General features: G+C 50.4%; 5 protein-coding genes across 15 annotated transcripts; 1 reads left to right on the top strand and 4 right to left on the bottom strand.

Moving 5' to 3' along the window:
* Nucleotides 1–7,751: 7,751 nt before the first annotated feature.
* EXOC3L4 (exocyst complex component 3 like 4) lies at nt 7,752–20,332 on the bottom strand. Of its 3 annotated transcripts, none has more exons than XM_045777197.2 (12): nt 20,204–20,332; nt 15,825–16,314; nt 14,655–15,318; nt 13,816–13,927; nt 13,423–13,545; nt 12,956–13,056; nt 12,649–12,729; nt 11,617–11,731; nt 10,970–11,089; nt 10,729–10,881; nt 9,955–10,076; nt 7,752–8,809 (listed from the first exon to the last, which is right to left on the bottom strand). In XM_045777197.2, the coding sequence occupies exons 2-12, from the start codon at nt 16,240–16,242 to the stop codon at nt 8,617–8,619; spliced, it is 2,202 nt and encodes a 733-aa protein (XP_045633153.1). In that variant the 5' UTR covers nt 16,243–16,314; nt 20,204–20,332; the 3' UTR covers nt 7,752–8,616. The 3 variants fall into 3 exon arrangements, with proteins under 3 accessions (XP_045633153.1, XP_087712365.1, XP_087712366.1); XM_087856239.1 differs by having other exon boundaries at nt 7,753–8,809; nt 15,825–16,258; XM_087856240.1 differs by lacking the exon at nt 7,752–8,809 and adding an exon at nt 9,607–9,841.
* A 4,561-nt stretch (nt 20,333–24,893) lies between these two features.
* Nucleotides 24,894–27,978, bottom strand: LBHD2 (LBH domain containing 2). Its single transcript, XM_087855940.1, has 3 exons — nt 27,910–27,978; nt 26,085–26,241; nt 24,894–24,988 (listed from the first exon to the last, which is right to left on the bottom strand). The coding sequence occupies exons 1-3, from the start codon at nt 27,976–27,978 to the stop codon at nt 24,894–24,896; spliced, it is 321 nt and encodes a 106-aa protein (XP_087712066.1).
* A 19,562-nt stretch (nt 27,979–47,540) lies between these two features.
* On the top strand, nt 47,541–149,785 carry CDC42BPB (CDC42 binding protein kinase beta). 4 transcript variants are annotated; one of them, XM_087856238.1, is made up of 37 exons: nt 47,541–47,989; nt 89,175–89,266; nt 96,094–96,177; nt 99,833–99,928; nt 104,379–104,527; nt 109,019–109,112; nt 110,683–110,883; nt 112,503–112,751; nt 114,585–114,664; nt 116,376–116,542; nt 116,626–116,745; nt 117,470–117,603; nt 119,057–119,299; nt 120,392–120,502; nt 121,982–122,226; nt 122,333–122,438; nt 122,822–122,946; nt 123,365–123,470; nt 125,227–125,375; nt 126,724–126,818; nt 128,369–128,448; nt 132,089–132,178; nt 132,528–132,605; nt 134,097–134,202; nt 135,123–135,259; nt 135,892–136,031; nt 137,243–137,324; nt 138,369–138,585; nt 138,782–138,844; nt 139,982–140,578; nt 143,282–143,379; nt 143,461–143,545; nt 143,640–143,757; nt 143,872–143,968; nt 144,427–144,532; nt 144,618–144,688; nt 149,513–149,785. In XM_087856238.1, exons 1-37 carry the CDS (start codon nt 47,815–47,817, stop codon nt 149,642–149,644), a joined length of 5,118 nt encoding a protein of 1,705 aa, XP_087712364.1. In that variant the 5' UTR covers nt 47,541–47,814; the 3' UTR covers nt 149,645–149,785. The 4 variants fall into 4 exon arrangements, 2 of the variants coding, with proteins under 2 accessions (XP_087712364.1, XP_045633136.2); XM_045777180.2 differs by having other exon boundaries at nt 47,545–47,989; nt 143,872–143,989; XR_015721898.1 differs by lacking the exons at nt 144,618–144,688; nt 149,513–149,785 and having other exon boundaries at nt 47,543–47,989; nt 139,982–140,394; nt 144,427–144,531.
* Nucleotides 149,786–153,486: 3,701 nt separating this feature from the next.
* On the bottom strand, nt 153,487–163,440 carry AMN (amnion associated transmembrane protein). The gene is made up of 12 exons (XM_045777208.2): nt 163,345–163,440; nt 162,512–162,630; nt 162,357–162,401; nt 155,911–155,998; nt 155,593–155,810; nt 155,319–155,456; nt 155,089–155,197; nt 154,900–154,976; nt 154,510–154,693; nt 154,248–154,437; nt 153,827–153,920; nt 153,487–153,725 (listed from the first exon to the last, which is right to left on the bottom strand). The coding sequence occupies exons 1-12, from the start codon at nt 163,385–163,387 to the stop codon at nt 153,645–153,647; spliced, it is 1,386 nt and encodes a 461-aa protein (XP_045633164.2). The 5' UTR covers nt 163,388–163,440; the 3' UTR covers nt 153,487–153,644.
* Nucleotides 163,441–169,648: 6,208 nt separating this feature from the next.
* TRAF3 (TNF receptor associated factor 3) lies at nt 169,649–278,945 on the bottom strand. 6 transcript variants are annotated; one of them, XM_087856236.1, is made up of 13 exons: nt 278,699–278,944; nt 253,074–253,236; nt 223,685–223,810; nt 201,630–201,891; nt 199,544–199,595; nt 196,902–197,006; nt 195,883–196,050; nt 190,033–190,113; nt 187,238–187,312; nt 185,521–185,613; nt 181,458–181,598; nt 176,428–176,602; nt 169,649–175,506 (listed from the first exon to the last, which is right to left on the bottom strand). In XM_087856236.1, the coding sequence occupies exons 4-13, from the start codon at nt 201,872–201,874 to the stop codon at nt 174,935–174,937; spliced, it is 1,707 nt and encodes a 568-aa protein (XP_087712362.1). In that variant the 5' UTR covers nt 201,875–201,891; nt 223,685–223,810; nt 253,074–253,236; nt 278,699–278,944; the 3' UTR covers nt 169,649–174,934. The 6 variants fall into 6 exon arrangements, with proteins under 6 accessions (XP_087712362.1, XP_087712360.1, XP_087712359.1 ...); XM_087856234.1 differs by lacking the exon at nt 278,699–278,944 and adding an exon at nt 272,871–273,004; XM_087856233.1 differs by lacking the exons at nt 223,685–223,810; nt 253,074–253,236 and adding an exon at nt 272,871–273,005 and having other exon boundaries at nt 278,699–278,945.
* Between the last annotated feature and the right edge of the window lie 4,373 nt (nt 278,946–283,318).

Raw genomic sequence — 283,318 nt, 5'->3', positions numbered from 1 at the left:
ACCTCGCTTGAAAGGGGAAAGTGGCTCAGAAGGGTGAAGCGACCTACAGCTCGCTGGAGGTCACACACCCCGCTGCAGGACTCCCACTGGAGCACTTTCCCTTTCTGGGACTGGGGTTGGGCCAGGACAGGCTTGGGCACACCAGGTCCAGACCCCAACAAGCACAGGCTTGATCTCAGTCAGTGCAGCCTTGTCCTTACTCAGTGTGGCCGTTTCTCTGGGTCTGTCGTGGGGTGGGGGAGGGGTTTTGCTGGTGAAGAGCAACCACCAGGACTCACCCCTTCCCTCCTTCTCATTTTAGGAATCCCTGCCCTCTGGAAAGAACCGTGTGTCCTTAAGGAATTTCCCAGCTGGGCACCAGCTTCCCTCTTACTCTATTGCCAGAACCCTGCTCCTCCAATGCCTTTGTTTGTCCCTACCCTTGGTCTCTCCCTTCCCGTGGATTCCCTGCTCCCCCTGTCAGCTGGGCACAGATCTCTGAGGCCTGGGAGTGGGGGGCTGGGGGGGCAGCTGGGAGTGCCCCTTGGGACTGAGAACTTCCTCTTCCTCCTTGGGAGTGGTAGGTAGTCAAGTGCCAGGTTTGGGCTTGGCCATAATCCTGTCCCTGGGGAGCCTTGTGGGGAGGAGGAAGGGGACGTCAGGAAGTGGCAGTAAGATGGATTCCATACTCTCTTTCCCTGAGTCCCTGGGGGAGGGGGTTGCGGGGTGACAGTTTTCAGATGAGCTCACAGAGCCACAGTGACCCAGGGTGGGAGGGTCACTGCATTTGCTCCCCAGTGAACAGATGGGGAGACTAAAGCCAGGTCCCCAAATTCATCCAGTGACATAGGGGCAATGAGGATGGGAAGCAAGGGGTCCTGGCTCATTGCCTCTGTAACTGCCTGCTGCGGCCTCATTGTGCAATCCCCACGCTTTCCAGCCAGGTCTCCTCTTCTCACCCCAAACGGATTGGGAAATCACTGGAGAATCTGAAGCTTTCTGAGTCATGGGGGTGTGTGGTGGTCAGGCCTGCAGATCCCACCATCCCCTTAGAGCCCAGGATTCTGATCAGCGGGGGCAGGAAGGACACTTCACAGGGCAGGTGCTGGGCAGCCGACCTTGTCCCCCGATGCCCAGGCTGCCTGGGCTCCCTCTCCATGGCCTCACCCTGAGCCACAGCCAGGAGTAGGGAAACGTTGCCTTCTCCTTTGGGCTTGCACCAGTCACTTCCCCTTTCCCTGAGTTAAGATAGGAGGGTCAGGGGTCAGCTCCATGGAGCCCCCAACACAAGGGAAATCCTCTGCAAACCAGGCTGCACAGAGGGCCAAGGCCTGGTAGCCAGCGGGGCAGGCGCTACCCTCACCCCTCGTGATAGAAGAGGAAATCATCCTCAAGAGGCCAGACGCTTCCAGAGGGAGCCAAAGGCCAGCCAAGAATTCCACCCCCAGCAGGAAATGAGCATCAGATGCTGGTTGGGAGTGTTCCTGGCCAGCTGCTGTCCCATTTGCCATCTCCCCAGGGAATGGGCAGAGGAGACCAAGCCACCTGGAAGAGAGGACAGCAGGCAGAAGCCGACTGGCAGCAGACCTCCCCAGGCCAGCCCCGAAGTCAAGTGTGCCCGCACTGGGCCCGGAGCAGTGGCCAGCTCCTCACAGGCAACCAGGGCCTCCGAAGCCCGGGACACATGTGCGAGGGCCTCCCTGCCCTCTGCTCAGACATCACAGTGGACTGGTTTTTTGAACTGTGATAAAATACACAGAACCAAATTTACCATATTGACCTTTTTAGGCATACAGCTCAGGGACATTCACGATATTACGCAACCATCCCCACGATCCGTCTCCAGAACATTTCTCACCTTGCAGGAATAAGACTCCGAACTTACTCAACTCTAATTCCCCTTTCCTTCCCCCCCAGCCCCTGGCAATCACTGTTGTACTTTCACTTTATAAATTTGACTATTCTAAGTAGCTCATAGAAGTGGAATCCTAACAGTATTAGTCCTTTTGTAACTGGCTTATTGCACTCAGCGTAATGCTCCCAAGGTCCATCCCTGTTATGGCAGGTGTCAGATTTTCCTTCCTTTCTAAGAGTGAATAATATTCCATTGTTTGTCTGTCAGTGGATACTGGGGTTGCTGCCACCTCTTGGCTCCTGTGAATAATGCTCTTTGAACATCGGTGAGCAAACACCTCTTTAAGACCCTGCTTTCAATTCTGTGGGGAGACAGCTGTCTTTGGTTGACCCCCGCAGGGGCCGCACTCTGTTCTAATGCTTTGCGTGCATTAACTGATTTTGTCAGACCATCTTAGGAATTGGGTGCTCCTTAAATCTCCCCTTTTCACAGATGAGGAAAACTGAGGCACGGAGAGGTTCAGTCGCGTGCCAGTCGGCATGGAGCTCGGGGCACCGTCAGTAAGCACCGCGCTATATTGCTTCTGCCCCAGTGACGATCAACGTCTGAAATGCAGCTTGATATACTTAAGTCAGACACAGAGCAGACCAGAGCAGAGAGCTTAGATGCAAAAACGGGAGGTGTTACTGCCCTCCACTTCTTTTTCGTCTTTGAAAAAAAAATATTCCCAGTCTCTTTGGTCAATGACTTGTTCCGTCAATTACTTGAGTCTTCACGTTCAGCCCGTGGGGCAGCAGGTGGGGCCCACTCCGGCTGCATCCCTCAGGCCTCAGAGAACAATACAGGGCGGTGTGCGTGTGAGTAGTGGCTCTCCCTGTTTTCTGTCTCTGGCTGCCCGAGAGCCTTGCTGGAGAACAGCTCCCGGAACAGGGGGACGCTGCAGGCAGAAGGAGGGGGCGGTTTGTGCAGGCATCAGCAGGTGCAAAGGCCTGGGAGGGCATTTCAAGGGCACGAGGGGCCTGTGGGTCACTGGGCCCGCTACGCCAGGAGGCTCTGGCCAGGGTGCCTTGGTCACGAGGGCAGTGTTGCCCATGGGGCGGGCTCCCCAGGACTGGGAGACGAGGGCATTCCAGGATATCACAGAGCCCTCCCCCATGGCCAGGCCCACTTCCCTCTGAGAGATGACTTGCACTTCCCACCGCCCCAAGCCGGGCCTGCTTCCTCCGGGGTCCCTCCTAGGGCCTTGTTTCCCGGGATGCCCCACTCTCCAGCTGCACTGGGCAGAACCGTTGTATCCCCTCGTGACAGATGAAGAAACTGAGTCTCAGAGTGGTAAGTGGACACAAAGTTTGAGGCCTTGAGGCTGTGTCCCTGCTGCCACCCGGCCTTCCCCAAAAGGGGAAGTCACTTGCTCTGGGGTATTTGAAGCCGCACCGGACCTCAGCCGGGGTCTGCTGACCTCCCCATGGACCACGGGATGGCCAGGACAGCTGACCAGGAACCTCCCTCACAGGGCATCCCTGCCCATGAGGGCGCTCACCACGGCATGTTTACCAACAGAGAGCGCCCCTCCCTTCAGCCACGCAGCTCCTCCCCTTCTCCCGAGGAAGCCAGGCCACCCAGTCCTGTCTGTGTCTGGCAGCTGGAGAACCTGAGGTGAGGGTAAGTGGCTTCTGCAAGAGTCCCAGGAGCCTGGCCCACCTCAAGCTGGGCGCCCTTCCAAGGAGCGTCGTGCAGGTGATGGTGCAAGGGGGCCAAGTTCAGCTCCCACCTCTTCAGGCCTGGGGCTGCCCTGGGGGTTTTCTCTTTGCGGCTTGATTTCCGGGAAAACGGCTGAGGAGCCTTGCTCTCCATCAGGCCCCACCCAATGACAGAGGCAAGTCTGTGACTTGGCAGGAGCTCCCTGGGAATCCCAGCATTGCGGGGGCTTGGCCAGGCCAGGAGGGGAACGAGGCTGCCCCCAAACCCCTCAGGGCCTGGATGTTGGGAACTCCTCCTCTGATAAGACAGGACACCCATCTGCTCTGGGCTTCTGGACTTTGGAGAAGGAAGGCGTCATGGTGGGGGCTGAGGCATGAAGACCACCTGGCCCCTGGGGAGTGCCATCAGCTGTGTTTTTAGACCCGGGGCTCCATCCCTCAGGCCTCGATCTTCTTTCTTGGAAATGGAGGTGGCACAGGCTTGGGAAGTTGCAGGAAAGGGTTACAGGAAATGGTGCTCTTACAAAACAATAATGCCCCTCTGGGGGGGGAGGGCCAACTCTTCCCCAGGCCCTCAGCCAGCACCACATTGCATTTTCTCACGGAATGCTCTCCATTTTACACCTGGAGATAGAGCCCAGAGAGGCAGAGTAACTTGCCCAAAATCACACCGCTAGGAAGGCGTAGAGCTGGGGTCCCAGCCCAGAGGTGTCTAGATCCAGAAGATGATTCTTAACCCCTGCACCGAATCCACGGGAAGGAGGAAAGCCATAAGTCTGTGAGCACACACAGCTTGCCCCAGAAACAGCAGGACTTCCCATGACATTCCTCTTTCCCAAGATCCCGAGATTCCATCACTTGAGGGTTCTATCGGTGTAAGAGCATTGGGGTTCTTCATCATTTGCTTTCACGGGGCTCAAGAAGGACGGCCCCGTTCCCCCAACCCAACCACCTCGGGCAAAAGCAGGTGCTTCACCAGTGCCTGACACTTCGTTGTTCACGAATATTCCTTGGATGAGCATTGCTTCTTACCCTGTAAGGGGCCCTGGCTGCTTCTGGGGAAGGACACGAGGGATGGAAATGAGGAGGCATCTCCCCTTATAACCTTTTTGCACTTTTAAAATTCTGTGCCGTGTGATGGTGTCGCTATCCAAAACATTGTGAGGGTTAAACACCGAAAACATCTAAAAACTACATTTTAAAGGCCACTAAGGTGGGGAGTTATGTGTGCAGACACAGTATGGGAATCCCTGCAAGGAGGAAAGTCTTTGAAATGTCTACTCCAGGCCCCATGGGTCCCAGGAGAGGAGCGGACCCAGGGGTGGGTTTGACTTATCCAGGGTTCATCACCTCCAACCATTTCACCAGAGGAGGGGGCCCAGGGAGGCCAGGCCGAGACCCTGGCAGCACTCACCCATGGGAGCTCCCGGCCCCCAGCACATCTTCTCTCCAAGGAGGGCCTGCACCGCCTGGGGGGAGGGTGCGGGTGCTGATTCCCCCAGACCCAAGGCCTGTCTCACCAGAACTCCGCGCAGGCCCACTGCCCAGCACTCCACGTGGACTGGCTGGAGAAGGGCCGACAGAGCTGGGAGAGGGGCCCCTCCAGCCTGCTGAGTTCCCGAAGGGAACTTGTGGTAGCAAAGGAAGGAAATGAGATGGGGATGGGGGTGACCCTGGGAACGCTGCAGCGTCCTCCCCTCCCCTCCCCTCCCCTGCAGAGGGGGGGACCTGAAAGGACCACATCCTGGCCAATGAGGATGCTGACCCCACGAGGTGTGGGGCCGGGAAGGAAGGGGCTGGGGTCGCCAGGCAAGCAAGGAAGAGGGAGAGACTGTGCAGGCACAGAGAGGACACGCTGAGGGGGGAGCCGGGCCCAAGCACCAGGGGACCAGCAAGGAGAGGTACCCACAGAGGCACAAGTCCCAGGTTGAGCCAGGACTAGGTTCCTAGGTGACACTCAGGTCCCCTCCCGACACCCCAGGACTGTCTTTGGGCTGGCAGAAGGACTGGCAAGCCACAGCTTGGACCTGAGCCCTCTGCCTTGGGCAGGATGCCCCTCTGCGCTTTCTCACTGCCCTCCCCAGGCTGGGCTACAGTCCCAAAAACTGCTCAGAGGGGGCCTTGTTTTCCCCACAGGCTCAGGGCCAGGGACCAGAAGCAACCCCCAGTCCATGAAAGAGCCCCAGGAAGTGTGGGCATTGAGGAAGGCAAGCTGAACTGGAGAGGAAAGAGCAGGGAGCTACGCGGGAGAACGCGGGTAGCCAGGCGGAGACGAGACCAGGGATCAGCTGGTAAGGCCCAGGACCCAAATAGGATGTCCTGCTCCACTAGGGGAATGCAGACACTGGGCACGGCCCCTGCATCCGCAGGCCCACTGCAGGAACACACATGCACACATGCTTCCTTATCGGCCAGACAACCTGGCCCACAAGTCCGGAAGCTGCCCTCTGAGGGCCTGCCCCTCCCCCACGCTTGGCCTGGACAACAGGATGGCCAAGGAAATACGCTAGACTCGTGGCAAGGCCTCCTAGGACCTGGTGGGCAGGGAGAACGGGAGGGTCAGGGGCAGGATGGTCAATGGCCAGAGTCCGGCTCCCTTGGTCTGGCCCACCTCTGGGCCCCAGCTTTCCTGACTCCGCCCCCACAGGGCCTGCTGTTCGGCTTCCCGCTCATCCCCACTTAGCCTCGGGAAGCCAGCCCCAGTGTCCAGACCCTGCTAGGCTCACAGGAACACACACGAGGCGCACATACGTGCCTGGGCATGAAGGTTCCGGCCAGGAAAACCTGACTTCCTGTCTCCAGGCCCAGACACGCTCAGGAAGATGGCCCTGGGTCTCCGAATGGACCTTTCCCCTGAGGCAGGAAGCTTCTGTCAGAGAGAGGCTCCCTAGCTTCGGCGCCTCTCCCCAGCCTTCTCCTGGGCAGCCTCCCCTGACCCCACCGACCTCAGGCTTCACTACCCGTCAGAGCCCCCCACTCCTGCATGGGGGACTGCTTAGCTTCTCTTTGCAGACTATGGTCTGGCCAGACCCTGGGCACATGGGGTTACAGGAGGGCCAGGGGTCTGAATTTCAGGCTGGCTTATACTTCAGCCTCCTATGCGTGGGGAGCACAGACAGCACCCCATTTCACGGCTAGGGAAACAGAGGCACAGGGAAGTAAAGGAATTTGCCTGCTGTCTCCTGGCTGGGACTGAACCCCTCCCCACCTCTGCAGCCTGTCTTGGAAACCCAGCCCCAGGACCCTCAGCCTCCAGCCAAGGGGCTCAGGCAGAGCCAGGCCTGTTAGGGTCAGGGTCAGGGCCAGGGGCTGCAGCAGGAGACATCCACGAGGGGATGGGGGCTCCAACACGGAGTATGGGCTCCCTAGGGAGAACCTGGCCAGGGTCTGATCCAGCCCTCCTACACCCACCCCACCCAGGCAGCGCCCCTCTGACACCTCCCTTCCCCCTGGTTGTGAGGGTCTCAGGCTACCTGTGCTGGGGCCTGGCGGGCAGCAACCTCCACCCTCTGTGGGCCTCAGTTTCCCCACAGCGGAAAGACACGATGACCAAGGCTTGTCAGCGGCAGTGCTGGGACAAGTTCTGCTCCCCCACCCCCACCCCTCACCCCAGGCCGGGGCCCGTGAACTGAACCGCAACCTCTCCAGTCCTGCCCCGCCCACCCCACCCCACTGGGTTCCCTGCTTAGGGAGGTCTGGACACCCCCTCAGCCTCCTCCCTCCCCACCCCTGACCCCCAGCCCCCTTGTGTTCATGGAGGGGGCTGCCCCTAGTACCTGCTTCCTCTCCCTTCAGGACCCCGACTACACTCAGATCTGGCTCTATCCTCCAGCCCTGGCATATGGGCTGTGGAAGACCTGCCCGAGCACTGCCCCTGGCCGTTTGAGGTGTGGGGAGGTGGGCCCAGGGGGAGGCGGGACAGTCCTAACCCCCCCATCCTGGGCCTGCGGGCTGTTTGGACCATCGCCCCATGCTCAGGAGACTCAACTTCATTGGGTTCTTAGAACCTTGGCCCACCTGCAGTCACTTGCCCCCCACCACTGCCGTGGTCAAGGTCAGGCTCAGAGTGACGGTGGTCTGCCGCAGAAGGGTGGTGGGAAGGCACTCCCGGCTGCCTGTCTCAGTGTCCCCCCACCATCTCAATGCTCAGGCTCCCTGGCAAGCTAGAGGCTGCCCAGGCAAGTGAGTTTCCCTGTAGCCTTGCCAGGAGGCGGGAGTCAAATCCCAGTGCCAGCCTCCTGGGAGAGAAGGGGGGCGGGGAGGGGTAACAGGTGCACACCGGAGCAATCTCTTTGCAACCCTGCCTGCAGAGCTGAGACCAGCAGGATCAGCAGCCCCCACACATACTCCATCGGTGACACTTGCCCTGCTGGGAAGTCCCTCTCACATCTAACCCAAATACTTCAGGCTGCAGAACTGCCTTGGCCTTTTCTTGTCTCCCAGGAGCCCAGGCCTGTTTAGAACAGGACAGAACAATGCCCACCCCTGCTGGGTGAGGTTCATTTGCACATGAGGCCAGGATCCCAGGGTCAAAGACTGTTTTCTCTGCAGCCACAGACACAGGCCTTCCCAGCTCTGGACCTGCCTCAGTCTCCCCATTTGTACAATGGGCAGGAAAGGGCCATCAACCAAATGGAGTCACCACAGAACCTTCCATCCTGACCCCTTGCTCCATGGGAACCCACACCTTCTGCTCCCACCAACTCGGGCCCGCCCTTCTTTAGGGAGGCACCATTTAATTCACCTTTATTTTAAAAATAAATACTCGGTTCTTCACATTCAGACTGGGGGTGGTGCCGGACAGTTAGGCAGGGAGGCCTTCCCTGGTGGGCAGTACCGAGAGGAACCTCCGCCGCCCCGAACACTCCCCCACAAATGCCTGAAATGCCTCTTTTCTTCTGCGGGTGAGCAGCTGGCCTGGCTGAGCACGGAGAGCCCTTACGGGCGGGCTTCAGGTTGGGGCAGGGCTGAGCGTGCCTCTCTGGGCTCCCAGCTTGGGGCTTCATGCCCAGGTGACAGCGCTGGCCCTCCAGCTAGTGCAGCCCCCACCTGAGGCCCACCGCACCCCCAGACCCAGGAGCATTAGATGCAGGTCAGCAGCACATCCACGGAGGTAGGCACCTCGATCTCTTCGAAGAGCACGTGGCCCCCAGCAGCCCCAGAGCCCGCTGCCTTGGCCGCTGCCCGCAGCAGGTCCCGCGCGTGCTGCAGGAGTCGCTGGTTCCGCCGGTGGCCCAGCCGGCGAAGCGCCAAGATGGCCCGCACATGGTCCCGCCTACAAAGACACGCCCCGCGCTGCAGGCCCAACAGCCCCGGTGGCAGTCCCAACCCTGAGTGAGGGGAACCCCTGGGCTCAAGTACAGGGGCACCCAGCATTCCTGCAGCCTGGCCTGAGAAAGGCCAAGAATGACCGAGGCCAGGGGGAGCAGTGCCCCTGGACAGGGTGGCTGGGGCTCCAAGGGTGCTGAGCTGGGTGGGGAGGGGAAGGGGCATGCCCATCAGGGAAAACAGTCTAAGCTGAGGTTCAAGCAACAGTGGAAGAGTGAGCGAAGGAGTGACACGGCCTCAAGGGGAGCAGGTCCAGGCCAGGAGCTGTCCCAGGCCTCTTCCCTGAAGCACTGTGCGGGGAGCCACAGGCAGGCGGCAGGGAGAGAGGAGGCTGCCATGGCCCAGCAGCATCTGGAGCGTAGGGGAACCCCAGGCACCAGGGGGGAACCCCCTGCACCATGAGGGGGTAGTCGTTTCCAGCCAAAGGCAGAGACAGTCCGGGCTGGTGAAAAGAGCTTTCCTGAGGGGGGCTCTCTGTGGCCTCCCCATCGTGGAATCTCCAAGGCTACGGAAAGATTCGGGCTGGAATTTCCACGGAATCGATGACTCACCATTCCCCCCCAACACACACCCCGGGATCAAAGCCTCCTTCCTCCTGGCCGGGTGTCAGGAGTCTCTGGGCTCCCAGTAGGGCTTTCTCACAGAGGGGACCACGCCTCCCCTTCAGACTGGCGGATGGGTACTTGTCTCCATGGTCTGATGCCCAAGGAGGGGCCCAGACCCCAGCCATCCCCCCCCCCCCCGGCTCGAGGGGCCTCCTCACCCCTCCGCACTGAAGAAAAATGGCCAAGAATAGCTTCTGAAGGAGGGGCAGCCCCTGCTCCTTGCTCCTCTGGCCCGCCCCTGCCCGGGGCCATGGTCCCCAGTTCCCTACGCACCTGCACATAGTAGCCTGCAGGGGGCGCCCACCCCACCTGCTCAGCAGCTCCCCTCTGCACCAGAACCATCTGTGCCTCCCCGTGGTTCATCACCTGCCCACCTGGAGCCACAGGGACCCTCTGAAGGCACCAATCCCCCGACTCCCCCCTCTGCCCCCAGGGCCTGGCGGCGTTCCGTCCTCGCGCCCAGTGAGGGAGCAGGTGGGTAACGGACCTGATGTCAGGGTAGCTCCCGATGAGTGTCTCCAGGTGCCTCCGGATGTCCTCCTTGTAAGTCTCGCCCAGTATGTCAGCCACACACGGGATAGCCTGGTCCAGCCACGTGGCCTCAGAGCCCTGCGGAGATACGGAAACAAGTGCCACCTCCCCTGGGAGCCTCCTTGCCTCCCGTGCCTGCAACTTCTCCACTAGGGCACCGCAAGCCACCACTCCTCCCCCACCCAGTCGCAGCCCCCACCGTGTCCCCGCTGTGACTGCCTCCTGCATGTGTGGTGGAAGGGGACTCAGGCATCAGCGTTGTGGACTCAGCCACAGCCCAATATTCATCTTCCCTTCCCACAATACAGTGCAGAGATGTCTTCCCATCTCTGCTCAGATGGGTAAACTGAGACTCCAGCCCGGAAGTACTGCCCGGAATCCTACAGCAGGTGGGGGACCAAGAGCCCAGATAAGGGCTGTGTGTGTGTATAGAGGAAGTGCCTCAGCTCCAAAGGCTGGGTCGGGGTGCTGGAAAAGCCCCCCAGGGGCCCGCCCCTTCCCTCCTCACCCCACCAACCCTATGCAAATATATGGAGATGGCCTCCACCTGGCCTCACCACGCTCTGCCAGAACTCCCAATCCCCCTCCTGGTTGATGGAGAGCGAGGAGAACCACTTCTGGCAAAGCCCACCCTGCGGGGGCGCTTACAGAGGCCACTAAAACGAGAATGGGGGTGCCGGTGGAGGCCCTAGAGGAGGCGAGCACGGGGGCCCTCAGTTGATGCTCCTACCAAGCCCTGGAAAGTGTCACCAATGGCCTGGGCGTCGAGGCCCATCTTCTGGGAGCTGGTCATGCGCTCCTCACCGCGGAACCGCTCACGCGGCCTCAACACCTGGGCCAGGTATTCACGGACCACGTACCGGTGCACCTCCTGCAGGGTCTCCTGGGCGGTCAGACAGCAGGGTCAGGGTCCAAGCTGGTGGCCCCAGCCCAGGGCGCGTTTCCACCAGAGCCCTGTGCCCCTGAGATACCTGCGCCCGCAGTGGGGCCACGTGCTCCAGATGGCGGGCGAAGGCCACCACCTTGTCCATGAGGGGCTGCAGCACGTCCTGTGTCAGCCAGGCCTTGGTGCACAGGACCCTGAAAAGCGGCTGGGAGCAGAGGGGGACAGGAGTCTTCCAACTGCATCCTCCACCCCCCCAGACCCTCTCCTTAGAGCCCAGTGCCTGGCTCCCCACAGGGGCGTTTTGGGCCAAGGGACACCCTGTCCCCAGGAAGAAATTCTGGAGGGGCTGACTCCCTTCTGAAGTCACCCTGGTAACATCTCCTCTCTTGGCCATGAACGTCACTAGGCCTTTGGCAGGAATGCCTCCTCCAGGCCCTGAGCTCCAGTGGACAGGGTTTGAGTTTGAGCCTCTAGGTGGGCCTTGCTTAGGGGAGCCTGGGGAGGCCTTGAGGGGCTGGGTGAGGGGCCTGGTTCCTCCTCCGAGAGGTGGAGACTGAAGTAAGGAGGCGTCTCCTGACCTCACTGCTCAGCTCAGGTCCCTTGCCCGCCCCCCAATGTACCACCCCTGAAGCTACTCAGGGGGACATGTGAATGCTCTGAACTGGCCCCCGGGCTCCAGGGCACAGGGAGCACCTGCTGGGTGTGGAAAGTGGGGAGACAAGTCCCACTCACTTGCACATCACACTGCAGGCCCTGGAGCAGCCGCTTCTGGAAGGTATAGGTGGCAGCCGCTAGAGGTTTCTCCAGCTCTTCAAAGGTTCCTGGGAACCTGGCCAGAAGACTGGTCCTGGGGAGGGGGGAAGGGCCAGGACAGGGGAGGAAGTGGGTGAGGAGCAGCAGGCTGTGGAAGGAGTTCCTGCATGCAGCCATGGAGGCTAGGTGCCATGGCAACTCCATTCGCTTAGACTAGAATGTGAGGGGCGGCCCCCAGGGCTGCATGGGGTAATAACCCTGAAGATGAAATGATCCTTCTAAGGCGCTGAGTCCCCACGCAGCCCTCGGGAGCAGGTGCTCCAATCTCTGTTTCACAGATGACAAAAGGAGGCACAGAAAAGGGAAGTGACTTATCTCAACGCACACCGCACACCGACAGCAGGTGGCAGAGCTGGGATGCGACCCCAGCCGGGGTGGCTCAACGTCCACGCCCACAGCCGCTGGTGCATCCACATGTGGGGGACACTGAAGCTGGTCCTGGTGTTGAAGGCACAGAAGGGGGGGCAGCCACTGCCAGCAGAAAGGGGGGCCTCTGCCTTCTGGGGGCAGAGGGACCCAGGTGCCACCCCCAAGGTAGTGGGCAGGGCGGACGGAGTGTCAGGGAGGGCTTCCTGGAGAAGGGAGTGTCCCCGAGAAGGAAGATAGCTAACTTGGATGAAGGGAGGAGAGAAAGGAGCCCAAGGGTTAGGGTTCGGGTTCGGGTTCGGGTTAGGCTGGAACTTCTCAGCCTCTGCTGAGTGTTGAATCTCCCTGCATCCCTTCCAGGAACTCAGCTCTGAAGGGCGGAGGGAGGACCTCACAGCGGGGGTGGGAGCGGAGAGGGGGGCCATCCATGGAGGCCTTCTGGGAAGTGGCCCCAACACCACCGCTGGGTCTGGATTCTTCTCCCATGCTTGCTGCCCCAGCGGGAGCCTGCTACGCCCAGGTTCCCCGAGCTCGCGCGCCCCCTGCTGGCCACGCCGGGCACCTCCCCTGCAGCCGGAGACCCACCTGAGCTCCTCATAGGCGTTGATATTGGCGCCCAGATAAGGTTCGTTCACCGCCTTCGACTCTAGAAAAGCCTTTTCAAACCTGGGGGCGAAGTATGCAGAGACCTTAGGGACCTTACTGGTGGTGCTATGACCTGGGGTCAGCCCTCTGCTCAGGTCCCCACCCAGACCCCCAGGCCTTCTAACGAGGCTCCTCCCTCTCACCTGTCCCGGGTCTCAGACTCAGAGCAAACAGGCTGGGCCCTCCCCTGGGGACAACGGCCTTGGCCACTCCACCCACCCCTCCCCGGGGGTACACGTGCCCTCACCTGGGCAGGAAGAGGCCTAGCGCCCGCGTGCAGATGCGCAGGGTGGTGGCCTCCAGTTCCGCGGAGATGGCACCGGCCGCCTTCACGTGCTCAGCGACGAGCTGCAAGAAATGCCACCTCCTGAGCCCACGTCAGAGCCCAGATCCCGATGCCCCCTGTCCCCCACCTGTGACCCAGCGACGTCTCCAGCCTGCCCTGCTGTGTCTCACCATCTCAGCTACAGCTTCCAGCCGCTCCTCCCAACTCCCCACATCCACGGGCCACTGGCTAAGCTGGGTGCTGTGCCCCAGGGCTCCCAGGCTGGCATGTGACCCACGGTCCCTGATTCTACTCCAGGGGGGCCTCAGGCTCTTGGCTAATGGGGAAGGGAGGTTGGGACGGGACTGTATAGTACTGGGTGTCTTCACCTCGAGGGGGACCAAACACCACCAGAGGCCCAAATATACATCCCTCCTCCCAAGGCTCACCATGTGGACATCGATGGACAGCGGCGTGTGGTAGAGGCCCTGTAGCACATCGGGGGGCTTGGCGTCTGCCCAACGACTCTGCTCTAGCTGCAGGATGCTATCGAAGCAGCTTGTGATCTTGGCCTGTGAGAGGTGGGGAGAGGGGCACAGTGAGACCCTCCCAAGAAGGAGGTCCCAGTTCCCCTACCTCCTGAGCTCTGTCATGCACCCTCGGAGAAAAGCACCACCCTGCCGGGGCATAGGCCATGCCAAAGGCCGCAGGGTAAGAAGTGGCTCAGGCCTGAGCCAGGGCCACACACCCAGGGTGATTCCGGGCACCCTACCTTCCCACAGTGAGGCCGCCACATTCAACCCAGATCATGCCCCTCGGGCCTGGCCCTGCCCCGGCCTCACCTCTAGGAAGCTGGTGTAGTCATTCTGCAGGCGAGCCCACAAGGCAGGTGCCAGGAGTGGGGGTAGTGGCTCTGTGGACAGAGTCAGGTCTGGGGCTCCCAGGAAGTCAGGACTGGAAAGCAGGGTAGGGGCTGAGCTCCGATGCGCTAGTAGCTGCCCCAATTTCCCCCTGGCTAAAGCCTAACACCATCACAAAGCACCACACGGCACAGAGATGTGCCGCTTTCCAGCCCACACCAGGGAGGTCCAGAAGTGACGAACACCTGCCTGAGGCCACACAGCAAATTAATGAACCCAGGATTGTTTAGTCACCCTCTTCCCACCTGCTCTCTGGCCTTCAGAGCTGAGGAGTACCCAGCAGCAAAGGTAATCCACCCCACCACACCGCAGAGCTGGGGTGGGAGCTGGCAACAGGCCCTGCCCTGTACCTAGGTGCCCGTCCAAAGGGAAGAGTGGGGGTGAGATCCAACCTGTGCCCAGCGTCTGTGAGCCACAGCCGTGTCCTGCCTGGAGGGCTGCCCTTTTGTAAATGTGCACAGGCACCCTGCCGCCTAGCATAGGCCCTCTCCCTGGACTCCCCTCAGAGGCTTTCCTGCTCTCAGGCACGGGGGCACGCGTGGCCCTTTAAGAAAACCCTGGCGGGAGAGTACCATGGCCCAGAGCAAGAAGAAAGGAATGTCAAAGTCCCTTGGATCTCTGACGCCCAACACCAGCCCTCTCCCAGGGAAGAAAGAAGAAAGGTGCCCCTACTTCTCAGAGCCAGGCAGGCTCCCAAATGTCTCCGGGCGGGCAAGGCCAGCCCCTCCTGGCCCCTGGTGGTGGTCTGGTTGGGGCCTCACCTGCCGTAGACATTGGCCGCCCAGTCCAGCAGGACATAGAGCTGCTCGCAGCCCCGGGCGTCCTGGGCGAGCTCCTGGAGGCGCTGGGCCACCGCGCCGTGGAAGGCGCGCAGGTAGGCCTCCCACGCCGGGAAGCCGGCGGCCGAGTAAGCCGGCTGCACCTCCTGCCGCACCTTGTGCAGGTCGCTGCGCACCAAGCCGCCGAGCTCGGCCAGAAGCCGGGCCAGGCCCGACGCGCCCTCGGCCTCGGCCTCGGCTGCCCCCGGAGCCTCCCCAGCGCCCGCCTGCTGCACGCGCTCCTGCGCGCTCCGCCTCACCGCGTCCTCCCAGTGCTGGCGCCAGCGGCGCGGGGTGAGCAAGAAGTCGCCGTCGGCGGGGGGCGCTGGGTGCGCCTCCTCCTCCGCGCGCACCACGCGGCCCAGCTCCCCGAGCGCGGCCGCGTCCACGCCGTCGGGGCCCAGCGTTTCGCGCACGATGGCGCCGATCTCGGCCGCCAGCCCGTCATAGTGCAGACACAGGTCCATGGCGCGCCGCGCGAAGCCGGTGGGGTCCTTCTCGAAGGTGTGCGAGGCTTTCTCGGCCACCAGCCGCACCTCCAGCTGCCGCAGCTGTTGGAAGGCCGCCAGCAGGTGCCGCTCGGTGATGAGGTCGGCCACAGATTTGCCTTTTGCGAGGACAGGCGAGGAAGGCGGCCGTGAGGGGTACGGCCTCAGCGCCTTTGGGCCCAGCTCCCGTGTGTCCTGCCCTGGCAGCCCCCAGGACCTCCCCTGCGGGCTCATGGCTGCCCTGCACCCTCTGGGACCCTGGCACCTGAGAGGGCCAGGGCCTTGTCCGTCCCTCTGGTTTGGCCAGGAGCCAGGCTGTGGAAGGCTGTGGAGAGGTGAGGGTTCTGGAGTCGTACAGGTCTGGGTTCAAATCCCATTTCTCCACTTCCTGGCTGTGAGACTGGAGGCAAGTCACTTAACCTCTCCGAGCCTCGCTTTGCTGACTCACCTGTCTGAGCTGCCCAGTGGACGCTGCCCTGGTTGAAATGCTGGGAGAATGTAAAACACAATCGTGCAGGGCGGTGTCTGGGGGGCTGGGGAGGACAGCCTGTCAGGAAGCCCCCGCCCAGCTGCTCCCCCCTGGCCTCTTTTCCCCCATGCTCAGTACTGTTCGTGAAGCTCTCACCTGCCTCGGGTTCCAGTTCCTTACGCCCCACCCCAGCGGAGGACTGCCGGCTTCGACCATCCATGACCCTAGAGGGCACTTCTGGGCCATGGGTCACCCCTGGCACCTCAGTGGCATGGGACTGGTCAGCAGTGGAGCCATTATCCTTGGCCCGCCGTAAGGACCGGAACAGGAAGTGGGACCCGCGCTGGAACAGGCCCAGGTCCTCCTCGGGGACCTGGCCTGAGGGCCGCTGGCTTGTCCGGGAGAAGGCCCGCCGAAGGGTACCCAGGCCGGGCCGAGTGTCCTCGCGGTGGGTGCTGGCCGCACCCTCACTGCTTGCCCGCCAAGTACCCCGCACTGGTGGGGTCTGCAGCTTTGCAGGCTCCTCGGGGCTGTGTGGCTCCGGCCCAGAGGTCACTGTCCGTGCCAGTGACATCTTGGTAGCAGAAAAGCTGGAGATGAAAAGGAGGCTCGGGTGGCCTGGGGTGGGGGGCGGTGGTGGCCGGCCCTGGGGAATGGGCACAGAAACCCCGTGAGAACCCTGTGAGGCCTGACAGAGCCGTGGCTGGGCTTGGTCAGTGAAGCTTCTCCCAGGAGACGACCCCCAGGCCAGCACCAGGCAGCTGTGGCGGCCAGAGCTGTCTGTGGCAGGCTGCAGCTGGCACTGAGAGGCAGACAGCTGCTTCCTTCTGGAAAACTTCCCTGACACCACCTTCCCCAGAGTACCCCCCAGGTACCCACCTCCCTGCCTCTGCCAGGCAGACCCTCCCGTCAGAGCTGGAGAGGAGAGTTGAATTTGCAGGTTCTGGGGCACAGCCCAAGCCACAGCCTACAGTCCCCGGGGGTGGGCCCAGCAACCACATCCAGGATTTCCTGGACGTTAGGTCCTGAGGCCTAAAATGCCCACTCTCCCCCACCTCCTAGCCTTTACTGCTCTCCCCCCACCAAAGCCCTCAGCTCACCCCCATTCAGCCCATCGGGCCTAACTGCTTCTGCTCAAAGGGGAGCTCAGGGACCCCTGTAAGAGGCCACCTCCTTCTCTGGGTAGCTCAGAACTGGAGGGAGACGGGGTCAGGCCTGAGGTCTGTGGCCACCCCTGGCTGCCTCCAAGGCTTATCTGGCTATCCGGCCTTGCAGCACTGTAGGGGGAGTGCTGGGAGGGACCACAGGTCTATATTTGACCTGGGGCTGGAGGTCCCCAAGGCAGTACTCACCCATAGCTTCTCCTCCCCACCCAGCCCTGGTGTGCTCCAACCCCTCCCCTAGAGGGGTTGCCGAGGGGATCCCTAGGGCATAGGGGTGCAAAGCAGGCGCTGCCCCTGACCCACCCTGGGCTCCAGGCCCTCTCTGGGCTGTACCCACACTCCCTTCCAGCACAGCCTGGCCTGTGTTTGATTTTCTGGCTTTAGGTTACGCTGAGGTGGGAGAGAGGAGAGAGATCCCTCAGCCTGCCGGGACCTCCCACCCACCCCTCTGTGAGGGTGTTTCGGGGGCGGGTGGGCTGTCTTAGACCAGCAAGATCTTACTTTAGCCTTGGAGAAGCTGGCCAAAAGGAGGGCTGGACCTACTGAAGTCGCTGACCAACCAGAGGCCAGAGCCCCCAGCCCATCCCCAGGCTCCCCCACCCCTAGGACAAAGATCAGGCTGTCACCTGACCCTTGGGTGACATCGGGGAGGAACACCTCTCCCTAGGCCCCCATTTGCCTTGGGTGGGATAACACTGGGATGGGCAGGGCCCAGACCCTCACCCACCCCCAATGCCCTCTGGGGGTCAGACACGCAGGTGGTCAGTGGAGGCCTCCCTTCCTCTTCCCAGAGGCCTCCTAACAGCTGGAGAGAGGCCCTGCTGAGGGAGAGGCAGGCCCAGGTGATTGATGGGTTCTTATCAGCCCTGCCCAGGTCACAGGTCATCATCCTCTCCTGGGCATTGGGACTCGGGGACCCTGCCCCCACTCGGACTGACCCGCACATGCAGGGAACATTGGCCCAAGAGCTTTCCGCCCTCCCCACCCCCAACTCCCCTCTCCCTCGTGCCCCTCAGCAACCAGCGGAGTCCAGAGTCCGAGGTGCCTGGGCTCTGCACAGATTTGCTTGAAGCGCCCTCACCAGGGGCGTGTGGGGAAGGTCAAGTGGGCCCTGTCTCGGATGGGGAGAGCTCACACTTAGTAAGTACCTACTGTATGCCCAGCCCAGGCCTGGGACACATCAGAGCCCCATAACAACAAAGTTGTGGGGTGTCGCTTCATCTCATAGATGAGGAAACAGGCTCAGAAAAGAGGTAGGATCCTGCCTCCAGCCACACAGCTCGGGGTCAGGGAGCCTCGACCAACCCAGGCCTGTGCAGACCCAGGAGCAGAGGCTGGGTTCCCGCGTCTCCCAGCTCCAGTGAGCCAGGGTTGCTGCCCAAGGAACCCTTTCTCCTGGCCAAGGGGCCCACAGTGGGGGCAGTTCCCAGATGCCAGGAGGGGGGCCAAGATGCAGATTCTGGGGGAAGGAGGGGCAGCTGGCAGTTTGGGTCTTACGTGAGGCTACACAAACAGACGGCCCCCTAGCCTGCTCAACCACCCTCATCCAGAGCTGGACCTGCCCTGAAGGCCCGTTGAGGCCCCCGGCTGTTCTCCCTGCCCCCTTTGACCTTGCTCCCACAGTTCCCAAGCCATTATTGACCTTCCCATAGCACAAGTCAACCAGGTGATTCCCTTGCTTTAAACCCTTCCATGGCTCCCCAGAGTCTGGCACCCCAAGCCTTCCCATCCACAGAATTCCCTCCAGCCTCGCCTCTGGGCCCCCTTGACCTGCCCCCATCCAGCCTCCCGGGGCGCCTCTCTGGCTCTGGAATGTGCAGCCTCCCAGCTTCCTCTCAGGCTGCTCCCTCTCCCCGCCTCCCCATCTTTGCTAAGTCTGACCTGGATTTCAGGGCCCAGGGGTATGGGTGACCCCCCCGCCAAGGTGTCCTTGGGCTGTGCTGCTCGACTCTCCCTGTGGCCATGGGCTCTTCCTTACTGGCCCATCAGCTCGCTCCCCATCAGTCCAGAGCCAGCCTGGAGGAGGAGTGGACCATCAGGGTCAGGGTCGCCCCTCACCTGGGTTGGGCTGGTCAGGCACCACAGTGGTATCTGCTGGACTCGATGCCCTGCTGGCTCCACTGGCCACCCTGTACCTGTCTCCCCATCCCTGTGAGGACTCTCTCTGGCTCTTTCTCTCTCTGGCCCTCTGGCCACGTCGCCCTGAACGTTCAGAGACCCTGGCTGCCTCACCGGCGGCTCGGGACTAGTGTGTGTTCTTGCCATTCTAGTCAACATTTGAAGGATTAGTTAAGGCAATAAGACAAGAAAATAAATGAGGTTTCAATATTGGGAAGGACCTGGTGAGTCTGTCATTATTCTTAGATAATATGATCATTTGCTTAGAAAAGAGCTTTCCTGGGGCGCCTGGGTGGCACAGCGGTTAAGCGTCTGCCTTCGGCTCAGGGCGTGATCCTGGCGTTACAGGATCGAGCCCCACATCAGGCTCTTCCGCTATGAGCCTGCTTCTTCCTCTCCCACTCCCCCTGCTTGTGTTCCCTCTCTCGCTGACTGTCTCTATCTCTGTCGAATAAATAAATTAAATCTTTAAAAAAAAAAAAAGAAAAAGAAAAGAGCTTTCCTGTGTATTAGTAATCCTGTCGAAAAAGGTGCTCCTCTTCTCGGAAGTGACAGAACGGAAGACGCTCCGGACTGCCAGCACCCGCAGGAGACGCCGACTCCTCCACAGGGGGGCACTCGAGGCCCTTCCTCACCCCCCACACCCAGCTCCCCTCTCCTCCACCCCTCCACACAGGCTTTCTGCCAGCAGCCAGCCCCAGCGAGCCTCAACACTGAGCAGCCTTTCCGGGCCGCGGCATGCACCTCCCGCGCCAGGCCTGGCTCCAGCCCTGGGCACACCTTCTCCCGAGACTGAGGGGCATCTGTGCCTTGACCACGGGCCCCCCAGGGCGGGGAGTGGGCCTGACTCAGCCCCCAGCCAGGCCTGGCCAGTACGTGCCAGGTACCCCAGGGAAATAGATAAGCCATCTAATGTAGGGTAAGCCTGGGGGTGTGTTACCACCTTTGTGGGCCTTGCATTGACCTGAGTGTGTCTCCCTGTTCGTGTGCCTCAGAGGCCTGGGAGCGGCTCCGTCCGTGAGCCCGTGCGTGTCTGTCTGTGCCCGTGTGCACGTCTTTATGTCCACATAGCCACGTTCTGCGTGTTTGTGTATGCACACGGTGGTTTGAGCTGGTACTCTGGCCTTGGCTCGAGCTGAAGCCCTTGGTCCAGAAAGCCACTAGCAGAGCCGGAACTGTCCTCAGCCCCCTGAGTCCCCGCCCACCGCCCACAACATCCCCGCGGCCCTCCTGCTGCACCTGCACCAAACATACCTGCTGGGTGGGTAGAGCCCAGGGCCCCGGGCAGGACAGGGCTGCCAGGAGAAGCCAGCTGAGCCAGGCGCCCAGAGCTGGGCCTCGGTGGTGAGGCCTCTGGAGCAGCCAGAGTGAGTGACCAACAGCTGGGACTTCCCAGCCTGGTCTGCGCCGCTCTGGGCCCACCAGCCCCACCCCCCGCCCCACCCTCCACCCCCACTCCAGTTTCACTTTCAGAAGTGCTCCCACTCCCTTCCCATTCCAGAGACTATCGCTCCAACCTTTGATTCCTAGCAGTCTATGGCTCCGACTTCAGGGAGCACGGCAGGGGAGGGGCAGCCCTTCACAGCTCAAGGCAGTGGGGGAGGGACCCTGCAGGGACTGCAGTGGCCGCCAGCCCCTTCTGTGGTCACGCTGAGGCCAGAGGCCAGAGGCGCTGGCCTGCCGGGGGGGGGGGGGGGCGGGGAACACCCAGCTCACAGCACCCCAGCCCAGAAGAAGCCCTCTCTCCAGGGCCTGTGTGTCAAGCTCATCCTGAGAGCCCCTGCCTGGCACCGAGAGCCAGAAGCACAGAAACGTGGGCCCTGGGGCCCTGTGGGGGGAGAGCGGTTCAGGGAGGATGTCACAGTGATAGCCAAGGGAATGTCATAAGCACAGCCCATGCCAGAGGGCTTTAGGAGCTGGCGTGGGAGGGGTAAAGGAGAGGAGGGTTGCCCTCAGGGGTGAGGAGGAGGCGTTCTGGGCAGGGGTCACAAAGGTGTGGCTGGGGCCTGACCCTGAGGAGTCAAGAGCAAAGCCCTCCTCCACAGTGGGTCAGGCCGGAGATGATTTGTAGAGAGGGCCAAGACTTCCCAGAAGAGGCAGGCCCCACATCTTCACGGGGGGGATTCCGTTGCTGGCAACCTCGGAAAAAACTTAGGGAAAATCCAAGGAGGACTGATCCAGGCCTGTCGCAGGCAGGCTGGAGCCAGCGGGGCAGGGCCGGAGCAGGGCAGGTGCGGACAAGCTGGTGCCTTAGTGTCCAGGGACTGCCAGAACACAGTACCACTGGCTGGGGGGCTCAAACAATAAACAGACATTTATTTTCTCAAATTCTGGAGGCTGGAAATCTGAGATCCAGGTGCCTGCAGAGCTGGTTTCTCCTGAGACCTCTCTCCTGGGCGGATAGATGCCATCCACTCCCTGCGTACTCGCGCAGTCGCCCCTCCGTGCATGTCTCTGTGTGTGTCTCCTGCGCTTATGAGAACACCAGTCGTACAGGATTAGGACTCACCCTAATGGCCTCGTTTTAACTTCATCACCTTCTTAAAGGCCCTCTCTCCAAATATAGTCTCCTTCTGAGGTACTGCCGGGAGATACGAATTCAAGGTAAGAATTTTTTGAGGACAAAATCCAGCCCATAATAGATTGGAAGGCACCTGAGAGGCTGCAGCACCCCACTGCCATCTGTAGACAGGCCAGATTGGACCCAGAGATGCCAGCACCTCCTCCAGGAAGCCCTCTGGCTTCCCACTTGAGTCATTAGCCCCCTGAGCCCTGGGTACCCCTCTGTGAAATAGGGTCACAAGAGTCCCAGCTGAAGCCCTGAGGGCTGGAAGGGCCTTTCCCCCTAGCTCAGGCTGGTCTGCTTGCTGGCCTCCTGTCCCAATTGTCTCCAGCAGTCAGAAACCAAGAGATGGGAGGGGAATGCACAGCTCCAGAGACAGAAGGGACACCCCGCGGTGACTGCCCGGGGCTCTTCGGTGGGAGTCCCCGGGCCTCTGTGCACTCATTGCACTGGAACACCGACTCAGAGAGGCGTAGGAACCTGTTCAAGGCCACACAGCTGGTGAGACAGAGGCCAGGACTCCAGCTCCGGGTTCTGTCTCTGAGGGCTGGGTCTTTCTGTAGGACCTCCTTAGTCTGACCTTCCTGGTCTCGGTTCACAGGGCACGTCAGGGTCACCTCCTCTCAAGAGATGGTCCCTGGAAAGCCGATGGTGCCCAGGGCCTGGGGAGTTGCTCTCGGGCCTCTCCCCATGTCCCAGCTCTGCCCCACACCCACCCCAGCCTGTGTCCATTTTCGGCATGACACTGCTGGTTCTTCATCCTGCCTCCACGCCGTGGTTCCCCGACTGTCTCAGTAGAATCCCTGTGGAAAAGTCCCGGCCTTGTCTCAGAGGAGCCTGGGCTCTGACGGGACCGCACAGGACTGGTCTGGCCGAGGTCAGGAGAAGGCAGAGCAAGGGGGGGCAGGTGGGAGGGGGAGGCACAGCTGGGGACCTCAAGTAGAGGACAAGTCCAGTTGCCCCATGGGGAGCTGCGGGAGCTTGGGAGGGGCACTGGTGACGAGCGACTCTGCGCTTCAGGGAACTCCTCCAGAAAATGCAGGTGTTGTTGGCATCAAATGGGTCCCGGGCAGCAGAGCACCTGGCTCCCAGGTGGGGAAGGGCAGGAGGCAACTCTCACCACCAGATGCTCGCCCGTCCTGAGGTTCCTGGGAAGCCAGGCTGTCACACCCTGAATGCAGATGCCAGAGGTGGCAAATTTCACCCACACCGCGGCCAGAACCAAACACAGACCGGTCGGAGAGCAGGAAGCCTGGGCTCCAGCCTCTGCCCCTAACCGGCTTTGGGTGGGGGCAGGGGACGGCGCTTCTCTCTCCGAGGCTCATATTGCCAAGTCCATCTCCGACATGCAATAGGCAGTGACCCCAACCCATGCCAGAGGGATCCACAGGATGATTCCCAAGGCCCTTTCCCCAGGTGGCAGGCACCTGCGTGTGGGGGGTGGGGCCTCAGGGAATACGGGCGGGGCTACCGGGTGGACGGGGCTTCACTTTTGGCATCTCCCCCTACCGTTACCCCGTTACCCCGGGCACCAGCCCTCGCGAGTGATGGTGAGTGGGCTGGGGGCCAGTCTTCAAGGGACCAGGTCCTGCAGGCTAGGGGCCCGTGCTCGGTGGGGCAAACATGCTCTGTCCTGCCCCCAATGGACTGCTTTGGTGGGTCTGACTCCCCCACCCCTAGGCTCATAGGGCACGATGGGGTCCTGGGACCTCCAATTATGGGTCACCTCCACTCAAGGTCTGCTCTGGTAGATGAGCTCTAGGGCGGTATTGCGGGTACCACTCAGGCCTGGGTCTCAGGGGGACCTGGACTCTGCCCCAGCTCAGCTATTTGTCTGCTGTGGGACCTTGCGAAAGTCGTATATAAATGGGTGTAACACTGTGCCTGGGAGGGGCTATGATGAAATCTCAGTAAATGACACCCTGGCCCACCCCACATTCCGGACCAGAAATACGGAAATCACCCCTGTTTGCTCAAATCCCTCACCCCATGTCCCGTGTGTCAGTCAGCAAGTCCTGGCGTGCTTCCTGTGAAATGTCTGCCCGCTCCCATGTCCCTGTGGGACCACAGGAGGGCTGGAGGAGGAGGACAGGAAGGGCTTGGAAGGACAGTCCAATGCCTCTCCTAAGCTAGAGACCCAGGGGGACCACGGAGACATCTGGGACTGTGGACGTGGCCCATGGGGCCACGGGGTTAAAATTAAAACAGGCTGTCAGGCAAACTTCCACACCTCCGCCTCCCACCTCTCCTGCAATTGGGGGTGGGTTATTTTTAGAGGTTAGCAAGGCCTTCAGGAAAGAACAGAGGGGCCTGTGTCTCCCGCCTGCCCCTCCAAGCTCACCAGGGTCCTGTCCTATCCTGCCTGGGCCCGAGGACTTTGTCGAGCTAATATTTATGCAGGGCTGCCTCCTGCCAGGCCGTGAGCTTCCTCTGGCCTGGGTCAAGCTAGCCACGGGCAGGGGACCAGGATGGGAGGATGGGAGGGAGGGCGGCACACCTGAACCCAGGCAGTGATAGGGTTTCTGCTCCCCATGCTAACCCCAACCAGCCAGGAGGGCTCCCCTTGTACAGAGGGACAGAGCCAAGAGACAATGTCACTGGACCACATGGAGGGATAGGACCCTCACATGGACAGGAAGAGGTGCCTCCCCGCCCAGCCCCAGGGTTCCCGTCATAGCTGGGGCTGGGAGGAGCCGTGGGCACCTTGTCACACCTCAGTGTGTTCATCTGCAAAGTGGGACTTTTGCAAGGATTTAACGAGATCCAGCCTGGAATAGGACACCCCATCCCATGGACCATTCCTGTGCCCTATGCTCCCAGGGAGGAGGGGTGCGACAGGAAGGAATCTTGCCCTCGAAGTCCAGCCAGAGCTGGAGGCCCCAAGGAGAGGTGGGAGGGCCACCTGGAGGAAGGTGGCCTGCCTTGGGTGGTCCCGGCTGAGGCCAAGCAGAGCAGAAGGCCCCAGGCAGAGGCATCAGAGAAGCAAACCCTACAGCCCCTGGACGGCCCCACGCACCACCCCCTACTCCCAGTGTAGAACACCCGAGTGGTCACTCACTTGGCACTCTGGCCTGGTCAGCTTGGGCTCTGAGCCAAGGCCCTTGTCTGGAAGGCCATGGCAAAACCAAAACTGGCCCCAGCCCCTTGAGTCCCTAGCAAACGTGCTCACCAGCCACCAGGAAGGGCCTTTATTTCAAACCTCAGGACAAGGAGGGTGTGATCCAGACCCCGTGAGGAAGGAGGCGCTGGCCGGTTCTCCCCGCTCCAAGCGTCAGCCCAGCCACCCCGGAGCCAAGGCCCCTCAGCGGTCAGCGAGCAGGGGCAGGGTTTGCAGGGTACCCTCCCCCCCGCACCACAGAATCTGACAGTGTCCCTGTCCTCTCACTGCGAGGCCTGGGGGGCCTGGTCCTTGCAGCTGGCACGCTCACTGCCAGTGTCATCCAGAGCCTTCCCTGGTGCTTCCCTTGGTGAGGGGGCTGCAGAAACATAAAGGTCTCTGTGTCGGTGGGGCTGCATTTCTGATAGGCTTGCAAGGAAATGGGCAGTGGGGGGGGGGGTGCTTCAGCCGGGCAGGGCAGTCAAGACCCGGAGCAGGAGCACTCCCTCGCCTGGCACATCTCCCCAGAGCGAGGAGGTGGCAGATTGAGGGGAAGTCAGGGGCAGACCTGGAGACCCACCCCAGGGCCCAAGTTCCAGTGGTTACCCAAGGGGTGGTCTCTGGTGCCGCTCTGGGCCCTGGATGGAATCTGATGGAGGCTGAGGGGGCTTTGGGGAAAGGTGGAGGTTATGGCCCGGATAGGCCCCTTCTGGGCCCAAGCTGCTGGGGGCTGACATCTGAGGAGGGGGAGAGGGCAGGCAGGGTGCTAGGCAGCCCCGCCTGAGGCCAAATTCATTTCTTCTTCAAGGGAAAGACTCCCCAGGGCACGAAACTTCCCAGGGCACAGCTCACCCCTCACGTGCCCTGCACAGAGGCTCCCATCGTCCAGCCTGCTGTCTCTCCTGTGCCTCACACCTGGCCCCTGGAACACCCCTCTCCTGCCCACACATCCTTCTCCCCCCAGAAGCTTCCTTGGCTCTGGCAGCCCCTTGGCCTTCAGCCAGGCACCTACGGCCAGCACAGGAGCCTGAGCCCAGGCGGGCGAGTCTCCCCACCTCACGGGCACCCGAGCCAGGCCTGCTCAGCACCATCCCCTCACCTTCTTCAGGCCCGCTGAATGCACCCTTGCCCCAAAGGCAATGAATCAGGAGGGAGAGGAGAAGAGGAGCTGGACTGAATGGGAGCGCGTAGTCCCATGTCCAGCAGACCCTTACTGGGCGCCTTTCGCAGGCCAGGCCTGGGACCACCACAGCGGATGGGGTCCTCGGGTGCAGGTGGGAGGGGGAATTGGACAAAGAGAGGGTCAAGCCCAGGAGGCTCCCAGGGCCCCCGCGGAGGCTCAGAGAATGGGCAAATGGGGGCGATGGTGTGCACGGGCTGGAGGGGTGGAGGGCCCTGTTTGCAGGAGCAGGCAGGAGGAGCCCCTGCCTCTGACTCCTTTCTCTTGGCACCCCCACAGGCAGCCCCTCACTCACCAGCAGCGACCTGGCTCTGGGCTGACCCCCTCAGGGAGGCCTCTGGGGGCCAACGCAGCTCCCCACTCTCCACAGAGCCCACCTCACTGGACTCTACCACGATTGCGGGCAGCCACCGGCCCCGCCCAGGGCCCTTCTCCCGGGCACCTGCCGTGGCCTGCAGGGAGGGTGGGCAGCAGTCAGGGCGCGCCGAGCCCTGGGCTCCCTGCTCCCTCCCACCCTCCCACACCCATCCTGCAGTCTGTTCACTGGGAAGATCAGGGGCCCTCCCTGCCCAAGCTTCACGTGTGTGCACGTGTGTGTGCGTGCGTGTGCATGTATGTGTGCATGCGCATGTGTGTGTGGTTGTGCAGGTGCCGGCACCTCCCCCAGCCACCACTGGGGCTGGAACACTCAGCACCTGGGGCACCGAAGGATCCATCTGGGCTCAGCCCTTAGGCCCATTTCACAGACAGGAGACTGAGGCCAGAGAAGCCAAAGCCACATGGTGCGTGAGCCCAGGGCTTCTGTGCGTCCACAGCTGCCTCCTGTATCCTGCGCAGCCCCTTCCTGGGGTCTTCCCTGCAGGGCCCTTAGTCTCCTCCCCAGCTCAGAGGAGCTGGGAAGCTGTTACCATGGCAACCGGAGGTTCTCTGGGCTTGCTCTGGGCTCATTGTTCGGTGCCCACAAGAGCGTGAGGGGGCTGCCTCCCCAAGCCCTCCCGGTGCCCTCAGCATCTCCGCCTCCCATTCAAGGCCTTCCAAGGTAGAGGCCCGAGTTGCCCGGCTCCCGCACAGCCCTCTGGCTCTGATGCCACAGCTGCTGACACCCGCACTGTCCCTTGTCCCTCTGTCCCTCTGTCCCTCCGTGTCTTTGCTCCGGCAGGTCCCCCTTCCTGGAGCTCCCCAGCCCCCCAGTCTGATGTAGGAGAGTTGCTTGGTGCCTGGCTCCCTTCCTCCAATGGCCTGAGGGCCTTGAGGAAAGGCAGGCACGCGGCTGCAGGATTTTGCTACATGGCTCTGAACCACCACAGCCCAACCATCTGAACACGTGTTTAAATGCACATTCCCGGGCTCCAGCCCAGACTCTCTGGGTGGGGGGCCCAGGAATTGGCATTTTAACCGAGTACCGCAGGTGACCTCATGGGGCCGAGACATCTGTGGAATCAGAGGAACGGCAGAGCAGGGACCTGGCTGTGACCCAGCGACTGGACTGTCCCAGCTCCTCCCACTAGCATGGCCGGTCCTCCAGGAATCCCTCCCCCCCTGCTGTTCTTCCTATCCTCCAGAAGGCCCACTGACCCCTACCCGGGGTGCCCTTGGCCCAAAGTGTGCCACTGGGATGAGGGAAGTCCAGGCCAGCAGTGCTTGGAGGTCTAAGGCTTGGTGTCCATCCAGCCAGGGAGGCTGGCCCCGTGTGACTCTGGGTTGGTTCCCTTCTCTAGCCCCACTGCCTTCCAGCAGTGCCAACAATGACACTGTCCCAACTCTAGAACGCAGAACATCAAGACTGCACCCCTCGTGTGGGGATTTCACTTTTGGCTGAATCAACACAGCCTCCGAAAACTAGGGGACCAAGGCAGGGGACTCTGGCATTGCCTCACCCAGCAGAGAGCAAACTGCTTTGGGGACCAAACCCTAGAGTCCTCGAGGTCCAGGAGTGGTGCTGAGTGAGCCCGGGAGGCTCGGCCTTCAATTGCTTTATGCACCAGACTTCCAGAGAGGAGCAACCATCTCTCTCACACAGATGGGTAAACTGAGGTGTGCCTTAAATCATGGGCCAGGGCTTGAGACTGGCTTTCTCCTGTCCCCCATGGCTGGCAGACCCCAGGGCCCCAACTACATACCTTTCCTGCTGGGCCTCCAGCCTCCTCAGCTGGGCTTAGCTCTGGCATGGCAGGCCCGGGGGCGGTCATGCTGTTGTCACTGTCGGGGTGCGCAAAGACGGGGGAGAAATGAGGTGTCTGCCGTGGGATAAATACTGGAGTCCATTCTTCTCCTGGAAGCTTCCGACTGCTCCAGCCTACACCCACCCCACCCTGGGCCCATTGCCCCCTGCTTCAGCTGGACTTCTCGCACCACTGTTCCCTGCCCAAGCCCACCATTGGAGGGGAAACGAGACAGGCACCACCCAACATGCCCAGGGTTGTGGAGAGGCAGGGACAGAGCAGGAGAAGCCGACTTAGCCTTGAGACCCATGAAGGCTTCCTTGAAGAGGGTCAGATGATCTGAGGCCTGAGGGATGAGCAGGAGGCAGCCTGGCCAGTGGGGAGGAGAGAAGATGTTCTGAGACAGGGAACAGCTAGGCGGGGCACAGAGATCAGGTGACCCAAACGAGTTTCAGAGCCAGGAGGCTGGGAGCAGCAGGACTCAAGTTCAAGTCAGCCAGAGGCAAAGGTGGCCAGGTCCTCTCGGAGAACGGACACCCCATACCCATTCAGGGCCGGGCCCTCGATACCCACAGCCAAAAGGAAACCCGCATCCTGCCTGCACTTGGCCATGCTCACTCGGGCCAGCACAAGGGCAAGGGAGCCCAGCCAGAGATAGCACAGTAAGAGCTCTGGGAAGATAGGCACCAGCCTCAGACTCTCCACCTGTACTTGGCCAGAAGCAGAAATGGGGGGGGGGTGTCTGGCTGGGAGGCCACAGAGGGCTGCAGGCAAGGGGCAGGAGTGCTGGGAGGGAACTGGGAAGAGGGCCAGCAGCAAGCTGGGGGATGGGATACCTGTGAAGCCTTGCTGGTTGTGGAGGAGGGCTCCTGTGGGCACCCAGCAGAGGGGAGGGTTGCTATTCTGCGATATGAGCTTTCTTTTACTGGACACCCAGCTCAGTTTGGTTCAGGTCCCACTGAGACCCAGAGAGGCCTGGGAGGGGGCCATATGGCTCCACCCAATCCCAGAGCCCAAGAGAGCCAGCCCCTACCCTCCCTCTCCCAGCCTATGCTCCCACGTCAGTCCTTCCGCATGAGCTCCTCCTGGAATCCCATCCCTCAGCTGGAGCCCAGGGCAGCCAGGGCAGAGACCAAGAGACTGGACTCAGAGATCCGCACAGATTCGAGAAAGAGCTCAGAGGGAAGGCAGAAAAACCAGCTAGCCACAGAGACAAAGTAGAGGTGATAGGACTGGAGAGAGAAGAGGGAAACAGAGCCAGGGGGCCCATACAGATAGAGGAAGACAGACCGATGGACAGAGAAAGAGAGATGAGAGAGACAGATGACAGAGCTGTCATCTTGGGCCAAACCAGGGGCCAGGCAAGCAGACAGCAAGTCTCTACCAGCTGCCTCCCGGCTGTCCAGCGCCAGCTGCAGCATTCGCGCATCAAGGACTCCCAACACGCACACGGCCGCAGGCACCCAGGTGGGCAGGCCAGGTGTAGCTGCGCACAGCCCCCAGGAGCTCTGTTCTCGCCCAAAGCCCAGCATCCAGCAGCTGGGAGCTGAGCGCGGCCCCCACTCCTTCCTCTTTCCCGGGAGCGCTCCGACTCCAAAGCCCCCCAAACTCCCCCCCTTTCTCCCCTCCCAGCCAGGCGCACCAGGGCGAGGGCTGGGACTGGGGTGGGGAGGTGGCGCCCCCTGCGCCTCGCTCACACTCACCCTCCAGCGCTGGATGCTCGCGCCGGGTCTCCGGCTCCGCTCAGAGCTGCCAGCCTGGGTTTGCCCTCCCTGGCTCCCGCCCCCCTCCCGGGCACTCTCCGCCCACACGTGCGCACCGGCCCCTCATTCACACAGCGCGTCGACCGCATCCTCCCTCGGACAAAACCGCACCCCCCAGCACCTGATCCTGGTCACATGAGACCCCAAGCCTCAGGTTTGAGGTTCAGGAATTGGGGGGGGGTGAGAATTCAGTGGGGCCAGATACATGGAAAGAGGACACTCTGCAGTTTGAAGGAGTGAAGAGAAGAAAAACAAGTGGGATGGCCAACGTGGTGGGGGCGGGGGTGTGTCCCCGCACTGCTTCCCTCTCATCTTCACCCCCAATCCCACTCCCAAAAAGGAACTGAAGAGTCCTGGGACCGTTTCATTCAGCCGGGTGTACAGACCGGATGCCTGAGGCCGAGGTGCATAGCCTCTGAGCCACACAACTCCCCACCCTTCTTCCATCCAGCATCTAACACCCACCATCCCTTATCTAACAGCCTGCTTCTGGCCAGCATCCACAGTCCACCATTCAGCATCCTCTCATCCAACCATCAGCCACCATGCACGACCTGTTCGTGTATCTACCAACCAATCACCATCCAACCACCATCCCACATTCATTAACCATCCAACCCCAACTGCCACCCACGATCTAACCAGTATTCATCTCAGCCATGCACCAGTCTATTCGCCACTCACACCCACTATTTACCAAGCATCCATACACCACAAAAATACCCATCAGTTCAACATTAATTCACCATCCATCCATCCCACCTATCCACCCATCATTCACTGTCTAACAGCTTTCCATCAGTATTTAACAACTGTCTACCATTCATTTATCAATCCAGCATATGTCTGGTTGTCACTAATCAATCTATCATTTGTCTACTGCCCATTTATCTGGATTTATCCACTATGCATCCACTAGCCTCCATCTATCCAATCAGTCACAATTGGTCACATCTACAACTCAGTTACCAATCACCATCACTCCTCCATTCATATTTCTATGAACTACAACCCACCATCCATCCACTCACTCACTATCGACCATCCACCCAACTCCTATCCCTATCCACCACATATCTATCCATTCATTGTCCACCTCTCAAATCCTCTATCCAACATCCAGCCATAATTCACTATTCATCCAAAACCTATTCAGGTATCATCTACTATCCGTCTATATTCATCCATTCTAGAAAAATTTATTGAGTGCCTTCTGTGCGCCAACTATTATTCTAGGTGCTGGAGATAGAGTAGAGATAAAACAGTGAGCATTCAACCACGATAATCCATCCACCATTACAATCCACGGTCCATCCATTTATCATCTGTGCATCAGCTCCCACCCATTCACTATCCATTTTCATTCATTATCCATTCAACATCCATTTGCCATGTGTCCATCTTCCTCCATCTATACATTAAACCATGTATTTACCGTACAGCACTCCCCATCTACCATCCATCCACCATCTCTCCGCCATCTTCCCCTTCACCATTCACCTTTCATGCTTCCATTTTCTGAGATGTAGCCATCTGTCATTTAATTATCATCCATTCATCACCTAATCATCCATTCGGAATCCACCCATTCATTATCTTTCCATCACTCACCTTCCATCTACACTCCCACAGTACACAGACCACTTTCCATTGACCTAGCAACCATTCATTTGCCATCTATGCACCATTCAACCCCTTGTACACCATTCACGATCAATCCCTCCAACATACATCCATTCAGATTTATCTGCCATTTATCCATCCATTCTCTATGGATAGATCCATCACAATTATCCACTTACTTTTTATCCGCCACCCATCCATGCTTCCATAATTCATTCACCCACCTAGCATCCACTATCCACCACCTATTATCTGCAATTCACCCTCTATTTATAGATTCTCTCGGTATCCATCAGTCTATCAATTTAGTGTCCACATCCATCCACTCTCTATCAATCTATATTCTAGTTATCTGCCCATCACTTAACCAATTACTGTTACATAAATGCATCCACCATTCACCATCTTCTATCTATCCACCACCTAGTACCTCCCTCTACCACGCTTCTGATACTTATGCAACCGTTATCTATACACCCATCCACATCACACACACACACGTTCTACCATTGCATCCATCTTTCATCCATTAATTCACCTCTCCATCCAGTCATTCATCCCCTACCAACCATGCATTCACCTAGTGTTTCTCCCATCCATCATTCTGCCATGCATTCATCCATTATCCCTATATCCTTATGTTCCCCATACACATAAACTTCAGTTAACCTTTCTCAATTCTCTCTACCACTCATCTCCAGTATTCACTCACCCACCCATCTTCTCACGATTCTTTCACCCATTCACTCATAAACTAAACATTCATTAAAATATTAATATTAAACATAAATATTAAACACGTATTACTCAGCATTAGCGCTGGGTTCTAGGATCATTGAGATGAATAAGATCCCATCTAAATTCATGGTCTGATGAATTCACAATCTGATGATCCAAAAAGAAGAAATAAGTCAGACAGAGAAGTGTCATTGTAAAAATGTATGTTGTGTCTAAATCTTGGTGCCTCTGTCTTCTGGCCATTAGACAGCCAGAGCTCTGTGCACAAGTTTCCCAGGAGAAGGACCAGGAGGAGACATCGCAGCAGGATCGGCTGAGGCCTGAGCTGGCCATGGAGGCTGGAGTCTGGGAGACCTGATGATGTGGGTGCAAAGAGGTGTAAGACTGGAAGAAGAGGTTGGCAGAGGTCCTGGAAAGCTAGGACTACCCGGCTAGGGGATGGGTCCCTGATGATGGGTCCCTGACGACAACAGTGAGCTCTGGGAGGGTTTTAGGCAGGTAAGTACCCCAGTCAGCTAAGTTCTAAGCAAGTTACACATGTGCTTCTCCGCTGAAGAGCACCTGAAGCAGGGAACCAGAGGACAGGGTCCTGTGCCTTAGAGTCACACAGCAACGCCGGAGTGGTGCCTGTGGCTGCAAGTGTGCCATCCCTACACCCAGACACCCTGTGTCAGGAAAGTGTGTGCTGGCATGCTCCCAGTCATACCCCCACCCCCCAATGGCCGCTGTGCACTTGGGGCAGGACTTGCTCTCCCTGCCTGTTACGAGGGTGCTAGCTGTCACCTAGGGTGCTGGTTAGCATCCAAGGTGTTAGCTGACAAGGGCCTCATGGCTGTTGGGGAGGGCGGCCGAGAGGCTGCTCAGGAAGTGCTCAAGGCCCTGGAGACAAAGGCTCCGGTGGTGGAGCAGCAGTCTGGGGACCGGGAGTATCTGTAAAGACAGGCCTGGAGGCCCATCCCTGAGCTTGCAGAGTCAGCCGTGGGGCCCGTCTTCACCTCCAGCCTCCGACGGTGCGTCTCCCCCTCCTGCCTGGCCTCCACCATGGACCCTGCTCCACAGGAGACAGATCTGGAGTCAGAAGTTTCATGTCCTGGCCACGCCCAACCTTTGCTGTGGATCCTTGGGAGGCCCTGCCCCTTTCTGGACCTGTAGTCCCAAGCCATGTAGTAGGAAGATAGAGAGGACTAAGTGAAGAATAAGGACCAACCATCTCTGATGTTCCCGAGCTGATGGCCACGGTGAGACTAGAATCATCCCCTTAACCACCGCCTTACCACACACACCCTCCAAAGCTTGAATGGGGGTGAGGGCCGCCTGCCCCGCCTGGGGGTGCTCAGGGTGGGTGGAATCCTGGTTCTGGTCCAGGAAGGTTTGCTCTGCGCGCCCTCTTGCGGCCATTCTCGGGTAAAACACCCCAGACTCCCGGATGCCTGGCCACCGCAGAGTGGATAACACAGCAGCATTTGGGTGTTACTTTGAAACATTTAATATTTTGAAGCGTGGCAAGCGCACCATTGGCCTATGCTTTATCCTCACGTGCTGATCCTCTGTGAGAGGCAGGCCCAGGACTGAGCCTCTATGCCCTTGGTCCTGACGGTCCTGACTAAATCACCCCAGGCAAGAAGAGGACGCGCTAAGGGATAAATTGACCATCTCGAGATGGTTGAGGGAAGGTCTGGCTGGAGAAAACCTCCATCCCCTTCTATTGACTGTCTCATTTTGATAAATTATCCACCTGATTGGTTGACTGATAAAATGTCAGGACATTTCTCTCTAATGCAGATTTCAGAGTTTTTAAAATGCCATAATAAGAGAATCGCACTAACAGAGGCAGTCCCAGGGAGCGAGGTGGGCAGGCATAGTGCAAAGCACCCTTCCCAGGGTCTATAGTACCCATGAGCTGCCAGCGTTGCCATCAGCCACCACCACAGGCCTGCGGTGTGCCCTGGGGGGAGGGAGGGGTGCAGAGCGATCCCCAGGGGTGGGGGCAATCTGTCTTCCCTGGGAGGCTGGAGTAGGGATAGAAGGACCTGGGCCTGCCCTCCCTTGACCTGCACCGTGCAGGACTGAGCATGGGGTGGGGGGGGGCGTGTGAGGGAGTCGGGGTGAATGGGTACCCCAGACAGGTTGTCACTAGGGATGCCAGGCTCATGGCTTCTGCACTCCAGGGGTCTGGGTTTGGTGTTCATGGTGGGCTGTAGGGCTTCGTTCGAGCACCCCTCCCAGCGTGGGAGACTAAGGCCGCTAAGCATTCAGGGACCCCTGCAATGGTGGGCAAGGGGATGGCCATGCACAGACAGAGAGCCTGCGGGCGCCCATCCCTATGCCCCATTCCCCACGTCCCACTCCCCCACTCCCCGTGAAGGAGGGAAAAGCAGCCCATGGATGGCCCGGCCCGCCTGGGGGCCTCTCTGCCCTCGGATGGGCTCTGCCTGATGCCCCGCTCTCCCCTCGGATCAGGTGGCTCAGAGTCTGTCTTCTAGTCTCAGTTTCTCCAAGCCTTGTGCCTTCCCCTCCTCCCCGCTGGGGCGGGCGCAGATTCCGGGTTGCCCGGAGCCAGAGAGGATGGGGCTGATGTTCCTTCCGCACTCGGTGCTGCCGCCTACAGCCTCTACACCTGGCACATTGGGAAAAACTGGGCCTCGAAAGAGTGGGTCGGCGGGAGAATAGGAGACAAAGCCGTCCAGGCTCTGGGGCTGGCCCCCGCACGGTGCTGGCACACTGCGCACTGGAGGAGGAAGGGGCCTGCTCCCCATTTCACAGGCTGGGGGCACCCGCTGGTCCCCCGCACAGGGAGCTCCACTAGGGAGGCGAGGGGAGCAGGGGGGTTCAGGTTCAGCCCGGCCAGGTCTAGGGGACTCCGCGGGCCCATCCCAGGTCTGAGAGGAGGTGACAGTGCTTGATTTCTGACATGTGACCTTGGAAGGGGGGGATGGAAGCGAGAGAGGCAGCCCAAGCGTGGGGACTACAGCTAAGGCAGGTGAAGGTGGGGCTGCTGCTGGGACCCGAGGCTGGTCCCACTGCAAAGTTGACCCAGGCAGCAGGGAAGGAAGAGAGCTGTCCAAGGTCAGGCTGCCTGCCGAGGTCACAGGTGCAGACGTCATTCCACCTTCCTGGTCCTGCTTGCAGAGCGCAGGGCCCACCCCACTCGGGGCCCACCCACCCCTGGGGACAGTGCTGTCGCCAGCCCTTCCAGGTTCCTCACCCCAGAAGCTGAGGGTGGGCAGGACACCTGATGGTGGGGTGGGGGTGGGGGTCAGAGTTTTAATATCTAGAGCCTTCAGAGGTCTGCCCACTGCCAGGAGCAAAGGGCAGGACCCAGCTGGCCATCCCTGGAGATCCCAGGTCTCACCACATAGGGCCACCCACTCCCAGCCCACTAAGCCGCAGCTCCTGTTCACAGAGGAGGTGACAGATCCTTCCCCAGGTTGCATTGGTAAATGAGCAGTGCCTGCCATGAGCCACCTTTGTGTAACACATATGAAGTTGAAGATAGGTGCCCCTTTAACACACACGGACGTTTGTATAGCATAGCAATGTTCTGGAGTGATACACCGTAATTCCAGCCGAGCTTGCATAGCACTCTCCGTGTACAAGGCCCTGTCTGGCTGCTTTGCGTAGCTCATTTCATCATGGAATCCCTGGAAGGAGGGTATATTATTATCCCATTCTATGGAGGAGACCAAAGGCACAGAGAGGCTGAGAAATCTGCCCAGGGCTACAGACCTGAGTGAGAGGCAAGGCTGGGATTTGGAGGGGGCGCATGAGACTTGCTGCTCACCACGGGTTTGGGCTGCCGCTCTGGTGTACTGGGGCGCGAGGAGGTGGGGAGGCACACCTGTCGCGGTACCTCCACTTAACACTGGCCACACCCCAGCTGGGACGCGGCCAATCGGGTCGGTCCTCCAGCCGTCACCGCAGCCCTGGGGACAGGTACGGGCTCAGACACAGACGCCGAGAGGGAAGCGGCGTGTCCCAAGGCTCACAGCGTAGAACCGAGAGTGGGACTCTGTGTTCCTGGCCCCTCCTGCCTTGCAAGACCAGGCGCCGCAGGCAAGCCCTGGAGTCGTCCCTCTCCCCACGCCCCCGGGGCGCCGAGTCCCTGCGGACCGCCGGGTGTGGGGGCGGGGGAGACCTCCGACGGCTCAGAAACTGCCCACTCCCCGGCCGCCTCCCGTTAGCTCGATTCTTCGGGCCGGCGGGAGCTGGGCTTAATAGCCTCCACGTGAACCCTCGGCGCGCTGGGGGACAAAGCCGTGACCGCGGGCCCGGGGACAGGCCGGACCGGAGCCAAACGGCGCGGCGGGGGAAGGCGGGGGCAGCCCTTCCCTCCAGCCCCGCCTCCGGGGTTCAAGGCCTGGAGGCCGAGCAGGCTGAGAGGTAGGGCCTGGCACCCCCGATCCTGCCGGCTCCTGCGCGGGGAGCAGCGGGGGAGAACGCACGCCCGGGCGCGGGCACTCCCCTACCTCCCGCCGCCCCGGAACCCGGCCCCCGCAGCCCCAATCGGTCCTGCACCCCTCCCACCCAAGCGAGTCCTTCGGCGGCGCGGACCCCCGTTTCCTCCGGCGTCCGTTCACCAAACGCGCAGCGCTACCGCTGCCGCCCCAGGCGCGCCTCCGGAGCGCGAGCAGAGGTCCCCGACCCTGCGCCCCAGGGGCGTGCGCTCCGCGTCTGCGGGGGGGGGGGGGGGGAAGGGAGGGCGGGGAGGAAAGGCCGGGAGGCCCGGCGCGGGGGGCGGCCCAGGCAGCGGGCACTGCCGGGAGGGGCCTGGTCCCGAACTTCCCGACCCGCGCTGGGGGGCTCTGAGCTCGGCGGGGGCCGCGGGGCGGGTGAGATTTGTGCTAATAGCCATCCTCCTGACGGTAAAGGAGTTGGGAAGTGCCGAGTCCGCCCGCTCCGCACCTTACTCCGCTTAATCCGCACCAGGTGGGGAGCGTTACACCCCTTCAGCAGGTAAGGGCTAATTTGCTAATGGGTTTCGTGCTTCTCCTGGACTCAGTCAGATGAGGCAGTGGACTGCCCACGGGGTGTCCAAAGTAGGTGTCACCCTGAAGGGGACCCCACCCTGGGCTCCCTCCTCTGATGGGGGGGGGGGCGGTTAGTGCCATCACGGCCCAGAACAGAGGCCCTGGATGGAAACGGAATCAGTCCAGAACCACCCCTGGGCTGGTTCTGTTTTCAGCATGCGGCCGAATTACAGGGAGGCCCCTTTTCGGCGGGTTCTGGGTCAGTGAGTCTGACATGCGTTTCTAACAAGTTCCCGGGCCGATGCTGCTAGTTGGGTCTGGGGACCACACTTTGAGAACCACAAGGTGGAAGGGGCGGTTGGAGGGACAGGAATGTCCTCAGTCTGACCCTCCCAGGCCTCCAAGGTCCACATTCCAGGTAGGACACAGCGTTGCAGCCTGGGGACATCTCTATGCTCAGGGGCAACGCTCAGGCCTCTGCTGGCCACACAAGCCTGAGCACAGATAAGTAAGAGGCTACAAGGAAAGTGCTCGACAGAAGTCTCTGGGGTTATTCTTTTTTCCCAGGAGGGGACACCAGCCTGGTTTGAAAGGAGGCCCCTGCTGCTTTGGGAAAAGGCAGCACAGCATGCTGGGCCAGGGTGCCTGAGCGCAGAAGCAGGCTCTGCGGTTTCCCAGCAGCTGCTTCAACTTCCCCAGGCCTCGGTTTGCTCTTCTGAAACAGGGGCCATTCCTGTCCCTGCCTCACCGAGTTCTCAGCGGGCTGGTCTGCAAAGCACCGTGCACAGAGCACTTAGAGTGCTTGTCAGGGTTTGCTACGAAGCCTTGGTGTCCTCCCCCAAGCTGCCCCCAACACACATGCACTCTGGATGCCTCCTGCCTGACTCCTTGGTCCAGCCTGCACACGTGCTCCTTCCAGGCAGTGAGTGGTTCTCTCTGTATTGCTGGAGGCTCTGGAGCAGAAATCCTAGATCAGAGGCTCCAGAGGGCCCCATCTAAATCTGAGACAGTGGGGAGCCATGGAAGGCTTCTGAGCAGGAAGAGATGTGGTCAGAGCCAGCCTTTGGGAAGATGCCTCTGGCCGTGGTGGAAGGTGGGGGGAGATTGCCAGGCAGGGAGACCAGCAGAGCAGGGAGGAGGTGACGCGGGCTGTCTCGATCCCCACCTGGTCTCACCATCCAGCATCCTCACCGTCAGCAGCTACCGTCTGGAAGTACCACTGCAGGACTTCTGCACAGAAGGTGCCCAGTGTGACTGCAGGCCATGGCCATGACTCCAATGTCCCTCAGCCTCTGCAATGCAGGGCCCATGACCCTTTCAGATGAGGAGCTGCGGGTCACAGAGTTAGCCTGCTGCCTCTGGTCTGGTCCTCTCACCCAGCCTGCAGAGCATCCCGCATGGGCAGCTGCTGGGCATTGCTGGGTTCAGTGCTTGGGGATGGCAGGAACATTCCTGCAGGCAATGGGGCATCTCAGGCAAGGACAAGCATGGGGGCATTGGGAGGTCAAGGTTTGCAAACTCATAGTCCGGTCTGTGTCAAGATGCCAAGGAGACAAGAAGCAGCACACTCGAGAGAAGACTGTCTAGCCTTCCCTCCCTCCTTCCCTGCCCCCCCCCCCCCCGCCAGGCTCCCAGCCTCCTTCCTTCATGCACACATGTCTCCGTGGGCACTTTCTTTGTGTCTGATCCTGGCAGAGTACTGATTCATGCCCCTGACCTTCAAAGCCCTCCATGTTGTCAGCTGGGAGGTTGAGCGAGAGGAAGACAAACTCCCTTCAGAAAGAGTCGTGGCCCAGAGACTTGGGTGGCAGGAAACCTCAGGAACCACCACCAGGTTTACTGTGACCACAGGACCCAGGAGGCAACTGACAGGGAAAGTGGAGCCCCTGAGAAATCTGTATCGGCCAGGGCCCACCCTTCCCTGCCCCCATCCCTGCCGTCTCACGCTGGCCACCTTCTGTTCCCATTCTGTGCCTGTAGAGCCTCTCACAGCTGCCTCCTTCCTGCTCAGGGCTTAGCCGCAGTGGCGCTGCGGGACAGAGGCCTCCCTGGTCCCCCATCTCTGTAATGAAGGCACCCTCTCCTTCTCCATCATGTTGCTGTGTCTGCTTTCCTCGAAGTCCTGGCCACTCTCCAAAATTCTCTCTTTCTACCCCTCTGTGCCCTGGTCTGTGGTCTGTCCCCGACTAGAGTAGACAGTAGGCATCTATCCGGGCCACTGCTGTACCCTCCATACCTAGGGTCGTGCTGGCATGTGGCGGGCCTTCAGCAGGTTTGGGTTGGTTGAATGACCAGAACTCCATAATTTTTTTTAATGACTATGTGGATCATGATTGATCTATGTGTCTAGGGTTGGAAGTTCAGTTTTTCATTATTTAATTGCAGGTAACTGATAATGAATAGTACTGTACATATGACTGCCTCCGTCAGAGTCCCAGCGGGGGCCCATGGAAGCAGGGAAATCAAGGACAGCCAAAAAGTGGCCTATTTTCCAAGGTGTGGGCAGGGTCTGGGGCCACTCGGGAAATGTGGGCAAGCTCCCAGGGCTGGCAGTGGCAGGGAGCTTTTAGTACCTCTGGGTTCTCCAGGGGCAGCAGGAAGGAGGGGTGGCTGGAACTTGGGGATAGCTGCTTCAAGGAGAGGGGTCCCAGGCAGGCTGTGGCTGCAGCCACAAGGAATGGGGAGGAAGGGGATAGATAGCCATCTGACTCTGCCCCGAGCTCCCCATCCTATGGGTGCAGCCCACTGGGGGCGCAAAGCAGGCAGAGAAGGGTTGAGGGCACCTGAGAGGCAGAAGCACGCTGACCACCCTCATGTCCTTCAGCATCCACCCTGGTCCTATGCGGGAAACGTGTCCTCGGCTGATCATCCTGGGTGATGCCACCCTGGAGTGTGCCTTCCTGAGCCTAAGACACCGGGCATCAGCTGTGCTCTTCATAGAAGGGGGGAGGGAGACGGGCAAGCACGAGACAGTCCCCATGAGGTCTGTTTGCAAGAGCACCTGCCAAGGGGCACACTCTTCAGCCACAACTCCCTTCCCGTCCCCTCTGCAGGCCCCTCAGCAGCACTGTTTGTTAGTCTTGGTGGGGTGACCCAGGCTTTTGTTCCTTCAGGACCTGAGTCCTTTATGGCCCTGTCATGAATGAGCTCCCTTCCCTATCCCAGGAAGAATCTTTTTTTTTTTTTTAAAGATTTTATTTATTTATTTAACAGAGATAGCCAGCGAGAGAGGGAACACAAGCAGGGGGAGTGGGAGAGGAAGAAGCAGGCTCATAGTGGAGGAGCCTGATGTGGGGCTCGATCCCATACCACCGGGATCACGCCCTGAGCCGAAGGCAGGCGCTTAACCGCTGTGCCACCCAGGCGCCCCCCAGGAAGAATCTTTAAACACCACAGTGAAACCTCCGGGCTCTGGACGTCATCCCCCGCTCTGGCCCAGTGCGTGGAACCAATTCAGATTCCCTCTGACGCTTGGGTTCAATGTCCCAGGCCCGCAGTGATGGCTCCTCTGCCTGCTGGCATGAGGAACCCGAAATAGCCGGTGGGGGCAGGGGCAGCCTCAGCCTTAACTCACTGGAGGCATGACTGTTTCCTGATGAAGGCATTCCTCTCTTGGACACCAGCCCAAGGTCACAGGAAGGAAAGCAAAAATTCTTCCAGTGTGTTATTTGGTGTTATAGTGAGAGGGGACACTCCCACCTCCACTGCACGGCTCCTGGACCCTCGCATGTGGGCTGTGGAGGGAGGGCCCTGTATACCGCCTTGCGGGTCGAGGCACACACCAAAGTCTGGACCGCAGGGTTCAGGTTGTTGGCTCTCCTCCAGCACCATAACTAGTCTTCTGCAGACCATTCTGCTCTTCTCTGAAGCCAGCTCCTTCAGGGCGTCAGGGAACATGGTAAGTCCAGGGAATTTCATGGGCACGGGCTGTCTGTCTGCTGTGCTTCCTTCACCAGAAAATGAGACCTTCAGTCTAAGGCGATGTTGCTTGAGTTGCCATGGTGATGGATAAATTAAAACATTCCCCAAGTCTACAAATGGTAGTGCTGGCAGAAGTGATGCGGCTGGAAGGGCAAGTACAGACCTGAAGTATGCAAGAGCCAACCACTGCCCTTTTCATGATGATAGGGGTCCAACGTCATCAACCTGGCCACTAGGCAACTGCCTGGTCCCCCTGGGGAATGGTACCATATTAGGAGCTCACTGTGGGCCCCTAATGTTGACAAGGTGGGCGCTCAGCTGCAATGGAAGTCAAGTCAGCCTTAGTGAGGGAAGTCCACGTGGCTGAGCCCCCGCGTAGCCTCCATCCCTGCCTCCTCGGTCACTTGTACACGGGCCTGTTGAGAAATCCCCAGGAAAGGGGAGGAATGAGGCTGGTATCGTCAGAATGGGTCACTTTGTCCACTTGACCCCCAAGGGCCTCCTCTACAGTAGATGCCCTTTGATGAGCATTCTGTGCCCATCCTGAGCGATCCATCCACTTGCTCCTAGAAAACGTGTATTTTTTCCTAGTCTTTGATTGGCAGGGCAACCAGTTAGCCACTGCCCATGGATCAACATAGAATTTTTGCCTCCTGGGAGAATTTTTCTTCGCCACTGCCTTTCAGGGTTTCTCCTGAGTGTGTCTGTAAAGCAGCAGCCAACCTCCTCTGGCTAGACCCAGGCAGACCAATCTAAATCAGGCCCACACCTTTTCTACCCTTTTTTGATTGGTCACAGCCCTTCCCGTGAGGGTGTAGCTCTGGGTTAGGAAGAGTTGGTAAAACAGTAGGAGCAGATACCATGGAGGCTAAGCCACCTACTTACTCATAAACTTTACTCGTTCCTCCCAGGTCTCCTTGGGCTCAGTCTCATCTTATAATGGACTGCTGCGTGCACATAGAGTTTTATGATTTAGTGGATAAGATAATATCTATTTTGTAATGGACAGCTTGGGTTGCATAGTTTCTTGGTGTCCATGGCCAGGTGTTAAGTCTCTGCTAAGGTCCAGCAGCAAGCCAAGAGCTGTTTTTGAACTGGAGAAGAGCTTTTGGTAGAAGAAGGCATGGCCTTACTCCAAACCCCTGTGTGTATACACAGGGATTTTCCTACTGGGACTTGCCCCACCAAGAGTCTCTGCCACCCACACTCAAAACACAGGGTCTGCTGGGTCACAAGGCTCGGGTGGCAGGGTAGCTTGCATCAAAGCCTGGATCTGCTGGAAAGCTCATTTGTTCTCTGGATTCCACTCAAAATTGGCAGTCTTAGAGGGTACCCAGCAATGAGTCAGAGAAGCTCACCCAAGCAGTAAGTATGTCTATAGAATTCAACAAGGCCAATCAGGCACTGTGCCTCTTTCTTCATGATGGGCCTTCTTATCTCAAAACGTCTTTATTTTCACCTTCATTTTTTTTAAAGTTATTTTTGCTGGGTATATAATTCTAGGCTGGCAGGGTTTTTTTTTTTCTTTCAATACTTTTAAAGATGCTGTTCCAATGTCTTTTCATTTACATAATTTCCAATAAGAAATTTGCTGTCATCCAGGGGGCCTGGCTGGTGCAGTTGATTGGGCAGCTGAGTCTTGGTTTCAGCTTGGGTTGTGATCTCAGGGTCGGGAGATCAAGCCCCGTGTCAGGCTCTGCTCTCAGCGCTGAGTCTGCTTGAGTTTCTCTCTCCTGCCCCCTCTGCCCCTCCCCCCATCTCTCAAATAAATAAATCTTAAAAAAAAAAAAGAAATTTGATGTCATCTTTATTTTGTTCTGCTTGTTATATGTCTTTTCCCCTTCTGTTTCTTTTTTTAATGACTGGGTTTGGAATTCAATTATTATGTGGCCTTAGTCCCCCCCCCCCATGTTTCTTGTGTTCATTGAAATTCTTTAATTTGTGAGTTTATAGTTTTCACTGAATTTGGAAAAATTTAAGCCATTATTTTTCAAATATTATTTCTGTCCCTCCTCTTTCTTGTTCTTCTTCAGGACTCCAATTATCTGTATATTGGGCCATTTGACATTGTCCCACAGTTCACTCATGCTGTTTGTTTTTCTGGATTCTTTTTTCTTTTAAATAAGTTTTTATTTTTATTTTAAATAAGTTCTATTGCTATGCCTTCAAATTCACTAACCTTTCCCATGTAATGTCTAATTTGCCATTAATCCCATACCATGTGTTTTCAAGAAATTGTAGTTTTCATCCCTAGAAGTTCTAGTAGGGTTTTTAAAGAATGTCTTTTGTGATTCTATTAACTTTTTTTTTAAACATACGGAATATGGTTATAATAACTGTTTTTAATGTCCTTCTCTGCTAATTCTAACAATGTGTAAGTTCTGGGTTGGTTTATTTAATTGATTATTCTCCCCACTATGGGTTGTTTTTTTCTTGCCTGTTTGAATGTCTGGTCATCTTTGATTAGATGCCAGACAGTGTGATTTTATCTTTTTGGGTGCTGGATATTTTTGTGTTGCTATAAAATTTCTTGTGCTTTGTTCTGGGATGTGGTTAAATTGCTTCAAATCACTTTGATTTTTTTGGGTTTTGTTTGTATGATGTGAGGCAGAGCTGGAGCAGTGCTCAGTCTGGAGCTAATTCGCATTTCCAAGGCACAACTCTCTCAAGAATTCTACCCAATGCTGGTGAATTGTGAGGTTTCTCTAGTCTGGCTGGTGGAAAACAACACTATTCTCAATCTGTGTGAGTACCAGGCATCATTTTCTCTAATTTTCTTGAATGGTTCTCTCTGTAGCCTTGGGAAGTTCTCCCCCCACACTAGTGCTAGTTGATATGCTTCTGGATACGCACTCAGGGGGACCCTCTGCTGGTCTTCAGGGCTCTTTCTCTGTGCAGAGTTCAGGTGTAGAGGGGGTGGAAGGCAGAGAAATACAAGAACTGTCCAGCAAAGGAACAGTGAACTTTGTCCAGTGTACATGTAATACATTTATCAGAACAGTAAACTGAAATTTTGGGGGCTATCAAGAGACAACAAATGTAGAATTCCCAAATGAGGTATAAGATTACCATATGTAGCCTGTCAGTGGACATGCATGGGAACCCGGCCCACACTCTGGAATAAAAGGTGTGAGTATCTGATGATGCAGTCCTGCTGGGGCATGGAGCATGGTGCACTCTTTCCATGACCTGAAACCTAGTGAGGGGGGCTTCCCAGGGATTCCTCAGAGAACTTAAGATGTGGCCCTCCATTTAGGGGCATCGTGAACTGGGGATGGATTCCCAGCCAGGGAAGGAAGGCTCATGAGCTGCTTTGGAGGTGGAGCTGGGAGTGTGCTGCCATGCTGGGACCTGCCTGCTCCTGAGCATTTGTCAGAGCAAGGGATGCAACAGTGTTTCTTGGGGATGGATAGGAATCGCAGGAATGGGTCATCTTAGGTCCTGTCTAGTGGTACCCATAGACGGGCAGAGGGTCCCCTGCAGCCACCAGGGGGTGCACCCACCCAGCAAAACGACACATTGCTCAGGAGAAGGAGCAGGAGCCTGTGAATGAATATCCCCGGGCGCAAGGGGGTCAGCTTACGCTCTGCCAGACCAGAGGTGAGACTGTAGGCTCCCTCCTCCCTGGTAGTAGCCACAGGTGGGTGGAAGCAGGACCAGGCTAGCTGAGGCTCAGGAAGGAGCAAGGCAGGCACCAAGCACAGCCCCTGTCCCCAGTGCTTATCTCATGCCCCCCAAGTTGGGTGCGAGGGGAAGATGTGAAGTTAAATCAAGTTCTAAGGTGTCACTCTGCAGGCCGGGGTGTTCTGATTTCTGAACAGAGACACTTCAGCTTGAAGTTACCACAAGCTGTGCACATCGCAGGGTGTTGGGCACCAGGCTCTGCGTAGCCTGACTTGCCGTGCTGCACAGACCAGAAACCCACTGGAGCCCGAGTAGTTTATTGTAAGGATACTGCTATGGACTGAATATTATCCCCGAAACTTACATGCTGAAATCCTAACCCCCAATGTGATTTATTAGGAAGTAGGGCCTTAGGGAGGTGATTAGGTCTTGAGGGTTGAGCCCTCATTAATGGGATTACTGCCCTGTAGAAGGGCAAAGAACTACCTCTGTCCACCACGTGAGAATACAACAAGACAGCCCTCTATAAAGAGGAATAGAGCCCTCACTCAGAACCTGACCATGCTGGCACCCTGATCTTGGACTTCCAGCCTCCAGAACCATGAGAAATTAATTTCTGTCCATAAGCCACTCAGTCTATGGAATTTTGTTACAGCAGCCTAAAGTGATGAAGACATTTACAGAGGGACTTCATGGATGTCCGAAGACACTGGGATTCCCTGGTCTGGGGGAACCCAAGACCGCTCAATCCATCAGCTGGTCACAAAGTCTCTAGTTCTGAAAGGGTAACTGTAATGCATACCAGCTACCAATGTGAGCATTTACTAGGAGCCAGGCACCGTTCGAAGGGCTCAGTGGGTGTTCACTCATTTAGCCCTTTCAGCAACTCACTGAAAAACAGGGTAGGTCTTATAGTTATTCTCTTTTTACACCTGAGACTGAGGCACAGAAAGATTTCTAGTTTTCAGAGTAGTGGGCAAGACCCATTGGTACCCATGGTGCCAAGTACTGAGGGAGACTATAGGGTGAATTGGGACCTGACTCAGCCCAGCGAGTCAGGCAAGGCTGGCCTGAAGGGCAATGCTCAAACAGCTTTGGGTTGAGCAGACAAAATGAAGGTGGTCAGGGAAGGGCATCCGAGGTGGAGGTCTTGGCAAGTGCAAAGGCTGAGGCAGGAGGGAGCAGAAACAGTTGAGGAGCAGCAAGGAGGTCAGTGGAACTGGAGTTAGAGACTGGAGAGGGTAAGAGCAGGGCTGGAGGGTGGAGCAGGGCCTGGCGACAAGAGAATATATTGTCCAAATGGGGGCCCTGGGAGGATGGACATCGTTATACTTCCACTGGGACAAAGACAAAGAATGGGGACCGACCCAGACAAATTTCTACATCTCATCACCCTACTTAAAAGCCACAGTAAAGAGTTTGGTCTTTATCCTAAAACCAGTGGGAAATCTCTGGTTTTGAGCCAGGTGGTCTGCTCAGCCCCACCTCCTCCCTCTTAAAGTTGAGGTATCAGACACATACAGTGCACAAATATTCAGAGATCCGTGTTACAGATGGGTCTGGTCAAGACACAGAATATTCCTAGCCCCCAGTTCATAATCCCCCCCCCCCCGGAAGTAACCTCTACTCCGATCTCTAACACCAAGATTGTTTTTGCCTGCCTTTTAAACATTAAGGTATAACATATAAAGAGTACAGTCTGAAGAATGTTACTTATATGTACTCCTGCATAACCACCACCCAAATAAACTTATACAACACTCCAGCAGCCAGGAAGACTCCCTCCTACCCGTTTCCAATCAAGACTTTCTCCACAGCGGTAGCTCCTACTCTGATTTCTGTTTCCTTACGTTAGTTTTGCCACAGGCTCCTTCAGTTTTTCGTCCACAAATCTCTATCTGCTCTACCTCCTTGCCCCGGATCCACTGAAGCCCCCCACCGCACCCCCTTCCTCTGGTTCGGCTACCCAAGGCCCTGCACCCTCCGGCCCAGCTCTCAGTCACTCCCGTGTGGCCTCAGTGACATCCCAGGAGCTCCAGGCGGCCCCTGCTCTCCCGACGCCAAGGGTCTGTTTGGGTGGGGTGTTCTCCATCACCCTCCTTATCCCGCCACCCAAATAAACCAAAAATCTCACTGAAGCAGTGACTCGCTAGGCAAGCCCAGCCTGGAGGCTGCTTCCCAAAATCCCACCCCAAGACATGTGTTTGCTGTTGGAGCGAGCTGCACAGCGGAATCTGAAGTGGCCACTGCGGGGCACCCGGATTTTACCACGGGCTGGGTGGCACGCTGGGTAGCCGCTCTGCAGCGGCCCGCGCCCAGTCCGGGCCTCGGGCTCCCGTGCAAGTCCAGCCCAGCTTTCCAAACTTGCTCAGAGCTCGGACGCGCCCTGGTTTTAAACCAGGAGGTCAAAACACCCTCCCACCCACCACCGGCAAGCAGGGGGTTCCCTTCGGATCCCGAGGCGTGCGCGTGCGCGAGCTCGGGCCCCACACACCCAGGGTTGGTCCGCGAAGCGCTCGCGCACGCTGCCCGGGCGCCCTTTGCGCACGCGCGAGCGCGCAATCTCGGCCGCGCACTAGCCGCGCGCTCGCTCCGCCCCGCCCCCCGTCTCCAGGCCTTCCCAGCATCCCGGACTCCCTACGGCAAGCGGCGAGGTCCCATCCCGCCAGGAGCCGGGAGCCGGGAGCGCAGGGGCGGGGCGGCGCGCTGAGGTCAGCGCGGCGGCGGCCGGCCCCGTTTTGGTTGGCTGCGCCCGCGCTGGCCGCGCCCTGGTTGGCTGCGGGCCGCGGGGCTGGGCCGCCGGGTCGGGGCTGGGGTCGGGGCTCGGGCGCCGGCCGGGCTTGCGCTGCGCTCGGCTCCGCGCCGGTCCAGGTCGGCGGCTGGCGGCGAAGGCGGGGAGGGCGCGGCCGCGGGCGGGGCTGAAGGGCGCGCGGCGGGCGGCGGGGCGAGGCTAGGCGAGGGCGGGCCGCGCCGGGCGGGGCGGGCGGCGGCGCCGAGGGGAGGAGACCGGCCCATGGACCCGCGGGGCCCGGCGCCCCAGACGCTGCGCCGCCGGGACCGAGCCCAAGATGTCGGCCTAGGCCGGGGCGCGACGACGCGGACGGTGCGGCGACGAGGCGCCGCAGCTGCCGGGGCTCGCGGCCGCCGGGCCCCCGAGGGCTTGCCCTGACGGACTGGCCGAGCGGGCGGCGAGAGTCCGGGGCGTTGGGAGCGGGCCGCGCGACACCATGTCGGCCAAGGTGCGGCTTAAGAAGCTGGAGCAGCTGCTCCTGGACGGGCCCTGGCGCAACGAGAGCGCCCTGAGCGTGGAGACGCTGCTCGACGTGCTCGTCTGCCTGTACACCGAGTGCAGCCACTCGGCCCTGCGGCGCGACAAGTATGTGGCCGAGTTCCTCGAGTGGGGTAAGTGCGCGCGGGGCGCTGGCCTGCGCCTCCGCCCCCGGCCCTCTCCTCCTCCCCGCTCTCAGCCTTCTGCTCCTCCTGCCTCCCCGAGCCCCCAGACCCGCCGCCCCCTTCCTCTCGAGCCGCCCCTTGCGCCCTCGTCTCTTCGCGGCTCTGGGTCCCTCCCTGCCCTCCTCCTTGGTCCTGGCGCATCCGCGTTCGGCCGTCCCGCCCCCTCATCCTGCCCCTGGGAGCCACATCCTCCGTTCCCACCCCCACTCGCTCTCCGCCGCCGGCCATCGCCCGGGCCGCTTCCTAGATCCACCCTCCGAGTCTGGATATCATTTCCTGCAGCACTCCCCGGGAAATCCGCCCCCACCCCTGCCCCTGCCCCTCGCTCTGGGGTCCAGAGTCAGCGTCGAGGCCCCCCCGCACACCCTGCTGGCTTGTGGGGGCAGCCGCGTGCGATTTTTATATCTGCGCCCTCCACCGCCCGGTGGGCCTCCTATCTGCGTGTGCATTTCCGGGGAGCCCGGTTTTATCGGCCCCTCCTAGGTGACAGCCTGCTGCATCTCCTGGATGCCTAGGGCTTGAACACCCTTTACCGGAGCATCTCCAAGAAAGTTTTCAGGTTAAAAGCCTTATTTTGCAAGAGCAAATTGGTTCTTTTCATTGTGATTGCGCTAGATCCTTGTAATACGTTGGGGGCAGCTAGAACGGTCAGTATATGGGAAGCGTTTAAAAACTTTCTTCATCTGATCTTTGCATGCCTTCTCTAGTTTATTCAAGGATCCATAGCGCTCAAATCGTTGATCAACTAACGTATTTTGCTTTATTAGGACAAAAGCTTGATTAAGCCATTCGATGATCATTAGAATCCCGAAGACAGCTACACGTGTAAAGTGAAACCCTTTCGCTTCATCTCTGACATGGGCATCCTGTCCAGACCCTCAGACTCACCGGGAACGACCCAGTAGGAACATACAGTGCTTGTGTTCAGGCCAAACCTAAGAAAATCCCATCCTTGGGGCACATGCATCATTGGGCTAGGACTGTGCAGTTTGAACCAGTAATTTCTAATCTTTGGGGCTGATAAAGCTGATATTTACACGAAGAAAGAAATGTATTCTGAGGTGAGGCCTCCTACTCTGCCAAAAGGGTAACTGGGACTTGGGGTTTACTAATTAAAATTTAAATGGAAATATTCTTTAGGGGGTTTGTTTTTTGCTTTTTAGTGAAATGATGTTTTGTGAGAGCAGCAGGAGAAAGGAGGCCCAGAGCCCCAGGACAGCCCATTATGCTTTATTTCGGTGGGGACCACCGGACTTGGTTATATACAATGTCCGTAAAATGAGAGCGTTCACTTTCTGGGGTCCTTTATTGGTGATGTGATTTTCAACCAAATAATTAACTCACTTTCACACTTGCTTTGAAAGTGAGGTCGTTGGTGCTTGTTATATCTGAGCCTTCTGAATATTGTATTTACCTTTCCTTTAGCATTTGATGTTGAAATCCAGACAGTTCCACAATCAGGTTCAACTCCGTGCACAGTGTGTGGGTAGGAGCGTGACGGAAAGGAGAGGTGGAGGGAGGGTTGTTGTAGTGGTGAGGTGTGGCCCAGCTGGGCTCTGTGGGCTGAAGTCTGAGAGCAGGACACCCTGTATGTGGGTGGTTCTTGTGTAGCCCCCTCCCCAGCAGACTGTACAGGCCACTCTGCAGTGGTGGGCTTCACTGGAGAAGGCTCTTCTCAGCATGTGTGGAGGTCTTATTTTATGAGATATGCCCTTTCCAAATCGAAACAGAAGCTGTGTGCTATCACTTAGAAATATTTTCGAAATTGTATTGTGGCGTTTTGGAAATTATGATTACAAATGAGTCAGTTTGCACCGGAGTGTAAACCTTAAATTGCAGGGAAGAGAAATGGACTGAGGTTTAAGGTGGCATTTTAATGAAATACTAATACTACTTCTAAATACTAATAAGATAGGATGTAGTATTTAATCTCACGCATGTTAACCTGTACACTTGTAGCTCTGCAGGAGTGCGTTACTAATGAAGAGGTGTGTACAGTCATTATTTAGTGTTACTTAGAATGCCTGCGTATTACTAGTGGAAGGTGAAGGATGGTCCATCAGGTGGAATTGTGGAGCATTATCAGGTGCCCTGACTTCAAGTGGAATTACTTCTGCTCTGGAAACGTAGACATAAGCTGTCATCCTGGGGTTGCTAAGTCGTTCATTCACACTCTGCATGGTGTTTGAAGCCTGCAGTCTGTGGAGTCCTGTCATGCAGAGGGCCAGTCTCTCCCCACCTTCCACATCTTGGTAGGTGTCTAATTTAGGTAGAAATCTTGAAACTTAATGAAGAAATACAGCTATTCAGTTCAGATTTTGAGAGTTACTGAGAAATCTTTTAGGAAATTTGGAAAGTATAGGTAATAAAGTTTTTATTTATTTATTTATTTTATGGTTTATTATAACAACAGGTGATAATGAATTTCTTATTGGTTTCAGGGGTAGAATCCAGTGATTCATCAGTTGTATATAACCCCCAGTGCTCATTATACCACGTGCCCTCCTTAATTAAGCCCATCCCCCACTTACCCCATCCCCTACCCCATCCCCTACCCCCTCCCCTCCCCTCCAGCAACCCTCAGTTTGTTTCCTGTGATTAAGAGTCTCTTATGGTTTGCCTCCCTCTGTTTTCATCTTATTTTATTTGTCCTTCCCTTCCCCTATGTTCCATCTACTTTGTTTCTTAAATTCCACGTGAGTAAAATCATATGGTGTATTGTCTTTCTCTGAAGTTTTATTTTAAATTATTTTTAGTTTTTTAGAGAGTGCATGGGTGCAGAGCGAGAGAGAGAGAGAGAGAGAGAGAGAGAGAGAGAGAGCCTCAAGCAGTCTCCACACCCATTGCAGAGCCCGATGTGGGGCTCAGTCTCACGGCTCTGAGATAATGACCTGAGCTGAAATTGAGTCAGATGCTTAATTGACTGCATCACCCAGGTGCCCCGTTTTTAAGTTTTAAAAGAAGACTTTCTGGCTCTTATTCCCTTTTTGCCACAGTGGTTGCATGGGACAAGAGTCATCGGAGCCCAGCTTAAAGACCTTCATTTTAGGTCTTTCATTTTCCCTTGATTATGTTTATAGTTTGATTAGTTTCCTCTGTGAAATCCTGGACTTTAATTAAAAGTTGGAAATACCCTGCTTTGCATCTGTATTTCTTTAAGCTGTATTTTAATGCAAATTGATCCCATTCAAAGTAGAACACTTTGAAATTTCTACAAGTAAATAGTAACAAATACAAGTAAATGAGATGAATTTGCTATCTCTTATCTTTGTTACATAAAAATACTGTTACATGTGTTAAATTTTTTTTCAAGGCTTAAATATAATGGCTAGTGTTACAGTTGGATGGAGCTGATGTTTGAAGTCCCAGCCCATTGGCAGTGGGTGGATGACAGTGGCTCTGTACTCTGGCCCTGCATGGCCTGCGGACCAGGTGGGAAGCCTAGAGCTTGCAGCTGGTGGAGGCACGTCTTGGAGATGTGCACCTCAGTGTGGGCTTCCCCATTTGCAGTCCAGGGCACCTTCCTGTTTTTTTTTTTGTTTTTTTTTTTTTTAAGATTTTATTTATTTATTTGGCAGAGACAGCTAGAGAGGGAGCACAGCAGGGGGAGTGAGAGAAGTAGGCTCTTTGCTGAGCAGGGAGCCCGATGAGGGGCTTGATCCCAGGACCCTGGGATCATGACCTGAGCTGAAGGCAGACGCCCGACCACGGAGCCACCCGGGCACCCCCAGGGCACCTTCCTCTACTGTGCCACTGTACTTCAGGTATAAGGAATAGAATTAATCCTTTCTAGCACTCTTTACTCTCCTCATTTGTGATTTTACTTGTTACGAATGCAGCAGTACCTTCATCCATGTGAATTTTCGTAGCCGTTAGCCCGGGGACCTCAGCCCAGATGTGAGCCGGATGACTCTACCAAATTGAATACATTCAGGCTTAACTGGTGCGGAGATGCTGAGCATCTCACGATACATTTTGGTTTGATACATAACAGTTCTTCCAGATGGAATGTTTGTGTAACATGGGAATGGCTTAAACAGGTTTTTTGAATAAGATTTAAATTGGAGGGAAATACTGGAATTGCATAAGAAAAATTAAGTTAACATAATTTAGACTTGTAAGTAGCTATTTGAAATGCATGGTGAGGGGCGCCTGGGTGGCACAGCGGTTAGGCATCTGCCTTCGGCTCAGGGCGTGATCTCGGCGTTCTGGGATCGAGCCTCACATCAGGCTCCTCTGCTGTGAGCCTGCTTCTTCCTCTCCCACTCCCGCTGCTTGTGTTCCCTCTCTCGCTGGCTGTCTCTATCTCTGTCGAATAAATAAATAAAATCTTTAAAAAAAAATGAAATGCATGGTGATATTGACCATAGGGCATGTGATGGGACAGTTGAAACCATTAAACCTTAACAAGCCAGCCTAACCTTTTCTCTCCTAAAACCTCGTCTGTTGACATTTGGGTTTCAAAGTGAACAGCCGTTTCACTTCGTGTGTGACACGCTTAGTGTGTTAAATCTAGGCTTTAAATAACCAAGGTTGGTGCCGGAGTGAATTGGTTTCCAGCAGGATACCGCTGTGTGAGCCTCTTGAGAAGGGTTGTGACTTGCAGCCGGTCACGCTCCATGCGCGCTACTCAGGTGCCTGAGATAAAATCATCAGAATGCGACAGTGTGGATAGAGCTGGCTCCTTCTGCCTTTGCCCTGCCTCTGGTTGCAGAGCCTGGTGCCCTTAGAAATCTCCTGTCTGTGCTGACGTCGGTGATGCTGGACAAACACAGGAGCAAACAGGACTGTTAATTCCAAACTATATTAAGTACGGTGAAACTATTGAGTGCTTTTCTTGGTAAAGAGACAAAAAGTTTTTTTATGACTAAAAAGTAAAAGGATCTTGCCGGAGGAAACCAAATTGAGATTTTTACCTTTTTTTTTTTAAATCAAAAAGGAGATAAAATTAAGGTTTTGAAGTAGTTTTTTAAAAAAAACCATGAAAACCCTGTAATCACATCACCCTAACTTGTCCCCATAACACCTTTTAGTCCCTGTCCCAAGTTTAATTTTGGTTCTTAGCTTCTTAGAATGGTCAAGAATGACAGTGTTTAGGGTTATCTTAAACTTGGGTGAAAAGCTCACACAAATGCTCTCTTAATAAGGAAAATGGGTGAGAGGAAAAGAACACTTTCCTTAGATTTAAAACCAGAAGTGTTTTGACAACCTGAACTACATAAGGACTTAAAAATCTACCGGAGACAACTGTTTTTTGAAGACAGATAGATACTAACTATGAAATAAAGGTCATACTTTACAGCAGGATCTGAAGGATCTGATCTGTGCTTTAGGTTTTTGGTCAGTTTCATTGACGGGTAGGTAGCTGGCAACAAAATTGTTTTTAGATTAAAATTTTGCAGGGCGCCTGGGTGGCGCAGTTGTTAAGCGTCTGCCTTCCGCTAGGTCATGATCCCAGGGTCCTGGGATCGAGCCCCATGTCGGGCTCCCTGCTCAGCAGGAAGCCTGCTTCTTCCTCTCCCACTCCCCCTGCTTGTGTTCCCTCTCTCGCTGCCTCTCTCTCTGTCAAATAAATAAAATCTTAAAAAAAATTTTTTTTGCACAAAGGATCAATTATATAATAGAACTTCGGATTTTGTTATCTTTAGAAAAGAATTAGAAATTCAGAGAGAAATTTGAATTGGATCATGTTTCAGTCCAGTTCTGTCCTTGTATCGGAGCTGCCTTGGAGACCTGTGGAACTTACTCGGAGGTGACTTCAGATGTCACAGGGATGGCAATTTCTCTAGCCTCCACAATTACAGAGTCATAGGTTTGTGAATACTTTAGAAATTGGAGTGGCCATGTGGTCTGCGCTCCATCCCCATCCCCGCTCTCCCTTGGGTAAACCGGGCTCAGGACATTTTCCCTGATCTTTTCGGAGCCAGCAGCCTTCTAGCGGGGGTTTTCTTGTTCACCGGACTATGACCAACCTTGGGCTACCTTGTAGGCACCTGCTTTGAAATATCTGTTTTATTGTAACCTTTCCTTCCATTCCCATCATCACTGGCCTAGCTGAAGCTCTCAAGCCCGCAGACCTAAATGAATGCCTTTCTCAGTCTGAGATTTCAATACTTGTACCAGTCAGCCTTAGACACTGCTGTTCCTTTCATCACTCCCTCTTTCAAATACTTCATATTCTATTGCCTTTAATAAATCAGGTAAAACTGACCTAAAAAGACCCATATAATCTTAGTTTTAGAAGTTGAGATTAACAGCACTTCTAACCATACCCCGTGATTTTCTTCAAATATAATTTTACCTTTATTAAAGTTATGCATTTACTTAGTAACTCTGGGTTTTAACTTTCATAAGCAGCCATTTCTAACCCCTCTGTTTCTGTTTGATAATCATCCGTCTCAGGATCACATTCAGCTGCCAGTAGCACAACCAGCTAACAGCAACTTAACCAAAATCAGGGTGCCTTCTGTCTCCTGTGGGATTGGTGTGTGGGCAGGGCAGGGCTAGTAAACAGCTCATTCCAACAAGTCCTTGGGGACCTGGGCCCTTTCCTGCTCTTGGTCCAGCATCTGATGGTGGCTGTCCCCCCTGCATTCCAGGCAGCAGGGCAAAGGTGTATTACTGTGGAAGAGGGGAAGGATCTGGGATGTTGTGCTTATTTATCAGTTCTTGCCTCAAATTCCATGTTTCTATAAAGCATGCTTTATATTACTGATTTCTGATTTTTGTGTTTTAGACATTATCTGTTGACTTCTTACTGTGGAAGAGAAGCTTACAGAACTTTTATATACCTTCTCTGCCCACCTGTCATCTGTCTCCCTTTTTCCAAATATTGTTATGTAATAATTTGTGTTTAAATTGGTAGTGTTTATGTTGTTCTAGCTAGGTTAAATATCTTAACTAAGCCACACAGGATGCAGTTAGTTGCCTGTCTTTACTGAGACAGGGAATTATATCTGTGTTTATTGGAATGAGCTACGTTTCTTCCTCTAGCTTAGATGCCAGCGTACGGTGCTAAGTATAGTCCTTGGTTTGAAGCTGGAATATCTCAGCACTGTAACGCACCTTGAGCGCGCCCCGCCCAGCCTGTCACCTTCCACCCCTCGAAGCCTTTTCTGTTCCTGTTCTCATGGAGGCTGTTTGTGCTCTAGGCCCAGTGTGTAGCAGTATTCCTAGCATTTCTCTTCATTCCTTGTGGGAATTTTTTTGGTGTCTCTCTGTTGAATTCCCCTTTCTGGATTTTATGTCTTCTCCTTTTGGTACAGTGTGTCTTCTAGTGGCTTCCCGAGAAAGGGTTCATCAGAGATAAATTTTTGAGACCTACGGTGTCAGAAAATGCCTTTTCCTCCCTCACAGTTGAGTGACAGACTGCCTGGGTACTGGATTTAGGTCGGGAGTCATTTCCCCCGAAGTTTGAAGGTGTCGCTCTATCACTGTCCACCTTCCCTTGTTGGTATTGAGCAGCCAGACCCCACAGTGACCCCTAGGACTTTGTGTGACTTGTCTTATCTGGGAATTCTGTCTATTCCCAGCGTTCTTGGTGGGTCTCTCTGGTGGGGACACTGGGTCCTTCAGCTCTGGAAACTTTTCTATATTGTCTCTTGATGATCTCTTCCGTGGTTTCTCCACTGTAGCCTTCTTGAGCTCCTGTTGTTCAGTGGTTGGACCTTCTGGAGTGTTCTCCTAATTCCCTTTTCCTGCTTTTTTCTGTTCATTTAGCTGCTGCTTCTGAGTTTTCTGGAAGAGGTCCTCAACTGTATCTTCTAGTCCTTACACTGAATTTTTATTTCTGTTGTCATATCTTTCATTACTAAGTGTTTTTGTTCTCACCATTCCTTTTTATAACATCCTATTTTCGTTTCATGAAGACAATGCACTTTTTTTTTTTTAAAGATTTCATTTATTTGAGAGAGACCAAATGCCTGCACAAAAGCTGGGGGGAGGGGCAGAGGGAGAAGCAGATTCCCTGCCTGATGGAACCTGACGTGGGGCTCTATCCCAGGACTCCAGGATCACCACTGAGCCCAAGGCAGACATTCAACCAACTGAGCCACCCAGGCGCCCTGGCAATGTATTTCTTTAAAGATTTTTTAAAATTGATTTATTTATACACATTTATGTTATATAGACATTTTCTTTTGTTTTCTGTGTTGTCTCTCTCTTCTGAGTCCTTGTTCTCCTCTTTCCTGCTTTGGTCTTTGTCTTTGATGTCACAAGCATCTCTCCAGTTGTCTGCTGATTATTGGCTATCTTTTCATAATTGTGAGGGGGCTGATTAGAAACTCCCCATGTGCACGGACAAACTTTTAAGTGTTGAGTCTCACCGTTAGGAAATAGGATGGGGACCTGCCAATTTGAGGGCCACTACCAGAAATTGCTAAAGTAATTCCTTCTTTGGGCCTGTCAGTTTCCCCAGAGAGGGGTTTCTGGTGTCCTGCTTGGGCAGTGCGGAGTAGTGTGGGATAGGCTGGCTTTTGGGGAAGGTAGGGTAAGGTGGAGAGTTGATGGAAGAGGGAGGGAACAGAAGGAGGAGGGTGTCGCTGCTTCTCGTACAGATTCAAAGCCAGTCCTGTTTTCTCTCTGTTCACATTTAGACCCTCAGAGATGCCGGTGCTTCTGATCATTCCCGAGCCGCCTTACCCCTACCTCACACACAATAACTTTCGGTTTTCTAGCTTTGCTAAATTAATCATGGCTTGTGCATTGGCTTTTCCCACTGTGCAGAGTTATGCTGACATTTCTAGGCTGCTGTCATCTCTTGTCACTCGTTCAACAAGTATTTTTAAGGACTTTAAAAGTCCTAGGCACTGCAATGATGAACAGAATCCCTGTTCTCCTGGGGCTCATGTTATCCTTGAGGCTGTGTCCCATGGTAATCATAAGCTATCATTTTAGTAGCATTTTCAGATGGTGTAAGGCTAAGGCGGGTGTTCTGAAAGGTATCCTAGTTTTTTCATCACTGTGTGAAGTCGAAATAATTTCTATTTTCTTTGACTTGGTTGTATTGGCATTTCTATTCGTATGCTTACTCATGTATTAGAAAGCTTCCCCCAGTAAGTAGAAGGAAGACATGGGAAATAAGGACAAGTTTTTCTCTAGGAACTGCATCCTAGTGGAAGGGGGGTAGGAAAGGGATGTGAAGAAGGGGGAGTTATAGTATGGGTGCGCTGAAAAGGAAAAGGGGTTCCTGGAAAGTGCTTCTTCAGATGGCTGGGGAGCAGCTCCTCTAGTGTGGGCACAGGGCTGAAGCAGGGAGGGACCTCTGGAGACCCACAGTGTGGAGATGTTTGCAGTTGGGGGGGGGGTGTTTGTGACCCAGAGACCATGTGCATAAGCTTTGATCTTTCTTGAACTGACATGGAGCTGATTCTGTTTAAATTCTTGGTATGAAGGAAGGTATCACCAACTATTTATTTAGATATTTATTTGAGACAGAGCATGTGTGCGCCTGCGCCCCAGCGAGCACACAAGGTGGGGGGAGGGGCGGAAGAAGTAGCAGACTCCCCACTGAGCAGGGACCCTGACCAGGTGCTCTACCCCAGGACCCTGAGATCATGATCTAAGCTGAAGGCAAGTGCTTAACCAACTGAGCCACCCGTGCGCCCCAGGTATCACCAGTTTAAAATCAAGAACAGAAGAAGAAATGTTCTTGCCACTCATAATTTTCTAAAAACAAGTAACAGAAATGAAATCCAAAGGTAAATAGACCTCCCTTACCATGACACCCAAATTACATTTTAAGGCTGTTGCTCTGTTGTGTTTTACCCTTTTCATGTGAAAGAATTGAACTGAAATCATTGAATTTCTCTCATTTTGTTTAAAAAAATTAAAATCAGGGAGCTGAATTTATTTTAACTTATATGTTATTTTTAACAGGAAATAGTATTTATTTATTTTAGTTTAATTTTTTTTAAAGTAGGCTCCACACCCAATGTTGGGCTTGAACTGATGGCCCTGAGATCAAGAGTCACATGCTTTCACACTGAGACAGCCAGGCGCCGCCTGGAAATTGCATTTCTATTCTTCGCTATTGAGAAAGATGTTGATTTCATAATTAGTGGGTATACAGTAATCTTTTAAAAATAATTTTGCAGCTCTGTCGCAAATGGACCTGCTTCTTTTTTAACTGCAAGTATTTGAGATCAGATTGTTGAAAAGTCTTTTAAGTGTATTAACAAGTCACTCTTCTAATGTACCTTTAAAGTTAATGTGGGAAAATGTCAGTAAAGCACTGCTTTTGAATATGTGGGGTATATTGTCTCGCAGCAAATTGGGAAGTTACTGGGAGCGCTCTATTCCCAATTTCGTCAGTTAATTAAGGTATCAAGGATGGCATTTATATTAGACTGTATCAGGACAAGAAATGTTTCTGAAAACATCAGCATTATGGTTTTATGTAACCAAAGTGATAAGCCTGGGTATATATCCTTCTACAAATATTTAATTATTATTTTTTTTAAAGCAAGGTTTGCCTTTATGAAGTTTTGATAATCCTTGTGAAATAATACATGAAGAGGGTTACTGGAACAAAAACTGATGTCTATCAGCAGGATGAGAGAAACTTAAACTGCACGGCTGATTGAGTTTATTTTAGTGGGAAAGAAAGATTTCTCTGGCATTTACAGTTACCAGATAGTTTATTTACTTTCTTTTTCTTTCTTTTTTTGGTAATAGCGTTATTGAAATATAATTTGCACACAATTTACCTGTTCAAATTATACAGTCCAATAGCTTTAATATATTCATAGAGTTGTGTAACCATCTCCACTGTTGAATCACAAACATTTTCATCACCTCTGAAAGAAACCCTGTACCTTTTAGCCGTCAGCCCTAAGCAACCACTGATCTCGTCTCATTATATATTTGCCTGTTTTAGACATTTCCTGTGGTCTTTTGTGACTGGATCCTTTTCACTTAACATAATGTTTTCAAGGATATTCCTGTATTTTGTCTCTTTCAATTCCAAATAACACTCCATTACATAGATAGTTCACGTTTTGTTTATCCGTTCATCAGTTGATGAACATTTGGGTTGTTTCTACCTTTCAACTATTACGAAGAATGCTGCTGGGAACATTAATGTACCAGTTTTGGTGTGGACATGTGTTTTCGTTTCTCTTGGGTGTATACCCGGGAGTAGAATTGCTGGGTCATTCAGTAACTATGCTTAGTGTTTTGGGGAACTGCCAGACTTGTTTTCCATAGCAGCTGTACCAGTATACATTTCCACCAACAGCATGTAAGACTTCCAGTTTTTCCATAGCCTTGCCAACACTTGGTATTGTCTCTTTTATTCTAGCCATTCTAGTGAATGGTGTCTCATTTTAGTTTTGATTTACTTTCCTCTAAAGGCTCATAGTGTCGAACATCCTTTCTAGTGTTTATTGGTTATTTGTATATCTTCTTTGGAGAAATGTCTGTTCTTTTGCCCACTTTTAAATTGTGTTGTCTTTTTGTTGTTGAGTTGTAAGAGTTCTTTATATATTCTGGATATTAAACCGTTACCAAATGTATGATTTGCAAATATTTTCCTATATACTGTGGGTTGTCATTTCACATTCTTGATGGTTTCCTTGAAGCACAGAAGTTTTAAATTTTGATGAAGTTTATTAAATTTTGTTGACTTCGGTGTCCTATCTAAGAATCCATTGCCAAGTGGTGCCAGGGTGGCCCAGTCAGTGAAGCATTTGCCTTTGGTTCAGGTCATGATCTCAGGGTCCTGGGATCCAGCCCGGCCTCCTCCGGCTCCCTGCTCAGCAGGAAGTCTGCTTCTCTCTCTGCCCTTCCCCCTGCTTATGCTCACTCTTTCTCTCAAATAAATAAATAAATAAATAATGACTCCATTGCCAAATCCGAGGTCACAAAGATTTATACCCGTGTTTTCTTCTAAGGGTTTTATAGTTTCAGATCTTATATGTAGGTCTTTGATCCATTTGACTCAGTTTTTGTATATGGTATGAGATAGGGAACCACATTCATTTATCTTTCTTTTGCATGTGCATATCCTGTTATCCTAGCACCATTTATTGAAGGACTGTTCTTTTCCCATGAAATAATCTTGCATCCTTCTCAAAATCAGTTAATAAATGTATGGGTTTATTCTGGGCTCTCAGTTGTGTTCTTTTGAGATTTATGCCAGTCCTTATGCCAGTACCAATACTGTCTTGATTACTGTTGTTTTGTAGTAAGTTTAGAATTCAGGAAGTGCAAGTCCTCCAACTTTGTTCTTTTTCAAGGTGATTTTGGCTATTTTGAGTTTCTTGAATTTCAGTATGAATTTTAGGATCAGCTTGTCAGTTTCTATAAAGAAGCCATCTGGGATTCTGATAGAGATTGTGTTGGATCTGTAGGTGAATTTGGGGAGTATTGCTATTTTTTTATAATAATTTTTTATTATGTTAGTCACCATACAGTACATCCCTAGGGGGAGTATTGCTATTTTAACAATATTAAGTTTTCTGTCTGTGAACATAATGTCTTTCCACTTATTTAGAGCTTTAAAATTTTTTTTTCAAAAGTATTTGGTAGTTTTCAGAGCTTAATGTGTTTGTTTTTACTTTTTTATTGTGGCATAATACGTATATATAAAATTTGCCATTTTAACTTTATAAGTGTTTTTTCGGTTACATTAATTTATTTACAAAACACAGTATAACATTTGCAATTATTTTGTTAAATTATTCCTAAGATTTTTTTCACGCTATTGTAAATGGAATTTTTTTTTCTTTTTTTCTTTTTTTTTTTAAGATTTTATTTATTTATTTGATAGAGAGACAGCCAGCGAGAGAGGGAATGCAAGCAGGGGGAGTGGGAGAGGAAGAAGCAGGCTCCCAGTGGAGCAGGGAGCCCGATCCGGGGCTCCATCCCAGGACCCTAGAATCACGCCCTGGGCTGAAGGCAGACGCTTAATGACCGAGCCACCCAGGCACCCCTGGAATTGTTTTCTTAATCTCATTTTCAGATTGTTCATTGCAAATGTATACACATAACAATGGATTTTTTTAAAAATACTGATCTGGTATCTTGCAAAATTGCTGAACTCATTTATTAGTTCTAATAGTTTTTAGTGGATTCCTTAGGATTTTTATATGTAAAATTATATCACCTGTGGCGAGAAATAGTTTGCTTTTTCCTTTGCAGGCTGGATGTTCTTTTGTGGTGTTGCCTAATTGCCCTGGCTAGAACGTCCAGCGCAGTGTAGGGTAGAAGTGGCAAGAGAGCACATTCTTGTCTTATTCCTGATCTTGGGGATGAAGCATCTAAGTCTTTCACTATTAATGATGCTTGTAGCTGTGAATTTTCATAGATGCCCTTTATCAGGTTGAGGAAGTTTCCTTCTATTCCTAGTTTATTGAGTGTTTTTTCCTAAAAGGGTGTTGTGTTTTGTCAACTTTTTCTGGGTCCATTGAGATAATCATGTTGCTTTTGTTTTTTATTCTGTTGATATATGGTGTATTACATTAATTATTGTATGTTAAACTAACCTTACATTCCTGGGATAAATCCCACTTGGTCGTGGTGTACAATTCTTTTTCTGTGTTGGCTGGATTTGGTTTGCTAGTACTTTGTTGCGGATTTTTACATCAATATTTGTAAGAGATACCAGTTTGTGGTTTTTTCTTTCTTTGAATGTCTTTGTCTAGTTTTGATATCAGGGTTAATACTGGACTTATAAAATGAGTTAGAAGGTGTTCTGTCCTTTTTCTTTTTTTTTTTTTTAAGAGTTTGTGAAAAATTTGTATTTAAATATTTGATTTCGAGGAACTGCCAGATTCCCAGTTCACCTGGGAAGCTGTCTGGGCTTTTCTTTGGTTAGTTTTTGGGTTACTAATTCAACCCCTGTACTTGTACATCTGTTAACATTTTCTCTTTCTTCTTGAGTCAGTTTCATAATTTTTATCTTTTTTAGGAATTTGTCCATTTTATCTAGATTAATTTGTTGGCGTAGAGTCCATTCATAGTACTTCTTAATCCTTTCATTTCTGTAAGATCTGTAGGAATGTCTCCTCTTTCATTTCAATTTTAGCAGTTTGAGTCCCTCTTTTTTTCCCCGTTGGCCAACCTTAAAGATGGTTAAAATGGCAAGTTTAATGTTTTACCACAGTGAAAAAGTAACTGCAAGTAAAAGTAATTGAGATCCATCTATGCTGTTGAGTGTAACTGCTGTTCATTTTTTCTGCTCGCTGTACAGCGTTCCACTGTATTTGTGTGTCACCATTTGTGCACTCACTGAGTGGACATACGGGGTGGCCATTTTTGGGGCTGTTAATGAGGAGTTCTACCACAAATTGCTTTGGTTTTTAAATTCTCCAGAGAGTTTCTTTGACTGCAGTGCGTCTACATATCACTGGTCAGTTTTTCTTTAAAAATTCCTTCCCAGACATTTCTTGAGTTACTCCCCCATAACTTTGAATTCTGTCGTTGTTTGTGGAGGATGATTGTGGATGGTCCAAGTTACAGTTCTCTGTGATTTAGGATTGCCCCATGTACCATGTATTAAAAATATCAGAACATAAATCAGAAAACTTACATTAGGCCAGTGCTATTTTTATTTTAAATAGTTTTAAAATTACAAAAATAACATGTGCTCATGATTTAATAAATTGAAACAAAGCAGAAGGTATGCCATAGAAAGTAAAAATCTTTTTCCCCCTAATTGTATATAACTTTTTATTTCTTTTTTAATTTTAGAGTATATTCTAAACTTCTCATTAAAATTGAATATTGATTTGAAAGGCTTTTTAATATCAAAATATTTTCCTATTCATAGTTTTAAGTTTTTCATGAGAAGTTAATGTTGAAATATGGTTATTGCATGTATCAAGAGGGTTGTGATTTTTGCTTTTGATAGACTATTAATTTTATTGTTACGTATATTAATATACATAATGCTAAGGAATCATTCATGCATTCCCAGGATGAAGCACACTTGGCCATGGCATTTTTTCCCCCTAACTGCACAGTTGAGCCTGTTGTGTTCATGTTTGTTTATTAATTTTTAATTTATATTCCCAGCGGGGGGGGGTGTCTGTAGTTAGTGGACTTATATATAAAATCATTTAATTACTTTAATTTCCTTTTATCTGTGACATAATTTTCAAATTAATTTTCACCGAAGAGTAATTAGGGGGCACCTGGGTGGCTCAGTCGGTCAAGCATCTGACTCTTGGTTTCAGGTCAGGTCTCGATCTCAGGGTGGTGAGATCAAGCCCGTGTCAGGCTCCATGGTGAACACGGAGTCCACCTGAGATTCTTTCTCCATTTCTCTTCCTCCCCTTTGGCTCCCCCCCACACTCCCTCGTGCGCACTCTCTCTAAAATAAAATCTCTTAAGTGGTTAAAAAAAGTTAATTAGAATTATCAGTTTTATGGTGTCAAAGCTTGTAGCATGGATGTTATGTTCTGTGACTATAATGAAGTCTTCCTTGTTTGGTCTAAGTTGGTTGTAAGAATTGGAAATTAATAAATAGCGTTCATAATACAGGCATACCTTGTTGTATTGCGCTTCACAGATACTGCGTTTTTTACAAATTGAAGGTTTGTTGTAATCCTGCATCATGTAAGTCTGTCAGCACCATTTTTCCTATAGCATTTGCTCACTTCATGTCTGTGTCACATTTTGCTAATTCTTGCAATATTTCAAACTTTTTCATTATTATTATATTTGAGTTACTGCAATCTCATGATAAAACTTGAAAGGAGGAGGCCTGGCTTCTTGTGGGTGAGCAGAGACCGTGCGTTCTTGAGAGGCAGACCGCTCCTGGTGGAGATGCTGGGAACGCTGCTGGGATGGTAACGAAGGACCTAGACCCTCCCATGAACGGCGTCCAGAAAGCTGCAGCCGGTTTGAGAACACTGATCCCCATTTCGGAAGACGTTCTCCTGTGGCAAAAATGCTATCAACAGCATCGCCTGCTACAGAGAAATTGTTCATGAAAGGAAGAGCCCATCAGTGCAGCACATTTCCTTCTTGTCTTATTTTGAGACATTGCTATGGGCTCCCCTGCCTCCAGCGCCCACCACCCTGACCAGTCAGCTGCCAGCACCACGGGGGCCAGCCCTCCTGCAGCAAAGAGACTGTGATGGGCTGAGAGCCCTGATGACGGTGAGCGCTGTCAGCAATGAGGTATTTTTTTTTAAAAGACTTTATTTATTTGAGAGAGACAGAGCGCGTGCGCACAAGCAGGGGGAGCAGCGCAGGGAGAAGCAGACTCCCCGCTGAGTAGGGAGCCCAACGTGGGGCTCAATCCCAGGACCCTGAGATCACGACCTGAGCCCAAAGCAGACGCTTAACTGACTGAGCCACCCAGGCACCTCTCAATGAAGTATGTTTAATTAAGGTATGAACATTGACGTTTTAGACATAATGCTATTGCAAATATAATGGACTACGGTATAGTGTAAACAGAACTTTGGCATGCCCTGGGAACCCAGGAAGTTCATTTGACTCGTTTGTTGTGATGCTCACTTTATGGTGCTAGTCTGGAACCGAACCCACAGTGTCTCCAGGGTCTGCCCGTAATTATGGTTATGTAACTTTTATTCACTGTGAAACCGAGTTGTATGACTGGACCCAGAGAGGATGTGCCTATCTTGTGCCTTGAGCAGGAGAATCATCCAGATTTCAGTACCGAAGAGTTCCCTGCAATTTCTAACTTCCTGTGCTGCTTCTGGGTCATACTCAGCTGCCACTGTTTCTTATCTTCACATCACTATTCATTGGATTCTGGTTTTTTTGGTGATTTGTTAGAGTCTTTTCATAGCGAGGAGAGGATATGTGTTACATAATTATGTATATATGTATATGTGTGTATATATGTATGTGTATGTAACATTCCCCCCCTTATAGAGATCAAGGGTAGTAATCTTTACAAGCTATTGAATGTCTAAAAATGCCTTATTCACCACTCATTTTATTGGTGTTTGCTTCACTGAGTATGGAATTCTAGGTTCACAGTGTCTCCCTCTTGAAGAAGTTTCTGCTTCGTGATCATGGTGAGGTGGTGGGTGGCCATGAGTTCCTCTCTTTTTGAGGATATTACTTAGAATGTTTTAACGTTTTCTTCTCCGATTTTTCTGTTTCTTTTGAGACCAGTTCTTTGTTCACCTTGGAACTTTTCCTTCCAGTGATTTTTTCCTTCCAATACGGGTAGTCCTTGGATTTCCATTTGTCATGGATTATTTAGGAAATTTCCCAAAAATAATATAAAATTACTAGTCCCTATTGAATGGTGATATTTTTGAGTACTGCCAGATCCTTAGTTGATCAGATTTTATATTTTTTCTTCTTCAGTAGCATTTTCATCACAATTGGTTTGTAATATAAATAAAACTTCATTACCTCTAAGACTAAAAGCTTCAAAAATCTATGTCATTCATCACCACCTGTATCTGTTTTCTTATGGTTTATTTTTTACTTGCTGTAGTAATTCTTGTTGACTGTATTGCAAATTTAATGATGCTTAAAATATTATATATATACATATTTTAAAGTTTTAGTCTGCTGGAGACTTTTTTTTTTTTTAGATTTTATTTATTTTATTATTTATTTGACATAGAGAGAGGCAGTGAGAGAGGAAACAAAAGCAGGGGGAGTGGGAGAGGAAGAAGCAGGCTTCCAGCAGAGGAGCCTGATGCGGGGCTCAATCCCAGTACCCCGGGATCACGCCCTGAGCCGAAGGCAGACACTTAATGACTGAGCCACCCAGGTGCCCCTAAAATATTATATTTATAATCTGAGAAAAATATTTTGCAATAATGAACTTTAAATATTTTTAAAAATAAAGATCCGTATGGAGAAGTATACCTGTTTTTCACTTTCCATGAAGTGTTCTCCAGCACCACAGTTGAAAGGGAGTCTTTGGGTAAACATTTAGCAATAAGAGTATCTCAGTCCGCCTTTTGAAAGCAGAGTTCAGAGTAGTGTTGTGCCAGTATGACTCAGGTTCAGGAATACATTAGTATGCGGAATACTGAAACCATTAGTCATGTCAGCTCTGCAGAGTTTGTACAGAATTTTTACCAGCTCATAAAACTGTTTTATGACCAGAAGGAATGCCAGCAATAAAACAAACGAGGTCATAACAAACAAACTGGGTGTGTAGCTGATTTTCATGTCCGGATATGCTTCCAGTGAGGGGAACTCCTGTGTCCTTTGCAGCAAGAGCTGGTTGTGGTTTCAAGTCAGTCATTCTGGTTTGAGTATGTGTACAAGGAGACTAATTTTTCAAAACTGGCTAGCCTAGCGTCCCATGTCAAGCCTTCAACTGTCCTCTGTTTAGATAAGAAATAGCAGATGACCCCCTGTATGAAAATGTCATTCCTTTTTTGGAGTGGCTTGAATTTTTCATCTGTTGATATTCTTTATTTTCATAAATAGTATTAATAAAAGTGGTAGCAATTGGAAGTATTTCCTATGCAAATTTAGATCTCTTTTATTATAGGAAATTTCGGCCATTAAGAAGTAGAGAGTGGAATGATGAACCCCTGTGTCTGTCGCCCATATTCAACTGTTGTCAGATCGTGGTCAGTCTGCTTCATTTTTATCCCCCCATTCCCCAAAGAGCTTTATTTTGAGGCAAATCCAAGACATCTGTGGTCTCATTTGTAAATATTTCAGTATATACTTTAAGAAGATAAGGGCTTTCTTTAAAAACATAGTTGGGGCACCTGGGTGGCTTAGTCGTTAAGCAGAGTTAAGTGTCTGCCTTCAGCTCAGGTCATGATCCCAGGGTCCCAGGGTGCCCAGCGGGGAGCCTGCTTCTCCCTCTGCCTCTCTTAGTCTCTCAGATAAATAAATAAATAAAATCTTTAACAATAGTAATAATAAATTTTTAAAAACATAGCCATAGTGACATTACGACATTGAAAAGCTAACAGTAGATTTTTCAGTATCACCAAATACTCAGTCATGGTTTAAATTTCCTCTTTCTGTTGGTATTTTCAGTCGGCTTGTTCTGTAGCAGCCCCGACAAAGTCTGCACCCGGCGTTTGTATGGCGTGCCTCCTGAGTCTCTTAACCTGCAGGCTCTCTCCCCCACCCCCCCACTTTCAGTTCTTTTGTTGAAGTTCTTTGCCCCATCCTGCTCACACCATTTTAACTTCTTTTTAGTGTTTTCCTAGCTGGACAAATAAGGTTGGTGGCAAATCATTCTTACACTGTTGACCTAGTATATTTTGTGGAAAATAGAATTATTTGGGGTTAGGCAATTATTGTAAAAAATGAGATATTTCTTACTTTATTTCCAAATGTTTTGTTGTTGTTCGTGTGTTTGTGTGCGTTTTTACTGTTGTGAGGTGTGTTTTTCATCAGTGGCTAACTTGGCTTAGGATCCTGAGTGTGGGCTGGGTGTTGGGTCAGCTGTGACTGAGGTTGGTGGTTAATGTTCCAAGTGGTGATGCAGGGGCTGGATCATTTACTGCCTCCTCCTCCGAGGTCCTGTTGACGCGCTGTCTCCTGAGCGTGGCCATGGGGACCCGCCTTTCCTCCCCTACCCACGTGTCTGATTCACCCCCCCCCCCACGGCTTCCCCAGAGGGCATCTTAATGAACACTATGAACATTTAAAGAGTTGATTAATGTTTAGCTAAAATCCTTCCCTTTTCCCCATACTTTACATTGGCTTGTTCAGCTTTTTCCTATCAGTTTCTTAGCATGCTTTATAGTAGGGAAATTAACCCCCTTTTTATGTTTTTCTTTGTTTGCCTTTTGTTAGCACTTGCTGGTTTTATTCTGAGTTTATGACTGTAAGTTGAAATATAGGGTGCTGGGGCCTGAGCTCTCAAGTGCTGTCCTCCTTTGTAGCTGGATGTCCCCCCTTCCTGGGCTGGCTGGCCCCCTTTCCTTTGCTGGGTGTCCCCCACCTTCCTGTGCTGGATGTCTCTCCCTCCCCCATTCTGTGCCTGGTGGCCCCCCCTTCCTGTGCTGCATGTCGTTCCCCCCTTTCTGTGCTGGATGGTGGGGAGGGTAGTCTCTGTCACCGGTTTCCGACAGCCGCAGAGACAGACAAAATACTGTGTGGCCCCGGTTGCGAAGCAGGGCCTTTGGTTTTCATTGTGTCTGGACGCGTGAGAAGTCATGGGAGCACGTGGCCTTCCTCCCTCCCTCGCTGGGGTTGGCAGGTATCAGGCGGAAGTGCCCTAAGAGGCGAGGTCCGTGGTGGCAGGGAGAAGCCAGAGGCGCAGCCCGGGTGACTCAGGGCAGCACAGAGGGACCCTGCAGGACACGGTGTGAGGAGGCCTCTGTAGATGTGGTGGGGGGTTGGTGTTGGAGAAAGTGAGGAGTCTGAATGTCATAAGGCCTTTGGTTCTGTAACTGAACTTAAGAAAAGTTAGGTCATCCTCATCCGTGTCTGTGCTCTCCGGTATATCCAGCTCTTCGTTCCTTTAATCCAGCTCTGAAAGGTCGAGCCGGGTGGGCAGTCCTGCCAGGGAGGCCAGGGGCAAGGCTGTGCTTTTGAAGGGTTGGGGGAGGGAGGCGGTGGTCAAGAAGGCAAGAAGGCAAAGCAAGAAGGCAAGAGCTGAATGTGGGTGTATGTAAATATTCAGTTCACTCAGAAGCACCAGAGATTCTGGGAAAGTGTGATTTTTTTGTGTGTGTGATCAAATGTTATAATTCATTTTCACCAAAGGACTGGTGTAAGGAGAATGTGGTTTTGATGGATCTTTTAGCATGCACATGCAGACTGCACAAAGCTAGATGTCCTTTTCTGAAGTGTTAAACATTTGCCCACCTTCCAATAAAATTTTACTGATTTACGGCAGTCTCCTGTCACTTGCCGTCTTTTTAGTGTGTCTCATCTCTAGCCATCTAGTGGGAAGAGGACCGGCTTACCAATGGCTGGGTGAAACCAGAGTAATACTTTAAAAAGTCTTAGATAAAAACAGCTTCCTTACTCCCTATTAATTAATTTATTTGGGGACAGTGAGTTAAAGGTAAAAGATTCAGGAGAACATCTATCCTCCTTCTCCTAAGTGTCTTGATTATTTTCCTTTGTGTTGTTTTTCTTTTATGCTGTCATTTTTATATTACTGAAAAAGTATCAAACACAGAGGGTTTGTTTTCTTATTTAAAAACATACCTCAGAGATGCACAGGTTCAGTTGGGTAATATGACATACCATTTAATGTGGGTAGTGGGCAAATTTAATTTTTGACATTGAATCGATTTGCATTTCAAATGAGTGAAGCTGTTTTTATCACATCTAAAATATTACTGCTCCTCAAACAGTTTTTGTAAGCCTCTTTTTAGGAAAAAGAAAACTAGATTCTTTTACGTGTTTAGAAGCGTTTTGATAAGGCACTGTCTCCGCCTTAGCCCCGTTGGCCATTGCACCCCGGAGCGGGAGCCTCTTTGAGCTGAGGCAGGTGACAGCTGGTGGAAGGTGGCCGCTGGCCCTCCTGTTAGGGGGCGAGGCCAGGCGAAGAAGCTGGGAGGAAAGTGAGTGTATCACTCTGAAGCAGCCTGGTCGGTTCCTTCCTGTGGTTCAGAAGCAGTAGCCTTAAAGTCCATGACCTACTGGAGTGGCTGCAAGGGCTGCCCTTTCGAATCTTCCTTTCTGGCTTGTTTTCACGTCTGGCTGCTGGGGGCTGCACTCTGGTGTTCCTTTGTAGCCTCAGGTGTCTGGCAGAGGACTAGGTTCCAGAAGAGTCCTGTAATTTTTAAAAATATTGTATTTATTTGACAGAGCACAAGCCAGGGGGAGCTATAGGCAGAGGCAGACAGAGGCAGAGGGAGAAGCAGGCTTCCCACTGAGCAAGGAGTCGGATGCAGGACTCAATCCCAGGACCTTGGGATCATGACCTGAGCCAAAGGCAGACACTTAACCCACTGAGCCACCAGGCACCCTATATGGAAGGTTTAAATGGGACTCTCCTGGTCTCAGGGTGTGTGCTAGAGTTTTTTTGTTGGTTTTTTTTTATCCCTGTCATAAATTTGTTTTTCTAGTATTTTACAGTTGAGTGAGTTTGCATAACAGTCCTTTAATACAAGAATTCCATGTATTTGTATTCAGATTAAAGAGGCTGCTCCATATGTAAAGGTCATGAGTGTGCAATATAGCGAAGGGCTTAGATGACATTGAAATAGGGTGGGCCTGTGAGGTCAGGGGCTCTATTAGAGCCCTCTGCTAAGTGCTAGTGAAAGAAAGGAATGACAGAAATGGCCGGAAGGACTGGAGCAGCTGGCAGGCCGTGCAGTAGTGGCAGTTTCTGGCTCATGGCGACAAGGGAGGGAAGGCTTGTGTCCGTGGGGAGCACCAGAGGTGTGCTGTCCACACCTCCTGAGCACAGACTGTGTTTCTGTGAGAAAAAGAATCAGAGTGGGAAGGGGAGCAGTGAGTCTTACAGTGATGAACAGGTGATCATAATGCGATTCTAGTGGCTCTGTGTATTTTTTTTTTTTTTAAGATTTTATTTGTTTCTTTGACAGAGAGAGAGAGCACAAGCAGGGAAAGCAGCAGGCAGAGGGGGAGGGAAAAGTAGGCTCCCTACTGAGCAGGGAGCCCAATGCAGGGCTCGATCCCAGGACTCCTGATCATGACCTAACCCAAAGGCCGACCTCAACCAACTGAGCCACCAGGCGCCCCAGGCTCTGTGTATTGATACAGTAGCATTGTGCTTGCTCATGGCTTATGTCCACGGTCTCGCTTAACCCTTCCAGTAACCCTCAATACAGGGTTACCCCGAATTTACTGAAGAGGAGACTGGAGCTCAGATGAAGTAGCTTGTGATACCAGTGGGGTGGCCGAGTCCAGCTCATGTGTCTGCTCTCAGCTGCTGTGTCTGCTGCTTCATTCCAGTAATTTCTTTAAATATTCTTAATACCTTTTGAATAAATGAATGAATGAATCATGTACCCTTGCAGGCTCCATTGTGACCTCCCCTCCCCCAGTGTATAACCCCTTCTTCCAGTAGTAAGCACTGTTGTGAGCCATGTCACAGATTAGTCATGCCTGTTTTTAAGTGATCTTAATATCACGGAATTGTACAACAGTTACCACTCTCTAGTTCTAGGACATTTTCACCACCCCTAAAAGAAACCCTATACCCATTAGTAGTCCCCATTTCCCTTCCCCTAACCCCTGGCGTCCTGCTCTGTCTCTGTGGATTTCTTATAAATGGTCGTACGCTGTGTGGTGCTCTGTGGCTCCTTTCATTTAGCACAGTGTTCGTAAGCTCTGTGCATGTTGTACATGTGTCCGTATTTTCCTTTTATGACTGAGTAATATTTCATTGTGTGGGTAGACCACATTTGGTTTATCCATGCATCAGGTGATAGACAGTTGGGCTGTATCTTGTTTTTGGCTACTCTGGATAATGCTGTGAATATTTGTGTGCAAGTTTTTATATAGACATGTTTTCATTTCTGTCGAGTATGCACCTAGCAGTGGAATTTCTGAGTTTTGGGGTAGCTCCATGTTTGGCATTTTGAGGAACTACTAAACTGTTTTCCACCTACATTGTTGTACGGTCCTGCTAACGGTGTATGGAGGTTCTCGGTTTTCCACCTCCTTGCCATCACCTGTTATGATTTGTCTTATTTTATTCTGGCCATCCTGGTGGGTGCATTTCTCTGATGCTGGTGTTGAGTATCTTTTCACGTGTCTGTTGGCCATCTATATGTCTTCTTTGGAGAAATGTCTTTTCACATCCTTTGGCCATTTTTAAATTGGATGATTAAAATAAATTGGGTGATTTGTCTTTTTTTTCTTTTTGAGAGAGAGAGAGAGTGGGAGGGGGTGCAGGGGAGAGGAGCAGAGGAAGAGGGAGAGAGATAATCTCAAAGGGAGAGGGAGAGAGAATCTCAGGCAGGTTCCATACCCAGTGCAGAGCCTCACGGGGCTTGATCTCATAACCCTGAGATCATGACCTGAGTGGAAATCAAAGCTGGATGCCCAACTGACTGAGCCCGCCAGGCGTCCTGATTTGTCTTTTCATTAGTGAGTTGTCTGTGGAGTGCCTGGGTGGCTCAGGCGGTTAAGCCTCTGACTTCAGCTGAGGTCATGATCTCAGGGTCGTGGGATCACTGGGCTCCCTGATCAGGGGGACGTCTGTTTGTCCCTCTCCCTCTCTCTCTGCCCCTCCCCCTGCTTGTGCTTACACGTGCTTGAGCTCGCTCTCTCTCTTGAATAAATAAAATCTTAAAAAAAAATAAAAAGCAGTTATTAGTGAATTGTCTTTTGGTATATTTTGGATACAAGTTCCTTATCAGATTTATGAATTAGTGCATATTTGCAGATTTGCATGTATTTTTTCCATTCTGTAGTTTGTCATTTCATTTTCGTTGGTGTCCTTGGAAGTGCAAACATTTTTAGTTTTGATGAAGTTCAATTTATTTTTAAAATTTTTCTTATGTTTTTGGTTTCATATTTAAGAAACTGTTGTGTAGGGGCGTCTGGGTGGCACAGCAGTTAGGCGTCTGCCTTCGGCTCAGGGCGTGATCCCGGCGATCTGGGATCGAGCCCCACATCAGGCTCTTCTGCTGTGAGCCTGCTTCTTCCTCTCCCACTCCCCCTGCTTGTGTTCCCTCTCTCACTGGCTGTCTCTATCTCTGTCAAATAAATAAAATCTTAAAAAAAAAAAAAAAAAAAGAAACTGTTGTGTAATCCAGGGTCACAAAGATTTATACCTATGCTTTCTTCAAGAGTTAAAGTTTTAGCTCTTACTTTTAGGTCTTTGATTCTTTCTGAGTTACTTTTTGTATTTGGTGTGAGGTAGGGGCTCATATTTATTCCTTTGCATGTGGGTATCCAGTTGTCTTAGCACCATTAGTCTCACTTCCTCATCGCATTCTTGTGGGGCTGTGTCTGTTTCTGAGCTTCTGACAGTGGAATCATGTTATAGTATGCATCTGCTCTCTTCAGCTTCACACTTGAGATTAATCAGTGTTGTGTGTAGACGCAGTTCATTCTTTCGATGTGTGGTGTTCCATTGCACGGATACTGCACATTATTTATCCATTCTCCTCTTAGTGTGCATTTGCGTTGTTACCGGTTTATGATGGGTTGACTAAAGCTGCCATGAACACTCCTGTATCTTTTTGGTAGACATACCTGGGTTGTCAGGGTACACGTATGTCAGCTTGGGAGATACAAACATGAATGCGGGAACAGAAGGGTGATAAATAATCTGTTTAGAGGAGCATGAAAGAATTGTTTACTTTGGTTCCAGATTTTAAAGAATTTGAATGATATACTTCCTGTAACCAAAATGTACTGGCTACCACTGACTGTTTGTTCCACAGAAGGTGTACTAATCACGAAAGCAGAAGCAGCTATGATTTTACTGTGCGGCATGAAAGCCAGACTGCTCTGAATTTGTAGCGGAGGCGCCCACAGAAAATCTGATTGCACATGGCCGACTGGATGCCAGAACAATAAGAAAAATGAGTGCAGTTTTTTCTCTCATTTTAAAATTGGAAATTTTAATGTTGTAAGAAATATGAAGAATTATACATGTGAGAAATAAAGATAAGAGTTAAAGTACCAGACATTTATACGAACGTGGACTTTGTGTTTTCCTAGTTTACTTCTCTGTCAAAAGCAGGTCATAATCTCTGTCCCGCAGGTTTTAGACATTGTTTTGCGACCTCCCTGACCCATGTGTAGATGTTCAGAGAGTGGTAGCTGCCATTCGCAATGGGATGGATTTAATATTTTATCAAATATTCAGGGTGGAAGAAGGAGTGAAAGACAAATGTACTCAGCCAGTTTCCTACCTTCTCATGCCTCTTAATGCCATGACTGTGGCGTAAATTTGAGTGGATTGTAACATAAGGTTGGTGGATATTATTTGGTTGCTCAAAGTTCCCCCAAATTACTGATTACTGAAATTCAGTCACCTTTTTTTAATGTGTTGATTTGCCAATGGAGGCTTTGCAGACTTCCACCTTCTGATTTTACTTCCCCCTACTCCCTTCTCTGACCCGAGAGCCGGAACCAGGAGCCGCAGGTTAGGACTCACTCTGCCCCAGGACTCCAGTCTCAGTCACACAGAAGCGTTGTCAACACGCCCCATTCTTGGGGGGAAGAGATGTAGACAGTTCCCGGCCTTGCTGTCCTGCCCGGCTTCCTGCCCCACTGGTCAACAGCCCAGCTGTGAGCGTACCACAGGCATTTCGTGTCTGGTCGGGATGGCTCTGGCTTTGTGCTGGGCAGCGGGAAGGAGGCCATCTTTGACTTGCCATCCTGCCGTGGGGACTGTTTCCCACGGTCCTCGTCCTGAGCACTCCCAGGGAGGCCCGGTCTTGGTGCTGGGTGTGAAGGCTCTCCCCCCGCTGACCTGGGGGCACCCTTTGTAGCCAGAGAATGCCCAGCACTGTGCGCTCGTGGCCTGCTTTTTGTTTTTAACTAAATAGGATGCTAAAGGTAAACTTCGTCCGTCACTGAGATTCCTGGATATCTAGTTAACGCAGTAAGGCTGAGATGACAAAACCATCTCTGGGGCGGCTGTGATGCCGTATCGCTGGACTAAAGGGCTGCACTGATGGCAGGTGCTCTCAAGTACCTCGGTTTGGCACACTGGGGAATCTGTGTATTATCAAAAAAAAAAAAATGTGTGTGTGTGTGTCATCCCAGCAGTTTACTCGATAAAGCAGTATGTGTTGTGCTCTTTATATTTTACCAAATATATATATTTTTTATTTTTTATGTATTTTTTACCAAAATTAGTTTTTTTTTTTAAATTTTTTTAAATAATTTTTTTTAAAGATTTTATTTGTTTATTTGACAGAGAGACAGCCAGCGAGAGAGGGAACACAGGCAGAGGGAGTGGGAGAGGAAGAAGCAGGCTCCCAGAGGAGGAGCCTGATGTGGGGCTCGATCCCAGGGTCCTGGGATCATGCCCTGAGCCGAAGGCAGACACTTAAGGACTGAGCCACCCAGGCGACCCTAAATAATTTTTAATATATATTTTACCAAAATTAGTTTTTTACTCAAAATTCAGTAGAGAAAGATCAGGGAAAACTAAAGAAAAAAAAAAACTTTTGAATAAAATCATTAATTTCTACCCAAAAAAACCCAAAACAAAATCCAAAGAGCTAGTGCGGGTGAGCAGGCCCCTCCCAGGAGACACCGCTGAGGCGCCAGGCAGAGTCACAGAAATACCGAGTGTCCTTAACGTCCAGTGTAAGGAGGTGGCTGTACTCTGTGGATTGCTTATTGAAGCTTGGGACATTGACTCGATGAGCTTGGATTTATGGTTCACTGTTAGCATCTAAACTGGTGAAAATGAACTGTTTGCTTATAACTTCTGTGATGTCAGTTATGCAGATGCCTTCCCGTCCCCACCGCCCAGCTCGATGAGGTTCATTGATCGGCATGATGTGAGCTTGGTTTTGGAATGGATCACCTTTAACCTCTGTTCCAAGATGAATGGTTTTGTTTTTGTGTTTACAGAACATTTGTTGAGAATGACTTCACTCATCTAACCTGTGCGCTTTTGTTTACCAGTAGAGTCTTGAGAGTGACGTGTTCTCCCTGTGTTCACTGCCTCTTCTCCCATTCTCAGGCTCGCTTGAATCAGACTTTTGTTCCTCACTACTCCCCGAAAGTTGCTTCTGTGTCAGGGTCACCTGTGGTCTCTCCGTGGCAAAAACCAGTGCTCAATCCTCAGCCCCCACTGCCTTCTGGACGCACAGTTCTCGAGCACTGTGCAGCTTCCTTCTCTTCCCCTCAGCCTCCCAACAGCGAAGGGGGCCCGCCTGTGGTCCCCCCTGTATCTCTGCTAACCCCCAGGGATCTCATCCGTGCTGGTGACTGATGCTAGCTGTATACGAGGACCCACACTCAGCCTGAGCCCAGGCTCCGATATCCAGCTGCCTTCCGACAGGCCAGTGCCGCTCACCCGCGGTCCGCTCCCTCCACGCCTGCCCATCTCACTCACTGACAGCTCCGTCGTCCCTGGCGCGTAGGCCAGCACCCTGGGTAATTCTCACTCGGCACATCCAGTCCTGCAGGAAGTCCTGTGCGCTCCACCTTCAAAATCCAGTCAGAACCTGACCCCACCACTCCGCCGGCTTCTGTCCAGGCTGCTGGCGCTGTAGAAACGACTCTCCTCCCTTACTCTACAACATTTCCCGGTTTCCCTGCTTTTTCTCCTTTTATCTGAAGATGATTATCTTCTGTATAACCGACTCATTCCTCACACGTATGAGGAAGGTAGGGACTTTGTTCACAGATCTACCCATACTGCCTAGGATAGTTCCTGGAAAACAGCAGATGCTTAATAAGTATTTGTTTCATTGATTCTGATCAATTTTAGAACCTGTAAATAAAACCTTTCGGTTAGTTATTGGTGAGGTAGTAGTCACTCCATTAGGGACAACAAGCGTTTTCGTACAATATTGTAGTTTACGAAATGCTTTTTTTTTTTTTTAAAGATTTTTTTTATTTTAGAGATAGAGATAGCAAGAGAGAGCATGAGCAGGGAGGAGAGGGAGAAGCAGGTTCCCCATGGAGCAGGGAGCCCGACTTGGGAGTCGATCCCTGGGCCCCAGGATCATGACCTGAGCTGAAGGCAGACACTTTACCAACTGAGCACCCAGGTGTCCCTCGAAATGCTTTCACGTGCTGTCTTGTGTAGTCATTTACTCAGTCAACAAACTTCAGTCAGCATAACGTCCCCCGGTACAGAATCCTGGGGTCCTCGCTGTGCCCTTCCAGGTGAGAGGAAGATGCTAGTTAGGTCTGTGTTCATGTTGGCCCGTCCCACCTGCTCAGCCCCTGCATGGAACTTACACGACACCCTTGCCCTGCTTCTGTCCTCTCAGACGGAGAGAGAGCGTCCCCGTCTCCGTACGTCTGCTCACACTGCTCCTGTTTACAGGTGTGCACACACAGACAGTCTTGTGTCTAACACAGAAGCAGGACTTCAAGGTTGATTTAGCTTTTACTCATTTTCCCTTCTTCCTCTCTCTTCTGCGTCCCCCTTCAAAGAAAATATTGTAATGTTCCCTCCCTTGCACCCTCACAGCTGGTTTCTTTTCTCTTTCACCCACACAGCTTGTTCCTTAAAATTCTTTGTAGCTCTCACCTTGCTTGTGCATGTGCTGTGTTCAGTGCGTTCCTGTCCCTGCTCTCTGCTAAGCCAAGAGGACTCGATGTCAGGGTGGCCTCCCCTAGGTGTTCCCAGTCAGGCTTTCCCTAGGACATAGGGTTTGGATTGAATTTGGACCAGAGGCCTGCGTTCCTTGCATCTGGCAGGGCGTGTCTGAGATGGCTGAGAAGCAGGCCCTTCCGCTGGATCGAGCACTCCAGGACAAAGCCAGAGGGTCACCATGAGGTGATGCTGTTTACGACAAAGGTGCCTGTGTGCAGGCATGGTCCACGTGGTTGTGGCGGGGGACTGGCAGCCAGCCTCCACTTCTGTCTGCTCACATAGCTGGGCCTTTTTGAATTCACCCTCCTGGGGAGTAACTCCAGATGTTAAAGCAAAATATCTTCAGATCTGTGGCGTTTGAAGAGCAGTACAGGTGAAGGAGGGGTGTGGAGGACGGCTCAAAGATGGCTGAAAGGCCCTGGGGGATGCACAGTGCTGAAGGGATGAGGAGCTGTGCTTGATCCTGGTGCGAAGGAGAAGCAGTTTATAAATTGTTTCACTCGGCGATTGGGTGGTTCTTCATCCGTAAGCATGTCAGTGAAAGAAACGACAAGTCCTGCATTAAATTGTGATTTTTCTGACTTAAACTTTGGGGTCGGGGACTTTAGAGGGGAACAGAAACCTGAAACATGTCTTCTCTCCGCCTCTGCGAACATTAGTCCCAGAGCCCAAAGGTCACTTAGCCCCTGAGGGAGGGCGTGGGAAGGGCCCTCCAGATCACGCCTCGGCTCCATTATCTAAGACTGCCGAGGGGTGAGACAGCACCCCACCAGGACTCAGACACCCGACCCCAGTGCCCTGAAGAGACACAGACTGTGGACATCGCATCAGCCTTGGGTTCAAGCTCTGCAGCCGGGGGCACAGATCTGGGGTTTCTTTCCTTATAAAAGGGGACAGTGCTCCCAACCTCACAGGATTGCTGGGTGTGGGTGGGCAGCAGTAAGGCATTTGGTGCAGATGCAGGGCCTGCCGTTTGTGGTTTGGCCTTTGCAGGTAAAATCCTCCTCGTCTCCCCCATTTGAGCAGGTCCAGGAGCCACTGGCCGGTTGCAGCCCCGACGTGGAAGCTGTGTGCATGGGCTGCCCTCCGCCCTCCCCAGAGCAGAGCACCACCCTCCGGGGCTGTGGGGGCCCCTTTTCTAGCCCTCGGTTAGAGGCTACCTAGTGGCGATTACTGAGTGCCACCTGGGTGTTATCCGAGTGTGATCTGCCTGGTGAAACGTGTTCCTAACAGCTACACCTTCCTGGTTGGTGGTTCAGCTGGATACTAGGGTAATTTTGGTGATAGAGCTGGTTTACTTACGGCTCGATGTGACATCTGAGGAACACTCATGTCTTTGATGAGAGAACACTGCCACCCAGAAGCTGGGGCTGCTGTTCCAGGAGGATGTACTGTGTGCCACACACAGAGCTCAGTGCTGGGGCTGAGGGGTTCGGACAGAATGCAGCATTCCCACTCACTTGTTGGGTGAGCACTGTTATTCTCAGCAGGCGAGGAGACAGCCTTCGAAGAGCCGAGTAAATCTGCCAGGTCCACGCCCAGCGATGCTGCGGTTTAATGTCTGGCCCCGGGTTGTTTGCCCGGCCGTGAGGATGTGCCTTCTGCTCAGTGATGGAATGGTGACCTCGGGGGGATTCTCTCCCACCCCCGCCCCCTGCCATCTGATAACCAGCAGGTGTTCTGTAGATTTTCCTGTTTCTTAAATTTAGAATGTACACATTCGGCATGCTTCCAGTGACTCACGGGAGAAATGGCCTGAAACTGGCTTTCTCGCTGGCGTAAGCACCAAAGCATCATGCAGTCTTCTCTTTGTGCCTTTGGTGCATTTGCGTGACTTGTGTATATGCCTCAGTTGGCTCTGTTCCATGTCGTTCTGTCGTACACTTGGGTTTGTTTTTTTTTTAACTTAAACATATATTTATATTCACCTCTGCAGGGAAGTTGGTTTTACAAGACAGACGTACGTTGCGAATTTCACTCACTTTGCATAATTTCTTTGTTTTGACAGAGGAATCCCAAAGGACAGTGCCCCAGCGGTTTGTGGGGGAGACTTGCTGTTTTGGAATTGGGGCCTCCCTCGCTGGGCTGCGCTTTCAGGTAGAGAGGACAGACACTTCTAAGTGATACACAGCAGTGAGGCAATAGGATTTTATTTCGTTAATTTACAGAGCAAGATGGACAAGTGACAGTGATTTGAGAAAAGCAATCAGTCAGCCGTCGAGTGGATGCGAAGAGGAAGGGATGCGTGGCTGAGCCTGAGTGCGTCCCGAAACCAGGTCTGAGCAAGGTTAGCCCAGGTGGGGCGAGCTGGCCTTCGTGTGAGAGCAGGCTGTCAGAATGAGACCTTTCCTGGTTTATTGTTGACTCAGTGCAGCCTCCCCACCCTTTCCCCCACCCTAGCTTCTCCGATTTTTCCTGACTCAGTCTCTACCTTACTTGCCTTCTGAGTCAGAGCAGTGTGAAAGGGCTTCCCTTTCAGTTCTCTAAAACCTGAAATTGCATTAAAATTTAATGTTTGTTTACTTTACAACAGTATAGTTCCTGATTATCAGCCTGTGTGGTCGAGTCCAAATTTAGAGAACTTTATTTGGGAGTCGATAGGGCTTCTTGGAAGATTCAGAACTGGTGATTTATAACAAGACGGATTTGTGACAGACTCCCTATGGAGGAAAGTGTTCTGTCATTTAACAGAAGTGGTTATTAAAACAAATCCCATTTGATGTGAGTTAAGCACGTTTTTCAAAAACTTTACGATGGGCGTGGATCTTCTGTAGGTGTATCAGTCTGAACTGTGAGGATGAATTTGAAGCAGTTTGGGAACTGGAACTCTAAGCTGGTACTTGTAGGAAAGTGTCAGCTTTCCCTGCCACTTGCTAGATGACATGCCGACTGTCTCCATCCTGCCCTGCTCTCCAGTTCTCAGTGTGTGCTCGTCGGAGTCGGGCATGCCCTGCCCGCTTTAGTGTTCTGCTGTGGACACACTCCTGGTCCTTGGGCTGCTGTCCGGGCCGCTTCTCCTCAGCAGACACCAGGTCCCTAGTCCACCGGCATGTTCCTGGCCTTCCACCTTGGGGCTTCCAGTGCCCTCTGGGCTCCTCCCCTGTACCCAGCCAGCTGGGGGGTTGCTGCTCTGTCCTGTGGCCTCTGGATGGGACCACAGCTGCAGCTGGCAGCTGCCAGGGGAGGACTTTTAGGAGCAGAGCACCCCACTGTGGAGTGGAGCTGACTCCTGGTCCCTTGGCCTTTGGGGCCCCTGTTTCTTTGGTAGTAAATGTAGTATTTGGACTGGATAATCTGTAACATTTCCATTTCCAAATATATGACCAGTGAGTGGCTGAGGCTGGAGCAGCAGAGAGAGTGGGTGACAGGGGTGCAGTGCAGGTCGAGTCCAGGGGGAGGCCAGGGTGCGTGCTGGGAAGGGACAGAGTGGGACTTCCCGTCTGCCTTCCTGTGGGCTGCTACCCTGTGACACAGTCCTCTTTCCTCTGACTGTCTCTCCCTGGGCACTCCTTTCAGCCACTCTGATCTTATTTCCTCTCTGGCTAAACACACCAACGAGGAGGGAGGGGGCATCATTTTCTCATTTCACAATGATTTTCTGTCAGTTTCAGCCAAGGATCCTCCCTCCGCCCCCGGTTCTTCCTGGCAAAGTGTTTCCTGTTTAAAGGGAACACTGGACTCCAGTTTTTCCTTACTGTTGGGATCTCCTGTTGGCCAGTGGGTTGCCCGCGATGGATTGATTAATTCATTGCCTAATTCAAGGCATCAAGAGAAGTTCTACTGGGGACAATCTTGGGTTGTGGAAGAATGAAGAGATTAGGGGAAAAAATCTAATAAACATTTGGCTCTCTAAGGGCTAAAGCTTTATTCAGTCTTTTTTGGTGGAAAGTACCCCAGGTTGTTAAGTATTTTTACCTTGGGAACTCTGCCTGGCCATCCTGTAGAGGAAGTAACCTTTCCTGATGGCGCATCATGCCGCGGTCCCTCAGTCAGCTGCGTTCCCATCCTTGCGCTAGGAGCCTGGGGAGCAGGTGTTAACAGGGTGGAGGTAGCCCTGCTTCCTGGGCCTCCTAGTCCAGTGGGGAAGATGGCAGCGAGCAGGTACCGCTCTGAGGCCTACTTCTGAGGGGACTCACAGGCACCTGACCTGGCCAGTTGGCTGGAGTTGGGGGTCACCTCCCCTTCTGCCTCAGGGATCCCAGGGATGAGCAGGAGCTGGCGGGGGTGAGAGGGCTGCCCCGGGCAGAGGTTCTGCTTAGGAAGACCCAGGGTTGACTGAGGGCCTGAGTAACAGAAGACCCCAGATAATGCGGGATCGAGGGGAACACAGGGGTGAAGCTGGGCGAGGCCGGAGTGGGAGCCAGGGGAGGCAGGAGGGCCTGCACATGCAGTAGGCTCTGTGAGCATGCACATTCTAGCCAAGAGCCATGGAAAGCTGTGGAGGAATCGTAAGTGGGGAAGCGATGTCATTACCTTAGCTCTGGCAAAGGCTGTGCCGTGGCCTTGTGGGACCAGAGCACTGGAGAGGCTGGAGAGTGGGCGCTCGGGGCACAGGCCGGCGAGCGATGAGGTCTGCGTCAGAGGGACGGGAAAAGGTGGCTTTGGGACCAAGGGGTTTGGGGTGGTGGGGAGCGGTCTGAGACGGTGCGCAGGCGCAGCTGCAGGGAGAGGTGTGTATGGTACACGACCCGGGGCGGAGCTAGACTCCCACAGGGGCCCGCTGTCAGCCTGGGCCCCGCTGCTCTGTCCTCAGCACGGTCTCCAGGTGCTGGCCCATCGGAGGCGCCCAGTGAGTACTTGCTGAGTTGGTACCTTTTTGTGTGTGTTCATGGGACGCGAAGGAGAGGCGACGTCACTCTTCACAAAATTTGTAACAGTTATCTATGTCGTACTTCAAAATCTACAAGTTCACCGTCACCGTGAAAACGAAACATTTTAAGTAGTACAGCTGATCTGTTTTCTTCAAGTTACGTAAGATGTCTGTCTTCTAGGAGAGCCTTGGTGTAAATGATACTGAAAACGAGTCCTTACTGGTGTTTCCATTGCTGTGGTTTTACTTTGCTTTTTGTGTATTTTGAGAATGTGACAAGCTGTGTCACGCCCCAGTGGATATAATTCATAAAATTCTGCCTGTAACATTCTGTTCTGAGAGCATCCCAATCCATCTGGATTAAGTCAGTAGGTAACGTTGGTAGACAGAAAAGGGTTTAAAAATGCCGGTGCCTTCCTTCCTCCCAGGGAGCTCTGTCTCCAGTTTCCTGGCAGTAGACTCTTCTCCCCTCCCGGCCTCACCACTCCTCCACCCCCATGGCAGCTGGTGCTTCCGAAGTGATGCTTTTTTGAAAGTATGAAACAGCAGTAGGATTTTACAAGGTTGGTCTCTTCGCTGTCTTGGGCTCCGCAGCGGAAACTGTGGAATACTTTGACTCCACCGCTCCATCGTTGCTCCCTCCCCCACCGAAGCCCGCTCATCCCTGGGTCTGTCTGCTGTGAGTCGGTGGCACCCATCCACGTGGACAGTCCCCCGAGTCTCCTCTGCTTCACCCCACATCGCAGATCATTGCACTTCGGGAGCCTAACCCGGGCGCGGCCTTTTCCTCCTTGTGTCCAGGGACCACGTCACTGTCATTGTCATTGTGGGCCTCGAAGCCACCGTTGCTGTCTCCTGTGGGGAGGCAGCATCCTCTGCTCTCTCTACTTCCACTCCTTCTCCCTACAGCCTGTTTTCCAGATCGTGAGAGAGAATCTTTAAAAAGATGTTTAAAAATTTTTTTGAAACATGTTCAAACTCAGAGAAAAGTTGCAAATAACAAGCAGTACACAGAAGTGCCCCCAACTCTTTGAGGGTGAGTTGCTCTTCCAAGCCCACGGAAGGGCCACCAGCCCGCTGATATTCCCCTCCGTGGCACCCGGGCCTGCACAGAGCCACACGCTGCCCCTCCTCGGCCTGGCCGGGCCCTTCAGTTCCCTTCCGTGTGAACTGTTCCTCAGTCTTGCCTTGACTTTCATTACCCTAAAATTTTTGAACATTGTGGGCTGCTTTGTAGAATGTTCCTTTAATTTAGGCTTACCTCCTGTTTCCTCATGATTAGATTCAGGTTATGTAACTTTGGCAGGAAAATACAGAAGCGACGCTGCCTTTCCTCACTATGCCCTGTTGGGTGACGGCACAATTGCACTTTGCCACATAATGGTGACCACGTTCACTTCACTGGCTTGACTTAGGTACGAATGTCTGCCAGACGTCACTGGAAAGCCACTTGTTTCCCTTTGGCACTGAGATCTGTTTCGTTTGGATGTGCTTTGAAACTATATAAGTATCTCATTTCTCATCAGAGTTTTTAGATTTATGAATATCAGTGTGGACTCCTGGCGTCCTGTTTCGTTTGCACAGCCTGCGACGGTCGGCGTCTGCTTTGATTAACCATTTCTCTTGGACCATGGCTTTCCTTTCTGGCACAAGGTGTCCCAGCCTGGGCTCTGGAGTGGCTCAAGGAGCCTGGATCTTCTGCAGGAGACCAGGCGCTCCATGTGCTTGTGGCTGGGGTGTTGCTGCCCCCAGGCCCTCTCTGTGGGTGGAGCGAGGTCGCAGTGGATGTACGCAGCCATTTATGTCTGTGTTTTGATAGCTCTGTACGTTGAAAATCAAGAGGTCACACTGATGCCTCCGATTCTAGTCCAGTACTGCACGATTCGTAACTTATTCACAGCTCCCTTCTCTGACGGTGAGGAACCAGGCTCCCCTTTCCTGAGTCTGTTTACTTATTTGATCCGTCCTCCTGTATAGAACAGATCTCCCCTCCCTGTTCACCCTGTTCGTTTCCCTGCAGGGACATCCTCCTGACCTCAGCATCTCCCCGGTTGGGCTCTGACCTGGCTCCCTGTTGTGCTCTGCCTAAAGGGTGCTAGTAGGAGACTAGAGGGGGCGGAAGAGGCAGAAGGGACTGGGGACTTCCTGCCTGCTCCTCTTCCCTTGAGTGGTGCCCTTGGGAACCCTTCTTTCTCCTGCCCAGAGTGCCTGCTAGCAGTAGGCTGCTGGTCCCAGGTGGGCCTTCTCCCACACTTGGGGAGACCCCAGCATCAGCTGGCCTTGGCTCCCTCGCAGCTCCCTGGCTCCCAGCCCATGGGATCCACCTTTCAGCTTAGAGACCCCAGTACCAGCGGTAGCAGCCCACCCTCAGCTCAACGGAGCCCTTTGCCGGGGTTTCCAAAATTCCAGCATCTTGCCTCGGTTCCCCTGATCCTTTGGGCAGTAGAGTTGCTTCCTGTGTCTTCTGTCTCTGTGGTAAGTTCCCTTCCTGTTTTTTAGTTACCTTGTTAACAGTTTTTTATGTTAGATTTTCTTATTCATATAACAGCGTGTTTTCTGTCTCTTGACTCTACAGTCCGGATGGCGGGTCACCCTGTTTTTGTATTGATACTGATTGACAGCCCATTTGAAATGTCACCCTTTCTGCTTTTCACCTGTTAAGTCCTGTCCGATCAGTGTGATTTCATGGCCCCTTACACCTGTGTGCTTATTAGCAGGGTGGTCTGCTGCTACCGTGTGATTCTCTATTCTGGTTTTAGTTAATGCAGTCTTAGTAATTTTTACACACCAGTGTCATATTTTTACTGTCCTCAGAACTGCTGGATATTGTTTCAAGTGTTCATCTCTGTTTCCATGGTTTTTCCCTTTTATCTGACTGGCCCTGATGAACCCGTGTCCATCCATTTCAGGGAAATCTGTGCAGAACTGTGTACAAGGCAAAAAAGGCAACAAAATTCTTCTATCAAAGAGTAGGAGGGGGCGCCTGGGTGGCTCAGTGGGCTAAGTGTCTGCCTTTGGCTCAGGTCACAATCCCCCGAAGCCCACGTCCATCTGCTTCTCCCTCTCCCCCCTACTCTCTCTCACTTACTCTCTCAAATAAGTAAATACAGTCTTTAAAAAAAAAAAGGAAACTTGATGAGGAAGGTAAGTAAGATGATTGATGTGGAAAGAGCAGAGACAGAGGGATTAGGGCATGTGGGTGGCAGCCTTGCCACGAGGCCCTTTCACCTACCTTGGTGTCATTGTTAGTGGGCCCCTGACGTGGGCAGGCAAGGTGTTTTGCCCATTTTATGGGTGAGGAAAGTTAATCACAGAGGACGACATGACTTCCCTAGGATGGCCGACTACCAGCTGGTGCACTTGGGGCCCGAGTCTCCTGGTGTGAGGAGTCTCCTGGTGCGAGGCCGAGGCCGGAGCTCTCCCCACCCCCGCAGACTGGGCCACTTATATACGCAGAGATGGTTGGAGGGGGGAGAGTAACCCTTCACGCTCCAGCAGCAGGCGCCAACAACAAAGGACAGGTTAATGACTTTGAAAAGCCATTTAGCAAAAAGCAGGATTGAATACCAGATCTGGAAAGAGTTGATAACTTTCTAAGCCTTCTTCTTCTTCTTTTTTTTTTTTTTTAAAGATTTTATTTAGTTATTTGACAGAGAGAGGCAGCCAGCAAGAGGGGGAGCACAGGCAGGGGGAGTGGGAGAGGAAGAAGCAGGCTCCCAGCGGAGGAGCCCGATGCGGGGCTCGATCCCAGGACTCTGGGATCACGACCTGAGTCGAAGGCAGACGCTTAACGACTGAGCCACCCAGGCGCCCATCTAAGCCTTAATAGTAAAGTGACAAAGGAGGAATGAATCAATTCGGTTTTATTAAAAATACTTTTATTAAAAGTAATAATTTCTATACAATAATATAATTAAGATGAAAAGCGGGAACATAATGGAGGTGTGGTATTTACAGGAATGAAGTCTGACAAAGAATAAAGCACCAGGCAGTTGGTTAACAAGATTAAGATGTGATTAGCAAGCAAATGGGATGAGTGGATCATCCGTGTAATAGGGCAAACAGCTGGCTTCGCTGGGCCTCAGAGAACTGTGGGTTTCAAAGGCAGGTGAGACATCCTCCTACGGTGTTGGGGCAGGAGTGGTGACTCAGGAGATAGTTTGGAGGCAGATTAGGAGCTGTAGAAAACAACAGTGTGCTTTGGAGAGTCCTGGAATTTCATCCTAAAAGTTATTTTAAAATAGTAAAACTTGTGTGCATGAAAATGTTCATCATGAAGTTACTCCCTGTAAGAAAATAGTTTCTATTTAATTATATTTATTTATTTGTCAGGGAGAGAGAGCACGAGCAGGGGGAGCTGGAGAGGAAGAGGGAGAAGCAGGTTCCCCGCAGAGCAAGGAGCCCCATGCGGGGCTCGATCCCAGGACCCCGAGATCATGACCTGAGCTGAAGGCAGATGCTTTACTGGCTAAGCCACCCAGGCATCCCAAGAAGATAATAGTTTTAAAAATGAAATGTTTAGGGGTGCCTAGGCAGCAGCTTAGTCAGTTAAGCGTCTGACTTCGGCTTGGTCGTGATCTCAGAGTCCTGGGATCGAGCCCCAGGTCACCGGGCACCGTGCTCAGCACTGAGTCAGCGTCTCCCTCTCCCTCTGCCCTTCCCAGTCTCGTGCATGCATACACTCTCTCTCTCAAATAAATAAAATCTTTTTGAAAATAATGAGGGGTGCCTGGGGGGCATGGTCGGTTAAGTGTCCAACTCTTGGTTTCAACTCAGGTTGTGATCTCAGAGTCGTGGGGTTGAGCCCGTGTCAGGCTCCGCGCTCAGCACAGAGTCTGCTTCGGATTCCCTCTCCCTCTGCCCCTCCTGCTCGTGTGCACTTTCTCTCCTCTCTCAAATAAATAAATCTTTAAAAAAAAAAAAATTTAACCTGTCTGTCCAACAGATGTACCATTTACAGTTGTTGGTGTGTCAACTTAGGAAATAGTATGCATCTGTTAAAATGATAATTGAGTACAGAGACATGAAATGTCCAAGAAAATAAAAGAATACAGAAGATATGAAACATGGACTGTGTCTACGAGCAAGATGGAATGGGGACATGGACAAATTAAAGTGACTCGTGGCATGATTCTGGGTGGAATTTTCTTTGATTTTCATGACTGTTGGTTTGTACAACAGGGGCTTCCACATTTGGTGAGTGGCCCGGGTATTTGTGGAAGAGTCCGGAGCGTTGCATTGTGCGTCTGCAGGCAGACGTCCTGCGGCGTGCGCTAGCCTGTGCCTGGTGGTGGAGTTTGTTCGTAGCTGGTCAGCGTGCTCTCCTTTCTGTAGCTCTCTCCTCTGGTGGTAAAACAGAACTGATCAGATTTGGGTTTTTTTCCTTTATTGTAGGAGGAATGGTACCATGTGGTTCCCCGAGAAGATACCAAGAGAGGTTGAGGTTTTTGGTGGCTTTTTGAAGTACATATTCCCATTTGGAGTTCTGGGAATGGTTATTTTGGGTGATATTTGAAAGAAATAAAGATGAGCCATGATGACCTTTCAAGTTGTAGGTCAAGGGTTTTCTTTAGCCTGGCCATTTTTTTTTTTTTTTTAAACCAGGCTCTATGTGTTCTGTTCCCCAATCTCTATGCCAATGGACATCTACACCAATAGTGGTAATAGTTCACTATCTGTAGGCACCGAGAACCTTCCGGTGCTCTGGCTTTTGTTACCGCCATCAGTGAACCATGGTGATCGAACCTTAGTGGTATCTATTAAGCCTCTAGTTAAAGAGGAAAACTGTAGCGTTAGATGAATAATATGGAGCTCAGTTAGAAGCCTAGAAAGTGTCAGATTGCAGGTTTTGTTTTGGCTTTTTTTGGAGATGATGGTAGGTGCAGGTGTAGTTGTAAGAAATAATACAGAAACAGCCCTTGTACACTTTGCCCAGTTTCCCCCAGTGGAAATGTTTCACAAAGCTAGTAGTGGAGAATTTGAAAAAAAGAACTGTATAGAATACAGGTTAGCATCAAATGGGGATTTAGGCCTGGAGGTGACTAATAAGAACAGGTGTGAGAGATGTGATTAACTAAATGGATGTCAGACCAAGGGCAGGACGGGTGGCGGTGGAGAGGGTGCTGCCCCTGGGGTGAACCGCGTGAATCTGTCCTTGTGCTGCCACTTGCTCTGTTCCTGGAAGCAAGTTACCCACACTCCGGAGTGGTTTCCATGAACTGGGGGGTGGTGTAACATAACTGAGCCCTCTTCTGCCCACAGTTCTGGAGGTCAGAAGTCCAAAGTCAAGGTGTGAGCAGGCTGTGCTCCCCTGGAGGCCCTTGGGAAGACTCCCTGTCTCTTCCAGCTTCTGGCGGCGGCAGCGTTCCTTGTCTTGTGACAGAATCGCTCCAGTTTCTGCCTCCATCTCCACGTGACTTTTTCTCTCTGCGTCCAAATTCCCTCATTTTAATAAGGACTCCAGTCCTACTGGATTTAGGGCCCATCTCATTCCTGTTTGTGACTTCACCTTAATTTGCAAAGACCCCACTTCCAAATAAGACCACGTTCCCAGGTTCTGGGTGGACACCATTGATTGGGGGGCGGGGCAGGGGGAGACATGACACTAATCAGCCCGGTACACTGTCCACAGAAACCTGGCTCAGTTTCCTCTTCCTAAAATTCAGAACATGTGAGTACCGTGGCAAGTGCTTCTCCCCATTTCTTACTGAGGTCACGGTTAGAGGTTCCACGCTATTAGCAAGGATGGTTACAATGTCCGGGAGCACTGCCCGCACTGTAAAGGTCGCCACCATTCTTGGAGAATGTCTCGTGTTTCCCCAGCTGCCCTGTGGCTGCACTGAGCTGACAGGTGGAGCCCAGCGCTCACTCACCTGGAGGATAGCTAGTTTTGTGGGCTGCAGTGGGCAGTCGCTGCGGGACAGCTGGGAATGGGCCCCACAGTTGCTTTCCCAGCGAGGTAGACCCTAGCTTTAGTGATTTTTACCGGGGGATCTTTGTGTGGCACTGTTTGTTAACAACAGAGAGTGATGTGTAGGCAGATGAGAAATACCTACATTAATTGAACATAAACACAGACTTTCCAAAACTTGCCAGATATTAAACATTTAAAAAGTAAATTTTTTCCTAAAAAAGCTGCGTGATTTAGTAGAATGCCCCCAGTCAATTGAATTTTTATGTAGTCTCAACTTTTTGAGTAAATTGTTGATTTCGCTTTTTTAAATTTGTAGCCAAACCATTTACACAACTGGTGAAGGAGATGCAACTTCATCGAGAAGACTTCGAAATAATTAAAGTGATCGGAAGAGGGGCTTTTGGAGAGGTAAGATCAACTGCACTGCGCTGACTGCCTGACGGCCAAAACAGCAACAGCTCCCATCCAGCATATTTAGGACCCCTTGCATTGCTCTGGGGAGGGGGTCATTATTGAGATGGTTGGGAGAGTGGTACTTGGTGGGCAGAGTCTAAAAGATAGAATTAAGAGAAAAGGAGAAACAGAAGCTTGTGACAGGTGAGTCGCCCTGAATATTGCTTTTTAGAGACAAGTCTATTAAAAATCCATTTGTTAATTGAAAAATGGCTCGGTGGTCCTTTTCTACAGAGTGCAAGGACGGCAAAGCAACAGCCCTTCTCCTCCTGGGCAGCTCGCCTGCCGTCAGTGCTCAGGCCGCTCACGAGCCCGGCTGCCCATGCTGGGGAGGGGGTCTGCGGCGCGCAGGGCCCTCCCAACCTCCGCTCGTCTCTGGCGTGCCGGCCTCACTGCCCTGGGCTGGACAGCCAAGCCCTGGAGGCCGTGGCCTCTGCCCCGAGTGCTGTTGTTGGTGTCGTGCCCCCGCCAGGGCTGAGGCTCAGGTTCCCGCAGCAGACCAGGGTCAGGTGGTTTTACAGTCAGTGCGGAAGAGCTGCACCTCTTAAACTTTGACATGGATTGACCCCTCTGCTTAGACTTTCCCTTTAGCTCTCCCGGGCTGGGGAAGCGCGTGTGTGTGTGTGCGCGCGCGCACGGAGGGGGTTCTGAGGAAAAATCCAGCGGTGACATGCTGTCCCACCATAGCAGCAGATGGGCTCTACCTGACAGCCCACCCGCCACGATGACAGTGCCACGAAATACGGTGTGGAGTTTGTTGGGCCAGGCATACGTTTTCCGTTGTGCACCGAGAAAGAGAGCAGAGCAGTGAGTTCACCAGGTAGCCTCTTGGCTCTGACATGTCTTCTCTGCGTGCTGAGTTGAAACAAGGCCTGTCATCTGTCTTAGGAAATATGTCAATAGTTTGGATGATTCTTCCGCTACAAGCACCTGATGGTGCGCCTACTTTATCAGCTTCAGTAGAATACACAGAAAGGAAGTACTCCTCCAAAAATGCTTTACAAATAGTCGAAGGAGAAAGCCCTGGTCTGCCTGAGCGAGTGTGGATGGTTGTCTGCCGTGCCCTTGTTTCTCCCTTGGAAACTGCTCTGGCCTCAGATCAGACCCCAGCCCCAGGTCCTCACACCTTGCTGTCCACCACCCCCACTGGCTTCACACCGCCTCTCCCTGGCCTGTCCCTAGGAGTATGTCTCAGCAAGCAGCAGCACCACAGGGAAAAAAGTGAGCTCTGCTCAGAAATAACACATCTTTGAGCTTAAGTAGGTTATGTGATGATGTAGGATCTGGTTTTGTTGTGTCGTGAGGAGAAAGAGAAGGCCTTTTGAAATTGACACCTGACTCAGGGCAGCGTATACTTTTGCTGATCATCTTCCTTGTACCACGACCTGGGCCAGGCTCTGGGTGCAGACACAAGCAAGGCCCAGGCCCTCACAGAGATCTGTGGCTACAGGCTGTAGCCATAGCAGAGGGTTCAGGAGGGGCAGGAAGACGCCCAAGGGCAGGAGAGAGAAAACGGAAGAACAGGAGACAGCAGTATTGTTCCCAAATACGTTAGTTAGTTTTAATGCCCTCCTCTGCCAGAGAACTTAATGCAAAACTCAGTTTTCTGAGTTTCAAAGAAGATGACCTGTATCACCTTTTAAGTTCTTCCCACACTAAGAGAAATCCACCCTTGCCCGGGCCTTTGCAAAGGCCTTGGATTCTCTGCCTTCCCTTTGCTCCTGTCCAGCCTTTAGCAGCCTGTGTAAGTCTCGCCCCCACCCTTGCGCCCCACCGCCGTGACTGGAATTTTGGATTCTTAATGGTGCTACCGTTACCTGGCACTCTGTGGTAATGAGGCATTATTGCCGTTGCCTCCCTAGGATATTCTTGTCATCACGTACCTGAAGTGTGCCCAATTTCAGTGCCAGTCAGTGCCGGTACTGAGCAGATCACAGAAATGAGGACTCTTACAATGTTGGGACCGTCTGTATGAAGAATATGTATGTTCTAACTGAGCTATTTTTTCCTAATGACATGCCAGGGGAGGGTAAGTGTCTGTGAGGGTCTGCAGTGGAGCCCGGGTATGTGGACCCATACCACTGAGACCACAGGACGTGCCGCTCAGGAGCCCCCTCCCAGAGAGTGATCAGTCCAGAACTCCCTCCACATCCCATGGCAGGAGCATATGAAACGTGGAGCTCAGAATTGCACCCACCCGCCACCACCACTCAGAGTTGAGAGAAACGTTTCTGGATGATTCTGTAAACAAGATTGGGAAAATTTGGGGTATTACCCTTTTCCTTGAGCACAATGGCTTTGGAAACACTTTCGGGATCGTGGGGACAGCTGGTCTGGGAAGTGCTTTCATCAGTGTGGGAGCACTGACACCTTCTAGCCCCCACCTGTATACCGCTCCACCAGAAAGATGACAGACTGAGACCTGTGGGCCCAGGGTGGCTTGTGCTGGAGCTGGACTTGAATCCCACCTGCCTGACCCAAAGCCCATGGGCTCAACCACTCAGCGCTGCTGTCTCTTATTCCCAGAATGACTTTTTAAAAAGAAACAAAGCTTTGAAAGCTTTGTTTAGAAACAATTTCAAAGTAACAGAACAGATGCATGAATAAAATGGTTCAAAGATCACCCTAGCCCTTTACCCAGATTGCCTTTTTTTAGTTAACATTTTGTCTCATTTGCTTTATCGTAGCGGCTATGCCCCCCCCCCCACCAGTGCGTATGTTAGTGTGTGATTCTTTCTGAAGGACAGAGAGTAATGTGCCTGCATCAAGCAAGGTGCTTCCCCTGATACTTCAGAGACTGTTTTCTCATGGGAGGTAGTCTTTTAAGTAGTCACAGTTCATGAATGTGCATTTTCCCTTAGCATACTTTTTGTCGGATCTGTCTTATACCAGTTTTGTCAGTTGACCAGTAACGTTCTCCACGGCCTTCTTTCTGGTCCCTCCAGACCAGACCTGGGCTGGCAGCAGGTGTCACACACAGATGGTCGTCAGGTCCCCACGCCCCCAAATCGTTTTCTAATGTTTTATAAAGTTATTATTTCAGTTTGTATTTCCTTATGGAAATGTCTGATTTTGGAGATACTTGTAGTACCATCATCACCTCATTTACACAGTTAAGACTGAGTTTTGGGCCAAGAAGAAGCTTCTGGTAAACTAAAGATTTTTACAAACTGTTTATTTTATAAGTTCTGCGATGGAGGAAGCTTGTGTAATATATGAGGTTTTTTTGTTTGTTTTTACATTTGTTTGACTCCTACATTTCACTTCTACATATTCCTGACTTGACAGGTGTTTTTCTGTGGACAGATACATTCTTTCTCCTTCTGGGTATTTATCAGATGCATTGGCGTGTTTCCTGGACATAGTCTGTGCCCTGGTGAGCCCTTCTGAAGAAGTAAGCTTCTGGTGAGCGTTCAGACTGCTCTGCATCTCGTTTTCAGCAAGATCTGGACTGTTCCTGAGGCTTGTAATCTTCCGAATTTCATTACTTTCCTCAAATGTTATCAGCTCCACCATTTCTTCCCAGTTAGACCACGTCTATAGTTAATCCTGTGCAGTGTTTTTCCTCCCTGTTTCGCCCACCTGGCAGCCACCACATTGTTCTCTGCATCTGTGCGTCTGTTTCTGTTTTGTTCTATTCTTTAGATTGTACATGTAAAGGAAATCATATGGTATTTGTCTTTCTGTGACCGACTGACTTCACTTAGCATAATACTCTCCAGCTCCATCCGTGTTGTTGCAAATGGCAAGACGTCATTCTTTATATGGCTGAGTAGTGTTACGTTGTGTATGTGCCATCCCTTCTTCATCCGTTCCTCTGTTGACGGACGCTTGGCTTATTTCCGTATCTTGGCTGTTATAATAAACATAGGAGCGCTTCTGTCTCTTAGAATTAGTGTTTTCATTTTCTTTGGATAAATACCCAGAAGTGGAATTGCTGGATTTGAATGGTAGTTATATTTTTTTTTTTTTTTTGAGGAACCTCCATACTGTTTTCCAGAGTGGCTGCACCAGTTTGCGTTCCCACCGACAGTGCACGAGGGTTCCCCGTCCTCCCACATCCTTGCTGACACTTATTTTTTCTTGTCTTTTTGATAATAACATTCTGACAGGTGTGAGGTGGTGTCTCATTGTGGTTTTGATTTGCATTTCTCTGATGATGAGTGATGTTGAGCCTCTTTTCATGTGTCTGTTGGCCAACTGAATGTCTTCCTTGGAGAAATGTCTGCTTCAGTTTTCTGGCTATTTTTTAAATTGGATTGTTTGGTTTTTTTATATTGAGTTGTGTATGATCATTATATATTTTAGATGTTAACCCCTTATGGGACATATCATTTGCAAATATCTTCTCCCATTCAGTAGGCTGCCTCTTTGTTTTGTTGATGGTTTCCTTCATTGTGCAGAAGCTTTTTGGTTTGATGTAGTCTTAATAGTTTTGTTTCCCTTACCTGGGGAGAGAGATCCAGAAAAATATTGCTAAGACTGATGTCCAAGAGATTACTGCCTATGTTTTCTTTTAGGATTTTTATGGTTTCAGGTGCTATATTTAAGTCTTTTTTTTTTTTTAAGATTTTATTTATTTATTTGCCAGAGATAGAGACAGCCAGCGAGAGAGGGAACACAAGCAGGGGGAGTGGGAGAGGAAGAAGCAGGCTCCCAGCCGAGGAGCCTGATGTGGGGCTTGATCCCATAACGCCGGGATCACGCCCTGAGCCGAAGGCAGACGCTTAACCGCTGTGCCACCCAGGCGCCCCTATATTTAAGTCTTTAATCCATTTCGAGTTTATTTTTGTGTTTGTGTATGGTGTAAGAAAATGGTCCAGTTTCATTCTTTTGAATGTGCCTGTCCAGTTTTCCCAGCACCATTTGTTGAATAGACGGTCTTTTCCTTATCGCTTATTCTTGCCTCCTTTGTCGAAGGTTAGTTAATTTTATAAGCATGAGTTTATCTCTGGACTCTTGTTTTGCTCCATTGGTCTGTGTGTCGTCTTTGTGCCAGGACGTGGTGTTTTGACCACTACAGCTTCGTAGGATAGTGTGAAATCAGGGCATGTGATGCCTCCAGCTTTGTTCTTTCTCAAGGTGGCTTTGGCTCTCAGGGGTCTTTGGTGTTCCACACAAATTTGAGGATTATTTGTTCTAATTCTGTGAAAAATACCATTGATATTTTGATACGGATTGCATTATAGTAGCTTTTCTTTTTTTAACACTAATAGTTCACCTATTGATTGTAGCTGGTTCCCAAGAAGAAATTGACACTCCTGATGAGATGACAGACCACATGCCCAGAGTTGTTGTTGTTAGACATGTTGGGGAGCTCACAGACCTTCTATTCAGACCCTCTCTGTTCTCTGTGCAGAGCTGTAGTGAGCTTGGTCAGTGAATCTAAGGCCATGGCTAAGACACAGCAACTTGAATAGGTGTGGTGTGCTGAGTGGGGCCACCACAGTGAGCGCCAGGCTGGCAGTGAGAGGGATGACCAAGGGAGGTGACCGGAGGACAGTGTCATTCCACAGGGTCCACACGGTGGGCAGAGGGAGCCTGGCTGCAAGTCACGTAGTGTGGGAGGCGCCCGCGACGCTCAGCAGGCTCTGGGGTTCCTTCAGGGTGTGTTTGTTGTGGACCCCCTGCTCCCCCCCCGCCCCGCCAGTCATCAGGCCCATGGAAGGTAACATTTAATTGTGACTGTCTTTATAAGGTAATGCTCACATGCATGCGTTCGAGGGTGAGCCTCTGCCACTTCTTAGCATGTTGTTTCAACCTCCCAGCCTCGGATTCCGTATCTGTAAAATGTGGCTGTAAACACAGCAGCCATGGAGGGTCGTGGTGAGGGTCACCCAAGACGGTGCAGGCAAATTACTCAGCACGGTCCAGCGTGGGGAGAGTGCCCAGGGCATGTGAGCTTGTATGCTTACTTTGATGGTGTTATTGTTTAGAAAGCCAGGAAGTAAATAATTCAGTTGATACGTGCTGTGTGGCTGCCTGCCTTGGCAGCGGAAAGGTACAGCCAATAGGTAAGCAGCTTACGGTTCTGTGATGGAGACTTAGTGATGCAAGAGCTCATCTGAGATTTGGTGGGGGTCAGGAAATCCAGTGGGACTTCTTGGAAGAGGTGGCATTTGAGTTGTACCTTGAAGAATGTGGCTGACAGCGAACATGCTGTGTGCCTAACACCATTCTGAGCACATTTAAGCATATTGGCTCATTTTATCCTCATAGCAGTCCTAAGTCAGTACTGCTATTACCCCTTTTCTAGTTGTAGAAACCCAAAGAAGAGAATTTGCCCAAGTCACACTCCAGAGCCCATGTGGGTACTCATCACCTCTTAAAGATCTCAGGGGCAAGAGCTGGCACATGCAGAGGCTGGCGGTGGGAGTGCGAGAGAGGAGTGAGCACTAGTGGGGCGGGTAGAAACACTTTGGGGACGGAGCCGTCGGACACGGGGAGGAAGACTTGGGAGTAGTGAGTGGATTTTTAAAGTTTTTCTGATGAGAATCCCAGGCATGCACCAAAGAAGACAGCGAACCCCCTGTGTGCACATGGCTTACCACGGGGGGTTTTGAGCTGAACGAGTGAGGTGCCAGGTGCAGCGTGGCTAACATCAAGTCTGATGCTTAAAAGGGCAAATCTTTGTTCACATAAAAAACTCTTCTTTCCTCAGCAGCTCATTTTCCAGCATTTCATTTCCCCCAGGCAATTAAGATTTCACTGTAGTTATATGACAAGGTGTGGCCTTTTGTTCCATTAACTACAGTTTTGTTAAACCCCTGTTTGTATTCCAGGTTGCTGTTGTCAAAATGAAGAACACTGAACGGATCTATGCCATGAAAATCCTCAACAAGTGGGAAATGCTTAAAAGAGCAGAGGTAAGTGCGAGTGATGACTAGTCAACAGGTGAACGGGGGCTTATGTGAGAGGAGAAGGGCCACGAAGCCACGTGGGGTCTGGACCACAGCCCTTCCAGATCTGGGCCTCCCTTCCTGACCAAACTGAACTGCTTTTTGTCGCCACGACGCCAGCGCCGTCCTGGCGCGCGCTCCGTTCTGCCCTGCTGTCCGCTGCACTGCGGAGCCCTTCCCCCGCGAGGGCTGTTTACTGCAAGGGCACATTAAAGCCATCACGGAAATTTTAGGCATTTATTGCAGTTATGCCTCATGCGCAAAAGGCATTATTGAATTTGGAGCCTACTTAAGTCCAGAAATGTCTTTGATACTCGCTCCTAGAAGGAGGATGGAGATCGTAAGTAGAAGTAGACGCTGACCGCTTGGCGGTTTCAGATGTGTTTTTCCTGAGCCCTGTGTCTGTGTCTGGGGTGGCTGTCTCACGCTCCCTGCCCCTGACGGAGACAGGTGAGGCTGCGGAGCGAGCCCGAGCTTTCCCCCGTGCTGTCCAGACTCGCCCCCTAGTCTGCCTCACCAGCCTGTGAGGCTGTGCTGCTCCGCTTCACGTCGGGGAGCCGAGCACCCTTCCTTTCCCGGGCTCCGTCATTTACGTGTGTCCTCTCGCCGGACTACCCCAGGCACAGTGCCCTCCGCGCACCTGTGGCAGAGGTCCAGCCTCGCCCGTTCCACCGTCCTCGCCACCCCTGCGGCGTCCCAGCTGTGAAGCAGGCTCACCCTGGGCCCGCACGCTCCTAGGATTGGCCGCCTCCTGCTTTGAGAACTCCTTCCCTGGTCCTGTCACTCTGAGCCTTCCTTGTAATTTAGGCGGCCCTTCCTCCTGCGTTCTGTGGTTCTTACCTGGGGCGATGGTGCCCCCTTGGGCAAATAGCAGCACACATGTTTATCCTGGTCCGATCACTCTCCTGAGCGCAGGGTGTCATTAACTAGGTGGGTGGGCGTTCTCACTCAGCATCTTGAGTTCATCATGTCTGCCATTGACAGCTTGTTCTGTCCCGTGTGTACCGCTCCTCTTTCCTGACGTGCGCCCAGCGCTAGGCCTCATGCCTAGATTGCTCCCTGAAAGCATCACCACTCGTGCAGTCACCTGGGTTCCAAATGGCGGTGGCCCGTGGCTCTGCCGTGGCCCCACTGGTCTCTACTCCTCACCCTCACGTTGTCTTCCTCATCTGGCACCCCAGCAGCCCTCGTGCGCGGCACCACTGGTGCTCTGGTCGTCACGGGAACATTGCCGAAGTGACTCTTCTGTGGGAACACAATAGGTAGTGTTACATAGAAGTTTGGGGGAAGAATCAGCATTTGGGGGACTAAATGCTAGTAGCAAATTCATTCAAGTTTACATTTTTATAGGAGAGAGAAGTCTCAAGATTAGGGAGGGGTGATTCTCACCCTTTCATACTAGTTAGTATTTACCCAAATGGCATGGTGAGTACATTTTAAAATTATGGAATTTTGAAACTTAAATCTGGTTAGAATCCTGTCTAATTGGCATACTCTGCAAAGCCCAAGAATTATTGTGATTATATATGATTTATGATGATAATTATGATGATTATCTCAGAATACATGTAATGGGATATATGTGTGTGTGATATGTATAAAAACATAATATTGATATAAAATGTTGGTTAAAATAATTCATTTTTTTATCTTATTTAAGCTTATTTTGAACATTAAATTTTATATTAACTTTTAAAAATCTTTAAAAGCATGTAGTCAACAAGAGAAGACAGAGAAGTTGCAAAGCCATGTGAATTCGTAACCTGTGGATCGTGCCGGGCTTTTAGCTCATCTGTTTTGCTCATTAAGAAAAAAAAAGTCCCAGGGCACCTGGGTGGCTCAGTTGTTAAGCGTCTGCCTTCGGCTCAGGGCCTGATCCCAGGGTCCTGGGATCAAGCCCCACGTAGGGCTCCCTGTTCAGCAGGAAGCCTGCTTCTCCCTCTCTCTCTGCTTGTGTTCCCTCTCTCACTGTGTCTCTGTCAAATAAAATCTTTAAAAAAAAAAAGAGGGGCGCCTGGGTGGCACAACGGTTAAGCGTCTGCCTTCGGCTCAGGGCGTGATCCCAGCATTGTGGGATCGAGCCCCACATCAGGCTCCTCTGCTATGAGCCTGCTTCTTCCTCTCCCACTCCCCCTGCTTGTGTTCTCTCTCTCGCTGGCTGTCTCTATCTCTGTCGAATAAATAAATAAAATCTTTAAAAAAATAAATAAATAAAATTAAAAAAAAGAGAAAGTCCTGAAAGTTTGCTCTCAAAACAAAACACAATTGCTGAATCATACGTATATTTCCTGTCTGTGGGTCACGGTGCTGCTGATCCTTGGGTTAAGAATGGCTTCCATTCTATGGGGCGCCTGGGTGGCACAGCGGTTAAGCGTCTGCCTTCAGCTCAGGGCGTGATCCCAGCGTTATGGGATCGAGCCCCACATCAGGCTCCTCCGCTATGAGCCTGCTTCTTCCTCTCCCACTCCCCCTGCTTGTGTTCCCTCTCTCGCTGGCTGTCTCTATCTCTGTCGAATAAATAAATAAAATCTTAAAAAAAAAAAAAAAAAATGGCTTCCATTCTAAATGTGGCTAGGTCAATGCTTGAGAACGTGGAACGTCTTATGGCCGCCCTGCACCAGGCCCTGTGGTCTCAGTGGCCACTGGCTGAGGGACCACGGTGGCTCTGGGACCACTGGTCTCTGTACGTCTGGACATTGTAAGCTGATTGCTGGCCCATTCGAATCATTTTCTCTGCTTTTAATTAGTAGAATTGAGGCACATGTACCTCAGTCATTTACTTTTGAAAGAAGAACTTCAGAAAGCAAGTGCAGAACAGAGAACTTGTAGGAAAAAAGTTGTACAGGCCACTGTGAGTCTCCTGAGAGAACGGGCAGAATTCTCCAGTGCCTGGCCGACAGGGCCCCTGTTAGTGCCACTCTGATTTTTGTGAAGCTTTGCAAGTTTCAGATATAAGGAGTTTAAATGCTCTGTGCTCAGTAAAGAGAACGCTTTGTTCTAATTGTGCCAGAGAGCCTGGGCATTTTAAATACAGGGGCCGCCTGTGCAGTGAAGCTCTTAAACCATGACAGCCTGAAAGCTAGCCTTTACCCACATGTGACAGGCCAGGTCTTCATAGCACCCCGTCAGGGTCATGTGTGTCCCGCCTCAGATCAGGAAGCAGCTGTGTGCCCCTCCTGCCCACCATGCGGTCTGTGACAGACGGGCAGACACGGGGTGGCCACACCATAGGCCATCAAGATGAAGCTGGCCTGGTCAGGAGAAGTCAGTCATTGCTGGGTGGGAGGGGCTGGCATCCATCGTCGAGCCAGGCGGAACGTCCCATGCTGGCTGGAGCAGTGGGCACGCAGTGGTGGTGGCGGAGGGAAGGGGACAAAGGCCCATCATGAGGAAGGAGTTCTCAGCAGCCCACAGTGCCCATGTGGGCAGGAGCGGGAACGAACCTGGAGGCGCTCGGCCTCTCAGCCCGTGCGGGTAAAGAACGACTGAGGAGCGGGTGGGAGCCGCCTGGGGGCGGGGTTCCTGCACTGTCTCCAGAGCTTGGGTCACAGCAGGGTCCCCTCTGTTTGGGACTGTACTTCTTAGATGGACACAGACCGACTCTCCCCCTGATTCCTTACAGACAGCTTGTTTCCGAGAAGAACGTGATGTGCTGGTGAACGGGGACTGCCAGTGGATCACGACGCTGCACTACGCCTTTCAGGACGAGAACTACCTGGTACGTGTGGGTCTCCAGCGGCTGAGGCTCTGTCGGACGGCGTGCGGCTCATTCCTGTTGTTGGTGCCTTTGTGCTGTTACTAGAAACTGAGTAAGACGGTTTGACATTGACGTCGTTTAAACGTATATAGGACCAGAGAAGACTTCGGGGTTTGTTTTAATGTAATCAGGTGGAGTTTTTTTTAAAAATAGACTCGTGAGATTGTATATTTCGTTTTTCTAATCACTCGATAACCTGATTATTTTCTTCACTGGGTTTGTTCCCTTTCTGTAAGCTGGGGTGTCACACACTTTCCATCTTGAGTCAATGTGTAAGAATGAGAGAGTGCTGCAGGGGCTCACAGGGTCAGCCCTTTATGCCAGGCGGCTGTTGCCACCTCTGTTGCTTGGCGACAGCCCGGACACTGAGCTGGTTTGCAGTCCTCCCGGGTGGATGAGCTAGGCTCTCTGAGGCCTTCTGACGTGGGTTTTTGGGGGACTCTTGGCATCTGTTTCTCCTGACTTGAGCTGGGATTTCAGTCTTGACCAGTCAGCCATGTGATTCACATGTGTGCCTGGACGTGAACATAGACACCTGGGAACACAGACACAACAGCTCATGAGTGAAGGGAAACCAAACCTTGGGTCTCAGGCACTTTGGATTCCTCAAGTGACTCTAGGTTCACCTAAACCTGACGTCCTCACGTGGAGCTCCAGGTGTCGGGCGAGCACAGACCTCAGAGAAGCTGGTCTCTGCCTCGCTCCTCTAGCCCGAGTGGCTCCAGCCGTGGCCGCAGGGCCTTTGAGGGTCAGCACAGCCTCAGGGCAGGGACCTCCTCGCTAGTGTGCTCTGTTTCCTATAGCAAGCCGAGCGGCGTAGGGTCTCTCCAGAACAGTCTCTTTCAAACATCAAAGAAGCCCCTTAGATTCAAATGCCCAGAATTAGGTAAAAAGGTTTATTATACCTTTTATTTAGAATTTAGAATAGGGGCGCCTGGGTGGCTCAGTGGTTGAGCATCCGACTCTTGGCTTTGTCTCAGGTCATGGTCTCAGGGTTGAGAGATCAAGCCCCGCATCGGGCTCTGTGCTCAGTGTGGAGTCTGCTTGGGATTCTTTCCCGCTTCCGCTGCATCCCCCCACCCCGGCCCCCTCTGCTAACTCACGCATGTGTGCTCTGTCTAAAATTAAAAAAATAAAAATTTAAAATATATATGCTTGTTACTGCAGAGGGGACCATTATGTTTACTGAGCAGAGGTGCATGGGTCACCTCAGTCCCATCTTCCCAGGGACCCCGTGGGTTAGGCATTCATGGTTGTCACCACTTTTTAAATGGGGCATCTGGAGCAGGAAGGGATGAAGTCATTTGCCCAGGGTTGTCACACAGATGCAGGGGCTGAGCAAGGACCACAGCCCGGCCTGTGGCAGGAAGTGGTGCGCAGTGCCCTTCGCCACAGACCGCAAGTCCTTACGCCCTGGGGCCCTCTCCGCGTAAATCCCCTTCAGAGGCGACCGGCTCCAGCCCATTTCCGATTTGAATAAGGCTTCCGAGTGGTCTAGGCACCATGGGTCTGTACAGAGGGAAAGCAGCGCGTCTTCCCTGAGATCACGGCACGTTGCAGTCTGAGATGTGAGGTATTACCAGACGTGTTCTGAGCGCGGCGGTCAGTTAGGCATTCCAGCCAAGAAGCCGTCTTCTTGAGTGTCTGTCGTTGCACAAATACAGGTACAGTGACAATTAGGGAGAAGGAGAGCAGGGACTCGGGCCTTCTTGGGTCCTTGTACTGGGGTTGGCAGACCAGGGTCTGGCTGCTGTCTCTGCCGCCCCCGCCTGGTGTGTTCAGCAAGTTCCTTCTCTCTGGGACAGTGGCGGTCAGCACCTTTGTGGGGCAGGTGCGAAGCAGGCCCAGCAAGCTCGGGGCCGAGCGCTGCGCGGGGCGGGCTGTGTTCGGTATCCCTCTTCGTGTGGATTCCTTGGGCTGCCCTCCTGAGCCAGTTCATGTTATGATTTGTCTTGTAGGTTTCTAAACTTCGCCTGCCATAAAAATTAAACCTGTTTCACCAGTAACTAAAAGGGCGTTGCCTTACCCACATAGAATCCTGTGTTACGTGACAGAGGAAATAATTGGTTTAGTTCTTATTCTAAAAGTGAGTTTCTGTGTGTCTGCCTTATAACCCCTTATAGTTTACTTTTTTTACAGATTCGTTTTCCAGGAGCCTATCAGTCACATTTAGCCCTGCTATACTACGTTTTTACTTTTATTTTTTTTAGATTTCTAGGCAGATGTGGAAACCGTTGAGTTTCAGCTAGAACGAACTTCACTGTTCGTTCACCTACCCCCTCACCCTGCGTGCGTCCGGCAGCAGGTGCTCTGGTCTTTGCCTCCAGATATCCATGATGATCCGTCCTCTCTGCCCTCCCCAGTGCTTGTCCTCCTCACCTTCTGCCTGGACCAGCCACATCATGGCCTCCCAGCCCCTCTCTTGCCCTGCTCTTGGCCCTCATCCTCTAGTCTCTTCTTCCTGGGCAGGCAGAGAAAGCTCATAGTAAATTAGATTGCAGCTTCCTAGCCCAGGACCTCCAAGCAGCTTCCCTGGCTCTTAGAGTGGGGCCTGGCCTCACCCCCACCCCTGCTCGCGCTCCAGCCATAGTCACTGTTCTCTCTTTCCCCCAATAGGCCACGTCCTTCTCTTTGCACATGTCCCTTTGTCTGGAACATGATCCCCGGCCCATGCCAAGGCCAGCTTCTGCCTGTCGCGTAGGCCCCAGACATCTGCCCGATGGTCCATGCAGCCTGGTCGTGCTCTAACATGGTGTGTGGTTCCGTTTTCTTCCGTGCTTAGCGCTCCCTGAGAGTACTGTGACTATCTCCATACTTACTTAGGGTCTCTGGCATTCCCCTCAACGTCAGCTCTGTGGAGGAGCACCCTTGCCTTAGAAGGGTGCCAAGGGCTCCTGGCTGAGAATGAGCAAATGAGAGTGAACGAGGGAAAGCACTAGCTCGGTGGATGCCTTCGAGGGTCTTCAGTGAAACAGGAGTTGTTGCGGATACGGGTGAGGGGGGACATGATTACACAGGACTCTCACTCTTGGACAGGCGGGCTGCAGTGCCGCGGTGCCGTGAGAGCAGGCAGAGAGGTGGGGTCAGCCGAGGTGAGTCTTGAGAGCGGTTTGTGAGGCAGGATGGGAGGTTGTCAGTACAAGTGCTTTTGAGAGCAGGGGCCTAGAGCGGAGGCTCCGCCCCTCAGAGGAGGCCAGCAGCGTGGTGGCTACTGTCTTCTCTCATGGGGCACCGAGGGCCATGTTTGCCATTGTGGGCCTGGGTCTGATTGCTTGTGTTCAGATCCTGGCTCTGTCACTTACTGGCTGGGTGACTTCGGGCGTGTCATCGAGCCTCACTTCCTCGCCTGTAAAGGGGATCATGCTCGTGCCTGTGGTGAGGGCTGCGGTGGGCATTCGCAGACATGACGGGCGTGAATCAGAGCCTGAACGCACAGAACATAGTAGCTGCCCCCTGAGTGGGAGCTCTTGCCGTTGTTAGGGTCTCAGTAAATACGAAGTGATTGTTCCTCTGGCTCGGTAACCAAGGTATTTCTCCTCTGCTGGTTAGTAGGTTAACTGTTCAGACGAGAGCAGCCGTCTCTTCAAAGGAAACTGGCTTCAAAGGAGGTGATTGCTCTGAGGTGGGGCCTGTCTGCTTCTCCAGCAGTCCCTGAGACGTGGTGACCCCAGCAGCTGCAACCCTGACTCTGTCTGTGACAGTCTCACCTGTCCTGGGCCTCCCTGACCTGTGAGATGCCCCATCAGGCATTAGAGCATTCAGGGTGCTGCGCCGAGAGGCTGTTCTCAGACAGAAGGCCGCCCTGCACCTCTTGTCCTGGGACGAGCCGGCTCTGAGGGGAGGCCTTGTCTCAGTCCCATTAGCAGGACACCGGCATCTGGATGTTTTTCTCTCATGGCTTTAATTTCTACATAAGCAGTAAATGTTCTGATTTTTCATAGGGTGTACTCACAAGTACCTACCTTTCAGCTTGTTCATGGGATCACCTTTCTAATAAGAGCTGCTGGTTTCATGTGATTTTAGATAACTCACCTCCCCTCTCCAGTCCAGTGTCCTCTTCCTGTGATGTAACGGCCTGTAGAATGATTTCAAACCCGGCAGAACTTGATCACGAATCGTGCTACTACTTTGGTTCTCTAGCTTTTATTGTGCCTTCTCCAGCATCAAGCCCTTTAGTCACTTTCTTCATAGGTTAAATGTACTATCTCTTGTGGTTCTCTGCCAAATGCCTAACTTGAAAGTACAGCAGTGTTAGGATACATCAAAGTGAGAAAGTCCTGGATGAGGTGGGAGCAAGCCATCGATCCAGCCTTGAAGAGCCAAAGAACTCCCAGTGGGAGTTTGGCCTTTAGCTGTCAGGCTTGGTGCTGACTAAATACTCTCTTCTCTCTCGTCTCTTCCCAATTTGTAGTACTTAGTCATGGATTACTATGTGGGTGGTGATTTACTGACCCTGCTCAGTAAATTTGAAGACAAGCTTCCAGAAGATATGGCAAGATTCTACATTGGCGAAATGGTGTTGGCCATCGATTCCATCCATCAGCTTCACTATGTGCACAGGTAATCACCTCTTACGTTTTACAGAAACTGCATTTGATGTGTTAAAATACCCTTTCAGGGTTTTCTGTGTCACAGACCCCAGGTTCCAGGCCCCCCAGAGAGGTCGTGCAGTTAGCAGTACTCACTCTGAGCTACCCCAGCGCCGGGCAGCAGGGGATCCCAGCGTTACTGTGACGATTATGATGCTCGAGTGCCGGTCACCTGAAGCCACCTTTGATATTTACCTGACGTTGGCTCACCCCTCCCCTGCTGATCCCTCCTCCCTAGGATGCCTGCCCCCTAGCTCGCGGGTTCCCTGCCTGTGCGTCCGCTTTCTCAGCAATGCCTTCTCTGTTCCGTGGCCTGCAACAAAACACAGAGGAAGATGAGGCTGAAGCGAGTGGCTCACACCCCAGCAGCCTGAGCGAGGGTGTGCCTGGCTCTCGAGGAGGAGTCGGTGTGGCTGGCTGCCTCTCGCTGTCCGGGCCCTTTGCTGGGCCCACTCCCTCTTGGGCGAGGGTGCCGCATCCGTCTCTTTCTCCCATTTAAGACCGCGAATCCGTGCTGGGGGGTTGTTTGTTTCGTGTTTATCAAAGTCAGATAGCTGTGTATGAGTCTCCTGCCCTGCCCAGATTCCACTGGCCACAGGTAGCTTGTCAACTTCCTTAACTGTGTCTTCTGGTATTTACCTCGTATTTCTAAATAACAGGCTTCTCTTGGTTTTCTCTTTCTTGCGGAGGAGGGAGAGTTAGATCACATCTATTAAAATGGAGGTTTACTTTTTACAGAAGTATCTCTCTCCCAGCCCTCTCCCACACACACTCTCCATCCTCCCCCTCCTGCACCTTCCCAATCCATAAATGGTAGTTTTGGTTAAATCGGTGTTTCGTGTTGGTAATAGAGTGCCTGTGTAAGTATTACACATGAACCTGGCAGTTACAGCATTTACACTTGTGTAACTTGTCTCCTCCAGAGTTAGTAGTGGCCCTGTTTTTTCACAAGTGTACTTTTCCGTGGTAACCATCACTAATTATCCCCAAACATCGTGACCAAAGTGTACAGCTCTGCACACACAGACGTTGCGGGTAGCCTTGGTCTGGTTTTTCTTGGAGCTGCCTCTTCCTTCCTTCCCGTTCCCTCCTGCCCTCGGTGCTCTCTGAGCCTACTGCTCTGCCCTCATTCTGAGAGTTCTTGCCCCCGGATGGGTTCCCTTCCCATCTCCCTGGGATTGGAGCCCTTGCTTTCTGAGTCACGCTTCCTCTTTCTTGGTTCATTCTTTCGATTTGGTAGCACATATTCTCTGTAATTTCTGGAAAAGGAGGCTCTTGAGATCTTTTTTTTTTTTTTTTTTTTTTTTTTTGGAGATCGGCATCTTAATTCCATCCACATGTGTGACTGGTGAATGATCCAGTATGGGATTTTAGATTGGAAATCACCTTCCTCTTAGGACTGTGAAGGCATCACTGTCCCGTGTTCGGAGTCTCAGGGCCGCCACGATCCCCTGGCCTTGCCGTGTGCTCGGCTGCCGCTCCGCCTGGGGCCCGGCCTGTGCGGCCCGTCAGATGTTCCGCGGCCAACTCAGCTCCCGCTCCCAGGGTAGCCACAGCACCCGATGTGAAGAGAACAGCCCATCAGGTCTGGCCATGATGTTACCTCACTGCTCAGTGGGGAAACTGAGACACGGGGGCCTGGGACAGCTTGCCTCCGGCCACATGTTCTGCCAGGGCACTGTGCCACAGAGTAAGCAGAGGGAGCTGCCCCCAAATAACTGTCACTTCTTTTAGGGCAATGAGGTTTTGGAAAGTGCATTTTCTCTTTTTTCATGGATTCCTTAATGTCGTTGTGCCTGGTTTTATAACAGTTCATTGTAGTTGTTTTCATCCTTTGATTTTATGTTCTGCCTTTCTGACAGACTGCGCCTGATTCATAGCAGACACAAATGTCTTTGCGTTTGTCACCGAGCTCCAGGGAAATTAATCTGACCACCTTATTAACAGTGTACTCTTTCCCTGTTTACCCTAATTAGAAAGCTTTCTCCCTGTTTTCTTAATTAGCTACGTAGAAGCTTCACTCTGTCGTTTAACCTCCAGGCATAGGAAGAGAATTAAATATGTAATTAGCACCCCCGTCAACTCAGGATTCAGACGTAGCACCTGAACGGCCCAGTCTAAAAACAAAGCTTTGCGTTTTTGGTAGTAAGTTCACAAAGTCAGGTTTTGTAGGAAGCCAGTCCTACCCCAGCCTCCGGTGGTGGACACAGTGTGAGTGGTTTGGTAGCACCAGAAAGAAGGGTGTTTTGTCAGCACGAGTGCTAGCCCTGCTGGATTTAACAGGCACGATGCACACCCTGTGCCACGGCCCCACGGCCTGTTTCTGTGGTTGCCTGTGGGCCGTGCTGACTTCAGGCAGTGCCCACCGCCCCACTGCTGGGCTTCTGTGACATGGGAAGCAGTGGGCGGCCGGCACCCGTCTTCTGAGAGGTCGGCCCCAGGTCCAGCAAAGGCAGAAACGAAGAGTCCCAGGTTCACAAAGCCTTGCTGTTGGAGGACATCACATCCCCAGAGAGAACAGAGAGTATGGCTCAGCAATGGAAGAAGGACGGTGCAGTTTTATGAGAAGGAGTATTCAGAGAAAAAAAAAAAGGTCTTGGAAAAGGAAAAGCTAGAAGAAAGAGCTGCATGGATGAGAACGCAGGATAGCGCAGAGGAAATCTGACCGAGATGGAGAGGTGGGGGGGGGGGCAGCTCTGCAGCGCCTCCCCAGGAATGGCTCTTATCTTGAAGAGACCCTCCCGTTGTCCCAAGAGCCGCTTACTTACTCACGTGTCTCTCTGCCCCAGTGGATGGAGAGAACAACCTCATCACGTCCGCAGTCCTCGTGTGGTTGGTCTGTTTTTGGACATTCTGTCCTGTCCCTTTGTCTGTCTCTCTGCACCAGAGCCCTGCTGCGTTAATCGTGGTGGCTAAGCCCGTGGAGGCCTGGTCGCCCCATCAGACCCCTTGCTTTCTCCTCATGGTTTTCCTGGCTGCCCTCACACAGTAACTGATCCCTGTGACCTTCAGTATCGACTTGTCTGGTCCCAAAAAACAGGACGTTGAAAAATGTTAAATGTGATGGGCCCATCAGTCTGTCAGTGCAGGTCCTTTTTTTACTTCTGGAAAGTTCTCTCGGGTTGTAGTTTCAAGTATTAGTTATGTTTTATTGTTTGTTTTTTTCAGGGACCCCATTACTTGTGTGCGGGGTCCTCTTAGCCTGTCTTCCACTTCACTCCAGCTGCTCGCTCTGACCCTGTTACCACTTTGTCTCCCTTTTATTCTTCTAGATCTTTCCCTCCCTTTCTTCAGTGCCTTTCATCAGATCTTTATTTAAATGTGTTCTCCTCTGGTCACCTTATAATCTAGTCACCATTTCTGATAAGATTTTGTCTTTTTCTTCTATTTCTCCCTGAGTTAAGTCAGCTCTCTTCATTTGTTCCTGTTTTTATCTGGTTCTGTTCTTAGTTTGTATTTTCCTGATTCGTTGAGGGTTTGTTTTCTTTCTCCTCTTCCTGTTTGTTTATTTCAGTTTGGAGTGCTGTGCTAGTTTTCTTTTGCTTTGTGGGTGTTTCATGGATAAGAATTGTCATCTTCTGCTCACTTTGGTTTGTGGGACTCGTCCCCGACATTGGGCGTAGCCAGTGCGCGTTTGTTCTCCCGGAGGCGTGGCATTCTGTCGTGTGGCACGACAGGCATCTACTCCTGGTGAGCGTCGGCCTGCCTTTACTCCTCAAGTTTGTGTTCCTTTCATGCCGTCCTGTCGTTTGAGCTTATTTTGCCAGGAGGGAGGGTTTGTGCTTTAGAAATAGTCTCCCAACCGGGCGCGCACGTTTGCCAGGACACAGAACAGCAGGTACGGCCGTGGGCTTACTCTCCTGACACAGGCGCTTACTGCTAGTAACTGGTCTTCAGTCCCTGGGTCTTTGTCCGGCAGATACAGTGTGGGGTACGCGGTGCCCTGTTGGCCTGCTGCGCTCCTGCCCCAGAGCCTCACCTGCCTCCTGCTCTCAGCCTGTCTCTGCTCAGCCACCATCTGCCTCGTTTTCAACTTCCTCACATTTCTTCCACAGCACTTACCACGTGTCGTACTCTGGTGCTGAAACCACATGCGTGTCTGTCCGGTCCCGTGTTCATTTTCTGTCACCTCGGCTGGTGGGAAGCTTCGTGAAGGCGGGAGCCGCGGGGTCTGGGTACTGTTGTAGACCTAGGGTCGAGCGCAGCACGTGGCATAAAGGAGACGCTTAGGAGACCTCGTCAGCCACGTGGTGGGAACAAGAGCGGGGTGTCACCCGACTGACTAGGGTTAAGCTCCCGCATAGGGGTGGTAGTGGTGATGACTGCCACTGCATGCCCGAGTAAAGCATCACGGGAGACATTTTCCAAGATCGTCACAGCTGGTACGCCACTCATTAAAGGCTTTGACCTGCCTAATGTGTAGCATGGAAATGGTTAACTCATTTATTTATTTTACTAACAGAGACATTAAACCTGACAATGTCCTTTTGGACGTGAATGGTCATATTCGCCTGGCTGACTTTGGATCATGCTTGAAGATGAATGACGATGGAACTGTAGGTATTTTGTTGGAGATTTTCCATTTGATTTGGGGTTTTGCTTGTAATTAGAAGGGACTTAAAATTTCAGTTTGAGACCCAGTTAAGAAACCAAGTTTATGAATGTAAATTAAAAAGATAAATCCATTTAGGTGACAGTTGAAATGTTCTACTTAAGTTTGAAACCTCTTTTTTGCTTTCTGTGTTTACGAAAGTCATGCGTATGCCTTCTCAACTGGGGGTGTTGTGAGGTTTTCTCACGTGGCTGGGCAGCTAAAGTCGTATCAGCACTGCAGTGGATGACAGGCGATGCTTGGGTCCTTTCTTAAAACCCCCTGTGCAGGCCGGTCAGGTGGACAGACGTTCACTCTAACTACCCCTTCCATTTCTGTCTGTGGGCAGCTAACGTCCTGTCAGTGAGGGGTTTTCTTTCGGACATTGTAGATCTGGAAGCAGGGGTCCATGATGGTAGACTTTTCTCTCTTTCCAACAAGCTGGTCTCTTATTTCTCCACATATTGATGAGTTGATATATTGGTGCTGTCATCAAATCCAGTCTTCCGATGATAAGAGCATGGCCTCAGACTGAGCTGGAGTGTTGGTTCGCTTTCTTACCCGCACATGTGGACACTCGTCCAGTGTCACCACCTCATGCTCCGGTCTTCCACTGTCTGCCTCAGAGCTTCTGCAGCTGGGTGGTCAAGCTGCGGAGCAGTGACTGGTCACGTGACAGAGGCAGACCTCCCTGCTGATTTAGTCTGACCTGGGGCACTGCTTGCACCCCATGGCCCTCTCCTCAGACACGACCCGAGGGCGAGTCAGGCCTTCCGTGATTCTTTCTCCCTCAGTCTTGTGGACTCTGTTCTCCATGTGCTCGAGACCAGTCTGATTTCTCAGCTGACTCACTCCCTCTTGCTTTCTTTGTGATGATTGCTACCCTCTCTGGCCACAGATTTCGGTAGAGATGTCACAGGCCTGTGCCTGCTAACATCAGTAGCCGAGGGACTGTTCTTTCCCCTGTAGGGACCTTAGCCTCCTGCTTCCCCATTTGGGGAATTCCAGCACCCAGCTAAGTGCCTGGACCTACTTCCCGATGTTCCCATTTGGGAGACTGACGGATAGGCTCTCGGTGAGCCGCCTTAGCATCTCTGGGAGCATATTGGAGTTCGGCGTCTTGGGCCCCACCCCACAATCTGTTCTACCAGAGCCCAGGTGGCCTGTGCGCCCACAGAGGTGGTGAAGGGTTAGCCTGAACACACGTGGCCCCAGGACCACACTTCAGGCAGTGATAGAGCATGTGGGACATGCCACCCTTTGAGGGACTGCAGTGCCCTTTGGGGGCTGAGGTGGGCCTTTGGCTTCTCTCGCATAGAGAGACCAGGTGTGCGAGACAGTCTCGTGCGTTCTGGAAAGTATGTAGTGTTGCAGGAGAACAGTTATTCGCATTGAACTTCAAATTAATAGGTTTTTAATCATGATCATGTGTCAGTTTTATTTCACAATGGTTTCGTTATTGTCCCTATTTTAGAGAAGGTAGTTAGGACTTTGACATGAGAGTTTTCCCCCCCAACACCACCCTCTCCCCTAAGGTCCAGTCCTCTGTGGCCGTGGGCACTCCTGACTACATCTCACCTGAGATCCTGCAGGCGATGGAGGACGGCATGGGCAAGTATGGCCCTGAGTGTGACTGGTGGTCGCTGGGCGTCTGCATGTACGAGATGCTGTACGGAGAAACGCCCTTCTATGCAGAGTCACTCGTGGAGACCTACGGAAAGATCATGAACCATGAAGTAAGACTCTGCATTTCCATGTCCTCTTGGTTGGAGTCCCGAGGCGCAGGCCTGGAGGTGGGAGGGCCGCTCGGAAGCTGTTAGCGTCTTTGGCGAAGAGGTGGTAGGGCTGGAGCAGGCTGCTGGCCGCCCAGACAGGAGCAGAGAGATTGTGGCAGTGGAGTTCGCACCGGCGTCCGACATAGGACGTGTGGGCATGAGGGGAGGAGAGCTTGCGGGTCAGCGCCCAGAAGCGTGCTGAGCGTGCGCGGCTCCTGGACGGCAGGGATAGGGAGCAGTTGGGCACTGCACCTGAGGGTCTGGATTCACCAGCTGTCGTGACGGGGCCACGCGCCTCGCATAGTGGCATCCTTCTGCCTCCCGGATCCTGTTCCTTTTCCCTTTCCCAGCTGTGTATTTTCCACTCCGACCTTGCCTCCGCTCTGCCTCTCCTCCATTTCTCATTTGCTTTACCACTTGCTCTTCTTCCTCGTGTTTCTGTCATCTGCTTCCCTCAGTCACGTATGTCTTCTCACGCCGCTCCCACCCTCTGCCAGTGTGCTCTCAGCGTCCTTCCACGCCTCTCCAAGGGTGCCCCCCTCCACTGACCCATCCTCGCCCTGTCCCTCACTAACTGCTCGAGTGGGCAGCAGATGGACATGAAAGTGGTGGGTGGTCTTCCCTTTAACTCCCAGTCAGAGCAAGCCATACTTGTAAAAAACACTTTTCCCGAAGTAGAAATAAATGTTTTCACTTATAAATTAATATATACTTACCATAAAAACGCCAGACAACACAAAAGGGCAGAGTGTACATAGTGGAAATCACCCCATCCACTTCTCCGTGATAAGTGCTGTTAAGGCGCCGATCGGGACTCTGTGAACCCTAAAGAGCCTGCTGGTACTGAGTGTGTGCGGTGCTCCCTCTCGGGCCTGGTCCAGCACTTTCTGTGCGCACACTCGCCTGATCCTCAGCGCAGCTCCGTGAGGCGGTGCTGCTGTCCCCAGTTCTAGATCACAGAGGTGGTGGGCCTGGGCCTCGGCGGGGGCGGGACGGGGGGATGTTGTTGGAATGAATGGCATCATGTCTCATAGAACCAGGTTGTTTTGTCCCTGTGTTTTTGTCATCCGTCTGTCCAGTGCATAGAACCAGACCGTTCTCTTGGCATGTGTGTGCCCTGTTTTTTAGCAAGTCTCTCTTTGATGGGCATTTAGGTAATTTCCAGTTTACTTGGTGAGAATATAATGCTGTTGGGAACATGTTAGATGTTCTCTCTGTGACTGTTTCTGTAGAATACGGTTTTCGGAGCGGAATTGCCATAGATCCTGGCAGAACGCCCTCTGAAAGAGCTGGGCCGTCCTTGGCCGCTTTGATGGCTGACGGTCTGTCGTTGTTGTAATTTACATGTAATGTGGTACCAAGTCTGCCACGCATAAAAGCAGCAAGACTAATGATTCTCCATCTGTCTTTCTGGAATTGGGTCTCACTGGCTGAGGCTTGCACTTCAGTTACCGTGAAGTTAGACACGACTGCTGCTTTGGAGCGATTGCCTCTGTTTTGTTTGCTGTAACGTCGGTAGAGCTTCGATTTTTTTGAGTTAAGTTTTCACCCCGAGTGCACCGACTTCCCCCACCCCCCAGGAGCGATTTCAGTTTCCGTCCCATGTCACCGACGTGTCTGAAGAAGCCAAAGACCTCATTCAGAGACTCATCTGCAGCAGAGAGCGCCGGCTGGGACAGAACGGGATAGAGGACTTCAAAAAGCACGCGTTCTTTGAAGGTCTGAATTGGGAAAACATACGGAACCTTGAAGCACCTTATATTCCTGATGTGAGCAGCCCTTCTGACACCTCCAACTTCGATGTGGATGACGATGTGCTGAGAAATATTGTAAGTGTCTGCGCGGTCTCGTCCTTATGTGGTGTCCCGGTGGGTCCGAATGCTGGCAGTGTTCTGTGGGAGGTGTTCTGTCAATATGGTGTATCTTAGGGCTGTGTTGTTTTTTAAAAATCTGGGACATCTTTTAGTCCAACCTTCAGTTTGGTCCTTAATGTCCTTTTGAACAAGTAAGGGTTACAGGCACACCTCATTGTACTGTGCATTGCAGATCCTGGATTTTTTACAGACTGAAGGGTTGCAGCACCCCTGCTTCCAGCACGTCTGTGGGCACCATTTTTCCAACCACATTTGCTCACTTCATGTCTCTGTGTCACATTCTGGTGATTCTCACCATATTTCAAACTTTTTCATTATTACTGTATTTGTTATGGTGATCCGTGACCAGTACTTACACCTGCTGAAAACTCGGGTGATGGTTAGCGTTTCTTAGCAGTAGAGTATTTTTAAATTAAGGTGTGTACTTCATTCTGCTATAATGCTGTCACACATCTAATAGACTGTTGTGTGGTGTGACCTCAACTTCTGCGTGCACTGGGAAACCACACAACACACTTTACTTGCTGTGTTGCAATACTCAGGTTTTTGTGCTGGTCTGGAACCAGACCTGCAATTTCTCCGAGGTATGCTTGTCCTCAGCAGGAGTAAAATTGAGTTAAATGGCTTTTCTCCTTTGGAACTCCTCAGACATACTTGTGCGGTATTTTCATGGTATTCAGCAGTGTCACCGATGCCACCATCTTGAAGCTTCGCCCCAGCCCTGTCACCACTTCCAGACTTAGAGGCCCTGAGCAGGCGAGGAGCCCGGCCTGCGCCGCTACCGTGGGCTTGCAAGCCTCTGGGGCTCCGGTCCCCATGCATGAGCATGTAGGCTTCCTGCTGTCACATGCTCTTGGTGTGTACACGTGTGTTTGTGTGGCAGGCGTTTGGGAGCAACAGTGACCGTGTGTGGTCCTCCCACCGACGTCACGGATCCCCCAGGTTGGGTCCTGGCTCTAGGGCCGCCCGGTGCTTGGCTGGTCCCACAGGGCCTCTGGTGCACGAGTCATCACCTTAAGCTTCAGAGAGTCGTGCTCAGAGGCTGTGAAGTTATTTTGACCTCCTCGAACCCAGCCTTTTTTAGTCCATACGTGTGACCTGGTTTGGGGATAGAGGGTCTGAGGGTCAACCAAGTAGAAGGAGGATCTTCTTGATTGCTCCCTAGAGAACTCCTCTTTCTCAAATAGGAGCTGAACTACAGACCACACAGAGAAAAGTAGTGTCCTGTGGAAAGGGTTTTCCTGGACTGCAAAGAAACTATTTCCACACTGACATTTCCCAGATGAATTATAAATTTGTTTCATGTTTGATAAAGAAGGATGCTGAAACTGAAAAATAAGAGTTTGTAACATATATGCCTAAAATACTCTAGCTTGGCTTTTAGGCCTCCCTCTGCCTTTGGGCTCTGTCTCTGCTGAGAGCCTGGGAGCCCCAGCCTCTGCCCCACGTCCTCCGGGGGCTGTGCCTCTGTGCCCTGTCTGCTTGCCCCCACTCAGGGCCATGTCAGGCCGTGAGCGGGGACGTCAGCAGGTTTGGTCTTTGGGCCTGCGACATTATCTGAAGCGGTGTGTTTGTCCTCTCTGCTGCATTGTGTTTGCAGCAGGCCGGAGAACCACAGATCTGCCCCTGCTGTGCTCCCTTACGGGAAACGCTGTGTCCTCCGTGTCCTAGAAAGCCACACAGTTCTCTCTTGTGCAGCCCTGGTTTCACCAATAGGTAACATTCTTTCCTCCTTCTTTTCCTTTGTTTGAACACCGATTTCATTTTGTTGTATGTGTTCTTATGCAGGAAATATTACCTCCTGGTTCTCATACAGGCTTCTCTGGGTTACATTTGCCGTTCATCGGTTTTACTTTCACAACGGAAAGGTAGGTGTAGATTTATCATTCCCCAGGCAGAGCCTTCCCTTGGACTAGAAGAGCAGTCTGGGGGGCTACTCCTGTGCGAGTTCGTGCCTACGTCAGTGTTGGGGGGGGGGGCGTGACCTTTAAAAGGGCCACCTGATGACTCAGCCGACTTCTTCCAAAGGGTGGTCTCTGTTAGATAGTCTTCTTTTCTAACAACCCTTTGGAAGTGTGAAACCCATCCTTATCTCATGGGGGGGCAGTTAGCTGACTTGTGACTCACAGGCCATCAGTGTTGGCAAGATTTGTTCTGAGAAGATGTCAGTGGCCGTGGCCAGTGGCCCCATTCCCCAGTCATGCCCAGCTTTCGTGAGGATTTTACTGTAGCTTCCACCGTGGGGCCGGAGCACAGGCCCAGATGTAATGGAAATCTGAAGAACTGGGAGCAGAAGCCCCATGTGTAGCTCCAGCCCCCGAGCACCGTGGGGTGCTCTGTCTTGAATGGGCCTCTTTGCCAAGCTGTCAGCAGCTTTTAAAGGAATTGGGCCAGGAGGAGGGGGGGAGGAGGAAAGGCGGGCAAAATGAAGCAGATGGAACTGCACAGCGCCTGAAGGAGGGCAACACAACTTGACTCCTGGCACCTTCCAGTAGCTCCTACCTGCATTGATGAGAATTCCTTCAGGAGAGGGCTGTTTCTGCTTGAGCTCCTAGAAGCTCCCTTGGTGTGAGGTGCCAGGGTTACGCAGCCCTTGAGCCAGAGTGACAGCTGAGGCCTTGTAGTCCACAGGAAGCCGCCCGAGATGCCGTGGGCATAATGACCTATTAACCGTTCATGCAGAGGTTCCTCATTTTTCTGGTCTGTTCTAGCTCAGTGGGTGCTTGTTAAACCTGGGGGTTCCAGGCCCACCTGCCAAGGCTCCAGTTTGGCGGGTCGGGCCCAGGGCCTTCCTTCTGGAACAGACTCTGCAGTGCTGGCCTGCACAGCATTCTCAGGCCACTGTGAAAAACACCAGCGAGGCCCTTCTGTGAATGTGTGTGTCCTGGTGCCTTTGCTGCACTCCGTATAGCAGGACTCAGGAGTCTCCCCGGCATCGTTGTCGTATTAAAAGCAAGAGAACTGAATAACTTGTGAACCAGTTCAGGAATTAAGCTCTGAGAGAGAGAAGCACTGTGGGCTTTAATCTGTGCGGGTGGCGTGCGCTGCAGGCCCGTCACGGAGGAGTAGCTGGGCCGCCCATGGTGCTGGAGTTGAGAGAACCACGCGGGTTGTTCGGTCTGCAGGGGACCATGAGCCCCGGAGGGTGGAGCGGCCCGTCCCCACAAATCCTCGGCCAGTCAGTGGCAGGAGGAGGGAAGCCCTCGGTGGCCTGGGAATGCAGGGCCGACCACTGTGGCCTCTGCCAGGCCCTCACGCCCAGATGCCCACACGATACCGTCTCCTGTTGCATTTCCGGTTGAGCGTAAGGCGTGCCGTAGGGATTACAGTCCCTCCTTTGCAGAGGTGTTTTCTTTGACCACCTTGGAGGGCACATCCTTGTCAGTCACCCCCTGCCTTCCCACCATTAGCCCTAAGGAAGATTCTTTTAAGTTCTGGCTCCATAAACAATAGTCTTTTCACAGACAATTTTGTTGGCTTCCTTAAAAGACGTGTGTTTTGTCCCGGGAAGTTTTAAAATACTGATGAACTCACTGTGGATTCTTAGTGGATGAGAAAACTCTGTTGCTTTACTTGCAGCTGCTTTTCTGACCGAGGCTCTCTGAAGAGCATAATGCAGTCCAGCACCTTAAGCAAAGACGAGGGTGTGCAGCGGGACCTGGAGAACAGCCTGCAGGTGGAAGCCTACGAGCGGCGGATCCGGAGGCTGGAGCAGGAGAAGCTGGAGCTGAGCCGGAAGCTGCAGGGTGAGGGCTCAGCTCGGCCTCCCACAGCCCCGGTCAGCCCGGCCTTGGTGCCAGCCTGCCTCACGCCCATCTCCCTCCCCTAGAGTCCACCCAGACCGTGCAGTCGCTGCATGGCTCTGCCCGCGCCCTGGGCGGCGCGGCCCGGGACAAGGAAATCAAAAAGCTCAATGAGGAGATCGAGCGTCTGAAGAATAAAATAGCAGGTAGGTGGTCTGTGTTCTTGGACATTGATCCCTTCAGAGAAATTGTTCGGTTGTTTTCATACGGTGGAAAAGGAGAAGAAAAGCTTTGGTCTCAGTGAACCTGTTTAAAGGTCTCTTCTGTCAGTTCAGTTGAGACGATCTCTCCACCTTAGCTTGGCCCCAATAATAGCATTTTATAGTTGCAGCTAGAGGCTGTTTCTAGCATTTCATCCACAAACTCTCAGAACATTTTACGTTTCTATGTCTTAATTTGCCTCTTTGTAGCCCTGAGGCAGAATCGCCACAGCTTATTTCTTCCTGAGGCTTCCCTCAGTGGCCTACTTTCCTCGGTATTTTAGTGCTGGCTTTGTCCTCCCCCCTCCATCTTCTGTGGTTCCTAGATTATCAAAGCTTCCTAAAGACTCAAGTCACTTTTGAGTCTTAACCCTCAACCTGACACGTGGGTCAGCCCGGCAGTTGACTCATCTCCAAACCTGTTCTTTCTCTCCATTTCCTGCCTGGAATCCCTCGGCTGCCCTGTGCTCGCTCGCACAAGTTAGCAGCCCCTGAGACGGGCGGCTGAGTGCCACCCCACGGCTCACAGCCCCCGGGGCAGAGCCGTTACCCAGATGGGCAGCTCACGTGTGTGAGGAAGTCAGAAAGCTTCTAAATGATAAAGAGTGTGAGGAATTATTAAATAATTCACTCTCAGGAAGTCAGATGGTCTGTTTTCTCTTTCACTCAGATTCAAACAGGCTTGAGAGGCAGCTGGAGGACACGGTGACCCTTCGCCAAGAGCACGAGGACTCCACACATCGGCTGAAAGGCCTGGAAAAGCAGTACCGCGTGGTGCGGCAGGAGAAGGAGGATTTTCACAAGGTAGTCAAGGGTGTGATTTGACGTGAGAAAGGTGTAAATCATTTTACAAGTTGTGAGGTTGAAGTCGTGCAGGGGTCTGAGACCTCTTCCAGGACCCTCGTGTGTGTCCTGGGCTGTGCCGTGTGCAGCCCCTGAGGGGCACGGACTGCCCGAGGATCCCGCCGGGCCGCTGGCCACTGTCTCCAGGGTGGCTGGCCATGACTTCGTGGTCCTCCTCCCGGTTCCTGACCACAAGCCTGCCTTGTGGGCCGTACCCCCTGGTGAAAGGAAGGCCTCGGCGATGCAGGGGGTCCCCATGTCTCAGCGTCCGCGGCAACCAACCCAGCTGGGTTCACACGCTCGTATCTGGAGCCAGAGTCCTCGCCCTCCCTGCTCCATCAGGCCCCCTGCAGCAGCCTCTGCCCCCCCCTTCTTTCAGAAGTGAGCTCTTCCTTACGACGGGGCACCACAAGAGAGACCATTTGTTAAAATTCGGGTGATTCCCCCCAATAGTCTTTCATAAATTTGATTTTCAGTAAAATATATCAAATTGCATGCTCACACGGTATGTTCATACCACAGGATCGTGTTTTCTGGAATACGTTCTTTAACTCACTTAAGTCATTAAACCTATGGTTTGTGATCCGTTCTCTAGAATGTGCAGGATTTCAAACCCAGATTGTTCAGTTCATGGTATCCGACCACAGCGCTTTGTCTGGAACTGCAGTGTGGGACAGGAGACCCCCTCCTTGCTCTAGCTACAGTAACACCCTGAGCCTGGCCCGCAGGGGCCTGGTGGAGCCAGTTCCCTCCCCGTGTGGGTGCCTCTGCACTAACCTGTTCATATCCGCTCCTTCCAGTCAGACACGTGCCACAGTGGCTCTGTCACCCAGGGGTTGAGGGATCGGCTGCAGGGAGGGGAGGCTGCCAGGGCAGCCAGTGGTGAGGCCATGTCACCCATGCAGCCAGAGGGACAACCACACCCATCTCTCTCTCTAGTGAGGGGTTAGCTAGCCTATAATCGTTATTATGATTCCTTACTTTGGTGGAAATCTTAAGGTTTTTCATAAGTAATATGTTCTTTCCTGGTTCTGCTGTTTAAAATACTGGATTAGTGACCATATTCCTACTTCATCTCCCTTTGTGATTGTGTGGATGACGTCGGGGAGAGGTTGAAACCGCTGAGCCAGACTTGGCACTGTGAGCTGGCCTTCAGGCTGGCTGGGAGAGCTTGGCTTCTGGTCACCGTGTTGTTGGGGGTCCTTCCTGGAGTGAGGTTGATGCTTAGCACCTCAGCTCAGGTGGGCTTCTTCCAGGCAGCTCACAGCTGTGCTGGGGCTGAGCAAAGGGCTTTTTCCAAGAAGGTGAGCTCTTGGATCTTGGCCGTGGTCTGTCGGTGGCATTTGCTGGGGAAGACTGAGCTTCTACATCTCTGTCAAGCAAATGTAAAACCTCTCTCGTTCTTTCTGTTCAGCAATTGGTTGAAGCTTCAGAGCGATTGAAATCCCAAGCCAGAGAACTCAAAGATGCCCACCAGCAGCGAAAGCTGGCCTTGCAGGAGTTCTCGGAGCTCAACGAGCGCATGGCAGAGCTCCGCTCCCAGAAGCAGAAGGTGTCCCGGCAGCTCCGCGACAAAGAGGAGGAGGTGGAGGTGGCCATGCAGAAGATCGACTCCATGCGGCAGGAAATGCGCAAGTCTGAGAAGTTCAGGAAAGAGGTAGCTTGTTAGCTGTTCCGGGGATTGTACTGTTTGGACCTTTGTATGATCTTAATAAAACATCTTGAGAACTCGGGCTAAATTACATAAATTACTTTAAAATATATTGAATTTTATGATAAACTAAGGAAGTTGGCCTGCCAAGTATTTATTTTATATTTCTTGGCCCTCGATACCTATTTGTGAAATTATTAAGAGATGTCTTAGGGTGCTGATTTTTAAAAATTCGCTTTTAAAGCAAATAGAGGATATTTCTGCCTAACAGGTGTAACGTAGACGTGTTGTGATGTGATTGACACAGCACAGCCTAAGTAGGCACGAGCTGCACGTCCGTGGTGGGTGGGGAGGAGTAGGAAGACCAGCCACACCTCACGTCAGCCCAGTGGCTCTGAAACTTTGCTTTTGGGACGGCTTTTTGCTCTTAAAGATTGTGAGACCCCCGAAGAGCTTTTGTTTGTGTCCGTTACAGCCCTTCACGTTTACCATGTTAGAAATTAAGACACTGTCTTCAGTTTAACAATAAACCCATTACATGTTAACGTAAGTAACATCTTTTATGAAAAGTAACTGCCTTCCCCCATGTAATGAGAAGAGTGGCATTTTTACATTTTTGTGCTTTTCTTAAATAACTAGCTTAATAAACACATAGGTTGTCATACCTATCTCTGCATTCAGTCTGTCATGTTACACTGTTCTGGATAAAGCGTTTGAAGAAAATCCAGGTAATTAGAAAAAGTAGGGCCTTTTATTCCCCCTGAAATGGCCTCAAGACCCGACTTTGAGAACTGGCTGCCCGAGATGCTCCAGGTGACGTTTGTCGTTTAATAGATGCGTTCGTGTTCTCCAGACGTCCGAAGTACTTGTTTCACCACTCAGCATCCTTTCTTGAAATTTAATGACAAATCATTGTTTAACTTAGAATTTAAACTTGTTTATTACTAACCAGTTGTCTTGAAGTGTGCTTCTCAGCCTTTAAGTGGGGGTGAAATCGGATGAGGGAAGGATTCAGAGGTCCTCGGGACTGCGCTGGCCGAGGGCCCCTGTTGGGAGGGCCGGCTTCATGCCAGTAAACTGCCGGCGTTCTTCTTGCAGCTGGAAGCTCGGCTGGAGGATGCTGTTGCCGAGGCCTCCAGGGAGCGCAAGCTTCGTGAACACAGCGAGAACTTCTCCAAGCAAGTGGAAAGTGAGCTTGAGGCCCTGAAGGTAGTGCCTGCCGGAGGCCAGACTGTCACCCTTACTGACTGTCGTGGTGGGCTTGTGGGGGAAGGGCAGGTGCAGACGAGACGCGGGTCGTGGAGAACATGCCTTTATGACAGCTTGTCACTTTTAACACCGAAGTTCCTTCATGTTTACCTTCTATAAAATGTCTCAGGTAGTTTATAGGAAGCCGTGGTAAACTAACACCTAATAACTGCCATTTATCTTGAGTTTCTTTTTATTATTTAAGATTTTATTTATTTGAGAGAGAGCAAAAACCTGTGCAGGCACGGGCAGGAGTGGGGAGGGGGAGGGGCAGAGGAGGAGGGAGAAGCAGGCTCCCCACTGAGCAGGGAGCCCGATGCAGGGCTCGATCCCAGGACCCTGGGATCATGACCTGAGCCAAAGGCAGACACTTCACTGACTGAGCCACCCAGGTGCCCTTATCTCGTGTTTCTAAATTCAGTGGAGTCCATTTCTGGAAATATTCCTTAAAGCCCATGTCCTGCCGCTGAAATTGAAGAGACAGGCTGGTGGCTGGGACGGGGCAGCCAGGTGCCTCAGGAGGGAGGGAGGGAGCAAGTGAGCAGAGAGGCGCTAGTGGCAGGAACAGGGGTGAGGAGGTGGTGGGTCTCCTTGTTCGTCTAGTGTGGTCTCAGGTGCACGAATCCCCATTTTGAGCCTTGGTTTCCTTGTCTGCGAAGTGGAGACGACGGGCCTCCTCTCTCCCCCGGCACATACTCCGAGGTGCCTGTTTTCTCCATCGTCCTTGCTGCACTCTGGTCTGGCCGGTGGCAGCCCCATAGGCCTAGACTTCTGCCCCTTGTGCCCGAGTGCCTTTCGCCATCCAGAGTGACAGTCCATGCTCCACACAGCAGCCAGAGCGAGCTTGTTGGTCGTAGTGGGAGCACGTCCTGTCCTTAGTGCCCACCAGCAGCTTCCCACAGCTCCGGAGTGATGGCGCCCCTCCTGTTACGCACACGGTGCACTCCCAGCTCAGCACCTTTGACTTGCTGCTCGTCACCTGACATGGCGCGTCATGTGTCACCACCTCTGCCCCCTTCTCTGACAGTCCGCTTCATGCCGCCCCCAGTCTTTGTTCGGTGCCTTGTGTTAGCGCCTTGTTGCTTATTACCGGTTTGTCATCGGTCTGTCCCCCTCTGCCGCACAAGAGCAGAGAGCTCGGTGTAACCGTGTTACCACAGAGGCACCTGACACATGATCAGCCCTCAAAAGAATATTGTTGCGGATGAACAAACAGTGGGAGGAGGCTTTGAAGACCGTGTCAGGGTGTAGAGACAGAGCTTCTGGGGTCTGGCAGATCGGGGTACGTCCCTTCAGCAGGGCAGATACTGTCGGCCCCTGGAATCAGCCTGACCAAGGCCAGATGCGTCAGGTGCAGCGCCTGTCGGGGGACGACGGGCCACGTGGCCATCGGGAAGACACGGAGCTCTGTGATTTACTTTATTTAACCTTTATCTTCAGATGAAGCAAGGAGGCCGGGGACCGGGGGCCACCTTAGAACATCAGCAGGAGATTTCCAAAATCAAATCTGAGCTTGAGAAGAAAGTCCTGTTTTATGAAGAGGAGTTGGTCAGGCGTGAGGCCTCCCATGTGCTGGAAGTCAAAAACGTGAAGAAGGAGGTGCACGATTCGGAGAGCCACCAGCTGGCCCTGCAGAAGGAAGTTCTTATGTTAAAAGACAAATTGGAGAAGTCAAAGCGAGAGCGGTACGTGTCTGCGTGCTCTTCAGTGCAGCAAGTGCGGGCTTGTGTCCCTGCCCCTGGGGGGCTGGCTCATGGGCTTCTGACTCCCTTCTCTCTCGTACCTTCCCAGGCACACGGAAATGGAGGAGGCGGTAGGCACAGTAAGAGATAAGTATGAGCGCGAGAGAGCCTTGCTGCTGGAGGAAAACAAGAAGCTCACGGCTGAGAACGAGAGGGTAATCTGCGCCCCCGCCTGCGGCCGCGATGTCCTCAGTCATGCATCCTGGGAGCTTACTGCTTACGGGAAGTCCTAGGTTTATCTTCTGAACGAGGTGTTTCACTGGGTTAAAAGCTGCCAATTACCTAAAACCACCAGCTCTTACCTCCTGGTCAGATTTGTATTGAGATGGGACGGAAGTTAGATACACTCGAGAAGTCTACATTGAAAACTAAGTTTGGAACAGTATCTCGTAACAAGGAAAGCTTTCAGACTCTTCAGAAGATCTTGGGCTGTAGAGATTCCCAGAGCATACAAAAGTTCAAAATCTTAAAAAAAAAAAAAAAAAAAATTTAAAGGGCACCAAATAACGAGTCGTGTGGTACAATTGTTTAATTTCAGCTTTGTTCCTTTGTGGATAAACTCACAGCTCAAAATAGACAGCTGGAGGATGAGCTGCAGGATCTGGCAGCCAAGAAGGAGTCGGTTGCCCACTGGGAAGCTCAGATTGCAGAGATCATTCAGTGGTATGTGTGTGCCACCCGCGGTTGTCCCCAGCCCTGCTTGTGCCCGTTGGGCTCTCCTCACCGATGGTTTCTCTGAGGCCTTGGCACAGGCCTCGCTGCTCTTTGCCCAAATTGCTAACGTCTGACGGCAGCAGTTCTGCCCAGTGGTCATCACATTGGACTGAAGGTGGAGAGACTGCACCGAGTCATTGACGGTGTGGGTCAGGCTTGCGTGCCCCCCGCGTTCTGGTGAGCGGGAGGCCGGGCCTCTGCACAGCACAGCAGGAAGGGACTGGGGCGGCTCTTGCTAGCGGAGGCATTCATCAGTCGTGGGCCAATGTTCTGGCTGATAGGACATGCTGTCACTCTGTCCTGTTCAAGGCAGGTACCTGTTCACGTTTTCAGCTCCTCTCACTCACGGGGTATGGTCCTCCTCTAGGGTCAGCGACGAGAAAGATGCCCGAGGTTATCTTCAGGCCCTTGCTTCGAAGATGACCGAAGAGCTCGAGACTCTGAGGAGCTCCAGTCTGGGGTCAAGAGCACTGGTAGGCTTTGTTCTGAGTTCTGCATTTTTATGGCAATAGAAGTCATTAATGGCTTTCTGTTGAGTGAGCGTGCAGCTCACTACCAGGCAGGTCACGTTGGTGATGTGGGACTTCTGTGTGGCCAGTGAAAGCTGCCGAGTTTGAGGAGCTCAGGGTCTGTGAGTTACCAGGAGATATAGCCTCTTCTGATACCGCACACTCACGCACAAGTAATCACTAAGTGCCAGGCTCCATGGAGGGATCCTCAGCAGGACGGGGCTGCTGCCCTCACAGAGATTGGTCTTGTTCATTCTGTCACCTGCCCGGGCAGTGGTCCGTGTGTTTTGAGTGCCGGGAGTGTGGCAAGCTCTGGTCTGAATGCAGCACCGTTTCCGCCCAGGCTCACTCCTGGGCACAGCCACACGCGTCCCTTCTACTCCCGTTGCCGTTTGTACGATACGTGTATATGTGTGTAAGTTACTGTGTGGGTAACATATACAAGTAACAAAGGTATAGTGAAACAGCTCTATTAGAATTTTATCTAGAACTTAATAAACCTAAATTTTCATCCCGTGTTTTGCTGGCTTGAAGGTATATTTACCCAAAAGGGGCAGCACCTTCGAATGTCATTAGCCACTCATCCCCTGTCACCCAAGCACCTGGTACATTCATACCATCTTATCAAAGAATACAACCATGTTCTTTGCTCCCTAATTGGAAAACATAGTCATTTTTAGATTTTAGATTTATAAAAACCAATTCAAATAATGAACAAGTATTTTTCATTTCCACATTTTCTTTTTTCTTCCTATCACGTTTCCATGGATACTTGCACTTACGAGCTGCACTGAATAAACTTAGTGCACAAACCTTATAAAAGGTGAAGGAATGCCGTCATAGGTCCTTTAACAAAAGGGGTTGATGGCGATTCTTGTTGCAGAACACTCCTATTGGAGGACTCACTGGATGAAAGTATATTTCTTTTCTGTCCCGAGAAGTGTATTGTTCACCTTTCGAGTGAGGAAATCGTGTAGGATGCAGTCATCTGAAGACTTGATGAGTTTTCTCTCATTTGCTGGATTCCATCATAGTCGTTAGCGTCTAGATGCAGCGGGGCTCTCTGTCCCTGCGCACCTGCACTGGGCTGTCTGTCTTCTCTGTGCTGTGTGGAAGGAAAAGGACAAATCCTGCGTTTAGTGAAAACTTTAAAAAGGTCTATGAAAGTGGTATCCCCGGACTTCTATCCGTCTTGAAAGCAGATGGCCTACGTCTGGCTCGGCAGGAGTAGGACACTGTCGTCAGGCTGGTTTCGCTCACAGTTACGTCATCCTTCTGGGCACTCCATCCTTCCTCCCTCCATTTGCTGTTGTAGTCTTCTTCCTAGGTAGGAATAACTGGTGAAGACTGACATAATTTCTCAGTGAGTGAAACAGTAGAATGTCTCAAGATAAAGGAAAAGTAAGACAGCTGAGACCCTTAGGTTTGTAAGAGAGTCTAATGGGCTCAAATAGAAATTACACTCGAGTTTCAGTTTTATTCTTTTAAAAAATAAGAAAAGGTACATCCAATTCTTTAGAAGATCTCTAAGTAAGAATAAAAGTCACGAAATGCCCAAACTAAAATTGGGTCTGGTGGACTTTGATAATATCTAATAGTATCAAATTAATAAGTATTTAAATATGATAATAAAAGTTTTAGAAAAAAGATGAAGTACTTGCCAGCATTTTGTTAAATAAATAAATAGCTTAACAGCGTATCTGCAATATTTCATCTGCAGGATCCCCTTTGGAAAGTTCGCCGGAGTCAGAAGCTGGACATGTCCGCGCGGCTAGAGCTGCAGTCTGCTCTTGAGGCAGAAATCCGGGCCAAACAGCTTGTTCAAGAGGAGCTGAGGAAAGTCAAAGACACGAATCTCTCCTTTGAAAGGTACGTGGTACTGTGGTCTGACAACCACGCAGGGGGCTGTGTGACCTTGGGCACGCCCCCACGCTGTGACATCAGTTGATGGAAGGACCTCTGAGCAGTGGGACATTTCGGGCACCTAGTCGGTGGTGGGTAAGAACCGATTGGACGAATGTGAAAATGCCCTTCACCTACTGCTGGAGAGTTATGCCAGTGTTTCCAAGGAAGAATGAGAGTGGTGTGAGTTCATCGTTCTGAAGGGCCGGCGTCTGTGTGTGTCAAGGGTGATGCTTGTCTTCCCAGTGCTGGGTGACAGGACGCGGCCACATGTCAGGTGGGCCCCTCCCTGGGCTTCTTGTTCACCTTAGTGTGCTGTTCAGTTCATCAGCCTTGAATTGTTCCTTTTAACCTAAAACTTACTTTAAAATACAGGTTGAAGACGGTGTGCCTATCTGAAAACCCTCTTCCAGCTTCATACAGCCGTAGGAGCAGCGTTTATGCACATGGCACATTCAGCCAGTGTGTTACCAGGGGCCACTGTCAGCAGATACTGCCTGACATGCTCAGGACACAGGCATGACCCGCTGCTTCATAAAACCAGGCCTCCCTACTTGTAGGAGTAGCTGCTGGTGTGGAAGGGGGGCAGGCTCCTCCCTGAAGGGGCCTGGGTGTCACGAGGGATGTCCCTGATGGGATTACTGAGTCACACATTTCTTTGGGGCTCAAAGAGTAATAATAGCTGCCATTTAAATATGTCCCTGGGAGGGCAGCAGCCCTGCAACTCCATTTTGCAGATGATGGGACAGGCAGAGGTGCGGTGGGTCAGCCAGCGTCCCCCCGCTAGTTCCGCACAGAACCCCCACTCGGCTGCTGGACTGTGCCGCGCACCTCCTGGCCAGACGTTAACCGCCTCGGCCTGACTGCTCTGTCGCCGTGTGACTGCATGGGAGCCCCAGGACCCCTGGTGCTCCGGCAGTGGTCGTGGTCTCAGGTGCAGCCCGCCATTTTACCAGCTATGGGAAAGACGTCTGGAGGTCGTGTGTCCTCGGAGGACAAAGGACACCTCTGGAAAGAGACTAAGAGTGTCAGAAACTCCATGACAGGCTCAAGAGATAGACCTGCAGTAACCATGATTCTTAAAATCTGTGTCTGTTTATAATTTGGAAGTATCTGTACTCTCCGTAACATGCTCAGCAGGCTCACCCAGGCCAAGAGTGGATCTGTGTTTCTGTTCAGAGAGCCTGCCATGTTCCGGCACTTTCCTAGGCCCTGGAGACGAGCCCCTGCCCTCACACTCTGACGCTTGCTGAGTCAACGTGTGGATGATCTATTCTCAATGTGCTTAAAGCCATTTATTTATTTTTTATTTTAGTAAACTAAAGGATTCCGAAGCCAAAAATAGAGAATTATTAGAAGAAATGGAAATTTTGAAGAAAAGGATGGAAGAAAAATTTAGAGCAGATACTGGTAAATTAAAATTACAAGCTTCTGAATTGTTTAAATACAAGCTTTTCTTTAACGACGTGGTTTTGTTTTAGATTTGTTTTTAGTCACATAAAGAAAGCCCTTAACACAATTTCAAAGCCAATAGTCTGAAATAGGGTACATTCAAAGATACCCTCCCTAAAGGTAACCTCGGGCTTTGGTTTATCCTTGCTGTTGAATCTTGGTGTACGCGGCAAATACATGTGTGTGTAAAGGCACGCATCCATATCGCCCTGGTTACGCAAGGCAGCCTGCTCTGGGCTCCATTCTGTGCACGGGTAGGGCCATGGCGTGCAGGGTGGTCCCAGGTCCCATCCCCTCATGGCTGCGCCACACCGCACTCTGCTGGGGGCTGCGGACGGTGCTGGGCTGTTCTCTTGCCGTCACAGAAAAGCCGTATGTGTGCGACGCTTCCTCTTTCTATGCAGGTGTTTTCGGGAGTGGGGTTGTCGGTTATAGGGTAAGCGTGCAGCCACTCATGCTAGCTGTTGCCGGACTTCGCCCTAGAGGCTCGCATGTGTGCCTCCCTGCCAGCATGCAGGCGAGGGCTCCCCCCCAGCCTCGCCCGCAGAGCGGCTGTACGTGCTGAAGAGGTGAGAAGTAGCATCGAAATAGAGTTCACTGGGGTTTCTCGTACCATGAGCAAGATCGAGCACCTTCGTGTATGTTTAAGGGCCATTTGTATTTCTTACTCCGCAATTTTTATATATCTGTATCTTTTGTCCATTTTTAAAAATTCGTGTGGTTTCTTCTAGAAGCTTTTCATATATCGAGGATTAGAGCCTTTCGTTTGTGATAGAAGTTGCAAAATATTTCCTGGTTTGTCTTTTGTCTTTTTTACTTTGCTTATGTTTGGGGGTTTTTTTTGGTTTTTCAGGGGGCTTGTTTTGTTTTGTTTTGTTTTTCTATGAAGCATGATGTTTTTTGGTGCTTTTTTATTTTTAATTTTTGTACATTAAATTTATCATTCTTTTTCCTTTTTTCGTGTCATAGGGAAATATTCCCAAATCCCCAGGTATTCCAAGTAATTCAGTCCTACTTTCAAGTGCTGGTATGGTCTCACTTGTTAAATTCAGATCACTGATCCACTTGGAATGGACTGTGATGTACATTGTGAGGGATTGATCCAGTTTGCTCTTTTTCCTGTGGCTGATTAGTTGCCTAATACCAGTTGCTGAAAAGCCCCTCCGTCCTGATTTCACATGTGACTCTTCCCACATGAGATTCCCCTGAGCACCTGAGTCTGTCTCTGCATTTTTCCTCCTTGCTCATTGTTGACTTGATCGTGTTTAAAGAGGCTTTGGGGAACCTGCTTTAATACCTGGTAGATCTCCTTTTCCAACCCTCTTTTAGAAGGATTTCTGAGACCGTCTTCCTTGGTGACCCTCCCAAACGAACGTGACCGGAACTGCATCAGACTTTTCAGTTAGCTTGTGGAGGGTTGACATCTTAATGACGTTGTGTCTTCCCATCTAAGCACAAGAGACCATCTTTTAAACCTGCCTTGACTGGTCTTTGTTTCTTTTTTACAGGACTCAAACTTCCAGATTTTCAGGATTCTATTTTTGAGTATTTCAACACTGCACCTCTTGCACACGATCTGACGTGTAGAGTAAGTAGTTATTTTTAAAAGTGACAAATGAACTGATGTTAATTCAGAACTAGTATGACATGCTCTGACCCCGCGTGGGGCCACCCACAGCCTCTAATAGCTTTCTCCCTCATGCGGACCTGTCACTGACCCGGGGTGTTCAGTGTATGAGGTTAGACACACGGAAGGTATTCGAACCGTTCGCAGAGAAGCGTCCTTAGACGAACTGGAAGTTGATTAAGAAAGTGCTCAGCATCTTCGGGGAAGAAATCTACCCTGCCTCTGGCTGTGTGCTGAGTATTTCACACAGTTTTTGTTTTTGTTTTTTGCTTTATCTATTTGTCAGCATAAGCAGGGGGAGCGGCAGGCAGAGGGAGAGGGAGAAGCAGACTCCCCGCTGAGCAGGGAGCCCGACGCGGGGCTCGATCCCAGGACCCTGAGGCCATGACCTGAGCCGAAGGCAGACGCGTAACCGACTGAGCCACCCGGGCGTCCTGTGGCAGTTTTGAAAATACAAATTCTCATACCGCAGCAAAGGAAGAATAAGCCAGTCTCATTATCCTTTCAGTGACTCCTGTATGGCTCTGAAGTTTGGTCTTAAGGATGGATGGAGGAAAGGTGGTTTATGAGGACAGTCCGGCCCCAGGTACCCCGTCGCTGGCCTGGTGGTGCAGTTCAGTGTGGCACCTCGGCTCTGAGAGTGGCCCCCACGGGAGTAGGTCAGGGCCACCTGGGGAAGTGGCTGTTGGCGCTGCGTGAGCCCCACTTCATCCCTGTATGCACTGCAGCCAGACCCAGGACAGCCTTTCCCTCTTGTTCCAAAATGCTAGGGGTGGATCCTTACTAACAACCCTTGAAACGAGCCAGAAAGTGAAAGTAATGAAAACAAATCTCATTAATGGGACTTTTGACAAAATGTCATTGTTTTTGTTGATTTCCAACTTTTTATTTAGAAAATTACAAGCCTGCAGGAAAGTTGAAAGAATAGTAGAGTAAACATACAGGTATCTGTCACCTGTGTGACCCCACGTACATGCACAGACATGCCCCCTAACACCTCAGGGTCTGTTTCCTGAGATCAGGGGTGTTCTCCTCACATAACCACACTGTCGCCAGCAGGTGGAGGATGATTCGCACTGATGCCGAAGCTGAGCACACTTTATGTTTCCCTTGTTGCCCCAGCAAAGTCCTTTACTGCTGGCTGGCTTCCTCTGGTCAGGCTCCAGCCAGAGCTCATAGGTTATAAGCTGGTATTTCTGTGGCCATAGCAGCTGTCCTACAGAAGGTCCTGATAGTTCGTTGTGACTAGAAGCGGGTCGAACGCAGTGGCACGGATTCTGCCCAGGAGACGTTGGGTACTCCCGCGTGTGTAGGGTTGGTGATGCCAGGCTTCGTCATCAGGGTGACGTGGTGTCCACCAGACCCCCCCCCCCTTCATAAGATGGGGCCTTTGGGATGGCTGCTGGCTGGCTGGCTGTCCGCTGGTGGGCTGGTGTCCGTCAGCAATCCTTGCCTGGGGTCAGTTACAAAACCAAGCAGGTTCTGGCTCCTACCTGCTTCTGTTCACCTGTCAAAATGATTTCTTATCAAATTGGAGTTGCTTGTCTTTTCCCTGAAGTCCTCGGTTTTAAGAAGCAAATAGCTTGGGGCGCCTGGGTGGCACAGCGGTTAAGCGTCTGCCTTCGGCTCAGGGCGTGATCCCGGCGTTATGGGATCGAGCCCCACATCAGGCTCCTCCGCTATGAGCCTGCTTCCTCTCCCACTCCCCCTGCTTGTGTTCCCTCTCTCACTGGCTGTCTCTATCTCTGTCAAATAAATAAAAATTCTTTAAAAAAAAAAAAAATGCTTTAAAAAAAAAAAAAAAAGAAGCAAATAGCTTTACCTGGTCCTCACAAGCCGGTTCCTTCAGAAACCTGCTGCCTCCTGAGTCCGGTGCCTCTCCCACTGTGGGAGCGCCAGGCACGTCCCGGCGGACCGAGGGCTGCTGTTGTCACTGGGTGGAGGTGGCCCAGACAGCTGCGGTGTTTCTGCACAATTAGGGCAAGAGGAGCGGTCACTGGGGAGGTGGTGTCGTCACAGAGCTTGACAGAGGACGGCGTATCCAGAGGCAGCCGGTGCTCCTGCAGTGTCTGTGTTTGGCCTTAGTCCGTCCTTCCCTCTGTGGTTTGAGGAACAGGACACTCATTGATGGAAAGGAAAAGTCCTTGGTTGGAGTCGGGGTTTGTCAGGAGGTGTTTCCAGACCTGAGGGTCTTCTTTTAGAAACTTCTACCCTGCTTTCTCTGTATAAACACGTCGTTAAATACTACAGTGTTGGCCATGGTGATGGGATCAGTGTATTCTGTGCAGGGTTTCATTGGGCAGGAAGTGATGGTTCTCGTTCCCCCATCTGTTGCAGTTAAGGCCTCTGCGTCCTCCCCACCTCTTCTGCCAGCCTCTAGGGAAGGAGTAAGTCACTGCCCGTGCTGGCCCCCTGCCGCCCTCCCTGTGTCCCTCGCAGCCCTCAGATGTGGACGGCTCCTCATCCTTAATTCCCGTCCTCGGACTCCCCAACCAAGGGAAACTAGCCAGGCCGTTACGTGGCTGCAGTTCAGTTACTTGGTGTTCTTTTACTCTTCATTTATCTAGAGACGGAACTCTAATCCACGTAACATACCTTACTTATGGGAGAGATTTGCTTAGTTTGTGCTTTGACGATTAGCTGATTGACGTAGCGTTTCCCTCGTGAATTTGTTAGCAGATTCCAGTACCGCAGTACACGGTTGTGTGTGCTCGTGTGCACACGCCTTCCCGTCTGAATTCGGCTCCTTATACAGGAGCCTCGTTAACTGCGACTTTTAGAAAGTGTTTCTCTGGTTTGCTTCATTGGGATTTCAATGTGGAACACGAGATAAAGCTGTAAACTGCTCCTGTAGGCACCTGCCAGCCACCTCGTTGTCCCGGTGCTAACGCTGAGCACATACCCCTAGTTTATGGACGTCTGTGCAAATAGTCACAGCCTTTCGTGGGGAAATAATAATTGCAGGAACGCTCAAAATGAGGTCCTTTTTAAGTGGTTTTAAAATGAGCTTCAAATTAGATTCAAAGCTTTAGCTTCAGTTTCACATTGTGAAATTAATTTGGGAATCTTGAGTTCTTAGAACAAAACATTGCCTGCCTGTGTTGTAAAACTTTCAGAGAAATTCTTTCTTCTGGGTCACAGGCCCCAGACTCCTCTTGATGTCAGAATTTCTTCTTGGCCCCTGAAATGAGGTTAAAAAGTATTTAACTCCTTTATCTTAACAATACCAGGTATAGATAAAGTCACTTCTGAACGAGACCAGTGGGTCCGGTTTTCAGTTCCTGCCCCTTAAATGAGGGGCGGCAGGGAGAACGGGCAGTCAGAGCTGCGGGTGGAGGGTGAGGCAGGTGGCCTCTGTCCTTTGGCGATGACTGTGACTTGTCAGACCGCACAGTCAGTCACCACGTCGGTCTTCGAATGCCAAGGGTAGTGGTCCTCGGGGAAGGCAGCGCAGCTGTGAGTGAAGTGGGCTCTGATGGGACGTGACGGGAGTACGGGCCTGGGTGGGACCATGGGTCCCCAGTGGTACAGACCGTGTAATCGGTCTGACTTCCGCGGAAGTTCTCTCCTTCCCACTATGTTTCTGGTTTTGTTTTCACAGAGCGGCTCAGCTGGGGAGCAAGAAACACAGGCTCCGAAGCCAGAGGTGTCCCCATCGGTTTCTGTGGCCGCAAGCACAGAACAGCAGGAAGTAAGCAGTGTTGCCCTGTTGTTCCCCTGTGAGCCCTTGGGTCCCCTCCCCACCCATGCCCTTGATGGGCAGAGGCTGCGCTCATGCCAGGGAGGCCCCCTCTCAGTCCTGCCTCACACCCTGTAGCAAGATCCTCTGCCAGCTGCCGAGCCCGGCTTGCGTCTCAGTTACTATTGTTAGTGTATCAGCTGGACCGGGGCTGCTCTGACAGATGTCTCAACAATGTAGGAAATTAAACATGCCGTTCATTATTAATCAGTTTTAGAGCGAAACGAATCCCAGGCAGGGTATGACATGTAAGAGCAGTAGAGAGCTCAGAGGATGTTCACCTGTCCCTGCTTGTCCCTAGGACATGGCTCGGGCCACGCAGAGGCCACCCACCATGCCGCTGCCCACCACACAGCCCCTCGCTCTGGCCGGACCAAAGGTAGGGCCTGGCTTTGCACTTGTGCCACCTTATCACTTTTAGAAGGTAACTTTGTATAAATAAGACTTATTATTTTTGTATGCACAGTGAGACTCTGGTGTCCTAGTAATGGTTTGCTGTGAGCAGTGTGTGGTCCGTGAAGTGTCAGGATCCTGTGTCTCTCTTTTTTTTTAAGAATTTATTTGAGAGAGTGTGTGCGAGGGAACACAAGCAGGGGGGAAAGACAGAGGGAGAAGCAGACTCCCCACTGAGCAGCAAGCCTGATGTGAGGCTCGATCCCAGGACCCTGGGACCATGATCTGAGCCGAAGGCAGACGCTTCACCCACTGAGCCACCCCGGTGCCCCTGACCCTGTGTCTCCTTAATTCAACCAGTGAATGACACGTGGTCGCATGTTAATTGCGAAATTTCAGAATTCAGTTTCCTCTTCTTCATCTCCCAGATCGTACTCCCTTCAGCAGTGACCACTCTGGTCACGTGTCCACTGCGGTCCTTCCAGCACTTCTGTCCATCTGCCCTTGGAACAGTAGAAGAACCATGTGGTTTGTGGAGGGGCGTTTCCCCCCCCAAGTAGGCGGAACAGCACCCAGAGTGCAGTCCTGTACCTCGTCTTTCCCAGAAGTGTGTGTGGAGAGCCGCGCACCAGCTCCCGGAGTTCTCGTTGTGAGGAGGCCCGAAATTTCCACATTAGCAAGTGTTTGGCTTGATGCACTTAGATGCTTCGTTCTCCGTTAACAAGGCATGGCCTCAGCCATAGACGGCAGGCCAGCTAGACACTGACTTTGTTAGGCTCTGGGCTTGGGTTCCTGTAGCGCCCGGAGGACTGCCCTCTGCATTTTGTGTTGCCCGTTCCTTTGCTTCTTACACATGGTCCCATAGAATTTGTGTCCCCGAGTAGTAATCCTTTCTTCTGCTGTGTCGGAGCTTTACACGCTCGCTGTCCCGTGTGTCTCCAGCTTGCTGCTCTGTTCAGCCTCAGTTCGTTCTGTCATGGATTGTGTCATAATGCGCCTGCCCTCCCGACAAGGGACGGCAGGTCCGTCCAGATCCTTGCTCTTAGGAACAGGGCTGCTGTTCGTTTCTTGCATGCCTCTGGGTCTCACGTGCAAATGCAGCCCTGCGTGGCAGCCCCTACCAAAATGTGGCCCCGTCAGTCCCCAGGAGCCTCCAGGAGGCGAGCCGCCTGCGCCAGAGCGTGTGTTGGCTGTGCCAGCGCGGCGCCCCCGCCCCGCCCCACCCCTGCTGTCTCTGGGCGCAGGAGCGCTCGCCAGAGGAGGCATGTGCTGACTTCTTTTCTGGCTCAAGCTCGGTAGCTGGGTGGTAAGCCCTACTCTTCGGTCAACACCGACCGGTAAGGAGCATACACGCATCAGAGTGAAACTGCACGTTCTCCGCCTCAGGGTCATCCCCAAGTTTATCAGTTTCATCACAAGCAGACTGATGGTCTCTGCTCAGAGCCTGGGTCTCACCTTCTCGGTGTTCTTCCTCCAGCCAAAAGCTCACCAGTTCAGCATCAAGTCCTTCTCCAGCCCCACACAGTGCAGCCACTGCACGTCCCTGATGGTGGGGCTGATCCGACAGGGCTACGCCTGCGAGGGTGAGTGGCGGGCGTGGGCCACGGGGGCCAGAGCAAGTGACTGGGGCTCACCGGGGGGGGGGGGGCAGTTACTCTAAAGTCAGATGGGGCTGGAATACAGAGCCAGTAGGGAGCTAGCGGAGGGCAGATTCTCTCTTCTTTAGTTTTATAAACGCTCGGTCGAGCTTTGAGAGACAACAGTCCCAACTCCTTTCTGCCGCGGGAGAGCACAGGGCCACAGGGTGACGCGGGTTTTCTGTGGGCTCTTGTTTACTGTGAAATGAAATGTCCGTGGTTCTTCTGGAAAGTCAGGAAGAGCAGAGACTAAACAGAACTTTACGCTCTTCCCCTGTCACGTCATCTGAGGGTAAGCACCGGTGTTTGTCTCTGCTGGCGGCGGCGTTGGCCTCGTAACCTCTGAGTGCACGGCTGCCCTGTGCCACACGCACGCTCGGCAACATGACCAATTCGGTGCAGTGTGATCGCTCGTCTCTCAGACGAGCAGCCAGCTGAAGTCACACACGAGGACAGGTGACAGCAGCTGGGCAACAGTGCTCTGCAAAAGCGGCTTTATGTGCTTCTGCCTGGTAGCAGAAACCTTTTCCTTCGTTCCCTGGCAGGCCTTCTGATCGGCTGCCAGGACCCCCCTCTGTCCTTGAAGCCGCTGCCCCGTCACATGCCTGCAGGTTGTTTCCTCTGCAGGCACTCTGGGGACAGAGCCATGGGGAGTGAGGCCCAGCTTCCTGGGGGAGCAGTACGCACAGTGCCAGAATCCCTGGGCTTTGTGGGAACTGTTCCAGAAACCGTGCGCTCCACTGCCTGTCCAGGCCGTTGCCCTGACGTGGGGATTACTGCGTGGCCGCATCTGTGGCATATACTCTCCCGCGGTTTCTGCTCTGGAGGAAGCAGGTTCTGATGGCGGTGCTCCTTCGCTTTTCCAGTGTGCTCATTTGCTTGCCATGTGTCCTGCAAAGAGAGCGCTCCCCAGGTGTGCCCCATCCCTCCTGAGCAGTCCAAGCGGCCTCTGGGCGTGGACGTGCAGAGGGGCATAGGAACAGCCTACAAGGGCTACGTCAAGGTAGGACGTGTGAAGGCCTGGGCGGGGGAGGGCACTTTGCATCAGCTCCACTCTCCCCGTCTTGGGCGTGATGACCCACAGTCACAGTACTGCTCTTGACAGCCGACCTTTGTTGCTTTGTCAAGTGACCTTTGTGCTGGTCCGGGGAGGCCTCCCCTCCTGGGCAGTAAGGCATTCAGGCCCGGGTTCTGGGGACCCCAGAAACATCCTCCGTCCTCCTGAGCCCCCCGTCCACCTTTCAGACACTTAAAGATAGGGTTCCAGAGCCGAGTGCTGTTTGATAACCAGTGTCCAGACAGCCTCAGAGCTACGGCGTTCCAAGATGCTCTGTGTGTGGTATGAACACACCTTTTTGCTGAGTTGCCCACTTTGTCCCCTGCATCATCTTATATCCTGTATGGACCCCTCCCCAGTCGTGCCCTGAGTCTTCCTGAGCCCAGACCCCGCTCTGGCCACCAGCCTGGGAGGGTCATGGGGGAGCTGTCCCTGGAGAAGTAGGCCAGCCACGCAGCAGCTGGAAGGAAACCCTTGGCAAAGAGGCTCCTGGGGCCCGGGGCCTGCACTTCCCGCTGCCTGGACGTGTTGCGGCTGGCCTTTCCGGTCCAGTGGAATGTGCTCACTGTTATCTGTAGGTCCCGAAGCCCACCGGGGTGAAGAAAGGATGGCAGCGGGCTTACGCAGTGGTCTGTGACTGCAAGCTGTTTCTGTATGACCTGCCCGAAGGAAAATCCACCCAGCCTGGTGTTGTCGCCAGCCAGGTCCTGGACCTCAGGTCTGTTCTGTGTGGAGTTCTGACCGACTTCTCTTTAGCCCAAAATGGGAATTTGTTGCCGGGTAATCTTTAACCTCATGTATACTTTCATATTCTTGGTCATCGTGGAGTTCTAAAAACAGGTGCTTGACGAGCGTGCTAGAAACTTCCCCGTGTGGGTATTTTTGCACTCAACAATTTGGCATATAGGTATTTAACATAAGACTACCTGCCCCAGGAACGGGTAGAAGATTTCCCAGAAACACACTGCCCGGCCTAAGGTGTCAGCACCTGCACATCCTCTCTGTGACAGAAATCTAGAGCCCAGGGCTCTGCCGCATGACACCTTCCCTTCCCTCGCATCTCTCATCACCTGCCTTCCTCGCATTTGAGAGACAGAGGTGGCAAAGCATCCCCTCTCCCTCCCGGCTTCTCTTAGGACTGGTGTCCAGCTCTGTGTTTCCCTATTTGTAAAATGGGCACGATGACATCATTAGGTCGGAGGTTTGTTGTGAAGATCAAAGCAGTTCCTAGAAGGCGCACGCTCAGCACAGGGCCTGGTGTCCCGTCTGCCCGTCGGTATCTGCCGTGGGCGAGGGCCCGGCACCTCAGTCTCCACACTGGTGCTTGGGGGCCACGGGCTGCACCAGGTGCCCCTGACGTCGGCTTCAGGGACAGACGTGTAGCTGAGTCACCTCCACAGCACCTCCCACTTCCACATCCCCAGGCAATCCTGCTTGTCCGTCAGTGGGCACAGGTGGGCCCTGGCCTGGTGGCCAAGAGCCCACAGGCAGGTAGCCCCAGGATGTGGTGTCAGGTGCAGCCCAGGATTTAGAGTGTCTGACGGGGCTTACACGGCTGTTTCCGCAGGTTGTGTCCTGTTCTTTAGAAGCCGTCACCAAGCGGCCACTTGATTGTAGCCAAGTACTGGCCAAATGAGCGATATGTTTGTGTCTGGAAGCGTATGGCACGACTAGAACCATGTGGCTCAGGGAAAGTGCTTTTAGTCTCACACGTCCCTCATCACTGAAACACCTGCAGGATTCTCGAGTCTGTGAGCTTTGTCAGCATAAGCGCTTTCTTATCCCGCTGGAGGCAAGGGGCCAACATTATATTCTAGAAAGTAGAGCCATGGAAGTATCCTTTCTCAGGAGATTGGTAGCACAGGGGGTGGGGGACAGTCCCGTGTGCATATTTTTTTCTGATGTTCCAAGTGTTCTGTTTCTTACCAGAGATGAGGAGTTCTCAGTGAGCTCAGTCCTGGCCTCAGACGTCATACATGCTTCCCGCCGAGACATCCCGTGTATCTTCAGGGTATGCTTCTTTGTTTCTTAGAGATGTTTCGTTCATCCTAAAAACGAAATCCTGTGGTTAAAATGGAACAGTTCTTGGGAGCATTTCACTGTGCGGTAGCAAGGGGCCAGCAGACCCGGAGTAGACCTTCTGTTCCTCCACCCCTGTCTTGCTCCAGATGCCTTCCCTTGTGTTGGGGTCCCTCCTGCCTGGGGTCCCGTCGCCCCCACGTCACCGGCACTGCCTTCCATCCTGCACCTCACGCAGTCTGTATGTGCATTCACAACGTGTCGGATGCTGGGAGCCGCCGCGTGGTCCTTTATGGATGGCATATGCCGCCTCGGCTCCCCTACCTGGGACTTACTGTCCTCAACTGGAGGAAACAGACGGAGTCAGTAGACGTTTCCCGGCAGCATTTTTGTTGGCCGAGATGGAGCGTCCCCCAGTGAGTTCATGTTAGATGGTGTGGCATTAGGAAGCCTCTGAGCGATTGCAGATTAAGGAAAGAATCACCCCCAGCACCTCCGTTCGGAGTTTTTATAAACACAGAAGAATTTTCACTGACCACAAAATGAAGTCCAAGAACCTCTTTTCCGACCTCACCTGTCCATTCAGAAACTGCCTCATACGTATGATACAGAAAATGGTCATCCCGTGTGCTTAAACGCTGACCGTTTTAGCAGCCAGCGCCTTCCGGGCTCCTGCTCCCTGCTCAGGGGATGCTCACGGGGAAGCGTGTGTGGGCAGAGCGTTTTTGTGGGAGATTCGGTTTTCCCTGTTTTTTGTTAATTATAGTAAGGTCATTCAAGAAACCCGTCGTAAGATGGGGTAACTCCATCACACTGTTGGCAAGAGCGAAATCCGACAGGGACGCCGGGCCCCTGTCTATGGCAGCAGAGCCCCTCACAGCCTCTGTGGGCACCCCAGAATCGGGACTCCGAGGTCGCCAAGTCAGAGTGCTGGGCCGCACACCCTCCAGCGTGAGGTGGTGGCCAGGCCAGGCTGTGGGCGTCTGTGTGCTGTGCTTTGGTTGTCTTATGGCTCTTTTCTTTGTCTGTCACGAAGGTGACAGCCTCTCTCTTAGGGACACCTTCTAAGACCAGCTCACTGCTCATTCTGACAGAAAATGAGAACGAGAAGAGGAAGTGGGTTGGTATTCTAGAAGGACTGCAGTCGATCCTCCACAAGAACCGCTTGAGGAACCAGGTCGTGCATGTCCCGCAGGAGGCCTACGACAGCACGCTGCCTCTCATCAAGGCCGTCCTGAGCGCCGCCGTCCTGGGTGCGTGCCTGGGGCCGCGTGGGGCCGCGCTCTCGAAGCGCGGAACAGCAGAGTGTTAGTGGGTGCTGTGGTCTCTGATCTGCCCTCCAGCAGACACGGCCACGTGTTGTCCATTGGAACCGAGTTCCTGCGTCTGCTTTGAGAAGCCAGTGGTGTGTGTCAGCAGTACTGACATTCATGTCTCCTGCCTTGACAGATGGAGACAGGATCGTGGTTGGCCTGGAAGAAGGGCTCTATGTGATAGAAGTGACCCGCGACGGTGAGTGCACAGGAGCTGCTCTCCGTCCTCCCCAGTCCGAGCAGATGGGTGTGGGATGAGTAGCAGGAACCCGCACGAGCCAAGATGCATTCAGAGATGTGTGAATTACGTAAACGAAGGGAAAGGCAAACAGCTGAGAAATGTTATTTGCAGCAGACAAGACAGATGTTCAGCAGATGTCTGGGGTGTCCACTGGTGCCTCAGTCAGGGCAGGGCCCTACCCACAGGCTCAGCAGAGCACAAGACCAGCCAGCACCACGGGTGGGTGCTCACTGAGCTCGTCAAGGAGAGGACTGAAGAGGGAGTTGGAGGCAGGGAGAGCCTCCTAGAAGGAGAATCATGTACTGAATTCCTCTGAGGCCTTACTGAAACTTTCCTTCCTCTGCTTCAAAGTTTGACATTTCCTTCTTCTGGCAAGAAAATGCAAAGTATCCCATGTCTCCCCTCTTCACCACCCTGTGTCTCAGGAGAGAAATGGAAGGAAACTAGAACCGGCCTGGGCCCTGGGCCATGCTCTCGGCACGTCCCCCAGAAATAAGGAGCTGCTCCATGGTGGGCAGCGTTCCCTTCCTGCTGAGCCCTGTGTGAATGCGTGTCACCTCCCGGGGTGGCCACTGCTGGCCCGCGTCCAGGGCTGTTGGTCCCTCAGGTTCCAGACCAAGGGCTCTGCTCAGAGAGCTCTTAGTGCAGCTCCTAAACCAGTTAGGGTATTGGGGATGTTGGGTTAAATTGGGGGCGGGTGCTTTCGGAGAGTTTATCTGAGGATCCAGTGAGGTTGAAGACAGACCTTTGTTCCCCAGATGCAACCCAAGGGTTCTTGTCTTCAGGGATGAACTGGAAAGAGGTCCAGATCCACCCCCCGAGGCCACAGTGCACTCAGCATCTTCCAGCCGGGGGTGGGGGGGCTGGTAGCACGGAGGCAGAGGGAGGAGTGTGAGAATGGTGGCCCCTGGGGGCTTCTGAAGGGGGACGCTGCCCTGGCGTCTGCAGGACAGTGAGGTTGGCAGGGGTGGAGGCACATCCTAGAGCGTGTTCTAGAGCTGGCTGGCGGGGAAGGGAGCCGATGGGGAGGTTCCTGGCGCACTTGGGCAGATGCCCGTGAGCCGCTGTGAGATGCTGCTGTTCCCGTTCCCGCAGTGATCGTCCGTGTTGCTGACTACAAGAAAGTCTACCAGATCGAGCTTGCGCCCAAAGAGAAAGTCGCCGTCCTCCTCTGCGGCCGGAACCACCACGTCCATCTCTGTCCGTGGTCTGCTTTCGATGGGGCAGAAAGTAATGTCGACATCAAGCTTCCAGAAACAAAAGGCTGCCAGCTCATAGCGACCGCGACACTGAAGAAGAGCTCCTCCACCTGCCTGTTTGCGGCTGTGAAACGGCTGGTCCTTTGCTATGAGGTCCAGAGAACTAGGCCTTTCCACAGGAAGGTCAATGAAATTGTGGCCCCTGGCGCTGTGCAGTGGATGGCCGCGCTCAAGGACAAGCTCTGTGTTGGCTACCCTTCTGGGTTCTCTCTGCTGAGCCCCCAGGGGGACGGGCAGGCTCTAACCCTGGTAAATCCCAATGACCCCTCGCTTACGTTCCTCTCACAGCAGTCTTTTGATGCCCTTTGTGCTGTGGAGCTCAAAAGCGAGGAGTACCTGCTTTGCTTCAGCCACATGGGACTGTACGTGGACCCACAAGGTCGGAGGTCACGCATGCAGGAGCTCATGTGGCCTGCGGCGCCTGTTGCCTGTAGTATGTATATGTTTTTCTGTTGCCATATCCCTGTTGCTGCTCTTCACCTCGACAGTCAGCATGCATTCTAGTTTGCTTTGGTTTGTGTCTCAGTTCCCTTAGCTGAGCGGTTAGGAGGTGCCGGAGAGGCGGGCCCCGTGCATTTCTTCAAGAGAAGGTGTGGTCCGCATCTCGGGCCAGCTGAGGGGGCGGGGGGCTTCCCTCTAGCGCCAGCCTCTCTCGGAGCACCAGGGCTTTGCAGGGGCCTCTCAGCTGAAGAACCCTGAAGGGCATGATTTATAAACTCACACGGTAATAAAAACAAGGTAAAGGGTTTTGGTAGCCAGAAAAAAAATTCAGCTTCAGTGTGCAGGTTAAAGTTCCTGCTGGGACAGACATGTCCCTGGAAATGCTGGGAGCCACGTCCCTTTGTTTGCCTAGTTTCAGTGGCTTTCTGTGGAAGGGGGTCCCTGGACAGGAGTCTCTAAGGCCTGAGCCTGATGAGCCAGAGCCCCGAGTCGGCTCCGTGGGGCACTTCCCACTGTCTGTTGCTCTTAGCAGACTCTACGCCTCAGATCACCTGCTCGGTGTCTCCCGAGTTAGAGAAACAGCAGGTTGGACAAAGAGCAGGGAGTGATGAGACAGGCCACAGGGTACACGCTGATGTTGAGCTGATGGGGGAGGAGGGGTGGGGTGGGAGGTGGGGGTGGTATTTTCCTTAATTATCTAAAACGGTGACATTTTGTGTGCCTTGTTGCTGGCCACACCAAGCTGGCAGGTACCCAAGGGTGTAGGAACTGGGACGTCAGGCCCTTGGGATCCGCCGGCGTTCGGCTCTCTGGGCCTCTGCATGTTCCTTCATTCGGTCAGCCCTCAGCCAGGGCAGCAGACAGGCGGGCAGGCAGGTGGTGGCAGGCCAGGTCCCTTCCTTGCTGTGTCCCATCCTCCTCATGGGCAGCCTGGACAGGAGAAGCCTCAGAGCCACATGGCAACCCTGCCTCTCACGGTCTTTTCCTTCTGAACCCTGAGTTTTTGAAAAGTTTATTGTGGAAAGGTCACTAAGCGTGATGTTTTTGGCATCCTGGCTGTGTGGCTGGCGCACACACCTAGTGCTCCTGTGTTGGCCTTTCCAGTTCTCACTACTCCCTTGTGGCCTTTTTGCTCCCTTGTGCACAGTACAGATGCCAGATCTGTTTTAGAGCTGGCGAAAAATAAGTCACTAACGTTCAGGCTGGAGAAGTAAAACTCTGTTGCCTCCTCGTTCTACACCCGTGCTGAGCGTTCACATGTGTGCTCACCTGTGCCCAGTCACATAGGAAGGCGCAGTCAGTCCCACCTGGCCAAGGAGGACAGAGGGCCGCGCATGCGGCACCCGGTGGAGCCGGCTCCAACGCCCATCTCTCAGGCTCCCCAGCCCGTCCTCTTGCTCCTGGTGTTGATGTTTTAACTTACAGTTTTCTTTAGACTGGACGCCTCAGTTGATCACTTTTATCAGCAAGCCACACACACACAGATCTCTCCTTGGCTCCTTGCAAAGGAAGCCCCACGTGTTCCCAAGTAAGAGGAGCTGCCCCAGGGGCCTCTGTGTGGAGAACGGTCCTCTGAAAGTTACTTCAGAAAGTTTTTCTGCATGTCACTTCTGTGACGGGCTGCTGGCTAGTTCCGGCCACTTGGCCACTTCCTAAACCCTGTTTCATTTTCCAGTGTGTATTCAAAAGAGGGGCCGAGCGTGCAGTCCATTGGGAAGTTGACGGCAACACATCAGGAGAAGCCTTTCAAAGGCTCATGTTCAGTTAGTGATGCAGGGTGCGAGGGAGTTTAACTCAGCCCTGGAAGGCCGGAGGACCGGGGCCGAGCCGTGCCGTCCGCGGGGCTCTGTGCTTCCGCAGCGTGGCGCTGGGGACGCCACTGCACACCTCGAACCTGCCTCGCCATCCCTGGCAGGCCCTCTCCTGCGGCCTGCTCTCCTTCCCCCGGTTCAGATAGTCTTACTGCAGTTCTAAAGGTGGGGACTGTCCCCTTAAACTTTGAGTGCCAGATGGGCCGGTCCTTGGTGTGTACCCGTGCCCACCTGGCAGGGTCCCATCACTGAGGACCAGGAGGGATCGGCCCCCCCTGCTGCAGGGCTCAGCACAGGAAGCTGGGTGCTGGCCCGGGTGTGTTCCCACCGGCCTAGCAGAGGGCTGCCCGTGAACACCCCAAGGCCCAGTCTGAGAGCCAGCCAGTGGGTGAGTGGCGGGGGGGGCGGGGACGACCAGCAGGACTGTGGCCCCAGAGCTAGGCAGCAGGTTTGTGTGGAGATTGTAAGTATTTACTCAGAAACCTGACTTTCTGGCATCTCTTAAAGGACTTTGCCTCAAAAACAACGCCCGGGCCCTGCCTGTTTCAGATGCATTGAGCCCGAAGCAGTTGTTTCTGCAGTAATGGTATAAGGAAGCTACGTGAAAGGCTAACTTTTTACACGACCGCTCCTCAGCGTCTGCCCTGTGGTATCTGAAGTGATGCTCAGTTACAGAGGGGCCGGGAAGGGTTCGAACGTGCGGGCTGTGTGTGAACTGGCAGCGAAGGTTCTTTCTCGAGCGGGCATGTGGAAGTCCCTGCCCTTTGAGCCGGTCGTGAGCCCTAGGCTGAGCGCGGCGTGGCCGTGGGTGGCCCCTGCTGGAGCGCCCCGGCGGTGGGGCCAGGCGCGCGGGTCGCTCACCTCCTTCGCCCCGTGTGCACTAGGTTGCAGCCCCTCCCACGTCACGGTGTACAGCGAGTACGGCGTGGACGTGTTCGACGTGCGCACCATGGAGTGGGTGCAGACCATCGGCCTGCGCAGGGTAAGGCCCGGGGCGGGGCGGGCGGGCCAGCCTCCTGCCGGGGCAGCCTCGCCACTACCCTCCCTCTCCGCCTCCCCACAGATCCGGCCGCTCAACGCCGACGGCACCCTCAACCTGCTCAGCTGCGAGCCGCCGCGCCTCATCTACTTCAAGAGCAAGTTCGCGGGTGAGAGCGGGCGGCGGACGGAGCGGGGCGGGGCCCGCGTGGCACCTGCGGGAGGGCCGCCCGGAGCCACAGGGGTCGTCCCTCGTTCCCACAGGGACAGCCCTCAACGTGCCCGACACCTCCGATAACAGCAGGAAGCAGATGCTCCGGACCAGGAGCAAGAGGCGCTTTGTCTTCAAAGTGCCGGAGGAGGAGAGGCTGCAGCAGCGGCGGTGAGCGCGCCGTCCCTGGCCCGGCGACCTCGCGGCGGCGGGGGGGGGGGGGGGGGGGGGGGGGGAGTGGGGGGGCATATTTGTGAATCTCAAAAAATCTTTCCTTTCCCTCAGAGAGATGCTCAGAGACCCAGAACTGAGATCCAAAATGATATCCAACCCAACCAACTTCAACCACGTGGCCCACATGGGCCCGGGTGATGGAATGCAGGTGCTCATGGACTTGCCTCTGGTGAGCTCGTGGGGCGGGGCCGGGGGGAGGGGGGGCGGCGCCTCCCTGCCCGAGCTGGCCCCGCGGCTGCTCCCAGGGGCTGCGTGTGGATGTGCGTGTCTCTGAATGCCAGGGCATTTACACTCGTTTGGGGTCCGTGACCATTTCAGGCTGGTAGTATTTTATGAGGAAACTAGCTGTCAAAAATGGTTTCCCAGGAACATTTTCCTACAAGCAGGTAGCATACTTCTTTACTTAAAAACATGAGCTAGGATTTGACTCGGTCTACAGTTGTCATTCTCAATTCTTAGCTCAAAATGGGCCTGGCACCACTGTGCAGAGAGTGAGGTCCCAGGACCCCAGCTGTGTTCTTTGGTGCCCCACCTGCTGGGCCAGGGGTCAGCCTGCTCTCCCAGCCTGGGCGCCCGAGCCCGCTCACTGCCCTTCTCTCCACCCAGAGCGCCGTGCCCCCCTCCCAGGAGGAAAGGCCTGGCCCTGCTCCGCCCGGCCTGTCCCGGCAGCCTCCCCCCAGGAACAAGCCCTACATCTCATGGCCCTCGTCAGGTATCAAGGGTGTCTGAGGGTGAGGGCCTGGCCTGCTGGGGTTCTGGACTCTTCTCCCTAAGATGGCGGCTCTCCTTTTCCATAGGTGGGTCAGAGCCCGGAGTGGCTGTGCCTCTTAGGAGTATGTCCGACCCCGACCAGGACTTTGACAAAGAGGTAAGACCTGCCTCGTTCCACAGACCCCCCCCGAGCGTCTGCAGCTCCTCACGTGGAGGAGAATCAGAGTGGTGACAGCGGCTTTGCCCCACCTGGAACAGCCGCGTGGGGCCCAGTGGCCCGGGAAAGAGGGGCAGGGGTACACCTGCGTCACCACTGCAGAACGAAGAGCAGCCTGGGGAGTGCGGACCTGAGTGCTTCTCACCAGCGCCTCTGGAGCTCCCCACTCCTGACATTTCAGGCTGTGCCACAGGAGGGCTCGGACGGCACGGGCTCTGTGACCGTGCGCCTGTTGGGAGAAAGACGTGGATTCCCATTTCCGGGTAATGGCCTGAGCAGCACCACGTTCCTCAATCAGACCAAGGCCTCTGGAGCCAGGCCTCCTTCCAGGCTCTGCTCCCGAGGGCCCGGGCCCTCCAGGAGCTGGTGGCAGCCCTGAGCATGGCGGGCGGGGGCCATAAGCCTCCTGGGCACTGATCGGTAGGGGCCGCCCTGCCGAACGACTGAGAAATGAAAGCCTTCCCAAGAAAAGCCCAGCCAGCTTCTCCTTTCTAGACTCCTCTGTGTGCTTGTGCGTATCCGGATGTAACATGCTGGTAGCTGCATGCGTTTTAACGCACAGGGGGCCTGGTGCATCTTGGAGAGCCTTCCATGTCAGTCTCTCCCCGTTCCTCTGATGGCCATTCAGGATCGGGGCGTGCGGGGCCAGTGCGGCTCGGGTGTTCTTTGGGCCTTCCGGACCCTGCCATGGTGGGCGCATCCTTGTGCACGCTGAGGCACGTGTCGGTGAGAGAGGGGAGTGGGGACAGTGCGGGAGCCCGTGCTCGCCAGCCTTTGTGCGCTCGGGAGCCCGACCCCCTGCCCTGTGGCCCCCCGAGAACTCTGCCTGGGGCGGCACGGGGAGGCAAACACAGGTCTTTCTGCACGTGTTGCTCAGTCTCCGAGGTCCACGGTCATTCCAAACGTGGGCCATTTCTTCCTCCGGGGTCCGGCTGCACACCTTCGTCCCCTCCTTCCCTGACTCCCAGAAGCTCTGTTCTCACTGTGAACACGATATGTGGCAGGTACTAATTCTCACGCAGCCCAGTCTGTCTTTTTCAGCTGAGGTAAACAGACGTTCTGTGTAGTCTCTTCAGGAGTTTGGCGAGGTTTCCTTTCTGTGTGTCACGCTTTCGCGACTGTGAGAAAGAGTGCCCTGACTCTGCATGTTTGTAGGCAAGGACCTGAGCTGACGTATTTCGGAAGTGGATGGCACCCTGGCCCCATGCCATTTATTTCTCTCCAACTTGAAATGTTGTCTGTTTTATATAAAGTTAAACTCCTTTATTTGTTTCTCTTTCTGAACAGTCCGTCTACCAATGGATGGATTCTTTTCCTCTATCAGTGCCGCCTGTAGCAGACTGGGCAAAGCAAATCTTTTTGTTCCTCCTTTGTAACAGTTTTTTAGTTTTTATTTTCTGCAAATAAATTTTATTTTTTCTAAGTGTATTATAAGTCACATCTACACCCAGTGTGGGACTCGAACCCATGACCCTGGGATCAAGAGTCACATGCTCTTCCCACTGAGCCAGCCAGGCACCCCACTCCAAACGAATTTTAAAACCAGCTTGTTGGCTTCACAGTAAAAAGGTAAAAATTGTGTTGAGCTTTTCATTGGGATTACATTGAATTTGTAGATTAATTTGGGGGATATTTGTCATCTTGACCTTTCCTATGTGGGAATATCGAGTGTCTCTCCGTTGATGGTTCCCCTCCTACAGGTAGTGCATGTGTGTGGTAAGTTATTCTTAGGAATTTGAAGGTTTTTATTGCCGCTGTGAATGGACTGTAATCTTCCATTACATATCTGGTGGTTATTGCTGGTGTCTGTACGAGCTGGCGACTTTGGACTGTTCAGTGTCCAGCCACTTTGCTGAATTCTGATTAGCACTCGTGTTTGGTTGATGGCCTTGGAGTTCTGTCTCTTTGACCCTGGGAGGGGGTGGGGTGGGGGTGCAGAGATGGGTGTTGCCTCAGCGCACTGGCCGGGGCTCCCGAGAGCAGAGGTGTGGCCCGGCGACGCCACAGGCTCTGTGCCCCCGCCCGGACTCCAGTAAGACTCATGCCACCTGTCCGTTCTGGCTAAGGACGTGGTTTTCTCCTCCTAACTCAGGAAGAGCTTTTTCGGTAAGGAAGGGGGGATGAACATTCATCAGATGCTTTCATCAGAGGTTCCCCGGTGACCACCTTCCTGGGATTTCTCTCCAGCCTGTTCGTGTCAGAGTGGCCTTGCCTCCTGAGAGGAACTCGTGCTGTTCTTATTTCAAATAGATGGAGTCTGGGATCATTGTGTGGACAGTGTTTGTCAGTGAAGTTCGTGTCCTGTGCTGTCCTTGGCCGCCTTTGTCCTCAGAGCTGTGCTAGCCTGAACTCGGACTGGCGAAGTTTGCATCTTGTAGTAGCCATAACATATCCATTTTCTTTCCTGGAAGGGTCATAGAATGCCCTTAAACCTGCCTAGGACTGACGGCTCTAGAGGTAGGCCTTGGTTTTTTCTCCTATTACCTTTTTTCCCCTCAGCTGTGTATTTTGAAAATCTCAGACCTTCAGAAAAGTTGGAAGATTACTAGTGTGAACATCCCATGTGAGCTTTATCTAACCTACTTCTCCCTGTTTGGTTTGTGGGGGAAACCCAGCAGAGAGGAAGGGGCAACATCACAACAGCCCCTGATCCAGTTCTCCGCGGATCTCCTGAGGGCGCAGGTGTCTCCTCCCCGATCGCAGGGCTCACGTCCTGCCTCGGCATCCTGCCAGGGACCGTCCGTGCCCAGGGCCCAGCTGTTCTGAAACCAGAATCTGGTTAAGGCTCACACATTGCACCCTGTCGTCCTGGGTCTGGTCTGGGTCCAGCCTTTCTCTCTCCAATGACATTAAATTTGTTATGAAAAGTACAGTTTTTGTGCAAAGTGTCCCTCCGTCGAGGCTCGTCTGAGCAGCGACAGACCTTCGTGCTGTCTCTGTGGATTTACCTGTCCCGGACATTCCATATGAACAGAGGCGGATACTGCGCGGCCTTTTGTGTCTGGCCTGTTTGACTTAGCCTCAGGTCTTCCAGGTTGATCCGCATTCTAGCAGGGGTCAGTAGGTCGTTCCCTTCTGTTGCCAAACATTCCACCGTAGGGACGTACCGCATTTGACGTCCTCGTGATCCCCTGGTGGGCGTGGGGGCTGGATCCAGCTCTGAGGACACGCACGCGTGCGCGCCCGCCTTCGCGGGGGCGCCTGTGCTCACAGCTGGGTACGTACGGAGCAGCGGAACAGGTTTAGCTGTTTGAGGAACCATCCAGCTGCTCTCCACGACAGCTGTGTCATTTCACGCCCGCCAGCGAAGTGTGAGGGTGACGACTTCTCCATCTTGTCAACGCTTACTCTTCCTTTCCTTGTTTTTGGTGGTGGTGGTGGTGGTTTCTGTAACCGCCACCGTGGGGGGTGTGAAGTTCCTGTACCGCACTGGGGCTTTGTTGGGCATTTCCCTGATGACTGGTGAGGTTAAGCATCGTTTTCCTGTGCTTGTTGGCTATTTCTGTACCTTCGGAGAAATGTCTAGTTGTTTGCCTATTTTTGTAAATTGAGTTGTCTTTTGTTACTGGGTTGATGAGTACATTATGTCGTCTGGATACTCGACCCTGAAGTGACGCGCAAATATTTTCTCCCACTCTGTGCGTTGTGTTTTCACCTTTGTCATCATTTCCTTTGATGCTTCTAATTTGGGTGATACCCAATTTTTTTTCTTTTGTTGGTTGTGCTTTTGAGGTCATATCTAAGAATTCATTGCTGAACCCAAAGTCATGAAGACTTGTTCCTGTTTTCTTCTAAGAGTCTTAAGGTTTTAGCCTTCATATGTAGGTCACTGGTCTGCTTTGAGTTATTTTAAGGTGGAGATCCGACTTCAGTCTTCTGCATGCCGGATGCCCAGCACTGCTTTCCCTCGTTGAACAGTCTTGGCACCCTTGTCAAAAACCAGCCGCCCGTGGTTGTACAGACTGACTTCTAGGCTCAGTTCTGTCCCACTGGTCTCTGTGGCGACGCACGCCATCCCGTTGGGGGTACTGCTGCCTTTTAGTACATTTTGAAGGAGTAGGTTTGGGAAGTGTGGATCCTCCCAGTTTTTTTCCTAGTATTGTCTTGACTATTCTGGGCCCCTTGCAATTCCATATGAATTTGAGGACTGCCACTTCGCATTTCTGGAAAAAGCGCCATTAGAATTTCAGTAGGGACGGCATCGAGTCTGTGGATGGCTTCGGGGGAGTATTGCCGTCTTAACGCTGTTGGATCCTTCTGTCCGTGAACGTGAGATGTTCCGTTTATTTAGGCCATCTTTAACTTCTGTCAGCAATGCTCTCTGGTGTCAGCGTGCAGGTGTTTCACGTCTTCGGTTAAATTGATTCCAGTGTGGCACGTCCAGCAGTGGTGAGAGCAGGCGTCCTCGTTTGTGCCTTGTCCTCGCGGGAGATTGCGGATTGCGCCATTCAGTATGAAGTGAGCTGTGGATGTTTCATCGACACCCCTTGTCATGAAAGAGCTCCCTGACTGGTGTCTTCACTGTCGAGTTGCTCGTTCTTCTTTGTAACTATAATTACTGAGTTATTTGTGGGCTTCGGGTTGGGCTTTCATTGGTGATCTCAAGGACCCTGTGAAATGCTCAGAGAGAGTGTCGTCATAACCAGACGGGAGACTGCAGCTGCCCCATCTTCCCCCCGAGATGCCGGCGTCTGGCTGGCAGCGTACCCCGCACAGGCCCAGGGCGGTTGGTTCTTATGCTCTCCCCCTCCTTTGTGTTAACAGCCTGACTCTGATTCGACCAAACACTCAACTCCATCGAACAGCTCCAACCCCAGCGGCCCCCCCAGCCCCAACTCACCGCACAGGAGCCAGCTCCCCCTTGAAGGCCTGGAGCAGCCAGCCTACGACGCCTGAAGCCACCGGCCTCCCGCCTCACCACCACGGGACGGGGAGCTGGGCGTGGCCTCCATTGCCAGTGCCAAGACGGAGCCGACCCCCAGTGTTGTCCAAGGAAATGCAGACTCAATTTGTAGATATGAAGAAAAGTCTTTATTATAATAACGATCAGTTTTATGCCGCATGGTTGGTGGTGGGCCAGATCGCTCACCCGCGCCGCCATGGGACAGCACTGTTCCGTGTGCACGTAAAGGACCAGCACCCAGCCTCCCCCGCCCGGAACCGGCTGCGAAGGCGCGTGGGGCCCTGCGGCCGCTGGCCTCCTCGCCAGCAAGCCCTGCACAGCTCTGCCGTGGCCTCCATGACAAGCCTGTTCCTTGAAACTTCCCTAGGACCTTAGGAGAATCGTAGGAAGTTGTGTTTCAGTCCCAGTGTCACTAGAATCTTAAAGACAGGAAAGCGGAGGTGAGTCGGTGGCCTTTCTATTCACTTAGCCATTACAGTCAGCTGCAGACCTCCTGCCGACCTTGCAGCCATGGCCAGAGGCCCCCGGTGAGCGACCCCTGCCCTGGGTCCCGTGTGTGTGTGCCCGGTCACAGCCATCAAGTGTCACCTGTCTCGCTACTGTGAAGTCCAAGCGCTGGCACAGCTGCAGCCGGGCCGGGGGCCTGCCAGGTGACAGGAGGCCGGCACCCCCGGAGCCCCGCCGCGGGCGCCAGGACGCCCTGCCCGCCCCGCCCCTGCATGGAGCCCTGTGATTAGTGCCCGTATGCATCACGTAGACTCGCCCGACACACTCCTGCACATTGGCTCTGCCCGTGGATTTACCCCCCCTTCCTTGCTGCTGTGTTGAGTAATCAGGTTTGTGGCCTGTCCGTGAAAGGCCTGGGATTAACCGGCCAGCAGACGTCGCTTGTCTTCGGCCCAGGACAGGCTCTCCCTGCTCTCCCGCTGGTCGACGTTCTTGGCGTCGCTGTTTAAGACGTGCACTTACCTTGAGTCGGCACTGAGTGACGTGGGCACCGCGGCCTGCCTGTGCGTGTCACACACCCAGCACCTGCTGCCCACACCCCCCCACCCCGGGCCTTCTGCTGGGGCTGGCACCTGCTGGGGGTTCTGGTTTTTACTTTTTTAATGTAAGTCTGAGTCTTTGTAATTATTGAATCGTGAGAACATTTTTGAACAATTTACCTGCCAATAAAGCAGAAGACAGCAGTTTTAAAGCTCTCAGTGGTTTGTCTGAATGTGATGACTTGTCACCTTGGTGTGTGTCTCCGTGGTGCCCTGTGCTGGAAGCTCCTCCTCGGAAGGCAGTGGGGAGCTGCCTTGTCTGCAGGCGCGGTCTTAGTCATCTGCTGGCCGGGGGGGGGGGGGCTGCAAAAAGCACCTGTCTCCACGTGGCAGGAGCTGGTTTCCAGAGTAGGAATCTGGCCCTCCAAGTCTATGATGGGGTTCCTCCTGGGGGGACACGCTGACAATGGTAGGCAGGGGTGGGCTTGGGCCACTGGGGGGAGAAAGGGGCCACCTGGCCGGGTGCTCCCGCCGGGCCTCCAGGTAGCCAGCCACAGCAGTTGGGTTGGAATTTCAACCTGAGAGAAGTAGGAGCCTTCAGGGGCCACGGGCAGGGCCAGGGGACACCCATGAGACCCTGCAAGGCCGAGCAAGAGCCCCAGGAGAGAAGCCGCAGAGGAGAGGTTCCCGTCTGTGCGTTTGCCTGGAGCAGCAGGGGGACCCTGTCCACCCAGTAGCACGGTGGCCCCTTAGCGGCCCTAGAGGACGACATGGGGCAGGCCAGAGTCATCAGGAGCCAAAGGAACCCCGGACGGAGCGGGCAACCGCCCCTGATGGCCTAATTTTACCCCAGACCCCAACATGTGCTTGGTAACACGCGGCACCTGCCTGAGCCGGTGCTGTGAGGCTACAAAGGACCGAGAGCAGCCCGCCCAGCCCGTGGTGGGGATGCTCGGGAGCTGTCTGCTGGGCGCCCCTCCGCCCGCTCGGCCGTGCGTGGCCCACATCCCGTCTGCTCCCCTCGCCCTGGCACGTCACGCCACCCCCGCCACAGGGCACAAATGGCAGTCCTCGCCCCTGTTCCTGAAAGGGCCCGGGGTGTCCGAGCAGCGGGGACCATGCAAGGCACAGGTGGAGCCTTTCAGAGACGCGAGTGAAATAGCTTTGGCTGTGAAAACAGAAAACTGACGGAGGAGCAGGGCCGGCTGGGGCGCTCAGCTGGTAGCGGGGGGTGCAGCGGCGGTCGGCTCCCCGCGAGGGTGGGGGCGAGCGCGAGGACCAGCGCAACAAAGCGCCGTCCACCGGCTGCCTGACAGTCTGAACGGCGCGCGCTCGGCCGCCTTGCAAAAGCCCAAGAGCCGGAGGAGCAGAAGCGTGTGGGGTTCACGCCGCGGAGGGGAGCGCAGCCCCAGCAGTGACGGGTCCACACCGTGCACGGAACTGACCGCCGGCACACACCCGCCGCACAGACGCCCCCGGGGCCCTGGCCCAACACCATCCCACCCACGCCGTCCCACCCACACTGTCCCATGCACACTGTCCCACTCAGTCCACGCACTGCCGCCGTCCCACGCACACTTCCGCACTGTCCCACTCAGTCCCACGCACTGCCCTACGCACTGCCGCCGTCCCACGCACAGTCCCACGCACTGTCCCACGCACAGCCGCCGTCCCACGCACACTGTCCTGCACAGTCCCACGCACAGCCGCCGTCCCACGCACTGCCCCACGCACAGCCGCCATCCCACGCGCTGTCCCACTCCCACGCACTGCCCCACGCACTGCCGCCGTCCCACGCACAGTCCCACGCACAGTGTCCCACAGTCCCACGCACAGCCGCCATCCCACGCACTGTCCCACTCAGTCCCACGCACAGTCCCACACACTGCGCCGTCCCACACAGTCCCACGCACAGTCCCACGCACACTGACCCACGCACTGTCCCACGCAGAGCCGTGTGAGGCGCCCCGGCCCCCACACCCCAGGGCAGAGCAGCCCTCAGAAGGGGGCGAGCCTTGCAGCGGTGGACACCGGACACCAACCCCCAAGGACACCCCGTCAGCCCCGAGCTCCCCCTCGGGGGGGGGGGGGCTCTAGCCGCCCTGCCGCCCAGTCAGGACAGCATCCGGGTCTCTGGTGGCCGCGCAGGTGCTCAGCCTGGGCTGGGCAGTGTGAGCCTGAGGAAAGGATGCAGAGTTCCCAGAGCCCACACAGCCGGTCAGCTCTCACTGCCCACCCGCCTGTCCTCCCACCCACGGCAAGAAGCCCGCTCTCCTAGACCAGCAGCAGCAGGACCTTCTTCTGGGAGCAGCCGGCCAATGAGAAACCGGCACCACCCTGAAGTCTCAGTTTCCCCCCATGGACTTTCATTCCAAACCGCCTCTCCCAACTCCCTCCTTTTTCTCTCTGATTCTATTCCTCTCCTGTGGTCTCCAGACTTGCCTGCCTATGGTTTAGCCATAGTCTGAACATCCCGCCGTGCAATTCCTCTGCCATTCCAGAATAAACCCGTTCTTCCGCTGAGATGACTGGCTGTTTTATTTGCAAGGTCGACAGCCTTTGGCATGATGTTGGGGGTGCCCTGGACAGCCAGCCTCACCAGGCGCCTCACGCCCGTGCTCCAGTCGCCTTCCCTTGCACCAGCGGCAGCCCCCTCCTTGTTCTGGGTGCAACTTTGCAGACTGCAATTTTCTGGTGGACCCGTTCTATAGGTAGTTCCCGGAGCTACCTTTGCGGATGGCCAGAAGGGAGGACTCGCAGGACCACCCCTCACCAATGGACGGACCGACGAGGGCACTCTCCGCGCTCAAGCAAAGGCATACGGGTGGGGGCACAGGAGACAACTGATAGCAGGTGCAGGAAACCTCTTTATTGGGCAAAGCCCTGTTTTAGGCCTGCGGGGGACAAGGAGTGTGGAGAAGGGGGCGGGGATCTCGCAAGGTCAAGGACCCGTACATTTCGCGGGGGCGGGAAGGCAGAAGTGAGAGTTGGCCAGTCACACGGCGGCTCAAGCCTCTGCCTCCGCGAAAAGCGGGTTCACGAAGTAGCTGCGGCTGGTGCTGCTGTTTTCCACCTTGGTCGCGGGAGGCTGCGGGGTGCGTAGAATCAAGGGGAGGGGGCGCAGAGTTAAGGGGCGTTGGCGCCCAGCACAGCCCCGGGGCAGACCGATACCCCCACCCGCCCCCTCACCGGCTCCGCGGAGCCCGCCACGTCGAACACGGGGTTGGAGAAGCCCAGGGGGTCCACGACGGGCGCGGGGGCCGCTTCGTCGCGCCTACTCCATCTGGAGAACAAGGACGCACGTGAGCCCTTGCAAGAAGACTTGCAGTGGCGGCTCCGCACACCTCCTGGTACCTGACCCTCCGCCACCGCGGCGTCTCCAGGCCGCCGGCCCCCGCGGACTCGCCCCGAAACCCCGCCCTGAGGCCCCGTCCCCGCGACCTGAGCCTCCACCCCGGGGCGGATGGGCCCCGCGGTCCCGCCCCGAGTACCTGAGGCCCCGCCCCATGACCCCGAGACCCGGCTGCCCGGGCCTCCGCCCCCCTGCAGATCCGCCCCGCGGCCCCACCGCCGCCCCCGAGCCCCCGACGCCGCAGCTCCGCCTGCGTACCTGAGCCTCGGAGCGCGGCGCAGCAGCAGCGCCCCCGCCACCAGCGCCAACAGCAACAGGAACAGCCCAGCCGTCACTCCGCCTGCCAGCTCCGCGCGCAAACCTGAACCGTCCAGCCCCTGCGCCGAGCCGTCCCCGACAGGCGCGCCCGACTCCCGGGCTGTAGCCGACAGGACCCCAAGGGCTTCACCTGCAAGGGCGCCGGCTCAGTCTCCCCCACGCGGGGCGGGGCAGGGACCGGGAAAAGCGCACCCGCGGTTACCGTGCTCGGCGACGTCCGCCAGGAGGGCACGGGCCAGCCGTCCCGCGCCGCCCGTCTCGGGCCCGGTCTCTGTCAGCACCACCTGAATCTCCGTGTCCGTGTCCGCCTCCGCGCCTGCGGTCCCGCGCGGCCGGGGCGGGCGCGGCACCTTGGACACGGCCACTTGCAGTCCCTGGTACTGGGGCTGGGGAGGGAGACAGGGTTGTCCCAGGGACTTCGCCCTCGGACCTGCGGGGGCGTTGGCGGCAGGGACGAATGGTGGGCAGGTGCGCAGAGAGTGACCGCGTCAGTGAGGCAAAGTAGGGTCCCGGGGTCCCTGCGGGGATGAAGGTCCCGGGCGGGGGCGGCGGGGCTGGTAGGGCTGGGGTGGGGGGCGCGCAGGCCCATTACCAGGAAGACTTGCAGCAGCCGCGCCCGGTACCGCTCAATGTCAAAGGTGGGGCCGTGGGTCAGCGACACGATGGCTCCTGCGACAGAAGGGTAGGGGTCGGCGCCGCGGGCCCAGGACCAACAGGGAAACAGGTCGAGCCCGCGTAGCTAGGCCGTCTCAGCACACACGTGCCGGGAGGGGGCGCTCACCGCAGAGGTCGCAGCACTGCCCCTCGGGCCGGAGGGCGTCATGGCAGGCGGCCGGGGGACAGCGACCGCCCAGGGGCTGGAGCAGGGCCTCGCAGATCCAGGGCAGCGCCTGCAGGAGGGAAGCGGCCGTCAGCACGGAGACGGTGCGGGCCGGACCGCGGCGGCAGAGGGCCGGCTCCAGGCCCCCACCCCGAGCGGGGCCCCCGCACCCCGCTGCGGGCCGCGCTCACCTCGGTGTTGCCGCAGACGCAGCCCGACGCGTCGGCGCAGCCCCCGGGGCCCACGCTCAGAGCCCCCGGCCCGTGGAAGCGCAGGCGGCCGGCGCGGGACGCCAGGAACGCAGCCAGGTCCTCGTCGCGCGTGAACGTCTGCGGGGGGCCGGGTCACGAGCGGAGCCAGCCCGAGGAGGGGACAGCCTCTGAGTGCTCGGAACTCACGTGTGGGGACTGCCCGGGCCGAGGCGCGGAGAGGAGGCCCGAGCCCCAGCCCCGCGCGCCAGCTCACCTGGCCCAGAGCCCGGACGCTGCGGACGCGCGCGGGGCGGGCGCCCGGGCCGAGGCCCACTCGAAAGGAGGCGTCGGACGGGAAGACGACGTCGTCGTGGCGGCAGGGCACGCGCTCGGCGTCCACGGAGAAGAGGCCGCGCGCCGCGTCCCCGGAGCGCCACAGGCGCGGGTCGTGCCACGAGAAGCGGTCGGGGTCGAGGAAGAGCGCGGGGGCGCCTGGGTGAGCGCGTGTCCCTGAGCTCCGCGGGCGGGGCGCCCCCCACCAGGCCCCGCCCGGACACGCCCCCCGGGCAGGCCCCGCCCCCGGGCCCCTCACCGGTCCCGCAGTCCGGGTCCCTGCCGGCGTCCGGGGCGCTGAAGCCGGCCCCCGAGGCCAGGACGAATTCCCCGTCCCGCGGCAGGAGCTGCGGAAAGCACAGGCGGAGGGGCGCCTCGCGGGGGGCCAGGGTGCCACAGGGTCCCGCCCCTGCCTCCGCGTTCCCGGGGAGGAGGGAGCGTAGGTCACCGAGCGGGAGGTGAGGTCAGGGGCTGGCGGCGCCTGGCCCCGGCTGAGGGTCAGAGAAGACGGAGGGAGCAGGACCGCAGGCCAAGGAGCCAGACCCAGCCTGAGACCTGGTGGTGTGAAGAGTTTGGGGCAAGGTGACACGAAGGTCATTGCCCTCTCCCGTCACCCCGAGAAACTGTACAAGCCAGGAACCCAAGCCGCGGGGCAGTGTGGAGGCAGCCCTGAACTGTGTGAGGGAGGGGGGCTGGTGGCAGGAAGGTACCGGCGCCTCAGAGTGGCCGCTGTCTCCCCTGCAGGCCTAGGCTCCGCCAGGGCAGCCCATTCACCACAAGTGGGGGGCCACAGCTCAGACCTCAGGTGTCAGAGGATCTGTGGCAGTGGGAAGGCCAGGTGAGGGAGGCCCGCGGCCCCTCCCTCCCCATCCCCTCTGAGCCCCAGGACTTTTGACCCTCAGGGTTGGGGTTGGAGATGAGGGCTGGGCCAGGGGAGCTGAGCTGCGCAGGGATCAGGAGGGGTTCCTCCTCATCTGGGGTAGTCCACACAGGGCCCAGCCTCAAGTCCTATCTTGCTTGTCCCCTACCTGAGCATGGGCCCTGACCAAGAGGCGACGCCTGGGGGGATGCGAGGTCACACCTGGGAGTGGAGCCCTGTGACCGCAAGGCAGGGCCACCCGCAGGTGCGGAGTGAGCCCTGGAGACAGATGGATATGCGCCTCAGGAACAGGGGAGGCCTTGGCAGGGCAAGGCTGACCAAGAACCCGTTTTTGGAAAGAACCAAAGGGGGTTGAATCACTATACTGTACCCGGAAAGTAATATAACACTGTATGTTTACACTGGAATTAAGATTTAAACTTAATAATAAAAAGAACCAAAGGGGGAAAATATAAATAAGTTCCAGAACACGGAATAATTGAAAGGAAGAGCACACTAGGTGAGATAAACACGCGGACTGGTCCAGCTGGAGAAGCCCCAGTGACGGGTGTTCCTGGGAAGGGACTCTGCGGGGCAGGATAGGGTGGAGCCCCCGAGAGGAGGGAGGATCAACACCGCAGTGCCAAAATGCAGATACAAAGGAGGGGGACGATATTGAAGAAGCAAGGAGGATGCGCTTTCCCGATTTGAAGAAAGCTGAGAAAGCTCAGATGGAAAGGCGTCACATGGCATGGGAAGCAAGGAAAATCACACCCAGACACGTGGCAGTGTGTGTAGAGACATCAGCGACACAGAGAACATTCTAAAAGCTTCAGAGAGAAAGAACAGATCACCCAGCAAAGACGAAAAAACTCAGAGGTCAGGTTTATCAGCAACAACAATGGATGCAAAAAGACAATGTAATAATAGTTTATGTATTAAAGGAAAAGAAGGTCCCATCTCCCATCTAGAATTTTCTACCCGGCCAATGGTCCATTCCAATGCAGGAGCATAATGGAAAGACTTCAGACAGCGGCAGAGACCTGCCCTGAAAACATAGTTGGAGGAAAAAGGAAAGAAATGGGAAGGAAACACACCAAAAGGACTTGTTTGTGGGAAGACACACACACTGAGAAGCTTAAGAAATAAAAAGGACTGCCAGACTTGAAAACCTGGATGAAATGTATCAATTTCTAGAAAAATTCAAAATGTCGGGGGCGCCTGGGTGGCTCAGTTGTTAAGCGTGTGTCTGCCTTCGGCTCAGGGCGCGATCCCAGAGTCCTGGGATCGAGCCCCGCATCAGGCTCCTCCGCTGGGAGCCTGCTTCTTCCTCTCCCACTCCCCCTGCTTGTGTTCCCTCTCTCGCTGGCTGTCTCTCTCTCTCTGTCAAATAAATAAATAAAATCTTAAAAAAAAAATTCAAAATGTCAAAATCGACACAAAAGCAATAGAGAACTTGCATAGACCAGCAAGCATTAAGGAAATTAAAATGTCAGTCGCTTTCTAGCACCAGTGTTTTCACACGTGAAGTACCCTACACTTTCAAGGAACAACTGATTTCTTGTCACAGAAGTCGTTCTGGGAAACAGAAAAAAGAGTGAAAATTGCCCAGGCCATTTCATGAGGCCTGTGGTAATCTTGATTCCAAAACCAGATGAAGAAAAAGTGTAGGTTTGTTCTACTTATAAATGTAGATGCAAAAAAAAAAAAAAAAAAAATCCTAAATAAAAGATCAGCTGACCAGGGGCACCTGGGTGGTACAGTCGGTTGTGTCCAGATCTTGGTTTTGGCTCAGGTCGTGATCTTGGGGTCGTGGGATCGGTGGTGACGGGCTCCGCACTCAGCAGGGAGTTGGCTTGGGATTCTCTCTCTCCCTCTGCCCCTCCCGCTCACACGCGCTCTCTCTAAAATAAATAAATAAATCTTTAAGATATATCTGTATTAGGTGACTAGCTCCAATAGTGTGTTTTAAAAATACATGGTGATCATGGGGTTCGGTCCCAGGACGGCTCTCATCCCCACTTCCCAGCAGTGCACATGATGGTGTCCCAGCAGACGGCGGTGAGCAGTTTGTGCCAACAAAACCGACTTGTCGGGGCAGAGGGAAGTCAGGAGTCTTGCAGAAAGGGCATGCTCCGACCCGCACCTACAGGAAGGTGCCAGGAGGCCATCGGTCTCGCAATGACAGTTCAGCCTCAGGAAACCTCATTAACAGGCTGAAAAGAGGGAGGGGGCAATCGTATCTCACTCGATGTAAAAAACCCAATAACAACAACAACAAAAATGCCAGAGAAGTCTAACAAATCTATTTATGATTTTGTAAGAAGCTGCTAGCAAGCTATAATAGAATTTCCACAATTCAATAAAGTTTATGTACCAAAACCCTACAGCAAACATTACACTCCATGGAGAGACGAGACATGCCTTCTCACTCACCCTGGAACAAGACACGGCTGCCCGCTTTTGTCACTTTTGTTTAACCTAGGGGAGGGGTCCTGGACAATGTTATTTTTTTTTAAGATTTATTTATTTATTTTATAGAGATAGAGAGTGGGGGAAGGGGCAGAGGGAGCGGGGAGAGAGAATCCCAAGCAGACTCCCCGCTGGGCATGGAGCCCAACACAGGGCTCGATCCCACAACCCTGAGATCATGACCTGAGCCGAAACCAAGAGTCGGACACTGAACCAACTGAGCCACCCAGGCGCCTCCTAGACAAAGCTATCTGGAAAGAAAAAGAAATAAAAGGAGTTAGGACTGGAAGGAAGGAGGAACAACTATCATCACTTATAAAAATAAACAATCAAAACATATAATTTTTAAAAATAGAGTACCGTTCCCAATACAAACCACGTTACAAAGTGTTTATGAATGGGCCGATCTCTACAAGACTCTGTGGGGACCCCTCGAAAACTCTAGTACCAAGTTTTATGATGGATGATGTGAAACATTTGCAGAGAAATTCGTGGCCTGTTGGTATAAATCGGGTGTTCATTCCCAAACCAAATTCCAGGGTTTTGTTGCAGCTGTTGCTATCTGATAAACCCACCCTCCCTTTCCTCTGCAACAATCCGATCGACAAAGAACTAGTTGGCCTCGTAGCAGAAGAGTGGACAGGGGAGTTGCCCCAGTGGGCATTCAGACCACCCACAGAGCCGCCGCGTGAGGACCGCGGGGTGCCGGCGGCCCAGGAACAGGCAAAGGGACAAGGGAGGACTCTGAGACCTCCCTGCAGCCAGGGCGGCTGAGCCACAAGGCCAAGGGGCGAGGCTGTGGCTTGGAGGAAGACGTCAGAAGTGGGGCTTATTCTAAGGAGAAGAATAAAGCTGGTTCCCTGGCTAGAGCCCCACTCCAGCGTGCACTCCTGATGGCAGGATAGACGAATGCTCGGCCATGGCCGTGACTCAGCAGCAGCCAAGGGAGTCTTAGAACACCGCAAAAACCGTACAAGGCAGTGGGTCTGGCATCGCAGATTACACTGAGGGCTGCTGTTTGGCGAAGGGCACCACAGGCAGAAAGGGCACAGTGAGAAGACGCTTGCCGTCTTGCAACGCAACCATGGATCGATGGACAAAAATTATGAGATTCCTCCAGACCAAGATAACTGGGTGAATAGAAATGGGAGGGGAGAGGGGGTTCAGGAAGGAGAAAATCCCAGGGAGGGAAGCTCCAAACCTGAGAGGGACAAATGAAAACACAGCGGCAGCTGCCCCTGTTTCCAGGGCCACATCTGGGCAGCCAGGTAATGCTGAGCAGCGGGGCTGGGAGGCAGTCTGGGGCAGCTCGGGGTCCATTCAGCCTGTTCCCGGGCCCCTGGACAGTTCCCACCTGGGTCTTCCAGTGGGGGTGGGAGGGTGGGGGGAAGCCCCCGAGCAGGAGGAAGAGAGGCAGCGGAAGTGAGGGGGTGCCTCACGGTCCCCCAGGAAAAGAGGCGGGACTCGGATTTGGACAGCTAGGGATGGAAAGAAGGGCCAGATAGAGAGACCTGTCAGGCGATGAATGGATGAATGAATGTCTAAGATCCTCAAACTCTGGGGCGCCTGGGTGGCACAGCGGTTAAGCGTCTGCCTTCGGCTCAGGGCGTGATCCCGGCGTTATGGGATCGAGCCCCACATCAGGCTCCTCTGCTATGAGCTTGCTTCTTCCTCTCCCACTCCCCCTGCTTGTGTTCCCTCTCTCGCTGGCTGTCTCTATCTCTGTCGAATAAATAAATAAAATCTTTAAAAAAAAAAAAAAGATCCTCAAACTCTTTCAAAGGAGATCATGAAAATGATCTGGAGAAGGGTCCCAGACCCCAGGCCCCCGCCCCGGCTGACCTCCTGCTCGAGGGTCCCACACCTGCTCTGGATGCTCCTCTTGGATGCCCCTCTCTTCCTGCTCCAGGCTGCTGCCTGCCTGGTCACCACAGTTAGGCACGGGCAGGGGGAGTGGGCGCTGGGTCCGGCTGCTCCCCCCATGCCTCCCCTGCTCCTTCACCTGGCTGCTGCCCCCTTCCACACCTTAGTCTTTGGGTTGGGCAGATGTGAAAGGGCATCCCAACCCCAGATCTGCGGACCGGGACCCCCAGTCTCTGCCCGATGCCCCCTCCCCAGGCAGGGACAGCTCTGGCTCACACGGAGGGGTAGGGCTCCCTTGCACTGATTTGTCCTGCCCCACAAGTGGCAGGGTCCCACCATGAATTGCCGCTTTGGGAAACCATCCATTAGCCAAGACAACTCAGGGAGTGGAAATAAGGCCTGGGGTCCTCAGATCTTGCATCTGAGCAAGAGATGGGGTGGGGCCAGGGCCACCCGATGCCTCCCCCAACTCACCTGCCCGCACAAAACCCAGTGGCCTCTAAATGAGGACCCCAGCCCTGGCACCCACACCCAGAGCCCCCCTCCCCCATCTCCACCCTTGCTCAGAGCCGGCAACCCTCCGACAGGACAGTGATCCAACCCAGAGGACAGAGGGCGCCGTGGAGCCTCTTAACTAGGAGGAGTCTCGGGAAAGGACACTTTAAATCAGGGAGCGGTGGCTCTTTCTGCAAAGGGCCGGACAGAAAATACGTTAAGATTTGAGGCCACACAGACTCCCTCATGTCCACTCAGCTCTGCCTGGTAGTGCGACGGTGGCCAGAGATGCTGGCACCCGAACGGGCGGGGCTGTGTGCTGATAAAACTTTACTTACCAACATTGAGGTTCGTGTTCTATATTTCCCGTGCCACAAAAGTCATCTTTTGGTTTTTTCCCCCCCCCAACTCTTTAAAAAATTGAAAACCATTCTCAGCTCCGGCCACACGGCTGCATTTGGGCAGTAAGGAGCTTGCTGACCCCGCCTTTCACAGACAGCCAGAGTCTTTCTCCCAGGCCTTAACACATCCCGAAAGCTCCAGGCAAGCAGGCGGCATCTCCCAAATTTACTGGCCACGGAACCTCTTCAACCCTCCTAATTCCCACCATTCTCTGGAACACTAGTGTCCTGCAAAGCAGTTTGAGAGAAAGACCCCGAGGTTTCTGATGGTACTGGGAAAAAGAAAGACTTTGAGGAGAAGAGTGGGGGAAGGATGTTTCCTGGAGCACACCTTAGAGAAGACAGGCTACTGGGGGGCTGGAGGCCAGAAGCAGAGGGCAGCCGGGACAGGAGGCACCTTCTGAACCCCTTTGCAAGGCTGGGGCACAGCCTGAGCTGGGGCCATAGGACCAGTGTCTGCCCTCCCGGATGGGTCCCACAACCTCGCAGAAGCCCCTCCAGAAGCCAAAGGCACAATGCCTGCACGGATGATCTCGAGGGAAGAAAGCGGCTTCCGGTGGGCCAGCGGGACCCCCAGCCCCCCTCCGACCCGAGTCTCAGCCGCAGCCCCCTCACCATGTCCGAGATGCTGTGACCTTCTCGCACCAGGACTGACACCATCTGCAGGAAGAAGTGGCCTTGGCTAGCGGACCCCCTCTGTCTCTCCCCGACCCCTGGCCACCCGAGTCCCCATCCCAAGCCCCCCGGGGAGGGGCGTGTGGTGAAGGCACCTTGTTTGCGGGGAACTTGACGGCGGCGCCCGCGCACGGGGTCCGGTTCTGGCTCCAGTTGGCGGCGGCTTCAAAGTCGGTGTTGGGGATCCAGAGTTTGTAGGCAGCCCGGGTCAGCGCTGGGGATGGGGATGACTGAGTTCATCCTGCTCAGACGCCCCCACTCCCAGGCAGAGGGAAGGTTGGTCCCACAGCCCGGGCGCAGATGGGGTAGCCAGGGCGGCCCAGACCCTGCGGGAGCCCCATCCCGGTGCTGACGAACTCCTACTGGATCTGCGGAGCCCGCTCCTATGTGCCCCCTCTAGGCCGCTCTCCAAGATCGCCTCCTCGCCCCGCCCCCAGTTTGCCCATCGATGAAGCAGAGGGCACGGCCAGGCAAGGACCGAGGGGCCGAGATGAAGGATAGCGGAGGCCTCTGCCAAGTAGAAGGGGCTGGAGGGCGGGCATTGACTGGGAGCTGTGTCCTGAGGGACCCGCGAGGGGCGTAAGAGAAGGGGGCGGGGCTTCAGTTTTCAAGGTCCCAGGCCTTGGGGGCACCGAGGACGCGCGCCGGCCGGGGTGCAAAGGGGGAGGGTCAGCACGCCCTCGGGGACGGGGAAACTGAGTCGCTGCTGTGGGCAGGGACTGGGGACAGTGCGCATCTCGCAAACCGACCACCGGCGCCCGAGGGCAGGGCGGGGCCCCGAAGCGGGAGGGGGGTCTGGCCGGGGTCCTAGACTCTACAAGGCCAGGGAGCCTCTCCAGCTCCCGCCGCCCGCCCGGGGAGAGCCGAGGCCCTCGGGGGCGTGTGCGGCCCGCAGCCTCCGGGCCCCACCAGGGCGACCCCAGCTTACCGCACAGCTGCAGCCACAGCAGGACCCGGCCCAGCGCGCCCATCCCGCCGCGCTCCCGCGTCGCCACCCGGAGACTTTGCCCCGCGGGACCCACCTGACCGGGCGGGGCGGGGCGGGACGGCCGGGCGGTTACACATTTACCCCCGGGGCCCCTCGAGGCGCCGGTCGGACTCGCTCCTTCCCCCACACTCAGCCCTCCCGGACCTGAGGACCTTGGGTGCCCAGGAAGAGGAGCTTGTCGCGACCCACCTGCTCCGGGACAAGGGTGTCTTGGGAGCCCGGGCTTGCTAAACCACCTCTGGTTTCCCTGCTGTCCCTGACCCTGTGCGGCTGGGGCTGCGCCTTCTCTGCCCACCTACTGGGGCTGGGTGTCCACCCTTCCATGCAGGGCCCTCCTGCCTCCTGGCCTGAAAGCACCGTGGATGCTGGCAGATGGGCTTTGCGGGGCAAGTGCCTGTGAACAAATGGGGAGCGGTTGGTAGCGGGTGCATGGTGAGTGGCGGAGGGTGCGTGCACTGGGTGGCCATGGAGGAGGAACGGAAGGGTGGGGGATGGTGAGTGACAGGAATGCACAGGAATTGAGGGGCAGTGGTTGGAGGATGAGTCTTGTGTGTTGGGTAGATGTTGCAAGGGTGTTGGGGAGTGGTGGGTGGATGGATGGATGGATGGAGGGGAGTGGATTGTGGAAGGAAGGCCAATGGATGGTGGATAGTGTTTGGGTGGGGAAGAATGGTAGACAAAAATGGTGCTTGGGTAAGTGGATGCGTGATGGGTGAAATATAAATCACAGATGTCGGATGGAGTTTGTGGAGATGAACGGTGGGTGAGAAAAGGTGGTTTCTGGCTGATGGCTGGCTGGTAGGTGAGACTGAAAGGTGGATGAGTGGATGAACAGGACTTAGATGGACCGAGTAGCAGGTTAGTAGAGGGCTGGCTGATGGGAAGATGAGAGCAGAGATCATAGCTGGATCAATGGATGGTTGGATGGATGGACAGGTGGACTGATTGTGTAGGGGGTGTCTGAGGCATGGAGCTGGGGTGGATGTTGGGGAGTGGCGGAGGATGGATTTGTGGGGGATGGGACGGTAGAGGGTAGGTGGGTGGGTGGACAGACTGGGCACAGTAAACTGGATGATGGGCAGTGGGTTATAGGTGGGGCAGGTGGTGAATTGATCATCAGGGGATAGGGTGACCCGTGGATGATGGCGCCTTCTCGGTTATGGTTGATGGCAAGGGGAGGAGTGGCGGGTGGGCCACTGTGTCCAGGACGAGCTGGTGAGGGGAGAATGACTGTGGAATGGGGGATGGAGGGCAGGTGATGGACATGGGCTTGGAGGTGGAGGACTGTGTGTACTACCCATACGAGGGGAAGGCCTTAGCCTTGGGGTTCCCTGGTGCCTTCCTCCCTCCTGCCCACCCTGCCCTCTCCTATATGCCCCCCCCCTCCTCTGCAGACCCCTGGAATTAGACTCTTCACTCTGACTGGTCTTTGGGTCTCCCCCATAGCCGGCATCTCATCCAAGGAGGATGCGACCTGCCACTGGGGCCATTCCGGCCTCTTCACGCACTGGGAAGGGGCAGGACTTCTCTGACTGGGATCAGGGAGGGAGCACGCCAGCTTGTGCCACCCTTCAGCCCAGTGGGATGCGGGCACCTGCTCTCAGGCGGGCAGTGGAGCCAGCCCTGCTGGAGGCGTCAGCCCCCAGCCCGGCCTGGGTCGGGGAGGGGGGTCTTCCTGGCCCTGGAATTTGGCCTTGTCTGCCTGTTCCTCTGCAGAAGCCTTGACCAGGAACAGAGGGGCTATTTGGAGGTCACATCTGTTTTGTCCCCTTGCCTTGCTCCTTGCTGGGAAGCAGGCAGTTCTGTGGCCTGGTGCTTCCTGGGACTCCAGCAGGGTGTCTGGCTCTGCTCCCCTCACCCGCTCCCACCACCCCACTTGTGGCTTTCAAGGCAGAGAGCTTGGGGGGCTCAGCGAACTTCACTCCCAGGGCCCAGAGCACTGTAGCCAAGCCTGAAAGTCCAGGCAGTTCTTCCCAAGGGTGGCGGCTCCTTTCTCTCAACTCAGAAAGTGGATTGCACTGAGGCCGAGGCCCAAGAGAGGCTCTAGAAGAGGGGTGGTCGGGACTTGGGGAAATGGAGCTTTCTGACCCACTTGGGCAGACCATTCCCAGAGATACCGTGCTGTCTGAACAGGGCAGCAAGGCTGCCTGGGCAGTCAGAGAAACCTTCCTGGAAGAGATGGCGTTAAAGTGGGGACTCAGAGGTCATGGCTGTAGCCGCCGTGTGGACAGTGGACTGGAGGTGGCAGAACAGGAAGAGCTGGGGCCGCTGGGCCGTGAGACATCGGCATCCATCTCCCCACCCTGCAGGGGATATCCTTGAGCAGCAGCTGGACACGGGCCCCCGGGTACGCATGTGGGCACACACTTTGGAATCGTTCAGGACCTCAGGTGGACGGAGGAGAAATGCAAAGCCCAGGGCGAGTTTCTTCCAGTAACCAGCCGCCTCAGGCGAGGTTGGGCTCCAAGGGCCGGCCAGCGCGTGGTCTCCGTGTCTGCCCGTGTGTCTCAGTCTCACTCTGTCTTGGCTTGACGGCCCCGCGGTGTTGGTTTCCCTCTGCGCGCGACCTTCTCCATGCGGCAGGAAAGATGGCCTGGGGGGAACTGAAGCCCACTCCTCCCTGACTAGGCCTAGCACGGGTTCCGGTTTCCAGAGCTGCACGAATCCCAGGGCACAGGGACACTGTGCTGTGCTGGGCCACCTCAGCCCTCCCCTGATGTGAGGGTGTGTGACAGCCCTGCCGCCTGCGGGGTGGGGAGGGTTCCCACCCAGACTTGCAGAGCTATTGGGAATCACTCCCTTACCACTCCCCCCCTTCTCTACAACTCTGTGGAAATGGATCCGGCCCCAAGAACATTTCCCCAGCTCCTTCACCCCATCTTTGTCCCTGATTTGCTGTGTGACCTTGGGTAGTCTCCTACACATCTCTGGGCCTTCTCCAGCGTGCATGATTCTCTTCCCACACGGGGAAAGAGGCGTGAGGTGGGGGCTGTGGGACGATGGGGTTGGAGCCCCTTTAAGACTCCAGTCTCTGCAGGAAGTCACCTCTCCAGAGAGGCCATCGTGGGCCTCCCCACCGTCAGCACCCTCCGCCATGTGCCCTGGGGCTGACTAGGTACTGCCTGGAGCACAGGGGCCACCCCAAAAATCTGTATGGAAGGAAGGGATGGCTGACACTGCCCACAGGCAGGCCCTGCAGCCCTGGAATAGTCCCCTCCCCTGAGCTGCGCCTTCCCTGCGCATGTCCCTGGGGCCAGGCCTGTAGCGGGGGGCTGGGAGCACGGCTGGGAGCACGGCCCTTCTGGGCTGGCTGTTGGCTGGGGAGGTGGAGGACGGACACACCACACCATTCTGAGCAGGGCTTGGAAGGAGCATGGATGGGGGAGCCAGAGTGTGCGGTGACTGCAAGGGAGCCACTGGGGCCAGGCGGCCAGGGCAGGCCTCTGTGAGGAGGTGCCATTGCAGACACCGCGTGACCCCCCGCACCCCAGCCGCAGGGGAGGGCCCAGCAGGCCAAGGTCAGCACCGAGTGTCTCCTGCCAGGCCGGTGGCCACCAGTGGCTGAGAGCATGTCCTCCCTGCCCCAAGAGCACTTTTCACAGGGGCCTCCCGCCACCCCAGAAGGCCTAACATGCTTTCCCATCCCCGCTGGGGCCTGCGCCCACTGCGGGCTCCTCGCTGCCCTGGGGCCTGGGGGAGGGGAGTAGCTGCGGGGGCCTCGGAGTTCCGCCCTCCTCCAAGGCCAGCCCTGAGGGTCGAGTGGCAGACCTGCTCTGCAGACCTTCCCTTCCCCTCGCTGCGGGGCCCTTTCACAGACCCCTCGGATTCAGGAGTTAGCTTCCACCGCGGTCCATTTTCAGGAAACCCACGCTTTACACCGAGCAGCCCCATCTGTAGGTCATCACCCATCTGGGGTGCCGGGAGCGTCCTGCAGGGTGAACCACAGTCACAGAAGACCAGCAGAGCGAAGGGAGGGCTCTCCAGACCTCGATGTTCTCACTTCAAAGAGACCCTCGGAGACTGGACGTGTCTGACCAAATGCAGTCGTGCGGTGGCCTCAGACATTTTTCCAGGTTTGGTCCCCGGCCCGTGTGGGATGGGCCAGCTTCCGCGCGGGGTAGTAGCACCAGGGGCCGGGAGCCAGCAGCGGGGCCGGGTTCCTGCACCCTTGCTCCGGGTGAGTTCCTAGTTCGTCCTCAGAAGTCCTGCTTGAAAGCGTTTGGAACACAGTGTCCCCAGAGCCGCGGGAGGCAGCGAGAGTCACAGTGCCCCGCCTGGCTGCCTCCCTCCCTGGTCCCCCAGCTCGCTGGGAGAGCCAGGCTGCCCCCAGTGCTGACACCAGGGACCCAGGCCAAGGCCGTGGCTGGTCTGACTGCCGCGCCGCCACGCTCAGTCCTGGGAGTGGTCCAGGCTTGGGTGGAGGAGCTGCTCCGAGCACCCTGTTTCTCATCGCACACGCCCTCCGCTGCTGGACAGCGGCCCAGATCTGCAGCCGCCTCTGCCCCCAGTCCCTTCGGGCGCCTCCGGCCGAGGTGCACCCACCAGGGGGCGCTCTTCTCCTGGGGTTTATGGCTCCCTTCCCTTCCTGAGCAACTCAGAAAAGAACTCCAGAAGGCTGACAGAAAAGCATCCAGTTTCTGAAATTCCGGCTGAGCGCAACCCCTCGGAAGGAGCTGGAAAACCCCAAGTCCACGTGGCTCTGTGGCTGCCCAGCCCACAGAGCTGTCCACGCTGCTGGTTCGGGCTGTCCTCAGGGGTTCTGGCTTCTGTGGCTGTGGGCCACCTGCAGTGTTGCTCAGCGGCCCTGGCGTGGTTGAGGCCACGGTGCAAGCCCAGGCCTGGGTGCCAGAGACGATGGAGCGCAAGGCTCTCACCACAGGGGTGGGTGGCCTTGGGAGCCTCTAGGCAGAGGGAGACGGTGCCCTTCTCTGGGTTCTGGGTGTGGGCACCTGCATTAGAAGAGCTGGGGGGCCCTGGGCTCCCCACTGTGTGCTTCACTGCAGGGCTGAGGGCATGGGGTGGGCAGGACTCTCTCGCGGGACCCCCAGCACCGGACAGCAGGAACTGTGTGGCCTAAGGGCCTGCGTAGGACTTCTGGACGGGTCCGCCCCTTCCTGCCGCCGTGGCGCTCTAGTGACCCAGTGGGGCTGCAGTGGCGACACCTGGAGGGGCAGGACCATGGGGGAGGGGCTGGCAGCTCCCATGGTTTTCACACCAGTGCTGGAAAGCAGGCTCCACACTGGGTAATTTGGGGTGCCCTCAACAGCTTCCTGCCCCTGGGCCTGGTCCACATAACTACCCAGAGACATGCTGAGCTGGGAGGGGTCATGCTGGCCCTCTACCCCCTAACACTCCTATGAGCAGCTGTTTAGAGCTGATTGTCTGGGGGCTCCTGGCGGGCTCGGTTGGAAGAGCATGCAACTCTTGATCTCAGGGTCGTGAGTTAGAGCCCCATGGTGGGCGAAGTGGTTACTGAAATAAATATTTAAAAAAAACCCTGGTTGCCTGGAGCCCTCACAAGATCAGCACTGAGCAGTTCTGTTCTTGTTTTTTTTCTAAGATTTATTTATTTAGGGGTGCCTAGTGGCAGTCAGTTAAGTGTCCGACTCTTGGTTTTGGTTCAGGTCATGATCTCAGGGTCATGAGATCGAGCGCCACATCGGGCTCCGCGCTGGGCACAGTCTCAAGCAGAGACTCCACTGACTGAGCCACCCAGGCGCCCTGGTACAGCTTTTTAATAACCACTTTTCAGAAAGGAGCTAGATGCTGTTCTTCCATTTGACAGATAAGGAACTGAGGCTCAAAGAGCCCAAAGCCCCCACGGCGGGTGAAGGCAGGCAGCTGGGTGGGTCCGGGGTCCGGGGCCCCTCCACCATGCCAGATGCCCCGGCATGGGCGTGGCGGGAGGGCGAGGGTTACCTCCCCTGCTCGGGACCAAGCCGCAGACTTGAGAGCACGGCTGCTGGGCACACCAGGCTCTGGGAGGCGCGGAGGTAAGAGCCCCACCGCAGGGTCTCCTGCAAACCGAGCGCGGGACCCCTTTTCCAAACACCGAGAGTTCTAAGACCGTGACAGCAGAGCACGAAGCCAAGCGTGGGCCCTTCTGAGCGTGGGGCTGTGTGGCCACGCAGGCCGCCGAGAAGGCCACATCGGAGGGGAGAGGCGGGGAGGCCCCTTGGGAGGGAAAAAAGGCCCAGGGCACTGCCAGGAGCCTGTGAGAGACGGCGGAAAAAGAAAGCCAGACTCCTTAGTCAGATTTATTTTCCTCTAATCAGACAGTTTAGCATTTCAAAGTTTTGCATTCTACACTCTTACAAACTTTAGTTATTAGCATCAGAAACACAAAAACATCGCAAGACCTCAAAACACAAATAAATACCAAATAAAACCACACACGATATACAGTAAACGAAAATATAAACCATAATAATGCTATCAGAAAATCAGACATGTTGTTAACTCACATTAACAACATGATTATTGCTGAGCAATAACTTATACTGTCTTTTGTTGTTTTTTCTTAGAAGAGCAGAAACACACAGGACGTGAGTCACTGGTCACAATCACCTGGAGTGTCAAGATGGGTCCTCACAACGAGCGGTTACTACAGACGGCAATTTTTAAAACAGGCAGATTAAAAATACAGAGTCAAATGAGAGATTGGCCTTCTTTGGTCTTTGTTTTTGGGTAATAGAACTGAACGAAGAGGTGTGCCATCAGAGAAAGAATGCAATTCTAAAAACCTGACACGATTGTCTGCATGGATTCACACACTTCCTTGATCACAGATGTTATTCTATAGGTAATTCTTGTAGAAATCCTTGGAAATAATGCCGGCTTTTGTGTTTACCAATTCACTCGTTTAGTTTGCTGTTGAAGGTTATCTGACTTGTCTACTAGGGGACTGAGTTATAACACCAACCACCACTGATGGCAGGAGTGGTACAGCCATCCTGGACTTGAGCCTCTTCTTCAGTGCAAGAGCTCACGAGAGACTCGAGGTGCAGCAGCAGCAGGAGAGATGAAATGCAAGCACTGCTAGGTACCGCTGGGGCCTCCCTGGACCGGACTAACCAGCTCCACTCAGGACACACCCTGGGACGCTCCCTTGCCCCGCGGGCCCTGGTCCCCCAGTGACAGCCTGCCCCACCCCGGGCAGACAGTAGTGATGACCAGGTCACCTGTCCACACGGGAGCCACACACAGACCTCATCTGCCTTAGACCCCAGTGGACATATTCTACTTTGGAGGAAATAAAACTGTTGAGATTTGCAAACTGAAGACAGAACGATGGTCTTGGGCTGAGAAGCAGATTTGGGTGATAGACCCCTCGTTCACCTCTCAAACGCACAAATGCAAAGGAGCTCCTGGAGCTCTCCCCAGCTCTCCCCCGCAGTCTGAGAAAGATCTGGACCAGAAGTGAGAACACAGTATTTTACAGCCCTGCTGACCACCTAGAGCAGAGGGACGCACTTCGGAGGGCTGAGGCTCGGGCAAGAGGCACCAGGAGTGTGACCTCCCGCCCCGCCCCTCAGACCGGCGGAGATGCCGGGAGCCGGTGCTGGTGGAGACGCCCCTCCGTCATGCAGAGTAAGAAGGAGGTGCACACCCCCCAGGGTGTGAATTGCAGAGGGGGTCCTGCCACTCTGCCCACCTCCCTTGGGCTGGCAGGAAAGAACCCACCACGGGACCCTGCCATGTTTAAGGGTCTCCCGGACACCCTTTCCTCTGCCGGCTGTGGCCCTCCAGCTGCAGGACACCAGGCCTGCCGTGGGTGATCACGACAATGCCTGCTGATGACAGCCGCAGGCCTCACGTGGGATGTGTGGTGAGGGACATGAGGACCCTGCCTCACCAAGGTGGGCCACAGTGGTATAGGGGAAGCCGCGGGGGTATCCGCGGTGCCAGAGAGCCCCCTGGAATCTGGCCGGCACGTGAAGGGCCCGGCGGAGGCAGCTGCCATGGAGGACAGGCTCTCCCGTGCTCCACAGCCCTCTGGGGTCACAAGACAAGGAAAAACTGCATCGTGCGGAAAGGAAAGGAGCATCTTGGCCAAGAGCTCCCTCACTCGGCCGGCTGCCTCGCAGACACTGCTCGGGGAACAGGCTGCGAATTGGGGCTAGGGCACTGGCCCTCACAGTGCCTCCTGTCCACCTGCACCAATCACTCCCAGAGGGGCAGTGCCTCCCTCTCGTCGGACAGGTCTTAGAATAATTTACGTGAATTCCTACGGTCTCCTCTTTGTTACCCGCGGACCCTGGAAACTGGAACACTCAACTTCTAAAAGAGGCCTAGGGGAACGGATTCCAGCTGCCAAGTGCTGCTGGGCCACGCAAAGACTCCCAGTGTCCTGGGAAAAGCCCCTCACTCATGCCAACCATGCCGCGTACCCCCAACCTGACGCCCACTCATCACAGACAAGCCCAGCCTCCGTGGTCGGCGCAGGGCTGAGCCAGAGTGCGTGTCAGCAGAGACAGGGAGTGGTCTTCGTGTCCAGTACGAGGTTGACAGGGAAGCCAACTGGCTCAACTCACGCACAAGACTTGGTGTTGGTTTCTCTAAACATCATTAACAGTTTTGTCTCATGGGGAATTTTGTCACTTTTAGGAAATAGGAAAAGTGCACCCAATATACACTGTGTGCGACATGTTTCGTTTGTGGCTGGGACCCTGTAAAGCCAGGAGGGCCGGCTGCTCTGGGGCCACAGCCCGAGGCCGGCCCTGGGCGCAAGCACCAGACCAGGGCACCGAGGAGTCAGGACGGAAGCCATGCCGGGTGTGCCCATCAGAGGCGGCTGCATTCCAGAAAGTCCCAAGTGCACAAGAGGGAAGGGGGCACAGTAGCTAAAAGGTGTACGACCCCCCATTATCACCGACTATTTTCAAGCCACAGGATGAAGCTTCTGCTGTGACCCATCCTCATTCCAGGGGATGGTGCCGGTCCCTGATGCCATGTCCTATGGGCTCCCTGGGAGAAGGCCAAAAGGGCCTGTCATCTCCCACCAGGAGCGTGTCTGGGAGGAGCTGCTGGGAAAGTCCCCCCACTAAGGGACGGGGGCTTCCAGAAGTGCTCCCAGGTGGCCCACCCCCAGCAGAATTCCAACCAGGAGAGGCAAAGTATTGTGTTTTTTTTTTTTTTTTTTTTTTTACCAGATCGAGATGTTGCTTATCTCAAATTTGTTAATATTGTCCATACTTTTAGTGAAGGGAAGTTACAGGCATGTCTCTGTAACCCCTGGCCCCAGGAAAGCCAACTGAGGCCAGGCAAGGACCACCTGGCGTCCTCTCCCCCCTGGGTGTCCGGGGTAGAACCAGGACAGGGTCTGGAGGAGGTCGGGGACAACTTCGAGGGGACAGGGGTCCCGCAGCACCTGCAGGACGTCCTTCGCTATGAACGGGGACACACGACTCCTCGTGGACAGGACCGAGGACACAGACTCGCCCTCAAAGCAATGGTGGGGGGGACAGGGCGGAGAAAATAAAAAAGACGACTACAACGAGCACTGAACTGCAAAAGGGCGTGGCGGGTGCTGGGAACCAAGGAGGCCACTTATGGAAGGGGACGGTGCGCTAGGAGGGCACTTCCAGCAGGCACTGGGGCGGAGGCACGCCCAGGGCAGATGGCAGCACCAGAGACACGGCGGGCCACCGGGCACCAGCCCAACCGTCCCCGCGCGACCACGGGGGAGCCCAGAGGCAGGCAGTCTGAGGTGCGCGGCCCAGCTGGCCAATCGTGGGCGCGTCTTTTGGACGAGCGGCACAGATGCGGTGGTTCACACACATTGGTTTTGCCTAAGAAGCACCCGTCACGTGTAGCACCCATCAGTGGTAAGAGCACCCATGGAGCGTGGTGCATAGCACAGGGGCACAGGGAGGCAGGGCTTCGGCTTCTAATCACAGTTGGACCATTGAGAGAAGGTAAACAGTGAGTTGAGAAGATGCCGTCTGGGCAGGCGCAGGCCGGGACGGTCCCGACACCACCCTTCCCGAGAGAACGGTGGTTCCGGGACCCTGTCGGTGAGCCTGGGCGGGCCCCCCGAGAGCGGCGGTCTCTGGAATGCTCAGAGGGTTCTGCTTCGTGGGGGGGTGGACTCCCACGACCCAGGTGGGGACCCGGAGAGGGGCCGTGGCTGCTCCCCTCCTGCCCCAGGGGTGGGACCACGCCCGTGCTGGGACTGGGTGGCTCACTTTTGGGGCCCAGAGACTTGGAATCTGTGATAAGTGAGCAGTGGGCGCTCCAGAAGCTGAAGCTGAGCCTGGCTTCCTCAGCAGGAACAGGGCTGTCTGAGGGCCTGGAAGAGGCAGAGAGCTAGTGGTCGAGAGGAACGTGGGGTTAAGCGGTCACTTCTGGAGTGACAGTGCACACAAAGCCGGGGTCGAGAAGCAGCAGGTCGCGTCTAAGGCACATGTACAGATGCCACCACCTCTACGCACAGATGCTGCCTTGGGAGATCGTTCCCAAGACGCAGCAACGTGACAGCACGAAGACACACCCCTGCCGCGGCCTCCTCCAGCACGAGCCGCCTGCCCACCCCCGGCGCCGGACGCGGAAGGTCGGAGCCGTCGGCAAGCGCGTCTGAACACGGGGCGGAACTGTAAGAGCCTACGGGATTTTGTTGAGAACTCCAAAGTTCAACGAACGCCCTATTTTAGGGTGAAAACAATTATAAATGTGAAACGATGCACAGCATCCATGAGCGGCCCCTCACAGTGACCTGGAAGTAGCGTCATCGACTACGACACGTACTGAAGGTTCACATTTCTAACGAGAAATAACAGCACAGTGGAGTTTCCTTCCTATCACAAGTGATAACCAGTGTTGGATAGTTTACATTTTCTTCCAAGAAGTATCAGTCTATCAACGTTTTAAAATAAAATGTTTGCAATAACAATTATCTTAGAACTTTAAATTAAAAAATGATCCTGAATTTAGACTTTCAAAAAAGACCTAGGTGTACTTCAGGGTCTTCTGACAAACAAATTATTAAAACAGAGACCAGATGAGGCCTTAAAAATAGACAATATACTATATTTGAAACAAGATTGCACTCTTGAATTTTAGAATATATCAGAATTGCATTATTATTTCATAAATTCTTCTTTTACTTAACATGCTGACATGTCCAGCTATCCCCAGGTGTGCGTGTGTGTGTGTGTGTGTGTGTGTGTGTTGTTTTTTTTTTTTTGGTGTTCAAGTTTAAGGAAGAAAAATCATGGTTCTTTTGTTTAGCATATATGTTTTCCACCTTAATTAACTAGATCTTTAAAAATGAAAATGAAAACCTTCTCTGACAGCAGTATTTATCACGTCGAAGGATAAATAATTCTTCAGAGTGGAGTGTTGCTAGTCTATTAGAAAACATGTCGGGTGTGTCCTCACGCGTGGCTCCTCCCGCCGGCCCGCGGCCACCTTCTGCTGCTTCCTCCGTTCCACAAGGTCCTTTTCTGAGCGCGAGGACCTCGGTGGAGACAGCCGGTTCAAACCCCCCAGAGGAGTTGCCTTCTGCTCAATCCACCTCCCCAGTGACTTGTCAGGGGTCGGGCAGATCCGAAGTATCCACTATGACTTTAATAAAAATGGTATCATCTTTAATATATGTCCCGTTTTCTAGCACGGTTTGGGCCACAAACACTGGGCAGCCAGAGGCAATATTCATCTCCCCGGTGGGCTTCTTGAAGCTGCTGCTGTTGGGGTCCGGCTTGAACGCATCTCCCAGGTGGCGCCGAGAGGACCCCTGATCCATCAGCATGAGCGTCACTTTCTGCTTGAACGGCCAAGGAAGCAGGGCGTCGTACTCTCCGCGCATGATGACAAAGAACAGCGACAAGTGCGTCCCCTTCCCCATGCCGTCCCCGTTCAGGTAGACCCTGGCACACATCTTATAGCCAAAATAGCCTGTGTAGAAAGGCTGGCTGTAAAGAGACAGCGTCTTCCCCATGACAGCTTCCTGCTTCCGCCGCTTATAATCTCGGATCTTCCAAATCAGCACGCCATTGTAGCTGGCGGTCTCCAGGACCTGGAAGCGCAGGTCCATGTCGGCTAGGCGGATGTCGTGGACGCTAAGCATCTGGTCATGCCGGCTCAGCTGGGACTCCAGCAAGCCTGCCGTGGGTGAGGAGAGACGGGGTGAAGGAGGCCCATGAGTGTCAGGAAGGCTGGAGGAGCCCATTCCCGCCAGCACCGGCACTAAACGAAATAGGCTTCTGGCTGGAGGACAAGCACCTATATGTGTCCTGAAACACAGGCCTCAGATCCCTGCCTCGTTGGTCCCCCAAACCCACGGTCACAGCCTGCTGGGAGGCAACACCTGGGGGACACAGGCCTATGTGTCACAAGGCACATCACTGCAGGGCCCTCCCTCCCACAAGGCACCCTCAGAGCCCCACTGGGGGCAGGGAAAGGCCACCCTCTTGCTCATGTCCCCCTGCCTTCCAGCCTGATGCTTGGAGTCACCTGTGCCCTGTGTGGCCTCACACCCAATGTTGGGGGAGGGAGGTGTTGCCATAACCTCAGTCCCTCTGCACCATTAATCCTTGTCATGCAAACATTCAGAATATTCATTCAGTCCCCCAAACAGCTGCTAGATAACAGAAACATACTGGCTGAGCACACCGCTGGGTCTTGTGCCTCACCTGCTTGTCACTTGTGTCCCTTGGGCCTTTATGAGCATGACCGGGAGCCTCTCCTCACCACCTCCCCCCTCAAACCAGCAACCCCTGCCCTCTGCCTCATGTCCAGCCTGTGCCCCTTCTCTACCACACTGGTGTCACACGGAGGGGGTGTGTTTAGGTGGGAAACATTTCTGTCCCTCACAAAGGCATCTCTGGCTGGAAAGTCATCACACTTCTGCATGAGTAATATCTCACTGGAAATCACTGCTCAAGGTGGTATGTGCCCAGCGTACCACCTACCCACCAGCTCAAGCCCCCAGACCTGGCCAGGCTGGCCAGGCTCCCAGGAATAGACCAAGATGCACGCTGACCATCCCAGACCCCCTCCCCGACCTCCCCACGCCGTCCTCACCTGTGTTCCGAGCCACCTGTCCTGCACTTTTGTCCACACTCTCCAGCTCCGTCACTCGGTTCTGGAGGGATTCCACGCTGCTCTTCATGCTGTCTGCTTCTTCCCAGTTCTGCCGGAAGGGGCGGATCTCTTTGTCCAGCTCTTTCAGTTTCTCCGCCTGACTGTCTATCACTCGCTTCCAAATCAAAGGCATCAGAAAGGGAAACCACGGTTAGAACTCTGCAGACGCCGTGCTCCCGCCATCAGACACCAGCTAGTTAGGAAGAGAAGCCAGCCCAGAGCCAGCCCCACGCCAGCTCTCACATGGGCATCTCACCAGGCGCCCAAATGCATCTCAGGGCACACAGGGACCACAGGTCCCTATCCCAGAGAAGGGGACCAAGGCACAGAGAAGCCTCACTCGCCAGCTCCAGGGCACGAAGCCCCACACCACTCTGTCCTAGAGTCTCAGGTTCAGGACCCTGGAGCCACACCCATCAGCTGTGGCAAGGTCTCCGTTTCCTAAAGGGCCAAGCCATGGACAGGGGCGGAACAATGTGGGTCTCCAAGGAGGCTGCCTGACCCAGGGCTGTAAGGGTCGCCCTGTCTCTGTGGCTGCAGGCAAGGCCCAAGAACCCTGCTGGGTTCCGAGAGAGAGCAGCCACCACCCTGCCACTTGTTCCGGAGACCTAGCATCTGCACAGGGCTGGCCAGGAAGAGCCCTGATGGCGTGTCTTCAGACCCTGGCTGAAACCGAGAGGCTGATGCCTAGGACAGGGGCTTGCTTCCCATCCATACGGTGCTCAGTGCCCTATGCCTGCTGGGCACAGAAACACTACTGACAAACACGTGACTACTGACAGCGAGGCTACATTTCAGGCTATCTTAATTTAAATAATTCAGAAAGCCCTTTCTTGCAGAAACACACAGACCATTTACAACAATTAGCAGAGGGATAAGACTCACTCCAGCTAGGGTGGCCGGCCTGTATTTAAGGACCGGCATGTCCACCTGTTGGATGAAGCTGGGATCTAAAGGGTTTTCACTTCTTTTTAAAGATTTTATTCATTTACTTCAGGTGGGGAGAAGGGCAGAGGGAGAGGGAGAAGCAGGCTCCTCTCTGAGCAGGGAGCCCGATGCGGGACTCGATCCCAGGACCCCGGGATCACGATCGGCGCTGAAGGCAGACGCGTCACCGGCTGAGCCACCCAGGTGCCCCAGGGTTTTCACTTCTAAAAAGGATTTGCATTTTTTTAAGTAAAGCTCAGGAAGGCTGGGTGGTTTGGCCCCAGTGAAGCCGCGAGTAACTGGGCCTTGTCTGAAGCTGCAGGCCGCACAGGGGAGAGCCCCAGGGCCTGCTGAGTTCACTTCTCCTTTCGGAAGCCTATTTTTAAACACTGAGTTTCAGCACCTTTGCTGGCTGTTAACAGCCACCACGGCACAAACATGGTAGGTCTGGGTTACTTTTTTGGGTTAGAAGTACGGTGTTATTCTTCCTCTTCTTTCCAAGAAAACCTGATAACAGCTAACATCGAAAAAGAAAAATGATTTCTGTAAAGAACACCTCTTCCCTCTTCTGTAAAGAACACTGATGTCACTGTTTAAATCCATGTGTCTGGAGGCATATTTAATTAGGTCACGAAGTCTGTGTTCTGGGGACAGGACTACTGACCTCACCAAACACCCAGGCCCATAATGTATTTCTGATGAGCAGGGCTGGCCGTGTACTCCACGGGCTAAGTGACAAGCTGAGCTGACGTGGATACCAGTGAGTTTAAGAGGGAGCTAAACGGGGGCGCGCCTGGGTGGCTCAGTCGTTAGGCGTCTGCCTTCGGCTCTGGTCATGATCCTAGCGTTCTGGGATCGAGCCCCGCATTGGGCTCCCTGCTCAGTGGGAAGCCTGCTTCTCCCTCTCCCACTCCCCCTGCTGATGTTCCCTCTCTCACTGTGCCTCTCTGTCAAATAAATAAATAAATAAAATCTTAAAAAAAAAAAAAAAAAGAGAGAGAGCTTAACGGAAACCTACGTCGTCAGTGGTGGGTCTGAGAGATGTCATTCTGTGGCCTGGTCGATGTCAAGAGAGCTGCACGGCGGCCCGGGACAAGCCACGCATCACCCCTCAACCTCCTGCCCGTGAGATAAAATGGGGGTGACAGAGATGCCTCCTCCCCAAGACCCGTGCTATGCACAGGGCAATGGGAGTGAAGGCACGTGTGCCCCGGGCCCAGCTCAGTGACACAGAGTCAGCACGTGGGGGTGGGGGCAGGAGGGAACACGTGCACACACTTGCACAGACGCACACATGCATGCACACGTGCACACACGTGCACACAGACAGGGCTCCACCAAGTCACTTAAAAGGAGCCCCCCCGCCACACAGCAAGGGACAATGTGGTAGTTTTAAGCACTCCTCTCCTTTGTATAAATGGTACAGACTCGAGGCAGAACACTGATCTCAATCAAACTTTCTCTGTAGAACACAGCAAACATGATCTCATTCCCGAAGAGTGGTCTACACTTAGCTGCTGTCATCTTCCTGTAAAAATAGATCTTAAATGCAGGTGTAGGATTGCATGAGAAAAAGAATCCAGGAGCTGAGAGACGGTACAGAGTGCAGGCTAGATAAATAAATCCTAATCAACAGATTTGCTGCCACGGCATCAATTCATCAGTGCCGGCACGGTGCACCTGAGGGCTTCAACACCATCTCTCTTCCGGTCACTTGCACTGGGACCTCTGTCCCAAACACTGTGCCAACGAGACTGTGCAGAGGGGCGCGGGGACCGGCGGGCAGCGCGCCGTGTGGCTTCAGTCCTGCACCCCGGACTGCAGAGCGACCAGCAACTCTAGTCTCTGCCAACAGCAGGGACACAGGGACTAAGCGGAAACATAGGTGGTCTTTTTTCATTAAGAAAAACAATTTCTTTAAAAAGTAAAATATTAAGAAACTGCCCTTCCTGGGCCAGCAAAAGCAAACACACTCTTAAATTCCACTCGCTGTGGCCAACTCTGACCGCATCCCTGTCCAGCATGTGCATCTGGGGCCCTCGGGAACTCCGCACTCCGTATGTGTTGCCACCATCTCTGGGATTTTAGGGTCTCCTGGAGAATCCGACAAGGAAGGAACTGATACAGAGGGTAACATGTCTGTCGTCACCGTGGTGGTCCGATGCACAGGGCTGGGGGAGCAGTGAGGAGGGCAGGGGGAAGGGAAGGCAACGGGAAGGGTTTCGGATGAGGAAGGATTAAAGAGGGGCACACGTGAGCCAGGCTCAGGGTGGAGAAAGCTCTGGAGGGACTGGAGAGAAGTGTCCCCGAGCCCAGCGTGCTTCACAGATGGCCAACGCCTCTGGGGGCCAGCCATGGAGGTCTTCCACCCACGTTCCCAGACTCTGTCCGTGGAGCCAGCCCCACGGTGAAGCACAGATAAGCTGCCACCTTTCCCGTCATACCGTCACCCAGACGGGTTCAGTCTACAGAAGCCGCAGGGCCGAGTGGGGCAGCATCCCAGTGCACTTGATGAGATCAGGGGTTGCACGTCCAGTGTGGTCTGAGCCCCTTTCTTTCAACATAGTCTGTTTCCCGCCATGCTTCTCTCTCCGTGGAGAAGAGCAGTGGTGAGTGGCTGCCCTCCTACCTAGGACCCATCAGAGGCACAAACTGTGTGGCTGCTCAGTCCCCATCGCTCTGGGTGCCAGCGACCTGGTTTCCCCCTTTCCTTCTGACTTACACACCTCAGTAGTTTATTCCATCACGGAAGTGTTCAAATATAAATCACACGTGGTGGAATGATTAAAATCTACTAAAAAGTAAATTAAAGTAAATTCAAATTTTTCACCCTGGGAGAAGGGGAAGTGGAGGATGCATGTAATGACATCAGAGGTTTCAGATAAGTTGGTCACGGAGATCCTAATTTTTCTGGTCATAAATGACGATGTATAAATGAACCTACTACTTTTTTATTCTTCTGTTGTTTATATTTGTAACAGATGGTTTTCTAGCATAGCTGAATTTCTGTCCTTTCCACACCCCTCTCAGAGCCCCAGGCCAGCAGTCACGTTGCTAAGAGCTCGGAGCTGAGTGGGGTATCCCAGACATTCCCACTGGCACGGGCCAGCAGGAGGCTTGCTGGTGTTTTATGCGATGTACTTTTTCTGGCTTGATTCAATACCAATGACTTGTACTTTTTCTATTTTTCAATCCACTATTTCATTACTGTTTTTCCTCGTCTCTGGACAACCACAAAGTTTTAACACAAATGAAATTAATAAATCTCTATGCAATCTGAGCCACTATGACTAATCTCTGATGTTAAAATGGGAGGGAAGGCTCTCAAAGACGCTGTGACTCTGAGCTCTTGGAAATATTTTCTTCCGGATAATTTAAGGAAACATGCCTAAGTAAAAGCACTAAAAAGCCATTTTGGAAACATAGTAGTGATTCTTCCACGGCTGTATGTGATACATGAGGGAATCCCTGCAACAGACACACACCACGAGGAAACTAAGGTGCAGGTAAGAGCTACAAGAATAATGTCCCAACAGGCACCTGTGTCGGTAACACGACATTTGAATCAAGCCTCTTTCCACAATCACCTTTTTTCAGAGCAGCAAAGGTCTGCGTGTTTGTCTGAGGTACATCTGGATCCCTATGGCGAGATAAAGTAGGGTATATGTGCCAGTAGAAAATTCAGAACAAAACAGACGGGCTTCACTTCACTTTAGGAAGTGAAACTTTACACATAAGTACTCCTGAACAATATGAAATCTTAAATAATAATCAAAACAGCTAATTTTTAAAAACACTGGCTTTAAGTCTTACTTCTCCAACAGTGAATCAAAGGCACAGCGGAGAGGGAGTGGACTTGCTCTCCAGGGAAAAGCGGGAAGAAACAGCCGCCTGGGTTTTTCTCAAGTTCACTTCAACAAGAGAAACAGGTCGTCTGTTTGACACAGGTCAGGGCTTTTGCTCCAACGGCTGAGAAAGTCTGGAAGGAGAACACAGACGTGCTCCCCCACACTCTGCCCCAGCCACAGCCTTAAGCTTCTTACCTGTAAATGAAGTATTTTGGATTCATTATTTCGGAGCATTTCCTTTTGTCTCTCAATTTCAATTTCAAAGCTACATATCTGATTGTGCAAACTTTGTATACTCTTGTTTTTCTCTACACTTTCATTCTGTAGCAGGGAAACCTGAAAGAGAAATTCTTCAATTAAGCAAACAAAAGTGGTTTTATTAATTAATAACAATTATAACAACAGTACTTGCATTTTCACAATATAGGCTCTCTACTTGCTCACTGGAAGAAGTTCCAGGGGGAAAAAATCCCTTCATACAGGAAATGGAAGTCCTGGTAACTTAACAGGAAATCTTACAGACTGCCTCCCAGTAGTTAACTAGCGTGAGGCAAAGTATAGCAGCCGACTGAATTTCAGAATGAATGGGACACACTTTCTAAAGTTTTTCTGAAAAGCAATAAATCTTTTACCAGAGCGGCTTTCAAACTTCGACCGGGAAGCATACTCTCATATCTCACCCCATGTGTACAGACGTGTGTGTGTGTGTGTGTGTGTGTGTACCTAAGAAACAGGCATCACAAAACCATCCTTGCCCTAGTCATTTCCATGTGTCCTGGTACTTTCTCTTTTATTCTAGTTTACTTTAAAAAGTACTAGTGGCAACCCACTAAATTATTTCACTTCCACCAGTGGTCCATATCCCGCACTTTGAAAAGCTCTCCCAACACAAGGGGAAAACACGGTGAGAATAAAAAGCTACGTATGTGCCTCACTTACTCCTTAGGGCCGACAACTAGCCCTGCCACGGAGACACGCAGCTGCAGAGACCGCCCACAAAACTCAACATTCACCTGCAACGCCACACCAGCCCCAGGAAGGGCCTGCTGGGGGAGCAGTTCGAAGCTCACCGCTGACCTTTTCAAAATCTCTTTCTGGAAAATAATTAGCTCCCAAGAACCCATTTACACTGGCCCTGGGTGGGGGGTGGTTTCGAGGGCATGTCTGACAAGGCTACCTTCTCATAAGACTTCTCTGTGGGGCACTCCGGCCCTCGGAAAGGGCCCTCTACCAACAGAGGTGTCTGTGCGCGGCCCTGGCTGCCGCCCCCACAGACAGGGGGGCTCCATGGTGGACGCTGTGATACCTCCACTCGGATGTGCCCCGAATACCAGCCAACACCTGACGTGACAGCCCAAGGACACCCCAGGACAGACCTGGGTGTGGTAAAGCACAGATTCCTGATGTCTCTGCAAAGAACCTGCCCAGAGACAGGCAATCAAGTGGCGCCTTTGGATACAGTCTGTTTTCTTTTAGAACAAATGGGTATTTACTAAGGAATACAAAACCTGCAATGTCTCATGGGCAAAAGAACATTCCACTTTCCTAGGATTTTACTCGGTGCCCGCGGACTTGCCTAGGATACACTGTCTCATGCCTCAGGACTCCTACGAGTGACGCGGACGGGCCACGTGCGCACCCTGCAGGCGGGTCTGCCTTCTCCAAAGTCACGGCTCATTCACTCCCATCTCTCAAGCTGGACACGATTCCTAGAGTCTAGTCTCACCCAAAAAAAAGCAATAGCCTGCATGCTCGCCAACCCTTTTGATTAAAAATCTCGGTAATATCTCCAAAAATAATGGCAGTTCTTTCCTGCAACGAAACAAGTGCCCTGAGGATAAGCAGAAGCATCTCACATTAATGAACGCACACCACGTCGTATTCAGCTCTTACTTTCTTAATTTAGGGACCTCCCTAACTTAAAATTTTATTTATCTATTTACTGACTTATTTATTCTAATCAAAGAATCCAACCCCGGGTACCTGCAGATCCCGGCTGTCACCCGTCTCGCAGGTGGACATGACAGGCGGGGAAAAGTCTAGCTGGCAGGTGTGTTTCCAAGAAGACAGCAGAGGAAAGACCCCGCCCTTCCCTGAGGCCCTCCTCACTGAGAACAACATTTACGCCAGCCTATTTCGGTGGGGCACTCCGTATTTCTCTGTAAGCTTTCCCAATACAGAAGAAGGGTGTTTTTAAGTCCTCGTTTTACAAAACAGTTTTTCCTTAATTTGACATGAATGTGATGGATCAGGGTTTTTGAACCAACTCAAACATTTTATTTTCCACTACACATGAACAAAATAACCTAAGAGATTCCAACTGAGTAATTCTATAATAAGAAATAAATTCCCATTTTAAGAAGAGTATCTCCATTCCTTATCTAGTCTTTGCCTCTGGGCCCAGTGAAGAGACAGACACCTTCCGGTAAACACGCACAACACCGCACGGCCCAGGCTCGGCTGACCTGAACGCCTGGGCGGGGGTCCATTCTGCTGGGCAGAGTCAGGGAGAGACTAAGAGGGCAAAGATTTCAAATCTGTCAGCTGCAACGCATGGCAACGCGTCCTGCCCTCGCGGGTGCTTGGCGTGGCCAATGATGGTTCCAACATGGGAGGTATTCGAGGGTGAGAAACAGCTGTGGGCTGTGCACAGGCATCTCCACAGACGCAAACCACTCACGTGGCGTGGAGCAAGCATGATGAAGCGGGGCGGGGAAAAGAACGCAACTGATGGGCTCAACCTCCGTACACGCCCGTGGGTGCTCAGCTCTGGGAGCGGACTTGGCCGCAGCGCCGCCTACACTGTCCCGCTGGACAGCCACACCCCTCAGAACCGCAGCCTGCGAGCTAACTAGTCCAGCTGGAACAGAACCCGTGCATTTGAAACGAAAGAAAGAACCTTTTACGTAAGTGAGAAACAGAGTATCGACGAGAGACAGAGAGCCCTGACATCTATGCCTATAATCTTTAAAAAGCAGAAACAGAACACATTCTTCAGAGGGGAAAAAAGACTTACGTAAACCATCGTTAACTCAGAGCGATAGTATGTGTTCACGGGGAAGTCACAAACGACTCTTCTCACACACACTTTACATCGCTGTTGAAGAGGACCCTCCCTCTGCCGGACTTGCGTGTGTATGTGCGACAAGCCAACGCTTCTGTCGCTTCTCATCTTCAGCATAAACATTTGTATTAAAAAACTACTTTATGTCAGAGTTCATACAAGTCTTTTGCTTAAGAATTTTAGACTTTTTCAAATACATTCACATTTTAAATTGGTCGGATTTCATACTGGGAACAAGGTATTCAAATCTCTACAAATCTTTAGAAAATAAACATCAATTCCACTGGCTGCTCTAATTCATCTTGGTACCCTCCTACTGCAAATTCTCAATAAATGTTTCCTGAATACTGAAATAAGTTTTTATTTTTGTATAGAAGCCACAATGAGAGATCCTGTTACAATTTCTTCTCTATCAATTCTTGGAGGTTTTCATGTTTTCCTCATGAATAGAGGGCCTGACCTAGTGAACACTGCGAACCGAGAACCCCCCCTGGGAAGAAATATTACATGGGGAAGGCACCTGCTAAAGAGCCCACAGCCCCCACAACTGAGGCCTCTTGAACAGAAGCCCATCTGGAGAACGAGTGCTCCCTGCACCAAACTTCCTACAAAGCGTCTGGTGAGGAAGTCAACAGTAACACCAGTGGGGGGGCAAGTCGCTCAGAAAAGACTAAGAACGGTGAAGCATTTAACACTGGTCACCTTCCAGAGTGGGTGTTGGCAGACTTCTACTGTAAAGAGCCAGAGAGTAAATATTTTGAGCTGTGAGGTCTGTACAGTTTCTGTCTCACTCCTAAACTCTGTAAAAGCAGCCGTGGACAATAGGGAAATGAATGAGCGTGGCTGCGTTCCAATAAAACTTTATTTACAACAAGACAAGGCTGATGGGGAGAGAAAGGGAGGTTTGGCAGTCCGACAATCCCTGTTCTACGTCAGTGCTAAGGTAACCACAATGTGATTAAAAAAAAAAAAAGGGCATCGCATGCTTGCTTGGCAATTAACAAACAAAGAATAAACACACACAAATGCCTTCATTTATGAGCTCAAGGTCATGTGAAAAGAAATTTACTTGACATTCTCTTTATACTGTTTCTTTTGTCCAAAACCATTAGTAACTATAAAAAAGATTTTCTTCTTTAAATAATTTGAAGAAATGATTAAAAGCCAACAAAAGCGGGAAGCAGTCCGGCATACCTTTTTCTCTAGAGAGTTACTCCACTCTTTCAGTAAGTTGACATGCTGCACCGCGGAGCTGGCCTCATGGGCCTTAATCTGCTGGTTTGTCCCCTGCGAGAACAGAGATGCAGTGCATTAAGCCGACCTCGCTCCATCACGGATTGCAGCCAGACTAACACAGGACCTAAAGCCCGCACTGAACACGAGGAAGGGAGCCCTATTCCTGTCAAGCTAGCGGGCGGTCTCCAAGCCTTCGGAGGGCCATGCTCAGCGGCCCCCACTCTACCGAGTGCAGGTGGGGAGGCTGGCAAGAAGAGCAGACGCCCTGCAGTTCTATAACGATCTCACGTTCATGCTCTTCGCTCCTCCAGCTTCTTACCAAGCGCCTTCCCATCTGCGTTTGTATTTGTCATATCAAGAAATTATATCTTAGACCACTCATTTGTTTCTTTACAACTTTTTTCATTAAAAATACAAATGGGAAATGTTCAGACACCTGCTGTTACAGCCAGACGGTGCTACACTAATCTAGGGGACGAACATGTAATCAAAGTGGGACTCTAAACAATTTTCTAGAATATTAACTTATTGGGGAAATACACAGTATTAGAAAACATATTGCTCCTCACTGTTCTAAGTATACTTGGAAAGTTACATACAAAACATAAACAATCTACAGAGTACGTAAGATGGAGACCATTTTAGAGTGAGTAATAAGCACATGAAATAGTACTTCGTATATTTAAGGAAATAGTCGGTATAGAAATATAATCTGTTTTGGTATTAGAAAATTAAGAAACCACAGAAAGCATTTTAATGATCTCCAAAACATATACTCTGTACATAGAATATTCATATATATATGTTGATATAAGTATTGCTATATATAAACATATATATATACATACACAGAATGAATGGTACTACATACGACATAACAGTGGTGAGGGCTCCGTCTCGTTAAGAGACAGAGACAAAGGGAGGGCTACAGTCATTCTCACTCTTAGGACTCTTCACTTTCTAAGAAAATACTGAGATGCCAGTATCTCTGTACTGATTTCATCATAATGTATTGATAGTACACAAAATTAAATATAAAATTCTTTAATTATAATATATACTGCCCTCTGGTTAGTTTTAAGTTTGAGATACACGTTTCAATGAAACTTAGTTCAAATTCAGTAGCAATCTCAGACGTGTTAAAAAAACAAAAACCCCCAGAAACAGGTTTTTCTCAGCACAAGTGTGGTGGTGACCGAGACACCATCTCCACACGGCTGTTCTGGGAGGGGTGGCATAGATACTATGAAATGCGTTTATGGACACACGAGTGTGGTCCTCACAGCTGTGTACTGATGCGTATACCGCCAGACCGTGTCTGGTTTGATATCCACTTACATTCAAGTACTGGCTCAAGTTCCGTAACAATCTCTCTAGAAACCCCCCCACGACGGTCAGTGCTGTCTCACTTCCTAGCTGGTTTTAGATGGAGTTGTTCTGCTAGCGTCCTGACTTCCTTCTCAGCACAGGTGTCCACCTGAAGTCTCAGAACCCCACAGGCACGGAGAGCGAGCACCCACGTCGGCTGCATGTGGCCTTCGCCACCCATGCAGCACGGTGACTCGGTTCCATGACAAAGACTACAAGTCCAGAACTTGCATGTTAAGATGTTAAGATAATAACTCTCTCATGGCAGAATGTCAGTGACTGGGAAGGACAAATGTTGGATACTGACCTGAAAAACGCAGCCATAGCGCTTAAAACTACAGGTGCTGGGGGCATTGACACACTCTGACAAGTGTGCACTCAACTGCAACGGGAAAGAGACGTGAGTTGTGGCACAAGCGTCTGCATGAAAATGTTCAAACATATTAAGGGCACAGAGAGCATCTGGTTTGTACTGTCACGAAGGGGGCTTATCAGCTACAGGTGTGTATATACCATCTGCTTCCTAGACTTAGATGCAGTAAATATACACTACTGTCACGTGTATACACATATATACGCCAATATACAGAAATACAGTTACTGTAACATTTCTTAAACCTGCAGTTTCTTTAGAACAAATTGTTCAAAATGTGACATGCCGTCTGCAGCGCCAGAATTTAAAAAAGAAAGGGAAAAAACGTAAACTGAAATGAACATTTAAAGACTATAAACAAAAATTGCATGAAACACAAAAAAGAGAAAGCATTCAGGATGTAACTGGGTCACACACCTCATATACAGTACACAAAAATAAATATATTTTTGAAGCAAGCTTACACGATGTACCATTACTCTCAATACTGAAGATAATGAGATGAGTTTTTCCTTCTTCTGAAAAGACTTTTTTTCCTCTCTGAGTGCCCATAAATTCATGTAGCTTCTCACAGATCGCTAAGGTCATTCTAACAACGTGAATCTTAATATTGTCACCTCTAATTGGCTGAAGAAAATTAGGAGAGATTGGGAGATGATAACTCCTTATACAAGGAAAAACCCCTTTGTTCAGCTTAAATGTCGGCAAATCGTCAAATAAAAACCCACTTATGATGCCCCCTCAAGAGAAAAGGGAATTGAAATGTCCACATTTTAAAGACATAGTGCTATTCATTAGGCTAATACAATTTAAGGACAGTTTCTTCTTTTATTGAAGAAATTCTCATCAGGAAACTCTAGCGATAGATCTTCTTTACAGAGAACAATTAGGCCCTGAATTAGGAAACGGGGTATCTGAGTGCACGGCAGAGCTGGTCCTGGGCATGTGTCTTCCTGTGTGCACATATACTCCCAGAGGCTCCTGGGCCTGTCCTCTGTCCACCAGGAGAAAGGGTCCTTGAGTCCTTCCCCTTTAGGTCAGTATTTAGGACAGGGAGGAGAGTGCGTCTGTGGCAAGAGCTGCAGAGAAGGGCCAATGTCACAGGGAGACTATGGGCCAACCTTTGCAGAAGGTCTCTGAGCCGGGGCAGAGCCATGGTGGTTACAGATCTAGCAGCCTAGCACACTCGACATTCCTCTGAGCCCAGCCAGAAAGCTCTGGCCTGCACCTGGAGGAAAGCGCCCAAAAGGCAGATTACGGGTGACTGGCAGAGAGACGTAGCATGAGACTGTGTGAGACTGTGCGTAGTAACATCAGCTTCAAAGCTTTAAGATCTTCTCTTTCAGTGCCAGTGCTATAATCATAAACCTATCCAGCCAACGCCTCCGGTATTAAAATCAGGGGTCTGATGTCATTTTCAGCGGGCCACTCTAAGTTCAGGGTCACACCTTCTCCTAAACTGGCTCATTATCATTCCTCTCAGAGCCTGTATCATCATTCCTCACAGGAGTTTTGGAATAGAGGCAAGAATAATTTACAGACCAATAGCATCGTTCACCAAGATAAATGCAGGTTTAAAGATTTTTAAAAGAAAAATAACTTAGAGGCAAATGGAGGTAGCTTCTGTCCCTAATTCAGGTAACCCTGAGTGAAAATTTTGGAAAGCGTATAAAACCCTGGTAATCATTTCAACACTGCAGACGCTTCATCCATTTGCTTCAGCAGAGGGACCGTCTAGTGGAGATCTATGTGCATCTCCCTGCCACTCCCAGAGGCCCAGTCCAGGTCTAGGGACCATGGCCACCTGGCAAGACCCTGCCCTGGCCGAGCAGAGTCACTTTCCTGGGAGGATGCACTCTGGGTAAGAGTGGCTCTGGGGGTCCTCTCTGTACTCCGTGTCTCTGGCTCCAGGCCCACACAGGTGCTCTTGCTCCGTGGGATGTGAGACACTGACCCTCACTTCCCCAATATCCAGGGTAAAATTCCAGGCCGTTGAAAAACGCTGAGGTGAGCAGCCTCCTCAGATGAGAGCACCCAGGCCCGAGGGACCTGCCAGGGGACCACGGGGCACAGGAGCCCCAGATGCTCCTGAAACAGCAACCCAAGGGGCTCCACATCAGGACCAGATGCCAAAACATTTAAGAATCTTTGGAATTTTTCCGTCTGGATACATCCTGATGAAATTAAGTTAATGTAAAATCTACCTGCCAAAGAAAGCATGACCAAGGGCAGTGTGAGACACATGAGCTCTGGGGGAGGCTGTACAGGCCCTGCTCACCGGCCCCTGAAATGTGGGAGCCACCTCTGGGCCCACCTGCTCCACAGCACCAACCCTGCACAGCGTACGTGGCCACAGGGGCCTGGGGGTGTCTGTAATGTCATTTATTGAGATAATCTTCCAGTAATTTCTATTTTATAGATTTAAAAAGAGCTTTTTTTAGAACCTAAGAAGTTATTACCTTTGCTTGCACTGTAAAGTAATTCCATTTTCTCAATTCTTAACCATATTTTGCTCTGAATTTAACCACTCTGTAGCATTTATTTGCTTGCTTCTGAAATTTCTGATGTCCCCAAATAGCGTGTGGTTCTCTGTTGTCTTTCTACCATACGCATCACTATCATGATCCATGAGAACCTTTCGCTTCAGCTACTGGGGAAGGATGGAATCTCTGGCATACTAGTCCTGAAGATGTCACTAACTCCTCCACAGGCCTGGCCATGCCCCTTACCTCACTCCTCAGAAGGGTCTGGACACTGCACTTATGGGGGCAGGACACCACCACACAGGGACACTCAGTGTCTTCATGTTTCTGGAGGAAAAAAGAAAGCGTTGTCAACTTTGAGATGTACAACCCATCTCCCTTCAGACCCCATCGGTATCTCCAATGTCACCACGAAGACCCAAAGGACACTCTGCTCACTGGCCTGGTTTCCTTGAGTTCTGGCACAGTCGGAGGAGTCCTCCTGCTCAAAGTTCGAAAGCCAAGAAGTAAGGGGTCTCAGGAGATCTACCCAGATCTGACAGGTGAGGGCCATTTGCGGGAGCACAATCACCTGGCAGTGGTGTCCCCACAGCAGTTTCCACCGGGAAGCACCCGTCTGTGCCGGCACTGCCCTGACACGTGAGCACAGGCAGACGTGGCCCTTGCTGCTGTCGCACTGCACCTAGGATTCAGACTTTGTTCGCTGGAGAAAAGGGTGGTTCTCCTTTGGCCTCTCAGGTTCGGGTCTGGAAATGATGCTTCCCCGATACCCGCAAATAGCATGAGTCACCGGGTATTTAAATTAGTGCCCTGGAACTTTACTAGATTACCTATAATGCATGGAAACTATCAACAAATTTTGATTTAGCCCCTCTTTGGATGGCATAAATTTCAACTCTGCAGAGCCTGGATGGCTGTTCAACCCATGCCATGGGCACCTGCTGGGCATCTGTTCAGTAGCAAAATTATGGCAAGAGCTGCCCACCAGGACATCAAATCCAAGAGCCCTGGAGAGCACCACCAGACACGTGACAAAGGGCCACGCGAGAGAGACTGATGCAGGCAGAATCAGACCTGTAACTGCCGGCCACACGACACAACCTGTGGGACAGGTTCCTGGAGGCCACATCACCAAGCAAGAGGGAAACTTGGTGCTGTTTTCCTCGTGACCCTGGGTACTTCAGATTCTCATCTGGTTTTTTAGATTAGGGCCTCCACAGTTATGCTGCTGTGATGTCGAACGATGGGGGTGGGAGAGCATGGGGGGCATAGCCGAGAACCTCAGTCCTACTAGGCAGGCTCAGCGTGGGCCAAGAGCAACAAGGGCCCAGGTGATGCCCCAGGTACTGCACTCAGCTTTCTTCAGCATGTTCTGAAGTCCCGTGTCTCTATGAGCACGCTGGGGTATGGTCTGCAGCGCAGAGATGGCTCTGCTCCTGGGCTTGGGCCTCAGAGGCCCCCAGAGCCCGCAGAGGACAAGTCCACAACTGCTCAGAGCTCAGTAGAAAGCACCTGACTGGACTGAGGCTGACCAGCAGGCCTCCCACAAGAGGCACCACATGGCGGGGGCACTGGCTTTCTATTCTGCCTGGCTGTGCTCAGAATCCCTGAGAGTTCCCAGGTGGCACCAAGTCAAGGCTTTGTCTTGCAGTGGGAAACCCTGGACAAATGGCTCCACCTCCCTGCCTCATCTATAAGTAGGAGGAGTGGCCGGACATCATAGGGGAGCTGTGAGGACCCTATCAGTCATGGGCCTGGAGAGGTAAGATGGCCTCCTCCCTGAACCGACCCTGGAACCCACCTCCATTTCCCCAGGCCAGGCATGCACCAGGTGCCGCGGCCGGCCCAATGAGAACAGCTCGCACACAGGTAAGCACCACTGTGGCAAGTGGAGACTGGGAGGCAACAGAGGGTGGCGGGGGGGAGTCTGGGAAGGGAGCTCCGAGGAGGACGTGGCAGTGGGTGGGGGCAGTGTTCCAGGACAGTGGGGCAGGGGAGGGTGGGACGAGAGACTGGGGCCGCATGCATCAGTATCCTCAAACGTGTGTCTCTCCAGATGTGTGCAAGCATACCAGAACAAGAAATTTCTAGAAGTAGGCTTTGTTGGGTATTGCAGGATCCAGGTAATGTAAATGGACTTTGACAGATATTGCCAAACTGCTCGCCAGTACACAAGCGCACTCCCATCATCGCAGGAACACATGCTCCTACATCCTTGTCAATTCCATCAGATTTTTCAATCTTTGATAATGTGACAGGTGGAAAAGTCAGTGAGTGTGATTTGCAATTATTTAATAATGTGTGGGTAAGTATATTTTGATATTTATAGTTAATCATTTATAGTTCCTGTGAATTGCCTTTTCATGGCTTTTGCCCACAGCAGTGGGCTGAATAGTGACCCCCAAAATTCATGTGTCTCTAGAACCTCAGAATATGACCTTATTTGGAAATCAGGTCTTTGCAGATGTCATCAGTGAAGATGAGGCCACAGTGTATTAGCATTAGGGTGGGCCCTGAATCCAACCATGGGTGCCCTTATGAGAGGGGAGGACATGCCCCAGAAGAAGGCATCTGAGCAGGGAGGCAGACGGCTGGCTGCCAGCCAAGGAATGCCAAGGACCACAGCCTCCAGAAGCTAGAAGGGGCAGGGAAGGGGTCTTTCCTGGAGCCTTCAGAGGGAGCACGGCCCTGGCAAGACCCTGGATTTGGATTTCTAGCCTCCAGAACTGTGAGAGAATACACTTCTGTTGTTCTAAGTCACCAACTTTGTGGTACTTTGTTAGAAAAGCCCCAGGAAAATAACCTACTGATACATAAGAATTCTCTCCATACCAGTAAGTTAGTTCTGTCTACCAAATTAAATATAACTCTGATAGGCACAGAATAGATGTAAGCCATGTGTGAGTCACGGAGCGTAAGTAAACGCTGGACACCCACCAAGGACAAGAACATAACTGACGACTTCCCGTTTACTTGTGTGTCCTTCTCCCATCTCCCTCCATATCCCCCAGGGAGGAACCCCTAATCAGAAAATCCGAATTTTGTGTTTCTACTTCCTTTGCTTAAAACTGTTACTTTACACATAAATGTGGGCCAGACAAAATACTGTTTTGATTGCTTTTGAATTTTATTAAAATGGCCTCTACCCTATGAGTCTTGTGAGCCCCGGCTGAGTGTCGTGCTTCTCAGGCTAACGCTTGTGTCGTGTGTAGCTGGGGTCCTCAATCTGCACTGCTGGACAGTACCGCTGTCCTGGAATTTCCCTGCCACGTCACATGCAGTCTGCTGTGTCCGCCACAACCAACGTGTCCCACCCCACCTGAAGGGACGCGTGGGCTTGCTCCCAGAGTTCTGTGGCTCGGTTACGCTGGGCCCTGTCTCCCGGTGTGGATGTGTGACAGTTTCTCTCAGTTAATTAGCCGAGTACAGGAATGTTCGACCTGATAAAACGTCGCCAAACTGCCCTCCACAGGGGCTGCACCTACACTGTATGTTCCCATTACAAGACACACATTTCCCCAGAAAGGAGATCTCTAGAATTCTGACATTCCACAAATTAACAGAACTGCTTAAGGAAACCAAATTCGACAGTTTCTAGACTAGATGTGATAGAGGGGATTCTCTCCTGGCACTTTAAATGATGCTGATCTACAGATTAAGAAAAAACAACTTGGAAACAGCTGAAGTAACATCAATTGCATGGTTTAAACGTAGGAAAGAAACTCTCATACGAGCTGCAACAGGCCAGGGCCTTGCTGCTTTATCAATCTGGATCTCAGTAACACTCGGTGCACTTGATGCCCTTCATAAAACACAGGAAATGTGGGGATATCAGGGTGACCTGGGCTGTAGATGTGCCTCTGAGATGCCTGCTCTTTCTAAAAATAAGCCCACGATAGGACAGGATGAGACTAAGCGTGCTCATAGCTGACAGGAGGAGACCCAGGAGCCCAATCCCAGGCGGGACAGGACAGGATCTCTCCTGACATGTAGCTGTCCTGCTGCTGTCAGGGAGGGGGTCACCACGGTGACCCGGGGCAGGTGAGGCCCGACGTTACTTTAAAACCAGTCTCTTTACAGCCTAGTCTGGAGTTCAGAGTCAGTTATTTATATTATGTGTCTAACTACAAAGAATCTACAATTATTTCTCAAATGAAATTAATTCCTGGATTCTATCCTGCAAATAAAGATAACTGGTTTTTGCAAGAAGCAAAGTATAACTTTGATAGCAACATACCAACATTGCAAAGGCTGCAGTATTACTCATTAAGTATATGTCTCATTCACCTGAATTGAGTTACTGAGGGAATTATTCAATTAGGCCCACACTATTTCTATTTTTCACAGTTCTTAAAAGTCCTTAATAACTGGAAATGTCTACAGAAATCATACAGGAAAAAGACTTCACAAGAGAAGAAAATCGCAGGCACAGGAAAGTTGTACAAAGGTAAACATATAGATTATGAAGTAGAGTACATTTCATTTCATACAGAAAAACAAAAACTTTCCCTAAATTTTGGTCAATAAATGCTCTAGAATATCCACCAGGAACCACCTGGGCCCCCACACCCTGGCTGCATGTCTCTAGTCCTCTCCCATCTTGGTCCCATCAGTCATGGTCCTGCCAAGTCCAGAGGTCATTCCCAGCAGCCCCCCAGCCTCCTAGCAACGTCTGCCTCTCCTGCCCACAGATATGCATTCTCCAGCTCCCTCTGCGTCTGGGGCAGCACTCTGCTGACCTTTCCGTACTGGCCACTCCTTTGCTAGATGACCTCACCCCTTAGCATTCATGTGCCACAGGCCTCTGTCCCCAAGGCTACACGGACCACCTAATTAAGATGCACCAGACGCCCAGACCACTGCCCTATTCTCCCCTCAAGCCTGCTGTGCTCCACTGAGCCCCACCTCAACAGAACACTCGGGTTCATCCAGCTGCTCTAGCTGTAGCCACCCGCATCAACCTTAACACGTATCCGTATTCGCGCCATGGGCTAGTCCCACTGCTTCCACCTTCCCAATGTCCCAGCGCAGCCGCTCCTCCTTCCCCTTCCTGCAGGCCAACACTGCCTTGCCTCCATATCTCCCTCTTACCCCACGTCCACCTGTCACACCTGCCAGAGTGCTGCAACTGATGGGGAACTCTGACATCACCCCCTTGCTCAAGGCTGCCCAGTGCCTGCCCCCATCCTCTCCCCTGCTACCCATCACCTCTGCACCAGGCATGGGAGCCATGCTGGTCTCTCACAACTCCTGAAATCCACCTGCCAAGTCAGCTCCATCTCAGCATCTCAGCTGTTCCCTCTGCTCGGGGCACTCTTCCCACACTGGTTCCTGACTGCCTTGCAGAAGACAGCCCTGATCACCCCTTTTCCCCATGATACCAGTGCATGCTTCTTCATAGTACAAATCACTGCCACATATTATGTTTGCCTGTTAATTACCTCTTCCCACTAGAAGGTGAGCGTCACCATGAACCCCCAGCTCCCAGAACAGTGCCCAGCACACAGCAGGTACTCAGGGAATATTTGTGCAAGAAATGGACAAACATTTGAGGGTGACTGTACTGTTGACTGTTTTCCAAGTCTGTCCTTCACCCCAACATCTCTAATGTACAGAAAACAGATCTGATTTCCAACACACACACGACATAGAACTGTGCCAAAATAATCAAGGTATGAAAAATGTGAAATTCTCATCTCTCTCCAAGACAGACAGCTGCACTTCGATGCTGCAAGATGAACTCCCTGTTAAAGCGATGATTACGTCCCAGAGCTGTTTAAAAGACTAAGCCATCCAATAAGACTTTGAGGACATTCCCTGGGACAAGAGAAATATTCTACCTTTTTTTGATAATTAGTCTTCATTTTTTTTTTTTGGCATCCCAAATGACAGTCAATCAAGGCAACAGGAAAATGTTAATTATACAAATCAAAATGGGCAAAACAAATAAAGCTTAACTCTGAATTAAAGCCAGATGAAAACTGCCATTTCCTCTCTTTCCTCTTTATTCCTGTTAGAACAGTGCTTTGAAATGCTCTTCTGTGATAAATCACATTTGGACGGAGCTGCAGGTAGGTGGGGGGGGGGGCAGCGCACCTGCAGCGTGATCATCGGGACCTGACTTTTGCAGTGGCTGCACGTGGCCTCCCGGTACTTGCAGGCCTTTTCCACGTGGTCACGCAGGTCTCTTCGCAACACTTTTTCTTTGCAGTCAGCGCGGACGCATGAAAGCTCTTCAAACTGGCAATCGTTCTTTAAATGCACCTGTGAAACAAACACTTCAAGGTTCTTAATTGGCAAAGAAATTCAATCTGAAATACCAGCTTCTAGCCTCTATGCAGCTAACTCCTCCAGAAAGGTTTCCGCCTGACGCTAGATCAGTTTTTCAGAGAAGGGTGACAAATGTACCGGGAGACAATGAATTTTGTATTCTATTTAGTGATTACTCAAACTGCACTGCTTGTGAAGGAGTAAAGCCAACTCTCCTTCCTGGGTAAACGAATGTTATCTGCTAAGGACTTTGTTTCACTCCAGTTCGAGTATCCTTCCAAGATAAAATAAGATGCTAAAAAAAAAGTAAGAAGTTATGTGGAATTTCATGGTTTAAAAAAATTTCATGGGGGAGGTTTTAACAGGCCTTCCAAAATTAAAATCCAGTTCAGATTTCTTTCCATTATAAATAGGGTGGGGATGTTTAAAAACCAGTTGGCAATTCTGCCAATGATGTCATAAAAATAACATTTTGTACCTAAGTGGCTTGGGTTGCTTTCATATTTGGTTGTATTTTGAAAATCAACATAACCATGGTCTTAGGGTACCATGTCATACTTACTGATCAGGGAGTTATATTTCTTTTTTTTTTTTAATTACGATTTATTTATTTGAGAGAGAGAGAAAGAGCAAGTGTGTGCGAGCAGGGGGAGGGGCAGAGGGAGAGAATGTCAAGTAGACTCCATGCTGAGCGTGGAGCCCGACTTGGGGCTCCATCTCCCCACCCTGAGACCATGAGCTGAGCTGAACTCGAGAGTCCAATGCCACACTGACTGAGATACCCAGGTGCCCCAAGGAGTTCCATTTCTTAATGTAAGCACGGAGCACGGCCCCCCAGGACTTACCAGCAGGTGCCCCAGTGTCAACTGCTCTGTGCAGCCCCCACCTTCATTCCTGCAGTAGATCTGAAGAGCAAGGATCTCTCTCTTGCAGCAATTATCCTTAAACACCTGAAATGGGAAGATGGTTATTTCAGAGGATTAATATTTCTTAATCTCCACATGCTGCTATTTCACACAAGGCAAAACCACTTAAAAAAAATCACGAAAGTATCTCTTAAGTGGACCTCAGAGAGCATTAAGGACCATCTTAATTTCTAATTTCTAAAGTAGGATGAAGGAGATGTCCCCACTAAGATTCACGATTTAAATAATACAACCTTCACTACCATCTTTTATTAGATAAGCTAAATGAAAACAAGTTATACCAAATAACTAAAGATCACTTTGGAGCACCCAAATACTCTGAATTAACTCTGACATAATCTCAAGGTGGCGATGCACCAGGACCAGGTTCATATTTGGACTCTAGAGACTTCCAGGAGCCAGCTCTGTGAGGGTGGCCATGGGTGCAATACGCTTACCAAGGCATAAGGGCAGAACCCACTATAACTCAATGTCTCTTTAGGTCGATTGCTAAAGAAATAGCAAAACTACTGTAAAAGATCCTATCTTGCAGATGGGTTGTAAAACATTTGCTTTAGCTCTTTCTACTAAGGTTATGTCCCTCATAACTCATTTTTCACCAGAAAGGAGGCAGTATTAGCCTGCTACTAAAAAAACCCTCTTTTAAATAAATACTGCAATGACTGAAGTTAATCCAATAATGAAAATCTTTCCCTTTGGGACGCCTGGGTGGCTCAGTTGGTGAAGCAGCTGCCTTCGGCTCAGGGCGTGATCCCAGGGTCCTGGGATCAAGCCCTGCGTCGGGCTCCCTGCTCTGCAGAGAGTCTGCTTCTCCCTCTGTCCCTTCCCCCCTCAAATAAATAAAATCTTTAAAAAAATTTTTTTTAATTAAAAAAAAGAAAATGTTTCCCTTTGAAAATGAAAACCTTTCTTTTTTAATTGTATTTTTCCCTTTAAAAACAAGCAGGTTCACTCCTAGCAACACAGTCTAGACCGTCTCCATCTTCAGGTGTTTCTAAGAAACTCCTAAATGTTAACACTTTATAACAGTGAAAAAAACAGACATGATCTTAATATGCCTTTCTCAACTCCACAGGCAAAGAAATAGAATCAACAGCTGTTAAGAGTTAAAAATAAAGTAATTTGGAGTCAAATCTAATCCTTCATAAACATGACCTTTTTAAGAACACATTAAAGTCACCAAACAGGTATTTTTAGCCAGTAGGAAATAAGCTTCCTTTTTGTGGTATTAAGTAGTTTCTTAAGTCACTTGAGTCTAACTTTATGGATACAAAACAAAGATTGGCAATGTCAAAACAGTGACAGTACAGAATTTTAGAGCTGAGATGATTCGCTGCAACTGTCCCATCGTACAGAAGAGGAGCCTGAGGCCCCACAGTGACCTGCACAAGGCAGATCTCGGTCTCCAAGCCCCATTTTCCCAAGAGGATCCAAGGCATTAGTCAGTGTCATTCACGATGCTCCAACAAATAGTGATTCTTCTTTAGTTACTAAAGCCACTGAGACACAGGGATAATGATTCTGAACAATGAGACACACGAAGTCCGTTGCTCGAACCTCTACCTCGATCACATGGGTCAGACACACATTAACACGTTGGTGGCCGTGCTAAGGTAAGGTAGCTGGGGGACTTGTTTTCTTAAAAACACCCCCCCCCTTTGACCGAGTGCAGTCCGCAGCAGCGGGTAAACACTGAGGAAGACACGGTACGTGGCCGTGGTGCCAGCTCCGTCTCTAAGCTGCTCAGAGGAGTTACACAAGGCGCCCTCGCTCTGGCAGTGGAGGGGCCTACCGCCTGGATCCGCAAATCCCTGCACTCACCTGGGCTGCCCTGACCACAAACCCGATCTGTAAAGTGCTCTGGACACAAAACCCCCAGAGCAAGAATTTTATTGTACAATTTAATGACCTACATTTAAAAAATTGTTAGGTTCATCAATCAAAATATTGGTACCACACATTTTTATTGATATTTTAAGTACTTTAAGAATGAATCATTTCAAACTAAAAGCGTGCCTAGCAGGGCTTGGCAATGCGTAGATGACCAGAGGCACCATTGGGGGGATCAGAGCCCCAGGAGGGAAGCTGGTGGGCGGCCCCCGAGGCCCTCTGAGCGTCTGCACTGACAGAGAGCTTTCACTGGCACACATAATCACGTGGCGGGGGGGAGGGTGGAAATCCCACATCCGCCTAATGACTGGGAGATGGTGCACAGGGGGCAGGCGGAGAGCAAATCCTGCTGAACTCCTGAGACCAGCCGATTCCCAGGTGTCTGGGGGAAAGGCCTGAGAGGATGGCGTGCATCTCCACACTTCACCCCTACACACCTCCCAGGGTCTCAGGAGGTGGTGCCACTACTGACACAGGCAAGGACACAGGTTCAGAGGGTGAAGCACCTGGCCAAGGTCACCCGGTTGAGCAGCTGTCCTGCCTCGACTCTGCAGCACCCGCGGTCAAGCCCCAAGACACATTCAGAGTGTGCCCAGAGCACTGGGTGCAAACCACGGGCCAAGTATGACCAAAGCACTTGACAAGGTGATTTATTAAAATCCCAAGAATACCTTATCTTTAATGATGCCTTCTTGACACGCAGTACATTTTGGGCTTGAGGAGCTGAGGGGAAAACACACCATAAAGACATTAGATAGAGCGGAAGTCCTGTTCTCACTTGAACCATTATGGTCAACCCGCTGTGTGAAGTTCACGGCAGCAACCAGAGCCCCAGGATGCCACGGAGAACTGGGTTCAAATAGGAAGCCACAGGAGAAAAGGGCTCAATGTTTTTATGGTAATTTTTCATAAGGAAGTTTTTAAGCAGCACAGCTTAGATCAGTCCCACTTGGAAAGCCCCTTTCAATTAAAAGTGAAATTTTATTTCAGAAACCAAAACTAGCTCTCGGTAGAGAAGCTCTGTGGTGTGAGCGTCCACAGTGTATTAGGAGGGCCTACAAGCAGTCTTGCTTTATAAGAACAGCCAGTACTTTCTCCATAAGTTATTTTCATTCATGATATAGTGAAAAGCCAATGCAATTCCACAGTTAACATGAGAATTTAACACTGACCCTGCCTAAGGAAACCACTCGTCCACCACATCATTCTCATCCCTAAACACAGGACAAGAGCCCCTGCTCCCAAGCTGCCCTTTTCTGGACTTGATTCTAACCCCATCTTGTGCCTGGAAACCACCTCCCAGAGATTAAAAATAAAACTAAGTTTGAGCCCTCTCTACTTCCACGGCTCCTGCCCTAGACAGCCAAGGACTCCAGGAGTCCAGGACAGGGAGTGTCAGTGGAGGATTCGGGGAAGAGGACACAGGGTTGGACACTGGAGCCCTGGGCAGAGTGGGGAGGCTCCACAAGCCTGGGAAGCCGGGCAGGAGAACTGAGGGTTGATGGGAGACAAAATTAATGTGTTTTTAAATAAAAGCTTTCATTTAGACTATACTAATATGAAGCTTGTGCTAAACTGCTTCAATCATATGAATCTTTTTACATTCTTAGACCCTAGGGCTGAGCAGCGTCTGGGTGGGACCCCCTGACACCAGAAAAACATGGAGCAGGAGGAGAGCCAGGGGCAGAAAAAGGAGGGAAACCAGAAGAGGAACAGCCCTCTGGATCCCCAGCTCTGGGGATCACCTCCCACCCCCACCCCACGGCCAGCAGCCCTCCCCCGGCCCAGAGCTGTAGTCCAGGTTTGTGTGGTAAGAAAAATCAGGTACTCTGAGTCTGCTCTGCCATCACTAAGCTTGACTCAAGAGTCATTTTAGTTACAAGCAGGGAAGCTGAGCTCACTGTTTGGGATAAGTGGATAAGACCACAGCCGGAAGTACCTAGGGGGAGGATGAGAGGGAGGGAGGGTGCCTGCAGTGCGGTTATCAAGGGCTGTGTCCTCAGTGGTGAATCAGGAAGAGAAGTGGGCAGCCTTCCCAGGCTCCTGTGCCCTGACATTGGGGACCAAGTCTGAGAGCATCCTGCTGTAACCCCCAGTGCCCAGCACCATGCCCAGAAAACACCTGGGGAGTGAACCAAGACGCTTTCTTGGACAGTGTGGTTTGTGCTGTGAAACTTCAGCATGCCTCCCGGACTCCATCTGTGACTCTAAACTGGCACCGATACTTAGCTGACGAGGGCTTCCAAGGGCTCAGTGTGTGCTTTCCTTCTGCTGGGGAAGCATGCACAGACTACATTCCTACCCAGGCTGGGACCTGTCCAGTCCTCCCTGCTGCCCCTGTCCTCAGCCTCTGCCCCCCAAGAGCACCCGCACTTTCAGGGCTCCTTTGTCACTTGCTGATGGGTGTGTCTCCTCCACAGAACCGGGAGCCACTAGAGCAACACAGACAGGGGACACCGTGGCACCAGGGCCAGACTGGTGAGCCCCATCGGGAAGTGCCAGGCACAGGAGTGACTTTCGGGAGGTGCTTGGCGGGGAGGAGACAGAAATCTGTGGGACAGGGCTGGGCAGCCCAGGTTGCGAGTCACAGAAGCCCTGGAAAATTCAGGCATGAGGCTCTCCTGAGTTTCCCTAAATGATTCACAGGCTAGGCTCTGAGAATTTTATTTGAGTTTCTTCAAAGCTTTTAACCTTTAGACTGTGAAGGGAAGCCGCAGGCGGGAGACTGGAGAAGTCGCAGGGCAGCAGGGGCCCTACCTCAGCAAGGCAGCCATGCAGGTCTCGCAGAACCGGTGTCCGCACTCTGTCTGCTTCGGGTTACACAGCACCAGGCGGCACTTCTCACACTTGTACTTGTCTTCCACGGTCTTCACAAACCTTTCTTTGTAACCTCCTTGTTCGGGGACGAAGACGGACGTCCCGGCGCCCCGGTCAGGGTGCAGCTTTAGCGGTGGGTTTGCCTGTAGGGTGCCGGGGGGGTCCATCTTTTTACTTGGCTCCATTTTAGGAAAGAGAAATTCTGTGGGGGGAAAATAACAGTATGAGTAACATGCTACTCCGTCGTCCTGTGCAAGGAGAAGAAACACAGCTTTGGGGATGGACAAGTGCCTGGGAGCTGTGGGGTTTTTTTAGTTTAAGTAACACGCAAGAACCCTCCTGACTTTAATACGCAATGGGAACCAGACATGAGCAAACATGCTTCTTTCCTTTCGACATCAGCCAAACATACTGTTAACGTTACTGTGCAAAAAACTTCTAAAAGGCGCTGGTCGTGTCATTAAGGTTCTTTGAAATACAGGTAATACTTGGCTGTAACTTAAAAATTCTATGCATCATTCTGATATTGTGGCCAAAGCAACAGTTGTTCCCAGCCAATTTTATTTCTTGGTTCTTTGCACTGCCGATGGCAGTCCCACGACGGGACTCAGGGGTGGCCTGCCATGTGCTGCGGGCATCGCTGCGGAGCCTGTGTCCGGAGCAGCGTCGCTCACTCCAACAACAGCAGGCACTGTTGAGTGGTGTCTGCAGACTCCTCGTGCAGTTTCTGTCCCCGCAGAGACCCCACGAACACCCACAGTGCTCCAATCCGGGTGCGCCATGACCGGCACCTGCTTTCTGCCCACGCGGCCGACCGCGCACCACAGAGCTTTGAGGTGCACTCACTGTCGTTCTACAGGCACTCTCAGGCCGGGGATGGAGCTGGCAGAGGGGATGCTGGGACTGAATGGGTCTCCTGTGCCCGTATGGGCAGGCTCTCCTACCGCACATGGTGACAAGTGCACAGATGGCTGGTTCCCACTTGCAAGTTCCCACCAACAGGCAAAACGAGCAGCCCCCAGACACGAGCCGCAGAGGTTCCAGCCTGCGCAGGCCTCCAGCTGCGGCATGCCGCAGCACAGCTGGCCAACCTGCAGAGGAATTTCTTCCAAAGCTCACCAGGTCTCTCAAAACTACACTGTGTTCTTGCTCAATCCATTTATTTCTGCTAATTACAAAAATTAGGGCCAAATTCCTTCTACTCACAAGTCCCCGGGCGTCTGTACCTCACCCCCTTCCCTTCTCTCCTTAGTGCAATGCTGCTGTGAGGCGGTGCAGGGGCCTGGCGGCTCACCTCGGGTTTGCTGGAACAGGAAGCAGACCCTCCCCCCAGGCACGGGATGCTGGGTGCAGAGCACACTCTCTAGAGCCTTGTTCCTCGCATTGCCTTGTTCTGCCTCCTTATGAAGCTGAAAGAATGAATGTTTCACGACTAGGGCCGACCAGAACGCCAGCAGCCTAACATCTGACAAATAAATGAACTGGTGTTCTAGCCACACTCAGGCTAGTTTTAATGAAATAGAACATCACTGTGGCAAAGAGTGGGAACCTCCTGTGAAATCCATTTATGAAAACAAAAAAAGCTTTCAAAATGACCTCAAAAGGCCAGCAGCCCTTTGCTCACCAATTTGTTGACCAGAATCCTGTTCATTATGATGCTAAGCCCGGTGCTTACTTTGCCTGTCAGAGAAAATGGGTGACCAGGCGCTGATCTGCTGCCAACTGCGTGTCAGCTCTGGCAACCTGTGACCCTCTCCCACTTTCCACGTTAGGCCCTTGCTTCTGCGGATGCTCTGGGTTCACCCCTCTCCTGGAATGCACCTCCCCACCTTGTCAAGGAGGCTCACCCTGGCCAACCCCACTTATGCGACCCCCCTTTGCCCTGTCTGTGCTTTTTCCGTGGCACTTTCCATGCTCTAACTCTGCATGCTTCTGTTAATTGTCTCCCTCCTTAGGCGGAATGTAAGCTCTCCGGAAACACGGGTTCTGTGGACAGACAAACCCCAGGTACCTAGAATACTGCCTGATGGGCAGAAGGTACCCAGTACACAGTTGCTGAGCTAACAGAGGGAAAGGTGAGGTCCGAGCCACTAACGCCATGCTGTGTTTCTATGACAACCGACTCTTCCAGGAAAAGAAAACTCTTCAGCTTTTAGATCTGGTCTTGGAGCTTCCAGCCTTGAAAACTCCTTCTTAGATTATAACCTACTGAGGACTTTGGTTCAGTATCTTGGCCAACAATGTGTGTTCAATAAATAGTTTTTAATGAGAAATATTTGATTCTCGGGGTGCCTGGGTGGCTCAGTCAGTTAAGCATCTGCCTTGGGCTCAGGTCATGATCCAGGAGTCCAAGGATCGAGCCCCACGTCGGGCTCCCCACTCAGTGGGGAGTCTGCTTCTCCCTTTGCCTCTCTGCACCGCTCGTGCTCCCTCTCTCTCTAATAAATAAATAACATCTTCAAAAAAAGAAATATTTGATTCTTTAAAGGTAAATTCCTACTTCAAACCTGAGAGACAATTAACTTTGGATCAAACTAATGATAAATAAATGTTCATTTACCTACAACATGTCATACTCTGTATAAACGAGTAAAGAATATACTTTGGGAGATTCTGTTTTTGTACGTTACTTAAGATAAGTGAACAGATGGAAATGTATCCCAGGCATATCAAAGAAAACATCATAGCAGCCCTGTCCTAAGGGTGGAGGACAGCCCATGGCCAGCAGGTCTGTCAGGACTTACCTGTAATACAGGGTGCTGACGTGGGCATCTCTGCAATGGGCCACTGGGGGCCTCTGACAATCCTACCCAGCATCCCTGCATCTCGTCCCACGCATGGCCCAGTCCTGATTTAGGCTGCAGGCTGGAGAATGAGCCTTTGGGGAAGGAGGGAAAGATGCCCTACAGTGCTTGGGTTACAGGAACCAGAGAAACACCAGACCTCCTCTACCTTATATTCACAAGGGAGGAAAAAGAAGCATAAGAAAATGGTCTAAACATGAAATGTCCAGAAGAGGCAAATCTAGAGAGACAGAAAGCAGATTCACGGCTGCCAGGGCTGGGGGAGGGTGAGCGTGTACTAATGCATACGTGGTTTCCCACTGAGGTGCTGGAGGTGTTCGGGAACTGGATAATGGGGATGGGTGCACAGCTCTGTGAATACACTACAACCCAATGAACCAGACACCTTAAAGAGGTGAATTTTATAGTACGAGAATTATATCTCAATTTAAAATCTAAGCAAAAAATATTACAAAATAACTGTTCCAAATGGCTCCACTGGGTTTGGTTAGTATGTGACTTTCACTACAGTGACATATACTCTACAGCGTAAGACGCTAACACTGAAACTGTATCTGCCCAGCGCTGCGGTCAGTGACAGACATGTGGGGGAGCACAGAAAGACATTCATTTATATTGTAATAGTACATTCCCTTGGAGAAGACAATAAACAACTAAAACATGGGGGTGTAAAGTGCAAAGAATAAGGACCAGATCCCCTGACTGCAAATACCCAGAGGCAGATGCTCTCTTCTGGAGTTCTGTGAGAGCGTAGCGACATCCAGAAATGGCCAATGCATGTAAAGAAAACATGTCTTTTTTTCTCCCTCCACACAAACTGTGTCACACATGCAAATTAATCAAGCTTCCTTTTGTTTTTTTTTTAATATTTTATTTTATTTTTATTTTTTTTAAGATTTTATTTATTTATTCGACAGAGATAGAGACAGCCAGTGAGAGACAGAACACAAGCAGGGGGAGTGGGAGAGGAAGAAGCAGACTCATAGCGGAGGAGCCTGATGTGGGGCTCGATCCCATAATGCCGGGATCACGCCCTGAGCTGAAGGCAGACGCTTAACCGCTGTGCCACCCAGGCGCCTCAACAGCTTCCTTTTGAAACCAACATTGTATTCTGGCCATTTTCCATATCAGCATATACAGATCTACTTTATTATTTTGAAGGGCTGCATACAGCACTCCATTGGATGGTTTACCATAATTTATATAACCAGTTCCACTAATGGAGAGACTCAGGCTGTTTCTGATGTTTTGTTTAAAAAAAAAAAAAAAGATTTATTTTTTTTTAGAGAGAGTGAGAGAAAGCGAACAGGACCGGCGGTGGGGGGGAGGGGCAGAGGGAGCAGGAGAATCCCAAGCAGACTCCCTGCTGAGCACAGAGCCTTAGGTAGGGCTAGATCTCATGACCCTGAGGTCATGACCTGAGCTGAAATCAAGAGTCAGACGCTCAACTGACTGAGCCACCCAGGAGCCCCTGATGTTTTGCTATTATGAACAATCTGCAGTGAAATTGCTGAACATCTATCTTTGCACATTTAGGCAACCATACAGCAACAGAACTGCTGGGTCCAAGGTGATGTGCATTTGACGGTACTGTAATCACTGCCAAACACTTCTAAAAGGTTGTACATTACATATTTCCTCCAATATTTACTAAACTATTAAACAAATATTATTTTAGAGGACAACAGCCCATTTCACTCAAATACTGACACTCCCCACTTTATTTCAGCCTCAACGGTGTTTCCTGAAGAGTGTTGCCTGCTACACCTTGTACAAACATCAGGGCTCTCAGCCTGGGAATGCCGGGGTGCATGCCCACCACCTTCTACATGGGTGGGAGCACCTTTCTCCAGGAAAGCAACTCTGCAAAGGTTTGCCAAACCAACCACATTTTATTTCAACAAATACAACTGGGCACCTACAACATATACAGCTCTGTGCCTCACACATCAGGCACACAGGGATGAAGGGGACTGTCCCCATCCTTAGAGAGCTTTGAGGGAGTCATGAGGAGGTGAGCACTCCAGGGTCAACAAACAGAAGATGTAAGAACAGGAGTTACAAAGGGCTGCAGATCTTCAGAAGAGAAAGAGATCACATTGGTTTTGGGGAGATCAGGGCTTCATGAGCTGGACTGGTGATATCGTTTCAATTCTAACAGAGGAGGGGCAACAGCAGACACAGCACTGTTAGGCGGTCATGGAGGGGAACCTGGTGTTAGGGGTTCTGGGGGAGGAACCAGCCAGGCAGGACATCTGGCACTGAGAGGCCTGGGTGGTAAGGCTGCCCCAGTGTCCTTCCCTGAGGTGGCTCCTTGGGCACAGCACTGATCCTCAGGGCCTCACTTCTCTTCACCTGAAAAGCAGATACCACCCCTAACTGTCCTAGCAGTATCAGGCATCACTGTAATAGTTCATGTTGAGTCCATCTGCAGACCCTGCAGCACTGAGTACAGAGAAGACACATCCTCCCGCCAGCAGCGGTCAGGGGTTCTAACAAGCATTGGGCTGTTTCCTCATCTTACTTAGACAGCCCCAAGCCTTGTTTTAAAAGCCCCTTCTCAGCAATATGACAAGAAAAAGAAATAAGAGGCATCCAGATTGGAAAGGAAGAAGTAAAACTACTTCTATTTTCAGATGACATCATCCTGCATATACAACTCACAAAGGAATCAACTAAAAACGAGTTGAACTAATAAACTTATTCAGCAAAGTTGCAGAATAAGAAATCAATTGTATTTTTATACACTAGCAATGAGCAATCCAAAAATGAAATTAAGAAAACAATCCACTTGTAATAGCATCAAAAAGAATATCCAGGGGGGCGCCTGGGTGGCACAGCGGTTAAGCGTCTGCCTTCAGCTCAGGGCGTGATCCCGGCGTTATGGGATCGAGCCCCACGTCAGGCTCCTCCGCTATGAGCCTGCTTCTTCCTCTCCCACTCCCCCTGCTTGTGTTCCCTCTCTCACTGGCTGTCTCTATCTCTGTCAAATAAATAAATAAAATCTTTAAAAAAAAAAAAAAAGAATATCCAGGAATACATGTAACCAAAGGAGGGCAACATATGTATACTGAACATTACGAACCACTGTTGAAAGACATCAAAGATGTAAATAAACGGGAAGCCATCCCACACTCATGCGCTAGAAGACTCGACACCTGTGAGATGGCGACACCACTCAAATGGATCCGATGCGTCTCAACCCCTATCACAATCCTTGCTGGTTCCTTTTGCAGAAATTAATAAGCGGAACCTAAAAGTCAGATGGAAATTCAGGGGACCCAGAATAGACAAAACAATCTCGAAAAGAACAGAGCTGGAAAACTCACACTTCCTTGTTCTGAAACTTACTACAAATTATTCAGGACTCTGTGGTACTGGCCTTAGACATACAGATCGATGAAAGAGAACTGAGAGTCCAGAAATAAACCCTCATGTTTATGGTCAACTGATTTCTGACACGAGTGCCAAGGTCTTTTCAACGGGGAAGAAACAGCACGCACTCAGTGCCAGCGACCTCACTACTGTTACCGAACAAAGAAGGCCCTCCTCCTGGGCGTTCTCTTTACAGCTCTTCAAGGGCTACACTGGCAGTTACCACCCAAGAGCTGCTTAGATATCCACGTCCTTCCCTCCCAGGTGAGCAACTCAGCATAGCTCCGGCACACAGAGTATTGTTTCAGGGAGGACGGCTGGGTGGGTTCTAAGACCTCCCTGGCTGGTATACTTTCTTTCTTCAAAAAAATGTATTGGGTGATATCTGACACATTAAAAAGATGATTATGTGCAGGGAGCACCTGGCTGAGTCAGTCAATAGTGCATGTGACTCTTAATCTCAGGGTTGTGAGTTCAAGCCCCAAGCTGGGTGTGGAGCCTACTTAAAAAAATAAAATAAAGATTATGTACAATACACAGGAAAGGCAAGAATACGACAAAAAGAACAGAGCCCCAGAATCCACCATGTGCTTAACGGCCACCACCTACCCGTGTGCTCCTTCCTCAGCTGTCGCCCTGCTTTCTCCAGAAGTAAATGTCAGCCTGAAATTTGCATCTAAAATTCTCTTGCTATCATATATATTTTTCTTCTTAAACAATATACTTCTTCCTTCTTTCATTTCATAGAATGCTATCACACCATATGTAGTCCTCTGCTGTCAGCACTGGAAGCTTCCAGTCATGTTTGCTGTGTGCAGTAGCTACACTTCATTCATTCTCACTGCTGCGTAATATTCCACAGGTGACCTAGCGATTTTCTGACCCATTGCCATCCTTGCTATTATGAAAACTGTGCTCTGAACATTCTGGCACAACTGTTCTGGGGCCCTCGTATAAGTTGTCTCTAGGGTCTGTGCTCTGGATCAGGGGATCAGGATTTAGCAAACTGAAGTCTGTGGGTCAAATCTAGCCATTGGCCAATTTTTGTTAGGTTACAGTTACCTATTGCCTATTTCTTTGAGCCAAGAATGCATTTTTAGATTTTTAAAGGGTTGAAAAAACAAATGAAACAAAGGCAACTATATGACAAGACGGTATGTGGCCCGCAAAGCCTAGAATATTTACCATCTTGCCTTTTACAGAAGCAGACTGCCAACCCCTGCCAGGGACTCTGCATCTGGAGTCCAGAGGAACTGCCAATCTGCAGCTTGTACGCATATCCAATTTACAAGCTAGGGCCAAACTGCTCTCCAAAGCAAAGCAACATCAGTGTTTCTGTCAATCCACATCCTCACCAACACTGGAAGTCTGACATCTTAGGTTCTGCCAACCTAGCAGGTACAACGGTCTCTGTTTCAGAGTAAGGACTCTGATTATTAAAAAGGTTTAGCATCTTTTTATACATTAACGGGCTCACAGGCCACTTATCCTTTTCCTTCCGTGAAATGCCTGATTGTGTCTCTCTGCCATGTTTTAATTGGGCTATTATCTTTTACAATACTGATTCGTGGGGGTTACCTACATATTCTGACTGTTAAACCTACACCTGTATTTGTCTCCCCCAGTCTGTGCATGGCTTTAACTTTCTTTATGTCTTTTAATGAAGAGAATTTCTTAATTTTAATGTAGTCGAATTTATCCATATCTTGGCCTTTTAAAAATTCAGATTATCTTACAGGTGGTGCTGATGAAAAAGGGACAACAGCATATATGAAACCAAAACAGAAAGCAACTCCAACTCTATTACAAAATTGTTTTCAAAAGAAGAATATCATGTTCAACTAAAACTAGCAAATAAGCCACTATGTCAAATAGACTCACATTGTTCAAGGAAAACATTCTTCCTAAACAAGAGCTATTCAAGTCAGAAATGACATGAACCCTGAGCAGGGCCCAGGGGGAAGGCCCATGACCTTCTGCATCAGAGAGATGGCTGATGTGGGCCTTAGCTGGCCCAGGGAAAGCAGGAGCTAGACACCTCAGCAGGTGCCAGGACTGGTGGATAGATGACTCTAGGTTTACTGATGATCCTAGATTCTACTAGCCATTAACTGTCACTATGAAGAGTCATTCTGATTTAAAGTGTGAAAATCATCTAATCACATCCTAAAACAACTAGGACAATAGGAAGGATATCTTTAAGTCTTAAAATAAGACAAATACCCACCTATTGTGTCCCAAGGAAAAGGGAATCTAGATTTGTAAAAACCACCATTGTAGGCAAATTTTTCATAATCAACTCGGAGGCCGACAATCATGAGCTTTCCTAAAGTTGGACAGTAATGTGGTGACCACCTTGGGGCCATCTACAAAGTCATGCAGATGGAGAAACCACGGAGGTGAACTCTACTTCAGGTTCCCTTCAATCTATATAAGAGGGAGGGTAGACACCTCAAGATCACCAAAGGAAGCAAAACTTCCATCTGCAGGACCAAGTTTTCCATAGTAACATGGGAGGACACAGTTTTGACCAGAATGCCCTCTAACCAACAGGCACAAAACAAATACAAAAAATAATTTATCTTTTATCTTGTTCACCTTCCTAAGCCACCTTAAATCCTTTCTGAAATCAGGTGTGGTCACATAAATTGGGCAAACTCAGAGTTGGTCACAACATTAAAAACAGACTAATGAGTGGTATCAGTGAAAATGGCTGAACAAGAAACTCCAAAAGTCTATCCTTCAATAAAAGCAGGGGAAAAAAAAAACTGGCCAAATCCATCAGACACAACTTCTTTGGGACCTTGGAAACTAAAACCTTGCAGCAATCAGAGGAACACTTAATCTTGAGAAACCAGGTGAATCTTGGTAAGAACAGTAAGTTCAGTGGCATTTTACCCAATCCTGAACCCATGCACCAGGAGAGTGGCCTGGACGATCACAGTCTGTGATCCTGGAACAGGTATTTGGCAGGAGGTGGAGGGGTAACGGGAGAAGAACAGACCTCATTTGCAAAGAATTTCAGTGGTCTGTTTTGACTTATCTAGAAGACCGTCTCAAAGCACTTGGCTTTACCTCAGTAAACTCAGAATTCTCCCAATGCTGAGGTGGCTACTGGTGGTGGTGGTAGGGGGGTGGTTACTGAAAACATTTGGGGGCTAAATTTATTAGTCACCACTGCCTGGAGCAATCAGTAATAACTGAGGGAAACAACAGATTAACCAAAATGTTGAGAAGAAAAGCTGGGGAAAAAGGGCTCTGACAAGCTCCAATGTGTTTCTGGGAATATAGAAGGCCACACAAATGCCCAGGGCTGTGTGCATGCTCAGGAAAGACCTGAGAAGACCCTAAGCCTCTGGCTGACCTTCAGGTTCTGCACAGAGGAAGTGAATGGTAAGTAAGAGTTGTCAACTGCCCAGCTGAGTGTTGAAAGCATACTCCAACACTCATAAAGACTCCATCTGAAGACTGGGAGATAATTTTAGTTATAGGCACTTAAGGAAATCTGTGTCCAATCACTAGCTGACTAGTAAGTACACTAATGGAACAGGGACTTCAATGACCACACATGATAAAGAATATAAACTTTACAAACTTAGCTCAAGAATTCATTACACAAACAACAACTATAACAACAAATCCTGGGGAGAAGGGAGAATCTAATTTCCAGATCTGCCACATTATAATATTAAAAATATTAAATTTTCAAAAAAATTTACAAAGCATGCAAAGAAACATGGAAGTATGGCCCATACACTGGGGGAAAAGAAAAAAATAGAAACTGTCCAGGAGGAAACCCAGACACTGGACTTATAAACACTTTAAATAAGCTATTTTACATGTATTCAAAAAGATAAAGGAAGCCATGTCCAAAGAATAAAAGAAACCATCAGAACAATGGCTCAGAGAACAGAGTATCAATAAAGAGAAAATTTTTAAAGGAACAAAATAGAAACTCTGGAGCTGGAAAGCACAATAACTGAAATGAAAAACTCACAACAGGAGCTAAACAGCAGAACTTAGCAGGCAGAAGAAAAAATCAGAGAACCTGAAGATGAGCCAACGGAGTTTAGCCAGTCTAAGTTATAGAAGGGAAAATAAAACAAAGAAAAATGAACAGAGGGGCACCTGGGTGGCACCGCGGTTAAGCATCTGCCTTCGGCTCAGGGCGTGATCCCGGCGTTATGGGATCGAGCCCCACATCAGGCTCCTCCGGCATGAGCCTGCTTCTTCCTCTCCCACTCCCCCTGCTTGTGTTCCCTCTCTCGCTGGCTATCTCTATCAAATAAATAAAATCTTTAAAAAAAAAAAAAAGAAAAAAAGAAAAATGAACAGAGCCTCAGAGACCTGTGGGGCATTATCAATCACACCAACATATACATTAGGGGAATTCCAGAAAGGAGAGGAGGGAGAGAAAGGGTTGGAAAGAATATTTGAAGAAATAGTGGCCAAAAACTTCCCATAGTTGATGAAAAATATTAATCTGCACATCCAGGAAGCTCAACACCATACAGGCTAAACTCAAAGAAATCCACACTAATATACATTGTAATCAAACTGTGGAAAAACAAAGAGAAAATTCTGAAAGCAGCTAGAGAGAAGCTACTCCACACATACAAGGATTTCCTTAATAAGAGTAACAGTTGGCACCTCGTCAGAAGTCATGGAGGACAGAAGACAACGGCATGACATGTTCAAAGGACTGAATGAAAAAAAAAATAACTAAAAGGCTATATCTAGCAAAAGTATTCTTCAAAAATGAAGGAGACTCTCAACAACAACAAAATACGAAAAGCTGAATCCGACAGCATATTAAAGGTATTATACACCATGACCTAGTGGGATTTATCCCAGGAAGACAAGAGTGGTTCAGTGTAAGAAAATCAATCAATGTAATATACCACATTAATAGAACAAGGGAGAAAAAGACACACTAATCTCAATTGATGTAGAAGAAAAATAGTTGACAAAAATCTAACACCCTTTCATTATAAAGATCCTCAGAGAACCAAGAAAAAAAGGGAACTACCTCAACAAGATGAAGGATATCTATAAAAAAACTCACACTTAATGGCAAAAGACTGAAAGCTTTCGCCCTAAGATCAGCAAGAACGGGAAGGATGTATGCTTTCACCATTGCTATTCAACATTATACTGGAAGCTCTAGCCAGAGCAAGAAAAAGAAGTAAAAGGCATCCAAATAAGAAAGAAGTAAAATAATTTCTATTTACAAATGACATGGTCCTACATATAGAAAATCCCAAAGAATTCAGAAGAAAAACAGCTAGAGCTAATAAAGGAATTCACCAAAGTTGCAGAGTACAGGATTAACACACAAACATCAGTTGTGTTTCTATACAACAGTAATAAACAATCCAAAAAGGACATTAAAAAGCAATTCCATTTACAATAGCATCCAAAAGAATAAAATACTAGGAATAAATTTAACCAAGGAGGTAAAAGATTTGTTCACTGAAAACTATAAAACAATTGCTGAGATTAAAGAAGACACAATTAAGCAGCAAGACATTTGTTAGCTCCAGAGCAAGTCTATGTACATGGATTAGCAGACTTAATATTGTTATAATGGCAATACTACCTCTTGGTTAATTTTATGTGTTAATGTGACTGGACCATGGGGTGCCTAGATATTTGGTCAAACATTATTTCTATGTGTTTCTGTAAGCATGCTGGATGAGATTAACATTTAAATTGGTAGACTGAGTAAAGCACACTATCCTCCCCAATATGGGTAGGCATCATCCAATCAGTCAAAGGCCTGAATAGAACAAAAAGGCTGACTCACCTCCAAGTAAGGAGGATTCTCTTTCTATCCGACCGCCTTCAAACTGAGACATGGGCTTTTTTCCTGCCTTTGGATCCGAACTGAAATATCAGCTCTTCTGGATTTTGACCCTGCCGGCCTTTGGACAGGAACTATACCATTGGCTCTTACGGTTTCAGGTCTTCAGATTCAGGCTGGAACTAAGCCATTGGCTCTCCTGGTTCTCCAGGTTGCCAACTAACCCTGCAGATCTTGGGACTTGCTTGCCTCCGTAACAGTGAGACCAATTCCTTATAATAAATATATCTTTCTACACATGCATGTGCACACGCATGTGTGCACACACACACAGGTTTTGTTTCTCTGGAGAACCCTAATACTCTACCCAAAGTGATCTAAAGATGCAATGCAATCCCTATCAAAGCTCTAATGGCCTTTCTCTGACAGAAATGAAAAATCTGATCCTCAAATTCATTTGGAATTGCAAGGGACTGCAAAGAGCCAAGACAACATTGAAAAACAAAAATGAAGTTGGAAGACTCACACCTCTCAAACTAACTACTTCAAAACCTACTACAAAACTACAGTAATCGTAACAGTATAATACTGGCATAAGGACAGACGTATAGACCAACGAAATACAACTGAGAGTCCAGAAATAAACCCGTATATCTATGGCTAAATGATTTTTGATAAAGATACTAAGACCATTTAGTGGTGGAAAAAAAAAGTCTCCGGGACAACTGGGTAACCACAGGCAGAAGAATGAACCTGGACCCTTATATCACTCTATATATATAAACTAGGATCAAATGGGATTACCAACTAAAATGTAAGAGAGAACACAAAAAACTCCTAGAAGAAAACACTGGGGCAAATATTCATAACCTTGGATTTGGCAAAGAATTCTTAGATATGACACCAAAGCACAAGCAACAGAAGAAAAAATAGATAAACTGGACTTCACCAAACTCGAAAACCTCTGCACATAGAACGGTGTTATCAAGAATATGAAAAGACGGGGTGCCTGGGTGGCTCAATCGGTTAAGCGGCTGCCTTTGGCTCAGGTCATGATCTCTGGGTCCTGGGAAGGAGACTGGCATTGGGCTCCCTACTCAGCAGGGAGTCTGCTTCCCCCTTCTTCTCCCCACCCCGGCTCATGCAGGTGTGCACGCTCTCTCTCTCTCTCTCAAATAAATGAATAAAATCTTAAAAAAAAAAAAAAAAGAATACAAAAAGACACAAAATGGGAGAAAATATCTGCTAACCACATATCTGATAAGGGTCTACTATTCTAAATACATAAAGAACACTTTCAAATCAACAACTAAAAGACAAACAACCCAACTGAAAAATGGGCAAAATATATGAATAAACATTTGTCCAAGGAAGATACAGAAATGCCCACAAGCACATGAAAAGATGCTCAACGTTATTAGTCACTAGGGAAATACACATAAGAACCACAATGAGTTACCACATCATACCAACCAGGATGGCTTTAATTCTTTTAAAAAGGTAAAATAGGGGCGCCTGGGTGGCACAGTGGTTAAGCGTCTGCCTTCGGCTCAGGGCGTGATCCCAGCATTGTGGGATCGAGCCCCACATCAGGCTCCTCTGCTATGAGCCTGCTTCTTCCTCTCCCACTCCCCCTGCTTGTGTTCCCTCTCTCGCTGGCTGTCTCTATCTCTGTCGAATAAATAAATAAAATCTTTAAAAAAAAAAAAAGGTAAAATAACTAGCATTGATGAGGATGTGGAAAAATTGGAACCTTCATACACTGCTGATGGAAACACAAAATGGTTCAGCTGCTGTGGAAAACAATCTGGTGGTTCCTCAAACGTTAAACATAGAATTACCATATGACCCAGTGATACCACTCTTAGGTACACCCAAAAGAAGTGAAAACAGGTACTCAAACACATGTACACTCATGCTCACAGCAGCACTATTCACAATACCCATAAGGTGGAAAAAACCAAAATGTCCATCAACAGATGAATGGAATAACAAAATGTGGGATCTCCATACAGTAGAATATTGTTCAGCTATAAAAAGAAACGAAGCAATGATACAGCCTATAACATGGATGAACCTGGAAAACGTTATGTTCAATGGAAGATATCAGAAACAAAAGATCACACAGTGTGTGATCCATTTATAGGAAATACAGAGAATAGGTGAATCCATAGAGAAACAAAGCAGACTGGTCGTTGCCAGGGGTTGAGGGAAGAGCAAGGGGCTAACTGCTTAATGGATATGGGGCTTCCTTTTGGGGTAATGAAGATGTTTTGGAGCCACACATCGGTTGTGGTTATACAACACTGAGAATGTACTAAATGGCATGAATTGTTCACTTTAAAATGGTTGGTTTTATGTTGTGTGAGTTTTATGTCAACTAGAAAAAATTAATGTTTAAAAAAAAGACTGACCCTCATGAGATATTACTTCACAGCCACTAGGAGGGCTATAATAAAAGAAAATGGAAAATTCCAAGTGTTGGTGAGGACATAAAAGAAACTGGAACCCCCGTATACCGCTGGAGGGAAAGCAAAATAGTGCTGGCACCGTGGCAAACAGTTTGTCAGTTCCTCAAAAAGTTAAACAGTCGCCATTTGACCCAGAAATTCTACTCCTATGTATATATCCAAGAGAATCAAAAACACATGTTTACACAAAGACTTGTACACGTATGCTCAGAGCAGCAATATTCATAATAAACAGAAAGTATTAATAGCCCAAGGGGGCCCAGAAAGAGAGGACCAGATAAACAAAATGTGGTCTATCCACACAATATACTATTATTTCACCATAAAAAGGAACGAAATACTGAGATGTGCTACAACAAGAATGAACCCTAAAAACATTGTGCTAAATAAGAGAAGTCGGAAACAAAAGGCCACATACCATATGATTCCATTTACATGAAATATCCAGAATAGGCAAACTGAGAGAAGGGAGATTAGTGGTTACCAGGCACTGGGGCAAAGGGAAAATAACGGGCAGTAACTTTTAGTGGTTACAGAGTTCTTTTTGGGAAGAATGAAAATATTCTGGAATTAGTGCTGGTATTTTAAAGCACTGTGAATATACTAAAAACCGTTGAACTATAAATGGTTTAAATAAATTTTTTTTCTTATTAAAAAATGTAATGTAGTATAACGTAATAACCACTCCTCAACAATCCCAAGCAGAAAAATAATAATAGCAGTAACGACATAAAAAAATGGCTAGCACATCTGAACCTGATGTAATACAATTCTGTCCATATTTAGATTCAAAGAATTTCACATCACTGTATGTATTTTAATAAAAAAATTAAAAGTTGAGGGGTGCCTGGGTGGCTCAGTCAGTTCAGTGTCTGACTCTTGATTTTGGCTCAGGTCATGATCTTAGGGTCCTGGGACCGAGCGCTGTGTTAGACTCTGCACTTGGCACAGAGTCTGCTTGAGATTCTCTCTCCCTCTGCCCCTTCCCCTGCTTGTGTGTGCTCTCCTTCTCTCTTTCAAAAAAAAATAAATCTTAAAAAAAATTAAAAGTTGAGAGGGGTAAAGATATTAGAAAGCACTGAAAAACTAACTTGAGCTAATAATGTTTTAAATCAAATAGAAATAAGAAGAAATAAGTGATCAAAGGACGAGTGCCAATGTCAACAGCACCCTGCTGAGTGCCCATGCACACGGTAAGTGGGCATCCACTGGAGCCGGCCAGGCTGGAACAACAGTATCTGGTGTAAGTATAGGTACAAAAGCTGATACCGTGTTCAAAGGCCTCCAAACTAAAAACCACTGTAAAAAGAAAGTTCCTACAAACATATTTACTGAAAATGCTAAATTTTTCCATTTGTGATGACAATTTTTTTTTTTTAAGATTTTTTTATTTATTTATTCGACAGAGACAGCCAGCGAGAGAGGGAACACAAGCAGGAGGAGTGGGAGAGGAAGAAGCAGGCTCATAGTGGAGGAGCCTGACGTGGGGCTCGATCCCAGAACGCCGGGATCACGCCCTGAGCCGAAGGCAGGCGCTTAACCGCTGTGCCACCCAGGCGCCCCGTGATGACAATTTCTAATCTGCAACTGCATCTGGACATCCACACCAAACTACAGACAGGCCAAGAATCCCACCATGTGCTCCACGCATAGGCTGAGCACCAGAAGTAGCAATGTTAGGAAAGTCACATATTTGGAACTTTCCAAAATATGTGATCATGAAAACCTCTGACTAGGTTTCTTGATTTAAATATACATATCTTTATTTCACTTGCTTATACATGGGTATAAAAATAGTTAAATTCTACCTTAGCTCTAAAGCTTAGATGTGACAATTATAGGTTAATTAAATCCTGTAATATTTCCAATAATTGTGTTGAAGAAAACTAATGCAAACTTAGTCCCATGTATTAAAGAGGTAGTGGAGGAAGGGCGACTCTCGGGCACAAGTGGACTAACGTTGGACAGGCCAGTCTAGGGAAGCAGCCTGGGGGTTACAACACCCAGAGTGGACACACGTGCCTCTGGTCAGCGTGCCAGGCCACGGAGTGATGAGAACCTGAGGCTACTGCTAACACCTTACCTTTTCAGCATCACATGTGGAAAGAGGATCTCTGCTTCCACACACATCAAGAAAGATGTTCTGCTGAACAGAAACCACAGATCCATGAAGCAAAGAGAGCACAATGGAGAGCACAATGGAAACTATAAGGTTGGGAAGGAACCTGACCGAGAAATGGCGCCGGGGGAGTCTGCACCCTGGGGAGCAGAAGAGGAGCCAAGTGCAGAAAGCACCGGGAAGCAGCAGCCTCGGCGGTGGTGGCCAGAGCCGCTCCAAGGACCAGGGCCTGCCCCAGCGCATGACCTTCTTGTTCTAGAACTCCCACTCTGCCATGTCCTCTGAGTAGAATTACTACTCTATTATTACATTATTTACTTCTGTTACAGGTTTAGGCATGAATTTATTACATTTTGAGGCCATATTTTTATCCAAATGCAAAAACTTCTATTTGAGAAAATCATCTTTTCACAAAATTTTGGTTTCTAGTCAGCTCCACAGGAAGCCCTCTCTCACAGCTGAGGCATATCCCTACTTAGGAATACAGCAAAGAGCTGGACTGGATGCCTCTGCCTTTCCTCTACGCCTTCACTACTCCAACGATTTATCTCCTACTTGTGATTTAAGTTGAGCCACATCTTCCTCGGAGATTGGAAATTGGAAACCAAAGCACATCTGCTGACAAAAGGGTGTTCCAAGAACTGGAAAGCCCGGGGAAAACCAAAAAAGGGAAGCATCAGATAAACAAAGAAAATGGCTCCTGCCAGCAAGAAAGTACTAAACACAACATGGATGTAGGAAAACGAGCTCGACATCAAGCCCAGCAGGGAAATTCGAAGTATCATCTAAGCAATGCCAATAAAAGGAGAAGAGAGAAAACCATAACAGACAGGTGTGCCCTGTTGATTAAAAAAAAAAAAAAGTTTTCTGGCAATCCGTGTTTACGCGAACATTTCAGCACAGGCTCTTTCCACGGTACCTGATGCCAAATGCTGTGCTGGCACAGAGGGCCTGTGGCTGACACACTGGTAAAGTAAAGAAGAGAGGACACTCGACTCTTCTCCAAACAAACAGGCAGATCATAATCACTTATGAAAAGCCTCACTTCAGAGAGAGAAAAAGAGAGAGACCGGGGGGTGGGGCGCTGAGGGCAGGACAGACAGCCGGCCACAGGCTCACAGCTGAAAAAGAACCAGCTTAAACCCCAGTGTAAAACTTGGTCTTCAATCCTTCAGGAAAACAATAGCTATGCGAGGCCCAGCACTGCCAATATCCCTTGATTTAGGGATTTTTTTAAAGCACTCATTCAACCCCAACTGTGCAAAGAAGCTGCACCTCTCCTGGCCCAGGGCCAGAGTCCCGGCGTCTGGGAGGGAGACAGGCTGAGGGACCAGTGCGCTTACAAGCCACAAAGAGCCACATCCAGGTGGACGCGGCCCTCGGGCTGAGCCCACGCAGAGGCAGCTGCACGCGTGTGATAAGCTTCATTTCCCCGGAGCATCAACTTTACTTGAAAATATGAGTGAAAAACATAAAACGTGGCCACATGAAGGACTGGATTACAATATTTAAATCAACTTTTAGAACAAAGCATGAGATTTCACAAAGCACTGGCTCTTATGTCAACGCACCCCATCTCTCGGGCAGCCTCCCCCATTTCCGCCGGTGGTTCAAAGGCAGCCCAGGGGCTGTTCAGGTGCCGACGTGGACCTTCTCCTCCGCACACTCATGCCGGCCAATCCCGAGGCCTCACGCAGCAGACCTGTGCCCACGAGCCTCTACTCTGAGCACTGCAGCACCGCGCTTCCTGAGCTCCCAGACCACCTCGCTCAGTCTGTCCTGCTACACAGGCCCCTCGTATTTAACGCAGCCAGCATGGACTTTGCCATTCTTGGTGCTTCCCACTCCTATCTGACACATCTCTGCCTCCGCCACCACAGCCTGCTCGTACCTCAGGGAGCGCCACCAGCCCCGAGCTGGCCGCCTCAGCAGAACCATCCCTGCCTCCCTGATTCCGACACCCATTTACTGACCGAGACCTGCTGGCTTCGACGCTCCCGGTCTAACTCCCTGGCACCACCACCTCTGTGGATACAGGGCGTATGTCTCTTTTTTTTTTAAGATTCTATTTTATTTTTTTAAGTAATGTCCAGACGCCACACGGGCTCAGAATCAAGGGCTGCACACTCCACCGACTGAGCCAGCCAGGAGCCCCAGGGTGCACATTCTGTTGCTACGGAAATGCTCTTAGATTCACTTCACTTACCTGCAGTCTGTCAGCTTAAATAACCTATCTTGAGCTTCTAGTCCCAACCTCACATTTTACACATAAGGAAAACCAGGCATAGACAACCAGTGTGCTTGCAGGGTCCCCAAATTACTAAGAAATCGGCAACTGATTAAAGCGCAAAACTGATGACATTCATACACAGGAGAAACATACATGGACTAAAGCCAACACACTTTGAAAAATAAGCTTTTTTCTGTAACACATCCAACATGATGGAATACTATACAGCTGTACAAAAAAGAATGAGGACAATCCCTGTATACCACATTGTGGGCCTCACGACGTGCTGTTTAAGTTTAAAAAACAAAAACAAGATGGAGGAAAGATGTATTGTATGCTACCAATTTCTAAGAAAGAGGACTGTGTGCACATACATACTTCTATTAAAAATAGATACGTTACCTATGGAGGAAGGAAGAAACAGGGTAAAAAGATTAGGCATGGAAGCCTGATTTCTGAAAATATTTAATCTTGATTTGGAAAAACGAAAATGTTTTATTTTTTATTTTTTTAAGGATTTTATTTGTTTGACAGAGAGAGACAGCCAGCGAGAGAGGGAACACAAGCAGGGGGAGTGGGAGAGGAAGAAGTAGGCTCCCAGCGGAGGAGCCTGATGTGGGGCTGGATCCTAGAACGCTGGGATCACGCCCTGAGCCGAAGGCAAACGCTTAACGACTGCGCCACCCAGTCGCCCCAGGAAAAATGAAAATGTTTTATAAACTTACAACAAAATTTTAAAAGAAGCTACTCCTTCAAATACAAATAAAAAACAAATATGACTGTGTAAACAAGTTGCTGGCACACAAAGGGGCTGGCTCAGTGAAATTAAAACTTAATTTAGCAAAACATCCCTAGGGATGTTTACTCTAAGGACAAAAAACCCTGCAGAAAACCCTAAACTGTTTTCACGAATCATATTGCTGGTTAATATGCTGGTATTGTTATTCTAAAACTATCACATAGATTTTATAGGATAAAACAAGTAGAGATGCTAATGTTGTTAGGAACCAAGGTTTTCAGCATTAGAGAAAAGAGACATAAACACAAGAAGTAAAAACCCAATAATACTAAATCTGAAATAAACATCAGTATGAACTCATGATATTTTCACTTAAAAAGCGTATTTGCCAGGCTGTCCGTCCAAAAGGCCTGGAAACAATAACCAGCCCTGTAGCAGTGAGTATCACCAGTGCCCAGAGTGTGGTTTCAAGATAACATTTTCTACAAAAGGGAACCAGAGCTGCTCGGAGAAAGAGGCAATGCCAGGTCTGGGGCAAAGAAGTTTAAAAGCAATCTGGAACATGTTACCACAGCAGAAAGCAAGGGAAGGAAAAGTGCAGGGCACATCAAACGACAAAGGAGCCCACTCAAACGAGGCTCCACTTGCCACAGTGGCTCAATGGCAGCATCGATAAGGACCTTAACTGCGAGGGATTAAAACATACCACAGAGATGGGGCGCCTGGGTGGCACAGCGGTTAAGCGTCTGCCTTCGGCTCAGGGCGTGATCCCAGCGTTATGGGATCGAGCCTCACATCAGGCTCTTCTGCTGTGAGCCTGCTTCTTCCTCTCCCACTCCCCCTGCTTGTGTTCCCTCTCTCGCTGGCTGTCTCTATCTCTGTCGAATAAATGAATAAAATCTTTAAAAAATAAAAAAAAAATAAAAAAAAAAATAAAACATACCACAGAGGTCTAAATTCATGAGTTTGTCACACTACTAAAAACAGTCATTGGTCACTTGGGGAGTGGCCGTAGAACCATCTCATTGTTTTGAGACCTGATAAAGAGAAACAACTGGCATTTATGCTCCCTTTCCTATTTGAACTGCCCCTCGAGGTAACCAAATACTTAGGGAGGGGAAGTTTCTATCTATCGAAGTATTTTAGCTACTCAAGGCAAAGTAAATGACAAAGCATGTAACACCATCATTTCACAACTTCCAGTGACTGAGGCCAGGCACCGAGCAGCACTGGCCCCGAGCCACGAAGACGCGGGCGTCCTGCTGAGGGCACACACCAGCCTCTGCAGGGCCTGCGCTCCAAGGCCCGGCGGGACGCGGGCAAGCCGCTGATCTACCCACCACGTCACAGGAGATGCAGAGGGCAGAAGAACACGCTCAGTGGAAAGGGCAGAAGTCAACACAGGGAAACATCTGACTACAAAGAAGCAACCCAGAAAATGCACAGAAGAAAAGGGGCAGGGAGGGGCCGTCGAGCGATGGAGCAGACCCAAGGGCCGCATCCGCTAGCTACCACTGTTGGAACCCTGCTCCACACAAACTGAAAAAACTCAGACGATGGGGCAAAACTGAGTGGTCCTGTGATTATGAATGATTTTTTTAAATAGCAGTTTTCTTGATACTTAAGAATTTATGAAAAATAGCTGTATATTAAATCTCACTTTGGATGCAAATATTTCAAACCCATTTTTTTTTAAAAGATTTTATTCATTTATGTGACAGAGAGACAGCCAGCAAGAGAGGGAACACAGCAGAGGAGTGGGAGAGGAAGAAGCAGGCTCCCAGCGGAGGAGCCCGATGTGGGACTCGATCCCAGAACACCGAGATCACACCCTGAGCCGAAGGCAGAGGCTTAACGACTGCGCTACCCAGGCGCCCCTCAAACCTATTTTATATTCATTTTACTGTTCTAACATATTAAAGAGTTCTTAATTTCAAGTATAAAGTGCCACTCGAAAACAAATTAGAGACTAAAAAACACAGGGCATTTTGTTTCCTTTCAAACTCCTAGAGAACGATGGTTACAGAGCAAACAGTTCAAGCATCAAAGACGCAATGCTGAGCTGAGTAGGTCTCCAGCCTGGGCCACTGGCGCCCTCACTGCAGTAAGCATCCTGCTGGGAAGGGCGCCCTATGAGGCAGAAACCCCTACCCCCGCCCTGGGTTTCAAACACATTCATCACTACTGGGCCATCAGGCTTAAGGTGGATTATTCTCAAAGTGTAACGTTGGTTCAAAAAAAATGAGAAATAAAAATAAGGTTAGACACACACCAAAATACGGTGCCACGTGTGCAAAAGATACTCAAATATATCTGTCACAGAGTGAAACTGCCTGCTAAAGCCAAAAATGAGTAAGTTCAGGATGTGTGTTAATCACTTTATTTTTATGAAAAGCAAACAAGATCCAGCTGCAATAAGAAATCTATACAAATGAAAAATTTCCAGTGACGTACCCGTGTGTCATATGCTGCAAGGAAAATACGGCAAAGCTCGGTCTGGGAGGAAGAGACTTCGGTAAAGAAAGAAGCGAAGCAGCGACAATCTTATCCTTCTTCAAAGAATGTAGTGAAGTCTCTTACCTGGGGAGTAAGAATAATACTCGGTCAACTCCACCGGGAACATTTTTAAAGATTTTAAAAATAGAATTTCAAAAATGTAAATTAAAAAAACATGATCAAGAAAGAAGTTTAAACATTTTAACCACTCTATAGAAACATGTGCTTTGGATTTTCCACATTTTTTGAGTTGGACACAAACTACAAAGTCTGGATATCTTCAGACTGTTTTAATTTTAAAATAACTTTTATCATGAATTATTGCACGCACACAAAAAGCACAGGCAACACGTATGTTCGGGACACAAACACTAGTCCAACTGCCATCCAGGCCAAGGAAGGAACAGAACACGGCTGAAACCCCAAAAAGGCTGGAGACCTCTCTCCCACCCCAAACCCCATCCTCTCCTGTGAGCGGCAACCGCCCTGCCCCCTACGGTTATCGCTCCTTAGTTCCTCCAGACGCACCGCCCGGTGGGCAGCACTGTACAGCTTATTTTTCCAACATGTGAACTTTGTATGCACAGGATTCTATTGTGTATATTCTTCTGTCTTGATTTTTTTTCACTCCACCTCTGCTGCTATACCTGCCATTGATTTTCATTGCTGAGTAGTATTCCACTGTGTAAATACACCATAATTCACTTCTCCAGTCCCCTGTCCCCTGGGTAGTTTCTGCTTTGGAGCAAAGACGCACTGCTAACATCTTCCTGGTGCAGCTATCTTCAGCATGTGAGCATGTATTTCTCTGGTGTACAGACTTCGAATGGGACTGCTGGTTACTGGATACGTTCATATTCACCTTTGCTACATAAAGCCAAACTATTTCCCAAAGCAGGTGTAACAATTTATATTCCCACCATAAGTGTATGAGAGAGAGTTTCTGGTGCTCAACTTCTTCAACAAGACTTGTCAGGCTTTTAATTCTTGCTAACTGAGTGTCTGTGTAGTGGTATCCTAAGAATTCTTTGTTACATAGTTTATAATTATTTTGAATAGGGGTGCCTGGGTGGCTCAGTCCATTAAGTGTCTGATTCTTCATTTCGGTTCAGGTTATGACCATGAGATAGAGCCTTGTTTTGAGCTATGTGCTGGGCGTGGAGCCTGCTCTAGATTCTCACTCTCCCTCCCCACCCTCGGTCTCTATCTCTTAAAAAAAAAAAAGAACTTTTTACATTTACATTTCTTACATTTGTAAGAATTTTACATCTGACAATTGCTGCAATGCAATTTTTTTAAAAAGTAGGCTTCAAATCCAGTGTGGAGCCCAACACAGGGCCTGAACTCAGGGCCCTGAGATCAACACCAGAGCTGAGATCAAGAGTCAGAAGCTTACCCAACCCAGCCACCCAGATACCCCTGCTGCAAAGCAAATTTAATTTTGCAATAAGCACCTGTTCGTTTTTCCAATGGTTACTGTGCTAAGATTTCTCATCAGGTTAATGAACTCCCTAATTTCAGTCCATCTGCTTCCAGAGTCACTGACTCCAGCCCCAGGCACAGGCGAGCACGTGTCAGTCAGGCCTGGCCGGGGAGAGCATCCTATTCCCTGGTCAGAGCTGCTTTCTCCCTGTGAACATACAGAGTCAAAATTAATGAAGTCTTTTCTTCCTCCTCTGGGACTACAAGAGATTCTCTTTTCCAGAGAACTTGAATATGTGGAAAGCAATTTGCCAACTAGGACTACCTATCCTGGACTTCGTGTGAGCAAGAAACGAACTTGTTTATAATAAGCTCTTTATTTTGTTACAGGACCTAGAGTTGCCCACCATATTATGTGAAATGACACTCTAGTCCTGCTTTTTGCCTTAAAGTACATTTTGTCTAACACTACACAATCTTGCTCTTGGTGTTTGCATAGTTTATTTTTGTCATCATTTCACTTTCAACATTTCTGAGTCCTTTTAGATGAATCTCTTGTAAACAACATATAGTTGGGATTTAAAAAAAAATCTCGGTTATCTTTGCCTTTTAAACGGAAAATTTACCCTGTTTACATTGGAAGCCATTCCGCATACGTAGATTTAGTTCTACTATTTACCAGAGGCTGTCTACCTCTTCAGGATTGCTGTCATTCCAATCCCAGTTTCCCGGTCATCTAGAAGCTACAGGTTTGGTTTTTATTCTTTTAATGATTACTTTAGAAATTACAACGTGCACGTTCTTCTCAAAGGCCACTGTATCTTTACCCTTCTCCTGGACAGCAAGGACTTTAAAATATCATCTCCATTCATCATATTTCCAGCTTATATCCTACCATTGTGTGTTTACACACGTGCACGTATTTTTGTCACCGTTTTTTGTAACATTCAATCATTTGGTTAGAGAGAGAATCCTTTCCTTTCTCGTACTGAAAGGTATCACTCCACGTGCTGTGTGGCTCTCCTTGCTGGCCTGAGAGGCTGCCTGCTGTTCCTTTGTATGTAGGTAATCATGTGCTTTTCGCTGCCACGCGGTTGGGTGTGGATTTCTTTTTACTTAGGATATCCTGTCAGTCATTTGTTGAACGTCTTAACACTGCCGTTTGGCTTCTTTTAACTTTCTAGAAAAATTTCAGCCATTATCTTTTCAAACACTGCTTCTGCACTGCCCCGCTCCTCTCCTTCCAGAACCCAATCAAATGTGTGTCAGTCACTACTTCCTGTGTCTCCTGCCTTCCCTTTGTGCTTCCCGCATTTCTATCTCTGTGCTTCTTATTTTTCTGTTTGATCTATTAAGATGGTGGATTACATGGATTGATTTTCCAGTGTTAAACCAATTTTTCATTTCTGAGATAAACCTCACTTGATCATTATGTAATATCCTTTTTATAGGTTTCTATACAGATTCTATTTGCTACAATATATGAAGATGTGTGTGTATGACAAACGCACTTGGTGGTTTTCCTTTATTGTAAAGTTTTTGTCTAGTCTTGCTTTCAGGGCAGTGCTGGCTCACAGAATGAGATAAGAAACACTCCCTCCTCTTCCATTTTCTAGAAAAGTTTTTGTCAGATTAGTATTCCTTCTTCTCTGTTTAATACAATTTACCACTTGGGTCTGGAGTTTTCTTTGAGGCAAGGATTTTTTTTTTTTAAGATTTTATTTAATTGAGAGAGGATATGAGAGAGAGCACGGGGGGGGGCAGACAGAGGGAGAAGCAGACTCCCCGCTGAGCAAGGAGCCCGATGAGGGGCTCAATCCCAGGACCCTGAGATCATGACCTGAGCCGAAGGCAGACGCTTAACTGAGCCACCTAGGCGCCCCAAAGGATTTTCATTACCAATTCAATTTCTTTACAGCGTACACAGAGTAATGATATTTCTTCTTGAGTGAGCTTTGATGGTTTGTGTTTTTCAAGGAATGTTTTCGTTTTATTTAAGTTGTCAAATTTATTGGCATAAAATTATTCACAATTTTACTCTCACTACCCTTTCAATGTCTGTAGGGTCTGTAGTGGTACCCTCTTTTACATCCCTGATATTGGCATTAATGTTTCCTTCTTTTCCCACTGATGACAGATTTTTCTGGATATAATTATCTTTAACTTACCACAATTTACCTGCAAATACTATTAGGCCACTTTAAGTATAGTGGTACCGTATTTCCATTTCTCCCCTTTGTGCTACTGTTTTCATCTATTTACCTCTACAAGTCTTATAAAGCCCATCATATATTGTTATTTTTGCCTTAAATAGCTCTTTTTTAAAAAAAAGCAATAAAAATGAGAATATTTATCCATCTATTGACCATTTCTGGTTCTTTTCACTCCTCTATGTAAAAATTTCCATCTGGTATCATTTCCTTCTACTGGAACTTCCTTTAAAAATTTCATGTAGTGTAGTTCTGCTGGCAATAAATTCTGTCAGCTTTTCTTGGCCTAGAAATTGTGATTTCACGTTTATTTCTGAAAGATATTTTCTCTGGGTACAGAATTCTGAACTAACAGGATTTTCTTTCAGTGCTTTAAACACGTCACTGTGTTGTCTTCTGGCTAGCACAAGCTTGGACCAGGCGTCAGCTGTCATTTCTGTCTTTGTTCCTCTGTAATGTCTTTTCTTCTTGCCTTTTTTTTTTTTTCCCCTCTTTAGCACTAGCATAATATCATTATGCAGTACACTGATATGGTTTTCTTTGTTTATTTTATTTGGGGTTTTTGAGCTCTGTGGTTTGTAGTTTTCATCAAATTTGGATATTTTTTTCAGCCATTATTTCTTCAAATGCTGTTTGCATTCCCTCCTCTTTTGGAACTGTAGTTACACGTATCTGAGAAGAGCTGATTTTGTCTCACAAGTTCCTAAATGCTCTGTTATTCTCTTCAGTCTTCTCTATTCTTTTTGCTGTATTTTGGATCATTTCTATTGCCATGTCTTGAAGTTCACTGACCTATTCTTCTGTAGTACCAACCTGCTGTTAATCTCTCTATTACATTTTTTATTTCAGATATTTTATTTTTCATCTAGAAGTTTTACTTGTCTTTTTTTGTATTTTTCATTTCGCTAATTATGTTCATTTTTCTCCACATTCTTGAACATGTGCGACTTATTTATAACAATTATTTTAATGTCCTTGTCTGTTATTTTGGGTCTGTTTCTATTGGTTGATTTTTCTCCTGATTAATATATTTTCTTGCTTCTTTGTATGGCTGGTGATTTTTATAAGATGCTGGACACTGAAATTTTTTTATGCTGTTGAGAACTGGATTTTATCATATCCTTTTAAATATAATTGGGGCTTGGGCACCAAGCCACCTGGGTGGCTCAGTCAGTTAAGTGGCAGACTCTTGATTTTGGCTCAATGATGATCTCAGGGTCTTGGGATCAAGCCTGGTGTCGGGCTCCGCGCTCAGTGGGGGATCTGCTTAAGATTGTCTCTCTCCTTCTTCCTCTGCCCCTCCCCCATGCACACTCTCTCTTATTCTGTCAATAAATAAATCTTTTAAAATAAATAAATAAATAAATAAATAAATAAATAAATAAATAAATAAATACAGGTGGGACTTTGTTCTGGGAACTGTTACTTGGAACCAGCCGGGCAGGTCCGCAATAGCCCATGTAGTCTAGAGCTAATCCAGCCCCATTACTGAGGTGAGGGGAGTCTACCTGATGCCCTAATTGGAAACGCTGCTCTGAACCCACCCTAACAAAGACTTAAAAACAAGCCTTAAAAGGACGTAACTGCTATTACCCTAGGTGGTGGGAACACAGACTATCTCAACCCTGTGTGATATCCACAAATTGTCCAGTCTACTCCTTTCTGGTGGTTCTTTTCCTGGCTTTGAGGTATTTCTCCTCATGTATCACTGGTCAGTATTCAGTCAAAATCTCAAGGGGGTCCTTTTGCAGATCGCTGGAGTTCTCTAAGTAGCCCCCTTCCTCTCCTATGCTTTACCCCCACCCCACCCAAATTCTAGCTGCTTTGTCCTCCCAAACACTGAGTATTTGTCACTTCAGTAAGGCCAGTGGGCTCTGGCTTCTCTCTCCTTGCCCTGCAGTGTGGAAACTGTCTCTCTAGGCCAAGATTTGCAAACTATGGCCTGGCGCCAAATCTAACCTACTACCAGTTTTTTTTAAATAAAGTTTTATTGGAATACATATACACCCATTCATTCACATACATAGTATGAAGGTGGACACAGAGTTGAGTATGTAGTTGTGACAGAGATCATATGGTCTGAAAAGCCTGAGATATTTACTGTCTGGCCCTTTACAGAAAAATTTCATTGACCCTGCTCTAGAGAATAGGCTGGAATAACCGTACAGCTCATTTCTTTTACATCAGGGAACACAGTCCTAACCTGTCTGCTGACCAAAGTCTAAAACTGTTATTTCATATATTTCGTCTGGTTTTCAAGTTAAGATGGCAGTCAGGTTTGGGCCTAGGGTCAGGTGAGTGAGGCACCTGCCTCAGGTACAAATTTTAGGGAGGAACAAATAACTCAGTAACAGAGATAAAAATAAAAATTAATGAAAAAAAATCCACGAGAAACAAAAATATTAAAATTTTAAATAAAGATAGTATCAGTAACCATGCTGAACTGAGCCATATTGGAGCTGTGGCAAAAGGGAAAATCATTAATTCTGCTCCTGTCTATATTTAAAATTTGATTTTTTTCATTATGGATCTATTTGCATCAGATTTGATTTTCTCAAAGCACTGTATTAAAATGCTTATTTTGGGGGCATCTGGGTAGCTCAGTTGGGCTTCTGACTCTTGATTTCAGTTCAGGTCATGATATCAGGGTCATGAAATCAAGCCCCACTTTGGGCTATGCACTCAGCAGGGAATCTGCTTGAGGATTCTCTCTCCTTCTACCCCTCCCCCCACTAAAATAAATAAAATCTTTAAATAAGTAAAAGAAAATTTTTTTAATATTTTATTTTTAAGTAATCTCTACACCCAACATGGGGCTCAAACTTACAACCCCGAGATCAAGAGTCACATGCTCTGGGGCGCCTGGCTGGCGCAGTCGTTAAGCGTCTGCCTTCGGCTCAGGGCGTGATCCCGGCATTATGGGATCAAGCCCCACATCGGGCTTCTCCGCTGGAAGCCTGCTTCTTCCTCTCTCACTCCCCCTGCTTGTGTTCCCTCTCTCGCTGGCTGTCTCTCTCTGTCAAATAAATAAAATCTTAAAAAAAAAAAAAAAAAAAGAGAGTCACCTGCTCTACTGACTGTGCCAGCGAGGCACCCCTAAAAAAAATATTAATCTCAATTATTGAGCCTTCTGGTGCCACCTTCAATTCTGCACCTGAGGCAAGTGCCTCACTTGCCTCATCTGGTCCAGGTGGAGAGTAAGTCTGGTCCCTGTTATTCAATCATGGCAGAAATGAAAGACTTAGGAGTAACTTTCTTACTAAGCACATCACACTAATATAACTACAAGAGTTTATCAGAACTGGAAAATTACATGTTTTCTTTCTCAGAGATATCTTAAAACAGAAAATGCTTCGATATGAAACCTTATGCTCTAATTCCTTCTATTTGCAATAAAGTATTTTTTTAAATATTTTATTTATTTGTCAGAGAGACAGAGTGTGCGTGAGCACAAGCAGGCAGCAGCAGGCAGAGGGAGAAGAAGGCTCCCCGCTGAGCTAGGAGCCTGATGCAGGACTCGATTCCAGGACCCTGGAACCATGACCTGAGCCCAAGGCAGACGCTTAACTGACTGAGCCACCTAGGCAACCCAATTTGCAACTAAGGTCTTATATGTACATATTCCCACACATATCCACTTTGTAGGCAGGGAAATACTACAAGAATATAAAAACTTTCTTATAATTGTGGCACCTGGCTGGCCCAGATGGTAGAACATGAGGCTCTTAATCTCAGGGTTGTGAGTTCAAGCCCCATGTTGGGTATGGAGCCTATTTAAAATAAAAAAATTTTGGGGGCGCCTGGGTGGCACGGCGGTTAAGCGTCTGCCTTCGGCTCAGGGCGTGATCCCGGCGTTATGGGATCGAGTCCCACATCAGGCTCCTCCACTATGAGCCTGCTTCTTCCTCTCCCACTCTCCCTGCTTGTGTTCCCTCTCTCGCTGGCTGTCTCTATCTCTGTCAAATAAATAAATAAAATCTTTAAAAAAAAAATTTTTTTAAATAAATTAATCAAAAAATTAAAACCTTTGTACAATTATTAAATAAATACACGCACACAAAGATATAACTGTAAAACAATACGGCAATTACACAAGGTCGGGGTGATACATTTGTATTATGGGGTATACGAGAAATAGCCATCAGCAGCAACTGCTACCAAGTCAATTTTCTAACTGGTGAAAGTAGGTGCCAAGGTTCTCAACACATCAGCTCAATTAAAAGCAAATCAAGCAACAAACTATCATTGCAGATTCTGCAGCATCACCACCCTGCTGGTGCGCCTCTCTAGTAAATGCAACAGGATAGCACTAGGCAAGCACAGGCAAAAGGACTCTCACAGTTGCGAGAATAAAAGAACTCCACCATAAGCCCATTTCTACGTATTCTGCGTCTACTTCATTTTCTAAAAGCACAAGTGCAGGAAAATGTTTTCAAATGTAATGACCAAAAAAAGCTTTTCCCTTAATTAAAAATTTTATGGTATTAAGTTTAGTGGAGAAACAGACTATGAAATTAAAAACTGTAAGTCAAACTCATGAAACTAATTAATTTAATAATCAGACACCGTTCGAGTTCATGAAGCATCCCCCCAAAATTCCCTCTTCCATCTGCTCCTTCTGACCTGGCCTTGGGTGTGAGTCTGCCCCACCCAGCCTGGCGCAGCAGGCCTGCCCTCCCCTGCCAAGACCCTGCCTCTGCATCACAGGGGTGGGCTTGTACGTGTGTTCCACAGTCCCGTTTCTCCTGTGCCTTGGCTCCTTCCCTCTCACTCCCTTCATGTCCTGCCAGACACTTCATCCTCAAAGACTCCAATCAAGTATCTTGACACCTACCATTTACATTCAACTCACAGTTTGTCATGAAACTTTAGGGCAGAGATCATGCTAAGTTTGTATCTGTAGCCTCCCTCCACCCCCAGCACCTAGCAAGATGGCAGGCACACTTGGCAGGCACCTACTTTCTACACAGTGAAACATCTCTAAGCGTCTTTCCGAGAACCCTCCCTTCCCAGCGGAAGTGACCTTCCTCAAGCCCTGATCTATACATACTGTAAGGACCGGTCATAACACAAGCCTACGCTGGCTTTGCTTCCTTCTCTCTCTTCCACCTTGACTGTGAGCTTTCTGAAAACAGAAAAGTGCTTTTCTTAAGTTTGTATCCTCAGCACTTAGAAATTATCTACCACACAGCAAACATTCAATACATATTAGTAGTTATTACATTATTCCTATAATTACTCATTTATTCTTTACAACTCTGTAAATATTCTCCTTTACCCCCCCTCCACCAGAGATGAGGAAAATGGAACAGAAAGACTCAGCAATCTCCCAACATTACCCATTAGCAAGCAACAGAGTGGTCTGCCTCTTGAGTCACATTTGTAACATCTATTAACAGATAGTGACTATATCAACAAAGGCACACTCGCTGACTCATGATGTCATAAGAATCAATAAAGATTAATGTTATAAAATCGGATTTGCCATTTGCACCTCTCAAATTATCTTTAAAAGGTTATCCAATGCTCCAAATCTCTTCTTCGAGTATTGCGGAACTAAGATAATGACACTTAGGAACTCGCCCAAAGTCAGAGTAGGCAGGACTGAAACCCTGGTCTCAAAGACCAGTGCTCCCTCCACGGTGACTTGACTGGCGTTCTCAACGGCTCAGACGTCTGTAAATTCAAATCCTAGATGAAGAGGCAAACTACATGCCTCAAAATTCCCAAAACATCAATAATGCCTAATACATTTGTCACTTTTGAAAACCAAGCACCTTTTTAAAATTGTTTTGAATTTCAGCATTGACATCCCTGAAGTTTATTTATTCCCTCAGGACTAGCATAGGACATTCATAACCAGAGGCACCAAAGACCGGGCCTCTGGCTGAACCAAGGCCATTTCTGACTTCAAGGAAAATATTGAGATCTTGGCGAGGCTAAAATAAATTTCTTGCATCACTTAACTAATTATTTGCTTGGTTTCTAGCTACTTTAAATATGAGAACTGACTAGAACTATTCAGATTACTTTTGAAAAGCATTATCCAAATGGATTTGAACAAGGAGGGAAAAAGCTAGTTAAGAGTGAAATGACTATCCCATGCTACTGGGTAATAGTTAAAATTATACTTGTGTGAAAAAAACATGTTTTGGAGCTGTAATGCAGTGGTGAGTTTGGTTTTGTTTTTGGCAATATGATAGGTTTCTCTGAAGTCTTGTCCAACTGAAATCATGGTCAAATATCCATTACCACTGCATACTTACTTTAGTCCTAAAATATGAAATGTCACATATATTTTTTACAGATAGACTCATGTTGAAAATCTGAGATGTCTAGTGTAGTATTTCTAGGATTTTTCTGAATCTAATACTCTCAGGCTACATAAACCCTCTAAAATAAATCGACTTCCTAATCAAATGTGATCCCATTAGCTAAAATTGCTGGACCCATCAGTATGAAGTTTCCTACATGACACCCAACGGATCACACTGTTTCAATGTAAGGCTGTACAAAAGTGTGACATCTTTCAGGTCACCCAGAAATTTTCATCTGATCGGTCTTTCAAATAAACCCTATTCTGCAATGTTTGCTTTTGCTTAATTAATATAGTTATGATTCACTGCAATCTACTCGGTGAATTTAAACAGAGATTTGTTATGCAACATCAAATCTCTTCGGTTCCCCCCAAATTAATCAATATTTTGAACATAAAATATTCTACTGTCAACATTTTATACAAAAAAAAAAGTCACATTAATACAATTTTCTACTGGAGTAATATGAAAATAAATCTAAATTTGTAGGTTAGATCAGTGCTGTTGACAGACTCCAGGACTGACTCATTAGCCAGAAGTGCCAGAGGGCAGGGAGCACCTGGCCACACTGTGGTCCCACAGCACCACGCCTTACACACAGCCCCTGGCGCTGTCCCAAATGGTCCAGCGGTTGGGACCAAAGCTTGTCTTGCCAGGTCCCCGTTTTCAGTCTCACAAGTGCCCAGTAAATAATTCTGAATGACAGCACCCTTCCCCAGTCTGCCACAATCATGAGGAAAATGAAAGAGCATTTCCTATAAATTAAAATATCAAAAACACTGAGGCTGGTTTTACTAGTTTCTCAAAACTACCTCATTTTTCTCAAAAATCTCTACACTTGAATTCAAAGGATGCATTAAAGTCTGCTAGCCTCACAATGTATTTGTTCACTTACAAGAAAAAGAACATGGAGAGCAAAAGAGGAAAGGGCCATTCAGGACATAAAGAGTCCTCTACTCTTGACTGTTTCCAGCTCCTCGGTGGATGGGAAAACACAAGTATTCAATAATTTGAAAAGATATTAAATTAGTAATGGAACAAAGATGTCTTGGTTGAATCAAGAAAAGAGTTGAAAGCTTCCAAGACAGTCCTGTAAAGGCCACAGAGCATCCCAGCCACCTCACAGGGGCCTCTGGTGTCCTGTGCACTTTCAACAGGCACTCCAGCGACGAGGATGGCCGGCACAATGCGGGCAGGAGGGGACAAGAAGGACAGGGGCCCTGAACACCGTCTACGGGAAAAGGGACACAGCACACGTAACTGTGTGTGCGCATACATGTGACGTGAAAACTACCAAGGAAGCACATGGTGAGCACTCCAGTGACGCCCGTTTAAGTGGGTGCAGGGAAGGCCTTCCTGGGGAGAGGACATTTAAGCCATAATCTGAAGGGTCAGCAGAAATTGACTATTTCTGTAATTCTCAGATTTAAAAAATATAAACATAGATAAATACAATAAGAAAAATCAAGTGTGTAAGAAGCGGCTCGGTATTGAGTATCAATTCAATATCTCATTTTATAGGTTACACAGGAAAAAAATTTTTAAAAATCCAACGGTAACAATCTTTTTGCTGTACTTCTGCTTGATATTAATTAGTATTAACTAGTGCATATACACGCATATATACATACACATGCACACTAATATATATCAAACACGAGGATATAAGTATATATATAACATAAATATAATCACATGGTACATTGATAAATATTAGTGATTGGTAAGTATGAATGAACTGAATGAATGGGTTTCTGGCCAGAGCTCGGAAAACACGTTAAAAAAATACACTTCTTGTCACATTTCTTTTGCAAGCAAGGAACTAAACCTCCAAGCAATTTACTTGCAGGCATTAAATTACATTTCAAAAATAGCTTTATTAAAGGGGGTACAGAGCTCTTTCTCAACAACTCATAATAGAAGCCTTCTTCTGAATTAATGTTATAAACAGAATTTTTAGATGAGCACAATCTGAACGTAGGCAATGAATTTGCTTTACTAGACTTGTAAGTTGTAATAAACAATACCACTCATAATGATGAATGATAAAGCCATCCAGCACTATTAGACATTTTCAAAATCCCAGGCAGAATAAAAAGGGAAACGATGTGCCAGGAATGGTGGGTTGGGAGTTAAGGCTCTAAACTGAGAAAAAGTCCTCTACTCTAGGCAACAAGACTCCAGGCTGGGGCTGGAGGAAGAAGGCAGAGCTGGCCAGGAACACATCCACCTGGGCTCTGGCACTGCCCTCTGAGCCCTGGGGCTGGGTTTCAAGGACACGGGGCTAGGGCAATGAGGAGAGACTGAACAAGAGTCTGTCTGGAGGTTTTAACATTTTACAGTTTGGATCTTCAATAGTCTAGAACACAGAAGAGATGGCAGACCTGAGCTCCACCCTGACCCTTTCTTTGCAGACTGTTTCAACTCCACCTGCTACGACAGAGACAGTTCAGTGCAATAGGGGAGTGACTCAGAAAATACAAGTCACCCGATTACGTAGATGTCTTATGGCTGAGCACAAGCTGCACATAAAAGGGGTGCTTACTCCAACCTGAGGGTCTGAACACCCTTGCAAAATAATCCTAATTAATGAATCTTCCTGAGAAATGCCATTTTGTAACATACACAGGGCTTCCCTAAGTGTGAAAATTTGTCATTTTTAATTGAATGTCCTTTTTTGACAAGTCAAGATACTATTCTCCTTCAATTAAAATAAATTTTTATTCTTCTAAGCTAAAGAACAATTTTAATTACACTGCTGAATTCATTTTTAGTGTATCACAGGCTTCTAACAGCAGTGCCTGATTCACTTACCCTAAATGAGAGCGTGCGCTCCCACATCTGACTGACACGGCGGCGTGCAGTTGACCAGCGCGCTAGTCTTCCCCCTGGGTTCTAGGGCTTCGCAACTGCCTGGGGAACGCAACACCAGGCCGTCCGCTAGGGCGCTTTCTCTAGAGACCCGATGAAGGCAGACTCTTAGGCAGGGCATCTGGGTTACAGGATTCCTCATATCAAGAAGAATGAGTATCCCCTAAGATCTGAAAGCAGAAATCTTTCTCTACCTGAAAGGTTACATCTAAGACTCTTTTGATGCAGCTCTTCATGAGAGAGGTCATTTAATTCTCTCTCATCTGAGGGTAACAACGCACGTGTCCTGGGCTCTTTATACGTCACCAAAGGGAAATGTCTAAAGCCTGCATTTTCAATCGCATTCTCACCATCGCGGACTGTCCTGTATTTTACCGTGTGTCTCCTGAGACAACAGGATCCGGATGCTGCTGGGCCCGCACTTGGCCTTATTCCTTTTCTGTCATCTTTGACCACCGTCCCCAAATCTGCAACAACCCTACCAGTTTTCAGGGGCTCCAAAGTTATCCACTTAATGGGTTTCTGTTATGTGCCGAGCCTGAGATCCAAAGTGAGAAATGTGCCTCCTACCCTCACAGCGATCAGCGTCGGGGGTGGGGGGGTGTACAGGCACCAAGTCCTGGAACGCCCTAGCTGCCTGTAACCTGAGTACAAGCAGCCTTACAAGCTGAACTTCTTATTATTTGTAATCAGTAAGGTGTAATGTGTAAGCTGGACCTAATATTACTATGTTGTTTTGCCTTAGTGAACATAGCACTGTGACCTTGATTTAATAGCTGGTGATTCAGTTCACCCCCCAGGACCACTGGGCACCTCGCTTCTCTGCAGAATACCACAGACAGGCAGAATGCAGCTGCAGAGCCAGGACCCACCTCCACACGCAGGCTGAGTGCTCTGGGGCTCAGGGCAGGATCTCTCATCACAGCATGAGGCCTGAGGGGCAGAGGACGTGCCCCTCAAGTCTCCAGCACACTGAGTAGAAGGCCGATGAAGGATGGTATAAAGAAGAAAGGGAAAGTAGGAACTTTTATAAATTAGAGAGTTCTATTCCTGTTAATTTGGAGTCCTTTTCTTGATAAAAAGAAAAGCAAAAAACAGTGAGAGCAAAACTCTCCTCTGTCAGGAAAGTTATCCTCAAGAAAACAGAAAGCCAGGAGCCAGGTCTCTGACCCTAGATCTGATCCTGACCTGCTGTGGGACCTTAACCAAGCGGCACAGCTTCCTTGGGCCTCAGTTTCCCCATCTGTAAAATACAGGGACTGAAGGAGATCAAGATTCTTAATGAAGGCCTGCAGGCGAGCTACCACAAAATGCCCACCGATGGGAGTCTGAAAGGCTGACTTTACCTACAGGTTTAAAATCCAAGCTGTATCATCTGAAGGATCTTTAATACAAAGCATGGACTCCACGTGAGTATGAATGTCCTCCCGAGCCTGACAGGGTCCCCTCCTGGGAGCAAGTGCCTCAGCAGCCACTGCCATCCCCGGGGCTGCCTCCTCAGGGCTGCCTCGGACCTCCTAGGCAAGCTTTGGGGGTGCCTTCTTCAAAATATTAGCAAACAGATATTCTAGTCCCATGCAATCAAGGTACCAATATGATTTAAATGCACAAGGGGAACTAGTTTTCAAAGAAACTACGCTACACATACTTCTACCCAACAGCAAACAATCCTCTGGTAATAAAGAGAACAGGCCTTCGTGCATTAGTTTCCCAAGTTTGGCATTTTGAGCATGGGTCTTTTTTTTTTTTTTAAGATTTTTTTATTTATTATTTATGTGACAGAGAGACATCCACCGAGAGAGGGAACACAGCAGGGGAGTGTGAGAGGAAGAAGCAGGCTCCCAGCAGAGGAGTCCGATGTGGGACTCGATCCCCAATGCCGGGATCACGCCCTGAGCCGAAGGCAGATGCTTAACGACTATGCTACCCAGGCGCCCCAAGCATGGGTCTTTCTAACCTGGGCCTCCCTCTCCAAAACCAACCATCATGGTATTCTAGAAATACAAATTAGGCAGGGCTGTCTCCCTAGAAGTCAGGCTCTCTCAGAGCCCTGGGCTGTGTTACTGGAAAGAAGCTGTCCAGACAGACAGCAAGTTCTGCCAGAACCACACCAGCACACGGGGTTGCAGCTATGCTCTGGGGTTGTCGAGGATTTCCAGCCCTCAGGAGGCGCAGACATGCCAGCCCATTCTACACCACCCACAGACTAAGGTGTCGGGACACGGCACAGCCAGGTTCGCTCCCCAGCCTGAAGCTGAAAACCAGCTCTTAACCATAGTCTGTTGCCAGGAACCAAGAGACCATGGCAGATGTTAGCAGAGGAAAAACTGAGCTGAACAGATAAGTGGTAAACGAAGAAAAAGGATGTGATACACACAGAAAGCTGAATTTATTTACACTAATCATGAATGCAGGCTCTCAGCTGGAACATCTCACTTAAAACGCCAGAAGGTTCAGTACCCATTCATAAGCTTTTCAGAATACATGCAGTTGCCATGGTAACCCTGACAGTATATTTCTTGGCACTGGACATATAAATTACCACCCATAATGCATTTAATACAGTTTGGGGGCCACCAATTCATAGACAAATGAATAAAACGGAGTGGTGACTCTCAGCCTCCCTCTTAGACAAACAAAGAGGAGCAGCTGGGGGTGGTATCCAACTCACCCCAGGGTAAGCACAGGGCTCCGCACATCCGAAAACGCTCATCTGAAGGCAAATAAGAACTAAGGAAATTAGATTTCCTCATCCACTGCCATATGGTTGAGATTTTGTGAAACAAAATGTTCCATGCCAGATTAATGACACTGCCATTGCTTAAGTAAAGAAGCAAATCCATTCTACCTGTGTCTACATCTCCGAGACTCAACCATGTTCAGTGAGTCAAAGAGCAAGCAGATCTCTTTAAAGAACAGCTTTAATAATTTATTTAGATGGCATTCGTCAACACTAAATAAGAAGACTGTTCAAACGTTCAAACTGTCCTATAATAAGAAATCAAAATTTTATTTCTTTGGTTCAGAAGAGATCAACTCAATCATAATTCTTCACCTGCACTAGGGACATTCATCAACACTTAAAATACATATTATGTATGATTTCTAAAGTCCTTACCTTCGCATCATCCACCATCTGAACACAGAGAAGAAAACAGAATTACCATGCACAAACCGCAAAGGCATCTCGAGTCTCACATCCCAGGAAGCCCACTGCATCAGTAACTTCACGGAGCTGCTGCAGGACATGCCTGCGCTAGCCACAACGTCTGCAAAATCACTCCCGCTCTCATCCCTGAACGGCGAAGTCCAGGGGAGTACGGCCTTCATGACCTCCTCCTTCAGACTGCAGGCCAAGTCAGTGGCTACAAACGGCAGCAAAAGACCTCACCACCAGTTGTTTCCATATGAACAGAGACTTTGGTGACCGCTGCATTGCAGTCTTTCTGAAAGCTACAAACCTCAGAAGCAAGAGCGCTGGAGAGAGACTCCCCCGGCACAGGAAGCTGCCTTTTGAATCACAAAGATTTTATAAGGATTTTTAAAAAAATGTTGCAAATACTTCAGTGGGGGGTGGCATTTCTAGATTTCCAACCTGTTTCCTAAAGGCTGACTGGTTTGTGGTTTTTACTGGAGGATGGTTTTGACAATTTGTCGTGCTAGGTAAGAATGCTAAAATGAATGAGACGTGCATGATGACACACCATCTTTAATGCTCAAGTACTCTCTGTGAGAATCCTGCACATCGGCCGCTTCACACAAGCTTCAAAGCCCCTGCCGAAAAGCTGCTGGGAATGAACCATGACTTTCATTCCAGAAAATGCAAGTACAGTAAGAACTTCTAGTTCCTCTGTGGGCAGCAATCACCTGGAACACCCAGCTACCTTCGCAGTATAGTAAAAACCATTACGTGATCAGAGCCCTTGAAATATTGAACCATTAACTATACAACCAAATTCAGAAAGAGACTTAAAATAGTAGCATGATTACTAAGTGACCTTTACTTTTCATTCATTCATTCAATATATTTAGCGAGCATTAACCAACCACCTGCTGTGTGTGGAATGGCATGCGTAAGGCAGAGCTCACCATCCTGGTGGCTACAGGCACTCCAGTGGGCAAGGCCGTTGGCAAACAAGTCCCTCCAAGCATGAGGACTTGCATGACGGAGGGGGCCAGCATGCAAGGGGGCAGACCCGGAGCTGGTCTGGGGAGCCAGGATAAGCTCTAGGAGGAAGGAATATTTACCGGGAGCTAAAGGATGTGCACTCAGCTGGAAAAAGGGAGAGATGAGGAGAAAGCATCCTCGATATGGCACATGTGTTCCTCACCGCGCTAGGGCCTCCTCAGCAAGGGTGTGTTCTGGAGCCCGTCGAGCCTTCACAGCAGCCCTGGGCAGGCACGGCCACCACCATGACTGACAGAGAGCTGAGAGTCCCGTACCCGAGGTGTAAGCGTGCCCCAGGCATGTGGTAGCCTAGCAGAGGTAACAATCTGAACCCTGCGGGGCGGCTCTGTACTGCGCTCACACCGCAGCGCCCTTCAGCAAAGAAGAGCCGGCTTCCAGAGATTCTGGGGACCACCTCCTGATGGGAAATACAAAGTGGCCTCGTTCAGCCTAAGTTGAGTGCCCAGCCTGGCACTGAACAGTACAGGTGAATGAACACACAGATTAAGGAACCTACTGGTCACCCCTCATTCTGGTAACAGAAATGAACTGTCGTCTCCCTGCAAACATGCTATTTCCTCTGCTGATGAGAAACCTCTGCTTCGCCTTCCTCTGTTTACCTAACCCCCCCTTCACACCTCTTCTCTCCCAGGTAGTCTTCACTGACTCCCTTCCCGCCCCTGGCAGCAAGGACCCTTCCTCTGGGCTCCCCTCACCCCTCGCAGGCAGCACACTACACAGAAGGATCCCCGCCGAAGCAGTCACTTGTGTAGCTGCCGGGCCTCACCGTGGCAGCCGGCGGTCTCAAGAGGGCTCGCCACAGTCAGCTGCCACCGCTCCTCGGGCAGAACTCGGGCCCTCTGTGGGACCACATCCTCCGCATCAGGCAGCTGAGGAGCCTGGGGCACGGGGGAGAGCCAGGATTCAAAGCCAGCGCCTAGGCTGCCAGCCCACACCTAACTCACTCCCTGACAGGCTGCTCTTCCAGGCGCCCCGCAGAGGTTCACCAACACAGCCTTTCCTCATGGGAGTGGGAGATCAGATTTACAGAAACACTGTACCCTTCCTACCGTACTCTCTCCCCAAAAAGCTGTGATAGGATTCAATGAATATCTTCGACCAAACCAGACGCACCTCATGTGTGGATTCCTGCCCGGCTGGATAATCGCACAGCATTAGGTGGACGATCTAAGGGGAAGGCGGGAGGCAGTGTGTGAGGAAATTTCTTTTTGCCATCATTGTGCTTTGTAGAGACTGACTAGTGATGTAACAGCCTCAGAGGAACTTTTATCAAATGCCTCTGGGCATATTCAGGTGCCAGTCTGGGCACCCCCACAGAAGACGGTCTGTAGAACTGTGCCTTTCAAATCAGGGATCAAGGTTGGTCCTCAGTGGCAGGCACACCCGCACCAGCCCAACAGCTGCTGTGGTGTAACAGGGCTGGTCCCCTACCGATCTGTCAGTCCAGTGATGCCGTGTCTGGCAGCAGGAATCCTGTGTTCTGGCCTGAGTGGGTTGTCCCAGGAAGGTCTGGAGGAACTAGTAGGGGTCTTACACCAAGACTCTTGCTTCTCCTGGAACAGATAATGCCTAGGACGGGGAGCCAATGCTGGCCCAGGTCTGAGACCCTTGTCCCACCCCCCAGCAATGAGAATTACTCTTGGGGTAGTGTGCACTGGTGGAGCGAGGCCCACGGGGGGACCTTTAGGGCCAGTGGTCGAGGTCAGAGGAAGGGGGTGATGAAAGAAGCATGGTACAGGACTATTCAAACCACTTTCCAGGCCAACCATCTAAAAACTAAGGACAGCAAGTTAATGGTCAGTACACAGAAACCAGGTCCAGTGACTGAGAGACCAGAGATCTCCACCTGCCCGTAGAATGGCCTCCTCTTATCTCCACTTTACAGATGAGGCAGCGAGGCAAAAACAGGAGGAATCTTTGTAAGTGCACCACTAGGTGTTAAAATAGTGCTGCTTGGCTGTTAGCTGTCTGGTTGCTTTGGACTTGGCATAACCCTCCTGGCCCAGGCATGTGGTCTCCCCATATCCTGCCGCCTCTCGGCTCACAGCATGAGGCAGAGCAGAAAGGGCACTGTCTCCTCCGACACTGACTGCTCCCAGCAATTGCTTGCTCTTTCTGAATCTGGGATTCCTGGTCTACAGGAAAGGAATAAGACCTAACCTTGCAGGGTGGATTTAGTTTTAAATTGATATAATACATGTGAAAGGTTCCCAAAGTACAAGCTTCTTAAAATGTAAGGCACAACTGTTACAAAATATAGCCACTATCTTCAAAGCACTCAATAATTTTCCAAGCTTACCTCAGTTTAAATACATGACATGAGGCCTGAAGGGTTCTCACCACTAACTGGAATGCCCATGGCAGAGCCTGCTCCTTTATCCAACAGCAGGAATGAAGTTCACAATCCAACCCGGGCAATCAGCTAGTACTGGTAATGTACACTTGCATGAACTTGATACAAATTATGGAGACATTCCTATAGGTCTCATTTGCACACCAAACAAAATGCTCAAGAGTATCACTACTACCTTAAGGTGTGGATTACTTCAAAAATAGGCAACCCAGTTACCAGAATTACCATGAAAAAAAAAAAGAAAGAAAGAAAAGAAAAGAAAAAGGAATGAGTGGCATACAGCCTGAAGGGAAAATACACAAATCATTCACTGTCACTCCCTGTGCTGCTGGGCTCAAAGAATAAAGGGCGTCCCAAGAAGAAGCAGAGAGAACACAGGAAAAATATAAAAAACAGATTTAGTTGGCTTGGATAAAGAACATACCTAACTATCTGCCCAAAATCTAAAAGGATACTCATCTGATAAGACCCAATGATGACCATCAGATGTAATCTGGTCTTAGGAAAACAAGGACACTGTAATTCTGGCTGTTTCTCCAGGCAAGAGGGGGCTCAGGGGTGTCCAGCCTGAAACAGGAGTCACCAGGTCACAACAAAGGTCTTAAGCCCAGTGACAACTGGCAAAGTCTCTTTACAAACATCAATGAAAACCTGAACAGCAGGTCAGAGAAGCATCAAGAGCTGATGCAAACGCCTGGGTATAAGCCTGAGAGAAATGAAAACACAGGTCCACACGAGAACTTGCATGCTCCAAGGAGCATTGTTCCTAACAGCCAAAAAGGGGATATAGCCCAAATGTCTACCAATGGGCTAATGGGTACGTAAAAACTGGTACACCCAGGGGCGCCTGGGGGGCTCAGTCAGCTAAGCGGCTGCCTTCGGCTCAGGTCACAATCCCAGGGTCCTGGAATCGAGTCCTGTGTTGCGCTCCTTGCTCAGCGGGGAGCCTGCTTCTCCCTCTGCCCCTCCCCCCAATTGTGCTCTCTCTTGCTATCTCTTTCTCTGTTAAATAAATAAAAAGTGTTTTTTTTAAAGTGGTACAGCCATACAACAAACTCTTATTCTTCAACAAAAAGGAACAACTTAGTGATCCATGCAACGCTATGGATGAATCTTAGAAACATGATGCTAAGTGAAAGAAGTCGGACACAAAACACCACATATTATGATTCCATTTACATGAAATGTCCAAAATAGGCCATGACTGCACAACTCTATGACTGTACTAAAAACCACTGAATTAGATGCTAAATCATACGCTAGACGACAATCTCATAGTTACTTTTTTGAAAAGCTGACATAATCATACCATCAGATAGTTAACATCCCTTTATGAGACACAGCTCACCATTTCAATTAAAGGAACAAACAAAAGGAATATGTTCATTATGCTCCTAAAAATGCATTATTTTGGGGGTGGCCCTTTCAAATAATTTTAAATAAGCTTCTCACTGTTCAAAACAATTCCTATTTTGGGTAACTTTTCTCCTCCAAATCTCAGAGTTCAACAATTTTCCAAGAAAAAAATCTGATTTTAACTTTAATGCAAAATATAAATGACACATATGTAAGTATGTGGCACTTTTAAACACGAGGGAGGAGTACCATTAGGGAAACTATCAACCCCACCATCACCACCAAAAAGTACTCATTTTCTTAGTTCTTTCTACCATGAAATAAATAAAAGCACTTGGGTTTTTAAGACCGAGACATATTTATAAGACTTGAAGTTAATACAAAGAAAACACATTCATTAACAACATAAAATTCACAAAAATGAAAATAAGCCTTTGTATAAAATGAACAACTAACTGATTTTAGAAAGACTACATCCTCAAAACCTAACCGAAGAGCCCCCAGCTTGTTTCCATTACTGTGTCCACCTCGGTTCTTGACAATCCAACCAACAGAAAGCAACGTGGTACCTCTCAGCACAATTTTGTCTTTGGCTAACACTGCCATTAAAACAATGTGTTTCTATTTTCCGCAGGAAGAGAATCATGTCTACTCACAATTTACAATGAGTCAACCAGTGTGTAAAATATTTTACATAATGGGAAAATTTATTGTGCCCCCAAAGTTCAGTGTGTTCTCATTAAGTTACCAGAAATTACAGATGTGAAGATACCTCTGTTAACCAAAATCAAGAAAAGAAACTACTTTAGATACGCACACATTTTCGGTTCGGCATATCTAATTCTTTTTATGCTACTGTATTTCAAATTACTCAGATTGATAAATTTGTAGTTTAAATACTGAATAAAGAAAATCTGCATGGTGACAACATAGGTAATCTTAAACTGGTTGTGACACGGCGTCACTTGCTACTACACAGCTCCGCAAATGTCAAAGCCTGGCTGGCAGAGCTGGCTTCGGTTTTTGTAAACACCCCTATGGTGAAATGGTTTTTCCAAAATTATGATACCATCTAAAGTGTTAATGGAGCCTTCCCATGTGCCTCATTGTGAATAAAAAACTTCTGTGGAAAATCTTATAGTGTTTGCATCCATTTCACATTTTCCCACATGTTACATTCTGTGTTTTTCTTAATAATCCCAGTGAAAGAAAATATTTAAGCAATTAAGACACATAAAGCTTTTCTATTACGACCTTTCAAAGACAACCCCACTCTTCTATAGTACTCTACAGGCTACACTTGGAAACTGGCACGTTTATACATTCCATACAGATGCAAACGTTTCACACTAACACACTCACTCTAAGAAATAATACCACCAGATATTTTTTACATTATAAGTTGGTCTCCAAGAAAGGGTAATTATAAAACACAAGAAGGAATCTCTTTTTAACTGTTAAATAAATTGTTTGCAAAGAAAAACCACAACTGTATGGGTGACGCCGCCTTGTCCTGTCACCATTACTCACTCATAAAACCCCCAGAATGTGTCTTGGAGCAAGTTTTGACAATACAAACTCTACTCTTGATGATCTTAAAATACATTGCAAAAGACAATCCTCACAAGTCCTTTTGAAAACCGTAGTATCTCTTATAAACGTTGAAAGACTGAAAGCGTGTCTCTAATTCAGTGTCATGGCTCATTAAATCTTAAGTCAAGTACCTTGGACAAAAATAATTCTAAGTTGAAAGAATAATCTTCAATATACATGCTCAGATGAGAGTTAATACATTCTACAGAATTCATCAAACACCACAAAAAAACTAGAAATAATACTAAGTGGCACCTGCTCCAGGAACAAACTACTTCACTCTACATCCTTTTAAACGCTTGAAACATTTGAGTATTGGCTCCTCATTTTCTAATAAAACAGAGCTGGCTTTCCTGCAGCCTGGCAATTAAACATTTTTTTCAAAATTCAAGTACCATTTCAGAAAGAAGGTAAAATTTTTTTAAATGGAAGATTTTTCTCTACATCAACAATGCATCTTAAAATAAACATTAAAATAAAGTTATACTCGTATTTTAAGTCAGGAGACATACATTAAATGCATCTAATGTTGAAAACTCCTGATCCAGCCAAGAGGGCAAAGTGTAGGACTGCAGAGAAGTCAGTCTCAGTGCTGAGGACCTCAAACCTGCCCCCTGGCTCAGCCTCTGTCTCTGGGCCCCACTCCCCGGCCAGTGAGGGAGACAAGGAACAAAGGGCGCCCCCCTCTGCACCTTCCCTGCATCTTGCACTCTACTCCTTGAATCCCTGTGGCCAGATCCAAGGGAACCTGATGAGGACAATCACGAACGGCCCCTTCCTACACCTGCCACCTCTTCTGTCCAAGCCCTGTGTGGCACGCCTGAAGCACCGAACACCTATACAGCACACTTCTCGAAAGCAAATGGGAGTGACAGAAACGCCCGAGCCCCCAAGCAGTGCCTTCTGTGTGTGTGTGCTCGACACTCCACGTACGGCGGTCGCCCACCCCACACAGGAGGGCAGCACTGTTTTCTTCCTCTGCGTGTACGGCACATGGCGTAATGCATGACAGACATTCACTAGAACAGGCCCACAATCCCTTATCTGTGATCCGGAAACCCCAAAAGCTCTGAAAACACAATCGTAACTCGTTGCGCAGCACGCCCAGATGTGATGTGAGGCCATCCAGAGTCTCTGTCGCACTTAGGGCAAATAGTCATGAACTTTGCTGCAAAAATCGGTTTGATTATAGGATGCTGTTTAGGGTGTTCTACAATATATGGCATATTCACTAATTCCATTCTAAAATCTCAAAAATTCCAAACTCCACAACAAGCCCTGGCTGAAACAGTGACACGTGAGCCCCTTTAACGGCAAGCTGGATTACAAGTCCCGATTCAGACATGTGTTCCTTCTACACGCTTTCTGAGCACGAGTGTGCCATACCCCTCACCGGGTGCTGGACACAGCAGGCTCAAAACAAGACCGTGGTCCTTGCCGTCATGGAGCCCACAGACTGGAGGGGAAGACCAAGAAGTAACAAAGGAGTGCTCCTGTCAGACTTGGTGGAGGGATAAAGACAACGAGGGTGCCTGTGTAGGGATTCAAAGAGGGGCCATGCAGAGCATGGTCAGGGAAGGCCTCCTGTCCAGTGACCTGAGGAAGCCAGCCTTTAGGAATGGAGAGTGCTGCAGGCAAAAGCAGGTATGCCTCTGCTCTCCCGATTCAGGACAGAATGAGGGAAGGAGCAGGGCCACACCACACAGGTGGGCCCACAGTGGTAGAACTGGGGAAGCCAAGGGCATGTGGCCTAGTCATGCAATAACCACCCATTGCAGATCGAGCTCCCCCCAGGTGCCAGCCATCTCATGTGTCAACATAAGAGGGGCCAGACCTCCGATTCTTCACACGCTGCCATCTCAAGAACTTAACTGTGGGGTAATTCAAATAGTTCACAGCACTCTCACTAAGAACGCTGAAGAACTGGGGCACCTGGGTGGCTCAGTCAGTTAAGTATCTGACTCGATTTTGGCTCAGGTCATGATCTCAGGGTCATGACACTGAGCCCCACATCAGGCCCTGCTCAGCAGGGAGCCTGCTTCTCCCTTTCCCTCTGCCTGCTGCTTCCCCTGCTTGTGTTCTCTCTCGGACAAATAAATACATAAAATCTTAAAAAAAAAAAAAAAAAAAAAGAATTCTCTCCCTCTGCCCCTCCCCCTCTTTCCCTCCCTTAAAAAAATAATAAAATAATAATAAATAAAAAGGTCATCCTTTATTAAAAAAAAAAGGTTGAAGAAGAACTTAAATGGGGGGGAGCAGGTATTAATCATACTAAAATTGATGGGAAAGAAAGCAGGCAAATGCAACAAAGAGGAAAGAAGCCGAATAACTTTTTTTAAAAAGATTTTATTATTTGACAGAGAAAGAGAGAGAGAGCGCACAAGCAGGGTGAGTGGGAGAGGGAAAAATGGACTCCCCGTTGAGCAGGGAGCCTGATGCAGGGCTCGATCCCAGGACCCTGAGATATGACCTGAGCCCAAGGCAGAGGCTTAAGGGACTGAGCCCCCCAGGTGCCCCTGCCAAGTAACTTTTAATCACTACTGATTGTTAAGTATCATAAAAGGCTGGCTAATAGCACTACACTCAGCTCACTCAAACCACCCTGTCAGAATTAAAAGATGTGCAGTGTGTTTGTTAAGTGTTTTGAGACAATAGAGAAAGGTTTGCTAAAATATTCTTGGAAGGTGTTGCCCTTCAGGGGCCCTGCCTTCTTCCACACCCTCTCCTCCAAAAGTGGAAAGGGCGGGAACGAGGGCACTCTACCTCCAGACACCCCACAGCCTACTGTGCCAGGCCTTCCCTGGTGCAGAATGAAGTGGCTTGCCAAGCAACAATTAAGAGGCACAAATGGAGGGATATTTGGAGCAGCTGCAAATGCTCTATTAAGGATAACAAAATGGGTAAGTCAATCTCAAACTCTTTAAGGTTAAATACTCACTTGGGTGAGATTTAACAACATAACAACAGAATACAATAATGAAGTGGCTTCTCAAACTTTTCCACCAAATATCCCCAAAGGCACAGGAGAGAGAACCCCAAGGGTGAGCACTTTGAAGTAACTCAATTTATATGAAGTCTTATGTTTGATATTAAAAATTCATGCAAATTTTGCATTTAACTCCCTAACAAATCCTACAACACCCCTTCCACCTTGTCACTTTCTGTTTCTTCGGAAACAGAGGTGATCTGAAATTTTCTCAATCTCTCACTGCTGAATGGAAAGCCTGCCAGTCTACTCTGCCTTCTCTCCTGATCCTAGGAGAGGAGGCCATCTCCACTCTGGGGCATGATCCTAGCCCCTCCCCTCTCAGACTCTCTCCAGGACGCTCCCACCAATGCACAGGGAAAGGGCAATCTGTCCCCAGCTCACCCATCCCCCATCATTCTTTCCATGTTAAAGTAAACTCTTTCAAGGAGTTGTCAATACACGCATCCCATTCTCCCCTGAAAATTTTCACCCACCAACCCAGCACAGCCTAGTGACACCTCTTATCAAAGTCCCCAAAGACCTCCATGTTCTCACTCAACCTGCTTGATGTTCAGGTAGCTTTTGTTAACTTCAAATAGGCATCGCCAGCTCCACCCCCCCTGTGATTTCCAGACTGGTATATCATAGTTACCAACTCAACATCTCCACTTGAGCACCCAAAAGGCATTTCAAACTTAACAGGTCTAACACTGAACTCTGGGTGCCCCTCCCTCTCTAATCCAGTCTGGCAATCCCTGGCTCAGTAAATGGTACCACACCATTGTTCTGGTCATGAAGACCTCCCCTTCCTCACATGCCCCACACCCAAGCCATCAGCAGAGACTGTCAGTTGCATCTTCAAAATGTATTCCAGGGGCGCCTGGGTGGCTCAGTCAGTTAAGCATCTACCTTCGGCTCACGTCATGACCCCAGGGTCCTGGGATTGAGGCTCACAATCGGGCTCCCTGCTCACTGGGGAGCCTGCTTCTCCCTCTCCCTCTGCCTGCTGCTCTGCCTGCTCATGCTCTCTCCCTTGGTCAAATCAATAAAATCTTTTTAAAAATGTATTCCAACTCAAACTACTTCTCACCACACTCTAGCTACATTGGCCTCCTTGCTGTTCCTAATAAAACACACCAAGCATATTCCCATATTAAGGTCTCTGTACTTCCTGATCCCTCTACCTAAAAACACTCTTCTCCCAGATCTAAACATGGCTCCCTTCCTTGCTTCTTTCTGTCCCTGCTCAAATGCAATGTGCTCAGAAAGCCTTCCTGACGACTCTATCAGGACTGTATTCCCACCACACTGTACCATAGGCTTGTTTCCTTGTCCTTCCCAACATGGCTCTTCAGTATTAACTGATATGGTTATTGGTTTACGGACTCTCCCCTCTCGCCTATTACAATATAGGCTGCATGAGGGCTAGAACTTGGACTCATTCAAGTTGTGTTCCCACTTCTTAGAACAGAACCTGACACAGTGGGAGAGGGGCTCAATCAGTACTTGTTGAGTCTATTTACAGTCTTATTTTGAAACATTATTATCTTTTAAAATATGGAAACATTCATTTACTTACTCAACTCTGTAACAGGAGAGTTTGCATGCATGCCCTAGGCTTAGAAGTAGCAAACACGTTTCCCAAGTCCTCCTGAACTCTGTCCTGGCAGCGTCACAGGAGTGCGCAGAGACCTGGCTACTAGGTCACTCACTGGAGCACCACGTAAAACAGAGAACACTGGAAACAATCTCAGTGTCCAACAACAGAGAAGTGAATCACGAAACTTTATGCCATGCTATTAAAAAATACTTCTGTTTAACACAAACATGAGAATCACATAATTTGAAATCTTCTTGTAGCCATGTTAAAAAAGGTAAATAGGTAAACTTATATTATTTAACCCAACATAAAATGTTGTAATTTTAATATGTAATCAACATAAAAAATTGTTTATGAGATCGTTTGTGTTCTTTTTTTCCATTCAAACTCTTCAAAACCAGGTGTCAGTTTATACTTACTGCACGTATCAACCTGGACTGGCCACGTGTCACATGCTCACTAGGGGCACGTAGCTCATGGCTACTGAACTGAACAGCACAATGACAGACTAAGAAAAGATTTTTGTAGTTTGCAAAAACTGACAACCTGATCCTTAAATGCACAAGGGAATGCAAGGGACTCAGAACAGACGAAACAATCTTGCAAAAGAACAAATTTAGAGGATTCACAGTTCCCAGTTTCAAAACTCACCACCAAGCTAAGTAGTCAAGACAGTACTGGCATAGTAAGGGTAGACATACAGATCAACACAACAGAACTCAGAGTCCAGAAATAAGCCCTTCCATTTGTGGCCAGTTAGTTTTTGACAAGGGTACCAAGACCATTCAATGGGGGAGAAGAGCAGTCTTTTTAGCTAATGGGCAACTGGGTATCCACACACAAAAGAGTGAAACTAGACCAAAATCACACACCACACACAAAGATTAACTCAAAATTAATCACAGGCTAAAGGTAAGAGCTAAAACTATAAAACTCTTAGAAGTAAGCAGGTGCATATCTTCCCGACCTTCGATTAGGCAGTGGTTTCTTAGATATGACACCAAAAGCAAAAGCAACTAAAGAAAAAAATAGATAACATGGACCTCACCAAAGTTAAAAAATTTTCTGCATCGAAGGTGACCATCAGGAAAGTGAAAAGATAACCCAAAGAATGTGAGAAAATATTTACAAGTCATATACTGATAAAGAAATTGTACATATGTAAAGAACTCTGATAACTCAGACCCAACTTTAAAAATGGGCAGAGGCGTCTGGGTGGCTCAGTCGTTAAGGATCTGCCTTCGGCTCAGGTCATGATCCCAGGGTCCTGGGATCGAGCCCCGCATCGTGCTCCCTGCTTAGCGGGAAGCCTGCTTCTCCCTCTCCCACTCCCCCCACTTGTGTTCCCTCTCTCGCTGCCTCTCTGTCAAATAAATAAAATCTTAAAAATAAATATAAAAAATAAAAAAATAAATAAAAATGGGCAAAGGGTATGAACAGACATTTTCCCAAGAAAGATACCTAAATGGTCAATAAGCAGATAAAAGGATGTTTAACATCATTAGTCATTATGGAGATACAAATCAAAACCACAATGAGAAACCACTTCACACCCACTAGGATGGCTGGAATAAAAACGATGGACAATAACAAGTGTTGGTGAAGATGTGAAGAAAGTGGAACTCTCACACAATGCTGATGGGAATGCAAAATTATCCCAGCTGCGTTGATAGTCTGGCAGTACCTCAAAATATTAAACATAGTTACCATATGACCACTTACATATATACAACAGATTAAAAAAAAAAAACAGGTTTTCACAAAAACTCTTACAGGAATTTTTACAATAGCATTATTTATAATATCCAAAAAGGGGAAACAACCCAATGTCCATCACCTGATTGATGTATAAACAAAATGTAGTCTATCCATTCAATGGAATATTATTTCTCTATAAAAAGAAATTACTGATACATGCTATGACATGAATGAGCCTTGAAAACGTTATGCTATGTGAATGAAATCACCTGCAAAAAACTGCATACTATATGATTCCATTTGTATGAATTTCCACAAATGGCAAATCAATAGAAACAGAAAATAATGACTGTCTAGGGTTGGGAGTGAGGAAGAATGGGAAGTGACAGCTAATGGGTACAAGGTTTCTTTCTGGGATGATGAAAATGTTCTAAAATTAGAAAGTGGTAAAGAGTGCAGAATTTTTTAATATACCAAAAATGGATTGTATACTTTAAAATGGTGAATATATGTGAATTTCTTCTCAATAAAGCTATTATTTTAAAAAGCAAATTATAAAATGGTATTATTTAGAATAAATCTACTTCTATAAAAAGAAAATATACATATGCCCTCAAAATGGCTTAGAAGAGCATATACAGCAGTGATCTAAATAGACAGGATTTTATTTATATTTTTTATCTTTTTAAATTTTTTTTTTACAGGAGATGGTCACAAATTACTAGACAACAGTAAGGTATTTTCAGGTATCATTCAATAATGCACTATACCGGGGCGCCTGGATGGCTCAGCTGTTAAGCGTCTGCCTTTGGCTCAGGGCGTGATCCTAGAGTCCTGGGATCGAGCCTCGCATCAGGCTCTCTGCTCAGCGGGCGACTGCTTCTTCCTCTCCCACTCCCCCAGTTTGTGTTCCCTCTCTCGCTGGCTGTCTCTCTGTCAAATAAATAAATAAAATCTTTAAAAAAATAATAATAATGCACTATACTTCCACCCAACTGTTTTCTCTAATCAGCTTTTTTTTTTTTTTTGATTCTGCATGTAAGAGAGATCATACACTATTTGTCTTTCTCTGTCTCCTTTACTTCTCATAACATAATGCCCTCAAGGACCCTCCATGTTGTGTCAAATGGCAAGATCTCACTCTTTTTGGGGCACCTGGGTAGCGCAGTCGTTAAAGCGTCTGCCTTCGGCTCAGGGCGTGATCCCGGCGTTCCGGGATCGAGTCCCACATCGGGCTCCTCTGCTTCTTCCTCTCTCACTCGCCTGCTGTGTTCCCTCTCTCGCTGGCTGTCTCTCTGTCACATAAATAAATAAAATCTTTAAAAAAAAAAAAAAGATCTCACTCTTTTTTTATGGCTGAAAAATGCCCCACTGTATGTGGACTGCTGGACCGTCTGGTAGTTCTAACTGAGGAGCAGCTCCACTGGTTTTCACAGTGGCTGTAACAATTCACATTCCTCCTGATGGTGGATAAGGGTTCTCTTTTCTCCACATCCTTGCCAACACTTATGATTTCTTATTTTTGATAATAACCACTCTATCTAAAGTGTGAGGTTTTATCTCATTGCAGTTTTGATTTGTGTTTCCCTAATGATTAATAAGACTGAACATCTTATGTTCAACATCAATCTGTACCTGTTGGCCATCTGTATGTCTTCTCTGGAAAAACAAAATCTATTCAGATCCTCTGTCCATTTTTAAATCTGATTGTTTGAGTTTGTTTTTGTTTTTTGCTACCGAGTTGTAGGAGTTATTTATATATTTTGGGTATTAGTCCCTTATCAGATACATGACTTGCAAATATTTCTCCCATTCAGTAGGTTGCCTTTTCATTTTGTTGATGATTTCTCCTTTGCTGTGAAGAAGCTTTTTTTTTTTTTAAGATTTTATTTCTTTGAGAGAGAGAGAGCACACAAGCAGGGGGAGTGGGAGAGGGAGAACAGGCTCCCCGCCGAGTAGGGAGACTGAGGTGGGGCTCGATCCCAGGACCCTGGGATCACGACCTGAGCCAAAGGCAGACACTCAACCAACTAAACCAAGGTGCCCCTTGTGCAGAAGCTTTTTGATGTGATATAGACCCACTTATTCACTTTTGCTTTTGTTGCTTTTGATTTTGGTGCCAGATTAAAAACTCATGACCAAGACCAACGTCAAGGAGTTTACTACTGCCTGTGTTTTTTTCTAGTTTTACGGTTTCAGGTCTTATGTTCAAGTCTTTAAACCATTTTGAGTTTTGCGTATGGTGTGAGATAGTGGTCCAGTATTCCCGGCACCATTTACTGAGAAGACTGTCCTTTGCCAATAGTATATTCTAGGCTCCTTTGTGGTAAATTAACCAACCATATATGTGTGGGTTTATTTCTGGGCTCTTTCTTCTGTTCCAATGATCTGCGTGTCTTTTTTTGGTGCTGGTATCATATTGTTTTAGTTACTACAGCTTTGTAGTATAATTTGAAGTACAGGGCCTCCAGTCTTGTTCTTTCTCAAGATTGCTTTGGCTATTCAGGGTTTTTTTTTTTTTGTTTTTTGTTTTTTTGGTAATCCCATGCAAATTTTAGAATTATTTCTTCTATTTCTTTGAAAAATGTCACTGGAATTTTGATAGGAAATGCAATGAATCTGCAGATTGCTTTGGGTACTTGGGACATTTTAACAATATTGATTCTTCCAATCCAAAGGCATGGAATATCTTTCCACTTGTTTATGCTGTCTTCAATTCTCTCATCAATGTCTTTTAGTTTTCAGTGTATAGGTCTTCCATCTTCTTGGTTAAACATTCCTAAGTATTGGGGTGCCTGGATGGCTCTGTCAGTTAAGCATCCGACTCTTGATTTTGGCTCATGTCATGATCTCAGGGTCTCAAGATCAAGTCCCATGTCAGGCTCTGCACTGGGTGTGGAACCTGCTTAAGATTCTCTCCTCTCCCTCTGCCCCTCCCCGCCACTCTCAAGCACATGTGTATGCTCGCGTTATCTCTTTACGATAAATAAATCTTAAAAAAACAAAACATTCCCAGGTATTTCATTCTTTTTGATGCAATTGCAAATGGGATCATTTTCTTTATTCCTCTGAGTTTGTTATTAGTGTCTACAAACACAACAGAATTTGTGTATTGATTTTGTATCCTGCAACTTTACTGAATTCGTTTATTAGTCCTAATAGTTTTTTGATGGGATTCTGTAGAGTTTTCTACGTATAATATCGTGTCATCAGCAGACAGTGTGCTGCCAGATTGTGTGGCCTGCTTCTCCCTCGCCCTCTACCACTCCCCCTGCTTGCACTCTCTCTCAAATAAATTCTTTTTTTTTTTTAAAGATTATTTATTTATTTATTTGACAGAGATAGAGACAGCCAGCGAGAGAGGGTACACAAGCAGGGGGAGTGGGAGAGGAAGAAGCAGGCTCCCAGCGGAGGAGCCCGACGTGGGACTCGAACCCGGAACGCAGGGATCACGCCCTGAGCTGAAGGCAGACGCCTAACGACTGCGCTACCCAGGTGCCCCTCTCAATTAAAAAAAAAAAAAAAAAGATGAGCTGTGATTGTTTCCTTCCCTTCCCCCACTCCTCACATACTCAGCCAACTCCCAGCCCTCCCCACCCCTTTATAGTACTTTTGTTATGCCCCTCACCCACCCCCCATGTCTTTTCTCACTTTGGCCCACCCACAGCAACACCCTCACCCTCAACCTTGCTGCCCTGAAAATCAAAATGTTATTGTTATCCTATAAAATACCAGCTCAAATTTTAGTTTTTGTAAAGCACTTCCTGACCCCTTAAGCCAAGAGTCAGCCAACCTTCTTCTATAAAGGGCCAGATGGTCTCTGTTGCATTTTCTTTTTTGCTTATTTTTACAACCCTTTAAAAACATAAAAAAACATTCTTAGACCTGTAGTTTGCCAACCTCTGCTTTCAAAACCATTACTCCCACGTTGTGATCTGATGTCCCATTCTATGACGCTTCTGCCTCTATTTCTGCCGTGATTACTAATACTATTACTCTACTACACCTGCTGCACTATTCTGCCTTATCTGACAGCTCATACTATCACATGCCTGTCCCTCTTCAAACTGCATGTTCTCTGCAGGCAAGAAAAACCTATTTCTATCCCTATGTCACCTACTATATAATACTAGTACATATAAAGTGCTCTGTCCACGAATCATTGAAACTGATTGCTTTATAAGTACAGTGTGTTACATTTTAAATTGCTTATTTAAGCATTTTCTATCACAAGTAGCTAAGAATTTGTTTTTGGTAAAGCAGACTTCTGATGAGCCACCTAAACACATGAAGACTGTCTGGAGTCAGATGGGTGAACCTTCTTGGTTTATTTTCAATTAGATGAACTTTTCAAGCCAAACTGAGGTTTCCCTTCAAAGACCTGTTCCCGTCTTTAAAACTCTATGATGTGAAAGATTTTATTATAGAACCTAAAAATAATCCTCACATGGTACAGATTCAGTTTCCAGGAGATCTGTAAGCTTAAAAAAACCCAATCTTATCAGAAAGCTCAAAACAATCAAAATTGAGACCAGGACTCAAAATTTTTCTAGAAATATCAATCAGCTGTTAAGAGGATGTATTTTCCCTCTTTAGGAAAATGTATTTTCAGTATTTCCAGCTTATTACTTCTTGTAAAATGGCTCTATGTCTGGACAAAGTCAGAAGTTTCTCTGTCACCAATCATCTTAAATAACTTTGTAGGCGTTTCCTTCTCTCAGAGGCCACCTGGGAACCCCTCTAACTCCTGACTGGTATGGGCCTTCTTTCATATTCATTTTCTATGTGGAAACTTAAGAATTCTCCAGCATCAGCCTGTGGCAAATAAGGAACAAGGCCAAACAGATTCTTTGTTCCCACTTCCTACATCCTGCTCATCCAAAAAACTGAGCCAAATAAATACACTATTATTCAATTATAAATACGTGGAGTATGTGTTCTTCCATATCTAACAAAACTTTTTGTCTCAGGCCTGTCTTAAGGACCAGCAGGGCAGAAAGGTCCCTGACTTCCTTGCACACCAGTATGCATGCTAGAATAATTGTGCCCGATTGGGAGCACTGGTTGTCCATTTCCTGTTTTGTAGTAAGAATGGCCTACCAACTCACCATGCTTTACTTTAAAAGCTTACTGACAAAATCAGTACACAGCTATCTTTCTGCACTCTGTGAAAACAGGGTGGAATATAAGCCAGCCATAGGGATCAGAGAACTCCCAGGAGGTGTGGTCACTGCCCCCTCCACACACACACCCCCTACTGCCTCTGCTTTTTTAATACTCCAAAAGGTGAGGAAAAAATAACTGACAGAAAAATCCCCTATGCAAAAACCCCAACTCTGCGGGAAGGAGGGTGGGTCCCTGTGAATCACCCACTCCTCCTCCACGTGAAATGCAGCCAGGTGAGTGATTTCTCAACTAAAGATGGCCAACATAAAAGGACTCAGCCCTGCAGGGACATCTGAGGACACCTGCAGAAAACAGGGCAACAGGAATCCAGAGTGGAGGGGCAGGAAGACAGGCTCCAGGCACCCCCCAACAGAGGAAGAGGAATGAACACACAGGCAGGGCAGGCCCTGGTCCAGAGAATGGACACAACCTCTGGGCAGGCAGGTTCTTTTCAGAAGAAGCCCACAGGGAGGTTAGAGCATCTGGAGCTCAGTGAGGAAGGGCTGTGCAGGGCCCAGTGAGGAGGGATGCTGTTTTTTCTGAGTGCAGTGGGAAGCCACTAGGGGGTTTTTGGTGAAGGGCAGGAAGCAACCTATATTGCTAAAAGACCTCGGTGGCAGCTATGTGGGGAAGGGCCTGAAGCAACCTGGGACAAGTGGAGAGACCAGTCAGGGGCCACTAACACAGGCAAGAAGCTTGGACCTGGCTGGACACCAGGGAGGTGCGAAAAAGTGGGACACAGGACTGAGTGCCACAGACAGAATAGGAAGCAAGGAGAGGGATCAAGGAATGCTCCCCAGTGTTCTCACTTAAGCAACTGGATATGGGTGGAAAGAATCAAGGGTTCAGAGTTCACTGGAGACAGGTTACATGACATCTAGGTGAAAGCAACAAATAGCATCAGTTGTGTCTGATGACTCCTGCTCAGGGCACACGGACGAAACACCCCTTCCTGCAAGGCTCTCAGCAGCAAGCTCCTCCAAGACCAGTACATCAAGTGCCCCACTCTCAACTCACCCCCTTCCCACCAACCCTGCCCTATTCTGGAACTAGCATCTGGACTTCCCTATCTGTTCTCAAGCCCTGCAATACTTTGTGATAATGGGAAGCTGCCTACATTGTTTCTTGTTGTGTCCCTGGCATTTAGCATGGTGTCTGGCACACAGACAATTAATAGCTTTTAAATAAATAGATGGGGCTAAAGTTCAAAGAGAATTATGGGTTAAAGACAAGCCCGGGGAACTTGGGAACCACAGCTGGAAAATTCTTTTATTTTTCTAATGGTACCTTCTCAAAAATTCCCATCCTGCTAACCAAAGTTTCAATGTAAATTATGGTATCTCAGGGAGAGTTTATCCAAACGGACTGATGGACATCTGGGCTTCTGTTGAAGGCACTGTGTCCTCCCAGTTCCCTCTGCTGACTTTCAAACTTCTAGTAGAACCTCACTATGTTAAAAAGATTTTTTTTGACTCCTTAAGATCTCATGTAATGACTAAAGATTGAATTTTTGTCGAAAGCACCTCACCTTGTAGAAATGTTAAATCTTAATAGTCATACACCTCCTAGAAATCAAGAAAAGAACATCTTTGACCAGGTTTCTCAACCTCAGCACTACTGCCATATTGGGCCAGATAATTCTTTGTCATGGGGGGTTGTCCTGAGCATTGTAGGATGTTTACAGCATCCCTGGCCTGCACTCACTAGATACCAGGAGCATTCCCCCCTCCACCCACCCACCTAAGCAAGTTTCTAGACATCGCCAAATGTCCCTTGGGAGAACAAAATTGCCCCCCCCCATTCAGAACAATTATCTAGAGACCAAGTGGTCTTTTCCTATTAACACAACCAAGGAAACAAGGAGCAAATTCTAAGTTTGAAATGCTCACTTAAAAACAACTGGCCCAAATTACATCCTCTAGTGAAACCGAAAGCAAAACAGGTACTTACACACACACACACACACACACACACACAAACCATTCTGGTAGGGTTCTGAACCATGACATCAAGAAGTGCTAACATTTCCTCTGGATAGAGTCTAAGTCTAAATGTGAGACTCTTTGGAAGGGCTGCCTCATGCACCGGGTGAGGGAACTCAATACCAGGCCTCTCCACCTCTACAGGACGAAGACCCTCCTAGTAAAATGCCTATACTGACCAAAGCCCTTTTAAGACACGCATGAAAACATGGCCTTAGAGAGTTGTTCTTACACGTGTAAGACCGGGCATAATCACGGAGGTGGCTGAATGCAGGCAGCTCCCTGGTACCTCCTCAGCCCTCCCTGCTCCTCAGCCGGGGGAGAGGCCAACAGAAACCTTGGGCAGTTATGGCTGCAGGCCCCAAAACGTCCCCGAGGAGGGCCTACCTGCTGTCCAGGGCCGAATCCCTGTTCAAAGTGCTGGCTTCCAGCACCACAGAATTCACGGACTAAGAGCAGTTACAGTGATACTTGGCCATTCTCTTCTACTTGTCATTGTTTTTATGCACACTGCTCTCTACAAACAACTTAATAAGTCTTACACTTGAAATCACTTGAGACATTTGTAGTATCAGATTCCCACAGCAGTTTACCACAGAGTTTGTGAGGTCGTAACTTTTCCCTCCCCGTCTCAGAGCATTCACACACACAGCAAGCATCCAGTGAGTCTCAGCCTTCCAAATGCCCCTTGATAGGACCGGTAATGATGGAATCCAGATCAAAATTTTTGAAAATAAGATCAAAACTAGTTTCCAGTTACCTAAATTATCTAAACCAAAAGGCACCAAATGTACATGTGGAGCAAATACACCGTACGGGCCGAAAAGGCCCTGAGGACAAGAAATTAAGGGATTCACGTTGCGTCAGTCTGGACACAGTCCGCTCTGCCCACAGAAGGTCAAAATCGCCTCTCGTGCTTCTCAGAGTGCAGCGGCACACGCCCATAAGGACAAGTCAGTCAGTGGCACATTATCTTGGCCCGAAGGTCAGTTTTGATAAACAGATTTTTAGAGGTTTATAACATCAGAACACATACTACACAGGGGCGCCTGGGTATTTCAGTCGGTGAAGCGTCTGCCTTCGGCTCAGGTCATGATCCCAGGGTCCTGGGATCGAGCCCCGAGTCTGGCTCCCTGCTGAGCAGGAACCATGCTTCTCCCTCTCCCATTCCCCCTGCTTGTGCTTCCTCTCTCGCTGTCTATCAGATAAATAAAACCTTAAAAAAAAACACATATTATATAACGAAATGTAAAATCCATACTAATTTCAGATAAAATAGACCACAAAAACCATGTGTTAAGAACAGGCTGCTTCAGAACACTGCAGCTTCGGCCCCGCAAAGGGGTACAAGTCACACTCCACTCTTCTGTCGCTAGGGGGCCTCCTAGCTAGAAGTTAGGGACTGCTGATAATTGTCCAACTGCGCACCAAAGCATATCAGAGAACCTAAGATTCTAAGCCTCCACAGAGAAAAAATAAGTGAAGGGGGAGGGAGGGAGTTATTTATAAAGGTATATAAGTAAAAATGTCTCTAAATTTTTAGCCAACTTTTTTCAGCCAACTTCACAGGGTCACCTCCTCCAAATCAAGGATTCTACCTGTGCACGTTTCTGTGATGCACATAGTGGTCATTGCACACTTATAAATGTCAGGAGAGAGGCTGAGAGAGGTCAGAGACTGCCCTGAGCCACCATGCTGTGCGAGGGCCACCTTCTCAGCCACCACACCCCGCTGTCCCCCCACCCCGAGGCTATACCATGGGGTGAAAGGCTGAGCACTAACATTCCAAGAGCCTATCATTCTAAAGCATAAGGGTCCTTCAAGCCCATAAGAATCCTACCTCTTCTGTAAAAGCTTGCCAGGAGGCCAGGCCTCTTGGCTTAAAATGTTATTCAATAGATTCTTTTTAAAAAACCTTCCACATTTTCTCTTTCTAGGACTAATTTCTAAGCTCTTGGTCAGCAGGGACCACATCAGATACACATTGCCATGACATCCCAGATACATGCAAAGAGGGGATGATGGATATCCAGTTGCAGATTCAATTTACTTACAATTTATGGAAAATACTGAATTATCTGAAGAATAAAGGCTGGTATGCCAAATATAAAGGTACTGGGAAAACAAAGAAACCAGAGGGGGAGTATAAACACATAAGCGGAGGGATTACGAGAGCATCGATACTGCATTTGTTGGATGGCTATCAACTGCCAGGAGTTTTATATACATACTGACACTTTAATACGATACATATGCCCTCTCTACAATCACCTATCAGCTGAATCTCCTCAGCTCCACAATCTCTTACCCAAAACCAAAGCCAGATGTGTTTCAGAGTTTAGAATTTTTGGGGTTTTAGAAAGGAAATACTGTGTGTGTATATATCATATCTTACATAATGTCACCAGTGAAGTCCGGGACAGGGCCCATAAGAAAACACAGTAATTAACAGTCTACAGCAAAATACAGGAATATTCATACTAAGAGGAATAGCGATTATACGTAACATCACATCACTTCAGCTCAGGTTTTGGCACCAAATATATAACAGTATCATTCCATTTCAGAGGCTCCGGAGCTTCACAATTGTGGCTGGGGAACTGGGTGCCTGCATTACTGTCCTTGTTTTACGTGCAGGGACCTGAGGCTCAGGAAGGACAAGTCACTTGCTCAAGTTAACACCAGCTGAGGAGGAGAGGCAGGATTTGCACCCTACTTCTCCCGCCCCAAGCCTGTACGGGGCTTCAGACCCGTAAAACCCTGAAACCTCCTCTAAGGTGCAGACTGGGAACCAGCAGGTCTGGGTGAGGGTGGGCTGGAGGGCACGGCTGCGGTCCTGCATTTTCAAGGCACCTGGAAAGGTGCTGCGATGGGATCATCCCCTGTGGGAGAAAGAAGTGTGCTCCTTCCACTAACCACAGGCTCTCAGCCCTGGCTCGGTGTCAGCACCCTCTCCAGACTCTTCAATGATAGCCATTAAATCTGATTTCTGGGGTCTTAACTGATTGAAATCATCTGAAGTGGGGGCTCCCAGATTTTGTGTTTTTTTCTAATAATTCTAATGTGCACCCAGGATTCAGAATCACTGACATGAAACCATTAGGAGAAAAGGAATCACTGATAAAGTCAGACTCTTGAGAAGGCAGCCTGCAAGCCCATCAGGACTTCTACTAGAGTCCCTGGATCCCATCAAAGGAGTCTGGGAGGCTTCCAGTCCTGACCAGGAACTCTTATTAAATTCCTTTGGGACAGAATACCCCAGCTATCCCAGGCTCTGCGGTCCTAAGCATTTTTCTCCTCCCTTGAAACCACTGAAATCCTAGACGTACCACACTAAAGGCAAAGTCCTCCAGGACAACCACACATCAGTGCGGAACCAGGAGGTACCGCTGCCTGCCAGCTGACAGAAACAACCATTTAGTAGAAGACTACGCAAGAGGAAGTTCTACCTCTTATGCCGTAGGTACACTATGGTTCAAACCATGAATGGAGTGGAATCTGCACAAACAAATCAAGTTGTGGATTTTAAATTATGCTCACTGAATCCTAAGATTGAAAGGGACACTAGTCATCGTGCAACCTGCTCCCCCCACTTGCAAACTCTGAAGCTACCCCCACAGATGTCTCCCAGCTTCCACTGAACACACCCATCCAGACTCAGAACAGGACTTCCACAATGCAAATCTGTCCCTTAACGCCACCTGAACTCAAATTTCCAAAATTCCGAATTAGCCAACGTCTTCACACCCAGTCTTGGGTCATTTCTGGTACAACACGTATGCGCTCCAGCCCAGCAAATCCCTAACGTCAGTTCTCTGGAGATGGTAAAATTCCTCATGGAAACTGGAGTCTGACCTATGTGTTCCCCTGCTAACTTACTCATCCTGTAACCTGTACTCCACTCCCCGCTTTTTGTTCTGTTGCTTTTTAGGCCATGCAGAGATCCTCGGGGCTGCCTTCTCAGTTTCCAAGGTGGGTGGCCGTCATCTAGATTTCAACAGGCCAGATGGCAGCCGCCTTGAGGCCACAACCCCCCCACCCAGGAGAGGTGGGACCTCCACCCCAAAGGGTCCAGAAAGCAGGGAATCAAACCAAAGACGTTCTTCTCAAGCCTTAAGATCTAATGGAACTTGCCTGGCTAAGTGTGGACGTGCTTGGGACCTGCCACCCTCTCCTTCTTTCCTATTTCTCCCGTTTAGAATGGGAGCAGCTATCCTATGCCTGCCCCACCATTATATTTTAGAAACTCCTAACTTATCTGGTTTCATAGGTTCACAGCTGGAGAGGAATTCTGCCTCAAATGAATCATACCTCGAGGCTTACCCACATCTGATTTAGATGATATTTAGATGAGACTTTGGACTTTAGAGGTTATATTAAGATTTTGGGGGCTATTGGGATGGAATGAATATATTTTGCATGTGAGAAGGACATGAATTTGTGGGGGTCGAGAGCAGAATACTCTGTATGGTCTGAATTATGGCCCCTCAAAATTTATATAGTGGCACTGTAGCTTCTCCTGTGATGGTATCTGGAGACAGGCCTGTGGCAGGTGATTGAGGGCCCTAATAAGAGACAGAAGAGAGCTTGCTTCCTGTCTCTCTCCCTCCACCATGTGAAGACACAGTTAAAAGGGGGCCATCTGCAAGCCAGGAAGAGAGCCCTCAACCGGAAACTGAGCTGGCTGGCACCTCAATCTTGGACCTTGAGCCTCCAGAACTGTGAGGAATAAATTCCTGTTGTGTAAGGCCCCCGGCCTCTGGTATTTTGTTAAGACGGCCTGTGCTGGTCAACACATGCCTCCTTCATAAAGCATAATGTTCTAGATTAAAGCGAGCAGTCTGAATATCTTGACAACACAGTATCTCACTTAGTATCCCATACGTATATACACCTAGCATGACTGGCATCCATGAAGTCTCTGTAAAAGTTTATGGCATTGAACTGAATTTGGTCAGTGTTCATCAAAATGTTGTTTTACCTTATATACTTAACAGAAACACACAGAAATATACTGTCCACCCAAACTTAGCCAGCACACAGTAGATAAATACATTCTGAAATACTGAATGCTTGGTGGATATATTGTCTAGCTTCTTTTTTCCAGGCTGAAAAATGCAAGTTCCTTTAAACTTAAATACCATTTTTCATTTTTCTCGTGAATTTTTTAAAGCTTATATTTTATTTTCACAACAACCATGGCACCATTGTCCCCATACACCATGAAAGCAGACAGGGGTTTCAAAGGTCACAAAGGGTCACAAAGACTGGTAGGGCCTAGCTTGTGGGACCCCAACTCCAACTTAAATCTTGTCCCTCCACCGAAGGGAGGTCACCAGCTCCTTTACTCAACCTTTCCAGCACCAACAAATACACTTCCATGCTTTCCACCATTATATATATTTTAGAAACTTTTACATTTGTAGTTTTACACTTAGAAGAACAGAATGTCAAAACTTGGGGTGGGTGGCTCAGTCGGTTAAGCATCTGCCTTGGGCTCAGGTCATGATCCTAGGATCCTGGGATGGAGCAAGCACTGAGTCAGTGGTGCTCAGTGGGGAGCCTGCTTCTCCCTCTCACTCTCCCTCTGTGCTCTCACTCTCTCTCTCAAATAAATAATTAAAATCTTCTAAAAAAAAGAAAATCAAAGCTTTAAAAGCCTTTTATCATACGCAGAATTGGGACCTCAATGAATATGCCTCACAGACAACTGTTTCAGGTTAAACCACACCTTCTATATTCCACTCCAAACAAAAGTTACTAAAATCTGATGCAGTTCCCGAGAACCCTAAGACAAAAAGAAAAGCAAGGGTAACTATCTTCATTCATCTTAGCACAAGGGAACACCTGTTTATATGAACCAGAGCAAAGAGGAGACCCTCAACATTATCAAATGTGTGAAATGCCACTGCCCTCCTGCCCCCATCCAACCACCCTCCCCAGTCCTCCAGTTTCATAACCCTTCCTCAGCCCCAATGTTGGTCACCTCCAGGCCACAGTCACCACATTATGGTGTAGAGAATCTGAAGGTGATGGTGAGTGAAAAAGGCAAGTGGGATCAAAAGAAGCATCCCCAAAGACCTACAGAGAGCAATTATTTTCTCCTTGATGCCAAAGGTCAGCACACTTACGTAATTCGTAAAAAGCCAGAATGAGAAATGGGCACGTGTGTGCATGAAACTTCAGTGCTGTAAAAGCCCTTGGACTGTCTAGACCACAGGCTCTTGACCTCAGGCATGACAGAAGAGGATTCAGGAACTCCCAGGACTCCCTGAAATTTCATGCACTAGTCAGGCACTCTGGTGTATCACCTGATCAGAGGTGGTTCTCTTCAATTATGCCTACTTTGAACAGGAGGTTAGATGACCAGGAGTGATGGGTATTTGGGAACAAAGGCACAGAATGCTTGGGAAGCAGAGGACTGGGCAGCTCACATGGTGGCTGGCCTCCTGGCCAAAGATGCTGGAATGGCAGCGCTGTATCCAGCGGGTCTCTCTGTGTGGGTGCAAGCAAAGGGTGCACAGGGAACACAGACAGAGCTCCTCCCCCTCTCCACCCTCATCAGTCCCCATACAGATGCAGATTTCTTGTTTCGTTATTTAAATCCACTCTCTCACTCCTCTATGACCTCATCACATTTGCTTGCTCAAAGAGTGTTGCAACAGTCAGCTGAGAAAGGCTGAGAAAGCAGGGTTTACAGAAAATGCGATTTCCATGTTACAACTAATGCGTACACACCTCTTCACATGCTGTCAAATTACCCCACACTTTTCTATATAAACAGCCATAACCTAATTCTAATAAGTCTCTAGGGGATTTACTAGAATGATCTAGGGTGAACACAGGAAATTTAGAATATGTAGGCTTACTAATTTTTTCTCGATGAAGCTTTTTTAAGAACAGATAGAAATATAAGCTTCAATTCCACAGTACTCTTCAAAATGAAAGTGAATTTTCAAATAATTTTTAAAATGAACTAACAGGAGGGGCACCTGGGTGGCTCAGTCAGTTAAGCATGGAACTCTTGATCTCAGCTCAAGTCTTGATCTCAGGGTCATGGGATCAAGTTCCACGCTGGGCTCCATGCTGGGCATGAAGCCTATTTAAAATTAAAAGAAATATTAAATAAAAAATAAAGGAACTAACAGGAAGGAAAATTTATAGACACGAATTTGTGCTTGAAAAAACTGACAAATAGATGATCAAGAATGCCTACTGATTAAGTAAATAAAACACACATTTTATTACCATTTTATGAATTACCATTTTATGAATGGGTGTATTCCAAAATTTTATTCATGAATTCTTGGTTCAGAACACAGAATGCATTTTCTCACAGAAAATTGATAACACACAACAGTTGGGGTTTCCATTTTAGCCGACAAAAGCCTGTCTTACAAAGTGTATATAACACACACTGCTGATAGCACTGGAATCGAACCACCACACATACGGTAGGTTAAAGAGGGCCACAAATTCCTTGACACTCCTTTCAACAAGAGCTAGGCAATGTGTCCCCTCTCCCTAAAACTAGTAGTACCTTGCAGGTTCTTTAACCAATAGAACATAGCAGGAATAATGCTGCACCCATCTGTCAGCCTCTGCTTCCTCTCCTAAAATACTCTCTGTAGGAATCCTACTCCACCCACCCTGGCAGAGAGGCCATCTGCAGACGGCCTGACAGTACAGGGAAAAGAACCACTAAGCCAGACCTTCCAACCATCCAGCCACGTTGGACCTCCAGACCAGACACCAGATGAATACCAGTGAGTACTTCGGTTAATGCCACACAGAGCAGAAGAATCACCCAACTGAACCCTGCCTGATCAACACACAGGACCATGAGCTCTAGTAATAGATTACTACTATTTTAGGTCACTGATGCTTAGGACAATTTGTTATTCAGCAATCATTATCTGGGATAATCTGTAGGTTTTTCAGAAAATGATAAGCACATCTTTCTCCTATCCTGGCATCAGGAATAGTGTCCCCCCCTCCATTCTCCACTGGTAGACACAGAGTTATCGTGGTAGTGTCAGCCAGGATTTTCCCAGAGATAGGCCATGAAGGGCAGTCTTGTGTTGGAAAGGTATGTGGCATGATCACCATCATCCTGTCTGCTTCAAAACCCTCTTAGAATTTTCTACACACTACTGAGGACAGGACAGTGTTCAATTTTCTGAAGAAACAGGACATCCAATCAAAATGCCGTTGGTACCCTGATACAAAAGCCAGACAAAGATACCACAAGAAAACTAAAAACCCATAACCCTTATGAACTTGAATGTAAAAATCTCAACAAAATATTAACAAATCAAATCCAACAAGACATTAAAAGGATGGTACACCCTGGCAAAGTGAGATTTATCCCAGAAAGCAAAGATGGTTCAACACACCAAAATCAATTAACAAATATACCACATTGATAGAATTAGGGGGAAAAAAACCACATGATCATATCAATAGACACACAGAAAGCATCTAACAAAACTCAACATCCTTTCATGATAAAACACTCAGCCAAGCAGGAATTGAAGGGAACTTCCTTAACATGATAAAGGGCATTTATCAAAAACAAACAAACAACCCACACCTAACTTCATAATCAATGGTGAAAGACTGCAAACTTTCCTCTAAGACCAGAAACAAGACAGGAATGTCTGCTTTCACTTCTGCTATTCAACATTTTAGAAGCCGTAGCCAGAGCAATTAGGCAAGAAAAAGAAAAAGGAAAAAAAAAAAAAAGCATCCAAATTGGAAAGAGATAAACTATCCCTATTTGCATATAGCATCATTATATATATAGAAAATCCCATAAAACCCCAGAAAAACTACTAGAGGTAATAACCAAATTCAGTGAAATCTGGGTATATTATTACCACACAAAAATCAGTTGTGTTTTTATACACTAGCAATGAATAATCTGGAAGAAAACTAAGGAAACAATTCCATGTAAAAAACATCCAAAAGAACAAAATATCTAGGAATAAATTTAACCAAGGAGGTGAAAGATTCATACCTTGACACTACAAAATCTTGCTAAAAGAAATTAAAGATGTAAATAAGTGGAAAGATGCCCCACGGTCGTGGATCCAAAGACTTAGCACTGTTAAAATGGCAATTTCCCAAAGCAGATTCAATGCAATCCTGATCAAACATTCCCATGACCTTTTTTTTGCAGAAAGAGAAAAACTGATCCTCGAATTAATATGAAGCTGTAAGAGGTCCCAAGTGGTCAAAGCAATATTGAAAAAGAAAAAGTTGAAAGACTCATACTTCTCTTACTACCTCAAAACTTCCTACAAAACTGCAGTAATTAAAACAGTGTGCCACTGGCATAAGAACAGACTTAAAGAGCAGGAGAACAGAACTGAGAGTCCAAAAAAAATAAATTCAAGCATCTATGGCCAACTGATTTCCAATAAGGGTGCCAAGACCATCCAATGGAGAAAGAATAGTCCCTTCAACAAATGGTGCTGGGACAAGTGCATAACCACATACAAAAGAATGAAGTGGAACTCCTAGCTCACTCCCTATACAAAAATTAACTCAAAATGGATCAAAGACTTAAATGTAAGAGCTAAAACTATAAAATACAGGGATAAATCTTCACAACCTCAGATGTGGCAACAGATTCTCTTCAGATTTGATACCAAAAGCACAAGCAACAAAAAGAAAAAATAAATAAATAAAACTTTATCAGAATTAAGAACTTCTGTGGGGCGCCTGGGTGGCACAGCAGTTAAGCGTCTGCCTTCGGCTCAGGGCGTGATCCCGGCGTTATGGGATTGAGCCCCACATCAGGCTCCTCCGCTATGAGCCTGCTTCTTCCTCTCCCACTCCCCCTGCTTGTGTTCCCTTTCTCGCTGGCTGTCTCTATCCTGTCGAATAAATAAATAAAATCTTAAAAAAAAAAAAAGAATTAAGAACTTTTGTGCATCAAAGGGCATTTATTAAGCATGTGAAAAAAACACCTACAGAATGGAAGAAAATATTTGTTAACCACATACTTAATAAGGGTTTAATATTTAAAATATATAAAGAACTCTTACAACTCAACAACAAAAAGATAAACAACCCAACTAAAACATGGGCAGAGGGTTTGAATGGACATCATTCCAAAAAAGACATACAATTAAAAGATGTTCAATATCACTGGCCATCAAGAAAATACAATATTATAATAAAAATACTACTTTACATCCACTAGAACAGCTTATGTACATATATACATGCATGCATACATAAATGTTTGTGAAGATGTACAGAAATTAGAACCTAGCACATTGCTTGTGGGAATAAGTTAAACACAGAATTACTGTATGACCCAGCAATTCCATTTCCTAGGTATTTCGCGGAAGATAAATGAAAACACACATCTACACAGAAACTTATGCACATTATTCATAATAGCCAAAAGGGGAAAACAATTCATTCATCAGTGGATGAATGGATAAGTAATTTGTGGTATACACACACACAATGGAATATTACTCAGCCATAAAAAGGAAAAAATACTTACACATGCTACAATTTAGCTGTACCTCAAAAACATTACACTAAGTGAAAGAAGCCAGATGTAAAAGGTCACATGTTGTATGATCCCTTTTATAAGAAATGTCCAGAAAAGGCAAATCCATAGAGACAGAAAGTAGATTAGAGGTTACCAGGGGTTGGGAGGAAGAGAGAATGGGGAATGATTACTTAATGGGTATAAGGGTTTTTTTAGGGGGTGACAAAAAAGTTTTGAAACTAGAGAAAGCTGGTGGTTGCACAACACTGTGTATATGCTAAATACGACTGAGCTGCACACTTAAGATGGTTAATTGCATGTTATGTGAATTTTGCCTCAATAAAAGAAAATGTGGTTAGATGACAGTATATGGATTCATCCATACAAATACTTGAGTACCTACCACACACCAGGCACTTCCCTGGTACGTGGGTTAAGATGATGAACAAAAATTTTCTGCTACAAATTTAAAAAGCAAGGTAAGAGACCAGAGAGTGACAGCATGGACTATTTTAATTAAGGTGTTCAGGGAAGACCTCCTGGAAGAAGTGACATTTGAACAAAGACTAGAATGAAGAATATTATTCTGCTAAATAAAAAAAGAAAATAATGTACTAAAACTAAAATATAAATTTTATCAAAAACCATCACATGCAAAAATTCCTTTTCTAAAAATCATTTTACTCTTTATCACAAATAATTTATTTATAGTCCAATAATATGCTGCTTCTACACTTCCTCGCAGGATAGCTTTCAGGGCCAAGCCATACTCCTAAGAGAGCCTGTCATTCACCCTGCTAACAAGGCATGTTTTCCCTTTAGGAAATCACTCAGGAAAGAGGGAGAGGAATTACCACTTACGATATCCTAGGTTCTCACATTCACTCATACTCTCACTTTTATTCCTCACAGCTACCTTTTCATCGATGAGAAAACTGAAGTTCAGAAAGGGTAAGTAACTTACCGCCATAGTTAGCTAAAGGAAGGAGCAGAATTCAATCAGGTCTGATATCAAACCCATACTCCTTCCATACATATTTGTCTCATTTTTACTGAGCATATCTTAGGCCAGACTGAAAATATGATGAAGTGACTGTGTCCTTGAGAAGCTTGTCATCTCAGCACTAGAGACCCATCCAAGATGCACCAGAACATTCCTCAACCTGAAAAAGGCAGAGCAGGGTCCGGAGATATGAGGTCTTTGCTATCCAATGCCAGGGCATGCAACCAAAAAGTCCAACTTATGTTAACAACTAAGGAATCTACCCTCTACCACTCCTGACCTTGCAGCCTCGGTGTCCAGCTGTGTGCCAGTATTCAAAGCCCTTCCTGGAGCTACCAGTGACTATGCAACAAGCCTCCTCACTTCAATCCAGCCATCACTGACCCCTCCTGGTTCTGTGTTCAAAACTGTACAGCGGTTCTAGCAGAAGAACCACATAAAATCTTCTCCAGAATAGTCAACAACATCACTTCCTTGCTAAATCTGGAGAAGGCTTCCTTGCCTTTAACTTATATTCCCATAAGTAATCTGTAGTTATAATTACATTTGAGATGAATGGGTAGAAATTTGACTGTGCTGGGCTGCAACCCTCATGCTCTCTACAGAATGACCAGGCCTCGGGGACCTGTTCACCACTAACAAGCTAATGTGTGTAAAACTCTATAAAGACATAATGACTAAATACTATCATTATTACTAGACTACCAGTTTAAATGTAAATTAAGAGAGGAAAAGGGGAAAGAAAACACATTAGTAAATCAGGTTTGGGACTGCTACTCAGCAAGATGTAAGCAACACCCGAACCACAAGGGTAAAGAACGTCTTAACTGAATTTGTTAAAGGATGTTGAACGCAATGTTGCTGCTATAAGAAAATAACTCAAAACAGAAAGAAGGAACAGAGGGAATACAGGCTAGAAAAATAAGTCAATATAGGCAAAGCAGATGTTAAAGAAAAGGCTGCGTATGAAAAACATGCTGGAGAAATACACAATTTCTTTAAAAAGCACTATATCGCAGCAAAACTAAAACACTAGAATCTGAAAGCAAAACTAAAAAGTCTAGAATGCAAACAAAATCCAAAACTGGATTAAAATTCAGCTTAAAATGACCACACGGCACAGTAATGAAAACACAAACTCTAGAGTCAAATGGGCCTACTGCTCTTCATTTTTCTCATCTGTAAAATGGGAATGAGTAACAAGTTGGGCCGGCACAGAGGTGGCCCCGAAGGCAGCTGGCTCCCCGCTCCTGAGCCCTCTCTCTGAAACACAGCCATGGGGAACAGCTTCAGACTCGTGGGCCCTCTGACGTGCGACTCTGCCAGCCAATGCGTCTCCTCCTCTTCTGCGACCTTGCTCATGCTTGTCCTCCCCAGAAAATACCTCCTAATCCCCCGGTCCAAATTACATGGCACCCCACACTCCCTCAGCACCTCTCTGCCATAACCCACAGGCCCTTCTGGCTCATCATCTTACAGAAGCTCCTTGAGGCTGGCCATCACACAGCATCTTACTTGACTATTTAGCTTTGACAGCTAGCATGGCTCCCGACTAACCTCTCAAAAAATGTGTGCTGATCAAATAATTCTCAATTATCCTAAGTTGGAATAGAGGCCAAGCAATTCCCTGGGGCAAATCTTGACAAGTGAAGAATATAAAGAAAAAACTCTAGTCTGGGTGAACAGTCCATGCTTTGCCATTACCTGACTTGGGACAGTTACTAACCCAAACACTCCAAGCCGCCCATATAAAAAGAGGGAATTCAACTGCAAAGTCTCCACGGTTCCTACCACAGGCAAGGTCATATTATGTTCATATTTTAAGATCTTAACATTCTTATTCTACTATATCTTGATTAGCTATTGTATTAGTTATTGTTATGAAAATCAACATCAGGGGCACCTGGGTGGCTCGGTCCATTAAGCATCTGACTCTTGATTTTGCCTCACTTCATGATCTCAGGGTCGTGAGATAGAGCTCTGCATCAGGCTCTGCATTGGGCGTCGAGCCTGCTGAAGATTCTCTCTCTCTCCCTCTCTAAAAAAAAAAAAAAAAATCAACATCAGTAGAATGCTTTATTGTCCATTTCACTTATAACAAGCACGTGATGTGATGTGTGTGGTGGTTTCTGCCCCATTTACAGATGGGGAAACCTATTCAGAGAGAACCAACAGCCTGCCCAAGTACAGAGGGCAGGATGGGCATTCAGATCCTCCCCTTCTCAAGCCGGGGAATGGACAGCTCCAGGGACACGTGGTAGGATGCCAAGGGAGCCCTTGGCGATCCTAGGGAGGCCAAAGACAAACAAAATGCATCTTTTGAAGAAGTAACTGTACTCAAAAATTTGGGAGACAAAGTGTGTTTATATTTTTAAAAAATCAGACGTATTATTGAGTACAATGTAAAATCTATATTAAAATTTAAGATAAAGGGACGGCTGGCTAGCACAATCATAGAACATGTGACTCTTGATCTTAGGGTTGTGGGCTCAAGCCCCACGCTGTGTGTAGAGATTACTTAAAAAATAAAAAATTAATCTTTTTAAAAAATTAAAGCTAAAACTTAACAGGCCTAGACTCCCATTAAGGGCTTGAGACATACTAAAGTCATGCCATGCTCTTCCTCACACAGAAAAGCCATCTGAAATCAGAACATTTAATTTGCCCTATAATAACATCTCAAACATCAGGCTGTATTAATCCAAAAAGGATAGAATTTAATTTCTAGAATAAAGTTGTGACTTCAGGGCATTACTGAGCAGGGAAAGACAAGAACTAGTTTCCCTGTTCTTCCTTTCTAAGTCATTAAAAGCACCCAGGGAAGTTACAATGTCAAATAAAGTCTCCCATCATTCAAGCCTCTTAGTGCAACAAACCAGGGAGCTAAGCCTGACGGAAGAGAGGGGTAGGCACAGGGGGGCACAGTCAAGGGATGCAGCTACGAGGCACACCCGACTGCAGGCATTATCAGCCAAACCACATGGAATTACTGTGTGGGCACCTGGCACATCTCTTCTCTTTCCCAAACTTGCAGTTCTGGACACAAACACTGACAGGAGAGGCCTAATGGGTACCTCATTACCTCTAGCATATGCAGGCCTCCTACTGGGCATTAACCTTCCGAAGTACAAAGCCAGTCTTTGAAAACCTTCACTATAATTATCATGACTCCTGGAGACTCATCTTTCACCACTCTGATACTACTACTGTCCTAAAGATTTTATTATCCTACTTGGTTAATCAATTTAACTTTTCTCTCCACTTAAGGAACCAAGTTTCCAATAAATATGCTTTCGGGTTCTGCCACACAGTCTGTGTTTAAATTGGAAAGGGAATCAGAATATCAGAACAGAGGGCCTGATATCTTTCTTGGTAGAATGGCCTCATAAAAAGTTACCCAATCACCTCCATTAAAAAAAAAACCAACGTAATTAAAATCAGCATAGGGGCGCCTGGGTGGCTCAGTCGTTAAGTGTCTGCCTTCGGCTCAGGGCGTGATCCCAGGGTCCTGCGATTGAGCCCCACATCCGGCTCCATGCTCCGCTGGGAGCCTGCTTCTTCCTCTCCCACTCCCCCTGCTTGTGTTCCCTCTCTCGCTGGCTGTCTCTCTCTCTGTCAAATAAATAAATAAAATCTAAAAAAAAAAAAAAAAAAAAGATGTTTAAAATAAATAAATAAATAAGATCAGCACAGAACAAGCCCTAGAAAAACGGAAATCATGAAATGAAACAACAGGACCCGATTTTTTTATTTCTTGAGAATTAAAGAGATTTAGGCCATTTCAGCACAGATGACAGGCAGTAGGTCGGGGGTGGGGCCGGACAGGTTCCTAAGGAATAGGTGCTTTTTATTAACATTGACACCCCTCCCCCACCACCACTTTTTGAGACTCTCCACCTACAATGAGAACAGCAGAGACGGCAGTGTGCTGCCAACCCACTGCTCTGCTCCCCAGTGCAGGCTGGGCCCTTCGCAGCGGCATACCGCCTGAGCCACTTGAGCTCCTGGTTAGGAGCTAGAGGATAGCACAGGAAACATGGCAACTGGAAATCCACTGGCCGGCAGAATCACCAGCACTGTGTCTGACTGGCAAGTGACAGGACAGCAACTTGTCAGATCTCATCTTACCAAAACACAGGGGGGTGGAGAGAAATCCTTTTCCTGCCATCCTAAGGGTCCTGCAAGAGGCCCAATGGCCTCCGTGATGCTGGGGCTCAACACCCGCCTCCCAGATGCCTTCCCCAACTACCCCCAGCCAGCCAAAAGCTTCCCCTTTCCTGAATTCCCACCATACTTCCAGTCTTTAACACAATCCACTAATTCACTTTAGCCTACATTTTATGACTACTTAGTTTTTTCCTGCTGGGTCTTCCCTCTCCAGCTGAGCGCCAGTTCCCAGAGGGCAGGGTGGTAAATTTCCACTTTTCCTCACTCTTCCTGCCACAAGCTTCAGTCCTGGTGCTGTCTTGGTCCAGTACCCGTGGTTTCAGGCATCTCCCTTCCCAGTGCACACGGGCAGACGTCTGGAGACCATGCCCTTAAAAGCAAGTGCTGTATCTTACTCATCCTAGCTGTGTAACAAGAACATTATGGGAACTCAAGGCACATTAATTGAACATAAAGTTAGATGAGAAAAAAAAAATCCCAACTCCCAGTTAATGATCCACTTATCTCAAGGAATATAGAATTCAGCGAGAGATTCCCACCTGATTTTTGGAGTTGTGAGAAATCGACAGTTAGCTATATTGATGACATCTTATGACCTACCAGCCTCAGCCCAAGGTAGTCTGCACAGCAAGACAAAAAATTTTACTACTTAATGATGAAAACCTCACTGCTCCTTCCTAGGTTGGTCAGTTCCCCACCCCCAACTCCTCCACAATAGTGTTGTGCAGAACACAGTCAATAAATGCTCTTTAAAATGAGAATGCTGTTTTGTATTTTTTAGTTAATCATGAATCATAGATACTACTCAAGCACACATAGTTTTCTTACATTTTTCCTTTCTGTTTAAAATTACATGTTCTTCTATGTCCGTTGGCTCCTTGGACCCAAAGCCTCTAGCTATGATGCAAGCAGCACCTCCCCCCATTCACCTCTACTGTCTACTGCCCTCCTGCCCACAGGCATCTGTCCTCTCCCCCTGGCTCTACTCCTCCCGCCCAGAACAAGCCTAAGCATCACCTCCACAGTTAGGCCTCGACTGCCTCTCTCTGGTCACCTTCCAGATCCACTGGCCTCACTTCCTTCTTTCTCACTCAGTAACTCTCTTCCCAGTTTCTGTCCACATGTGAAATCAATATTATGACTCTCCCCTACACTCCCCCTCCCCAAATAATATCTCCTTCTCTATGAACACTTGTTAAAAAAAAAAAAAAAAAAAAAAGCACACAAGGGGTCCTGACTCTATGGAATCAACACAGGGGGCCTTGGTCATAAGACGTCTCCTCTACCAAGTTAATAGGTCTTAAATTGACCATGGCAAGGAGACTCAGCTATTGCATAATACTTGATAGTTCAGCTCACTTGCTGTTTGGAGAGTCCTGCTATACGAAGATGAGAAAAGAGAGATGGACAAATTTAACGCAATTTCCTTTGTTTGCTTGAGCCAGCCCAGACTTGCAACACCACAGTGACAGTTTTATCTTTCTTGAAGTACAGCTTTAACATCACAGAGGACTTTAAGGGAGTGATAAATCATTCTCATCCTCAGTTCATTAGCATATCTATCCTGACAATACCCCAGAAAGGCCTTTCTCAGCTTTGCACCGTAAAAAAAAAATAAAGGGATTCCAGCCGGGGTGTTTACAGAATCAAAATCCCAAACACAGGGGAAAACAGCAAGAAGCAGCCCAGATGTTTCAGTTAAATGAAGGACTTTCCTCAAGGCATGAACAAGAGTAGGAATATTTTGATGGTATTAACAGAAACAACTGACCACTGCTATTGCCTGTTTCCAGCGGAATGTCTTTACACCCATCTCACTAAGTGAGGCCATCTTATTAATTCCAAAACGCACGAATAGAATCAAAAGGAAAATAATTGGTCTTCTTTCCCCTCACAGAAAAATTCACATGAATATCTTAAAAAAAAAAAAAAATGCTGGAATGCTCCCTGTCAGTTCTCTCTGCTTTCCTGGCTTCTGCATTGTGACAACTGGAACAGATGGCGTCTGGGTGAGACACCTTAACGTCTTAAACCTCATGCGTGACAGGGGCTGATTTTAACTAGTGATGCTGGAATCCCAGGTCTGTCAGGGTGACTGTCATGAGCATCTACTCACAAGGATTTCCAATCTTACATATTTTCCAGTTTCCATACCAATAAGGCTTATTTTGCTTGGATGCAGAATTTTGCATCTTTAGACTAATTCTAAATATATATCTATACAGTCACAAAGGGGTAAAAAGGCCAATATGCCCTTTCACTTGAAAATCAAACGGCTGTGCACTATTTTGCCAGACATCCCACACATGATGCAGTCTTTTTAACAGGCCATTTTCAAACATGGGAAAGACACGCGAAGATTTTAGCACCAACTGACGGTCTGCCTGGTCATTTTTTTAAATAAGATTTTTATAGATATATAGAAGATTACAGAATACGTGTCCAAAACCCTCACCCGTGTGTATTCACGGCAAATGCCAGGAAAAAAAAAATTATGGCTCCTCCTCAGTTGTATGCTGTGAATGTAAATTAAGAAGCAGTAAGGTAACGCTACTCAGTACAGCCTTTATGACTCCACAAAAAACAAATGAACACACACACGCGCGCGCGCGCACACACACACACACCGTATCTCCGTCTGAAATCTGATTCAGAGCTTAATAGGAAAAACGTGAAATAAAACTGTTTCCTTCAACGGTCCATTATCTGAAGGGTTCTTTAATTTCAAAGCACGTCCACGACAGTTCATCCATTTCCATTTTGTTCCTATGTTTTCAGATTAAGGGTAAAGAATGTTCCACACAGAATCCTCTCTACAGGTCCAAATATTAAATAGATGTTCCCAAATGGGGTGACAGTGTGAAAACGTGGCAAAGCGTACGTGAGCCATAGCCTGGCGCCTCGAGATGAAATTTTAAATACTGTGGCACGGATCATTTTCATTTTTTGCACCTCTGGGAGCCCAGCCTGACCTTTACTATTAATCAAAGGTGGATTGTGTACATTTTGCCCAAAGCTGGAGCCCAGTACCCGCCTGCCTTCGGGGCCACTGCAGCTCCCCGATTATGAATCAGTCAGAGGTTCATCTGCAGAGCAATGACTCAGTATAAACTTTTAAATAATGGCTTAAAAAAACCCACCCGCCGCCAGCCCAGGGGGAGCACGTCCGCGGATGCAGACCCCCGAGCCGGGCGGCCCTCCCACCGCGAAAACACACCGCCCCGCAGGAGATGCCGGCTCTCCCCACCCCGCGAGACTCACGCTTTCCAGAGGCCTCGGCACCCCGTTTCCTGAAAAGCTGCGGGCACCCCGGCCCGCGGGCCCGGGGCCCGGCCTCGAGGACAAAGTTTTCCGAAGTTGAGGCGCTCGGGGGGCGGGCGGGCCCGGGGGCGAGGCGGCGCCGCACCGGGCACTCGCAGCCGGGCGCCGGGCCTGCTCCGCCCCGGCCCCGCTCCGGCCCCGGGCCCACCGGCGCCGCCGCCGCCGCCGCCGCGGGCGCGGGAAGGAACCGCCGGGGATGGAGCCGCCCGCCGCCCGCCCCCCGCCGACGCCGCGGCCCCTTACCCCGCGGTCCGCCCCGCTCGGCCGGCTCAGGGGCGCCGGGCGCGTCCTCCGCCGCGGTCCGCAGCGTCCTGCTCCCCGGGCAGCCCCATGTCGGGGGGCGGGGAAGGGCCGGCGGCCGCCGCCGCCGCCGCCGGCTGGAAAGTCCCTGCTGGGCTGCAACCCCGGCTCGCGCACGCGGCGGCCGCGCCGCGCCGCGCTCCCTCGCGCCCTCACGCACCCTCTCACAGCACTTCCTCTCGCGCGCTGGAAATCCCCGCCGGCCGCCGGAGCGCGCCCCAGCGCGCGCCCGCCCCGCCCCCGCCGCCCGCGCGCGCGTGGGAGCGCAGGAGCCGGCGAGCGCGGCCAGCCCCACGCGCCCGCGGCCCGCGCGGCCCCGCTCCCCCCAGCGCGCGCGCCCGCGGCCCGTTGCTAAGGCCCGCCCGCCCCGCGCCCGCCCGCCGGCCTTAGCAACGGCGCCGCGGCGCGAGCTGGGGCGGCCCCCAACGCCCCCCGACGCGCCGACTGCCCCCTCGCTCTGCGCGGCCCCCGCCCCCGGCCGCCGCGCGCCCCCGCCGTCCCCCCTTTCCGGGTTTAAAAAAAAACCAAACGAAAAACAGCCACGCAGCGGCGTGTGGGCCCCAAAGGTGCAGGTTCTTCGGCGGCCCGGAGCGATGGCGTCACCCGGCTCACCCGCGCAGCCACGCTCACTCCCACAGACTGCACCCCTAGACACACGCTTACCGTCACGCACCCGCACCCGCACACTTGCTGACACAGGCTCACAGACACGCATTCCTAAACACGGTGCCACTCAGACACACACGCTCACTCACCTGAGCACAGACACGCTCCCATGCCCTCGCGCTCACACTCACATACCAGCCGACACTCAGGCTCCTGCACACCCGTGCACACAGCACACGCGCGCTCACACACACATTCCTCTCACACGCGCGCAGGTGGGTGGGGCTGAAGGTGACTCAAGCCATCTGGGCCTCTGCTCCCTTTACCGAGAGGGGCCGTCTGAGCATTTGTTTGGAGTTTCCTTTCCTTCCTCCCTGGGCTCCTCCCACACCCAGGAAGCTGCGCTCAGTCAAGTGTGAACAGGGTGGCCAGTGTGCCACAAGTGCCCCGACTTCGCAACTGGCCCTGGCGCCCCAGTGGACGGCGACCCGCCTGCCCGCGCCCCGCTCTCCTGCGTCGGCCCCAGGCCTCTGCAGTAGAGGCGGCCTCCAGAGCCAGGGGCGCCCGCTCCTCCGGAGGCCGCGACCCCAGTGCCCCCCAAGTCATCAGCGATCCCCCTGGTCCTCTAAGACTGCACCCCGCCTGGCTGGGCCTCTCTGGGAAGCTCCAGGCCAATTCTACCCGTGTTTGCACGTCGACACCGGGGCAACAGAAGGGGCTTTTCGTTTTGGTCTTCTCAAGCAGACTCATGAAGACCCTAGACCAGAGCTGAGACCAGGGTGACCAGCTCGGGCCAGTCTTCCTTCTTGTATTTCTCCAATGACTCATGGGAGGAGAGGCAGGAAGTCCAGCATCTCCTCCTGCAGCTTCCCCTTGGAACGTTCCGGAACCCTGGACACTCTGCACAGGCTGCTGCGGCCGCGGCTCTGGCTCCATCAGCCCAACAGGTGTCTGTTCCCCAGCCTCAGCCCTGGGGGGCCTGCTCCCCAGACTCAGGTTGCAGTGGCGCCCCCGCTTGGGCCACAGAAAGGCACAGCTCTTTGAGTTCAGAGCAGAGAACCCGAGATGGCTGCCGTTCCCTGAGCAACCACGTCAGGGAGACAGGCCGGCCGCAGCCAGCCTTTGCACACAGACCCCCGAGCTCCCGGAACCCCATCGTCCCTCATGGTGGGCTCCCCTGCAGAGCCCTGGGTGTCCTTTCCTGCCTGTTCAACGGTGACACCGACCTGAAGAATCAGGTCCTGGCTGCTTGGCTTGGCCCGTCTCCTCCCAGGTCCGCAGACCTGCTCAGACCGCATTCCCGGACACTGTGGGCCAGGGGCTCACTCCCCGCTACGGCCTCACGCTAAACTGCAAGGACTGTTTTTAAGACTTTGCCAAAATAAGACTGCCAAACATTCTCTAGGCTGGGCTATTTTTGGTTCTTTTAAAATAAGCAGCAAGGTAGAAGTTTCAACGACCCATCAGAGGGGTTTTCTGGGACTCAGCTTGCTCTCCACCACAGCGTATCAGGTAACAGTGAGAATGAACAGATTGAATAGATCCAGGTCCGACCCCCGGTGGAGCCCTCTGCTGGGGAGACCTGCTCCCGCTCCTCTTCCCCTTCCACCTCTCCTTTCTCTTCTCCAACTGTCTGAGCAGTTCTGGATGCCCTGCCTTAGGGACTAGAGGGGGCCAGAGCACGAATAATTTTGCCCCAAACCGGGCAATCGCTCTGGGGGGCGGGTCCTCCGGCCTCTGCAGTTTCAGCCGGCTGGGCAGCAGTGATGGGCAGCAAGGAGGGCCAATTACAGCTCTCCTCTGCCTTTCAGAGGCCGCCCTCTCGGTTCCCTATGGCAACGTGGAACAACAAGCTGACACCATCTCTGGACAAAGAAATTTCTCACAGGGATTTATGTTGCATTACATGTTCTGTTTGCTGTGTTCCTGGGAGAAGTGCACACAGATATTAGCCATGGCTCGGAAGCCAGTCCTGTTTCCCAGAGAAGGGGGAAAAGTAGTCATCCACAGCGTTAGGGCACTTCGGGCCTGTGAATGGGGTCCCATCAGGCCTCTCCCTGAATGTGATGACCAGGCCTTCAGGTGACACCCACACAAAGAACACGGGCCTCCCTGGGAGGTCGAACTTGGGCTGCAGGACCCTGGAAACTTCTCCCACTGAAACATATTAAATGTCACCTCAGGAGGGACCGGGACACACAGCAAAATAAAACCAGTTTTACCAACTGTCCAGGCAAGTGGCTTCCAAGTTTTGTGAATTTCACAGCACAACCCAATTGTGTATCATGTATGTGCGCGCACACACACACACACGCACACACACACGACAGCACTTCACCTCAAACATGTGATGTACTCTATTTTCTAGTGCATTCTATTTTGTAAATACTGTTGTGACCCTCTCCACTCACTGTTGGTTTGTAACCTGAAGTCTGAAAACAATATCTTCGACTAAAAGAAGGGCTGAGGATGGTGGATGCCCCCCGCCCCAGTGTGGGGGGTGGTCGGCTATGGGAAATCCCCCTCCCCCCTACTGATCCACGGTGAGTGCGCGCTGGGCCTGCTGAGCTGGGGAGCTAAGGCCACCAGCCCCCGTCCCCTTCAAGTGGACCCTGGCTAAGGGCTGAGGTGCACCAGCAAAGATGCGGGCTGCCTGTGCCCCTCTCTGGACAAGGGTAGCAGAAAGCAAACGCAAAGAAATGGGGCACAGAGAGGCGCCGGATGGCTAAGGTGCTCAAACCTAGCCAGGGCTCTTGTGCAAGTGACGGACAAGAGCAGGGAAGGTGGGAGATTTGGGGAACTGCCCACATGAAGCTTTAATTTTCTCTCATTTCTGTGGGCTGCTCAGGGAAATGAAGGTATCCTCGTTTGGGAAAGACCCATTCTGGGATTTGCACACGTATGCACACACACACACACCATCTCTGGCACTTTCCCCCAACCCTTCAGGAGAACCTGAGCACAGGGTGAGGCCAGCCTCCCACAGGTGCCTTGACTGGAGCCCCACACCCACCCTGACCTTTAACACCTTCGGAAAAATAGATTCGGTCTCATCAAGAGAAAGGGTTATTTGTCTGCAGACCTCATGGGGAGGCAGGGAAGAGAGTTTGCATCAAGAACCACACAGCGAGGGGCGCCTGGGTGGCTCAGTCGTTAAGTGTCTGCCTTTGGCTCAGGGCGTGATCCCAGAGATCCTGGGATCGAGCCCCACATAGGGGTTCCATGCTCCGCTGGGAGCCTGCTTCTTCCTCTCCCACTCCCCCTGCTTGTGTTCCCTCTCTCGTGGCTGTCTCTCTCTCTGTCAAATAAATAAAATCTTAAAAAAAAAAAAAAAAACAAACCACACAGCGAACTCACGAATCCTGCTTTGAAAATCCAGTGCCTGCCTTCAAATCCTATTTAGAACCTCTTCTGTGATGACTGACCTTTTCTCTCTATCTGCGGGTTCATCACAGCCCCGCTCCTCCCCCCGCCCCCTGGGATTTGGCTCCAGCCTTAGCGGGCGGGCACACACCACTCAGCGAGCCAGCCAGCGGCTGGTGGAACCCTACCACCAGCTCTTCCTACCCCGGCACACTCCTAGGAAGTGGGCTCTGCTCCTCCCTCCTCATTAGAAATGAGGGAGGAGGTTATTGGGTCCAAATTGAGTCTTGGATTAATGAGATAAAACGTTTGAAAAGTACAAGAATCGTTCTAATTCATCAAAACTGCAATGTGACATCTCACTATGAGTAAAGGCAAATGGGGTGCCCTTCTCCAGCTCTCAAGGCTGGTGGCGATGCGCCTGAAATGTCGTATGATACTAGACCAAAGCCACTTATTCCACTGTCCCCTTGTTCATTAGTGCATTCAGTCAAGACCTTGTAGTCAAGACCTGCCGGCTCTCTTCCAGCACAGAGCCAATTAAATGCTTGCCCTGCTGGAGCTTACCTTCTAGCAGATGAAAACAAAATAAAT

The sequence above is a fragment of the Ursus americanus genome, chromosome 26, assembly GCF_024610735.1.
Source record: "Ursus americanus isolate L20-20 chromosome 26, mUrsAme1.1.p, whole genome shotgun sequence".
NCBI classification, from domain to species: domain Eukaryota; kingdom Metazoa; phylum Chordata; class Mammalia; order Carnivora; family Ursidae; genus Ursus; species Ursus americanus.
The sequence above is the reverse complement of the archived record's forward strand: the minus strand, read 5'-3'. Positions and strand labels throughout refer to the sequence as shown.

What these genes read in the sequence shown, in the direction of transcription:
- CDC42BPB (XM_045777180.2), top strand. Translation starts at nt 47,815, where the DNA reads ATGTCGGCCAAGGTGCGGCTTAAGAAGCTGGAGCAGCTGCTCCTGGAC. An exon ending in GAGAAGTCAAAGCGAGAGCG is followed by an intron (nt 122,227 to 122,332) that starts GTACGTGTCTGC and finishes GTACCTTCCCAG; the next exon opens with GCACACGGAAATGGAGGAGG. An exon ending in TGCTCATGGACTTGCCTCTG is followed by an intron (nt 143,990 to 144,426) that starts GTGAGCTCGTGG and finishes CTCTCCACCCAG; the next exon opens with AGCGCCGTGCCCCCCTCCCA.
- TRAF3 (XM_087856233.1), bottom strand. Translation starts at nt 272,895, where the DNA reads ATGCTTAATGGACCGAGCCACCCAG. An exon ending in AGACCCTTCTGAGGAGTGAG is followed by an intron (nt 187,313 to 190,032) that starts GTAAGGGGCATG and finishes TTCCCGTTGCAG; the next exon opens with TTGAGTGCACACTTGTCAGA. An exon ending in ACAGGTGGCTCGGAACACAG is followed by an intron (nt 175,507 to 176,427) that starts GTGAGGACGGCG and finishes CACCCACGGCAG; the next exon opens with GCTTGCTGGAGTCCCAGCTG.
- AMN (XM_045777208.2), bottom strand. Translation starts at nt 163,387, where the DNA reads ATGGGCGCGCTGGGCCGGGTCCTGCTGTGGCTGCAGCTGTGCG. An exon ending in GCAGTGCTGCGACCTCTGCG is followed by an intron (nt 154,977 to 155,088) that starts GTGAGCGCCCCC and finishes CTTCTGTCGCAG; the next exon opens with GAGCCATCGTGTCGCTGACC. An exon ending in CGCCGCGCTCCGAGGCTCAG is followed by an intron (nt 153,921 to 154,247) that starts GTACGCAGGCGG and finishes CTTGTTCTCCAG; the next exon opens with ATGGAGTAGGCGCGACGAAG.
- LBHD2 (XM_087855940.1), bottom strand. Translation starts at nt 27,978, where the DNA reads ATGACCGCCCCCGGGCCTGCCATGCCAGAGCTAAGCCCAGCTGAGGAG. An exon ending in CTGGAGGCCCAGCAGGAAAG is followed by an intron (nt 26,242 to 27,909) that starts GTATGTAGTTGG and finishes CCCTCCCTGCAG; the next exon opens with GCCACGGCAGGTGCCCGGGA. An exon ending in CCAGAGCCAGGTCGCTGCTG is followed by an intron (nt 24,989 to 26,084) that starts GTGAGTGAGGGG and finishes ATGTTTCTGCAG; the next exon opens with CCCCCTCACCAAGGGAAGCA.
- EXOC3L4 (XM_045777197.2), bottom strand. Translation starts at nt 16,242, where the DNA reads ATGTCACTGGCACGGACAGTGACCTCTGGGCCGGAGCCACACAGCCCC. An exon ending in GCGGCCAATGTCTACGGCAG is followed by an intron (nt 13,928 to 14,654) that starts GTGAGGCCCCAA and finishes CCTGCTTTCCAG; the next exon opens with TCCTGACTTCCTGGGAGCCC. An exon ending in GGGAGCTACCCTGACATCAG is followed by an intron (nt 8,810 to 9,954) that starts GTCCGTTACCCA and finishes GTGTCTTTGTAG; the next exon opens with GCGGGACCATGTGCGGGCCA.